The following is a 283,306-nucleotide window of genomic DNA, read 5'->3' on the forward strand; positions in this document are numbered from 1 at the left end:
CTTAAAGGGGATGGCCACTCCACAAAATGCATAGCTTCTATTTGTACAATTCCTGTGAAGGCTGCAAAGTCTCTACCACACAAAGGTAACTTCAAACCTTCTTCATGTCCCAAAATAAAGAGGACCTCAGAAGGGCTTTGTTCAAGTGGTTATATGTTTTTACAATGGACACTACATCAGTGAAACTAATATCACCAAAAGGCAACATTACATAGAGAAGGAAGCACGAGTTCTAATCAGAGGACCTGAGTTCAAATCCCACCTCTGACCTTTTAAATTCCCCTTGACCTTAGTTTCCTCAACTGTGAAATGAGACGGTCTCTTGGGTCTTTTCTAGCTCTAGATTTATGATCCTATACAAGTCCAATTTTTTTAATGAAAAAAGAAATATTGCCAAATACAAATTATAATATCAGAATGATGTTATTAACATAATTATAACTTTATCATTTATTAATAATATTAATTGATAGATTAACATAATGACAAATCTACATAGAGAATTATGAAATATTAATGATTTTAAGATTCAGAGGAAAAAAATTAAACAACTAAACACTTAGAATATATTTGACTTTTGTGTGTATATGTGGCATCTACTTCTCTATATCTTCACTAAACTATAAAATATTTGTTCAAAAGAAATTCTGGTGCTAGTTCAACTTCCATCTTCCATCAACTTTCAACTTCCATCATTATTCATCATGATATTTCTAGGCAGATTGGCCAAAATTAAATCAGGAGCAATAGGACCTATTGGGATAGTAAACCTGGTTGATCTGAATTAATTAAGAGATCTCCTGCGAAGAGAGGAAATGTGACATTTTTGTTAAAAAGTGAATGTATTCAATACTTATTTTTGACTGATTAGGTACTTATTAATCCCATTTGATTAATCCATTAAGCGGATGGATCTGCTTAATCCATCATCAAATTATTGTACTGATGAGTCTGATTTTCTTCAGTGTTACAGTTCGCATATTTATAGACAGATACAAATATAGAATTAGATATCTGTAAATGAATACTCATACATATACATTTGTGTTTATTCACTCTTCCATAACAATGTTTCTTCCCTTTTTTTTAACCTCTCCTTTTTTTTTTCCAACTATGTATTCTATTTAAATTTACTTTTTACTCTCATCATTTCTACATTCTTTCCATTTGGAAGTTTTGAAAAATTTCACACTATTAACTCAAATTTTTAAGAGTTCATATCTATTGTTGGGAATCAATGACCTCTGAAAAGCAGTCTTATGACCACTGGCGTACCTTAGAATGAGAGTGGCTTAGTGAAAGTATTCTCAGGGATAAAAGATTTGCTTGCTGTATACGTCTTTTCATCACAATCCATCCTTTTTGGATGCAGATGTGCATAATATGAGCAACAGAAACACACATGCTCCCTCAGAGGACACAAACATTATAACTTTCCTGATGCTTTTCTGTATAGGCGGGCGATCAGGAAAGTGCACACGTGTACAGAAAGGCCTGGCTGTCTTTGCTTACAAACACATACATACTGGCCCTTCACTCCATAGAAAACACATACAAATTGGCCTACAAACGCACATATGTACCCATTGGCAGGTGTGCTAAAAAATATTTCCACTGTCTTCAGTCTTCCCTAAAGTTATGTGTGCCTTCACATGTTCTCTTCCATTTCCCTGCCTAGCTGTATTAACTCATACTGCTAACTATCCTAAACCACTTAAGGAAAGATAATTCATTAGAATGTCCTCAGTTCCACATTATCTTTTCCATCATAAAGTTTTTTCATTAAGTGTATCTGTATCCTTATATGTGTATAGCATTTAGAAACTGAAGTCATAATGGACAATAAAAATGTCTATTTTTATTTTGTCCTGTGCTTACTACTACCCTAGAAAAAATACATTTCAAACACTCTTAATATACATGTGCATGAAACAGGAATAAGAACTGAACCTGAAATTTCATTGGTAAAGAGAAACCCCAGATGAGTAAATTTCCTCTAGCAAATGAGTTAGCATATTCTCTGCAACTTCTAGTCTTGGAGAAAGTTGCCCAGAGCACTGAGAGGTTGTGACTTGCCCAGGATCACATAATTAGAAGCTGGAATCAAACCAAGGTCTTCCTGATTCTGATGCCAGCTCTCTATCCACTATATATACATACACACATGCACACACACACACGCACACATACACTTTTATTTGAAGATTGAATAAAACATTCTCTTTATTAACAAAACAACCTCTGTACAAAAATTATAAATGTTTACAATATTAAAATTTTGCTTTCAAAGTCAGATAGCCACTTAGTAATACCTTTAGAATGAATGACACTTTCTTCAAGGCAAGTTTCTTTCAATTTGTTATCCCAGTTGAAAAAGCAAAAACCTCAACATCTCATATCTCAAAGGACATTTTGTTTACTGCTTGGTTTCTAAATTCAGCTGTGTGTATACACACACACATACACACACTACCTTAGGTAATATAATGTAATTCTCAAATGAACTCATTTCTTCATTAAAGGGTGTATCTTAATTAGGGTTATAACAGTGAAATTTTAAAAGCACATACTTACTTCAGTTTTCTTCAATAAATCAAGTGGTTTGTGTTTTTTTTTTTAGAGTTCTTCACCATCCTTAAAACTATATAAATCCCTTTTCTGTAACAAGGTTTCTCCTTCACCACAGACATTGATTTCCAATAAACCAGGAAACCATTCTTCTACGAGAGAATCTACGTGACCTACAACTTGTCCCAAAATAATACAGCTTATATAATCCAAGAAATAGTTCATTAAAATCATGTTCAAATGCTTTATAGTTATACACAGCTTTTATATAATATATAATATAGTGCAACACAATATAATGTTTGTGATGTTTCATATATATACATATATATATTGCAAATAGGTTTTAACTGTAAAGGGAAAAGTAAACACACGAACCTTTCTCAAACAATGTGAGACAATATTTAGAATCAATTGATTTACCTTTTCTTCATGAAGAAAATTTTCAAGAAACTCTCTGAGCTGTTGTCCAAAATTGAAGATTCTATCCAACAATAGGCTTTGGGATACCAATTCAGGTAGATTCCTTGGCTCCAATACATTCTGTTGAGGCAAAGGGCTCATTCTGAAGGAAATTGTCAAAAAATCTCATAACCTTCAATAATAAACTCTACCAAAACTGACCCAAAATTCTCCAAACAAATTACATAAAACAAAAATTCAGTAATTTTTGTTCAAAATGAAAAATGTTGGCCACCGAAAAAGATCAATTAATTCCAAGAGGATACTCAAAAAAAAATATTCCTTGAAAGATTAAGAACTATCTTTATTCATCATTAAATCCCTCACCTTCAAAAATCAGAACTGAGTTCATATGTTCATTGATCAACTTTGGAAATATGTCAGTTTCCATTAAATATAACAACAACCTTATACCCCTATACAAATTGTTGTGGTTGTGTAATTTTAGTGTAATTAATCGAATCAATGAAATGTATTCATAATTGTTCTTCCTATCAAAGATAGTGCTGAACTACTAATGTTTTAACCTTTCTTTTGTAATTCTAATTATGCATCAACAATAAAATGTAACGAAAGTTTCTTGTTGAAATGCATTTCACAATATAGGAACAACTCATCTCTCTTAATGCTGCCACACATAAGTCTGAGTTTCCATTTAAGAAGCAAAGTAAATTATGTTTACTTTAGCAATATTTGATTAGATTTTTTTCTGAAATACACTGCTTGCTTTCGCAACTTCTTAATGTATACTAGTTTTTTTTGGTACTTCATGATCGTTAAGAATATTAACTATCATGCTATGCTATAATTATAATACAGTATTACCATCAAGTTGAGTGACATTATTAACTTCAGACTGCTATGCTTTTTGAGTCAGTTATTATGTTTATTCTGACAGCGTCCCTCACTATCATTCTGTCAACTATCATTCTAACTGCTGTCAGAATGCCTGCCTCTAGCTACCCCTATCCTTTCAAGCTACCCCTACTTCTTCCAAGAGCTGTGAAACTAGATAACCAAGTTTGTGAGAAGAGTGATTAGACCCTGTTTGAAGACCTGGGATGGCATTCCTGTGAGTTAAATAAATGCATGAGCTTTAATTTAGTACATGGACTTGATATTATGTAGTAGCTAGGTGGCCTAGGGAATAAAGTATTAGGCTCTGTCTGAGTCAGAATGACCTAAACTCAAAACAATCCTCAGACCCTGGGCAAGTCATTTAATCTCCGTTTGCCTCCCAATGGAGACAGAACACACCTCACATTGTTGTCGTGAAGATCAAATGAGATAATTTTTGTAATTTGTATCATAAATTGTAAAGTGCCTGGCACAATGATTCCTTTCTCTTCACCCTATGATATCTGTGAAATACTGCTGCTTTCATATATGGACATTTTGGTTGATGAAAAGGAAACAAAATGAACATCTGTGTAGGGAAAATTGATTTTAAAAAATCAACTTCAAACATAAGTAACATATTGATGAGAGATTCAGACTGTTCTGAGAAGCCGATAGAGAAGTGCTCATCAGATACATATACTGAAAGGAGCTGTTTAAAGTCAAAGCAAAGGTAGCTGCAGGTATGAATAACAAGAGATACAAGATATGACTGTTCACTGGTTTTTAAACACATGTACACACACACGTACATATATATATGGATGGATGCATTTTAATATTTTCAGAATTTTAAAGATTATATCAGAGAAACAATAAGGCAAATATTTACCTGGAGAATATGGGAAAATGATATAAAGACTGATAGAATAGTACCTGATAGAAAGATGAAATAATTGAGTTTCACCTCATAAGTTAGAGATGAGTCACTGCTTACAAGGAGGCACTGACTTGAGGCATTAATGTAGAAGTAGTAGCTAGTGTTTGTGTAGTTCTTTAAGGTTTGCAAAGTGCTTCACAAGTATGATTTCATTTTACCCTAACAGTAACCCTGGGAGGTGGCTTCTATTATTATTCTCATTTTTCAAATGAGTAATCTGAGACAGATAGTAGTTAAGTAACTTTTCCAGGGTCACACAACTTGTAAGTGTCTGAGGTTGGATTTGAATTCAGGTCTTTCTGGCTCCAGGTCCAGTACATTATTCATTGTGCCAACTAGCTGGCCTAAGAAAATGAAAGCAGAAGAAGAGTGGAATAGGAGAAAAGGATGAGAAAGTTGGATACAAGAGGAGGAACAGAAAGAATATAGGGCAATAGGAAAAGCTGCTTACAAAAGACAGAAAGTAGCAAGCTAACAGCACTAAGTCAGATAAGAAATCTAACCACCAAAGCTCTGAAGCTTTAGTAAGCTCATTGGAGGAGAGCTGAATTGTGCTGCTGTGAAACTGTCTGAATTTATTGCTCTCTAGGGTCAACTATACCCTAAGAGAAGGGAAACCTCTCAGGGGTGTCTGTGTTGCTCCCTATTGACTTCTTCGCTTTTGAAAGGGAAAAATTCTCAGATCTGAGGAGCTTGGCAGCTCTCTAAATTAAAGGAACTATTTATCATTGCAGTATCCTGCCAAAGGAGTTCTAAAAGAGTGTGTTACTGCATTGGCAGCCCCAAAGTAGCAGAGAAGCAGTTTTACCCAGCAGGAGAGCTGTGAGGACCAGAAGGGAAATAGCAGAAAAGCGGATATTTTTTTCCTCATCAGTGATTATGATAGAGACTGTTCTTCAAAGAGAGCAAGGACAACAAGACCTGCCATTCAGAGTAGTGAATACATGGGATACATGGATACATGGGCACTTACTCTTTATTTGCCTTCTGTTTCTTTAAGTGTGTGCCCACTTTTCTTCAAAGACACTATACATTTATGGTGATGTGACTAAGATTTATGGATGGATAGTTAAATTTTGATTATTCCTGCTTTTCTTCCTGTTATTCTTACTCTTGTCTGCTTGTATAAGAGTAAATGCTGTTGTGGCAACTAATTTCGTGCTAATGGGAAACACACTGGTGGGGGCTCAAGAGCTATAGTAATGAATAATGGGACTGTATCTCTTCTCATACTAGATTTATCACTAGAGCTTTCATAAAAGAATCTGAGTAGTAGTAGCATTGTGTACCTCCTTTTGAGAATCCCAGATCTACAATGAGAACAAGTTGAAAAAGTCAATCCAGAAAGGCTACCCTGTTCATCTGAGGAGCTGGTTGTTTAGAGACTAATGGTTCTTAGCTGTATTACAAATTATTAACATTCATGCATATGAAGTCTGAATAAGTGAGGTATTCGCTCATCATTATAGATAGTACTCATATGCCTTGCTACTTTTATCTCAAGATGTATTTTTTAAAAAATGTTGAGGTTTTATTTCTCTAGCTGAAAAGTAGCAGCAATTTACTGGTGTTAAGTTATACATAGCTCTGCCTGAGAGCATGTAAGCAGAAATTTCAAGTAATCAGCTGATCAGTCTGGACCAACATCCCATGGGAAAAGAAGGCATTTCATACAACCTAACAATAACTTCAGAGTTTTCACAGTGGGGAAGTGCTATCATGGGTCTTTGATCAGACAAGCTAAAGGTGAAAAAAAGAAAATCATTATTTTGCATTTTCATCAAAACTTTAATCACACTAATTTATTCCTATTGAGGATAACCAGTAAATTAAATATACATTTTTTAATAATCAGGAGTATTTCCCACTACTTCCATAAATTTATTTGTACACATATTATAGGAACCTGTATTTAGTCAGCCTGAAAGTTTGTAAAACTGTATTAGATGAAATATAGATGAAGTTAAATAGACTTAGTCTTTGCACAAAAAATTTACTGAGACACTTAGAAGACACTGAGACAAGATGACAACCAACTAATTTTTTTTAAAATTAAAGAAATGTAAAATGTTAATATTACAAAGAAGAGGTTAGTGTTTAATAAGGATCAAAGGCAGTCTAGAAAGTTGTACTTACTGACCATACTCACCTTACCTGCTATACACCTCCTTATGGATCTCCTTTTTTGGTCTTCATAGTTACTTGCTTTCTTTTAACCTTTTCCTCTTTTCCCAGTTTGTTACCCCTTCAACTTCCCTTATTTTCCTGTCCTATCTGGGAATAACCATTAGCCTCTTTAAGTCTGTCTTCCTTAAAACCCTAAAAATCCCTTCACTGTCTTTTATTTTTTACGTAGTAGTTTTCAACATGGATAATCCTATTCTCCAAATTGCATCAAATCTTTTCCACTTTTCTCATCTCCATTCCCCACTCTCAGCACAGGATCTCATTTTTTATATTACTGACTCATATAGAGGAATGGTCTGGCCTCAGAACCAGGAAAACATGAACTCAAGTTCAGCCACTGACACAGACTATCTGGGTGACTCTGGCCAAGTCACTCTCTCAGTACTCTAAGCCAGTGGTATAAAACTCAAATGAAAATGAAGCCACTAAATTATATATAAGATTCCCTGCAGGCTGTATATTGCCTTAGAAAACTACATATTAATACCATCTGTGTTCCATTGCATTTTTATTTATTTTGCTAAATATTACCTAGTCACATTTTTATCTCTTTCCAGTCACAATGAACTCAGGAGTGTTGTGGGGGTATTTGACAGCTCTGCTCTAGTAAACTTTTCTATGGCAATTAGTTGTAGAGAATGTGTTGATTGCATTACTAGAAGATATCTTCTCATTTAGGAATTCACTTTACCAATGAAATTATAGAACTAGTAATTTACAAATTTTGGCCTATTCCTACTGAGAAGATAAATGTCAAACAAATGAATTCCCTCAAACTGCATCTAAAAACATCTCAGAAAACAACTTTTTTGCTGCCCTCTCTCTTGAAATTCTACCACATTCCTTTTATGACACAAATATGGTGCTGATACCCAAAACAGGAAGAGTCAAAACAGAAAAAGAAAATTATAGACCAATTTCCCTATTGAACATTGATGCAAAAATTTTAAATAAAATACTAGTAAACAGTTAACAGTAATATATCACAAGGACCATATATTATGACCAGGTGGGGTTTATACCAGGAATGCAGGGCTGGTTCAATATTGAAAAACTGTCAGCATAATTGACCATATCAATAACTAAACCAACAGAAATCATATGATTATCTCAATAGATGCACAAAAAGACTTTGACAAAATACAGCACCCATTCCTATTAAGAACACTAGAGAGCATAGGAATAAATGAAGCTTATCTTAAAATGATAAGTAATATTTTTCTAAAACCATCAGCAAGCTTTATCTGTAATGGGGATAAACTAGAAACCTTTGCAATACAATCAAAGGTGAATGAAGGATGCTCATTTTCACCTCCATTATATAATATTGTACTAGAAATGTTAACTATAGCAATAAGAGAAGATAAAGAAATTAAAGAAACTAGAATCAGCAAGGGGGAAACAAAACTATCATTCTTTGCAGGTGATATGATGTTATACTTGAAAAATCCTAGAGAAGCAACTAAAAAACTACTCTAAAGTGTTAACAACTTTAGCCAAGTCTCAAGATACAAAATAAATCCACATAAATCACCATCATTTCTATGCATTACCAATAAAGTCCAGCAGCAAGAGATAAAAAGAGAAATTCTATTTAAAATAAATACTGACAATATAAAATACTTGGGAGTTTACCTGCTTACCCAAACCCAGGATCCACATGAACACAACTAATAGACAGCAGTGGAGAAGCTAGCAGCTAGTGCAGTAGGACACTTCTGCTACCAGGGGCCACACCCACACAACATGCTCCTCAGCTGGACTGCTCCTTGCTCACCAGTCATGCTCCAGAGCAAGACTCCAGAGCAAGGGCAGTCATCAGTCTGTTCTCTTTCTGTCTAACTTTCAGAACTCTTCCTCCCCCCAGTCTGACCATGATGTCTGGTTAAGTGAACCCTTCCAGTTGAGTGAGCCCAATCCTTTTCTTCTGCAACCTGCAGATCCAGAAGTTAATCAAGGTACTATTGAATTCACTGGACTAATACAAGAAATTGGAGACAAGCTGTATTTTGAATACCTTGTTCACAATTTATTATCCATGTTTTCCAACACAATCTGAAGTTGATTTACAGAAGGCTTTAAAGGTGAAGATCCTCGGTATGTTCACATTGTCAAAGGGAGAGGGGGGAGAAATGTGAAGAAACTTCTTAGAAGGAGCTTTTCAGTGAACGCTCATAAGGATATTCACAGCGGAAAAGGGGAAACTGCATTGGAGATTTGTCAGAAGCCATTCTTTTGAACCACAGAAAATCATCAAGAGCAAGATACATTAAAAATCAAAAGGATGCTTGGAACCTGGAGGACATTTTTTTTTCTCTATTTCAGCATATTTTCACCAAGGTTCAGTGTGGAAAATTAATGTGAATATGAATGAATGCTACATGTCACCGCATGTCCAAATAAAATCTCTGCTTTGTGAACAATGTCACAGCAGGATTTCTAGTTAAATCTGCTTTATATCAACACTGAATGTGTTGCAATATGCATACATTGAGAGACCATGTAATTTCCAACTATATGTGTACATAAAGAACTTACTAACAAGCAACATTTTGGACCTTATTTGGATTTTCCTTGATACTTGTTTACTTATACAAAGGACTGGTTTGGTTTCTTTTAGAAGTAATCAGTACATGATTTGAAAGAATGTCTTTTTTGGCAGGAAAGGTAATTATGGGTTTAAGAAACAGAAAATAAGTAAATTTCGCAACTTTCAATTGCAGGATTTCTGTATTGGGGCTTTTTTTTTTTTAAACAACTACAATTGTAATGTGCCTTTCACTCAGTTTTGGGACTGAATTTTCAGAGGCCACTTATTTATTTAATTTATGGTTAAAAATTCTGTAATAGCCCATTTTTGTATTTATAAGGTGATGTGCTATGTGAATCTGTTGACTATGTATGACATTTGTTCAGTATTTGACATGTTATTGCACTAAAGTTATCAAAACCTGTAGTAAAATAAAAAACAACTATGAAACACTTTTCACACAAATAAAGTCACATCTAAACAACTGGACTGAATCAATATAGCAAAAGTGACAATGCTACCTAAATTAATTTATTTATTCAGTGTCATACCAATCAAACTATCAAAAAAGTATTTTATAGAGCTAGAAAAAAATAATAACAAAATTCATCTGGAAGAACAAAATCTCAAGGATATCAAGGGAATCAATGGAAAAAAATGTGAAAGAAAAAAATACCGTATCTCAAACTGTCTTATAAAGTGGTTATTATCAAAACAATCTAGCAGAGTGGTGGATCAATTGAATAGATTTGGTATAAACTATATTATAATAAATGACCATAGTAACCTAGTGTATGATAAACCCAAAGATCCAAGCTTTTAGAACAAAAACTCATTATTTGACAAAAACTGCTGGGAAAACTGGAAAACAGTATGGCAGAAATGAAGTATAGACCAACATCTCACACTTTATAACAAGATAAGGTCAAAATGGGTACATGATTTACACATAAAGGGTGACACCATAAGTGAATTTAAAGAACATGGGATAGATTATTGGCCAGATTTATGGATAAGGGAAGAATTTAGGACCAAAGAAAATATAAAGAGCTTTACAAAATATAAAATGGATCATTTTGATTACATAAACTTTAAAAGTTTATGCACAAACAAAACTAATGAAACCAAAATTATAAGGTAAGCAGAAAACTGGGAGAATTTTTTTTGCAACAAGTATCTCTGATAAAACCCTTGTTTCTCAAATATATAGAGAATTGAGTCAAATTTATAAGAATACAAGTCATTCCCCAATTGATAAATGGTCAAAGGATATGAACAGACAGTTCTTAGTCAAAGAAATCAAAGCTATCTATAGACATATGAAAAAATGTTCTAAATCACTATTGATCAGAGAGATGCAGATTAAAACAACTCTGAGGTACCACCTCATACCTATCAGAATGGTTAATATCACAAAAAAAGGGAAAATATTGGATGTTAATGGGGATATGGGAAAACTGAGACACTAATGCACTGTTGGTTGGAGTGCTAATCCAACCACTCTGGAAAGCAAATTTGGAACTGTGTCCAAATGGCTATAAAACTGCATACCTTTTGATCCAGCAATACCACTGCTAGATCCATATTCCAAAGACATCCAAAAAAGGGGGGGGGGGGAAGAATCTATATTACAAAAATATTTGTAGCACCTTTTTTTGTGGTGACTAAGACTTAGAAATCAAAGTGATGCTCATCAATTGGGGAATGGCTAAATAAGCTGTGTTTGTGATTGTAATGGAATATTATTGTGCTATGAGAAATGACAAGTAGGATGGTTTCAGAAAAACCTAGAGAAACTTACATGAACTGGTGCAGAGCGTTGTGCACAGTAACAATATTGTTTGATGAAGAATTGTGAATGATTTAGCTATTCTCATCAGTACAATGATCCAAGACAATCTCAAAGGATGAAGCAAAATATCCACATCCAGAGAAAGAACTGATATTGAATGAATACAGACTAAAGAATGCTATTTTTCACTCTTTCATTTTTTCTTCTATTCAAGTCTGCTTATACAAAATTTCTATTTACAATTTATTTTGCAATTTACATACTTGCACATGTACAACCTATGTCTGATTGTTTGCCATCTCAGGAAGTGGGGGAGAGGAGGGAGGGATAGAATTTGGAACTCCAAACTTTAAATAAAAATATTTTAAAAAAAAAAAAAGAAAAGACAGATTGTGCAATTAAGAGAACAACATGAACAGTGTTCATAAGCAAAAAAGTAGGTTATCTGAAATAGTAAAAATGTATTCCATGCAGGTCATAACATCTAATATTTAAACTGATAATTTTTGCAACAAGAAGTTATTCATTCAATGACTTTCAAGCACCTACCATGAACTGACAGAAAGGAAAATAATAACTTGCCTTTGTAAAGATTACAATCTAAGAGGGAGTATGAAAAACTTATGCAAGTATACAATAGGTATAACACAGAAGAGAATACCAGAACTGAAGAGAAATACAAAGGTTTATGCATGATCCAAAGAAGGAAAAACAATTTCTCCCTGGAGGAATATGAGAAGACAGTCTTCAAAAGGGTAGTTCCAGGAGGCTGTTATTATTATATTCCAACTAAACAGTATAAAAGGTTAGCTTTTCAGAAAAGAAATCGTAATCTCCATTCCAAATACTGATGAATTAAGATGCTCTGTAGCACAAACATCAGGAAGACTCCAATATTGCTAGCTTCAAAAACATTGTGCAAGTGCTCAGTTGTGCATTGTGCAATTCCAACTGCATTGTGCAAGACCCTCAAAGGAGTCTAAACTATAGTCTGTCTTGTTTCCTATGCTTACCAGAATATTATTTGTCATATACTGACAGTCGAACTACTTTCTTCCAATTAACCATCTTAAATACTGGCCAAAATGATCAGATACAAAGGAAATGCTACAAATCTTTTTGACTTCTGAAGAAAATGTACATAATCACTAGAAATGAGCTAGAAGATGTGTATGTGAATAACAGCACTGTCACTTACAATTTTTGTGACGCTTACACCCATTTAGCCTTTCTGGATCTCTGTTCCCTACTGTATAAAATGAAGAGGGGTTTGAAGATGTGACCTCAAAGGTTCCTTCCGACTTTAAATAATATGATTCTGAGATAACAGTATTTTTTAAAAAGTGTTTTAAACTTAAATACAAAATTAAAAAAAATTGCCATGTACACAGTAGAACATTAAGAGAATATTCAATATAAAGCAATAAATTTCCATTTCAAAAAAACCTATATGACGAATACATTATTTTCAAAGCTATCTTTTCTTTGCTTCCTTGTCTGTTTTCTTTTGTCCTCTGTTGTGCACTTTTTACTTTATTTTTCCCCTTCCCTTCTCCCCCAGAAGGCCATGATTAAGCACACACACATACACACGCATATTTACAGATACACACACACATACATACATATATATACATACATATCCATAAACAGATAATCATATATTATGAGATAATATTCCAATGATGTATTCACCTGGTGTAACTCTGCTTTTTTGCAAATTTCTTAAAGCTATCTCCCTGCCTCAATTCTCTCCATTCAGCCACCAACCCACCAATCCAACCTCCACATAGGTGCTATAATGATATTCCTAAATCACACATTACTGTGCTCAATAAATGCCAGTAAGTCCCTATTACTCCTAGGATCAAATACAAACTCCTGTAATGGGTATTTAAAGACCTTTTCCCTTTATCCTCCAGTCTAGTGTTTCAGACTTATTGCACGTTATTTCCATTTACAAATGCAATATTCCCATCAAGCTTTCATTCTTACTGTTCCCCACATATGGCATTCCAATGTTTCCATGCCTTTGTACAGGCTGTCCTTCTTGGCTGGCCTGGAAAGCAGACCCTTCTTATTATGCCTCTTAGCATTCCATTTTATTCAAAGTTCATCTCAAACAGCACTCCTACACAAAGCCTTTCCTGTTCTTTCTTGCTATTAGTGGCTCCCCAATGTTATTGCTCCCACTTGACTATAAGCTCCTCGTGGCCAAGAACTATTTCATTTTTGTTTTTATATTTCCAGTACCTAATATAGCATCAGACTTAGCAGGACTTAGTAAATGTTTGCAGATGAATTAACTTTAAATTCTTCAATTTCCACCCATGACTTCAAAATTATTACTCCCACACTCCATATTTGTAGTACAAGATACTAATCTGTGCCATCATTTTGCATAACCATTTAGGTTTCACAAAATACAAGTCACTTCACTGTAGTGTTGGATCTTGGAAATGTAGCAGGACACTGTGATATGATTCCGACCATCAAAATATTCTTATTCCTAATTTGTTTGTTTGTTGGCAGCTAAGCACAGTAAAGAAACTCCCTTTACCAATGCACCTCAGCAACTCTTCTGCAACTCAGTTTTAAAGAATTGTCTGTGTCACTAAAAGGATAAGTGAATTGTTTATTCAGAGATAGTTTAGTGTCAGAGGGAGGATATGAGCCTAGTTGTACCAATTTTAAGGGTAGTTCCATATCCACTATAGCATACTGCTTCTCTACTGTCATAAAAAACAAAAAGGTCTATGAAATACTTTGCAAACCATATAACATCATATAAATCTTTACTTGACAAAGATTTTACATCTAAAGATAAAGAGAAATTGAATTTTTTCTTTTCATCCAGTCACCAGATGTACGTTATAAACAAACACATCCTGTGCGAAAAGCATTAAAACTTCAACATTTGAATAATTTGGGGGAAGGAAGAGTAAGACATTGTTTCAAATCTTTATGAAAATATTTTTGTCAAAGAAATCAAGGAAATAGAGACAGCATCCAACTTGACAGCTTCTATTCTAATTCCTAATCTTATGTTTCTATTCAAATATAATTTCTAGTACATTGAGGTTGGATTAAAGAATTTTTCTGTTCTGAATCATGACACTGTGAATGTATGGGATTTAGATTCTGCTCTTATTACAGCAAGTACATTTGACAGGAAGTTATTTTGATATCTGGGAGCTTCAGTTTCCTCATTCAAAAAATAAAACAGTTGCCCTAAAATTGAATGACGTCAACAGAAAAAAATACCCTTAACTTTTCATTTCCTAGATATGCTACTATGATTCTACAGCAGCACATGCATCTATTTTAAGATGATCTTGAAAATCTTTTCAAAGATGGTTTGTTTTAAAATTTAGAATTTAAATTTCATTATTCAATGTTTTGATTAAACTTTCCTTTTTAAACTCTGAAAAAAAAAGTAAAAACGAGAATTCTTTAAAATATTTGATTCATTTAGGAAGTGAACTGCATGAGGAAGTTCATTCTCATCCAACTGCAGTTGACTTTCTTCTACTAGCTGTACCAATTGCTTCTGACTGATTTCTGGAAATTCAGTGGGAACATTCTTTCATTCCAATAAAATTTTCTTCTTGAGTTCCAAATAGTAGTCTGGAATTAGGCGTCCTATAATAGGCTGGTCTCTGATCTGTAGAAATAGCAGGAACAATACCAAAGTGAATGTATAATGAATAAGCATTTTTCATTCGCACACCAAGTCCTCTGCTATGCTCTAGGGATACAAATAGAAAGAAAGCAGTCATCAGATTCATTCTTCAAGAAAAAAAATCAAACAAGGCTGCTTGGTTATGTGAGCAAAAGATGGTGGTCTAGTCATCTTCTCTGATTACCACAACCTCTCAACCTCTCCGAAACAGAAAATATGAGCCAAAGTTAAAGCAATTTCATCTGTTTCCATGGTCCAGGACACCTGTAATTCAAAAGAAGGTAAATATATGTATGTATGTATTTTTGTATGTATGTATATATCCCAAACCCAAGAACTGATGCTCACTGACCAGGAATTCACTTGCCACCTCTCCCTTACTTTCCACACTACCAACAGCAAAGCTGCACTAGCAGATCAAAAGACAAAAGGCTTACATCAAAACCCACTGCGCATTCTGCTTTCCCCCTTCCTCCTTGTAGTACCATAAAGATCCCAGCTCTAGACTGTGGAAGCTTTCTCAAGCCTCAACTGCCAGTTTTGTCACAGTCCTCCAGGAGCAAAAGTCTGCTGGGACTACAACCTGGAAGCACCAACACTGCCAAGCTCTGAACTGCTAATTTCAGAGAAAGGAGGTTCTGATCTGTTGGTGCTGGGTCAGAGAACTAAGGAATAGAGGGAGTGGAGACAAGACACAGTGTATGAAATCTGTATAGTATTCCACTGAGCCTGAGGGAAGAGGATAGCATAGAGCCAGGCCAGTTCTAACCACTCAAAGTCTGTTGGAGCAGAGACCAGGCTGGTGAACTATGAATTATCCAGTGTAGAAGGAGGTTGAGATGATTTGCACTCTAGACTCCAAAGGAAGCCACAACCAAAGGAGAGTGTCAGAAGTCAGTGATAAGGAAAATAAGGGGTAGAAAAGTCTGAAAGTACCAAAGATTCCAAAAAGAAGAAATTTCAAAGACCTTCAAAATTGTATAAATCAATAGAAGAAAAAAACCCAGTAACAACAGAAGGAAATAAGCTCTCCAGATCTAATAAATGAGTTCAGCCATTTGTGTATGAATATTGCAAAATGAAGAAAAAGATTTTAACACTTACTGAGACAGAGGACTCTGTGGAATGTAAGAAGAACATGGAACCACAATATGCAGTTTCTGAGTGGTTCAAAAGAGAAATGAGAATCATGAGAGCAGAATTTATGTCCTGCATAGCCAATATAATAGAAAGTTATAGTATATAATAAAAAAAGCCTGGAATCTGCAATGGCAAGTCTCACCAAAGAAACAAAAGACAGAACAGTAGATTAGAAATGCAAATATACAGAAGTGAAAGACAACCTGGAGTAAGGAAAGCAAAAAACCAAAACATTAAAATAAAACATTCTCACTATGCAAGCAAAACATATGGATCTTGATCACAGGATTCATACAGACAATCTAAGGTTGTCCCCCAGAAGAATATGGCATGACAAGAAACCCTAACAGCAAAATGATGAAAAAATTGAAAGGAACTATGCAAATCTTCTGAATACAGAAAACTGAAATTTCAATCTCAATAATTAAAAATTGAAAGAATATACTGCTTACCTCCAGAAAACAAAACAAAACAAAACAAAAAACCTGAAAGCTGCAAACACCAAGACACATTTAACAATTCCATGCAGAAACAAGTTCTGCAAGCCATCAGGAAAAAGACCTTCAAATACAAAGGATGTGAATAACATAAAAACATGTGAATAATGCAAGACTCACACAGTCACTAGAAAATGGAGAAGGGAATTGAATAATGCATTCCAAAGAGCCCAGAAAATCAGGACACAACCCAGGTTAACTTCTCCTAGAAATCAAAGCTTAATCATACAGGACAAAAGATGAACATTAAATAATTAAGAAGAGTTTGAAACGTTTTTAGAAAGAAAACCAAAACTGAAGAAATTATTTGCTCCTCAAAAGACCCAAACAACAGAAATGAAGGAATGAATGCACGTAGCCAACAATAACAACAGAGTGACAATAGAAATTCCAGTTAAGACATTTCTTTCTAACTGTTCTCAAGGAGACAGGGGTAAAGGTAAAAATCTGGTAAAGATAACACTGGAGAGGCAGACAAGGGACATTATTGCTACATAGAACCTCGCAATACTTTGCCTACAGGTGAATGTTTCTTTTGTGGATCTATATTACCACATAGGAAGGAACATAAAAGGGAGGGGAGAGGAACAGGGGAATAGAGAGGAATGAGGTGCTGGGATCAAATTAAGGGCTAGCAGTCAAGGGAACATGACCTCTGTGCTCTCAGAAAGGGAACTTAGAGGGGAGTGGGTAAAGAGAAAAGAAGGAAAAGGTTGAAAAGGGAAAGAAAAAGAAGGAGGCCTTACTTTGAAGGTGGGAGGAGGTTCCATTGATGATTCTCCTATGGGTGAGAAAGTAAATGAGGACCTTAAACTGGATGAGACCTAGGGGATTTGGTGCCTGAAAAGTCACTTGTCCTGGGAAGAGGAAAGTTGGAACCTATGGGGGAATCTGGCAGCTGGAGGAATCAGAGAACATGGACAAAGGGAGAAGATTTCCAGGCAAATATAAGGGGGCAAAAGTGCTTAGAGGAAGAATGAATAGGTTAGAAATTTTGATTAAATGAAGAATACAGAGAAAAGAAAGAGACCAGAAGATTATAGGGTCATTAATCAGATAATGACTAACTCTCTTCAGCAATGCAATGATCTAAGACAGTTCCAAAAGACTAACAATTGAGTCCAGAGAAAATACATACAGAGAAAGAACTGTGGAGTCTGAATCAAGATTGAAGCATACTATTCTCTCTCTCTCTCTCTCTTTTCTTTCTCATGATTTTTCCATTTTGTTCCGATTCTTCTTTCATAACATGACTAATGTGGAAATATGTTCAAAATGATTGTACATGTATAACTTATATGAGATTGCATGCTTTCTTGAAGAGAGGGGATGAGAGGGAGAAGGAAACATTTAGAACTCAAAATCTTATAAAAGTGAATGTTGAAAACTAAAAATAAATAAATTTTTTAAAAAGTATGAAGGTAATAACTTGTAGTTACACAGAAAATGAAAGGGAGAAAACCAGACTGATCCACAGAGGACGTTTTCTGTATAAAATACTTTCAAAGTCTTTTTTTATTATATAGATTTTTATTATTAACAGATTATTCATCTCATTACAACTAAAATGAATGATTCTTGAAACCACTAGAGGGCAAACTCTACCTATTCCTAATGAAATTTATTTTAAACAAATTTTATACAAGTTTAACCTAGCAATGGCTCTTCTTCTAAATTTGTGCTTAAATACTTATAGAGATTACAAATATGATTCAGAATTTTATGTGGGGCAAGTGCAACAAGGGCCATCTCATGCAGTATACTCAGATTTGTCTTTCCTAGTCCCATGTAGGAACTTCGGGGACTCCTAGCCACATGGTCAACCAGCCCTGAATAGGGACTTTCAAACTTTCCTGATGAAAAGGACAGAAATAAACAGAATTCAGTCTTCAAATACAAGACTCAAGAAAAGCATAAAAAGATAAACAAGAAAGAAGAAAAAACATGTTATTCAATAAGATTAAACTGTTTACATCCCTATATGGGAAGATGATACTTGTAATTCTTAAGAAATGTATCTCTTTTAGGGCAATTAGAAGGGGCATACATAGAAAGAGGGTATAGGGATAAGTTGACATTGATGTGATGATATAAAAAAATTCAGAGGTAAAAAAAGGATTGTACCGGGGGAAGAGGGAAGGGAAAGGCAGAATGGGGTAAATTATATCACATGAAGAGTTAAGAAAAATCTATTACAACAGAGGGAAAAAAGGGATGAGCATGAGCATCATTAGAACCTTACTCTCCTCAGATTTGACTCAAAGCAGGAATAGCATACACACTGATTTGGGTATAGAAATCTATGTTACCCTATAGGGAAGTAGAAGGGGAAGGGGAAAAGAAAAATGGGGGGGGTTGGTAGAAGGGAGGGCAGATTGAGGGACACAATGGTTAGAAGCAAAACATTGGTGAATAGGGAAAGGGTGAAAGGAGAAAGAGAAGGGTAAACAGGAGGAAAAACGGGATGGAGGGAAATACAGTTAACAATCATAACTGTGAATGTGAATGGGATGAACTCTCCTATAAAATGGAAGGGGATAGTAGAGTAGATTAAATACCAAAAATCTTACAATATGTTGTTTACAAGAAACACATTTGATGCAGAGAGACACACATAGAGTAAAGATAAAAGGTGGGAGAAGAATATATTATGCTTCAGCTGAAGAAAGAAAAGCAGGGGTAGCAATCATGAGCTCAAACAAAGCAAGAGCAACAACAGACCTAATCAAGAAAGATAAGAAAAGAAACTACATCTTGCTAAAAGGTACCATAGACAATGAAGTAATATCAGTACTAAACATATATGCATCAAATAGTATAGCATCCAAATTTCTAAAGGAGAAGTTAAATGAGTTGCAGAAGGAAGTGGGCAGTAAAACTATGCCAGTGGGGGACCTCAACTTTCACCTCTCAGAACTAGACAAATCTAACCACAAAATTAATTAGAGAGAAGTGAAGGAGGTGAATAGAAGTTTAGAAAGGCTAGATCTAATAGACCTTATAGAAATTATGAAGGAAAGCTTCCCTGATAGCCTAGAACCAGAGGGTAAAATAGTAATTAAAAGAATATGCCAATCACCTCCTGAAGGAGATCCCAAAATGGAAACTCCAAGGAATATTATAGCCAAATATTAGAACTCTCAGATCAAGGGGAAAATACTATAAGCAGCCAGAAAGAAACAATTCAAATATAAAAGTCAGGCTGATATATGACTTGGTAGCTTCTATATTAAATGATCAGAGACTTGGAATATGATATTTTGGAAGGCAAAGAAACTTGGATTACAACCAAGATTCAACTACCTAGCAAAACTGAGGATAATCTTTTGGGCTGGGTGGAGAAATGGACATTCAATGAAATAGGGGACTTTCAAAGGGAGAAAATTGAATGCGGATAGAAAGAAATATACCTTTTTCTCAGCAGTATATGGTACCTACACAAAAATTGATCATGTATTATGGCATAAAAACCTCTGAATCAAATGCTGAAAGGCAGATATATTAAATGCATCCTTTTGCAATAAAAATTACATTTTATAAAGGGCCATGAAAAGATAGATCAAAAATTAATTGGAAACGAAATAATCAATCCTAAAGAACAAGTGGGTCAAACAATACATCATAGAAACAATAATTTCATTAAAGAGAATGACAATAATGAGACAACATATCAAAATTTACGGCATGCAGCCAAAGCAATACTTAGGGGAAATTTTATATCTCTAAACGCTTATATCAATAAACAGAAAAAGAGCAGATCAATGATGAGCATGCAACTAGAAAAGGCTAGAAAAAGAACAAATTTAAAATCCTCAGTTAAACATCAAATAAAAAATGCTGAAAATCAAAGGACAGATTAATAAAATTAAAAATAAGAAAACTGTTAACCTAAAAAAATAAAACTAAGAGCTTTTTTTATGAGGAAAAACAATGAAATAGATAAACCTTTTAAAAAAAGAAGAAAGACCAAAATACCAGTATCAAAAATGAAAAGAATGAATTCACCACCATTGAAGAGGAAATTAAAGCAATAATTAACTATTTTGCCCAACTGTATACCAATAAATCTGAAAATCTAAGTGACATGGAAGAATATTTACAAAAAAATATACAAATTATCCAGGTTAACAGAAGGGGAAATAGAATACTTAATCTCATTTTCCAATATTTATTAATAAATGCCTGAACTCATTTACTAGATCTGCAGGCCATATTTCCTACCATTTTTCCTATTGATTTATCTATTTATGTTCAAGGTCTTTGAGATCTCTTTTTGAAATCTTTGGTACTTTCAGCCTTTTTTTCTCCCCTTATTTTCCTTATCACTCACTTCCTGACTCTCTTCTGATTGTGATTTCTCTGGGATTGGATCTCAAAGAATCTTAGTCACACTGAGCAATTCACAGTTCAGTAGCCTAAATCTCTGCCCCAATCGACATTTAGGTCAGATAACTTTTGAGTGGCCAAAACTGGTCCCAACAGGATGCTGTAGCTTTGCTCAGGCTTAGTGGAGTGCTGCACAACACCTCTACACAAATAACGACCTGTCCCTCACCCTCAGTTCCTTGGTTCTTTGTCCACCACCAGCAATCCAAAGCCTAACTTTCCACACACCAACAATTCAGAGATTTGCATCACTGATGTTTCTCTGTTGTCATCCCCAACAGGCTTTTGTTCCTGAAAGGCTGTGGCTTGGGCTGGCTATTAGTGCCTGAACAAACTTTGATAGCCTAGAACTGAAGTCTCTAAAGCACTGGAAAGAGGGAGGGGGGTATGAGGTACAGGAGTGGATTTTGATGTAAGCCTGTGTTGTGTCCTTAGGTCTGCTAATGTAGCCTTATTGCCAGTAAAATGGGAGATGGGGGAAAGGGGTGCTGAATGAGCTCAGTCAGTGAATTCTTGAGTTTGTGGGGGTTGGGTTTTTTAGTCTTCCTTTGGTTTCTGAGTGTCTTAGACCACGGAAACAGTTATTGCTTTATCTCTAGCACATAATTTCTCTTTTGGAGAGGTTTAAAAGGTCATGGGGATCAGAGAAACTGTCTAGTCTGCCATCTTGTTGCTCACAAGATCTGTAACTTCTTGTTTCTTTTTCTCTGATCGTATCTTTTACTTCTTGCATGTTTATCATATGGTGCAACCCTACTTACATCTAGCATATAATGGAAATTCTTGGAGGAGTGAGTTGCAGAAGATTAGTAACCCACAGACTGACACTGAAGGCTTGAATTCATTATTCCCAGCATGCCAGGCATGTACCACTAATTTACAATTCCTACATATCCCTCAGAGATAAGATTAGTCACTTGCCTCATATCAAAACTTTTTCCAAGCCACTAGTCTCTCCTGAGGATCTTTGCCCAAGACTTCCCCAGGAAAAGTCAGAACTACCTGTATTTTGCTACCCATCCTTCCTTTGGAATTAAAAACTGGGGACTGGCTCATTATTGGGATAATGCCTGACCTAAAGCCATGCACCTTTGATATTATGAAATAATTTTTATTGATGTATTTTTCTTTACATTATTATGGTTTCCTGCAGTATCCCTCCTCCTTCCTCTCACACAGAACTATCCCTTATAATAAATAGTATGTGGTTAAAAACAAAAAAAGAAAGAGGAAAAAATGGCATAATGGATTAGTACATTGAAAGAGTCTGAAAATATATGCAATATGCAACACATATACTTCTCACCTCTGCAAAGAAGTTAGATAGAAGGGTCTTCTCATATTTTTTCTTTCAAGTTATGCTGGCCCTTTATAATTTTGAAACATTCACTTCTGATTTTTTTTGTGTGTGTATGGTTGTTCTTTCCATTTTCATTATTGTCATCATGTATCTGGTTTTCTTGTCTCTGGTTACTTCATTGTACATCAGTTCTTAAATATTTTTCCATCAGTTTCTGTTTTCATCATATTCATCATTTCTTATAGTATAAGAATATTCTATTATATTTATGCACCACCATTTATTTAGTCATCCCCCAATCCATAAGTATTTGCTTTATTTCCAATTCTTTTTTATAACAAAAAGAATTGCTATAAATTTGGGGGGATATATAGGATATATAGGGACTTTCTTCTTATCAATAGCCTCATTGAGGTATAAGCCTGGACTCTCTGGATCAGAGTATGAACACTTTAATTACTTTATTTGCATAATTCCATATTACTTTCCAAAATAGTTGTGTTGATTCACAGCTCCACCAACAATTTTTCAAATGCTTTTAGAGCTGGAAATGAGGTACATTCAAAAGGCACTGGATATGCAGACCCTGGATCTTGGTTACTCATTTTTCTAACAATATGGCTGATTCTGGTGATAAAGGAAACACTGTAAGGGGAAAGTCTTTGAACCCTCCTTCACAATATGAGACCAACATGTGGTATATAAATAGGAACCTCTATCTTTTGTCCATTTACATTTGTTCTTTTATTTTAAGGGAAGGATACTTGGCCTTGTGATCTTGAAAGGTCAGGAAAGTAGGTCACCAAGAGTTCTGCAAGTAGAGTCCATGACAACTTTTGTGGTCAGCTATGATGTATAAAAAGTTTGAGAGATGTGGTTTCTGGGTAATTAATCATTTTATTAATAATGCTAGCATATTGTCAATAAAAGGAGGGTCATTTGGCCATCTTTCTTAGACCAAACACAAATCATGGAATCCACTCAACATTTATATGGAAGAGTGGGTGTTCCTGTTGGTGGAAATCAATTATGATTGGCTAACAATTATTGAGAGAATGAATATAATTATGAGAGATGGACCTATTCTAATGAAGGTCTGGAGTATGTGACTCTGATCACTCAGTTTTCATCAAAGAGATTTATCTATATTCATATTGTCCTGCCTGACAAAAGGGAGAATCCACAATTTCCCAGATTCATCTAAGTAAAGCATAATGCTGTAAAAGAGTGAGCTAGATATTTTTATATAGAAATTTTAAATAATCCAATATGAAAGGAAAGAAGGAAGGAAGGAAGGAAAGAAGGAAGGAAGGAAGGAAGGAAGGAAGGAAGGAAGGAAGGAAGGAAGGAAGGAAGGAAGGAAGGAAGGAAAGAAGGAAGGAAGAAGGTAAAAAAGAGAACTAGTTTTAAAGGAACTAACAAAGAAAAACCAATTCCTAATCCTAATGGGTCTATAGAAATCTATCAGGCCTATACTAGATAAATTACTTTCAAGAGAAAACATTATACTAAATTTTATTTGAAAATATGTAGTAATAATACCTAAACCTGAGAAGGATAAAACAAAGAAAACTATAGACCAATACCATCAATGAATATAGATACAAACATTTAAATAAACTCCTAACAAAAAGATGAGCAAAAATTATCCTCAAAAAAAAAGCATTTATTATGACAAAGTTGGAGTCATACTAGCCATACAAGAATGGTTTGGCATTAGAAAAACAATTGACATAATTGATCATACTAAAAACAAAACAATTCAAAACTACATGGTTATTCTTGTAGATGCAGAAAAAGTCTTTCACGACTTACCTGAACTGATACTGGGTGAAGTGACCAGAACCAAGAGAACATTGTACATCGTAATAGCAACGCTGCATGATGATCAACTCTGATAGACTTAGTTCTTCTCAGCAATGATCTAAGATAATTCCAAAAGTCTCAAGATGGAATATGCTATCCACATTCAGAGAAAGAACTATGGAGTCTGAATGCAGATCAAAGCACACTATTTTCTCTCTTTTTTTCTTCTTCTTTTTTCTTTTTCAGAATTTTATTTTCTCTTTTTTCTCTTTCTTGTGGTTTTTCCCTTTTGTTCTGATTCTTTTTTCACAACATGACTAATGTGGAAATATATGATTATTTAATATGATTGTACATGGATAGCCTATATCAGATTACATGCTGTCTTGGGGAGAGGGAGGGGAGAAGAGAGAAAAAAATTTGGAATTCAGTACTTTATAAAAGTGAATCCCTATATCACTATAAAAGTGAATGTTAAAACCAAAAAAAAATTTAATTTAAAAAAGAAATATATTTATTTATGTTTTAAAACCCTCTACAAAGCATAACCATAAAATGATATTTTTGTATATGATTAAAAAGAATTGATCTAAAGTCAAACACAAGGAGTATATGCATCTGGGATGAAGGAGGGGGGAAGGGAATACACTAGAAACTTTCCCAGTAAATATAGGAGCAAGGCAAAGATGCCCCCTTCTCCACTATTATTTCATCTACTTCTAGAAATGTTAGCAATATCAACAAGACAGTAGAAAAATTAAAGGCAAAATAAATAGAGGCAAAGAAGGGACAGTTCTATCTCTATTTTACTGATAACATAATGGTTTTAGAAAATTCTAATGAATGTGCAAAAAAACCTGATTGAGGCAAAGTTTCTTCAGCAAAGTTTCTGACTACAAAATGAACCCACAAAAAACAACAGTAGTTCTATATAATAACAACAAAATCCAGGAGTCAAGATGAAAGAAATCTCACTCAAAATAAAATTCATAAATATTTAGGAGTCAATCTACCAAAGCACACCCAATACTTATATAGATTCATTAGTAAAATAGTCCCTTTATTTTGTTTAAAAATATTTTTCTTTACAAAGTTGTAGTCATTACATAAATTGTTCTGGTTCTGTTCACTTCACTCTGCATCAATTCATCTAATTCTTCTCAGGTTTCTCTGCATTTGTGTCTTTCATAATTTCTTACAGTATAATAATATTTCATTATATTAAATTTCATAATTTGTTCAGCTATTCCCCAATCAATGAGAACTCCATTGATTTATAACAACAAAAGTTATGATAAAAAAGAAAAATTTTAAAATATGGGAACTTTCCAACTTTCTTTGATTTCTTTGTTGTATATGGTATTGATGTATTGGTATGGATGTATCAAAGGGCATACGTAGTTTAGTGAATTTTAAGTTGTAATTCACTATTCCTTTCTAAGAATTTCTGGACTAATCATAGCTTTACGAAAAATGCAAGCGTGCGTTCTTCCCATATCCCTTCCAAAAATTTCTCATTTTGTCATCTTTATCAATCTGATGGGTGTGAGTAGAACCTCTGAAATGTTTCAGTTTATACTTATGTTATATGATTGTGATGGAATACTATTATAAGAAATAATGAGCAGGGGTATTTCCAGAAGCCAAAATGGCAGAGTAAGTAGGAAATCACCTGAACTCTTCTATATTCATCTCCAAACAACAATGGAAGAGTGCCCCAAAATGAATTCTGGAATGGCAGAATCAACAACAAGACAAGGCAAAGCAATTTTCTAGCCCAAGACACTCAGAAGTTCAAGAGAAAAGGTCTGTCTCACTTGGGTAAATGGGGAGCATAGTTCAGGGCAGGTAGTATCTCAGCAAACTAGAAGCAGGAGACTTTGAGCCCCAGTGCAGCATGAAGTGGACAGGCAGACACCAGCACCAGACATGCCTCCTCCATGCAGCACCAGGTGAGCCACCAGTATCACCAGTCACACCATCTCCACTCCCATTTCAACATAGGACCAGGCAAGCTGCCAGACCCCTGAAGGCCTGGCACAGCATGAGGGTCCTGCATGGGCCTCAGGGCAGCACCAGTACGCCACCAGGCAAACAGTCAGAGTCTCCAGCCACTGGCACAAGAAGCTTGCAACAGTGCCCCTTCCCTGCCGGGAGCAGAGCTCAACTTTGAAAGTAACAAAATAGACTGGAAAAGATGAGCAAAATGACCCACCTAATTATAGAAAGTTATTATGCTGACAGGGAATATCAAAGATATAAACTCAGAAGAAGAAAACAATGTTAAAATACCTACATGCAAAGTCTCAAAGAAAAACATGAATTGGTCTCAAACTTAAAAGGAACTAGAAGAGCCCCAAAAGAAGTTTAAAAATCAAATAAGAGAGGTAAAAATTGGGAAAAGAAATGAGAGTGATGCAAGAGGATAAAAAAAAGTCAACAGTTTGATAAAGGAAGCAAAATGGAAAAGAGATATACAAAAATTTACTGAAGAAAACAACGCCAAATGGAAAAAAAAGCCCAATGAATAAAATAACTCCTTAAAAATTAGAATTGAACAGGTGAAAGCTAATGACTCTATGAGACATTAAATATTGCTCAAACAAAAGCAAAAGAAGGAAAAAAATAGAAGAAAATTTTGTAAAATATCTCATTTGAAAAGCAACTGACCTGGAAAATAGATCCAGGAGAGATAATTTATGAATTATTGGACTACATGAAAGCCATGATCAAAAAAAGACCTAAGAAATTATCAAAGAAAACTGCCCTGACATCCTAGAACCAGAGGGTAAAATAGACATTAAAAGAATCCACCAATCACATCCTCAAAGAGATCACAAAATGAAAACCCATTATAGGAAAATTATAGCCAAATCCTAGAACTCCCAGATGAAGGAGAAAATATTGCAAGCAGCCAGAAAGAATTCAAATATCAGGGAACCGCAGTCAGGATTACACAGGATTTAACAGTTTCAACATTAAAGGAACAGAAAGCATGAATATGATATTCTGGAAGGCAAAGGAGCTGGGACTACAATCAAGAATCACCTGCTCAGCAAAACTGAGCATAATCCTTGAAGGGTGGGGAATAGATGGTCAATAGAAGGCTTTCAAGCTTTCCTCACCAAAAGACCAAAACTGAACAAAAAATTTGATTTTCAATTTCAAGACTCAAAAGAAGCATAAAAAGTAAGAAGGAAAGAAAAAACATAGGGGATTCAATAAGGCTAAACTGTTTATATTCCTATACGTGAAGAAGCTATTTGTAATTCTTAAGAATTATACCACTATTCATGTAGTTAAAAGGAGTACACATAGACAGAGGATACAGGTATAAGGTGACTTAGAGGAGAGGAAAAATTTAAGAGATGAGAAAGAGGATTACATTGGGAACAAAAAAGGAGAGGTGGAATGGGGTGAATTATCCCACATAAAGAGGTTCAAAAGACCTATTACAACAGAGGGGAAGATGGGAGGGTGGGCAGTATGCATTATTTGAACCTTATTCTTATCAGAATTGGTTCAAAGAGAGAATAACATACACAGTCAGTAAAATATGGAAATCTATCTTACCCTACAAGGAAGCAGAAGGGAATGGGACTAAATAAAGTGAGGGAAGACTTACAGAAGGGAAGCAGATTGGATGAGGCAGTGGATGGAAGCAAAATGCTAGTGAGGAGAGAAAGGGTAAAAGAAGAAAGAGAAGGAAAAATAGGATGGAGGGAAATACACACTATTCATAACTGTGAATGTGAATGGGATGAACTCTCCCATAACAAAGAAGCAGATAACAGAGTGAATCAAAAACCAGAATCTTGCAATATGTTGTTTACAAGAAACACACTTGAAGCAGAGAGACACACAGAGAATACAGATAAGGGTCTGGAACAGAATCTATTTTGCTTCATTTGAAGTAAAAGAAAAAGCGGGGATAGCAATCAGACTTGCAGATTGTTTTGATGAGCACTGCTCTATGTTATAGTTTGAAATCTGATATTGCTAGGTCATTTTCCTTTACATTTTTCTCATTGTTTCCCTTGATATTTTTGACCTTGTGTTTTTCCAGATGAATTTTGGCTTTTTTTCTAGCTCTATGAAATAATTCTTTGGTAATTTGATTGATATGGCATGAAATAAATTAATTTAGGTACCATTGTTATTTTTATTATACTGACTTGGTCTAGTATTTCTCTAATTTTTTAGATCTGTATTTGTGTGAAAAGTGTTTTGTAATTGTGTTCACATAGTTCTTGGATTTATCTTGGCAAGTCAACTCACAAAGATTTTGTGCTGTCTCTAAGTTATTTTAATTGGAACTTCTCCTTTTATCTCTTTATGCAGCATTTTGTTGGTAACATATAGAAATGATGAGGATTTATAAGGATTTTCCAGAAATAGTCACTGCATGACATCCAAAGATTGTCATCTCACCCTCATTTTGAGAAATCTTTGCCTTTCCCATCTTCTCTCTCATGTGAAACTTGATTTCCATTGCATCTTCCCAAAGGCCATCTGTACTTTTGACTTCATGGCTATTTGCTACCCAAACACGGACTTCCTTTGTTTTAAATGTAATGACACAGAACTGAACTGCTACTGGACACTGGGGCATGGGCCTTCTTGGGTTCAGTCCTGGGAGCCACTCTTCTGAAGAAATAATTAGGCTCTTTTTTCTCTAACGCTCTTGCTGGAGCCCAGGAGGAATCACTTAAAATTTAGATTTGATTCCTATCTACCATCTCTGAAAAAAAGAGAAGTAGAAAGTCACCATAAATCAAAATTAGGGAAGCCATGTATTTCCTCCACATTAAAGAAATGCTTAAAACACAAAAGAGGTGCGTTGACAAAGATTTACATGTAAAATAGTTACTTTTAATTTCTTTTACACTTTCCCAGGAGATTGACACTTAAAATATTAACACAAGAAGCACTGATTGGGTTGGTCAAATAGGCATTTTGCCTTCACTTTAGCTTGTGTTCATCCTTCATTGCTGAAGAAGACCATGACATCAGAGAAATGATGACATGACTTGCACTTGACTTTGTTTCGAGTGAGGGAGGGCTGTGCAGATCACCAGCCTCACTTCTCCTCCAGAGCCCTCTGAATCCAGAGACCTGATATTCCTCAGGATGACTGGAGATGACCCAGGATAAACTGGGAGACCTGCTAGACACTGTCCAAAAAACTTCCTCCAGTTTCATGTCTTCTCTAACATGACTTTAGGTTCAGGCTCCTTTTAGAAGAATATAGTTGCAAAAGATTCCTCTGCTGTGTCTTACAGCTCCCTGGTCTCTTCCTAGGGAGCTTACTGTTCAAATGCTAAATGTATGTTTGCCTAAGACTATTTTACAGGAGAACTCACACAGAACCAGTACTCACATGGAAGTCAGAAGAAGTAATACAAGAACACTCTCAAGGTCTCTCTGAAGAATTCCGGGATCAATCATAAGACATGGGAGACACTGGCACAGTGTTCTATAAGCAAAGCAGAATTGTAGTAGCTCAAAAGAAAAGCGAGATGTGCAGATTCAGAGACATCTTCACTCCAAATGTTCATGTGGACTATTTGTTCCCAACCTGTGATAGAGCCTTCCAAATTCATATTGGTCTGATCAGTCATGGTTAAACACACTGTACTCTGACCCCAACCCCTAATTTCTCTCCAAATTTGTCTCTGCCAGCCCCCAAATCCTAACCTGCTGAGTCAGCAGAGATGACCTATCCTCACTTCCCACCTGTGTCCCTGAGCTTTCTTCTCCTCTCTTTTCAGTTGCTCCTCTGTGGTACAGTGCTTACTAGTATAATCCCAGAATAGAAGATGTAACTGGTAAAGACTGGTAGAGAGTGGAATTAGTAAGGAAGGTGTATATATTTTGGAGAAGAAAGTAGCGAAAAAAAATCAGTAAGTACTCTCTCAGTCCCATCTCTATCACTGACCTAGGTAGCATGTTGTACATACAGTGAATGCCTCTGGCCTCACTCTCCCAGAGGGAGACCTGCTGCATCTATACTTTGAGGTTCTAGGGGTACCTTGAGAAGTTTGTGGGGTAGCTCTCAGTCCCCTAATTGTTTTCCCTTTGCTGTTAGCTACCAGTAACTGACTAGTGCCACAGTTCCCCTTCACCACTTAACATCAATTGGTTATTAAGTGTAACTCTTTGTGACTCTGTGGTTTCTTGGTAAAGATACTGGAATGGTTTACCATTTCCTTCTCCAGTGAATTAAGGCAAACAGAGGTTAAATGACTTGCCCAGGGCCACACAGATAGTATCTGAAATTGGATTTTAACTCAGTCTTCTTGACTCCAAGCCTGGAGCTCTATCTACTAAGTCACTTAGCTGCCTCTTCATTACCTTTTACAAAAGGATATACAAGGTCCTCCTGACTCCATGGCCATCCACTGAGCCACCTAGCTGCCTCAAGTGGCCTCACTGTTAGCTCAGTTTCTACATAATAACATTGGTTCCCACCAAGGTCATGTCCGAATATAGTGTGGGTGTCAGATGAGTCCTTATCTCAGCTGGGTCTTAGAAGTCACTCCTAAGGATGACTTCTTGCTCCTCAGTGCATAGACATTGGGTTGGCTGCAAAGCCCAGAGTGGGCTGACTCCCAGAGGCTCTATCTCTTGAGCTTTTAAAACTCACAAGATTAGGGGCAGCTAAGTGGTGGATAGATAGAGCAGTGGCCCTGGGGTCAGGAGGCCCTGAGTTCAAAATCAGCCCTCAGACACTTACTAGCTGTGTGACCCTGGACAAGTTACTGAACCCTGATTCTATCCTCTCCCCTAAAAAATAAAAACACATAAGATTAAAGCTTCCTTTACCTAAAATAGGAAAAAAAAAACACCCAAATAGCAAAGCAAAAGGTCTGTTTTCATGGGGTCACACATTGTTTCTTACTGCACACAGTCAGCAAAGGAATCAAACCAATAACAAACTATGAAAGAAAATGGATGAGTCTCTGGTTAATACTTTTTTGATGGCACCCCTAGCTCCAGCTATCCAGTCTACTGAAGTTTTCTCCTAATTATATGGTCAGTAGATTAGAATCAGTTATAAAATTCTTACAGTACACTCATCACTCCAAGGTAGTTCCATCATGACACTCCCAGAAGGAGAGTTCACCTCTTCCATGTGGCAAATAGCATCAGCAGAGCTCTGTGCATCTTGCCAGAGAAATCATTATATATAGTTTGTCAAGGGAAGGGAAAAGACAGAGATAAGTGATCAGGAACTCTGTTTACATGACTTGTAATTCTAGGCAACTTGAGGACACCTGGGTTTCTGATTAGAGATGGGAGAACTAGAGGTTGGATGGCTACTGGGTCTCTGGTTTGTATGGATGGAGAGAATAATAATAGCTTCTCCCTTCTCTGTTACTTCATGTGAGTGGGTGCCAATGACTGTAGGGTAAAAGTGCTTGTGTGTGTGTGCGTGTATGTGTGTGCAGTATGTGTATGAGTATGTGCACATGTGCCTTTACACCTGTGTGTCTTTGAATATGATTCTTTACACATATGTATATCTATTTGCTACACAGATATGTGCACACATATATGTATTTGTACATGTGTGGTGTATTTGTGTACATTTCTTTCCTGAAGTGCTCCTGTTCTTCATCTACGTCAATCTTTGCCTATTATCCAGACACTTTGCCCTGATCATACTGCCCTCTGCCAAGACTTTGAGCCTTCTAATCATGTAAAATCTTCAGCTGAGCTGCTCACACTCACTGTTACCTGCTTCGGCTAAAAAACTTTCACTATCTGTTACTCTCTTAATACTTGTGATATTAAGCCATGGCTGCTTAAAATGAAACCATTCCCCCTCCTCAACCTTTACTTCCTATTCTCTCATCCTCTGTCCTTCTGAACCCTGCCCTTTCATTCCAACTCCGCCATCCCCTTCCATTGTGTCTCTCATGAAATTCAACCCATAACTAGCCAACAGTTCCATTTTGGATCTTTTCTTGTGCTCCTTGTCTTGTATCATTCACTGGGCACTCATATTCCCCCAGATGACACTGCACTCTTCATTATCTTCTCCAAGCATTTGCTGTGCAAATCTCATGTTCCCTTGTCACTCTAGTCCTGGAAGAGGACTTGGAATACTCCTTGTGTGTTCCCCAATGCCATTTCCAGACTCTTCCTTTCCTGACATCATTCAGTTACTTCTCTTCCTTTGAAGTTCAATCACCCCATCAAAGTCAGCATAGAGGTGTACCAGCTCCGAGATCATTCTTTCTCATTTTTCAAGGACTGCAGTACACCATCTTCCTCTCCACCCCAACTTTTGCCCTTACACTAAAGGTCTAGTACCCTCTCAGATCCTCTATCTTCCCAAATCTGTTGACCAACTCCTGCACTCTGCCTTAGAGATATATAGGAATAGTTACAGTTAGATCTCATTATGACCCACAAATGTTTCACTTCGATGATTGAAAGTTCTGATTTTTTTTATCTGATTGTAGGCACCATTCCATCCCTTCCTATGCCCTGACCCTTCTAAACCTATTTACTCTTCATCCTCACTATGACCTTGGATCTCTTGGACCTCAGTATTTTCTCAGGCTATTACCTGCTCTGCTCTGCTCATTTTCTTTCCATCCCAATCTTGACTCTAATAATTAACCACAATTCCACAGTGCTGTTGCTCTCAAATCCTTTGCTTTTCTGTCCCCCTTACTAAGCTCCAAATTTGGATTACTCCTACCATTCACTTCTTCTCTGCCTACTCAATTGCTGTTAAAGGAGAATGCAGGAAATAATGGGATTGAACTGATTGTGTCTATAAATTGGGATTATAAATTTATGCTTTCTAATCTCAGTTGGGTCTTCTATTCCTTCCTGAATTGCTATCCCATTTTTACAGTAGTGTTTTCTCATTTCTCCTCAAATATCCCATAGTATTCTCTCCCCTTTTCCTCTTATCTGATATCCTTGACTCGTCCTTCACTGAAAAATATTGAGGCCATTCCATCCTTCTCCCTTTCTCCTCATTTCACATCATGCAGACTCCTCTAACTCAGAGACGGTAGTTGAGGAAATGAGAAGAGTCCCTGTACAAGCACATGGTAGTAGCAGCTGTGTTCATGAAGTTCATGAACAATATGCATGTCCCTCAAGCCCATGATAAAGGAAGGGGGATCTTAAAATCCATAATTGGCACTTGATTCAAGAATCTAGGCTTGTAGCTAGGGAAGGAGAATTCCTGGATTTTGCCTTGGGATCAGACCTATAGAGAGAAGAGGATTTCCTGTGGCTGTATGCTTTTAGGGAAAAAAAAAGAGAACATTATACAAAATTACTGTGCATCATCCTACTTGAAGAACAATGCAGGGAGTTTTAGGACTATGAAGGTCTGATGAAAAGGAAACTGATTGTTCAGCAGACCCCAAAGTATGTTTTTTAGGGCAGCTAGTTAGTGCAGCGGATAGAGTGCCTAGAATCAGAACAACTCATCTTCCTGAGTTCATCTGCCCTGAGCTCAGGCACTTACTAGCAGTGTAACCTTGGGCAAGTCTTTTAACTTTGTTTGCCTCAGTTTTCTCATCTGTAAAATGAGCTAGAGAATGTAATAGCAAATCACTCCAGTATCTTTGCCAAGAATCATGAAGAGTCATCCATGACCGTAAAACAACTGAATAACAACAAAAAGTATGTTTACCTTCTAGAGGAAGGTTAAATTACCAGGTGGCACTATGAGCTTTGGGGAAGATAGCTCTCTGTGGTACACAAAGATTTCTCTGCAATGTCAGGGTATATCCTGTTGGAAAGTTAAATAAAGTTCTCTTCTAGGATCTGATGAATTATCTGAGAGATTTACATGTCTCTGCAGCTTTCCTCTAAGTTCTTTGCATCTTGTATATTTTTCTGGTGGGATGAAATAAAGGCTGTCCTGTATTCACTATGCATTTAGTATCTTCAAACCTTTAAGTAGCCAGAGAGACCATTTACTCACATTTGAGAAAACCTGGATATGAACTTTATACCCTGAATATATTGGAATATACTCCTAGAATAACTCCAGGGGAGGGCAACAGCAAAAAAGAGAAAATTATCCTCTTGGGGTCATTAGGGAGGGTCTGAACCTCAGGTTACACTAGACGGGAGCAGACATGATGATCAGAGATTAGAGGTGGTCACAGTTTTTTGGAGGACAAAGCTATACATGATATGGGGACATTATCTGTTATACATTATTTATTCTGATACAACTGAAATCTAGATAAAGTCCTTACTAAAATACAAGAGAATCCAGTATTTGTCTGTATCTTCCAGTAATACTCAGTAGAAGAGGCAGTGTGATGTCAGTAGTGAAATGAATTATGGAACTGGGAATGAAGTGAGAGCTGGGTGAGAGCTGAGTGTGAATATCCCCTCTAAAACTAGCTAGCAGTGTGACTTTGAACCTCTTTCCTCATCCTTAATTGAAGTTAATTGGAGTTATGCCTGTGATTTCTACCTTACAGGATTGTTGTGAAGATTAAATGAGATAAAAGAGAAAGGGTTTTAAATGTCAGGGATCCTTGCAATTATTCCAGGCTCCTGTATTTAATAAATGCTTTGGGGTGTGGCAGCTCTAAAATATGGTCATAAAGCAAATGGACTTTGGTTCCTGGGACAGAGGGAGGTCATCCTGAGTGGACCAACTAAGAACCAAAAGATGAGAGTGGCCGAGCGTCAAAGCGTTTGCCTATGTGGAACGTGTCTATGTGGTCACTCTAGATTCGGAAGCTGTTCTAGGCTTGGGAGTCTGTAGGGGTGGCAACCTTTTCCACTATCTTTCACTCAGAATGGTATTGTGCATCCCAGCCTTTTCCACTCTTTCACTCAGAATTGTATTGTGCATCCCAGTCTTTTCCACTATCTTTCACTCAGAATGGTATTGTGCATCCCAGCCTTTTCCACTCTTTCACTCAGAATGGTATTGTGCATCCCAGCCTTTTCCACTCTTTCACTCAGAATGGTACTGTGCATCCCAGCCTTTTCCACTCTTTCACTCAGAATGGTACTGTGCACCCCAACCTTTTCCACCATCTTTCACTCAGAATGGTACTGTGCTCCCCAACCTTTTCCACCATCTTTCACTCAGAATGGTACTGTGCACCCCAACCTTTTCCACTATCTTTCACTCAGAATGGTATTGTGCATCCCAGCCTTTTCCACTCTTTCACTCAGAATGGTACTGTGCACCCCAACCTTTTCCACCATCTTTCACTCAGAATGGTACTGTGCATCCCAGCCTTTTCCACTCTTTCACTCAGAATGGTACTGTGCACCCCAACCTTTTCCACCATCTTTCACTCAGAATGGTACTGTGCACCCCAACCTTTTCCACCATCTTTCACTCAGAATGGTACTGTGCACCCCAACCTTTTCCACCATCTTTCACTCAGAATGGTACTGTGCACCCCAACCTTTTCCACCATCTTTCACTCAGAATGGTACTGTGCACCCCAACCTTTTCCACCATCTTTCACTCAGAATGGTACTGTGCACCCCAACCTTTTCCACCATCTTTCACTCAGAATGGTATTGTGCATCCCAGCCTTTTCCACTCTTTCACTCAGAATGGTACTGTCCACCCCCGGGGCAGTGGGGAGCAAACACACCCTTCACGTCTACCCACAGAGGCGAAAGCAGAGCACAAAGGTGCTCAAGACCCGCGCCCCGTCCCCGTGCACGTTGGACGTTCGCACGACGTCACAGAAGACAAGCGGGGTTGGCAGCCAATAGCTCCCTTCCCTTCGTTTCGCCCCTCCTCCTCCCGCCCCTCGGGCTTTGCGTCGAGTCTAGGAACTACAGACTCGTCAGTCCCAGCCTCTCCTGATTGGTCGTGAAGCTCTTCACGTAGCCCAAGAGAGGGCGTCCATGTCGCTTCAGGGCGGAAACGCGGTAGGAAAACCCAAAGGAGAAGTGACGCAAGAAGGGGGAGGGGCTGTGCGCGCAGGTTTCTCTTGGGAGCGCTAACGGGTTTTGGGCTGCGCCGCGTACCCCGGACCGCAGCGCTTCTGACCCCCGGGCCTGCGCCCCCTCTTCCCCACTGCCAGTTACCTGATGATGCTGAGTCGGGCCAAGGGGAGGTTTGGGGGACCCTCGAGGGAGGGGGTGACCGTGGGGGCTGCAGAACTAGAACCCGAGCCCTTTGCCTCCAAGCCCGAGCCCGAGCCCGGCCTGGACCTGAGTCTGAGCCCTGGCCCGAGTAGCCCCGAGCCTCCCTGCTCCATCCTGCGGACAGGGGGAACCAGGTCTGGGGGGCGGAGAGGACGGCAAAGAGCGCGGCAGGTGAGGAGGCTTCGCCTCTCTCATTCCCTCATTCCTGCCTCACCCGGTCTCCCCACTTACGTGTCCTCTTGGCCCCCTTCCTGCCTTTCTTCGTCTGCATCGCTAGACGTACACTTGTTCAACAGAAATCTTAGTCTCTAGTTAGTGCACCGCCCTCCTCCCTCCCCTGTGCCCCTACCCACTTGGTTCTCTCACCCACCACATGACCAGTTCATCTCTCTCCAGGTTCGCTTCCACCTGGCTTCCCCCTGTCAGTCTCCTTCTTCCAGCGTGTCCCCACCCCGGGGGAAGCTACCCACAGATGACCTTTTGGAGAAGTGTGAAGCCTTACCACACCTCATGGCCCCTGGGCTTCAAAGTACCCTGGCCCTGGGGCAACAACTAGAGTCCCTTAGGGAGGTCACAGCCCTGGGGCAGTTTGATGCCCTGAAGGCTGCGGAGGAGCAGTTGAAAAGTTCCTTCCTAAGTCGCTGTGAGATGGAGGAAAACATATCGGAGGGTAAGGAAGTGTGACTGCTGGTAACCGGGAGGATTCCCCCCCACCAAGGGATAGGGATTGCAGGTCCAGGGGCAGTTTCAGCTCCCACCCCAGGGAGCCCCACTACCTCTTCCCATCAGGGTTGAACATGCCTAGATCCCAACGGCTCTACCGGGACCTGGTGAGTCTGCAGGTGCCAAAGGAGCAGGTGTTGAATGCTGCGTTGATGGAAAGACTGGCGTTGCTTCCACCACAACCTCAGGTCCCAGTCCAAAAGATAAAGGTTTGTTTGGGGTGGAGGGGGCAAGGGAAAGGGGACCCACTTCATTTTCGGGTCTCGGACCCAACCCCCATCGACCTCTGGCATTCTTTTGCTTGTTGTAAAACTTACATGCTGCTGTTGTTCCTGACTTGTACTCCAACACCCAAACAGGAGGTTCCTGCAGCAGGTCCAGAACTAAGCATCTTATGTGATCCCCACTTACTGGCCCATGAGTCTCCACACTTAATACTTGAAGGGTTTCCTCCCTTGAAGCTAAAGCCACAGACTCGTCCTGCAGAGGACATCTTCCTCATGCATCAGACTCTCAGACGGTGGGATACATAGTATTACAGAATTGTCTTCACTTTTATTTTTGTTGTGGTGGGAGGGAGGGTGCGCACATTGGGATTGTCCTTTACGTTGGGTTTTATAGAAATAAAGTTTTTTGATCAATCAACTTTTTTCTGACGGTTTGAGAAAGGATGGTAATCAGTAAGGCTTAGCCTAATAAGAGCCTAAGAACAGCTTTTGGAAAGTTTCTCTTGAGTACTACTGCACTACTCCCATACTCTCCAGATGGAACCTTCCAGGGAAAGGGGTGAGAAAAGCAACATAAAGTTGGGAAATAGTGTGGAGAGCTTCCCCCTTACCCAAAACAGGATCCCAGTAATCTCCCTTTTACATGAAACAGCAGTGGGGGGAGATAAAGGTTGATTTCCTCTCCAGTTTTTGGATTTAAAGTGACTTTACATGTTCTGTTCTTTTCTTGTGCATGGCCACATTTGAGGCTTTGGGATCTCCTTCAACAGAGGACAACCTAACTGCAATGTGACTATCTGCAGAAAAAGTAGAGTGCCCCACACCTCCCTAGTCAATAAAAGCCCTACTCTTTTACAGGAATTTCAGCCTCTTCAATGGCCCATTACTTTAATACACCAGCCTGGGACATTATTTGCAGAGAGGACTGGGTTCTGCTTTCTACATTGACTTCTAAGCCCACTATCTAAGCAAAACACTTAATTTGAGGGGTTACTGCCTTCAATATCAGGTTTATTGTGTTGCTTTCACCCCAAACCCTCTTTTCCCCCCACCACACAAGGACCATCTAGAGGGGACTTCTGCAGCATCTGGTGATACCCAATCTTAAGTTGGTCCACTGAAACGTGGCCAGGGTGCCCACCAGGGGCTAGGAATCCAAGGGGTGGGTGGGGAAGAGACAAAAAGGGAAGGAAGGCCCAGAGCAATTGAGATTTGGACACCTAGCTCCCCTTACTAAAAGCAAGGGTTCACAATCCATATCATCCAGCCTACTAGGCTGTGGGGAGAAAGCGGTGACAACCTTTAGTCCAATTGTGCCCGCTGCTTAGGTGCTGGAGGTTGGTAGGCTCCTTCTTAAAGATACTGGCAGGAAAACAAATTAGGTATTGGGAAGAGGAGCAAGCCATGGGTAGAACTTCTCTCCACCCTCCCCCCACAGGTCCTCAGGAACAGAGAGCAGCTTCTGATCATTGTCCTTGAAGGGCTCCTCAATGGCTAGGGGAATTAGCCTTGTGGAACAGGTACACAGGACGCTGGAAGCCTGTAGAGAAAAGGTATAGATGAGAAGGAGTGATATACTAAAGAGAAAAAACAGGAACTAAGGTAGCACATACAGAACTCTGGTCAATTGTCCATAGCCAATAACTAGGAATGGCAAATGATGCAGAGATGAGTGTTGCAATTTAAGACCTCCCCCAGGATTTCTAATCTTCTCAGCCAAGCTGGGAGGTGTTACCATCTACTTGAAGTCTTCTACCCACCCTCCATTCCCCACCCCCAAAATACAGACAAAGATAGGCTAGCCTGGATCTCACCTTTGGAAGAGTTGTGGGGTGTGGCCACAAGCTCATAGCTGGAGAAGCCAACCTCAGGGGATGTCAGGTAGGAACTGAACTGCTCAGGTTTCAGCTGAATTCGATAATAATTCTTGTAGATAGTTTCCTAGGAATAAGCACAGGTACTAATCTTTCCTTGTATTCCCAGCACTTTGCACTGTCCTAGCATATTAAGTACTTGATAGATGCTTGTTGACTTATTCAATCCCATTCTTCCTCCCTCAGCCAAGAATTTTGGCCAGAGCCCCATTTAACCAATACATCTCTCCTTCCCCCACTTCATGGGAATGATCCCTTTTACCTTCCCCTAGGGTCCAACTTACTGTGAGTGTCTTCCTCTTGCCATAGGATGACCAAGGCTGGGGCTCTAAAACCAAAATGCCCCCAGGTCGTAGATGGCGGTAGATTCTTCGAAACATTCGCTTCAATCCCTCATCACCCCAGTTCAGATGCACCCATTTAGTGAGGCTGAGACAGAGCACCACATCATACTCAGGAGCTTGGGCTTCTACCAGTTCATCTCGATCTAACACATAATTACCCTGAGAAGACAAGGTTTTTTTGGATAAAGATAAGTACAAGGAAACCAGTATTCTCCACTCCTTTATTCCACTATGGAGTCCTAAATAAATGAAGGCAGGTTTTAATCTGTAGTTCTGCCTTTCAGACATTTCCCAAACAAGCTTATTGAGGGTACCGAACTTCCCTAATTGAATATCACTCTGCCTCACTCTGGCAGAGCAGAGAAAGCACAAGGTAAGAATTAGTAGGGAGAAGGCTGTACCATGGACAAACCACCAGAACTGATTAGTTTTATCAAGAGGGATGTGCAAGGTCACCACAGGGAGAAAGCCCTAGTGTTCAGCCTTGACCCAGTTCCAGTACTTGTCTCCCTCCCACACCAATTTTCCCTGGGGCAAAAAAGCATTGCCCCATGAGGTCTTGGGCAGCCCCTCCAGTCTTTCCCCATTCTCTGTCATCCTTCCCACTTTTTCCCCTCCCCCCCTGCTCCCTGCCCCCCAGTCTTGAGTTTCAAGTGAGTTTTCTTCAGTGTTAAATTTTAACACAACTCAGCAGAATATAAGCTTTGTGAGTTCAAGGACTGTTCAATTTGTTTTTATGTCCCTGGTGCCAGGCAGAAACTACGCACTTAAATGTTGAGACCAAATGAAAATTTAAAAAAATCCCAGTCCCCAAAGCCTAAGCAAGACAGCAAAACTCCCCCACAAACTTGTCAGTTCCCTTTACCCTACTCTACAGAAGGTCTTGACCTGGAAGGTTCAGTTACTATACTTACTACCTGTGACCATGTGCAAGGCACTTAACTACTCTGGGCACTTGATTTCATCTGTAAAATGGAAGGGTTGGACTAATCTAAGGGGACCTTTGGACCTCACAAGTTCTTTCCAGGGCTAAATCTGTAAGTCCCTAAAATATTTCCCTACACCTTTTTGTTTTACTCCTGGGTAATCCACTCGAGTTTTCTAACCAATAACACTCAAACTAATACATTAAAGGAGAAAATTTGACTGCAGGCAGGATTCTAGCTTTCTCATGAAGATAAGGGTTGTTGAGACAGAGGTCTACAGTGGAAAAGCACAATGAATTCTCTGGTCTATCTAACCTGGATAACACAGAAGAAGCATTAGTTCAGATACCTATCACCTAAGAATGGTTCTTGGGACAGCTCTAAGGTCAAGTTTTTGCAGGTTTAAAATGCTCAATGGAATAATCCTAGTCTGTTGAGCAGACTCAGTTAAAGGGTGTAACAGGGAAAAGGAATCCCATTCTCACTGCCCTATAAGCAAGAACCCTGAATTCATGGGGAAGACAGGGTATAGTCATTAAGGTGAGAAGTCAAGGCCCTATCAGCACAGGCCCTAGACCATTTTCAAATGTGAGTTCCCAAGTTGCAAGAATAGTTTTGCTCTTAGCCATAACTACCTCTCCTCCCTCCCCTGTCATGGCACAGTAAACAAGTCTGCAAAAATATCCCTTACTCCAACAGCTACTAGGTCTCCTTACCGTGATGAAGACAACATTGTTGGGAAATATGGAGGCATCAGCCCCATCCAGAGGCACTTGGGGTGCAGCAATGGGGCCCCGACTGGCAGTCAGGGAGGCTGGGAAGCAGCTCTTCTTTCGGGTGGCAGCAGTCCCCTTTCCACCCTCTGGTCCTTGGGCTCCTTCAGGTGGTTGAGGTGCAAGACGAAGTTCCTCAGATAGATAATGTCGGATGTTCTGTCGAGCAGAGTGTATGAGCCGGGCATCGATGTCTACACCCACTACTCGAGCCGGGCCCCACTTGCAAGCAATGCTTAGCGTCAGGTGGCCCACATTGCAGCCTAGGTCCAGCACATCACGGCCCTGGAACCATTCAGGCCTCATCACCCGAAGCCTCCCATCCTCACAATTTGGGTTTCGATAGCCGTAGTACTTGCAATAATTTCCGTACTGGAACTTACTTTGCTGCTTCTTGAAGCCAGCCGCAGGCAGAGGGTGGTCATGATGGCGACTCCCGCCTCTCGCCCGGACTTTCTCCTTAGGGCCCTGGCCACTAGCCCTGGCACCTGACTCAGACTTGCTGGAAGTCCTACGGCGTTTCCGGTGATGTCGGGAGGAAGACAAGGGAGCAGGTGTGGTTGAGGCAGCTGAAGGAGCTGCACGAGTGCCTGGGGGGTCCTGTGGGGCAGGCAGAAGGGGGGACACTACTTCATCCCTACAGTTGATGGCAGTGTTCAGTTCATAAGGCTGGGGGCCATCCCGGCCTTGGGACCTCTGTCGTTGTTGCAGCTGCTGGGGGGTGGTTTCTCCATGCAGCGAGGGAGTTGTGGAAGTTGGGGGAAGCGCAGAGGAGGTGGGATCACTCCCCCCCGGTCCCCCAGTCTGTTGCTGGTGGTGCTGTCCACGATGTCGATGTCTCTTTCTACCAGTCTTGAGTGGTGAGGCTCGAACCACTTGGGCCTCATCAGTGCAGGTATTGAGGCTGAGTGGGTCGGTGATGTCCTTGGGAATGAGGATTTCCACAGGGTCCCTCCCCTTCGCTGGCAGTGGGGAAGACTTGGGAGTCTCAGCATTGAGTGCTCGACTCACCTCCTCATCCAAGAGGCTATTCAGATTCAAAGGATCGAAGATATTGCCCCCCAAGAGAAAATTGGAAGGCAAGACCGGGTCGCAGTCCGAGTTAACTCGCCTACGCCTCTTGAAGGCTGGATGCTTGAAGCCACCCACATTACAGCTATTCCTCCTCTTGTTCCCACCGGTCCCGGGAGGCCTATGGGGCTGGAAGCCATTGCGCTGTCTGGGGGGTGCTGGGGTCCCTACTTCGGCCCCGCCCCAACCCCTTCGCTCCTCCTCCATGTCAGGGGGAGGGGCCTCCCCCTGCGCCATCGGATCTCCACTTCGCCGCGGATTCTGGCCAGCCCTAGCGGGGGACGGGGCCAGAAAGCCCTCCCTGCCTGATATGGTGGGCGTATGTGGGCTTGGTCCCTGTGCTGTCCCGCCACAAAGCTCCCCGGAGGAGGCCTCTCGGTGTGGCTGCACCAGAGTGCCACCGCCACCGCTGGAATCAGCTTTGAGGGGTGGCGGCGGCGGGGCCGGCACGAGGAACGGCTCCTTCTCAGCTGCCATCTCGATCATCTCTTCCCCCCTCCCCCGATTAGGCTAACGAGGGAGATCAGGGGGCCTACACCCCCTCCCTTTTCCCCTCTTCCTCCCCGCCCCTTCTCCCAGTGCGCGCGTAACCCCGCTCTTCCCTTATTCTCTCGCGTCTCCACTAACCCGCGCGAGACCAAAACAAGCTGCCCGCGAGACCCGAACTGAGTAAGAAAACAACGGAGCCTGCGCTTTTTCCTCCACCCCTCCTAACGCGCGCTACCAGACACACTGCGCGTGCGCACTCCACCCCACGCCCCCTGTTGTGCCCGCACCAGGGACAGAACAAACTTAACGGCTAAAGGCTTTTAAAAAAGGGAACCACCGCTTCCAAGTGACACCCCGTTTCCTTCGCAACGATCTCCCTCCCACCCGTATCCTTCGCGCACGCCCACCAACCGTCGGCGTAGGGCCGATGGGAAGAGCTTCCTTCCACCCCGTCCCGGCTCCTGGGACTGAACGTCTGCGGCCTCCGCCTGGCTGCTAGCCCTGCTGCCTTTCTACCCCGCCTCTTTCCTCCTCGAAAGGGCCACGCCTGCGCACTCGCCCTATCAGTCTCGCGCTTCTTGGCGCTGCACGTGCTGGGAGCTACCACTCACCCACCGCTCGGGACTGCAAAGTCGGTTTCTTATCCCTTTAAACAGACTTCCCTCCTCAGCCAAGAGAGGAACATAGCTGCATCCTAGAAGTGGGTAGGGGCGCAGTAAATTAATAATAATGAATTACTTCACACGCACACACACTAGGAGTGCGGGAAAGGGAAAGTGGAAATATGAGATGGATGGTGGAGGGGTTTGGAGTGCAAAGGCCTATATCCCTACGAAAGACCTGTTGTCACTAGAATAAAATTGGTGCCAAGATGTCACCTTAACTCTCACACGTTCTCCTGGCAGAGAAAAGCGGCTAAGAAAAGAAAGGAAACTGAGCTCTGCTGAAATAGCCAAAAGATTGCCTTAGACTTTCCCTAAAATGGAACGACTCGGTTTCTTCACTCTATTCCGTTTCCCTGCCTCCTAGCCAAATTAAAAAGGCCGGAAGGGGTGGGAGGTATCGCGATACTCTCTATTCTTTCCCGCCCACCGTCGCCACCCCGACTGCACCTGCGCGCACAGTCTCCCTTCTCCCTACTCCCCCCACTCTAATTTGCCTCAATCCAATCAAAAGTAACCATCACCACTTAGCAGATTCTTTGCCGTGAAGGAACGTGGCCTCGGCGCCTCTTCACATTGGAAAATGAGCTGTTTGGACCGCCCCCGATTAACGTAACCTCCCATCGACTGGCCAATAGGAGCTCGCGGGGGGGCGGGTTTAGGGAAGGGTCCTTGGGCTGCGAAGAGGGAGGGGTACCGGAGAGGGGCTAATGGCCAGTAATTCGTTGGAAAATAAAGATAAAGTGCAACAGAATTAGAATCAGGATTCGGAAAAGGAAAAAAAACATTATCCATTCCGGGGCAGAGAACAAGCCATAATGTCAAAAGAACCCTCCCAATTATAATCAGGCGCTGCTCCTAATAACTAAAAGTTGTGACTACGGCAGAATGGGGTATGCCGGGAATTGTAGTTTTTGTAATCGCCCGGGGTGGAAGACTTGGCATGCGCCTCCCGAAGGCTCTTCCGCCTCTCCGCTTTAAACGCTTCGCCTTTGCCGTCTAGTCTCCGCGCGTGCTCAGTGAGGTAGAAGTTCGAACGCCGGAGAACTGGGCTGGCGCCCGAGCGGCCGGGCTCTTCTTTGGTGGGACAGGCGGACGGAGGTGGGGGACCGCGAGCTCGCCGGCTGTTGCCACCTGTTGTTTGTTCCTTCCCCAGTCCCAACCTTAGCTCCCCCGGTTCCTGACGCCTGGCGCGAGCCCTGGCTTCCCTCCCTCTCTCCCCGCCCCGGGCGCCAGCAGCTGAAGCCCCGGCTGTTACGGAGGCCTTAGCGCGCCTCCGGTGACCGCCCGAGCATTTGGAGGTGGACCGAAGGCACCCCTTAGCCCTGCCCCTGCCCCCCCAAAGCACTTCGCGGGAAGGGATGATTGATCCTAAGAAAGGCCTGTCAGGATCTGAAGGCTGGTGGGGAAGGAGTCCGGCCAACCCCAGGCGGGAGGGGGGAGGGGAGAGCTCGTCTGCACTTGGATCTCGAGCGAGGAAAGGGGCGTTTGTATTCGATTTTTCCGTCCTCGAACCCTGGGAGCGCTTCGTGGGCGGCGCTGCAGGGCGTGGGGTGACGGAAAATGCATCTGGGATCTGCGAAGGAAGTCAGCCTCCCGATGGCCAGCCTGGCATTTGCGGGCGGCAGAGCGCTTGACGTAGGCTGCCTGCTTTGCCGCTCGCCACGTCCGTGGGAGGACGAGAGCTTTATTACCCTAGTTTGACGGAGGAGGGACGAAGACCAAGCTGGTAAACGGCTCAGGGGGGTTTGAACTCCATTTTTCTGACTCCAAGTCGAACACCTTTGTCCACCCTAGCTATATATACGCTGTTGACTAGCATTCGGACAGTAATAGTGTATTTATAGAGCCCTTTGCAAATGTCTCAGCCTTACAGCCCTGGGAGGTAGGTGAGGTATGTATATGTGAGATATTATCACCCACATATATCTATATACACATATGCATATGTATACACACATATATATAGGGATGTGTATTATACTAGTCCTTAAAGCTTAAAATTATACTAAGATTTTGGGGATTGTATATATGTACGTATAATATAGGCAAACACGTGTAAAAACACCTATGTATGTATTTACATATATACATATAGAGGTGAGGATAGTATCAGTTGCTGATTTGAAAGCTGCAGTGACACTAAGGAAAGGAGAGTGGAAGGAAAACCTTTGAAGCAATATTTGGAGAGATGTCAATGGATTTTAAGGCATAATTAACTGAGAAAAGGCTTGGTTAGCATTTTGCGTCATAGTCAATTGGCAACAAACATTTATTGAGTACTAGACATTGTGTTAAGCTCTGGGAATGAAAAAAAAAGCAAAAACAGCCCCTGATGTCAAGGAGCATACATTCTACTTGGAGAGTCAGCGTGCAAATAACTATGTTTATACAAGACATACATGTATATGATATATACAGAACTGAACCATGGTATATACATACCATGTATATGGTGTAAATGAACAGAATTAGACATTTAAGATAGGGTCAATGTAGGAATTTGTTTTGCAAATTGGTATGTATGTGTTATAAGGGTTTTACTGTTTTTCTGTCGGTGTGTGGAAATAGTGTTAGTTTGTCAAAAAGAAAAATGTCATTGAAATAGAAAAGAATAGAAAGAAAGCTAGAAGGAGAAAACACTGACAAGTAGGACAGTTTTGAAGATTACATGTTGAATTTATTATATATTTTTAAAAAAACGTTTGTAATAGAGATTTATAATTTCATGTACCATCCTCCTTGTTGTGTTCATGGTCATAGGATCGTAAGATTTAGAGCTGGAAGTCATGGAATATAAGTCCCTAATTTTATGGCTGAGAAAACTGAAACCCAGAGAGATTAGGTGGCTCACACAGCTAGGGTCTGAGGCAGGATTCCAAATAAAGAAGGTTTTTCCAATCTGAGGGAAGTTCTCTGTAAGCTCAAAATGTTCATTTTATTTGGTGTTTGTTAAGTTCAGTATTTTAAAAATTAAATTAAATTGAAAAGATTTTTAAAAATAAATTTTAAAAGATTTAAATAAAAAATAAATAAAATTAATTAAATAGAAAATTTAAAAATTGAAGACTGGTCATATTTTGGAGCTTCCTTGGGCAGTCAAGACCAAGTCCTAATACATTCCCAGTAGATAGATTTACTAGAGTCTGTTATCAGTTTTCTGCCCTATAACCTTTATTTCCTTGCTGTCTTGAATGTGTTTCCTCTCCAGGTTTTAACTGAGTAGGTGGTAGTTTCTCTGAAAGTGTAGGTAGCCACTTATGAAATGTGTCCAAAGGTAAATGGAGGAGAGAGAGAAAATGAAATCTGACATTCCATTTTGTAGTATAGAATATCCATGACCTCAAAATTTTAGAACCCCACCATGTTTAACTTATACAACAAATTCAGTCCGCTGAAGGGACCACAACTCAAAACTTTTCCTGCTCAATAAAATCTGCCAAAGCTAATACTCTACTGACATAACCTTCATCAGCTTAGGTCAACTCCACATTTTGATGAAGTATCAGAATAGAGCTTGTACCTCATCCTGTGCAGCCGTATCTTTCTCTTCCCAGAACTTTGATCCACTTTTCCTATAGAAAACAGAAAAAAGTCATATAAAAATTCAAGGCCTAACTGAATCTCAGCTCTACCTTTACTAAACATTTGGGCAATAGTGGAATCTGGCAACTTTGTTTAACGTTGTTAAAAAGGAACCCTGGATTCTTTTTTTCTATTATTTTTTTATTTCTGCTAGTTAACAAACGTTTATTAAGTATATACTCTATGCCAGGTATTGTGCAAATTGATGGGGACACAAAGGAAGGCAAAAGACAATCCTTGCTCTCAAGAAATTCACAGTTTAATGGGGGAAACAACATACAAATGATATATTCAGGATAAATTGGAAATAGTCAACTGAGAGAAGGGACATTAAAGATGACTGGGAAAGTCTTCTTGTAGGAGGAAGAATTTTAGCTGAGACTTGAAGGGAAGCGAAGAAACTAAGAGACAGAGGCGGGAGAGTATTCTAGGAATGGAGGATAAAAAGTGAAAATGCATGTGTTGGGAGCAGATTCTATGTGAATGCTATCTCTTGCCTGAAGAAAAGTGAAGGAGTCCAGTGTCACTGGATCATGGGGTTACATGGAGGTGAGTAAGTTATAAAAAGACTAGGAAGGTAGGGAGGGGGCAGGTTATAAAGGACTTTGAAAGCCAAACAGGATTTTATATTTGATCTTGGAGGCAATAGGGAGCCACTGGAATTTATTGAGTAGAAATGGTTAGACCTATTTTGGGAATATCAGTTTGAGTCAGATTGACTAGAATAGGGAGAGTCTTGAATCAATCATTAACCAAAAGGCAGTTTAAATAACTACGCCATAAGATAATGAGGCCTACACCAGGGTAGTGGCAATGTTAGAGGAGAAAAGGGGACATTTGAGAGATGTATGAAGGTAAAATCAATAGCATTTGGTGGTGAGAGAGTGAGGATTTGAGGATGATACCTAGTTTTAAGCCTGAGTGAGTGATTGAAAGAATGGTGGTACCCTCCGCTGTAATAGGTGAATTAGGAAAAGGGAAAAAAATGAGTTCATTTATGGGTGATGTATCGAGTTTAAGATGTCTATTGGATATCCATTTTGAAGTGACCAATTAGTTGGAGATTCAAGTCAAGAGAGGTTAGGGCTAGAGTAGACTTGAGACTCTCAGCATAGAAATGATAATTGTATCTATGGGAGCTAATGAGAATCAAACAAACGAGTATAAAGAAAGAGGGCCCTGGACAGAACCCTGGGAGACACCCACAATAAACTGGTACAATCTGATCAAAGGTATAGCAAAAGTGACTGAGAAGGTTTGATCACATAGGTAGGCAGTGATCGTAGAGAAAGCAGTATCACAAAAACCTGGAGAGAAGAGTGTATCAAAAAGAGGGTATTTGACAATGTCAGAACCTACAGAGAGGTCAAGAAGGATGAGGATTGAGAAGAGGCTATTAGATTTGACAAGAGATCATTGGTAACTTTGGAGTCAGCAGTTTCTGTTGAATGATGAAGTTGGAAGCTAGACTACAAAATAGAGTTGAGTGGAAAGAAGTGGAGACCCCCTTCTCTCCTCTGACACTACAATCTCTCTGGTGCAGGCCCTCATTACCTCATCACCTGATCACTGCAATAGCCTCTTGATTGATTGCTCTACCTCACTTCTGTCCACCCTCCACTTCATCCTACACTCAGCTGTCAAAGTGATTTTCCTAAAAATGAAGGTCTAACCACATCAACTTCATATTCAGTAAATTCCAGTGGCTTCCTATCACCTTCAGAATCAAACACAAAATACTCTGGCTTTGAAAGCCAAACTAGCTTCTTCCTACCTTTCCATTTGTCTCTACCTTACTCCTCTCTGCTTTATGATCCTTTGACGTGGGCCTCTTTGCTCTACTTCATATATGATAAGCCAGTATTTTCACTGGCTGTGCCCCAAGGTTGGAATGCTCTCCTGCCTCACCAATGTCCCTAGTTCCCCTGGTTTCCTTCAAGTCTCAGCTAAATTCTCACCTTTGACAAGAAACCTTTTCCAGTCCTGCTTAATCTAAATGCCTTCTCTTTGAAATTATCTCCAATTTAACCTGTAAAAAGTTTTATAGTTTTAGATTCATTGGATGATTTTTAGAAGGTTACCCCCCAAATATATATGTGTGCATGTGTGTGTGTATATATATAAGAAACATATATATAATAATCTACATGTATATATGTACATAACATATATATATGTAAAAAGAGATACTTTTTTGCCTATTTTTTTTTCCATTTCTTTTTCTTGTTTTACTGCTATAGCTAGCACTAGGACTATACTAAATAGTAGTGGTCATAATAGGCATCTTAACTTTAGATCTGATGTATTGAAATGGAGTTCCATTATATATATATCTACTCTAAGTTTTTTTGTTGTTGTTCAGCAATGTCCCACTCTTCATGACCTTGCGGACCACACTCACCAATACTGTCCATAAGGTTTTCTTGGCAAAGATACTGGAGTGGTTTGTCATTTCTTTTTCCAGTAGATAAAGGCAAGCAGAGGTTAAATAACTTGCCCAGGGTTATACAGCTAATGAGTGTCTGAGGTCAGATTTTAATTCAGGCCCAGTACTTTATCCTATGAGCCATCTATCTGTTTCTTTTCAATACCATTTCAAATTACAAAAGGATTTTTTAAAAATTATTTTGTTTTCAGTTTTCTACAATCACTTCCATACATCTTAGATTTTTTTCCCTTCCCTCCCCACTCCCTCCCCAAGACAGCGTGCAGTCTTACATAGGTTCTACACACACATTCTCATTAAATACATTTTTACCTTAGTCATGTTGCATAGAAGAATTATAATGAATGGAAGAAATCATAAAACAAACCATAACACAAGAGGAAATGGTCTGCTTCATTCTGCGATCCGATTCCATAGTTCTTTCTCTAGAAGTGGAAGGCATTTTGCCTCAAAGGATTTTTTTTTAAGCTACAAAAATATAATGGATTTCATATGGTGGAACAAGAGGTCAAGAATTTTAAGAGTTATAATGGAAAAAAATGGGAAGGGGAGACTATCAGTATCAGATCCCAAACTGCAATCCATCTGTTTTGTCTAAGTTATTGGTTTTGATAGCATAATTGGGTAAAAAAATTTCTGATTATTTCTTTTATTTCCTCTTCAGTTAATGTAAATTCTCCTTTTCCATTTTTGATGTCAACAATTTGGTTTTCCTATCTTAAAAAAAATGCGGTTAGCTGTTTACCTATTATATATATTTTTAAAGCTTCCCTTTTCCTTATCAATTCAGTGGGTTTTTTGCTTTCATTTAAGTTTTGTAATTTAATTTTTGTAATATCTACTTTATTACTTATTTTGAGGTTATTTGATTTCTCATTTTTCAAATGTTAAAAATTCAATGCCCAATTTATTGATTTGTAGATATTATTGCATTTTAAATAATGCATTTAATTGTTCTATTTTTTCAACATTTTTAGTGAGATCTTTATTCCTCAGTACATGATCAATTTTTGTGTTGTCCCACATGACTAAGAAATATGTCGATTAGTAACCATCTGAGATCTTTCATTTCCAGTTTTGTAAACTTCCATTCAAGTTCTTAACTTTTTTCTTATTTATCTTCTGATTAGATTTGTCTAGGTATGAAAGGCTATAGTAAGATTAAGGTGCCCCACTATTAGAGCTTTATTATCTTTTTCTACCTCCAATTAACTTTTCAAGGGTGTAGAAGCCCAGTTTAGATAGATAATTATATATACATGTATACACACATATGTATATGTGGAGCAAAAGAGGAAGTCATAGAGAAAAAGGTTAAAGTTGCAGAAGTTCTGTGGATGATTTTTTTCTGTTTTAATGTGCTTAGAAAAAGACAAAAACAGAGAGGAGGGATGGGAAGAAAAGGAGGAATAAAGTGAGAAAAATCACTAAACATACTAGAGATATATAAGATGAGACAGTGTGTGTGTGTGTGTGTGTGTGTGTGTGTGTGTGTGTGTGTGTGTGTAGAGAGAGAGAATTAATAAAGATTTGTTATGAGGCTTTTGAGCATATTTCACTTATCTTTTTTAATCTTTTCTATGTTTACCTTGTCCTTATCTAAAATCATAATTGCCACCCTGCTTTTTAGTTTAATGTATTCCTATTCCGAGATCTGTGTGTGTGTCTCTGTGTGCAATTGTGTTCATTCTTCCTTTATCTGATTCAGGTGAAAGTGAAGTTCATGAGATACTCGCCCCTCCCCATACCTTTTCCTCCAAGATTATGTGCTCTCCATGCTATGCTTCTCTATTATGCTTAATGAATTCTTTCACCTTATTCCTCCTTTGCTTCAAGTCTCTCCTTCCCGTTTTTTGTCTTCTTCTAAAACCATTAGAACAAATCAAAACCATCCACAGAACTTTTGCTATATTGACCTTTCTCTATGACTATTTAACATTTTAGGGTTCTGGGGAGACATTTATTTTTTATCCCCCATTGACATGTAAATAATTCATCCCCACATATTGCCTTTTAATTAATCAAACATGTCTACCTTTCTGTTTTTCTTTTGTCACTGCTTTTCCGTTTCTAAATGTCTACTCAGTTCTGGCCATTTCATCAGGAATACTTAGAAACCCTCAATTAAATTAAAGGTCCATTTTTTTTTCCTGTAGGATTACTTAGTTTTTCCATATGTTATTCTTGGTTGTGTACTTTTCTCTCTTGCCTTTTGAAATATCATATTCTAAGTTCATTTCTCCTTTTTAGTAACAAATGCTCAGTAGTGTGCAATACTTGTTGAATGAGATAATATTAAAGTATTTAGCATAATTGCCAGCACACTGTAGGTGTTTAATAAATGCTAGCTAGCTAGGTAGTACACTGGGTAGCACATTGGGCTTGGTGTCAGGAAGACCAGAATTCAAATCTGGCCTCAGACACTAGCTGTAGGCCTGGAAAAGTCACTTAACTGCTGGCTGCCTGAGTTTTTTCAGCTGTAAAATAAGGATCATAATCACAGCACCTACCTCTCAGAGTTGTTGTGAGGATCAAATAGGACTGGGTCAGTCTCAGGCTCTGTTTAGTTGGACCTGGGCTCAGATAGCCAGCCAAAGGCTAGGGGATGGGTCAGAGTGGACCACAATATTCTTTGGGTTCATGAAACTTGCATGAAAAGTAGGTTTATTACGAGAGGAATGAACATGCATGTGGAACCCCCAAAATTCATAATCCATACAGAAGTTTGCATATTTATAACAGTACAACAAAGGAAGGAGGAGGAAACACAAATCACTACCTTAAGGGGCATGTCATGAAAAGGGGGAAAGGTGCAGTAAAGATGGGAAAAGGATAAAAGCCCTCCTGCAGGGGAGGAACAAGGGAGCGACAAAAATTGTATTCTTTTCCCTTGGGAACTGCGAGACCGTGAAGATAGGATGGTCTACTTATCTACAAGGGTCCCAGCTGCATAAGCAGTTTCTCAGTCTAGTGCAGACTGACTGGCGCCGGGTCTTGACTCCCAGGGACACACAGGGGGTCCAGTTTGGAATGCAAACAACAAATTAATGGGGGGACTTTGTCCTTGTCACATTCAAGGCCTACTGCATATTCTGGGTCCAGTGTTTCTGGGAAATATGGCAACTCAAAAAGTAGTTCAGGGAACTCTGTAATATTCCTTAGCAGAGTCAGGCACAGAGTACAGGGTTGGACTCACATAAAATATGCCCAAGTTGCCCTCCATCAGCCAAGTGTCTCAGGGAAGGCTTGAGCTTTGCTTGACTTGGTTTGGCTGGGCTGAGCTGGGCTGGGCAGAGCTAGGCTGGGCTAGGCCCAGCTGGGTGTGAGTCTTCTGATCTCAAGAGGGAGTGCTAGGAATGCTGGAAGGCTTCAGGGTAGCTCGCTGACCTCCATGCTTCATTCCTGACCGCTTTATTTTTGAGGCAGCTAGTAGCACAATGGATAGTGCTGGGGCCTGGAGTCAAGAAGAGAATTTCAAATATGTTTCAGATACTAACTGTGTGACCCTGGGCAAGTTACTTAACTCTGTTTGCCTCAGTTTCCTCAACTGTAAAATAAGGATAGTAATATCACCATTGAAGGGTTGTTGTGAGGTAATTTTTTTTTAAGTACCTACTACAGTACCTGGCACTTAGTAGGTGCTTATTCCTTTCCTTCTCTTAATGACTGTCCTAGGATCTCTTCTGGACTGGGAATCTCTCTGTGGATTTTGGGGTAGAAGAATCACCTTTAGGTGATTCTATCTCTGGAGTATACCATACCGCTATACCCCAGACGGAGCCAGCTTTCCACAGTTCCCCCATATTTTCAGTACCAACATTTTACTGGTGCTTCTTTGACATGCAGATGTAGAATACCACTACTTCTAATCAAATTGCAGATTCCATTGAGTATTTGAATATTATTAGTAAAATTAGCCATGAAAATAACACTTTCTCACATGAAGTTAGACTCACATACTGAAAGGACATCTGAGACTGTATTTAAAAGAAAGCTAGTTAGATTTGCTTCTTAGCTTTTTGGAATACTCCTAAGGATTTATTTGTGTTTTCTCAGAAGAGGAAGCTTAAAAACAGAGGTGAATACACTCCCTGTAAAGATTGAGGGGGAAAGATGTGTCAGGCAGATACAATGCATATCCTAAACAGGGCTTAGTAGGAAGAATTGATTTGTTCAGACTTTTTGTTTGCCTGAGTTAAGGAATTTAGCAAAATATTTTATAACTCCTGGCTTAAAGCAAAGATTGATACCTTTTTTGTATCCTGGACCCCTCTGGCAGTCTGGTGAAGGCTAGATCCTCATCAGAATAATGTTTCTAAATGAATAAAATAAGATACATAGGAAACCGCCAGCAAAATATTAAACAAATTTTGGGACCCAGGTTAAGAGTGTCTATCTCAGTTCTTTGGAGCACTTATCACAATCCCCTCTTCTTTCCCTTTTCCTTCTCCCCCTCTCCTTCTCCCTCTTTTTTTTCCTCTCCTTTATATCCTCCTCAATTTTAATAATCCCAGAGAGAAGTGATAGATGTATCCTAGACTTTTTATATTACCACCTCAAACCGTAACATTTCAGATTCTTCATTTTCAGTTAAGACACAAAAGAAAGCATCAAAATTTTAAGCATCACGTTAGGGTTTATGTTGAAATGAGTTAGCTGGCCAACCAACAGTGTTCAGGCCCCAGAGAGAAGAAATGTTTGGGGTATTTTTATTTATTTATTCATTTATTTTCTATATTCTCTACCTTTTTGAACCAGCCAAAGCAAAGGATCAGTTACCTGAGCAATCAGTAACAAATCCTTTCTTAGGTGGTGCTTGGATAAATATTTTTATTTCAAAGTTATACTTCTTACACTACACCTTCAGACAAAGTTGAGTTATTACAAAAGCTTTTGTACCTAGATCTTTGGGGTCTAAGATCCCCAGAGTTATTCTGTTTTGTTATCTCAGAAAGACTCTTCAGCTCTCTCCTATTTATCCAAAAAATTGAGCTCCAAAAATACATTTTGCATATAGTTCAAATATGAATGAAGATTTGATTTGAGTTCTCTAAAAACATGCGTGTGAATGTTCAAAATATAGCCATAACATCCCTTTGTCCCCTGATTTATGTTCATATTCTTCTAGCCCTGATTTTACTGGTAATTTGGTAAGGGGTAGACTATTTTCCATTTATATTCCAGTGACTCCCTGTAGCGCAATTCTTCTGCAGAATTGCGGTAACGGTAGCTTAAGACAATTCTTTGAGATGTTACCTATTATCCTCATTTTATTGATGAGGAAACTAAGGCAAAGTGAGGTAAATGACTTGCCCAGAGTCACACAAAGCCAGTCTCTGATTTGAACTCAGGTTTTCTTGAGTACAGACTCTCTGGTTACATTTTGTAACCAGTTATGGCTGGCTAACCACATGGTGAGGGAGAGGCTCTCTGATTGGCTCCAGAGAATTAAAAACCTCCTGGCACCACCAGCTACTTCCTCTTTGCCACTCCTCTTGGTGATGCGTTGTCTCTCTGCCTCTGGTGAGTGACCTTATGGTAAAAGGGAGGGCCTTATGTCCATTTTCCCCCTAGAAAGTCTTATAGCCCTGAAAAATTATCTTTGGTCGTTGGCCTTGACCTTGACCTTGTTAGATGTGTATGATTCTTTTTCCCCCCTCATTCTAAATGAAGGAAACAGATTTTAGAGATTCTTAGGGTGGGAGAGTGAGTTACAGGAACCTGGGAGTTAGAATCCAGACCAGATTTTGTGGCCAGAGCGATATTGATACCCTGAGGAAAAAGAGAAATTTTGAGGAGTCACCTTTGGGACCTCAAGTGGGAAGGACTCACTAGGCCAGGGGTGGGAAGCCTGCAGCCTCGAGGCCACATGTGGCCCTCTAGGTCCTCAGGTGCAGCCCTTTGACTGAATCCATATCTCACAGAATAAATCCCCATTAAAAAAAGGATTTCTTCTGTAAAACTTGGACTCAGTCAAAAGGCCAAACCCAAGGACCTAGAAGGCCACTTGTGGCCTCGAGTCCAAAGGTTGCCCCAGCCCTGATCTAGGCAGTTGTACTACCTTTATATGTGAACTTTGTGGGACCAGCACTATATGGGAATAGGATTAAGTTTTGAGCCTATTTCCCCAAGGTCGAAAGTATATATAGGAGAGTATGTTCAGAGGAAATGTTTATTTGTTTTTGCTGTAATCTTTAAAGTAAATATCCTTATACATATTAACTTATGGTTTTCCTATAGCAGTCTTCAGGAGTTATGATTAGTTATTCTGTTGGTCAGGGTTTTTAAATCTTTCTCAATTATTTTCCTTTACAATTGCTATAGATTTTGTATAAATTTATATTTTTGTAAATGTGTTTTTGATAACATTCTGTTGGTCAGGGTTCTTAAATCTTTTCAATTATTTTCCTTTACAGTTGGTATAGATTTTGTATAAATTTGTATTTTTATAAATGTGTTTTTAATAACATTCTGTTAGGTAGGGTTCTTAAATCTTTCCCAATTATTTTCCTTTTACAATTGGTATAGATTTTGTATAAATTTGTATTTTTATAAATTTGTAACATTCTGTTGGTCAGGGTTCTTAAATCCTTCTCAGTCATTTTCCCTTACAATTGGTATAGATTTTGTATAAATTTGTATTTTTATAAATGTGTTTTTGATGAATTCTGTTGGCCAAGGTTCTTAAATCTTCCCAATTATTTTCCTTTACAATTGGTATAGATTTTGTATAAATTTGTATTTTTATAAATGTGTTTTTGATGAATTCTGTTGGTCAAGGTTCTTAAATCTTTCCCAGTTATTTTCTTTTACAATTGGTATAGATTTTGTTTAAATTTGAATTTTTATAAATGTGTTTTCCTGGTTCTGCTCTCTTTAGCCCACAACAGGAGTACAATCCCAAGTTTCTCTGAATCCTTCTCTTTTGTCATATCTTACAACATAATGCTATTCCATTACATTCATATAACATAATTTGTTCAGTCATTCCCAAATAATGAATCTCTAACCTGTTTCCAGTTCTTTGCTGCAACAAAAAGTGCTGCTATAAATTTTTTTTTTTTACATATGGATTCTCTTCCTCTGTTTCTTTGATCTCTTTGTGGAATAGTCTTAGTAGAGGTGTTATGGGGCAAAAGATTTGCATGGTTTAATTACAGTGGGGGCAGAGTTCTTTGGAACTTTGCAGAACAATTGTACCACTTAATAGCTCTAACAGTGTGTTAGTATGACAGTCGTCAGTTTCCTTTTTTGCTGTCTTTGCTGGTCTGATGGGTAGATAAGTGTGAGGTCAATGGTATGCTACACCCAACTCATATTGACTCTCACAAAGTAATTATTTAATTTTCAGAGTGAGCATTTACATCTTGGAAATAGAAATAGGCAAATATAACAAATCAGGGCTTGATTTGTTATTCTGCTGATTGTCTAGACCAGAGGTTCTCAAACTTGTTTGGTCTACCACTCCCTTTAAAAAAAATACTCACTTTTGGGAAGGGACAAGGTCAAATGAGAGAATAGAAAAAAAGGAGGGAGGGATAGAGTGGGATGGAGGGCAATATAGTTAGCCTTCCACAACATGACTATTATGGAAGTTCTTTTGCAAAACGACACATATATGGCCTGTAATGAATTGCTTGCCTTCTCAGTGGGAATGGGTAGGGAGGGAGGATGGGAGAGAAGTTGGAATTCAAAGTATTAGAAACTAATGTTGAGAACTGTTATTGCATATAACTGGGAGATAAGAAATACAGGTAACGGGGTATAGAAATCTATCTGGCCCTACAAGAAAAGAGAGAAGATGGGGATAAGGGAAGGGAGGGGTGTGATAGAAGGGAGGGCACATTGAGGGAAGGGGTAATCAGAATGCAAGGTGTTATGGGGTGGGGAGGGGAGAGATGAGGAGACAAACTGGAACGCAAAATTGTGTGGAAATGAATGTTGAAATCTAAAAATAAATAAATAAAACTATTTAAAAAATTAAAATTAAAAAAAATACTCAATGCCTCCCCCTCCCCCCAGAAATCTACTTTCTTTAACCCTTTAAGTTTTTTTCATTTACATCATTTCAAAAATATATAAATTTTTTAAATGATGCATCTTAAATTTAATAATTTGTTGTAAATTTGTAGGAGTTTTCTTGCATTGAAATTTTGATGATGCAGTATTGCAAACAAGTCATTACATGTATACGTTCCTGCTATTGCATGCTGAACTTCCTGACGATCCAAGACACACTTGCCTGCTAACAGGTGTTTGTTAAGACCTGCAGGCAGACTGGACCACTGATCAGTTATAATTTGTATTTTGTGTATTTATTTGGAAAATAATGTTATCACGATGACTTTAACTCTGTTACACAACAGGTGAAATATGTACAAACAGTTTTTCAAAACCTTCTTCCCTTCTTTCTTTATGCTTACACTGCCCCCTTATTTTTATTCAAGGCCCCCCAACTGTACCCAGGCTACTATACCGCACCCCTGGATTGTTCCAGCACCCCCCAGGGGGCAGCATCCCCCACTTTGGGAACCTGTGACTAGACTTGAGAAAATCATAGGGAAAATGTTGATAACTCAAATTATAATTAAATGTGGGGGGGGGCAGAGGGAAGGGAGAATCTGTTGTTAAAAATTTACTAGGTAGAACCTCAGAGTTATTTTAATTTGCATTTTTCGTATTAGTGATTTGGAATGTTTTTATATGGTTGTTGATGGTTTACTTATCTTCTTTTGCATACTTACTACCTGTTCATATCCTTTGAATATTTACCTATTGGGAATGACTTTTATTCACATAGTTTTGTATCAGTTCCCTATGTAACTTAAATATTAGACCTTTATCAAAGAAACCTTTCGGAAAAAGTTTTCCTCCAGTTTTCTTTCTACTTATAATTACATTGATTTTGTTTGTGTAGATAGAACCGTGTAAGTTTTATGTTTTAACTTGGGTTTTCCTTCTCTAAGTTCTCAGTTAGGAATTGATGAAGAAGACTTTGTCCTAATGACAGTCAGAAAGGACTTTCTAATTGCAAAGGAACAGGGGAAACAGGGATAATGGGGGAAACTGACACCCCGGAAATGTTTCAGGAAATATCTCTATTTTTATGTTCTGCAGGAGCAGTCAAGAAGAAAGTTGGCTTGACCTTAGAGCTATAGATCCTAGGCTTGGGCAGAATGGGACTCATTGAAGTCTAAGCATATGGAATTCTAGAAATAATTCTAGTTCCTTTTTCTATAAGAAATTTCTTGCTGATAATGATTTGAAGGGAAAGTAAAATTCATGTTTATTTTTGAGTAATTAACATTTCTTTTTCATTTTCTCTGCAGGAAGAGAAGGTAGTCATAGCATCTAAGCTAAATGATGACAACCTTAAAGAGCAAAGGTGAGTCATAAATGGGAGATACTTCTTTTCCTTTATTCCTTTTTTTCCTTTTTCTAGTTCCTGACCATCCAGAATCTCTTTCCTCTTAAGGACATCCTTTTCAGCAACTAAAAAAAAAAAAACAACAGTGGGTAGATCAGGAAAACAACCTGAGCTGGAATCTTGCTTTGGATTTTTCCTAGCTGTGTACCCTGGGCAAGTCACTTAACCTCTATTTGCCTCAGTTTCCTCACCTGTAAAATAAGGGTGTAAGGTCTCCTCCAGCTATTAAATCTGTGCTTTTGTGATCTAACTTTGTCCAGGCCTATTTTCCTCCTCCTGTAGGTAGTATCAATGATTGAATTCTCATCATGTCCTAGATCAGGGATGGGGAACCTGCGGCCTCAAAGTCACATGTGGCCTTCTAGGTCCTTGAGTGCAGCTTTTTGACTGAGTCCAGGTTTTATAGAATAAATTCTTTTATTAAGGGGATTTGTTCTGTGAAGTTTGAATTTAGTCAAAGGACTGTACTTGAGGACCTCGAGGGCCACATGTGGCACTGAGGCTGCAGGTTCCCCACCCCTGGCATAGATTCTACTCTGAGTATAGGAGAGACTCTAGTTTTGATTTTTAAGACACAGCTACTTGGAGATGAAAAGAAAAGAAGCTGAAAGGAGTCAGGGTGGGATAGTTGGACTTGGCCGATATCCAGATTCAATATCACATAGTAATTTCATTAGATGATTATCAAACCAATGCCATGTGAGGTCTGAGAAGAAAGGAAATCTTACTTTAGTCTGTAGAGTGCTGGGCCTGAAATCAGAACATTCTTGGTTCATATCCTCCCTCTGGTACTTACTGGCCATGTCAGTCACTCATTTCACTTATCTTAGCTTCAGTTTTTTCTTCTGTGAAGTGTGGACAATCATATTTGTTGTCCTTTGTAGGACTGAGGCTCAGATGAGATAATGTATGGAAAGAACTTTTGCAAACTTTAAAATGCCATATATAATTGTCAGCTATTTTTGTTAGGGAGGATTGTATTCAGGTGAGGATCAGGGAAGGCTTCGTGGAGGAGGTGGCATTTGGGTTCGACTTTAATAAGATACAGAGAGGACTGGATTTAGTATAGGAAACTCCCAGGAGAAGAAATTCCTTCAAACAATGCAGGTCAATACTTTCCCTGCAAGTTTTAGTCTTGGAGAGCTGTTAAAAGCCCTAACTGCTTAAACGAATTGCCCAGGGTCACATGATGGGTAGGGGTCAGAGGTGGGACTCCAAAGTAAGTCCTCCAGGCTGGCTGTCTAGCCACTGTTGTGGTGCTGCCTCTTTGGAACTTTAAGGGACAGGTAAGAATTCAGTAGTCAAAGAAAGAAAAGAAGGACATTTTAGGCATAATGAGCAGTGTAAGTCATGGCTTGGAGTCATGAGAGCACAGACACATATTCAGGAGCAGAGTGGGCTTCTGTTTTACTAGAAACTGGAAACCTGGATGGCATTTTTCTGCTCTCACATAGCTTGAGGTTGAGTAGGGGAGATAATGGCACCTACCTGCAGTGCAAGGTAGAGTATAATAAATGTTATTCAGAGAGATACAAACAAATTGCCCTAGAAGTTTGTTAGAGATTATTTCCATTTAGAGGATCATTAAATCTTCAGGAAGGAAGTGATATTTTACCTGAGCATTGATAAGTTTTTAATTGGCGAAGAAAAGTTAGAAGTGCATGGGTAAAGTAGGTAGCAAGCTATTACATATATAAGGTCCATGGAAAGAAATACAAGGAAATATATCCATAGAGGCTGCTTGGAACCAGAATATCACGCTAAGGTGTTTGGACTTTATATTTTAAGGACATACTGAAGGGAAAGGAAGACAAGACTTTAAAGAAGACTTCTAATTTAATCTTGAGTAGGAAAGAGAACACCAATAGCCTAATTAAATAAAATACCACCCATAGACTTTCCCTCTAGTAATGACATAAGAGAACTAAATAAAATAGGACCCAAAGATAAAATCAGTAATCTTTTCAAAAATATAATTTCCTCTCACATTTGCATAAATTAGCTAATTGAATGTCTTTGTTTTTCACTTTTACATAAGCTCCTGGGTACATGCTAAATATTACTAAATGACCAAATTTCAATTTCAGAAGGTGGGAAGGAGTCAAAGAAGGCCTTTATACCACCTGGACAAAAAGTTTACACCTCAATCCCTTGCTCTCTGGATGCCCCTGACAATGAAGATACTCAAGGGATTGGGCCCACTGGGGTGAATGCCAACCAAGGCCAGTCAAAAGACAAGATGCAGAAGAAGAGAAAGGAGAAAGACACAAGAAAGAGTTCAGAAAGTGATGAGGGGAAGGGGCCTGTAGCTCCCAAGCCCAGCAAAGGACAGGATGCTAAAGGAGATGAGAGGAAAACAAAAAAGGTACCTTCCAGACAGGCTGGTGGAGATCATGCCATTTCTCTCCCTGGCCTCTAGCAGGACAGCTTCTCCCATAATCCTCCCATGTGAGGAGTTCTCCAGAGTAGGAGACAACCTAGTGTTCTTCGCTTTCCTATTTCCTGGTCTTTTCCCCTACCCCTTAACTTTTGGGACATTCATTCTCATGTATAATTGCTACCCCTCCTACCACAATATTAATCTCTTATTTCTCTTACTATATAAATGAGTTTTGGTCCTAGTACTTATGAATAAGGAGCTAGGGGGAATACTTTTAAAGTCCTTTTTCCACTTTGGCTTTCTAGTAGCCCTGGAACTGGTCCAGGAAAACTTTAGATGAATTAGCCCTATGCCCTCAGCCATGTGAGTTCCTTATCTCAAACTTTCAAAAAACAAATATCTACCTGGCCATGGTGGAAAACAGGAGGAATCTCAGAGCGTTCTCTCTCTCTCTCTCTCTCTCTCTGTCTCTCTGTCTCTCTCTGTCTTTCTCTCTGTCTCTGTGTCTCTCTCTCTCTGTGTCTCTGTCTCTGTCTCTCTCTCTTTCTCTCTCTCTCTCCAGGAGAAGATGCCAAGTCTCACCAATGAACAGTTTGAGGAAATTGTCCAGTGTGTGCTTAAGAAGTCCCTGCAGGAGTGCCTGGACATGACCTGTGGTAGGAGAGGTTGGAGGCGGGGAGGGCAAAGTGCCAGGTGTCATAATAAGAGTAGGCTTCCTCCATCATGCTACTCTGGTAGGTACAGAATAGAGAAATTCTAGAAAGGAGCTTGAGATATAATTTACTTTATACCTGAACCACTAGACAGTATTATAGCCAAACTCTCCTAGAATTAGTTCATTTTTAAAAGCCCTTTACATGAGATTGGCAGACTGATAATCTAACCTAAATTATTTACCCATGGTTTAAATCTGTAAACTCTATTTACAGTACTTAAGAGGAGATGGATAATGACCTTTCAGATATTTGAAGATTAGCTTAAGGTTCCCAATCCTCCTAGTGCCTTAGTTTTCTCTTTCCTAGGCTTCCTTAGTATATCCTTATTGACTTGATTCTATAGGGATGGAAGGGAAGCTAATCCAAAAAAAAAAAAAAAGTAACTAGGCCACCTTTTTGGTCTAGTCTATGTTGTCTTTTCAATTAGGTTATGAGCCTAAGGAAGTGTGTGTGTGTGTGTGTGTGTGTGTGTGTGTGTGTGTGTGTGTGTGTGTGTGTGTGTGTGTGTGTGTGTATTCAATATCTTTCAAATCAATATCCTCTTGTAAAAGACACTTGAGGGACAGGAGGATGGATATAAAATGGAATATCAGTGACTACTACTATACCAAAACATTAACGTAAAATGCCATTCTGGGATATGGAAACAGATGGTTTCAGATCCATCTGAAAAACATCCTAGAACAAATTGGTTTTATAGTTATTGAAAACTAAAGGGGCATGATTATGGTTTAGAATAAGGAATAATTTGTACACATACACATATACATACATACAGTCATGTGCAAGTGTTTTGTGCAGGTTTGTGATTTCATTAGTATGGGGAATTCCTAGTTTGGAAACTGCACTACTGCAGATAAGCAACTGTTCTGTAATTTACAGTCTTAGAGAGCTGCCTGGGGTCTTAAAAGATAAAGTGACTTGCCTTTAGTCATACGGTTTGTATGTGACAGAGTCAGGGCTTGCACCCACATCTTTCTGACTTTCAGGCTTGTCCTCCACATGCCATACCTCTTCTCTCTAAAGAATTAGAGCTATGCAAAAGTAGATTGGAGTTAATGAATTTCTTATCACTAGAGGAATTAGATTCTTGGTCAGGTACATACATATTAGACTAGATGACTTTCAAGATTCTTTTCAACTACAAAATTTGATAATTCTTTGATTTGTCTATTCCAGAAGTAGGAGATAGTTTAATCTAAAGTATCCAGGAGAGAAAGGGATACTTATCTTCCTCCAGAAACTTATTAATCACAATGTTATGATTTTGTGGGGATGGATTTGGGACCTTGGTTTTTCAGAGACTTCATGTGTTCAACGTATTGAATATTCCTCTGGGGCAAAGGAGAAAAGTACTGCTACTACTGATGTGAATAGGTAAGTTTATCCTGGTGAGGTAGAGTACATCCCAAAAGTGGGCTTACCTTTAATGAGTGGGACCCTCCTTCCCAGAGATTGTTTAGTCTATGAGATACCCCTGTTTGTTTGGGTTGCAGAAGAAGACGGTAAGCACTGAGTCAGATGAAATTATCTCTGGGGTCTTAGGGAATTTCTAATTCCTTGGTTTTCCTTAACTCCTATGCCTTTGAGCTCTTTAAATGTGAGGATACTTACAGTTTACTGCTTTCTGCCATTTTCCTAAAAAATTATTATTTCCAGGAAGCTGCTGGGGATACCTTATTCTCCTGCAGTCCCTGACTCTAAAGAAGATGGGATCATTCCTGGGATCCAGTCACCCAAATCAGACCCTTTACCCTCAGAGAAAAAACAGAACAAACTTTCCTTAAGCAAGAAAAGAAAACAAGCCAGTAAGTATGAACTGACAACACCCTTAATATTAAGCTTGGGAGCCATTTCTGACGTATTAGGGAGTTGTGGAAACAGCAGATAAAGGATATACAGGTTTGGACGAGAAACAATTAGACCGTTGTTATGACCTTCTCTCCTTCTATCTGCTCTTATTTTTTTGAAAAGTAAATTTTTATTGATATCTTTTTGTTTTTATATAGCCTAAGCTATAGTATTCTTCCTGGGTATAGCATATCTGCTGAACTGATCCTTCAGCTGCATCTGGTTTTTTCTATAGCTCAGTACTCAACAACCAGACCTGACCCTCTTCTTGACTCTCAGAGAACACCCTCCAGTCTTGGCGGCTAGTGGATAGAGGGCTGGGCCTGAAATCAGAAAGACTCATCTTCCTGTAGCAGTGTGACCCTGGACCAGTCCCTTAACCCTGTTTGCCTCAGTTTCCTCATTTGTAAAATGAACTAGAGAAGGAAATGGCAAATCACTCCAGTATCTTTGTCAAGAAAATACCAAATGGGGTCATGAAAAGTTGAATGCAAACTGAAACAACTGCAGAACAGAGATCACACTCATCAGAGCTGAGAACAGTGTTTCCTGCTGCTTGAACAGTTCTGTTGAAGGCTGTCACTTTCTTAGTATGGAGAAATTCCCTTCCCTACAAGAGTCAAGTGCCAGGTTCTCCCTTCATAGTTAGCGTTCTTCTCTGCTGCCAGTGGGTCACATTCTTCTAAGCTCTATTCCCTCCTTAGTTAGTGTATCTTATCTTTTGAAGAACCACCAGGAGTGTGGCCCGATGGATCCTGGACAACCAGTGGCTAGCTGTTTTCTGATCTCATCAGTTTTGATCTGAGAAATCCTTTGCACCTTATAGAGGGGGCAACACACTGTAAGCTTTCATACTGCATTCAAGACCTTAACAGATACTTCATTATCTCTTTTACCTTCCTTTCTCTGATTTCATTAACTGGGTTGGGGGGGAATCATTGGATCAGGTAGGTACTGGTCAACTCCCTTTCCTCTCACCCCGCCCCCTACTTCCTTTCTTCCTTTTTAAAAAAATTTTTAGTCTTTGAATATACAGTTCTGGCTCTGCTGAATTTGTTTTGTTTCACTTAGTCCTATTTTAAGTCACTTAACCTCTTAGTGCTGTAGACAGCCCTCCAAGACTAAATTGTAGAAAAGGTGGGAGCTCCTTACACCAGTGATGAAATCACAGCCCTGTCCTCTATCACTCAGTAAAGATCTTTCCATATGTCCTTGTATGCTTCATATTGATCATATTTGATGGTACCATAGCATTATATTATATTCATATACACAGTTTATTCAGCCGTTCTCTAATTGCTAAAGATAGAGGGTTTTTTCCCAATATGTAGTTATTACAAGAAGAATGTGAATGTTTTTGCACAGATCGTTTTTGCTTTTTATATTTTTGAAATGATGTCTTTGAAGTAGAATTGATTTTGTGACTTTTGTTGCAGTTTCCTGTATTATCCTTCAAAATGTCAGCACAGTCTATCCTTCCAACAAAAAATATGTTAGAATGACTATTTTCCTATAATTATAACAGTATTGCATTTTGTCACTTAAGTGATTTTTTTTTTTACTTACACGTATATCAACATTGCATTTGCCATCTTTGCCAGTCTGATAGGTGGAACCTCATATTTGCTTTAATTTGCATTTCTCTATTAGTGATTTAGAGCAAATTGTTATTTTACTATTCATAGCTTGCTGTTCTTTCTTTGAAAGCTGCCTCATATCCTTTGACCATTCATTTTTGGGGGAACGACTCGTAGTCTTATAATTTGAATCAATTCCTTATATATCTTGGAGCGAGACTTTTATTGGAGACACTAGTAAAGATTTTCTCTAGTTATCTGTTCCCCTTCTAATTTTTATTACATTAGAGTTGTTTGTACAAAACTTTTAAAATTTTATATAATCAGAATTGACTTTGTAACTTGAACTTGTGTCATTTGTTTAGTCATGAGTCATGAAGCGTTCCCCTATCCATAGATCTGAAGGCAGTTTCTTCCTTGTTCTTCTAATTTGTTTATGATGTAACTTTTAAGAAAACTTATTTATTTTAAATTTAAATATTAAAACTTAAATATACAATAAGAAACAGACATATATTAAAAGTCAAATACAAAGTAAGAAAAGAAAAATTACCATGTGCACAGCAGAACGTAGGAGAAGATTCAAAACGTACAGCAATCAATACCGTTTCAAGAAAGCCTATATCATGGTACCTTTTGTACTCAGAGCTATTCCTCTTTCCTTTACTTCCTTGTAAATCTTCTTTTGTTCTCTGCTGTGCACTGTTTACTTTGTTCTTTCCCCTCTCCCCTCCCCTAAGAGGGCTACAATTAAGCGTGGATATATTTATAGATAGGTGTAAATACACACACACACATATATGTATACATACGCGTATATATGTATACGTATGCACACATTTATACACACAGACACACATTTTCGTGTGCATACGTATGCGTAGATGTCTATAACCACACTCATTCACATGCGTCTACATAAGGCTGTACTGTACCTACTTGTTATTTGTCTCTCTGAGGGTGCATAACCTCCTCCTTCGTAGGTCCAAGTCTTTCCATATTTTTCTAAGTCCACCAGTTCATAATTTCCTACACTAGCAATATTACAACCTTATACTATCTAGTTATTTTAAATAGTTTAAAACAACATTGATTAATATGGCTGACATACAGTGTAATTTCCTTATTTTCCTCTTTTGAGTAAATCTATTTTAGCTTTAACTTTACCTGAGATCATGAGCACTACCCCTGCTTTTTTTCTTTAATAAATTCTACTTCTGATAATTATTTTGCTTGTATCTTTTATTTTCCTGTGCCTTTTGCCTCCCCTATTTTACTCCTACCCACTACTTTGCCCTAATTTTACTTACCCTCCCCCTCCCCCCAGGATAACTCCCTTAAACTTCCATTGCCATTAATCTAAACGCCCTTCTGTACCTTATCCTATTCCCTCACCCTCCCCTCTAAAAATTCCCTCTTATTCCCTTTTCCTCCCTTTCCCCTTAGCCTTTTATTTCTTTCTGAATTTAGAGGACTTTTATACCCTTCTAGATATATCCATTCCCAAGGCAGTAGGGTACCAGAACTACCAGTCCTCTGCCCCGATCTAATTCCTCGATGTCAGTTCTTCCTCTAACACCTCATTTATATAAGGCAATTACTCTTTTTACCTGTTCCCGAGTGGTTTTACTTTTTAGCATGACATCATAGTCAGGTCTACCCCAACCTTTCTTTTGAACTATCCAATTACTAATAACAATCTTAGATATATATTTTACATTTCCTCATATAAAAAGTAAATAATAGAGTCCCTTGTAGTTAGTCTTTGATATGTACTTTATATTTCTCTTGGATGTTTTATATCAAATATTCTATTAAGTCCAGGTTTATAGGTTGTTGGTTTTTTTTTAAACAAAATCCTGAGAGTCTGACAATTCATTAAAATGCCCATTTTTTTCCCATTCAGTATTATGCTTAAATTTCCTGGGTATGATATTTTTGGCCACTACCCCAGTTCTTTTGTTTTTTGATGAGACTTATGGACTTTTATTGTCGCTGCTGGTAGGTCTTGTGTGATTCTAATTGTGGTACTGCCATATTTAAATTGTTTTCCCTTGCTGCTCCATAATATTTTCTCCTTGAGCTGGGGGTTTCAGAATTTGACTATGCTATTCCTGTAGGTTTTCCTTATAGGGTCTCTTTCAGGTGGTGATTGGTGGATTTTTTTCTATTTCTATTTTCCAGTGCCTCAGGATAATTTCCTTTAACTATTTCTTGTGTTATTGTATCAAGATTCTTTTTTTGATCATAGCTTTCAGGGAGCCCAATTATTTTTTTTGTTAATTTATTTTGTTATATATTAATTTTATTTATTTTTAGTGTTCTACAATCACTACCATAAAACTTAGATTTTTTTCCCTCTACCTACCCCCCACTTCCTCCCTCCCTCCTTGAGACAGCATACAATTCTATATAGGATCTACACATACATTCCTATTGAAAACATTTTCACTATAGTCAGGCTGTGTAGAAGAACTAAAATGAATGGGAGAAATCATATAACAAACCAAAACATAATACACACACAAAAAAACGATCTGCTACCTTCTGCGATTGAATTCCATAGTTCTTTCTCTGGATGTGGACGTCATTTTGCCTTAGAAGACCATTGAGAATTTTTTTTTTTTAAGTCCTTGCTTTGCTATGAAGTTCCAAGTCTACCAGAAAAAACTCACACACACTGTGGTTGTTGCTATGTACAAAGTGCTCCTGGTTCTGCTCCTTTCGCTCAGCATCAGATCATATAAGTCCTTCCAGGCCTCTCTGAAGTCTTCTTGTTCATCATTTCTTATAGCACGATAGTATTCCATTACATTCATATACCGTATATTCAGCCATTCCCCAATTTTGATTTCCAGGTTTTGGCCACCACAAGGAGAGCTGCTATAAATATTTTTGTACATATGGGACCCTTTCCCATTTTTATGATCTCTTGGGGGTACAATCCTAGAAGCAATATTGCTGGGTCAAAGGGTATGCACATAGCCCAATTATTCTTATGTTTTTTCTTCTTGATCTGTTCTCCATATCAGTTGTTTTTCTTATGAGATGTTTCATATTCTCTTCTATTTTTTTTATTTTTTTATATTTTGTTCTATTATTTCTTAATCTCATAACTTCACTGGCTCCCCCTGCCCAATTCTAATTTTAAAGGAGTCATTTTCTTCCTTAAAATCCTTTTCTAATTGGTTGACTTTTTTCATAATACTCTTGTTTTTCTTGGATTGTTCTTATTTTTTTTAATTTTTCCTCAATCTCTCTCATTTGATTTTTAAAGTCTTTTTTAAATTCTATGAATTTTTTTTGGTCAGGTGACCATTTGACATTACTCTTTGGGGTAAGAGAGGCTTTTTTTACTTCAGTATCATCCTCTGAAGATGAACCCCAGCTTTTATCTATTCCAACAGTAATGTTCTACAGGTTGGATTCTTTCTCCTTTGCCTATTCATTTTGGTTTTTTTTCTTATTTGTAGCAGATTATTTTTTGTAATCACCTCCAGTTCTTGGGTACGGGGGAATAGTGCCTCTGGCCTCAGATCCTTGTTGAGTTCTTTCCTCTGGCAAGGAACAGAAGCCAAGAACTCTGCCGTCCTGTAAGTGCCGAAAGCCAGCGGCATCCCTGCCCCACTGTTTCTGCACTCACCAGATGTGTGTTGGTTCCTTTTCACCCAGGGCCTTGGCGGCACAGTTGGCCTGGTGTTCCTTATCAGCAGAGGTTCCCTCAATCTTCCCTGGCTAAGGTGCCTGAGTCCCCACACCGTCCAGGTGGTAAAAGTTCCTGTACCTGGTGCTGAAGCTACCTTCCAACCCATCCAGCCCCCAGACTCCCTGCTGGTTGTTACAGAGGAACTAGCCTGGAGAGGTTTACTCTTCACAGGCACCAAACCTCCATCCCAGGATTTTTCTTCGAATCTTCTCCAATTGTCCCTTGAGGACTACTGTTCTACCCCAGCTATTGTTTATTTTTTACCTGCTCTTTGTTCACCTTGAAGCACAATTTTATCTTGTTTGTGGGGCAATCTGGAGAGCTTGGAATTTTCTGACTTACTCCACCATCTTCCCAGAATCCTTCGTAGCTTTTTATATCTAGGTCCTGTATCTGTTTGGGGCTTATCTTGGTATATGTTGTGAAGAAGTTTTAGTCTAAACCAGATTTGTGTCCAGCTTTCCAAACAGGTTTGTTTTTGTTATTTATCAAATTGTCTTTCCCCCATTATTGGAATCTTTGGGTTTATCAGATACTACGCTAGTGTGTGTATTTGCTTCTGTATATTTGTAGCTAATTTGCTCCACCGACTGACTTTCCTCATTTTTCTAACTGGGACCAAATCTTTCAATGCTTCCGGCTTTGCATCAGCTTGAGATGATACTGAGTTACTTTTCCTTCCCACTTATATTTCATTATTCCCCTTAAGATTCTTGGTCTTTTTGTTAGTTGGTATGAATCTTGTTATTTTATAAAACATTCTTTGAAGAATTTGATTGGCATTGAATAAACTAATTAATATAGGTAGTATTGTCATTTTTATCATATTGGTTTGACCTCGCCATGAACAATGAATATATCTGCAATTATTTAGAGCCGTATTTCTACAAAAGAGTTTTTTGGTAGTCCTTAGATAAATCTTGGAAGGTACACTCCCAAATATTTTATAGTTTTCGTAGTTATTTTGAATGGAATTTCTTTTTCAAGTTCTTTACTCTGTTTTGTTGCTTATAAATTGGAATGCTGATGGTTTATATGGATTTATTTTATAGTCTGTAATTTTGCTGAAGTTATTCTTTGTGTTATTTTAAAATGATTTTCTAGGGTTATCTAAATATGCCATCATATCATCTGTAAAAAGAGATGATTTTGTTTCCTCTTTATCTATGTTTTTCTCTCTTCATTTTCCTTTTCTTATTGCTATAAGTAGCTTTCTAGCACTAAGTTAAATAATGGTAATGGTAATGGGCATTCTTTCTTGACCTCTGATTTTATTGGAAAGACCTTTAACTTTTTTCCATTATATATAATGTTTGTTCTTAGATAGGGATAAATCCTATTTACTATATTAAGGAAAGTTTCACTTATTTCTAAGATTTCTAGAATTATAATAGAAACCAGAGCTAGATTTTGTCAAAAGGCTTTTCAGGATCTATTAATATAATCTTGGTTTTTATTATGTATATTATTAACATGAATTTTTATGTCTAAAATCTTTCACATTTTGAACCAATTCTGTGTTCCTGGTATAAATTCAGGAACCTGGCTATAGTGTAAAAATCTTTCTTTCTTGTTTTAGCCCACTTGCTAATGCTATATTTGCAATTTTTACATCTGCATAAACAAAATTCACATAGGATAAAATATGAAGCAGTCAAAATCATTGTATCAAGTTTCTCTGATAAAAGTTTGGTTTAAAAAGCAACAGCTGTAGATATATATATAACCAAAAGTCATTTTCCAGTAGATAAGTGGTCAAACTGTATGAACACTTCTTCCTTTCCTTTTAATCCGCCTTCATACTCCTCCTTCCAACATTCAGGATCATTTGCTTGTAGGGCCCTTCCTTACCCCTTTGTCTGTTTTTCCTCCAGTTTCCCTCTTGAGTTTAATATATTTCTATACTGAGATGTGTGTATGGCCAATTATATTCAATCTTTTCTCTATCTGATTCAAATGAAAGTGAGGTTCATTAAGAGGTCCATTGTCCCCCACCCTTTCCTCCTTGGCCGTATATTTTTCATTTTGTGGCTTAACTATGCAATAGTAATTTCCTTCCTCTTCTTCCTTTCCTCCCTTTTATAGTCCTTTTTATCTCTCCCTCCCATTTTTGTCTTCTCTTAAGACCATTAAAACAAAGTAAAACCACCCTCTACCACTGTAACCTTTGTCTTTGACCCTTTAGGGGCAGCTAAGTAGTGCAGTAGTAGAGCACTTGACTCAGAGTCAAGAAGATCTGAATTCAAATCCTCCCCAGACATTTACTAGCTATGTGACCCTGGGCAAGTCACTTACCCCTATTTGTCTCAGTTCCTCATCTATAAAATGGGGACATACTGGAGAAGAAAACAACAAATCACTCTTTGTCAAGAAGACCCCATGGACAAGTCCATGGGTCACATAGAGTTGGACATGACTGAGACTGGAATGACCTTTAAAGATAATAGGGTTCTAAGAAGACATTGTTTCCTGTTCTTTTATTAACATGTAAACAATTCATTCTCATATTCCTTCTCAATTAAACAAATATGTTTGCCTTTCTTTGTTTCTCTTAGTGCCTGCATTTCTGTTTCTTAATGTGTGTGTATTCAGTACTGGCTTTTTCTTCAGGATTGCTTAGAAATCCTTTATTCCATTAAAGGACCAGTTCCCCTCCATGTAGAATTATACTTCTTTTTTTAAGAAATTTTATTTATTTATTTTTAGTTTTCAACATTCACTTCCATAAAATTTTGAGTTCCACATTTTCTCCCCCTCCCCTCCCTCCAAGATGACGTGAAATCTGATATAAGCGCTCTACATTAATATTTCTATTTCTTAGATTTTTCTTCTTTTATTTTGTTTTTTTTACGATTTTGGGGTTTTATTTAGCTGTTTCTTGTATTATTTGTCATTGTTTTCCATTTGGCCCACTCAGATTTTCAGAGCATATTGAAGTGAGATTTTCTGTTATTTATGTTCTAAGATGCTTTTTTTTTGGCTATTGTTTCTTCCTCTCTGTACCCAGAGTTTTTTGTTTGTTTGTTTTTCTCCATGAGGCTTTACCTATACTTGTGTTATTGCTGTCATCTTCAGGTTTTACCCTTGTGTATCTCTCATACCAAGGTATTTCCTTATGGTGGTTGGAGAGTTTTTCTTGGTTTGCACGTGGGCCGCCTGTTCCTGCTTGTCAAACTCAGCAAATAAACAGTGTGGTCAGGATCTAAAGGTCCTGAATCTAGTGGGCCAGACTAGCTCCACCCCCCTCCTTCAAGGGATTCTGGAGCCCTGCTTGGAGAGCCCTCTTATCAGAGATCTCCTTGGTCCTGCTGTTAGGCTCAGGTTGAAATCTGTTACACTTGGTGCTGAGTTCAGGGGTTATTCCTATGCTGGGTTTCATCTGTAAAATGGGGATAATATGAGCACAAAAATTCATTTAGTGTAATCAATATAGGACTACCTTGGAGTCAGGAAGGCCTGGATTCAAGTCCTGTAGCTGTGTAATTATGAAAAAGTCAGTTAGGTTCTCAGTATCCCCAGTTAACTCTCTAAGATTATGAGTAATAAAGGAGCTGCAGTTCCTTTATTAGAAGGAGACAGTTTTCACACTAGGAGTTCCTCACATTGATGAAATTACAGATCTAAAAAAATGATATTACATCTTTTATACTGCCTACCTCATGGCTAGAGAAATGCAGCCCCCTCCTCTTTTTTTTTTCAACTTATGATTTATTTTCTTATATTTAATTCTATAGTTTTTGAGTTTTGTGGTATATAGTGTGAAGTGATTATCTAAATGCATTTTTCACTATATTGTTATCCAGCTTTCCAAATATTATAAAAAATAAGTATTCTCCTAGTTTTTAATGTGTGCTAGTTTGCTATACACAAATCTTTTATATGCATTTGATTCTGTTTCCAGATTTGCACTGTGGTCTAATTGCCATTTTTCTACCCCCCTTTTTAATTTTTTTAAAGGAACTTCCAACTTTATTTTCTATATTTTGTTTTGTTATCTTCCTAGAAGAGGAGGAACCTGAGTTAACTAAAATTGGTCATAAGCACAGACGGAAGGGCCAACCAAGGAAAATAGTGCAAGGCTACACCCAGATCAGTGATCAGGAAGAAGCTGGGGGAGAACGGACAAGCAATTTCAGTGAGTTTGGACACGAAAAATTTAAATTAATTTGAGTATGAAAAGAAAGAGACAAGAAGTTGGAAGAAAGGAGGTAGAATCCATGAGAAACCCAATGAGGATTGAATTGCATAGTTCTCGCTCTGTTCCTCCTAGTATCTTTTCAGTTCAGTTCAACAAAGGAAAGAGAAAGGATGGCTTCAGTGAGCTGCAACCTGGTGAAGGAGATAAAGGTCAGACCTTAAAAAGAATTTACTAGTGCTAAGATGTCAAGCAAGGCCAACGCTCTGGACAGGGAGCTAAGAAGTCTTCTTTAGGGAGCTCTTAACATAAGGAAGACTGGTTTTTATTGGAGAAAGGGATTGAACGTTATTTGAAGCAGGAGAGAACCAGAGCACCTTGAGAGCAGGGACTGTTTGATTTCTATCTTTTTATCCCTACTACCTAGCACTGTGCCTAGCTAGCACACAGTGGATACTTAATAAATGCTTGATGGTTGATTGATTTTGGTGATGCCATAGAAGCTGATTTGGGCTGGGAATCAAGAAATCTGTGTTCTTGTGCCATCTTTAGTGCTAACCCTGTAACCTTGGAAATTCACTAGACTTATTTTTCTTATGTGAAAAATGAATAGGTAAGTTCCCTAGCTCTGATCATGGGATGATTCTATGACTTCCAGAGAAACCAAGTAGGAAAGGGGATATGAGAGTCTCATTTTACTTCTGTCTGGTTTTAGGTCAGTGTATAACCTGGGTGCAATGCTCCTTCCCCAACTGTGAAAAGTGGAGACGACTACATCGGGACATTGACCCCTCAGTACTGCCAGATGATTGGTCATGTAGTGAAAATACAGGTAAAACAAAAAACAAGATTTGTTTTCCTCCTTATATGTAGCTTGTCGATGCGTTCAACTGTTCAGACAGAATAAATGTAACCCTAAAGGCTATTTTTCAACAAAACATTCCCCATTCATATATTAAAGATTATCTAAGGTTTATTCATTGATGATACATAGAAATAACTTTGTTCTATTTAATTTTCAATATCAAATGAACTCTTAAACAAAGGAGTTTGCCATTGTCAGCTGAACTCAGCTCAACAAATATTTAGTGCTTATCATGTTCAAGGCACTATGGTAGGTGTTGGGACAAAAATGAAATGATCCTAGCCCTCAAAGCCTTACATTCTACATATATAAAAATAAGATTGGGGGAAGAATGGAAGATGATTTTCCTATAGGATAGTGAGGTTAAACTAAGTATAGACATAATCCCTTTATCCCTTTAAGAAGATGAAAGATTCCTTGGTAGAATTGAAAGGGACAACTGCCCTTGATTTATTGAAGGTTGACCACACCTTTAGTGACCCTTAAAAACTGTGCCCTGCTAAATGCAGTCAGTCCAAACAAAAGCCAGCAGCCAAGGAAGATTCTGGATCCTGAAAGGGAATTATTCTTCCCTTTGGGGGGGTGGGGGTGGTAAGGATTTTTCTACCTTGCACCTTCTTTTATTCCCTGTTGGCCATGGTGCCATATAGGTGAGCTACTCTGTCCACAGAAGACAGTGCTTCCAGAAGGGAACAGAAAGAGGTCTCTTCTCTGGGAGCAGAGAAGAGCTGAGAAGTCCAGGGAAAGAGCAGGGTAATGAGACCACTGGAAGTCAAGGATTTTGCGGCCCTTGTGAATCTTACTTAAGCCTTGGCTGCCTGTGTTCCCTCCATCTGAGTGTTACTTCTCAGGTACTCTAAATTTGGGCTTATTCTTTCACAGACACTGGGTGTGTTTGAGGGAGAGTATGTCCCAAGTTTATGGAGAGACTGTCTACTGTTCTTACTATGTCATCTTAGTAAATATCTCCTCTGCATTGAGCTAATGATGTCAACTGGCAAATTACACAACTAGCAGCTCAAGGGGCTATAATTTTAGGAGTGCAGATACACACACTGTACCCTTAAACCTCCTCTTAGAAGGGAGCCCAGAGCGAGTGCTACATAAGTAAATACCAAGTAACTTGAGAATGACATTACTAACAAAAGGAGGAGAGGGAATTAGAGAAGGTTTTATTACGATGATAGGATCATAGATCTAGAACTGGGCAAGACCAGTTGAGGACCACCTCTGAGAAGGGAAGGGGCCAGCCCAAGATCACGCAGGGAATAAGCATCAGAGGCAGAATTTAAATCCCGGACCTCTGGGAGCTGAGGGAAGTAGAAGCAGAGATAAGAAAAGATTGGGTTCTGCCTATGGGAGACAACCTGGGTGAATATAGAGGATGAGATGGAATGTCTATTTTAAGGAACAAGTCCTTTTTGCCTGGAATGTAGAGTATGTGTGAAATGTGTGAAGGGGAGCAGTATGTGTCTTGGAATCATATTGTTCAGGACTTTAAATGTGAGGCGGAGTAGTTTGTATTTTATACTAGAGGCAACCAGTAGATTTTGAGTAAAGCAGGGAGTGTTTAGTGCCTTTGGAAAAGTATTTTGGCAACTGTGTAGATGAAAAAAATGGAAGTAGGGGGACAAATCAGCAGGTTACTAAAGTAATCAAAATGAGAGCTGTTCAGGACCTGAACTGTGGTGATACTTGAGTGGAGAGAAGAAGACAGGCTGCAAAAGATATCCTGGAAGGAGAACTGACATGTCTTGGCAACTAAAAGGATTTGTGCAGGGGCTGGGGAGAGGAAAGAGCCCATGGTTTCAGGGTTAGAAGTCTGGGTGTCTTGGAGGATGGTGATGCCCTCAACAGAAAAAGGGAGTTTTGAAACAAGGCAAGTTTAGAGGAAAAGATAATTATGTTTTTGACATGTTGAATTTAAAATATTAATAAGTGGAGATATTATACTTGCATCTATTGCTTAAGAGAGAGATTAGGGGGAGAGAGAAACAGAGAGAGAGAGAAAGAGAGAGAAGCAGGGAAAAAAGGAAGAAAAACAAATTTTTAATCTAGAGCAACAGTTCTCAAAGGGGCAGCTAGGTAATGGTGGTGGATAGAATGCCAGGCCTCAGGAAGACTTCTCTTCTTGAGTTCAAACCCAGTCCTAGACACTTACTTGCTGGGTGATTCTAGGCATGTCAGTTAACCCTGTTTACTTTAGTTTCCTCATCTTTAAAATGAGCTGGAGAAGGAAATGGCAAACCATTCCAGTATCTTTGCCAAGAAAATCCCAAATAGCGTCGCAATGAGTCAGACACAACTGAGAAATGCCTGAACAGCAAAGCAGTTCTCAGACTTCTTGGTTCCAGGATTCCTTTACACTTAAAATGATTGAGGCTTCCCCCCTCCCCCCAAGAACTTCTGTGAGTTATATCAGTCTTTACTATATTAGAAATTAAAATGTCTTAGTATAAAATTGTTTTGGCCTAATGACTCTTGGGTGTCTCCAGACACACTTAAATAACCTTAAGATAAGTGAACCCATGAAGGCAGATGAGGATACCAGGGGAGAGGTTGTAATGAAAAAGAAAGAAGGCTCCCAGAATAGCCTTGGGGGGAAGGAGATAGAACAGGGTCTGGTAAAAAAGACTGAGAACTCTTCATCAGACAAGTCAGAGAAGAATTGAAACTGAGCGACGTTATGGTAGCTATCCCATGCAATGGGAAGAGAGAGTGGTCAACCATGTCAGAAGCTGCAGATGAGGGAAGGAGAACAGAGGCTATCTATTTTAGCAATTAAGGAATCTTGGTAACTTAAGAAAAAGCAGTTTCAGAAAAGTGGTCAGATTGCAAGATACTCCATCCGGTTCTCCCTTCTCATCTTTGCCTCCTGACTTCCTCCAAGTCTCAGCTAAAATTCTACCCTCTCCAAGAAGCCTTTCCTTAACCCCCTTCATTCTAAGTCCTTCCCTCCACTGATTACAGCTTTTCTTGTATACAACTTTTGTACATAGTTGTTTGCATATTGTCTCTTCTGTTAGATTATGAGCTCCTTGAGGGTAAAAACTGTCTTTTATATATACCTTTATATACCCAGCATTTAGCACAGGGCCTGGCACTTAGAAAGGGCTTAATAAATGGTTGTGTTTGTCCATAAATGGTTATTGACTGAATGACTAGATAAGTATTTCTACAGTTTGGTAGGGAAAAAGAAAAACTGGAGATGACAAGGCTATATGAGGTGGTTGGATTTTTTTTTTTAATGGGGGAAGCCTGGACATGTGTGTAGTAGGCCATCAGGAAAGAACCAGAATGTAAGAGAAATTTAAGCTGAGAAAGTACTAAAGGAAGGAGAAACACCACAGGCAAAGGCATAACCCCTTCTCTACCCCTTTTTGAAATCACACCTTATCACCCGGAGGGCTGCATTTAACAGGGCTGCCAGCTGGAAACCACCTCTTTTTCTGCCATTTGTGATACCTTGAATCTTCAGTTCTGGCTCAGCAGCAAATTAGGTGACTTAGTAGATGAGTCATATGTGACTGGAAGCAAGCCCTGCACAGAAGTAAACAGAGAATATCTGCACATGTCTGGGGAAGGTCCCATTAAGTACAGAATAGCTGGGACACCAGCTGTCATCTCAACTGAGGGAAAGGAAAGGAGAAATGGGCTAAAGCTGGAGTTTAGATTAGACATTAGGAGGATTCCTTCATTGTGAAGTTTGATACTAGAGAAAGCGATAAAGGGATGTTTATACTCTAAGACCCTTTAAAAGAGGGAATGACTTATTCATCTGGTATTGGTTCTGCAGGCTTATCTAGGTACAGTGTGAAGGCTGGAGTGACTTACCACTCGGAGAATTTTTTTCTGGCAAGTTCTCCCCAAGGAACGGGATATATAAATGCTTGTAGAGTCTCTTTAAATTGTACGGAAAGGAGTACTCTCTGGCTAGTATTCTTTCTCCATGCCTTTATCCCAGATGCCTTCTTTGTCCCACTTCTTATATGAGGTACCAGCCCCTTCTTTCCTTTGACAAAAATCAGATGTGAATCTTCTTCTTTTTCTACTTCATCCCTCCTGCTCCTCTCCACAGATGTGCAGTTTAACCATTGTGATATCCCTGAGGAAGCCTGGTCAGAGAGTGAGAATGATGTGATTTACGCTGCCTACATCCCAGGATCCATAATCTGGGCCAAGCAACACGGTTACCCCTGGTAAGAAATAGTGGGAATATTCTGAGCTTATAGGAGTGGGGAAAGGAAGGGTAGGGCTGGGGAAGGAGGAGTAAATGGGGGTTCTTTACAATGGAGATAGAATGTGTGAAAGGAGACTAGAGTGGAATTTTAAGGCGATAAAAAGGATGGAGTTCTGAGATGGGAGACTGTTTTTGTATTCCCCATCTTCCTGACAGGGAGGAAACAGAAGAGACCTTGAAAAGGAATGTAAGGAGTGGTCCTCAAGGCATAATTTCTGATTTTGAAGTGTAGGAGACCTGCAAACTAAAAATAAGGACAAAAAGGGCACATCCTTTTCTAGAAATGCACTCACACAGGTGCGCTCAAACCCTTTGTTCTGTTAGAGCGCCTGGGCAGGGCAAAGGATAACATTGAAAGGAGTCTACAATTCTCCATACACTGTCCCCATCTGCTACCAGCCATTCCCATTCATTGGCTGTGCTACAGAAAGGAGCTAAGACTGAGGAAGAGTGTGTCATGAAGGCTTCTTGGTGAAAAAAATCTGTTTTAGGAATATGTTGCTCTGAGTTGGGTTCAGTTCATGTAGTGCCCTAATTCTCCTCTCCCTCCCAATCTCTGTTGTGCAGGTGGCCTGGGATGATAGAATCAGATCCTGATCTGGAGCAGTATTTCCTCTTTGGTTCTCCGCAAGAACCCCTGCCTGTGAGTTTGATCTTGCCTGACAACTTCTTTTCTTTCTGGAATGTGAGAATCAGATCCCCATAGAGCATTTGACTAGAAAAGAAGGTGCTTTCCTTAGGACTTAAAGACCCTCTTGCAAAGACAGGCGTATATAAATACGTATAGGGTCATACATAGTTAAGGGACACAAGCAGAAACACATACATAGGGTCGTCTGTTGATAGAGACAAATACCCAGAGGTTTATCTAGAAATAGATACAATGTTCCTTATTATGACATGATCTTAATAATAAATTTAATAAATAAATGTATGCAGAATAGAAACTCTAAGAGCAAAATAAGAGAAAAGTATAAGAAAATAGAAAGGAAAGACATTAGATTTCATAACAAATTCCCTTAAGAGATAGGGTAGGGCTCAAGTAGCATATGAAACCAGGTGTCCACTCCCCAGTGGCTTCCCAAACTCTCCTCCCTGCCCCAGTTTTTGTAGGCTAGGGGAACAGAATTAGGGGAAGGACATAGGGCTTTATCAGGAACATCTCTCTGATTCCAGTCCAAATACCATGTGACGTTTTTTGGGGATGTTGTTTCTCGAGCCTGGATTCCTTCCAACATGTTGAAGAGCTTCCAGGATCTGTCCCTGGCAGAGATTGAACCGGTGAGGAGCTCTCAGGAGTCAAGGTAGAGGGAACCTCCTACTCCATCATATATCTGTCAGTATCCTTGGGCTTCTTTGGAATCTCCTGGGAGAAGTTTGGAGAGGGACAAGCCCAAGTTTGAATTTGCCTCTCAGATATAAGCCTACATCAGGCCAGCAAGCCTCCATTCCCTTTAAGGTCCCTGACTATAGCCTGTTGTTCCCAGTACATATGATTGTTTAAAGCTGAAAAGAAATTTAGAAGTCATCCAGAAGGACTAAGTGACCTGCCCTACCTCACACAGGTAGTAAATTACAAAGCTTGGAAGTGAACTCAAGTCCTCTGACTTAAAATCCAGACCTCTTATTGAAATTACTTTGAAATAACTTTGGCAGGAGTGTGGGTGAAGGTCAGTACTGCCCAGTGCCAGCTGGGGTTACACCAGTTCTGAAGGTGAGAGTGGCCTCTGGGAAATCAGGTATCTGGGCCTAAAGAAAACCAGAGCACAGACCTAAAATTTGTGGAATCAGCTCAGCCTTGCCCAGCACAACACACTTGTCTAGATCAAGTTTCCCTCATATCTATCTTAGAATGTCTAAGGGAAACTCCCCGTTTGTTGGCTGAAAATATTGCTGGGTGTGGGGGACTTTCAGCCTGGGAAAATGGGAAGCAAGAATAGCTTAGCATAACTAGGAGGCCCTTTGTAGATTTTTAGAGGCTTGGCATATTGGAAATATCCTAGAATTTACTCCTCTTGTCATCACCATGAAATGTAGTCAACCCTTAATATTTAACTTTTTGCCATTCCAGAAAAAGATCAAGAACAAAGACTACAGCCAGAAGCTGATGGCAGCCCTAGCAATGGCTCGAGAGGCCCAGCAGATCAATATTCAGGTGGAAGAATGTTCAGACCCCTTTGATCACTCCTCAGCTACTCCTCTCCCACAGCACAGTCATGATCTGAAGACATGTTTACCCTCTTCCTCACTGATACCCCCTACCCTGTTTAATCTGATTCCTTCCCCTGCCTCTGAGAAAGGTAGTCTCTCTCAGTCCTTCCTGTGCTAAGAAAACGCCAGCTCCTTTTTAGCCTCAGGTTTCACCCTCTCAAGATCTAACCTTGCTCCCTCTTGCTGTCATGTCAGCTGTTCACTTTAGTTTGCTCTGCCATTAGGAAAGATGAGCCACAGTTATTTCATCTCCCTCAGAAGTCACAGATAAAAAAAGTATTAAAGTAAACCTATAATTAAGGCAAATCCATTGCAAATTGAACAAAAATAGATGAAAAACCTAAGCAGAATCTCCAAAATCCAAATCCAGAAGAATCAAAGCTGGCTGCAGAGGGGAGAGGGCAGCTAATGGGCTTGTTTTTCCTATCCCTGTTCCCATCTCTTCTCCCTCCCCTCCTCCCTTTTTCTAGGATCGAGTTAGCTTGTTTGGTTTCCACATCCGCTATAAGGCGGATGCAGAGAAGTCTAGCAGCAGTGAGGAGGAAGAAGGTAGGGAGGGAAGTTTGGGCTGGGGGTGAAATATGGGATATCTCTTGTTGAGGTGAAGCTGTCTTCTGCTTTTTTGTTTCCCTTCAGCCACTTTAGTTCAGGGCTCTTTGCATAGAAAAAGAGTCAGCTTAATGAATGAGACTGATAGGAAAGAACAGAGAATTAGAGAAAAGAAGGGGAGGAAATAGGGGAATCAAGTTGGTGATTAGATCTGTGAAGAGGGAAAAGCACATATCTAGAATTTTCTATATTTCAGAATACAGTGCAAAGGTAAAGGGAGGTGGAAGAAGCTATACACACTGGGCTGAGCTTTTAAAAAATGATCATTTGAAGTGTCCTTCTCTTATCTATCCTAGACTTCCAAGAAGCTGGAAAGCCTCAAAAGGCTAAAAGCTCAAAATCTTGTATTTCAAAGGAAAGAGACAAGGTAAGATCTGCCTCACAAGTTAGTCTAAATATAAATCTCAGGGTTTCCTCTTAGTACACTCTCAAGGGTAAGCCTGTTAAATTAAACAAATTATAGTGCTATCTGCTTAGTGTAGGCCATTTACTCATCCTGTTCTCACCACAGAGCATTCCAAACAGGTTCATCTTCTAACCTTAAACATCTTTGGATAAGCTGTGTCCACTTTTTTTACTCATTTAGTTATCCATGTCTAGGTGGTTCCTAAGAAGGGTGACTATTTCCAGGTTCCAGATACTCTCTAGTTCTAAATTCCTAAAATTGTAGTTCATGAGCCCCCACCATTTATCTTAAATAATTGACCAAGTTGCCATATTTGTCTCAAAGGAAAGTATTTGCTAAGATGACATAACAGAAACATCCGCATCAGAACATTCCCTCATATACCACAGATACTTACCAGCATCGTGGGAAGATCAAATATATACAGAGTGTACAGGTAGAGATGCGTGCATGTAGAAGGCCTTCACAGCTCTGGTACTGTGAGCCTAGATGTCCTCTCCTTTTTTGTCATTGTCCTCCTGCCGTTCCACCAGGCTGTAGTTTCTTTACTGCACAGGTCAATCCTCTGAGTTCCTTGGGCCTGTTCTTTTCTGTAGCTCAATCCCTAGTTGGCAGCCCCAGGTCTTCTGCTTAGGCTGACTCAACATACTCCCTATTGGGTTGGTATTTCTTATGGACACGTAGCTCCACTCAAGTTGTCATGACTTGTGGGAGCCTAATCTCCTCCCTGCAAAAGACATTCACCCCTAAAGGGCTGGCTCCTTCTTCTGTAACTAGCTGGCTCTTTCTTGGGTTCACAGAGCTTATGTTCAGAGTTGTCTCCTAACTCAGCTAACTTCTTACAGTGTGTGTGACTGTGTATGTGTACGTGTGAGTGTGTTTGTCTTGCTTTTTAAAGGGCCACTGGTGAGTAGCCAGCCCTTCAGACAGTCAGTAACTGCTCTAGTCCATCGAGCATAACTGGAGAACCATACACCTCCTAAAAGGGGAACAAAATGCAAACTGTTTTGTATTTTAAGGTATTAACAGTTCTTTTCTGTTATGTGCCCTATCCCTTCTATAAATTCATCAGTTAGGCTAGAAGAAAATTAATTGCTCAGGGATTCCTTGAACAATATCCCTTGATATAGTAAAATTTGAAAATTCTTTCTTGAGTCTAACTTTAGTCCCGTATATTATTTCCTTTGGTCATATCCCCAGTGTGAATACAGAGAGTATCAGTCACTCTTGTCTCCACCCACATATGAAATTTTAAGACTTTTATAGTGATAACAGTTGATATTTACTCACTGGTTTCCTTTGGATTCTTTCTCTTTTCCAGGCAAACTAATTGAATAAATTCAATTCAATTAAACAAACATTTACTAAGTGACATATTAATATGGAAGGTGTTATGATACATGCTGAGGATACAAAGATAAATACCACAAAGGCCCTGATCTTAATGACATTAAATTTTAATGTAGGGAAAGTGGGAAAGACATGTACACAAATAATTTTGTTTTGGAGAGAGTGAGAAAAGTGTAAAGGAAGAATCCAACATCCTATGAATAATATGAAGTTTTCTATTTGAGGTGTTCTGAATAGATCAAAGAGGACTGTACAGAAGAAGAAGAGATCGTGTTCATTGGCAGGGTTGGGTTAGGATTAGGGAAGGCATTTTGAAGGAGATGGAACCTGACTTGGATATTGAAGAAAGAAAGGGACTTTAATAGAAAGAGGAGATGGGGGGGAGAAAGGGTATAGGAGAAGAGCATGAATAAAAGTCCGGAGAGGAATGGGAATAGGGGATAGAGAGGAGTTCTGTTTAACTGGAAGACAAATTATGTTAAGGTGGTATGAGATAAAGATGGAAAGGTAAGTCAGAGCAAGGCCAGAGGATCTGTAAAAGTAGGATCAGTCACTTAAGGGTTTTGAGTAGAGAAGTCATACCATAATGGTGCCTTGGTAACATCTTGGGGGCAGAGACATGGAGAATGGATTGGAGACGGGAGAAACTTGAGGCAGGAAGATGTATGAGGAAGTTATTCTGAAAGTTTAGATGACTTGAGATCCTCCATTAGGGTGGTTACTGTGGGGGTAGAAAAGAAGGGGTGACTGTGAGAGATTTTTGGGGAGGTAGAATAAACAGTCCTTGGCAATTATTTGAACATATAAATTGAGGGAAAGGGAAGGATCAGAGATGATTCCAAGATGATGAGCTTGGGTGACTTTGAAGATGGTGATTCTAATGATAGAAATAGAGAATTTAGGGAAGATAGCTTTGAGGGACAAGATGAATTCAGTATTGGACATCTTGACTTAGAGGTGCTGACGTCCATATGGACATACCCAGGAGCAGGAGTGTGCTGCAGCCAAGAAACAATTGTTTAGTTTTCAGTGTGAGAATTTACATTTCTTATATTGGCAAATGATACAAAACAGGACTTGGTTGATGGTTGTGTTGATTGTCTAGACTTAAGAAAGTGACGGATAAAATGTTAATAATACAGATTAAACTTAAAAGTGTATCATGTACACTTTTTTTTTTTTAAGGAGAAGTGGTTGTTAAATGTTTACCAGCTTATCCTTGATTAGCAGTCATTTGGAAATACTAGAGCACAGTAGAAAGATGAAGGTGGAGATCTAGATTTCAGAGTTATCTATCTACATATGGTTAAAGTTTTGGGAATGAATGAGATCATCAGTGGGGAAAGTGCAAGGAAAAAAACCAAAAAGACTAAGGATAACTTTGGGGGCATCCGTGATTAAGGTTTGGAATAAAGATGAGCCATCAAAAGAAGTAAGAGAACTATGAAAGTTCAGCATCAGAGGCTATGGGAAGAGGGCCTCTCAAGGAGAGCGTGGTTTGTAATGGCAGACGCTTCAGGAAATTCAGAAAGGATAATTAGAAAAAAAGACAGTTGCATTTATTGATAGAAGGAGAATTCTGATGTGAAGGCTGTTGATGACGTTGGAGAGAACAGTTTAGTAGAGAGGTAAGAGGAGAAGCAAAAATACAAGGAATTATGAGGATTTAAAGGAATGATATATCAAGTGCAGAATTTGGCTACTGAAAGGGACTAATTCCAAGGTCCCACATTTCCTTTAAAAGTTTAATTTCCCAATGCTTAATGATTAAGTCATTAATTCTAATTCAGTAGACTTTCTAATTATGTACTTTCTCTCAGTCTTCCCCCATATCCATCACTTAATGGGTCTCAGTTTCCTCATCTGTAAAATAAGAAGGTTGGCCCAGATAGTCTCTAAATTCCTTTCCAGCTCTAGGTGTATGATTCTGTGATTTTAACATAAAGCCCTTAATTATCCAGGCCTGAGTATATTGGGAAGATTACCACACAACTCCTTTCTTTCTCCATACTATACAATGAATCAAATTTGACTCTCCTTTTCCACCAACCACTTTGGAGTGTCTCATTCATTAAAAATAAAACGTTGAGGCTTAGTTTCATTCTCACCTTTTATCTCCCTCCCCTAGGAACCCTGTTCAACTAATTACAATCCAATACACACCTCCAAGAAGAAACTCAGACTAGAAGGTGAGAGGCCAGCTGGAAATAAGACATGTCTTTGGGTTAGTAAGGGGGCCCCCAGCTGGGATGGATGCAGGAATAGTAAAGGGTCGCCCAGGTAGGAAGGAGCCCTAGTGTCCCCTCACCAGGCTGTGACTCTCCCTTCTCCAGGTTTCTGCATCCCAATCTTGATTGCTGCCTTAGCTCTAGAGCCAAGAATTGAGATAGACAGCAGGACTGGAAGAAAAAAGAGCTAGAAAACCTCAGAGGGAGGGAGTTGGGTGTCACTCAGGAATACGGAGAGCCCCTCTTATCTTTGCATCCTTATTACAAAAACTTAGGCTGAAAGATCTTTCCTTTTCCTCAGCTAAATAAGACTTCCTGAAGGAGGCAGGCTTTGAGGAGATATGTGAAGAGAAGTGAGGAGGGTGCAGGTGGAAAAGACATAAGTGGGTTCAGATGAGGGTAGGGTAGCTGGATCAAAAGCAGGGAGTGTGCGTGGCACAGCCAACCTACCTCAAAGACAAATGCAATCAATTCCTTTGTTGTCTTGGGGGGGGGGACGTGACAGATGAGCAAGATGAGACCCCCAGAAAGAAGAGAAATAAGAAGTCACCTTTACAAGGCAGCACCTCTGTGTTCTCAGTGGAGAACAGAGGAAGCAGTGGGGATTCACAGCCTGATCAGCCAGATATGAACCGAGACCTGGCCAAAGGTATATGAAGGTGTACAGCTGAGGAGGGGGTATCTTCACTATTGTTACTACCAGGGTTCATACTCCCCAGATTCCTTCCGTTAATTTAGCATTAATTTAACTTTTAATTCCTCTAAAGAGATGACTGCTCCAAAGGGGAGGGGCTAAAACTTTAATAGAGGAGGAAACATCTCTTAAGTGACAGTGCCTAGTATGTCCTTGCATATAGTAAGCACTGAATAACTATTTGATTGATCAAGTTACCAGAGAATGAAGGAAGCTAGATCATTTCCCCTGGAAATTAGTGTGATAGGAACCCAGTATATAAGGAGTTTGACTCAGAGAAGGGTGATTACAGACACAACATTCTCTAACTGTTACTTCCTTTTCCATTTAGGCCTTAAGAAAAAATTTACAGCTCCCCAAAGAAAGACCACAGTGACCAAACTGCCTGAGAGAGGAGGAGATAAAGCTCCCCAAAACCAGTTCCCAGCAACCCAAAGTCCAGGAAAAAAGAGTGATCCCCAGGGGTCAGTGTCCAAGAATCCTCTTCTTGAGAATAAGGCCTCCAGTGACCTGAACATAGAACAACTCGTGGAAGAAGTTAGAGAAGGGTTTAATCAAAAGGAGGAGGCTCCCACAGAAGAGGAGGATGAGCTCTCTTTGGTTTTATCTGAGGAATAGTTGTGTATAATTTCATCTCTTGTTCTTCCCTCCCTGCTCAGCCACTCCCTAACTCTTTTTCAGTGGGTTGGAGGTGAAGTGAAATCCTCTAGGAGATGTTATTGAAAAGTTTTTATTTGTTTAATGCTGTTTGTTTGAACTCAAATCTGAGCAATAATAAAGCAAGTTACTGATTTAACTAACTGGCCTTGTTTTATCTGTGGCAATAAGCTTCTCATTTCCTTTCATTAGTCCCATCCCTATCCTGATTTTTGGTGAAAGGCCTGCAAGAGCACTGGTGGTGATGGATGGATGGCAAGACATCCAAATCTTGTGACAAATAGAAAAGTCTAAAAGATCCTCGGTCAGATCAGGCTCACTAGGATGCGGGGGTACCCTAGTGGGAGAGGATGATTCCCAGCTAGATACACTTAATTTTCCTTTTTCCTTTTGCAGTCACCATAACTGGATGCTTGATTGTGGAATCAGTTCCGTCTTTCTTCCCTCCATTGCTACACATTCTATAGGGTAGAATAACGTAAGATAATATGCAATGGCAAGGTATTACAAGGATACATAAAGAAAACTACCCTGTTAGGGTTAGGGTCAGATTAGAGGGGTCTTTTTAAGCCCTCCAAGTTCTCATTCCTTAGCCTTAGCTTAATCCATGGTCCTTTAGGCCACAGCCCCATGGCAGTTACCTGCTACTTTTAACTCCTGACAAAAGGGAATCATCTCTGGAATTGTTTGGACATGTCTTGCTCTTTGTAACCATGGGGTTTTCTTGGTAGAGACACTGCAGTGGTTTGCCATTTCCTTCTCCAGTACATCCCCATGTTACAGTTGAAGAACTGAGGCAAATAGGGTTTAAGTGACTTAGGTAGTAACTGCCAGAGGTTGGATTTGAACTCCCATCTTCCCAAGTCCAAGCCAGGACTGTATTCACTGCGCCACCTGGCTCCCCTGCTCTGACATAGTGGTCTCCAAAAGTTTTTGATTATGCATCACGTCAGTTAGAAAAATGACCCCTTTACAAATTAGATACAGGTGCTGTTACAATAGTAGATATTGACCCTGGAGGGTAGCATTACAGATGTTACTCAATCCTCTGTGCTCTTTTCTCCCTTTCCAGGGGGGGGTGGAGCTTAATCTCTCACCCCCCCTTCTCTTCTAGTAGGTTGGAGAGTTAATTAGCCACACCCATTAACAACACTTCTAGCTTAAAGACAATATAATGGCCCTCAAGTGCGCTTGGTCCCTTTTTTTGGATGTTTTATGGAATTTATATATCAGATGGAAAATGAGTAATAGAATGTTGTGTGAATTCTCTCATCCACTGGCCAGTAAATTAGCACAGGAAACAGACTTAGGAAAAACTGCAGTTTCTTCCTTCAGAGTGAGACATACCGCTGATGAATGTGAGATATGGGATAACTCAGTAGATGTCATTTCTGCATTCCCCTCTCCAAAGCTACTGGAGCCAGACAGGAACAAAAGGGAAGATTATTTCTTACTGAGCAGCTTGATCAGAGCAGGTTGATCTCCAGGTAGGTAAATATACTTAACAAAAAAAGAGGATTTTTATCCCTTGTTACAAAGGACAGAATGTGTCCTTGTTATCAGAGCCATTTATATTCTCTACCCAAAGGAAACAATACCTTCTTAATCATTTAAGCATTTGTTAAACCCTACTATGTACTTTTAAAGTTGTTGCTCAGTCCAGGTCTTGACCCCATTTGGGGTTTTCTTGGCAAAGATACTGGAGTGGTTTACCATTTCCTTCTCCAGCTCATTTTACAGATGAGGAAACCGAGGCAAACAAGGTTAAGTGACTTGCTCATGGTCACACAACTAGTAAGTATCTGAGGCCAGATTTGACCAAGTCTTCCTAACTCCAGGCCCAACACTCTATCCACTGTGCCACCTATATTCTTTATCAGATTGTGTTTGTCTTTCATTGCCAAAGAAGACCATGCCATCAGAGAAATAATTACATGACTTGCACTTGACTTTGTTTTGAATGAGGGAGGGCTGTGCAGGTCACTGGCCTCACTTCTCCTCCAGAGCCATCTGAATCCAGTGACTTGATATTCCTCAGGATGACTGGGGATGACCCAGGATGCACTGGGAGACCTTGAGCCCTTTAGGCCAAGGTCTTTGCAGGTACTTACTTAGGGTGAGGCAATACCCATTCATCGAATAGGCCTGTTTAAGAAGTAGCCAAGGCAGCTAGGTGGTGCAGTGAATAGAGCACCAGTGCAGGAGTCAGGAGGACCTGAGTTCAAATCTCACCTTGGACACTTGACATTCACTAGCTATGTGACCTTGGGCAAGTCACTTAACCCCAATTGCCTCATCCTGAGTCATCTCCAGTCATCCTGATGAATATCTGGTCACTGGATTCAGATGGCTCTGGAGGAGAAGTGAGGCTGGTGACCTGCACAGCCCTCCCTCACTCAAAACAAAGTCAAGTGCAAGTCATGTCTTTATCAGATAATATAAAGTAGAAAGGGATAATTTCCTTGAACTATCAAAGTCCTCCCAGTCCTCTTTTGTAGTCATAAAGCCATTAAGAGGGAGATTATGAAGAAGACACTTTGCTTTAAGGTCATCATGTAGAGGTAGCCAGGTGGCACAGCAGATAGAGCACTGGGCTGAGAATCTGGAAGATTCATCTTGAGTTGAAACCTAGACTCAGATAATTACTAGCTGTGTCATCATGAGCAAGTCATTTAACCTAATTTGCCTCGGTTTCCTCATCTGTAAAATGAGCTGGAGAAGGAAATGGCAAACCACTCCAGTATCTTTACCCAGAAAACCCAAAAAGGGGTCCCAAAGAGTCAGATATGACTAAACTCAACAACATCAGGTAATAAAAAAGGGGCACATACAGGGCAAAATGGAGTCAGCTATGTTGTCTCTGAAATCCACTTTCGGTAATCCTACTGGCTCAGAAGTCAAGAAAATTCCTAACATCCAGATAGGTTTGGCTCTGACTCTAATTAAAATTTTGTGTATTTCCAGCTCTGGCTTCTTTATGTTGGAGAAAAAATCAGGATACGGGCAATCCTTCAGTAAAAGAAGCAAGGAGAGTATGCCATAATTCTGGTTACTGAACAGGCATGGGGTGGGGAAATAGACACAGAGTGGATAAACCTTTTGGAACTTTCGCCATCTTTGAAAAGGTGATTCCAAATGGCAGTTTCAACCTGAAACTTGTTCCAGGATACTTGCAAGAGGCCAGATGGGCCACGCTGCACCTCAGCTCTTCCTTCGTTTCTTTCCAGCTTGGCTCATTAAGTCTTGGGTCAGCCTGGAGATTCCATCTCCCCCAAGGCTTCTGCTATGTTATTCATTGGGTCCCCCATCCTCTGTTTACTAACTTACAGACTGTATGTGTCTCTTTAAAAACTCCCTGGGAAAAGGATAAAATATGCTAAATTCCTCCTAATCGTGAGGTGAAGAATGAGACATATTTTTGGACAGAGCTAATGTGAGAATTTGTTTTGCTTCATTATGTTTATTTGATCAAGGATTCTATTTACTTTCAACATGTTGGGTTTTTGGTTTTTTGAGAAGATTGGGAAGTAAGGGGGCAAAATAGGGGGAAAAGAAGAAACGTAAGAAAGAAGGCCACTGAAGCATTTTAAAATGTGCAGAAGAGAACAGAAGGAAAGTCAGGAGGAAATACAGACAAGCTTGAAAAAGAACATAGAGAATCTGTTGTATACCTGGAGGGATATTCAAATGCTTCTGGTGCGAATTTGTGAATGCAAGTGCAATCCCATTACTCTATTTTGCTTTGTATGTGGAAAAATGCTTGTCTTATTTGGTGTTTCTTAAGGTTAGAATAAAAGAAATTTAATTTAGAAAGACAAACCAAAAATTCCTGACCATTGCTCAAATCCACCTTCCAACTCTAAAAGCATTGTTGTTGAGTCATTTCAGTTGTATCTGGCCCTCCGTGTTTGTCATTTCCTTCTCCAAATCATTTTACAGATGAGGAACTGGGGCAAACAGGGTTAAGTGACTTGTCTAGGGTCACACAGCTAGTAATTATCCAAGGCTGCATTTGAACTCAGGTCCTCCTGACTCCAGGGCCAGAGCTCTATCCACTGCGCCACCTAGCTGCCACATAAGATCATTATAGTAATCCAAAGTAACTGTCAGAATTGAGAAGGAATGCTTGTCGCTGTGAACTACAAATCCTCGAATCACATCAGTTCTCAAATTCCTATCACATGGTGTTTGGAATTTTGCAGTCTCTTACAAAATTGGCTGCAGTGCACTTAACATCTGGACTTTGTATAATTTTAAATTATATCAGCACTTAACAGAATAAAGATGATTAGCCCAGCATACCAGGGTGTTAGCGTTTGCAAATATTCATCAATGATGTATACAGTAGACTAGCAGTTATTGATCCCGGATCTGTGAACTTTAAAAAAAATATAAATTGCTATTTCAATAATATTTCTTTTGTAATCCTTTATATTTTATTTTATGCATTTGAAAACATTACTCTAAGAACCATGGACTTCACCAAACTGTAGAGGGAGCCATGACACCAAAAAAAACCAAACCAAAAAAACCCCCAAACTCTGCAATAGACTCAGTACATGCAGAACATTATCTGACCAGCTGCTTCAGTAACTATAGATCTAAAGTAAATGCAGGATTTGTTAGGAGTGTTTCAGCAACAGAGTTGCTGTGTTTCAGCAGTACATATATTTGTGCTATACACTGCATAACAGCAAACAAAATCCAAGTGATAGCATATGTATACCCTCAAAATTAAAAAAAAAATGAAGTTATTTGCATATGACTAACAGAAAAAACTAAACTGGCCAACAAATTAATATAGTTACAAGGCATGCCATACACAGAAAATAAGTGTAAACCAGAGCAAAGAAATAATAAAATGTGTAAATGTACAGCAATTATTAATATGTGAATCAATAAACATGTCAGGTAGGGCTCATAGTACAGAAGGAAATATTAGTATCTTCATCTGGCTATACATGTAACCATTCCACCAAGTTCAATCTGGGACATTAGTCTGTCTCTGGTTGGATAGACCTGTGATCTGCTGACCTCTCTGTCTATCCCAGTTCTGTTATGTAAGGGTTGATCCCAATTCTCATCAGAATTATGGTCCTGCTTTCCTAAATCTGAACTTGCAGAGGACTCAGACCAACTAGTAGCGTTATTATGCTCCGTGAAGTATCACTATATCCTACGAATCTTTATGACTGAAGCAATAATAGGCAGAAAAGGGGAGGAAGGAAATATGCATTTATAGGGAGGGAATATACATTAATATAGCAGCTGCTATGTGCCAGACAGCATTGTGAGTGCTTTACAAAACAAGCCTGGGAAGTAGGTATCCCATTTTACGGTAGAGGAAATAGAGGTTAAGTGACTTACCCAAGGTCACACAGTAAGTGTCTGAGGTTAAATTTGAACTTAGGTCTTTCTGACTCCAGATCTAGTGTTTACCTCTGCATTCAGTCCTCTCTCGTTATCTGAACCAGTTGTTCTTCACTTGGGAATGTCTGTTTCGGAGCCACTGTCTTAGGTAGTCTTTGCATGACTGGAAGACAGTGCTTTTCACTTAAGAGTCTGCTGAGTGGCCGTTTGTCTCCACTCATTCAAATCTAATTGTCTAATTCACCTATTGGTAATAAATGATTGTTGTGCATTGTCCATGCAGGCTCTTCTTCTCCTCCTTCCAGCCTTGGGGACATTTTGTAATTTGCCCAGCCTCTCCACACCTAAGTATGGAGTAGCTTAGTGTCCTAAAAACACCAACACTTATCAGCAAAACATTCACTAAGCTGAAGATCTCAACCACAAACTTGGGCATCATACATTGTCGTTAATTTCTTTGAGTATTTTTTCTGGACTGAAGTTATAAACCAGTCTTCTTCCCTTTACCTTCTTTTTGAGTTGAGAGATATACATACTGGTTGTGAGTTTTTGCAGTCATTCCATCTTCACAGATTCTAAAACCCAAGTCAAGGTAGGCATGGATCTCACCCAGACACTACTGAATAAGATATAGCATCAGCAGGCATCATTCTTGGTAGAGTTGCATGCATGTGTACTAGGAAACGTCTAATGTCCTTTCCTTTTTTTTTCCTCACCAATATCTCCACTGCCTACCCCTCAGTTCTTTCCCAGGCATTCGTTGTGGTCTGCTATATTCCCTGTCTCGACTGCATGGAGAACCAATTCAACTCTACTCTATCCTCTTCCCTTGAATACCGTGCCCCCTTGTCCTAACACCAATCATGTGCCAAATCTTAACCCTGAATTACTATCCCCTCCTCATCTCTCATCACTCAAGCACATTTCCCTCTTTTACTATCTCTTTCTTTACCCCAGTCTTAGATGAAGGACTTGGTCCTTCTCCTTATCAAGGTCGTCTCCTTCACAGACACCTTTGATCTTATCTGTCCCACCTTCTCCACAAGATTGTCCCCACTGTCATCACCACTCATTTCTTCAGTCTTCCCAGATGTACTAGTTCCTTTCCTGCTGCCTACATATTATTTGTGTCTTCCCATCCTTAAAAACTCCTAAGTCTAGTGGCACTTAGCTACTATAATCTAATTATTTCTCCTCCATTTTACATCTAAACTCTTTCAGAAAACTCTACAGTGGATGCCTCTCACTTTCTTCTGAACCCTGTGCACTCTGGTTTCAGCCTCATTATTTGGCTGAAACTGCTTTCTGCACCCTGACCAATGGTCTTTTAATGACAAATTTAATTGCCTCTTTTTTTTTCTCAATCTGCATCATTCTTGATTTTTTTTTTTTTTGCTGTTCTTGACATTGATAACCTTTTTCTCTAGACAATCTCTTTGGCTTTGCCAAAAACGTTCTTTTGAGGCAGGGGTGAGCCTGATACCAGGATCCTGTTAATTAATATTCAAAAGATGATAGCTTTGTCATATTTCAGGAAAACTAAGCCCGATTTGCATAAGGAAAGGAGTTAGGATATTGCTCCCCACTATAGCAAGGTAGTCAGATAACTAGTGATGTGGAGGTCCATAGATGACTGCAACAAGGATGCAGATAGAATGCAGTAATTTTAAAGGAGAGTTGGTGGCTGAGTTATGGTAGCAAAGAGAAGACATGGGAGTAGCAGTGAGAGCAAGGAGTCCTAGGCCTGTGTGTCAGGGGTTTAGGGATGCATTTAACACTGCTTTATTTTAGGATTAAATGAGACACTCGTCAGTCTGTTAACCAAAGATTTGTTTACCTTGTCCTAACATAGCAAAGATGTGCAATAAGACTACAGTGATGTTTAGCTACTATAGATGCAGCCCACTTCCTCTCCATGTGGAAAAGCATCTGGTCAGCAGGCAGGGTGTGGTGGCTGGCGTGGTCTTCAGACATCCACCAAGTTGGAGAGTTATTAATTCCACATGGTTGGGATTTTTTATGTCCTTTTTGTGTAGAGTCAGTCATGCCTAACTCTTCATGACCCCAGTGGGGTTTTCTTGGCTGGGATACTGGAATGGTTTACTATTTCCTTCTCTAGCTCACTTTACAGATGAGGAAACTGAGTCAAATAGGGTTAAGTGACTTGTCCAGGGTCACACAGCTAGTAAGTGTTTAAGGTCACGTTTACACTCAAGTCCTCCTGATTCCAGGGCTGGGGTTCTATTTGAGCCACCTAGTGGCCCCCTTAAGTGAACAGTGAATTGTGTCAAGGGAGCTTTGTCACCATTTAGGCAAAACTAATCCCTCTTGCATCCCATTGTAGAAGGAAGGGGTAATCCTGGTAGACATTGGTCCTGTCACATACCTCTTCCTCTCTTTCTTATGTTTCCACTTCTTTTCTTTTCACTCTTTTCTTAACTCTCTACAGTATGGCTTCCAAACTTATCATTCAATTGAAACTGCTCTCTCCAAAGGTACCAAAAAATCTCTTTAACTACCAAATCTTCTGGACTTCAATCAATTCTCATCCTTCTTGAACTATCTATACCTTCTTCTCCTTGATACTTCTTTCTCTCTAGGTTTTTTATGCCACTCCTCTCCCTTGGTTTTCCACCTATCCATCTGGCCACTCCTTCTCAGTCTCCTTTGCTAGAATGTCACCCAGGTGATGCTGAACTGTTGTCCTCCCTCTATAGTATTTTTCTTGGTGATCTCAGTAGCTTCCATAGTTTCAATGATCACCTTTTAGAGGATGATTCTCAGATCTATTTATCCAGCCCTAACTTCTTTCCTGATCTCCAGTCTCTCATTTCCAGCTGCTTATTAGACATCTCAACCTGGATGTCCCATAGATATCTTAAACTCAAGATGCCCCAAACTGAACTCTTTTATTTTCCATCCCAAACTCTCGCTGCATTCAAGATTCCCTATTACTGTTAAGTTACTTTTTTTCAACTTTAAAAACATTTTTACTTAAAGTTTCGAGTTCCAAATTCTATCTCACCTTCCCTCCTTCCCCAAGATGGCAAACAATCAGATATAGGCTATACATGTGCTATTATGTAAAACATTTCCATATTAGTCATCTTGTACAAGAAGACTCTAATAAGAGAAAGATGAAAGAAAGTGAAAAATAGCATGCTTCAAACCACATAAAATCAATATCCGTTCTTTGGAGGTGGATAATATGCTTCATCATGACTTTTGGGATTTTCTTGGATCACTGTATTGCTGAGAAGAGCTAAGTCTATCAAAGCTGGTCGTTGCACAATGTTGCTGTTACTGTTTACAATGTTCTCCTGGTTCTGCTCACTTCACTATGCATCAGTACATGTTGTCTTCCCAGGTTTTTCTGAAATCATCCCACTTGTAACTTCTTATAGCACAATAATATTATTACAATCCTATATCACAGCTTGTTCAGTCATCCTCAAACTGACGGCATCCCTTTGAGTTCTAATTTTTAGCTTAACACCACAAAAAGAACAGCTATAAATATTTTTGTACAAATAAGTCCTTCCCCCCCTTTTTTTATGTCTTTGGGATATAGATCTAGCAGTGGTATTGCTGGATCAAAGGGTGTGCAGTTTTATAGCCTTTTGGGCATAGTTTCAAATTGTTCTCCAGAATGGTCAAATAGGTTCATAACTGCATTAGTGTCCCAGTTTTTCCACATCTGTTATAACTTGCAACATTTTCCGTTTTTGCACTATTACCACTCTAATAGGTGTGAGGTGGTACCTCGGAGTTGCTTTAATTTGCATTGATCAATAGTGATTTAGGGAATTTTTCCATATGACTACAGATAGCTTTGATTTGTCTGAAAACTGCCTGTTCCTTTGACCACTTATCAATTGGGGAATGACTTGCAGTTTTATAAATTTTTGATTAAGTTCTCTATACATTTGAGAAATGAGGCCTTTATCAGAGATACTTCTTGCAAAAGTTTTTCCCTTTCCTGTAAGGAAATACCTATAAAACGTACAAAGAAAAACCTCTAGTTTTGGTTTTGTTTGTGCAAAAACTGTTTAATTTTATATAATCAAATTTTTTACATTTGGTAATGCTCTCTATATCTCCTTTGGTCCTTCATTATTGCCTTATCCACAAATCCGACAGATTAACTATTCCATGCTCTCTTAATGTGCTTAAGGTATCACACTTTATGTATAAATCATGTACCCATTTTGACTTTATCTGGGTTTATGGTGTGAGACGTTGGTCTATACCTAGTTTCTGCCATACTGTTCTCCAGTTTTCCCAGCAGTTTTTGTCAAATATTTTTTGTTTCAAAAGCTTGGATCTTTGGGCTTATCATATACTAGATTACTATGGTCATTTACCATAATGTAATTTGTACCTAATCTATTCCACTGATCCACCATTCTACTTCTTAGCCAGTATCAAATTGTATTATTACTGCTTTATAATACAGCTCTAGTATGGTTAGACCATCTTTCACATTTTTTAAAAATAAATTGTTTGGGGTGTAAGCTCAGTTCCATGTGGACAGTCTCAGGCAGGTAAAAGTGAGGACTTCTAAACCTTAGAGTTCTCATGAGGCCCCCCAGGGAACAGCTGAGAATTGAGGTGTGAGACCCGGGCTATCTCGTGCATTTCCACCTCTTCCCCGTGGGAAACTTGCTGGGGAGAGCATCCTGCCCTTGAGATTAATCCATGGTCTGAGCACACCTATTGTTGTCTAAGGGCTGAGAACAGGCACGGTATTCAGGTGCAAGCTATGTGGCGGGAGAGCTTAAGTAGGGTCAGGAAAGCCTGAAGGCGCTCTTAGCGCTGAGGGGCCCTTGGAGGACAGAAGGCCCCTCTCCCCCTCCCACTTCCATTCTCTTACTGTAAGATCTTTGCCTCCTTGGGAAGAGGATTCCTCTCTCCTGAGGAAGAATTCCCCCTGCACATGTAACCAAGACCCTGAATAAAGCCTAACCCTTGTTCGACTCTGGAAAGTCTCTTCTCTCATACGTTTATCTGGTTTGGCCAGCCGAAGACCTGCGACAGGTAAGGAAAGACTCGGGTAGCACTTAGGCCTCTAGGCCTGACAATAAATTCCTTGATATCCTTGACCTTTTGTTCTTCCAGATGAATTTTATTATTTTTTTCTATCTCTAGAAATACTTTTTTGAGAGTTTGACTGATATGGCACTGAACAAGTAGATTAATTTAGGTAGAATTGTCATTTTTATTGTATTGGCTTAGCCTACCCATGAGTAAAAATTTTTCCAGTTGTTTAAATATGGCTTCATGTGAAAAGTGTTTTATACTTGTGTTCTTATAGTTCCTGGGTTTGTCTCAGCAGGTAGATTCCAAAGTATTTTATATTGTCTACAAATATTTTAAATGGAATTTCTCTATCTCTTCCTAGTAGATTTGTTGGTAATATATGGAAATGCTAATGCTTTATGTGGGTTTATTTTGTATCCTGCAACATTGCTAAAGTTGTTAATAATTTCAAGTAGCTTTTTAGTTGATCCTCTAGGATTTTCTAAGTATAACATCATATCATCTGCAAAGAGTGATAGTTTTGTTTTTTCATTGCCTATTTTAATTCCTTTAATTTCTTTTTCTTCTCTTATTGCTTTGGCTAACATTTTTAGTGCAATATTAAATAATAGAGGTGATAATGGGCATGCCTTGCTTCACCCCTGATCACATTAGGAAGGCTTCTAGTTTATCCCCATTACAGATAACGAATGGTAAGGTAAGCTCTTATTTATTCCTGTGCTCAAGTGTTTTTTAATAGGAATAGGTGCTATATTTTGTCAAAGGCTTTTTCTGTGTCTACTGAGATAATTATATCATTTTTGTTATTGTTCTGGTCAATGATTCTAAGTTTTCCTAACATTAAACTAATATATACCATTATTTGTATAAATCCTACCTGGTCATAATACATGATCCTTACAATAGATTGCTGCAATGTTCTTCAGGAGTCATATCTTTAAGGGCAATGACAAACCAGATAAGAGTGACTAGAATGGCTACAGGAACTAATGTGTTTTGCCCAGAGAAGAAAAGATGAAGTGGATTCTGAGTAGGTTCAAAGGGCAGAACTAAGACCAATAGGAAGTTACAAGGAAGCAGATTTTGGGTCAAAAGATTTAATTAGAACTGCCTCCCAATGGAACAGGTTATGCCTAAATAATACAGCACATTCTCCCATTCACTCTTAGTATTAAAAAAGGAACTGAAATAGGGTAAAAGATTTCTGAACTAAGTGGAAGATTGGAAAGACAATCTCTGAGATTCCTCCAAATGAAAAGATTCAATTATTTTATATCTTCAATGAGAATTACAAATATGACTAATGGTAAGAAACAAAAAGATTGAAAAATGAGAGAGATTATCCTTGGAGAAGAGGGATACCTCATTATAGACAGGAGGGCTGCCTTTGAGCACCACCCATCTAGATGATTTGTAAAGGAAAATTCCACAAGATTCCACTTGCCTCCAAATATCACCTCTGCAACCTAATCAATATAGTCTATCATAGTGCCTCTCCTTGTCTTCCTACTCAGCTTAAAACTACTCAAATTTAATAACTTTCTAAGCATTCGGTGATGAAGAACTCCTTAACGTCATTTAATCAACAGTTAGTAATCAGTGCATAAGACACTACCCCAGAATTCTCTACAGAACCCTAAGGAAAAAGGTTCCTTCTACCCAGCAGCATAAATGTTACAAGTCATAAATACTCCCAGAGACCAATTTTGATTTCCAACAACCTTTATTAATCTAACAAGCGCCAAAAGATGCACAAAAAGGCTGGGAGATAAAGTATCTCCACAAACATGGGGAAATAAAGGTTCTTTTTGAATAGAAACATAATATATCTCTTCAAAAGTATAGACTCTCCTCTTCCAAATTATCATGTGAGGGAACTTAAATCTCAAAATAGGTGAGACAAAACTCAGTTGAAATATGCATTAGGAAGAGTAGGAAAGTCATGGTTTCTCCAACCCAAAAATCAGAGAGAGGAAAGAAAACGTTAAGATAAAATTGGGAGAGGAGGAAGACAGGTAAAAGTTCCTCCTTTATTTTTCCTTAGTGACTGGGATCGCTTTGGACACCATTTTTTATATTTCAATTGGCCATATTGATGATTGGACAATCATCTTGAAGAAGGCACAGTGTGGTCTCAGAAATCCTAGGAAGACAACAAGGAAAGGAAACCATAAAAGAAAAAGACAAGCAGATAACTCCATCTTCTTCTATATCACAGTTCTATGGCAGCCCTTCTCCTCAACGCACAACCCTGACTCCAAAGATCCAAATATAATGTGAGGGATTTTGATTTTTACCCTACTGTCTCTAAAATATGTTATACGACCTAAAGACCTCCCATCTGTTGTCACCCAAGAAAAAGCAATCCCCCATTGTCTGTTTCCCTTGCTCTCATAGCTACTCTTAGGTATACTCACATCACCATCTGCTTCTGCAGAGTCAAGGAGGTCTCGCTGCTGTTTGAAGGAAGAATGAGAAGAGAGAGAGCTTGGATGCTGTAAAGAGTAGGGTTAAAAGTTGGAAGGGTATCCTTCCCACTCCTACAACTTCACTTTATATAGACAACTCATTCTTTGCCTGTTCTAGCTATAAAGGGAACCAATAGCTCCTGCCAGTTAATTGGAAGGGGGAAGACCTTTGTCTTCTCTGAGCGAGCCTCCTAAAGTTTATCCTGAGCCACAGCGGTACTCCCTTATGCAGAGAGAAGGACTTCTCACAAAAGGTTTTCAGGGATGGAGACATTTCAGACTTTCTTATTCTTCATTTTTATGTTTTCAGACTTCCAACCCTTCACTTTCTACCCCTTCCAGCTCTCTTTAGGGAAGAAGACTTCTGACTGGTCATAGGACAGGGAATGAAAGCCCACCTCTGATACTTACTACCTGAGTGAAATGGGGCAATCCACCTAACCACCCTGGCCTTCAATTTTCTCATCTATAAAAATTATTGGTTGGATTATATTGCTTCTGAGGTTGCTTCAAATAAGCTATCTATGATTATTCCTCCTGAAATCCACCCAACTCCTTTCTCCTTCTTAAAGTAATTGGGGAAGGAAAAAGGAATGGGAGGAAGTGAGAAGCCTAGGGTATAAGTGAGCTGAGTAATCTGGGACTGGGAGAGGTGAGGAGGGGAAGAAGAATGTTGGAATGTGTTAGGCAAAGAGACTGTTGCCACAGGCAGAGGAATGAGTGCTCCACTTCCCTCCCCCCACCCAAGTACCCTTACCGAACAGGTGAAAACCACTCCAGAACATTTAATTAGCCTCCTCATTCTCTTTCCTGTCCCTCTCCCAACTTTCTCAAATTCCCAAAGCAGCACTCAGGTACTGGGGTGGGGGACTGGGGGGGAATGTAGTCATAGACTGTGAGGAAGATCTAGAACAAGTTTATTTTCTTTCTTCCCCGCGCCTACCTTATCCATGTCTTTCCATTCCCCTGCTTCCTCTTCATTTGACTCTTCTATTACTATTTCATCCTCCTCCTCCTCCATAAGACTGAGTCTGATGGAGGTTACACAAAAGGGTAAGACATGAAGACAGTTCTTTCACAATGAGATGATAAAAGGTTTGAAGAAGGTAGTAAGGGAGATACTAACCGGGTCAGCTGATTGCCCAGACCAGGTCCATAGTGGCTATGTTCAGAGTGGTGGAAATCCTCTGGGCACGAGCGTTTGGGCTTCTGGGAGCCAAAGGGTATCTGGCTATATGGACAGAGATATGCAAGGAATTAATTTTACTAAAAAACATTATTAAGCACCTGCGTGCAATGAACTATTTTAGACAATGAGGGTAAAACAGAAGAAAATGTCTTAATCCCGACCTTCAAGGAGGAACAAGATATCTATATAAATAACCATTACACATATTAAAATGTGATGTGTGACTATAAGATGTTAAACAAGAGTAATGAAGGACAACAGAATCACTTTTAGCATGCCCTGGATGCTTCTTGGAGAAGGCGATGATATCTGTTCTGAGTCTTAAAGGAAGAAAAATATTTCAAAGATTTCTATTTAGTAAAAAGCCAGTCAACAAGTTATTTATTTAAACATGTGATTTGCATCAACACGTAAACAGTCATGTACAAACAAAACAGGATAAATTGGAAAAAATTAACAGAGTTTCTGGAAAGTACTAGCTTTCTCAACCTCTTTTTTTTTTTTAGCAGTAACTAATTTATTTACGCCTTCAAGAAAAGGTAGATGTCACAGCAACACACCCCTCAGGAGTGGAATGCCCGCCATTTGTCCAAGAGACCCCAGCTGGGGACATACTTAACCCCATAGCCATCAGGAATGAGTTGCTTCTCAGCTATCATATCCTCAAACTCATCAGCACTGAACTTGGTGAAACCCCATTTCTTGGAGATGTGGATCTTCTGGTGGCCAAGGAACTTGAACTTGGCTCTACACAAAGCTTCAATTCACATGTTCTTTATTCTGGACCTTGGTTCGAATCGATATGATAACTTGACCAATGTGTACACGGGCTACAGTGCCCTGGGGTTTCCCAAAGTCTCCCCGCATGCCAGTCTGGAGCCTATCAGCCCCAACACAGGACAACATCTTATTGATGCGGATGACATGAAAAGGATGTAGCCCCACACGAATATGAAAGCCATCCTTGCCACAACTCTTCACCATGTACTTGTTGGCACAGATCCTAGCAGCCTCTAAGGCTTCTGATGACAGCTGCTCATATTCATCTGACACCATGTGGCCACACAATGGCAATTCATACACCTTTGCTTTCTTTCTACCAAGGTCAAAGATTCGTATCTTGACATCAGGAACTCCCCTGCAGAAACGTGACTCTGGGTACGACTTATTTTTACAATACTTATAACAACGAGTGGGACACTGGCCCATGGCACCGGCACCAGAAGGGGCTGAGGCGGAAGGTGAAAAGGGAAACAAGAGCGTCTGTCAGGGCCGAGGCGGTACCACCAGCCATGCTCACCTCGCTACACGGAATGGGCCTCAACCTCTATTAATAGGAATTGAGAAATGCTTCCTGTGGAAAGAAGCATTTTAGGTAAGAACTGAAGGAAACCAGGGAAATGTGGAGAGAGAAGAGTTCCAGGCACAGGGGACAGCAAATAACAATGCCTTAATTCAAGGAAAAGCAAGGAAGCCAGTGTCTCTGGATCACAGAATATGTGAAGGGGTAAGAAGTTAGAAGGCTGAAAAGGTAGGAAAGGATTAGGCTATAGAAGGGTTTTAATAAACAAATTTAGGATTTTATATCTGATACTAGAGGAATTAGGGAACCAGTAAAGCTGAGTGAATAGGGGTGACGTGGTCAAACTTGGGTTTTAGGAAGATCACATCACTTTTGACAACTGTTTGGAAGATGGCCTGGAGTGGAAAGAGATATGAGGAAGTCCAACTAGCAGGCTACTATAACAGTCCAGGAGGTGAGGAGAAGGCATGCACAAGAGTGGCAAATGACTGGAAAGAGAAGGACATATAGGAGAAACGTGAAGAAGAAAGCAAAGTACTTGGCAACAGATTAAATACTGGGATTAGTGTGAATGATGAGTTGAGGATGACACTTAGGTTATAAGCCTGGGTGACTAGGTAGAATGGCAGAGCCCTTGACAAAAAAAGGAAAGTTGGGAAGAGAGGGTTTTAGAAGGGAAAAGATAATGAGTTCTGTTTTGGAAATAATGAGTTCAATATGCCTGTGGGACATCCAGTTTGAGATGAAAGACCAATGGTGAAGAGGCTAGGACTGGATAAATAAATCTAAGAACTTTCTGCAGAGTAAAATAATACAGAAAGAGAAGAGGAGAGGGCCCAGCACAGAGCTGTGGTGAGGATCCCTACAGCTAAAAATATGTCCTGGATAAAAAGCCTACAAAAAGACAGACCCATATGTACAAAAATATTTAATGCAGCTCTTTTTGTGGTAGCAAAGAACTGGAAACAGAGGGGTTGCCTATCAATTGGGAATGGCTGAATAAGTTGTGGTTAATGATTGTGATGTAATACTGTAAGAGATGACAAAGCTGATGGCTTTTTTCAGAAAGACCTGGAAAGACTTCTATAAACTAATACCAAGTAAAGTTACTAGAACCAGGAGAACAATGCACACAGTAATAGCAATACTAAAAGGATAAAATAATTGTGAAAGACTTAGCAACATAATGATCTGATTAATACAATGATCTATGAAAACTTCAAAGGACACATGATGAAAAATGCTATCTACCTCTAGATAGAGAACTGAAGAACTCAAAGTGCAAGAGTGAAGCATATTTTTTCCTCTTTATTTTTCTTGCTTTTTGTTTTCACAAACCAACACAGATGCATGGACACAAGAGAGGGCAAGAGACTGAGGAGTAGTGTTAGTTTGTCTAGAAGACAGAGCACATTAAAAAACACATAATATTGAAATAAAGCCAGAGAGGTAGACTGAAGTTAAATTGTGAATGACCACGAATTTTAGGCAAAAGAGACTGTACTCTGTAGCTTCAAAAGTAAAGTTACTTTGAAAGGATCAGTGTAGGGAGGGGATTCTGGGAAGATGGCAAAGTCGGTCAGAATTCCAAGCTCTTCAGATTTCCTCCACAAACATGACAAAATAGCATCTCAGGGTAAACACAGAGAAGCAAAACTAAACAAAAGCTGGGGAACAGCAATGGTTCTCCTGGGACAACTGGAGAAGACCCAAGGAAAGATGCCAGGACAGAGGTTGGGCCTGACTGAAATGCAAACACCACCAGGCTATCTCTTCCAAAACAACTAACAACAAGCCCTGATTGGGGGAGGGAGGGGGGTGCAGCTGGCTTGGGATGTAGCCTCAGCTTAGCCACAGGAATTTTCACCCCACAGACAGTGTGTGGGGTCAGATATCTGAGCAGGGGAAGATTAAAGGACCCTTTGCTTCAGTGGGATGCCAGGTGTAGCTGTGCTGCCAAAATGAGGTCCCAGGCTACAGCTGAGTATGGAAGCAGTGGGGTAGACACTGCTAGCTGTGGGCACTTACAGAAAAGCTGAGTTTTTGGTTTCAGTTCCAGGCTGAAGGGGAAAACTGAAGGTTACAGCCGCTGGAGGGTCCTCAGGGAGCAAGAGCATTTACAGCACAGTGTGCTTGAGGGCCCCAGCGCTGGCTTGGAGGAGGAAAGGACTATAGAGATTGGCCCTGGACAAAGCTCAAAAAATAAGAAAGACCTGAGGCCAGAGGCACCATCCCCCACACAACAGAAAAAGAGGTGATTATAATAGCAAACTGCTAAAAATAAAAATAAATAAAACGAGGAAGCAAAGGAGAAAGAATCCAACCACAGACAGCTACTATGGGAATAGAGAAGACCAGAGTTCATTTCCAGAGAAGGATAGATACAGAAACAAAAAAAGCCTCTCCTACCTCAAAGAGTAATGTCAAATAGTCATCTGCCCAAAAAGAGTTCTTGGAAGAACTTAAAAAGAACTTTAAAAATCAAATGAGAAATTGAGGAAATTTTTTTTTAAAAAATAAGAACAATCCAAGAAAACCAAGAAAATTATGAAAAGAAAAGGAGATCCAAAGAACAACTCTTTGAAAACTAGAATTGGGCAAAGGGAAGCGAATGACATTATAAGATATCAGGAAATAATAAAACAAAATAAAAAAATAGAAGAGAATGTGAAACATCTCAAGAAAAACCACAAATCTAGAGAAATCAAGAGGAGAGCACATAAGAATAAACAATTAAAAAAAATCAAAAAAAGAATCTTCATGAATCTTGAGGTAGTAATTAAAGGAAATTGCCCTGATGTTTTAGAACAACAGGGGAAAGTAGAAATAGGAAAAATCTACCTATCACTACTTGAAAAAGATCCCAGGATGAAAACCTACAGGAATATCATGAGCCAAATTCCAAAACCCCCAGATGAAGGAGAATATATGAAAAAAAAAAGCCCCACAATTCAAATACTTCACAATCACAATTACAACTACACAAGCCCTAGCTGCTGCTACACTAAAAGACCACAGGTCTTAGAACACAAGAGCAGAAGAAATGGAGTTGTGGCCAAAAATAACTTATAATAAATAGCAAATAATAATAATAGCAAAGTTAAGTAGAATCCTTGGCCATTTAATGAACTGACAGACTTTCAGGATTTTGTTGCAGAAAGATCAGAACTTAATAGAATACAAGATCAAAGAGAAATAAGGTAAACATCAAAGACCAACCACAAGATGATTTAATAAGGACAAACTGTTTACTTTTTATACCTCAAAATGGAAACTGTATGCTTAAGATTGCCATTAGCAATTGATTAGTTTGAAAGAAAGACTGGGAAAGAGCTGAGCATGGTATGGTGATTCTAAAAAGCAAAATTGTATAGGAAAAGATAAAAAGAACAATAATCTCATACAAATGAAGCACTAGACGAAGAACTGATACAGAGGAATCACATGATTATATTAAAATAAATGCAGAAAAACATTTCATAAAGTATAACAGTCATTTCTATTAAAAACACTTGAAAATATAGGCATAAATGGACTTTTCTTTAAGTTGATAAGAAGCATTCACCTAGAACCAATAGCACACATTATTTGTAACGGGGATACTAGAAACCTTCCCAGTAAGATCAGATATGAAACAAGGATGCCCACTGTCACCAATATTACTCAGTATTGTATTGGAAATGCTAGCAATAGCAATAAGAAAATGAAATAGAAGACATTAGAATAGAGAATGAAGTAATAAAACTATCTCTTTTTGAATATGATATGATGATATGCTTGGAAAATCCTAAAGACTCAACTAAACTCAACTAAAAAGTTAATTGAAATAATTGGTAATTTCTGCAAAGTAGCAGGATATAAAGTAAACCCATGTAAATCATCAGCATTCCTCTATATTACCAACAGGATTCTTCAGGAAGAGATAGTTAACATAACTTAAGACAATATAAAATACCTGGGAATATACCTATCAATACAAACCCAGGATCTATATGAACTAAACCATAAAAAAACATTGTATACAAATAAAATCAGATTTAAATAAATGGAGAAATATTCATTTTTCATGGGAAGGTAGGGTCAATATAATAAAAATGACAATTTTATCAAACCGAATTTATATATTCAATGCCATCCCACCCAATTAATTCAAAAAATTATTTTACTGAGCTAGAAAAAATAATAAAATTCATTTGGAAGAACAAAAGATCAAGAATATCAAAGGAAGTAGTGGGGAAAAATGTAAAGGAAGGAAGCTTAGCAGTATCAGATTTTAAACTATATTATAAAGCAGTAATTATCAAAACTACCTGGTGCTGGCTAAGAAATAGAAAGGCAGATCAGTGGAACTGAGTAGACATAAAATCTACGGCAGCAAACACACAGTTACTCAGTGTTTGACAAATGCAAACATTTAAGTTTGGGGGATAAGAATTCATTATCTGGTAAAAATTGTTGGCAAAGCTCTAAAGTAGTCGAGCAGAAATTGGGCATAGACTGATATCTTACACTATTTACCAAGATAAGGTCAACTGACACATGACCTAGATATAGAGAGAGATTACAAAAAAATTTAAAGAACATGGAACATCAGATTTATGGAGAGATGAACAACGTGTGAACAAACAAAATATTAAAAAATGTTATGAGATGTAAAATGGATAATTTTGATTAAATTTAGAAGTTTTTGTACAGATAAAATAAATGTAGCTACAATCAGATGGAAAGCAGAAAACTGGGGAAAAAAATTTTATAAGCAGTTCCTCAGCTATCAGTTTCTCATATCTCAAACATATAAAGAATTTTGTCAAATCTGTAAGAATGATTCCTTCCTTCCCCAACTGAAAAATGGTCAAAGGCAGTTTTCCAATGAAGAAATCAAAACAATTTATATTCATGAAAAAATGCTCTAAATCACTATTGATTAGAGAAATGCAAATTAAAACAACCTTGAGATATCATTTTATACCTATTGGCTAAAATGACAGAAGGGGAAAATGACAAATGTGGGCGAGGATGTGGAAACACTGGGACCTTAATTCACTGTTTGTGGATCTGAGAGCTGATCCGTCTCTTTTGGAGAGACAGTTGAAATTATGACCAAAGAGTTATTAAACTGCCTCTACCTTTGACCCAACAATACTCTATTAGGTCTGTTTCCCAAGATGATTAGGGAAAGTGGAAAAGAACCTATGTTTTCTAAAATATATATAGCAGCTTTCCTTGTGGTGGCAAAGAATTGCAAATTACAGGGATGCCTGTCAACTGGGGAATGGCTAAACAAATTGTGGTATATGTTCACGATAGAATACTACTCTGCTATACAAAATGATGAGCTCAATGATTTTAGAAAAGCATGGAAAGACTTCCCCAAAGCAATGAAGAGCAAAACAAGCAGAGCCAAGAGAACACTGTATGTAGTAAAAGCAGTGTTGTTTTAAAAACAACTGTGAGTAACCTCGTCATTCTGTTATAAATAACCAAATGAACCGCAAAAATCCTATATGAAGGAAAATGCTGTTTGAATCCAGAAAGGAATGTTCCTGTGGTGTAGGAAATGATGACCTGGTGGATTAAAAAAATACAGAAAGCCTTGGATTTATAGAGAAACATGCTATCTACCTTCAGAGAAACAGATGACAGGAAATAATAAGCATAGTATGCTCTTATATGTATGTGTATAAGTGTAGATATGCATGTATTTGTATGTTTATAGATATCTATGTACATGTATATATATCCACATGTATATATATAACTGTAACCTTCTTTAGGGTGGGGAGAGAAGGCAGGGGAGGAAGGAAATGAAAGTTAAAAGTGCACTGCAGAAAACAAGAGAAAATCAACAAGGAAGCAAAGAAAAGCTCAGTAGCTTTGAAAACAATGTGAAGCATTTATTATATGTTTTCTTGAAATAGAAATTTATTGTTTTACACTGAATCCTTTCTTATGGTCTGTTGTGTATATGGAAGTGTTTTTTTTTTCTTTTCTCATTCTGTATTTAAGTGTAAAATTTAAAAAGTTACAAAAAAAGAAAGGATCAGTATAAATCTGGGGAGAAGATAAGTGGATTTGTGAGATGGTAAAGAAGGTCTGAAAGACAAAAATTGAACAGGCAAATAAGTAGAATATTAAAATGAGAGCTATAGCATAGGGTAATTGTGGGAGCAAGAGAGAAAAACTCATAAAAAAAAAGTTAGACAAATGGCAAGCCACAGAAACCCTCTCTCTAGTCCTCACCTTTCGGTAAACTCTGATGCAGAGTCCTCCTCTTCATCCTTCTGTCGCCAAAGGGAACACTTCCCTTTCACAGTTGTAGAGGCCAATGTAGGAGTCTGTGGGACACTGCTTAGAAGTAGGCTCTGTTCCTCAGGCGGGCAGAAATGCTCTTGATCTTGCTTGGAAGTGGCTGTGGAGACAAATGCACCAATTTCTGGATCAGACCAATCTCTTAAACTTTCTCAAGGCTTACACAAGTTTATTTCTGCCCAGGACAGGATTTGACATGGAGACTAAGGGAAAGACAACTTCTGTGACTTAGGAATGATTCCATCCATATCACCAGGGATAGGATGAAGTGCTAATACACAATCTGAAGAAGTGCATTTAGCATTAAAGATTTTTTCAGTTCTTGACTTCAAGGAGCTCACATTCCAAATGGGAAGAAAAACTGCCAGGATTCAGAGGATGATGGTAAAACATACCCTACCCCCAAGCCTCCTGTCAGAGACATGGATGAATGAATTGTTAAGCATTTATTGACTATTTCAAATTTATTCTTGTACATATGTAGTTTGTATATAGTTGTTTTCATCCCTACGAGACTGTGAAATCCTTAATAACAGGGACTGGGTTTCACCTTTTTGTTTTCCTTTTCCTTGTATCCCTAGTGTTTATAATGGTGCCTGGTACGTAGGTGATTTTAACAAGAGTTTGCTGACTGACTGACACTTATTACATGATGGCCTAAGAAAAAATAGAGTCAGGGGAGGGATTGGAGATAAGGATGAAGAACAGGTAAGGATAAAGAGGAAATAAAGCAGAAGGAAAATTAGAATGATAGATTATGATTAGGTAAAGGAATTCAGAATTCAAGAACTCTTAAATCTTTATTTACTTCTATTACCCATCTAGCATCTGTAGCCTAGAACAATTAACTATCTCTTCATATGTTGTTTTGTATCTTTCAAAGGACCCAGCACAACAGTTTACAAACAGAAGGCCAATAAATAATCAGCATCACAGAATTTAAAGCTGGAAGTTTTTGATCTTAGAAACCCAATCAAACCTTCTCATTTTATAAAAAAAATTAAGACCCAGAGGGGAGAAATAACTAAGTAAAGATTAAAAGGCAAACTGAACCCTAGATCTCCTGACTCCCAAGCCATTTCCTTCTCCAGGAGAATGTATCACCTTCATTTCTGACTAAAAGATGACTGAGGATAATTCTTCAGTTAAGATTTGGAACATAATTATTACAGCAAATATTCACCATTCACACGTTTAACTTTCACCACTTCAACTATCTGCGTGATTTTATAAGTAATTTCATTTTCACTTTCATGTTGGCAACCATGCACATTTGGGGTTGGGTGCGCTAGAAAAAAACGAGAAGCAGGATGGACACAAGTTTGTAGAGCAACTGCTGTTTCACTGGTCTTTTACCCTTCTGTTGTAAAGAGCTCCCTGTGCATTTGTTATACATTTTCACTGTTTGCCTTGAAAACTCAAGTTCTGTGTTGCAGTTATGCCCCCAAAGCACAGTGTAAGTCCTTTGGGTTCTAAAATGATGTCGAGACTTTGCCAATCTCAGTGTTTTCCAACAGCAACAACTAAGGTGTCAACAACCTATTCCTTGGTTTTTCAGAGAGTGACCAAAGTAGAGAGGTTTACACCAGCATAGTATATAGTACAACACCCTCACACCTCTGACACAGTGGAAGGTAAGATTAAGGTTAAAAAATGTTTTAGTTTTAAGAATTTTATTTGAAGTACAGTATTTATGGCACTGTAGATTTCATGTATTAAAAAAAGTGAATTATTATCTGAAATCAAATTCTTTTTAAAATTGAGATGTTAGCACAAAAGGTCACAGAATTCTAGGGAATAACTAGCAAGAAAAAATGCTTTGCATGTTACCAATCTTATTTTGTGCACTGTATTTCATAGATTATTTCATAGTTACTGTGTTAGGAAAAGTACTTACTATCATAATTGTTATGTTATAAAGGACAGTTTATTTTCAGCAATCTCCAGTGAAAGATTATAGTTTTGGGTGATTATGGGAACCTACCCCTATTTCCCATAGTTTCAATGTATCAACATTTGTTTTTTATTTTCATCCCATTTTCTAGGAACCCTCCCCCAGCAAAAGCTGAGGATTGACTGTATATGTGAGAACTACAGAAATGTCAATTATTCTCATTCTCTCTAGTTTTCCGTGACACTCCTCTCTCCTGGTTCTCCTCTTACTTCACTGCTTCTCCTCAGTCTCTTTCACTTGATCTTTATCCAGATCACAACTGCTAACAGTGGCTGTCTCACAGGACTCTGTCCTGGGCCCTTTTTCTCTTCTCCTCTATACTATTTTATTTGGTGATTTTTATCAACTCCCATGGATTCAATTATCATCTCTATGCTAATGAATTTCAAATTTACTCACCCCATCTTAACCTCTCCATTGACCTCTGACCTCTTATCTCCAACTGCCTATTAAGACACCCAACATCTTCAACTCAACATGTTTAAAACTGAACTCATTATTTTTCCCTTCCAAATTTTGCTATTACTATCGAGATTACTCTTATAACCATCCTCCCGGTCCCCTAGTCTGGTAACCTCAACTCCTCACTGTCTCTCATCTACCATATGCAATCTGTTGCTAAGGACTGGTGATTTTACCTACCATCTCTTTCATACACTTCCTCTTAACACTGTCACTACCCTGATGCAGTTCCTGATCTCCCTATACTAGGATTTGCCTCCCATAAGTCTCTCCCCACCCTAGTTCATCCTCCATTCTGATGGCAAAGTGATCTTCCTAAATCAAAAGTCTGACCATGTCACTCCCCTACTAAATAAATTTCAGTGACTCCCTATAACCTTTAGCATCTTCTGGTGTTCAAAGCCCTTCATAATCCACTCTTCTTATACCTTATAACCTGCTTCCCTTTCCTTGGTCCAATGACAATGGTTTCCTTCTTGTTCCTTGAACAAGACACTCCATCTCTAAATTCTAGGCATTTTCACTGTCATCATGCTAGGAATGTTCTTCTTCATATCTACCTTTAGGCTTCCCTAACGTCCTTCAAGTGCCAGCTAAAATTCTATCCTCTACAAGATGCTTTTCCTAATTCCTCTTAAATTCTAGTGCCTTTCTTCTGTTTGATTATTCCCTATTTATCTTGTACGTAGCTTGTTTGTACATAATTATTTGCATGTTGTCTCCCTCACTGTAAGACTGCAAGCTCATTTTACATTTCTGTCTATCTCCAGGGCTCAGTATAATGCTTAAATATACATTTAATAAATAACTGCTTTTATTGACTAAGTTTGCTTTTATAATCTTCTGGGGTTTTTTGTTCCTCTCAGTTTGGAATCCTTTTATATAATTCAATGAACTGATAAAGAGAACACCTGCTAAGAGTTAAAGAAATAGGAAATATTTGTTGGGGATTATGAGGTATGGAAAAGGTCCTTACCTTCTACACGTCTCCTCTTGGGCTGGAGGTGTTGCTGAGGGCTGGTCTCCGCACCGTTTTCTTGTGATCTGAGGGAACGGCAATAGGAAACAACTGGGCCCCAAGAATTACTAGATGACTGTGGGACAAGATGCAGGCACTTTTGCAAATAGGACAGCCTGAGACAGGAGAGAAAGGAAAAGGGGTTTGAGTTACCAGAGTCCCCTCCCCACTGCATTCTTCTCCCATAACCACTCCCACTTCATATTCCTGGCAGTAACTTACAGGAGCTGCTTATCCTGGTGGAAAAGACGAGGTGAAAATTCTTCAAGCAGCTCCAAAAATGCCAAATTGGGAGGCTGATTTGAGGAGCTAGCTGGAGGCAACTCTGCCAGAGAAAACTTGATGCCTTCTCTTGATAGGGAGAAAATTATGTTAGGAGGCTGGTCATCTCTCACATCCCTCCAAGGACCAATGTATCTTGTACCTAAAACCCTGCTTGTTCCCCAAAGTCCAACAATCCCCGCAACTTATTTTCAAGATTAATTGTATTTCCCTACTTCTCCTAGCCTTCCACAATCTCTGTTCAAGTCTTGGACACCCAAATCCCACCCTCTCCCCAGTCAATATATGGGGCATCCTCACTTGTGCAGCATGACGATAAGGTCACGGTTCTGCAGTTGCTGTGGTCCAAAGCTCAAGGAAAACCTCCGGGCCAGATCCCTCATCTCCATGAAGGCTGGGAGACTATCCAGGTCCTTTGGCCCATGCTCCTGTAGTAGCTCCGTGTACAACTGTTTCCCAAGAATGGTGGTGCATTTGGAAAGGGGAAGAACAGGATAAAACAGAAAAAAATAACAAGAATTCACATTATATACACAGTACTTTCAAAGATATCTCATTACACTCTTTACCATTTTACTGAGGAAACAGTTGAGGAGCAGAGTTAAGTGAGTTCCTCAAAGTCATAATAAAATAGTTGAAACTAGATCTTCTAAATTCAAATCCAGGACTCCTTCCATGATACCACAGCAGCTCCCCTACACCTCTGCTCAGCTCCTCAGGAAGGCAGGTCCTTTATCCTAACCCAATGGTTAGGATAACCATAACAGAAAACACTGTTCACTGTGACAGAGGTTGGGGAAATGAAAACAGGGAAGAAAAGAAGGAAATCACCCCTACCTTATCTCGAAAGTCACATGGGCATAGGGATGGCATGAGTGTACATGCATTTACTGAGCACCTCCATACTAAATGATATGGATCATTCGAAAGAAATGAGGCAAAACTCCTGTCCTCAAATCATTTAATATGTAATTGTTAAAGGTTGGGCAGAAATATGTATAGGCTCTGAATAAAGGATGTAATCAGATTGGGGGCCCTGAGAAGAAAGTGGATACCTGTTTAAGGCTAAGCAACAGTGTTTGAGAGCACTGTTTTCGGTTGATCTGTCTTGACCGTGTCAGTATTTCCTTGATGATATCACCATAGTCATTGTAGAACTGAGGGAAGAAATACAGTTTTTTCCTTGGTACAGATAATTTCTTCTTCTCTTTTGTCAGGGTGGAAAAAACACCAAAAATAAAGAGATAATTCCAACAGAAGTTTCAAAAAAAATCATGCTTAAGGAAAATATTCCATAAGAATGGAAAATGCATCTCTCCCCAGATCTCTACATTTTCCAGACATTACAGAGGCTTCACAGTGAGTATTAGTAGCCTCACAAAATGGAGACAGACTTTTGGAGGCAGGTGGAACTAAATTCTATACCTCATTAAATCCTCGCCCCTCTTAAAATTCACTCAGTCTCCTTCCCTTCTTACACAGGGCAGGAGAAAGAAAGTTCGGGACAGAAGGAACAGACTCTTTTCTGGCCCCTACTCATCTCTTTTCTAATCTTCCCAATCTCCCCTCTTTGTTTTTTCTACTCTCATTTTTTAGCTCTTACTCCCATTTGTCCTATCCCTTCTTCTCAGCACCCTGAAGTACTTGAAGATGTTTCTATCCCCCTCCATAATCAGCCCTATTCCATACCTTGCTGTAGTGCTTGAAGATATCTGAGGCTGCTTCCATTTCCAGAACCCCATAGAGCAACAGCTTACAGAATCCAGCCAAGAGACGACGACGTTGGTGCAGCTGTTCAATCTGTGCCTGTTCCTCTTCTGCATCTTTAGTATCTAAGCCAGAATACCAAGAAGAAACAGGTAAAATAAAGGCCATATTCCTCTAGCTCTGTGATCCAATCCCAGACCTTACGAGTTCTCTCCACCAACAGTCCCAACTCCGTTCTGGTACCACTGTCCGGCTCTCCTGGCTGGATGAAGACATGATCCATGAGGAAGCTGGCTAACTCTGATTGCAGGGTGGCATCAGGCAGGAAGATGAGAGGCTTCAAATGATCCTGCCCCCCCAAAATCATCTGAGGGCTGACGATAAGGAGCAGGTCACTTAATAAGACAAAAGCCTGATGAGAGAGGTGAAGCCAGAGATAAAGAACAAAGGATCAGGCTACATTGAAAAGGTAATTTCTATCTGGTAGATTATCCCCTCTCACCCTAATGGAAATGTCCCACCACCAAGCTTCAGTAAAGGTCTCACTTGTTCTTGGATCTCTGAATCCACATCTGAAAGGCAGCTTTGGCAAAGATCACAGAAAGTCAACAGTTTGCCCTTCAAGCCCAGCACCTGTTCCTATGGAAGTGAATTGAGGAAGGGAACGATTACAATTAAGACAAACACAGACTTCCTTGACTACCTTTCCCCTATATCCAATTTCCTCACATTGGATTCATAGTTACCTGCTGTGAAGAATTTGATCCAGAGACATGAGCCAATGCCCAAAGGATAGAGAAATAGATGAGAGTCAGTGCTGGGAGGATTATCTGCATGATTCAACGAAGGAAAATAAAGATTGGGAAAACAGAAGATGTAGGAAAAGAGAAATTGAAAGATGTGAGAAGGGGGAAAGACAACTAGGACAGGACTATCTCCTACCACATTCTCTCCCTTCTCTTTAAAGGGAATATGTGTAGATCTAAGCTTTTGGGCATTGGAAACACTTGTCAATACTCTCATATTTGTCAGTCTCCTGGAATACACTGAGATGGCACCAAAAGTTTTTTTCACTGGGTAGAAGTGGAGCAAAATGGGGCACCTCCCAATAACGTAAGAAGAGAAACATCCCTCCAAGTCCCTGGGAATATTTCTGGAACTGGAAAAGGGTGTAAATATTTGGCAAGCCTAGAATTCCTTTGTAAAGTTCCTGGCCTCTCCTCTTTGTCCCTCTGGCTCACTTGTCGTGGAACATCTCCAGTATCCACAGCTTTTTTCAGGAGTCGGAAACATGGCTCATACAGCTCCCAGCGTGTTAGATCATGGGCACTGGAAATTAGGGTGGAGGGAGGAGAAAAGGGTTAAAATGAACTGTGCCAGGACAGAAGTTAGGGTAGGGAGAGGAAGAAGAGAAAGTGCTCACTTGTGGAACGCAGAAAGACGCTTTAGAGTGGCTGCCATGTTGTACACCTCATCTTCATCCAAGAAGGAGCCCTAAGGACAAAATGCTCCTTACATTAAAATTTTCCCCCCAAAATCTACTTGTCCTTCCCTCCTGAGCATTCATTCCCCTTCTGGGATATCTCTATATTTTGACTCTGGTTCTTCAAAAATGAAGAATCCTGACACCTGGGCTCTGGACCCAATCCTGACCTGTAGTAGCTCTTCTAGGTCCTGTTGGAATCTGTCAGTCAGCAAGTCTACCAGCTGGCTTCGGGCAAAGTCCACCCGGCTGAAGAAGGTGAACTCTGGATCACAGAGCAAGTAGAGGGCCCGGGCTGCAGCTTCTAACACCATAGGTTCTGTATGCTTCACCACTACTTCCTGAAGCTGCTGAAGGAGCAACTCTAAGTGCTAGCGAGAATACAGTCAATAAGGAGTAACACTTAGGGAGCAAAAGAATAATAGAAGGCACCACATGAGAGTCTAGGGTTTGGGAGTGGAGGCGGGGGTTCAATGGCAGAATGTCAGGGTAAGGAAATTTTGGGTTAAGCAATAAAATACCTGAGTTTTGAAAAGGGAGAACCAGGGGCTGAAAGTATGGCACCTGGGTCTGGGGATGGGAAGAGTGGTCAGTGGACAGAACCTATGGGAGAAGGGAAATAATGAGGAACATTCTTCCCACTCTCCATTTACTTTCTGTAGACGTCCAGTGCAGTAAATGTTGAGGTCAAAGAAGTTGAGAAGTTGAAGCAAGGGGGAAACCTTTTCTGCGTCAGCTGAAAACTGTGGTAAAGAATGAAACACATATTAAGCTGCTTCATTTCCTACTCCAGTTCCCATTGCCTTAGGGGAATTTCCTCATTTTTTTTTTTCTCATTCTCTGATACTGAAAGATACTGTACCTTGGTTAAAAGTTGAGGCAGCAGAGGAATGAGGTGCTCTGTCAGTTTTAACTTGTCATCTGCCTGGGTCTTACGCTCTTTGGCAGTGAAACCCTAAGAATCAGAAGGGTACAAAAAGAACTGAAGGAGACTGGGTGAATTCAACTTAGATAATAACCAAAGACTACCCCACTCCTGAACAAATATTATAATTTTTCATTTGTTTGCAAACACCTCTAATTCACTTGCCAGGAATGAAGAAATAACAATTCTCTCAGAGACTCTATGCTCCTAGAAACAGATTTATAACATGGTTTTGGTATGAGGTAGGGAATAACCTACCCAGAGCCCAGACAGAATCACCTATTGTCTTGATTCAATACCACCATCCATACTACTCATAAATTCATACCTTCCTTCCAGTGACTCTCCCCACAGGAGGATAACCCTCTGTAGCCTGCCGGGCACTAGACACAAGGATCTCTATCAGAGTGTTCTCCTGCACATCTCCCAAGCCTGGGTGAGCAATGACATAAAAACAAAGTCACAAACTAGCCCACAATTCATTACCGTCCTCCTTGGCTTTCTCCTACCTAAGCTCTCTCAAATTAAAGAGAGGTATAGTTTTCTCTGTTCTGGAACATGTTCTCACAGCATGTTTTGGGGACCTTTCATATCTGTTTATCAGCTTTCCTCACGTATTACAGATTTTTGTGTCCATATTCCCCAGCCTCCAAGAATTCAATTACAAACTCTTTGATAGAGCCAGGTGTTATACCCATTTTTGTATCCCCAGCAAATATCTGACAACAGTGTCTTGCACATAGTAGGTGCTTAATAATCATTTGCTGAATTGACTCTCCCAGAATACACATAACCCAACTTTCCTCGCCCATCACATAGCTCTCACTTTGATCCTTCTCCAGCAGCAGCCCTGTCAAACTCTCCCAGTCCTTCAGTTGAGTCCCTGCACAGTCCCACAGGCTGTCCACCAGGTAAGCTGCATGGTCATGGAGCTATGGAAGGGAGAAAATCATAGGCTACAGATTTCTCTGCCAGGGAATGTACTGTCCAGAGTACACTGTCTCTGCCCTTCCATAAGTTATCCCTGCCCTCATCCTAAGCAACCCCACTGCCATCATGAGTGCCTAATTCATAACAGCCACATGCTTTCAGCACACTATCAGGTCCACAAAACCGACAGATACACAGCCCAGTCCTGACAGGGCTTCTTTCCTTCCTATGGCCCACTCCTTACCACCACCACCATCCAATCAAACATACATGATCACAATATCCCCACCATTCTCTCTGTAGTCACCTCACTCTCCATGGAGAAAGCTAACAGGAGAAAGAAGAAATTTCTTCGAGGACTGTGATGCTGCTCTTTTCCACTTGCCTCTCCTACCTCACATTCAGGGAAGAAAAGCCTGGTGGAAATGGTGAGCAAAATAAATGCTAGGAGGATAAGGGAGTAAAGGGGGAAAAAAAGGGAAAAGGGAGACCTAGAAGACATAGGGAAAATTGGGAAATAAACAGCAGAGGGCAGTTAGGGGTGGGGGGGGGGTGGCAGATGATACAAGAGTTAAGGAGAGTGAGGATGAATCAGTAACTCACTTCCAATACAGAAATTCCCCTGCAGCAGAGGCCAAAGCTCGGTTGGAAGCATATACCACAGGGTAGATGCTCTCACAGTCAGTGTCTGTCAGTACTCCCTCCATGTTCCTGCCAAGAAAGGAGGGAAAGAGTGTTAAAGAATCCCAAGTATGTTTTAGAAACAGGATGGCTATCACCTAGAAGAAGACCTAAAACTGAACGACGAGGAATGAAAGATAAAACTCACAACAAATTTCAAAATGAAGAATATGCAGGAAGAAGGAGAAGAAGAGGAAGAGGAAGAGGATGAAGATAGGTGATCTCATTCTGTGAAGATCTATCAGCACATAAGGAAGGCCCAGCCTACCTAGAGGTACGGAACAGGTGTGGAGACTTTGGAAAGGCAGCCAGCACTAGAAAGGTGCAAGGTAATCATCACAGCCACATGCTCCCCCTCCCACATTTCAGAACTCACTTCAGAATTAAGGTCAGTAACTTGATAGACTCCACAGCTACATCATACTCTCGGTCCATAACCATGGAAACCATTCGATCCTATCAGAGGGAGAAGAACATAACCCACAAATTGTCTTCATTCTCCTCATCCCAAGGTACCAAACATCCCCACCAATTCTTTCCATCATTCCCTCATAATCTTAAAGGAATCTAAGGGGAGGGAATGGAAAATTATGCTGAATGGGCTAAGAAGACACAGGAGCAATGGGAGTAGTAAGATTAGGACTGCAGGAGGATAACAGGTGAGAAAGAAGGGGAAGAGAAGAAAGGAACATCCCCACCACCATGCCAGTCTAACCTTAAAGCGGCTGGTAAAAAGCTCCAGACAAGAAACGAAGTCCGGGTTGCCATATAAGCCTTGAAGAGCCTTCAGACACTTTAGACGAACTTCCCGTTGCTATGAGAGGAAGCCAAAAGGAAGAGAAAATGACTGAACTTGTCCTCATTAATCACTTAAGAGATATCTTTTACTTTCCCATCTTGGGAAAATTACTCATTTTGACCAGGGGATTCTCTTAAAGAAGACTTGGGAGAATCCATAAAACACTGTACAGTTATCCTTCTTATCACCCTAGAAAGGAGCTGTGACATATTCCTAGTGCAGATCATCCTGGATGGGATTCCTGGTTTCATAGCCCAGCTCCTTTCTCCTGAGATATTACTAATATCTGTTATCTATATACCACACACAAACACTCATGAAGATATATGCAAACATATCTACATACCCATGAAAGGTATATACATACATACATATATAAAGATACATTTATGTGGCTACACGTAACCTCCTTTACATTGCTCCTCAGGCTAAAGGTCAATTTCTTCTCTGAAACACTTCCTACACATACACATGCACACCCACCCACACATCCCTTTCTCAGTTTTCTATCCCTTTTTGTTGATTGCTGGGCACAAAGTTTTAGGAGTCAGTAGCTTGACAGAGAAAATACCACCAAGGACAGCTACTGTCTTAGAATAGTAGAAAGACCTTGAAGAGTTGGAGGCCTTCAGGTTAAAGAAGAAAAGGGAAAAGGGAAGAAACTCTGAATCAACCTTATCATGCAAGGTCCAGCCAATGTACTTGAGGTAGCTGTCAGTGAGGAAAGACGTGCTGTAATTTTGCATCCATATCCCAATCTCTTCCATGCAAATGGCACGGATCTCAGGGAGGACATCCCTGGCAAGAGAAATAAAAGGTCACAGATACCTTCTATCTATCTTGCAAGATATATCCCAGCCCACCAAAAATAGCCCTCACTTAATTTTCCCACGAAACAGGGGCATCATATGAGGGGAGCCCCTTGCCTCACCTGTATCGGTGTACAAAAACACCCCTGAAGATAGCGTTCATCATTCCCTCAATCTCTTCTTGGTGTTCCTGGAGCTGAGACATGGCACATGGAAAGAGGGGAGGGGAAGGGGAGGCGGAGAAAGGGAGAAAGAGACAGACAGATAGACACAAGAGACAGAGAAAGTGAGTTGGAGAGGGAAGCAACAGTAGTTGCAGCTGATAACACAGGCCATTTACTTGGGTCCTTCAGCAGCACAGAAGCCACAGAGGTCCAAAGGAGCCCCATTCCCCCAACTACCCTGACATCCCCGCACTGCACCATTATTATTTCATGTTAAGTACAGTATATAATCTGAACTGGGAGGTCCTATGCTCCCTTTTTATGATTCTCATCAAATGTGTAATGATACCCCTTAGGGTTTAGGAACCATCCCAAACAGCAACCAGTATATCAAGTCTCTGATCTGCATTTCAGACTTTTTCTATGGACTGTTATTTTTTAAAGATTTTTAAGACATCGTCTTAACTCTCACTGGGCTAACAATCCAGTTGAGGATTTTGAATATATACATATAAGATAGCATATGTCATAAACCAAAAAAAGATATAAATATTAAGTGCTATAGGGATAGAAAGGAAAGAGAACTACTGTAGACTAAAGTAGTCAGGAAGGTTTTACAGAAGGATTTGAGTTGGGTTTTGAAAGGACTTTAAGTGACTGGATCTGAAGGAGGAGAGGGAGGGCATTCCCCAATAGTGGCACAGAGTAAGAAAGTTACCAAGACATGAATGCACAAGGCATACTAGAAAATTAGTAGAAGAGGGCTTTATTTTTCTGAAGTAAAAGGTACATTCAGGGGATTTATGTGATATAAAGTTAGGAAAGATAGAAAAAAAGATTACGGAGGGTCCTGAATGTCAGGCTAAGGATTTTGAACTTTATTCTGTAGACAAATGGGGAGGCACTGAAAGATTCTAGATGGAAGTATAACAAAAATAGAGCAGTATTTTATGAAAATCAATCCGTCAGCGACACATTTAGACTTGATGAAAGAGGCAACAAAGTAGACGGGAGAGGCCAACTAGTAATCTTATAACAGTCCAGGCATAAGATGATGAAGCCCTGGATTCATTGTTCAGTTGCTTCAATTGTGACTGAATCTTTGTGACCCCATTTGGGATTTTCTTGGCAAAGATACTGGAATGGTTTGCATTTTCTTCTCCAGTGATCCATTCTGTCAAGTAATCAGAGGTTAAGAGATTTGCCCAGGGTCACACAGCTAGGAAGCATCTAAGGCTCAATTTGAACTCAAGTCTTCCTGACTTCAGGCCCAGTGCTCTATCCACTAAGCCATTGGCTCCCTCTAAAATGTTGTAAGAAAGAATAAAAAGGAAGGAACAAATGTGAAAGATATAAAAAATCAATAAGACTTTAGGTATTAACAGAAGCAGAGGAAGGAGTCCACAAAATACTAGATCTGGAGTGGGGAAGACCTGTGTTCAAATACTGCCTTAGACATGTTAGTTATATGACCCCAGAAAAGTTACTTCTCGTCTTTGTTTCTCAGTTTCCTCATCTATAAAAATGATCTGTAAAGTCCTTTCTAGCTCTAAATCTTTGATCCTATGATCCTCTAGGCATAGTCCAAAGGTTTCAAATCTATGAGTGACTTGCAGAATGATATCTCCTCACAATAATCCTGGGAATTAGATAGTATAAGTGTTACTGTCTCTATTGATAAGGAAACTGAGGCTTGATAAGGTTAAGTAATTTTTCCACGGTCACACAGCACCAGGGATAAACAGGGTAGATCTGTTTTAGGGTCTGGTTTAAGAGGGAAAGAGTTAAATTTCATTTGCTGTTCTCTGGAATGGAATAAGGAATCCAGAAGTGGGACCAAGTGATATTAGTTAGGGATTGATGAACCTTTAAATTATAACACTTTGTGTAATGATTTTTTTGAAAATTGGATAGCAACATGGTAGGTATACCTCTCATATACTATAATGCAGGCCTGTACAATCTGCAGCCTAGGGTACAGTAAGTGACCCACAGGCACACCAAAGAATTTCAGGCAGCCCCTGAAAAATGTAGATATTTCCTCCAGCTGCAGTACCAGCAGTTTGCAGATCCCTCAACCCACAGGTGCCAAAGGTCAGTGACAGGGTTTTTTTCAGCTGGCTGGGAAGGGAGAAGGGCCTTCCCATAGCTCCAGCCTCAGGCAGCAGCCCGCAGAGACCACATCAGGCAGGTGGCAGCAGTCCCACCTCAGCCCCTACAGTAACCCGAATCCACTGTTGGATCATAAAACCCCTGTGGGCACTGAGGAGCTAATTATTACCTCGGCCCTGTGTAGAGGCCCTGAGGGAGCTGGTCTTTGTCTCACACTGAATGGCGGCCCTGCCCCACAGCTTGACTGAATCCCAGCCCCCCCAGTGCTGGCTTTGCAGAACTAGAGGCCAGGTGGCTGTGGAGAGGAAACTCTGCTAAGACTCTGGACACAAAAATCTCTCTCTACTCCCAGACCAGTACACATGCTTGATTGTGCCACCTTGGAGGAACTGAGATCTTACAGACCCCCAGAGTATACCCTACTCTTGACAAAGGACCCAAAAGTCAAGTAACTGGTTGGGAAAATGCCCAAAAAAGGGGAAAAAAAATAAGACCATAGAAGGTTACTTTCTTGGTGAACAGATATCTCCTCCCAACCTTTCGGAATGAGGAAGAACAATGCTTACCATCAGGGAAAGACATAAAAGTCAAGGTTTCTGTATCCCAAACATCCAAAATTCAATGGGCTCAGGCCATGCAAGAGCTCAAAAAGGATTTTGAAAATCAAGTAAGAGAGGTGAAGGAAAAACTGGGAAGAGAAATGAGAGAGATGCAAGAAAAGCATGAAAAGCGGGTCAACACCTTGCTAAAAGAAACCCAAAAAAATGCTGAAGAAAATAATACCTTGAAAAATAGACTAACTCAATTGGCAAAAGAGGTTCAAAAAGCTAATGAAGAAAAGAATGCTTTCAAAAGCAGAATTAGCCAAATGGAAAAGGAGGTTCAAAAGCTCACTGAGGAAAATAGTTCTTTCAAAATTAGAATGGAACAGATGGAGGCCAATGACTTTATGAGAAACCAAGAAATCACAAAACAAAACCAAAAGAATGAAAAAATGGAAGAGAATGTGAAATATCTCATTGGAAAAACAACTGACCTGGAAAATAGATCCAGGACAGACAATTGAAAAATTATGGGGCTACCTGAAAGCCATGATCAAAAAATGAGCCTAGACATCATCTTTCATGAAAGTATCAAGGAAAACTGCCCTGATATTCTAGAACCAGGGGGCAAAATAAATATTGAAAGAATCCACCAATCACTTTCTGAAAGAGATCCAAAAAAAGAAAATCCTAGGAACATTGTGGCCAAATTCCAGAGTTCCCAGGTCAAGGAGAAAATATTGCAAGTAGCTAGAAAGAAACAATTCAAGTATTGTGGAAATACAGTCAGGATAATACAAGATCAAGCAGCTTCTACATTAAGGGATCGAAGGGCGTGGAATATGATATTCCAGAAGTCAAAGGAACTAGGACTAAAACCAAGAATCACCTACCCAGAAAAACTGAGTAAGATACTTCAGGGGAAAAAATGGTCTTTCAATGAAATAGAGGACTTTCAAGCATTCTTGATGAAAAGCCCAGAGCTGAAAAGAAAATTTGACCTTCAAACACAAGAATCAAGAGAAGCATGAAAAGGTAAACAGCAAAGAGAAATCATAAGGGACTTACTGAAATTGAACTATTTACATTCCTACATGGAAAGACAATAATTTGTAACTTTTGAAAGTTTTTTCAGTATCTGGGTAGTTGGCGGGATTACACACACACGCGCACACACACACACAGATGGCGAATTGAATAGGATGGGATCATATCTTTAAAAAAAATGAAATTAGTGGTGAGAGAGAAATATATTGGGAGGAGAAAGGGAGAAATGGAATGGGGCAAATTATCTCTCATAAAAGAGGCAGGCAGAAGACTTTTCAGTGGAGAGAAAAAGAGGGGAGGTGAGAGAAAAAACATGAAGCTTACTCTCATCACATTTGACTAAAGGAAGGAATAAAATGCACTCATTTTGGTATGAAAACCTATCTTACAATACAGGAAAGTGGGAGAGAAGGGGATAAGCAGGGTGGGGGGATGATGGAAGGGAGGGCAGTGGGAGGAGGTAGCAATTAGAAGTCAACACTCTTGGGAAGGGATAGGATCAAGAGAGAATAGAAGAAATGGGGGGCAGGATAGGATGGAGGGAAATATAGTTAGTCTTACCCAACACGACTATTATGGAAGTCATTTGCAAAACTACACAGATATGGCCTATGTTGAATTGCTTGCCTTCCCAAAAGGAATGGGTGCAGAGGGAGGGATGGGGAGAAGTTGGAACTCAAAGTTTTAGGAACAACTGTTGAGTATTGTTCTTGCAACTAGGAAATAAGAAATACAGGTAATAGGGTATAGAAAGTTATCTTGCCCTACAGGACAAAAGAGAAGATGGGGATAAGGGAAGGGAGGGATGTTAGAAGGGAGGACAGACTGGTGATGGGGCAATTAGAATGCTTGGCATTTTGGGGTTTGAAAATGAATATTGAAAACTTAAATAAATTTAAATAAAATTTAAAAAAAAATCACAGTATGGGAATTCCTGCTACCTACACTGATCACAAACTTCTGATGACAGGAGATAAGTCCTGGGGAGCTGCGTAAAGGCTAGAGCAGTTAAAAAATCTGCCCAAGAGCATACTAGATGTGTCAGAGGCAGGATTTTGAACCAAGGCATTCCTAGTATCAAACTCATCAATCTTCACACTATGCTCTAAGGCCTCTGGATTTTATTATGCGAGAATAAAAGATTTTCTGATAGAAAAAAGTAATATATTCAAAATAAAAAGAAATAGATTAAGAGAACAATTCTTGTAGTAGTTACTATAAGAAAAATCTTGCTTCTAGAATCTATCTAGAAGAGACACAAATCTATAAGAGCAATAATAATTTCTCAACATACAAATTATCAAATTGCAATTTTTGAGAAATCATTTAAAATCTATAACAAGCAAAGAAATATACAAAGTAAAACAACTCTGAGTTGCCACCATACATACATCAAATTCACAAAAACAGTTTAAAACAATAAAAATCAGCACTCGTGGGGATAAAGGAAAACAGACACTCCATGAACATTTTTGGTATTTGACTATGTCTATGATTCTTACTGATTTGGGTGTTCATTTTATCGATGCAGCCTGTACTGTTTCTTCTCATGGGTAGCTAGTAAGATTCTCATCCATGGATTGCCATTAAACCTAAATAAAAGATCTACCTAACTTACCAGGTGCTTTTCTTTCAGGTCTTTCATTATTTTTCATTCTCTCCATACATAACTGAGCCATTTCCTTTTCTGCTCATACATGTCAAACATAATGTATTTTATACTATTTCTTCTGCAAAGGACATCAATAGTAATAATATATTGCTTTTTCCATTATTCTTTTGGTCATTTGAAATTTTAATTCTTCAGGGATTATAATTACAGAAATTATATTGTCTTACAATCACATAATACACCAGGCAAATGCATTTACAATATGGTTTTAATAACAAGGAAAAGTCTAAGACTGTTAAAAGTACCATACAAATTCCCAAAGATGATCCAGTATACACTCATTCAAGGTTTCATCCAGAATCTATATCCTTATGGACCAATTCAATAGGCTATTAATTCATACATCATAATCTGATATTCTTCATCATTTGGTCTAGTGATTATGGAAAGGAGAAGCAAAATCTCAACGGCTATGGGTCAACTAATCAATAAGAATTCATTAAGCACTTTCTACATACCAAAGAGTTGTGCTAGATTCTAGGGATTAAAAAGACAAAAGTGAAGCAGTGCTAGAACTCAAGGAACTTATTCTCTTAGTAGAGGAAACATTTACATGTATAGGTATATATCAAATATATGTGAGGTGATAGGGGGAAGGAGAGTTGGGATGAGGACTACATCTAGAGGAATTTTATTTACTATTTTTGAGTTGTCTTGAAAGAAACTAAAGATTCTAAGAGTTAGAGTTAAGGAAAAGCATATTCCAGGGAGAGAGAATACTAATGTCTTCTGGGCCACCTTTTTTTGGTGTATTAACATTATCCAATTTTCCCCAAGTAGATGTCTACTGTCCAAACTATGATATACAGTTTGATTACTAATATATAGCTAATAACAATATAGCCATTAATGAATGAATAACTTAGATAAATGAGCTTCGTAAATAAGCTGGGTCTTTAGTTGAATTGACTCTTTTATGAAACTAAATTTGTAAGCTTCCCATCATTCTTTTCAATCATGTTTGTGGGGGAGAAAGGTTAAATTTCTCTAAGGAAACGTGATCATCAATGTCCTTATTTTCCCAGAGTAGATAATTTAAATAGGCCAGATTGAAGTTGTCATAATTACACAAGACACTATTTTCTCATTTTTATTCTTTCTTCTAATTTTTTATTTTGACCACTGTTTAATCAAATCAATGAGATTTTAAAATCTCTTCTGCATTAGTATTAAGTCATTTCCTCTCCTTTATGAGATGATCAATTTTGTTTTTTATGATACTGTTTGGTGATTTCACTCTCTGATTCTTCTTTAAGAAAGTCTCGAATGTAATACATGTTTTTTGAAATAAACACCTAAGTCTCTGTTATCTTTCATCTCTTAATCCCAAATTATATTTTCACAACAAACTGTTTATTATCTATCTTCCTCCTCTGAGTTCACCTTTGCAACGAAGGAACCAAGTATTAATTCTGGTGCAAGCTTTTTTAACAAGTAGGGAACATACAATAAAAATTACAAAACAAAAATTATACCCTTTGACCCTTTAACCACTATCTGCTTGGACTCTAAGAACATTACTAAAACTTTTAAAAGAGAAAAAATATTCACACCCTCTCCTGAAATGACCTTATAAATCATCCAGTCCCACCCTTTTTTTACTCATTTTTTTTTTTTTACATTTTTACATCATTTTACTGATGAGGAAACAGAGACCTGATGTCTGAGGAATGGCTGGATAAAGTGTGTTCTATCAGAAAGTAGAAAGAACAGTTTCAGTAAAGTAAAAACAGAAATTAGAAGCAGGTGCAGGACCACATCGTGGGAGGGAAAGAAGAACAGGGGACTGGAGGAGTGGAGGTCCTGAGAGCCTGGAGACGGAGATGCCACCAGCACCGCTACAGAGCAGTGGGGGGAGCCCTGCAGGTCCCCTCTCAGACCCTGTTCCAGTCATCCTCTGTCCCCTTTCTTCCCCCCTCGGTCCTGGGAGCCACAGGTAGCTTGAGGCAGCTCTTCCAGAGGTTCCTGGAGCAGAAAAATATTGTCACCAATGTCCTGGGCAAGCTGGAGAAGGTCTCCGATGTCAAAAAGCATTACCTGACTACAGGTTCCATTGTTATCTTGGTCCTCTATCTCATATTTCACTATGGGGCTTTCCTGCTCTGCAATCTCATCAGATTCATCTACCCAGCATATGCCTCTATCAAGGCCACTTCAAAGTCCCCAAAAATATGATGATATCATCCGGCTAACCTGCAGTATACAGCATATTTGGCCTGGCTGAATTTTTCTCTGACATCTTGCTTTTCTGGTTCCCCTTCTACTATGCAGAGAGTGTGCCTTCTTGCTATGATGCATGCTTCTAGCGGCCTGCAATGTCTCCCAGATCCTGTACCATCGTCTGATCGGCCCACCTTCCTGAGGCACCAGGCTTTCATGGACAGTCTGGTGACTAATCTGAGTGGACAAGCCCTGGACACAGCAGCCAATCTGATGCAGGAAGCAACTAAGGCAGGCATGATTCACCTCCAGAAGAATAAGTGAAGAGATCACCCAGGAGCCAGAGGCTTTGAATGACTGGACCCCCTCCCAGCCCCATCAGCATCAAAGGACCATAGTCCCCAGTCCTGGCCCACGTCTAAGCAGCTGACCCCTTCCAGTTGTAAGGCTCCAACCAACTCACCCTCCTGGGCTTTAGGGTATTAGAAATGTCTCCCTAGGCTGGTAGCTGGGATGGGCATGGGGGGACCTCTTCCCATTTAGGATCCACCAGCACCTGCTGAGGCCCTGCTGGTGCTCAGACTGTTCTAAGTATACCATTAACTATCTTATCTGCCTCTGGCCTCCTCCATCCACCACGGGCCTCCCACAGGACTCCTGATGTGTCCTGGCCATTCTAGTTACAAAGTCCTACACAAGCCAAACAACAAAACAAAACAAAACAAAAAACCCAAAAATTAGACTGCAGCAATTTTAAAAAGTGAGTCATAAGAGGATGGGGGCAAGTACAGTACTTTTCAAAAGAAAATTAGCAGCATAATATGAGAAACTGTCATGTATAACCCTTATTCCAAGGCCCTTGATATGGGACTCTTCTTATTGGTGAAGAATGCCCTGCCCTGGATGATGGGTGGGGAAGAGTTGGACAAGAGGTAAGAAAGCTCCAAACTTCACCAGTCCCTTTTTGGAACTCTTCAAGCACCAGTTCCCTTTGAGACTCCTCAAGCTTCAAGGCAAGTCACTTTCAGGTGCTTCTTGTTTTCAGTTTTGAGAAAGAAGATGGAAGAAGCCAACCCCACTTCAGGTTACTGAAGGAAAAGACTGAGAAGACACGAAAGGAGCTGACCGACTTTATCATATCCCTATCTCTAGCTTGCTACACTAAAGTTTGCAGAGAATTTACCCTTGGATGAGATCCAGGACTCACTCCCTCTCTTGGTTGAGACAAGTAACTTTGATCCTAATGGGAGAGTTCCTTTTAGTGTCTGTCTGATATATAATCTCCTACGTTCTCTGGTATTGTTTTGCCACTTATTTGCCACTTATTTGGATAAATGAGTTTCTTTACAATTCACTATGAGTATTCACTGTAGAACTGGTAATTAAGTGGATCAAGTCTTGGTTATAAAGGGTCTCTCTTCTCCAAAAATAACAAATTAAACAGGACTAGAACACAATCATATCCCCTAGATGAACAATATTTAAGGGAGCAAATAAATAAACTGGGAAACCCTCTCTCTGAGGAAAGCAGAACAGCCTCTGACTCCAACTTCCTGCTTCCCCTCTTGGGAGGAATTAAAGACTCCCACGGAAAAAGGTGGGGGGAAAAGAAGGCCAGAGTTGTCTATCCTGCCTCCCTTCTAGCCAAACAAGCACAGCCTTCAACACTGGTGGGCCTCTCATACACTTGGGGTCTTCCTTACATAGTTCTAGGCATATTTGTTACATGGTATTTTTTAGGTAATATGACAGTATGAAAAGCAGAAGTGATATATAAAGACTCATAAAATGGCAGAGTAGAAAGAGAAGAAAAACACTACTATTATATTTTAGAAAGCAACATAAATGGAAAATACAAAGTATTCTACATTAAATGATTTTCCCTTTTCTAAAACTAAAAAGTAAAATGGTTCAAAATTTATGGTTTTACAGGGATTTGGAGGAGGCAATGAGGCTGTCTCTTGTAGAAAGCTGACCTAAAAGCTAGGAGGACAAGGGGTCAAAGTTCCAAGGAGGGACATATATTGGCTATGTGAACCTGGGTAAATTGCTTAACCTCAGAACTCTTGGGAACTCTGAAACTTTAAGTTGCAGAAGAGATGCTGACCTCTACTGGTAGAAGGAGTTTTCCAGATCAATCACCTCATTTTCCTCTTCTTTTTCATGGCTAAACTCCTAGAAAAGGAAGTCTGTAATCAATGCCTCCACTTCCTTCCCTCTATCTTCTTAACTCTCTGCAGTTTAACTTCTGACCTCATTATTCATTTGAAACTGCTCTCTCCAACATTACCAATGATTCCTAACGACAGATCTAATGGCCTCTTTTCAACCCTCATCCTTTTTGACCTCTCTGCAGCTACCGATAATGTCCATCACGCTCTTCTACATACTTTCTTCTCTAGGTTTTCAAGCCACTACTCTCACCTAATTCTCTTTCTGGATCTTCATCCAGATCATGCCTAATAACCATGACTGTTCCTCAAGGTCTTCTCTTCTTCCTCTATCCTGCTTCACTTGATGATCTCAGTAGCTCTCATGTATTCAATTATCATCTCATGCAATGAAGCTGACTCTCAGATCCATTTGCCTAGCCCTAACTTCTCTCCTAACCGTCAGTCTTATATCTCCAATAGACTATTAGACATCTTAAACTGGATGTCTCATAGATATCTTAAACACATTACTAAAATCAAACTCATCTCCCCCAAGCATTCCCCTCTTCCAAACTTTCCCATTACTGTGGAGGATATTACCATCCTCCCAGTCATACGGACTTGAAATCCAGGTGTCATCCTGGATTCCTCATTATCTCTCTCACCCTCCATATCCAATCATTTACCAAGTCTCGTCAATTTTATCTTCGCAACACACCTCTTGAATATGCCTTGTCGCCACCACCCTGCCTCAGACCCTCACCTCATGCCTAAACTATTACAATAGCCTGATGACTGTCCTCTCTGCCTCAGTCTCTCCCCCACTCTCTATTCATCTGACAATTTGATCTCCCTAAAGTGTAGTTCTGACCATTTCACACACCACCATTCAGTTCACTCCAGCTCCCTACTGCCTACAAGATCAAACATAAAATCCTATGTTTGGCTTTTAAAGCCTTTCCCCATCTTGTGCCTTTTCTTACTTTTTCATTTTTCTTACACCTTACTCCCCTCTGTGTACTCTAAGATCAAATAAACACTGGCTTCCTTGCTGTTCCTCAAACAAGACCCTCTATCTCCAACTTCTGCGCTGGCTGTCCCCAAGCCTGGAATTCTCTCCCTTCTCATCTCCACTTCCTGGCTTCCCTGGACTCCTTCAAGTGTCAGCTAAAGCCCCACTTTCTGCAAGTGACCTTTCTCAGTCTTCCTTAATCTTAGTGCTCTCTCACATAATCTTCAATTTATCTTATATATATCTTGTTTGTTCTTCCAATGAAGGGCAAATTATTATTCAACACAAGGACAAATACTGAAGCTGAAATACTTAGGCTACGTAATAAGAAGACAGAATTAACTGGAAAAGACCCTGATATTGGGAAAGAATGGAAGCAAAAGAAGACAGCTACAAAGGAGGATGAGATTGATAGTAGCATGGAAGCAATGAACCTGAGTTTAGACAGATTTCAGGAGATAGTGGAGGACAGAAGGGCCTGATGTGCTATGGTCCATGGGGCCACAAAGAGTCAGGCACAACTGAACAACAACACAAATATATCATTTGTACCTAGTAGTTTACATGTTGTCTCCCCCATTAGACTATAAGCTTCTTGAGAGCAGGGCCTTTTGGGGGATAATTTTTTGAATCCCCTGGGCTTAGCATAATACCTGGTACAGAATGGGTGCTTAATAAATGCTTGTTGATTTGAATTAAATCAATGGTCTAGTCCTTATCTTCTATCTGGGATTTTATTCCATATTCTATTTGTTTATATTTGTTGAAAGTGTTACAGTTATAATTTTTAAAACTTCACGTTTGCGCAGTGCTTTAACATTTGCAAAATACTGTTTCCACAACTACCTCTGGACTTTTTTTTTTTTTTTTTAGCAAGTAAACTGATTTATCCAAGCAAATAGCAAACACAAACCAGAAAAGTTATGCAGAATGCAATATAGTAGAACATGCATAGAGTGAATGAGCTCTCCTGCTAGGAGTGAAATATCTCAGCTATAACCAACAGCAGAGGTCCCAATCTCACTGACGGGGAAATACCCTGGAGTCTTTTGGGAGACAAGCAGGAAATTTTGAGCTACTAATTTTCTCCCCATCCCTCTCCTCCCCCTACCCCAAGATGGCATGCAATCTGATGTAAAGCCTATGACTTTTTATCAGATTGTTCTGTTGCCTACATTCTTGATGGAAGGAATTGCTATATTTTAGTTAGAAGTGAAAACAAAGATACATTTTTTCCCCATCCAAGTTCAAGAACCTTGTGAAATCTATCCAGATTCTTTGACAACTGCTGATATATGGCTATTTAAAGGGAGAATGTATTTAACAGTGATAAATGCAAAGAGAGTTGAAACAAACGAAGACTGACAAAATAACACAAGATCTGAGAATGAGGTTATTAATGAATGGCAGACTGAGAGAGAATGAACATTATACTGGTTGGAATTATTAGGAATAATTAGAATAGGAATTATTTCATTCAATGTATTTCTATTCTCTGCCTAACATCCTAGGGGCCTAATAAGTACTGATGATTCAGAGAACTTGGGCTTCTTGATCCATTAAAATGATGAGATTATACTCTATGATCTCTAAGATCCCTTCTTGTTGTTTAATTTTTGATCCTATTGATTTGAGGAGACTAGTTTCATTAGAGTGGTAGGAAGAAAAAACAGATTTCAAGAATTTAAAAAGTCATGAGGAGACAGAGGCAAGTACAAAATACTCTTAAGAAAGTTGGCAGTGACTCAAGAGAAGCATTAAAAAGGAAAACAGGAAAGGAAAATCATAAGGGACTTGATAAGTTTAAATCGTTTACATTCACATGGGAAGATGACATTTGTAACTCATAAGACTTTTCTCATTATTAGGGTAGTTAAAAGGAGCATATATAGACAGAGGACAAATGTGAATTGAATATGAAAGGATGACATCTAAAAAATAAAATTAAGGGGTGAGAGGAAGGAATGTACTGGGAGAAAGAGAGGTAGAATGGGGCATATTATCTCACATAAAAGAAACAAGAAAAAGCTTTTTGTAGTGGAGGGGAAAAGGGAGGAGGTGAGGGAGAGAGAGTGAACCTTACTCTCATTAGAATTGGCTCAAAGAGGGAATAACATACACACTCAATTGGATATAGAAATCTATCTTACCACAGGAAAGTAGGAAGGGAAAAGGGATAAGAGAAGGGTGGGGGAGTGGGATGGTAGAAAGGAGGGCAGATTGGGGGAGGCAGTAGTCAGAAGCAAAAGACTTTTGAGAAAGGACAGTGTGAATGAGAGAGAAAATAGGATAGATAGGGGTGGGAGAAATAGGATGAAGGCAAAGAGATCTAACAGGAGTATATTCTGAAGCAAATTTCTTTGATAAAGACCTCACTTCTCAAATATATAGAGAACTGAGTTAAATTATATAAATAAGAGCCATTCCCCAATTGATAAATGATCAAAAGATATGATCAGTTTTCAGAAGAAGTAATCAAAACTATCTATATCCCTATGACAAAATACTCTAACTCACTACTGATTGGAGAAATGCAAATTAAAACAATTCTAAGGTACTACTTCATACCTATTAGACTGGCTAACAGGACAGAAAAGGTAAATGACAAATATTGGAGGGAACATGGGGAAAATGAGACATTAATGCACTGTTGGTGGAGTTGTGAACTGATTCAGCCATCCTGTAGAGCAATTTGGAACTATGCCCAAAGGGCTATCAAGACCACTACTAGGTCTATATCCCAAAAGAGATAAAAACAAAAAGGAAAAGGACCTATATGTACAAAAATATTTATAGCGATAAATAATTAGAAGTTAGGGGAAACCCATCAATTGTGGAATGGTTGAACTTGTGATTATGAAATAATACTATTGTATTATAAGAAATGATGAGCTGGATGCTCTCAGAAAAGCCTGGAAAGACTTGCATGGGCTGATGCAAAGTGAGATGTAGTGCGTACAAAGTAACAGCAATATTGTTAAGGTAATCAGCTGTGAGTGACTTGGCTATTCTTGGTAATGCAATGGTCCAAGGCAACTCTGAGGAACTTATGATGAAGGATGCTCTCTATCCCCAGAGAAGAAACTGATGGTGTCTGAATATAGATTGAAGCATACTTTTTCTAAAACTTTATTTTTCTTAAGTTTTTTTCTTGTCTGTTTTTTTTCACATGACTAATATGAATATATTTTTCATGACCACACATGTATAGCCTGTAATAGTCTGCCTTCTCAATGAAGGTGGGGGCAGTGTGGAGAGAAGAGGGGAGAAAGTTGGAAACTCAAAGTTTTAAAAATTAATGTTAAAAATTGTTTTTACATGTAACTGCGGGGAAAAATACTAAATAAAAGCTTAAAAAGACAGTTGTCTGTGAAAGAAAGGGAAAAAATACAAAAGTAGGGAACCATTTTTTTCCTCTGAAGATCAGAAGTAGTCTGGGGGGGCAAAGCCAAGATGGCAGAGCAGAAAGAGGCACCTACTCTAGCTCATCCCCATAAAATACCTGTAAAAAATGACTCTAAACAAATTCTAGAGCAGCATAAGCCACAAAACAACAGAATGAAAGAAATTTCCAGCCCAAGGGAGCCTGGAAGGCCGACAAGAAAGATCTATCACACAGGGCGTGGAGCAGAACGCAGCCCACAGAGCCCAGCTTTGGCCCTGGCACTGGCAGAAACAGGAAAAAGTGAAGCTTGCTCTCATCACATTTGGCTTAAGGAGGGAATAACATGTTCACTCAATTTAGTATGAAAATCTATCTTACACAGGGGAGAAGGGAACAAGCGAGGTGGAGGGGATGATGGAAGGGAGGGCAAATGGGAAGAGGGAGCAATTAGAAGAAAAAGCTCTTGGGGAGGGACAACGTCAAGAGAAAGAATAGAAGAAATGGGGGGCAGGATAGGATGAAGGGAAATATAGTTAGTCCTACACAACATGACTATCATAGAAGTCTTTTGCAAAACTCACATATATAGCCTATATTGAGTTGCTTCCCTTTCCAGTGGGGATGGGTGGGGAGGGAGGAAGGGAGAGAAGTTGGAACTCAAAGTTTTAGGAACAAAGGTTGAAAATTGTTTTTGCACACAACCGGGAAAAAAGAAGTACAGGTAATGGGGGATAGAAATCTATCTTGCCCTACAAAAAAAGAGAGAAGATGGGGATAAGAGAAGGGAGGGGTGTGACAGAAGAGAGGGCAGATTGGGGGAAGGGGTAATCAGAATGCATGGCATTTTGGGATGGGGAGAAAATTTGGAACTCAAAATTTTGTGGAAATGAATGCTAAAAGCTAAAAATAAATAAACATTTTTTATAAAGTAGTCTGAATATTATATGTGGGTACTGGAAAAAAATGGAAGAGAATGAAGAAGTAGTACTCTATGAAGCAAGGTCCTAGAGGAGGGTGTGGAATATCATTGCTATAAAAAGATTTCTAAGATCTGATGTATCAGTGCAAAGAAAATACACTACAGCTATTACTGATATTGACAATTTGGAGGGGACCAGAGAAAACAGAACAAGTAAGAAGGCTCCTTCTTTGGAGATCGCATCATGGAAGATCTCTTATCATGGAGGAAACCCTACCAGACAAATCCTGTTTTAACAAGTACACAGAGAAAAGTCCTGTCAATCACATAATGTGAAACTAGACACTGAAATAAAGGGAGAATGTAACACCTCAAAAGAAAGGGAAAATCTAAGTGTGATTGAAAGTATAGATACACTTTCAGACATCATAAGGTCTTATACACAGCATTCATTAGAACCGCAAAGTGGTATTATTGTCTTCTTGTTAATTCTAAATTTTCCATTCTTTCAGTGATTTGGGTCCTAATCCACTTGGTGTGAGGTTTGGGGACTGGGGCAGAGACCTTCCTGTTGTTCAGTCGTGCCTGACTCTTCATGACCTCATTTGGTGTTTTCTTGGCAAAGATACTCATATGGTGTGCCATTTACTTCTCCAGTTCATTTACAGAAGAGGAAACTGAGGCAAATAGGGGATTTCCTGAGGGTCACACAGCAAAGTAAGTGTCTAAGGCCAGATTAGAATACAGGAAGATGAGTCTTCCAGGCCTGGTCCAGTGTACCACCTAGCTGCCCTACATGTCACATAAACATCAAGCTTTAGATGCTTTGCCCATGATTGTATGCTAATACACATATACTTTTGATGACAGACATGAAAGTTAAAATGGATTCTGTCAAAGCACAGAATCACCTTAAATTTCCATTGGAAGGCTTGGAAGGCTTATTAATCTATAGAAGGTCTAAGTCTATTTAGTTATTGTCTGACAACTACTTACAGGTTTATATGAGGGCCTGATACCACTGAGGAGTGGGAAAGCGAGTACAAGTCCAGTAATTTGCCATAGAAATAGACTAGAGAGGAATAAAAGATGCACGTGAAGTGCTCACCTCCTTGTATTTCTCCAACAGGTTCTCTAGACGTTCTGGGGACCTGTGGCCCAGGCCCTTGCTGCGCTCTGCCTCAAACTGGCGTTGATTGTTGTCCTTTTGAAGATTCAGGTGAAGGGCAACTCTTACTAGGCCAGTCATTAACTTCATGGCTATAAAAGAGGTAGGGCAGAGAAGGGAAGTTAGAGCAGGAGTAAATATTCGTAAGAGGGAGAAAAGATGTCACAAAAGAAGAAGAAAGAGAGGATTATAAAGAAAAAACCCAGTTACAAAGTTGGGGGAGGGGAAAGAGCTCTCATAGGAGCACCTCGGGCCTAGTCCTATCTCTATTTCTAACATAGACCTATACCCAAGTGTTGTTGTCATGGAAGTCCCTCTCTTTGTACTACTGTCACTAAATCATCTTAACCTGACTGAGCTATCTCTCAGTTCTCCCGGTCGAGGCACTGTTAAGCTTTTTTCTTTCCTTACTGTATCCAAGGAAAAGACGAGGTTTATCAAAAAGAACTTGACAAGCACCTAAGTGGAAAAGGTAAAATAAAACAATGTATGAAACAGAACTAATGGATCACAAAGACTGGAAATCCTATCACAGGCTATGCCTAATGTAGTTAAAGAGGACAGATTTGGCTCCAGTTCAAGTCTGACAGGTATTAACAGCTATGGCTCATACTCACATCTTCTAAAAGCCCAGGATTCTTTCTACTACATTTCTACTACTCTGCTCATCTGAAACCTGAAAATGAACTAACAGTCCCTAGATCAGAAGGTTTTGACCATATTCCATATGTTACTCCCTGTTCCTTTCCACCTTCACATTTCATTAAACAAAAAATGGGAAGCCACAAAGTCTCATATTTTTCCTATCAAGGATGAGTACCTACCACTAATCCAGTTAATTGCAGACCACCTAAAATAGAAGTCCTAGACTAAAGATATGTTAAGTACCCCAACGTTGGTACCAAAGACTCAAAACTTTGGATGGAAGAACTAGGATTGCACTAGAAAAACCCAGAACTAAAGAGCAGTTGGCTGGATACAAAGTAAGAAATTTGTTCCCCACTCCCAATCTTTAGTGTAAGGCCAACACACCCTAAAACCCAATGTCCTCAGTCCACCTCACCAAGTACATACTTACCAGCCAGTGTGCTGGTGTGACGGAAAGCACGGATCTGAGAATCAGACAGACCAGTGAGTAGGGAGATGAGGGTATCCATGAGGAAATCATCATAGAGGTAGCTATACTGACACTGACACACCAGTGCACCCACAAATTCACAGAAGCTGCTTCGGAATTTCTTCCAGGTTGGACCTGGTGCTGCCAGTGGGTATTTTACAGAATCCTACAGGAAAAAAATAACATCTCAGTGAGGAAATTCATAAAGTAGAAGGGGCCCTAATGGCTCAAGCCCAATTCTGGGAGTGCCTTTCTGTTATTCCACAAGAATCTATTTACTCTTGTTTTCCCCTCTCCAACCCCCACCTTCTTCTTCTCCACCCCCTCCCATTCCTATCCAAGAAGAAAGGTTAAGACTGCATTCAGTCACTCTCAGGCAATAAAAAAAAGGTATAAGGAACTCGTGATTTCCTTATCATCATGTTGTTCTCACCTCATCAAACTTCTCTGTCAGATGCTGGATGATCTCTGAATTCTGCAGGGTCTTGAACATCTGATGGGTTACTATACCTGAAGAACATGGGAATTTAGGTTTTAATGGACAGAAAGAAATAGCTTAAATAAATAAATAGCTTAGCTTTGCAGACATATCAAGGAACGAGGTAACAAGAACTTCACATTTATATGACATTCTAAGTAAGGTTTACAAACATTTTACACACATTTTGCTGTTTAAACTCCAAAACAATTCTGTGATAGCAGGAGCACAAGTCATCCTCGGTTCACAGATAAGGAACTAGAGACTAAGAGAAGTTCGGTGACTTGCTCTCATACATAGTATTATGACAGCAGGGTACCACTATGCCTTGCTGCAGGGATAAAGTACAGAATATATCTATGTAACAACATATAAAAAGTATTGTTGCTACTGTGATTTTAAGTGAACTGAGAAGATGTCTAGTTCAACACCTTCACTGGACAAATAAAGAACCTAACAGGGGGAGGGAAGAAGAGCTGTAAATAAAGAATAAATGCAGTACTGGCTGTACTGCCAATGTGATACCCATAGTAGCTGCTATGGATATACATGTGTATTTCCAGGGTAAATTCACAAAATATAAACTCTCTTCCACAAAGACAAAACCAAAATATTTATTCAGATACAAGAAAGCCAAATCCATCATAGTAACAAAGAAATCTATACACATTATAAATGCAGGGAGCACAGTCATCCCCAAGCCTTCACTCCATCAGGCCTCCCCACAAACAAGTTCCCTTAGGCAAAATCACTTCCTTTCTCACTCACCTTAGCTACTCTGCCAGCTCTATCAGCTGTGCCTCACTCTCTCCCACCTCTGCCCTCCCTGCTCCGCTCATTCACCCTCCACCCACCATGGGCGTCTTCATGTGACTCAAGCTGTGGGCTGGGCCAAAGTTCACAGCAGGTCACACGGGCCTATTAAGGGGCAGGGAAGATCTTCAAATTCCCTTACCATTACACTGGCTTTTTCTTCCTTTGGTGCTGACCTTGCACTTACTTTTTAAAAGAAAAGTTTTATTGATACTTTTAAAAAGTTCAGCGTCCCTTCCCAATAACCACTCCCTGAAACAGCACACTCCTCTCTCCCTGGTAATAATGAAATAGTTATGCAGAACAAACCAGCACATCAACTACTGGTGATAATCCGCCTCATTTCTGCACCATCCCTCCATCACCTCTCATCAAAGAGGATGAAAGAGGCTTCACCATCAGTCCTCTGAGGTCAAGATTGGTTGATTAGGGTTGTTTTTCTTTAAATTCTTGTGGTTATTGTAGTTTACCATGTTATTTCATGCTAAATCAGCTCATACAAATCTCAAATTTTCTTGGAATTTTTCATAGTTTCTTACAATGCAAAAACAAATTACCTTAAACATATCTGACAATTTGTTCAGTCTTTTCCCAATCAATGAATTCCCACTTTGTTTCCAGTTCTTTCCTATCCCCCAAAAAAGACGGCTCTAAGTGGTATAGTGGACAGAGCACTGGACTTGGAGTGAGGAAGACTTGGAGTGCAAATTCTGCCTTAAACACTTACTGTGTAAGGCCAATCAAATCACTTAACCTGTTGGCTTAATTTTCTTTAGCTGTAAATTGAAATCAAGAATTGAAATCTCTCACAAGGTTGAGAATCAAATAAGATAGCATACATAAAGTACTCTCCAAAACTTAGTTATCTAAATGTTAGCTCTTCTGGGTGACATTTTCCTCTCTTTACCTTGCTTAGAGTAAATGTCTGGTCAATTTCGTGATTACTCTAATATATTTTCATGCTGTTTTACAAAACAGGTCAATTTATAGGGCATTAGTGGCCACAGTCCTTCCCACATTCACTATTTTCATCTTTACTATTATCTTGCCCTGTCAAGGAAAAGGCAGTAACTTTGTAGTTCTTTGTCTAGAACCCTCTCTACATCTGAGACCTGGGCCACTGCATAGTGTCTCATGTAGAAGCTACCCAGTTTGCACTGCCCTTCAGTAAAGGCCAAGGGGACACATACTAAAGATGTGCCCTTTTGCACCTCTCCTCTTCTTTGTGATCAACAACAACGTTCTGAGGACAGCCATTAACTGCTGCTTGTCATCTGAATTCTCCTGTAGTATATAAAATAATGTTTCTTCAGTTACAAAACTATCATAAACACAGAGCAGGATGGTATACTGGCTAGAGGGCTCGCCTCAAAGCCAGTAACAGCTGAATTTAAATCCCAATGTTTTAGGTATCTTTGAGCACATCACAAACTCTGGAGAGGTTAGGCTGCCTGGAGGCAATACTATAAGACTATTAAGTTGTAAAGGAGCTGATCTGCATTCAAGGTACAGTGGCTAGAGCACTGGACCTGGAATCAAGAAGATTGGAGTTCAAATCTGACCTCAGATACTTACTAGTTGTGTGACCCTGGGCAAGTCACTTAACTTCTGTTTGCCTGAGTTTCCTCAATTATAAAAGGGAGACATTTTAGCATCTATCTCTCACAGTTGTTGTGACAATCAAACAATAATATTTGTAAAGCACTTAGCACTGGGCTAAATCTAACAAGATCAAATTCAATATGAATAAAACACAAATTCTTAGCCTTGGGTAAAAGAAATCAATTTCATGAATAAAAAACGGGGGAAGAATGATTAGACAATAGTCTTAAAAAATTATCTGGGAAATTATGGTATATGATTGTAAGTTGTGGTATATAATTGTAATGGAATACTATTGTGCTAAAAGAAATGATGAACAGGTTGATTTCAGAAAAACCTGGAAAGTCTTACAAGAACTGATCCAAAGTAACGTAAGCAGAACCAGGAGAACATGGTAAACAGCAACAGCAATACTGCATAATGACCAGCTGTGAATGACTTATTCTCAGCAATACAATCATCCAAGATAATTCCAAAGGACTCATGATGAAAAATGCTACCCACCTCCAAAGAAAGAACTGATGGAGTCTGAATGCAGATTGAAGCATGCTATTTTTCACTTTATTTTTCTCTTGTTTTTCTTTTGCTGTTATTCCGTTTTCTTTCACATGACTAATATGGATATATGTTTTGCATGATTACACATATATCACCTATGTCAAATTGTTTCCTATCTTGGGGAGGAGAGACGGAGAATTTGGAACTTAAAATTTTTAAAAATGAATGTTAAAAGTTGCTTTTACATGCAACTAGGAAAAATATAATAAAAAAAATTATCTATGGCAGCTAAAAAATTCTATTTTCAAACTTTGGTTACATTAAGGAAGTATAGCCTTAAATACTCTGTTTACAGAAACAGAGAGGGGATAGTTCCTTTCCACCTCCATCTCCATTCCATTATCTGGAATATTGTGTTCAGCTCTGGGTATCCTGATTTAATAAGGACACTAATAATCTAGAGAATTGGGAGGAGGCAATTAAATGGTGAAGGGCCTTGAATCCATATCATAGGAAGATAAGTTGAAGGAACTAGAGTTGTTTAAACTAGAGAAGATTATGGGGCCACGACAGCCATCTTCTAGTATTTTAAGGGTGTCAAATGGAAGAGGCATTAACCATGTGCTGTTTGGCCCCAGAATTCAGGAACAAAAGTGAAATGGACTGCCTTAAGAGGTGGTAGGTTCTCTTCCTGGAAGGTTTTCAAGTAGAGAGTAGGTGACTGGTTAGGTCATAGTGAAGATTCCTTTCATGTATGGATTGAACTACTTGGTTGCTTGAAGTTCTTTCTAACTCAGTTCTGATGCTGTGGAAAGGACTTAGCACAGAGGGAAGTAGAATAGGAAATTTATTTTGAGAAAGTAATCAGGAGAGCTGGAGAACAGGCCAAAGGATTAAGGAGAGGGGAAATCTCCTTACCTTTGCACCCACAAGCCCCAATGAAAAAGTTAATGAGCTCCAGAAATCCTGCATCTTGATCCTGTTTGTAGCCCTCCAGCCAGTCATCCACCACAACCTACAGCAGGTATGTCAAGAAGAAAAAAAATTGAACTGAGACAGTGACAAGAAAAAAAATCCAGACGTACCTCACACCCCAGGTCTTTCCCCGGTTTATACTATAGTTCATTCTTTCCTCAGCCCACAATCACAGAGCCTCTCCTATCCTGAAAAGTCTCCAAAGGAGACACTCCCATCTTTCACTTCCCAAACCTCCATATCCCTCAAACATTGAGAATTTTCCCTGAGGTACAATACCTATTTTTCCTATCTCAGATTAAGTTCATTAAAATATCTACACCAAACCAAGGCTGCAGACAATTCATGCAAAGAGTAAGTCAGTAACAAATCAAAGTGATCAGGAACTGTGCTTTGACCTGCATGGCACTCTTGGCAGTCTTCACAGCCTCTAAGAGATCACTAGTAGGGGGTTTCTGATTTCTAAGTCCATCAGAGTCTTTTCGGGATCCCTTCCTTGGATGTTTGGCCACCTGGGGAAGTGTAGAGAAAGGGTATGAGAATGGAAGATTATGATCACTATGTACAAAAATGCTACAAATAATGTTACGATGAGCAACAAAAGAGCAGCAGTTACATGTGTCCAATGACAGAACTGGCTAAACAAACCACACGTTACCCTGCTATAAAGAATAATAAACATGAAAAATTCAGAAAACCATGAGAACATTTGCATGGAGGGATAGAGAGTAAAGAACAGAGTCAAAAGAACAATAACTATGATTTTGAAAATAAAAATGACTAACCAGGTCAAATGTACATTTGTACTAAATTATTCAAGCTGCAGTACACATACTTTCTGTTAATAAGAGTGAAATGTACTGCAAGTTCAAATCACTCTTCTAGAAAATTTTGATTAAAAGTTTTCAAGGATGTACTTTATAGGAGTTGGTTGAGAAGTCTTTGATATCGAAACAAAATTTTATCAACAAAGAAAAAGCATAGTTATGAGTTAGAAAGAAAAAAAGAATGAAATTTAATTCCAACCCTCTTTCCTGTCTTCCACTGCATCTACTAACAATATAAAATTGCAAACCAAAAGGGAAATATTTCAGTCGTTAGCTTAAATTGAAGCTTTTAAAGCTACTAAAGACACAATTCATTTTAAATTGATTTCACAGAATTTTAACATGAGAGGCCCCTTAAGAGATAATCTAGTCCAAATTTCTCATTGTACAGATGACAGAACTGAGGTCTGAAGAGGTGAAATTACATGCCTAAAGTCCCACAGCTATGCAGTGGCACAGTTTAATCTCCTGACTGCCTGACTAGTGCTCCTTTATCATGCTGATTTGCATGTTATTCGTTTAATAGCTAAATGGGTGTGGATCATGATCACTGTGGCTTTTACCCCAGTGCCCCCAAACCATATCCCTATTCCTTCATATCCCTTTACTGCCCAAACCCTTACTCCATTTCTTTAGCTTTATTTTTCCTCTCCACTATCCCTAACCTGTGTTGTTTCTCACTCAATAGCTTTTCAGGTGTACTTTCCGTCAATCCCATCCCCAGTATCTGTCTCTGAATTCATTCACCCACCCCCATTTTCCAAATCAAAGCATTAAGACTAGGACTCACTGGGACGGTCTTGGGTTGTTTTCTGGCCACTCTCTTCTTCATCTGTGGCTTCCACACATCTTCAAAGTCACCGTCACTATCCCTATGGGAGAGGATGGTTTTTCCCCTTAGTTAGAATGTCTCAAACCCATTCTAACACTCATTCTATTATACAGAAGTAAAGAAGCTGAGTCATGTTTCTTTCTTTATCCCTACCAGTGATGGGGAACCTTTGGCCACATATGACCCTCTTAGGTCCATGGGTTCGACGTTTTGACTGAATTCAAACTTACAGAACAAATCCTAAGAAGGCCACATGTGGCCTGGAGGCTGCAGGTTCTCCATCCCTGCAACCGCTCCCTCTCCAATAAAAAAAGCTAACTAACCTTCATCTTAGAAAAGGAGAGATCTGCTACTGTAGCCAGAGATGTATAAATTAGAACTACCCTTCATCTTTCCTAAGGAAAGGAGAGATCTGCTTACTGTAGTCAGAGATGTATAAATTAGAACGATCCCTTGATTGACAGCATGAGACCCAAGAATGAATAGGTAAAAAGAGTTGTTGATATAATCCTTTCCAAGATCTCTTGGAATACATGCAACTTTCCAAACTGGCATAGAATTTATCCTGCCTACAGGAATGGCTGATCCTGGAAAATGAGAATGGTGGTAAGGAGTCAAAGATGGCTATATTGGTCACATGAGCTGAGCAGTTAGGAATTCTATAAATTGAACTGTACCCCTTAAAGTATTATGACACATATTAAAGTCCTAATTGAATATGGTTAGTTTAAACCATCACCACTAGTTATATTCCCCTAAAAGCAATGTTAAGTGAACTAGTAAAAAATGATTCAAAGAAGAATAATCAAAATAATCAAGCCAATGAAATAAATTTCATGAGGATTGGGGAGAGGAAGATCTCTAATTTCCTCATTGTGAAACTGAAGTAAAAACTCCCAGTATGGAAACTCCATGCACCAGAGCAGATCAGCAAAACATCTGTAACATAATCTTAGAACAGGGATTCATAGACTTGTGGCCTGGGAACTTGTTTTTTAAAAAAACATTCTGACAATTTTATTTCAAATAAATTGTTTTCTTTATAATCCTATGTATTTTATTTTATGCATTTATAAACTTCTGAGAAGGGGATCATAGGTTTCATCAAACTTCTAAGGCATCCCAGACACAAAAAAGGTCAAGAAACCTTGTTTTTGAGAGTTTTCAGGGTGAAATGAGGATACGTTATTTTTTAAAGTTGGATTACGTGTATGTGTATTTGGAAAGATAAAGGCTCAGAGAAAGGGATACAGATGAATTCTGTGGAGAAGACAAACATGTAGTTCATTGTCCCAAACCTAACACATCAGAAGTGGGGGCATCAAAGAAGCATTAGTAGATTCAAGAATACTTTCAATAAATTTATGAGTAACAAATTTATAACAGGTAATTTAGATTAAGTTAGGAATGTACCTTCCCAAAACTGATGTTTAAATCATAGAAGGCTCATTTGTGTTCCCTTGGCTGGAATTTACCACCCTGCCACCTGTAAAAAATCCTATCTTTTCTGGTGCTACCAATTTTAAGTGATGCTTCTCTCTCCTTGGCAACCCTAGCACTTACTGGATGCTGAACACTGCTAGGCACTAGGACAAATACAAAGATGGTTATGACATAGTCCCTGCCCTCAGAGATTACAGTCTAGCTAAGGAGATAAGACACATACTCTAGTTCTTTCCTACCCTTCCAGTCTTCTCACACTCCCCCCTCCATGGATTCTACAATTCAGTGACAATGGCCTCTTTACTGCTTCTCATACAAGATACTCTATTTCCCAACTCTGCATTTCACTGGCTGTCCCCTACCCCTGGAATGCTTTTTCTCTTCATTTCTGCCTTCTTGCTCTCTTCAAGTCTCATCTAAAAATCCTATCTTCTGATAAAAGCCTTTCCCATCCCTCTTAATGCCAATGCCTTCCCTTTGAGATTTTCTCCAATTTATCCTGTTTCTCTCTTGTATGTATAGTTACTTCACAACCATTTGAATATGAGCTCTTTTCCCAGCACTTAGCACAGTGCCTGATACCCAGAAAGCTCTTAATAAATGTATATTGACTGGTAATGTCCAAAAATATGTAAAACTACATAAGCATTAATTATGTAATAACTATAGTGCAGGAAAAAAAACAGAATGTTAGAAGAAAAAATCATCACATTCTTCCCTGTCTTGCAGCTATTTGTGCATATCTTATCTTATGCTAGTAGACTCCATATGGACTCTTATGAAAAAGGAGTAGCTCAATCATCTTAAAATCACTTTGCTCAGCATAATTTTCTACAAGTAGCAGGTACTCAAGACATGCCTGTTGAGTGAATAACAGACAATCAAAGCATTTCCTTTATCAGCATCAGTCTAAATTCTGGGCTATGTTGTTCTGAACTTGGACAGGTTTTATTCCATTCTTATACGAGAATATAATTATATTATTATTAACGCAATAAAAGACGATTAGTTTGAAGAAATAGAAGGGATTCAATTTATTTAATAACTTATCAAACACCTACAACGTGCAAAGCACTTTGCTAAGTACTGGGGGAGATATAAAAATAAATAAGATCTAGCTTCCTACCCTTATGGAGATCAGACAATGGCAGAAGAAAGGCACAGAGCTACAAATTACTCCTCAGCCCTACTCACCCAACATCTGAAACCAAAACAGAATTCCTCTCTTCAGCCCAGGCAACACTGGCAGAAGAGGTGGATGAAGCAGATGAAAACCTCTGACTAGCTGGCCTCCCATTCTGCCATGGGGATGATCCAGAACTGGAAGAGAAGCCATGGCACAGAGAGGAGGAGGGCATCATAGTCATAGTGATGATTCTGATGAAGGCAAAGGGGACACCATTTCAAAGCTCAAGGTCTTGCCAGTTAAAAAGCATTTGTTAAGTGTTTACTCTGCGTGCCAGGAACTGTGTAAGCTCTGGGAATACCAAATGAGAAAAAAAAAATCGCTGCTCTTTAGGAGTTCAAATTCTAAATAAGAAGCTATCATGTAAATATCTAGATACATTAAAAAGGCATATAGCCTCAGATGGAAGGTGAAGATACAAACAACTGCAGGGATATTTAAGAAAGGCCTCCTGAAGAAGGCATAGGGCAATATGATTTGCACTGTCTTGAAAAGCCAAGGAAACTAAGAAGCTGAGGTAAGGAAAGGCACGTTTGAGGCATGTGGGACAAATGGTGCCAAGACAAACAAGGAAGATGGAGTGCCCTGTAGAAGAAAAAGCAATCAGACCAATCTGAATGGATCATTAGAAGGGAGTAACGCTTAGCAAGACTGTAAGGGATCAGGTTGTGAAGAACTTTGAATGCCTTTATATGTAATCTTGGAGACTGTTGACAAAAAACTCACCGGAATTAATTAATTAGGAAGTATGATATGGGCAGATCAATACTTTTGTACAAAAGTCATTCTGGCAGGTGAGGGAAGGATTGACTGGCTACGAGAAACTTGAGCCCGAAGGCCCAAATGGGAGGTGACTGCAGTAGTCCTGATTAGGTCCTCTTCTCCTTCCAAAGAAATCCACCGAGAGGAGTCCCCTGCCTGTCCTAGAACTGACACAGACAATGATGGTAGGTATGCTCATTGTGGCCAATATTCTACCCCCAGACTGAGGAGGGGCCAAAGGCTTCGGGTGTCAGGGGCTACGCTCCCCAAAAAACGCTAAAGGGGAAGGGTCTGGGAAGAAGAGGGATCCATCGCCAACAGTGCCTGAAATGAGTTAAGGGGCAGTCAAGGCTAGGGGCAAAAACGGCACATGCACATTTTATACGTCACACCTCGTTAAAGCCTTTACCGACATTATTTCCCACCCCACCCACCTGCCGCCCCCCAGCCCTCGTGGAGGAGGTACCGGACGCTCAGAGGTGAAGGGTCACAATTCTTAAAGTGTTGGGGTGAGAGCTGAACCCCGAGTTCATGACCTTCCCTCACTCTCGGGTTCCCCCACCCACTGACTCCAGAGTAGCTGCCGCGGGGCCCTGGGGCCCCTGCCGGAGCTCGGCTCCATAGGGCGACCTAGCCCCCATTCCCTCCCGCGTTACCTGCCGAAGCCCCCCACCCCGCCTCTGCCGGCCGCCCGTCTCCAGGGTCTCCTGCCGGTCTCCCCCGCAGCTTCGTCCCCCTCTCCTTCCTCCTCCCTACCTCACACACTTCCTCACGGCAGGAATGCGGCTTTTCCCTAAGCGTGTTCGCAGGGGAAATGGGAATAGGCGCCTTCAGAAATCACACACTCCAGGAAACGCCGCCAGTTCAAGTGAGGGGCACCTCCCCGCCCCTCCGGCATGAGGGAGGGGTGAGTCCGACCCAGAAGGGGCGGCTCCTCCTTCCCTCCCCCCACGCCAGTACCTGAAAAGCCTCCAGTTCTCGGGTATCTCAGTCCTCGAGGAAAACGCGGGAAGTTGCTAGGGGAGCTCTGCGCACGCGCCGACTTAGTGGCCAGGGCCCTGGGGTGGGGACTAAAGGCCCAGGACACGTGCCCGCCACGCTCTAACCGCCAGTCTTTTTCAGTCCACGTGAAAGCCTCTCCCTCGAGAAGCTGTCACGTGGGCTGAACTTTTCCCTCCCTCTCCATGCCGAATCCCACTATTTCGCGCAAATCTATCCGAAGGCACCGCCTTCTATCCCCGGCTCTGGGTTCCCATTGGCTTGGTCCCTGCCCAGCGTCTGGTTAGCGCCTTCAAACCTGGTTGTCCTTTGCCATTGGTTGAGCCGCACTGCGGGCCACACCTCCTCAACTTCACCTACCCACTTGCTTTTGCTATGACCCGCCCCGTAGGTAAGCTTGCTCACTCATATTGGCTGAGTCCCGCCCCTGACCCCGCCCCGGAGACCCAGTCTTATGCTCTCATTGGTTAGATCTGCCTCTGACCCTGCCTCCTGGCCGGCTCCCGGCTCCCATTGTCTCCGCCGCTGCCGCCTGGTCCCGCAACACTACCGGGCAATTGTGTTTTCCAGGCTCGTTCTTTCTCTGACCAGGGAAGTGGTCCCACAGCCCGAGCTGGCTCTGCACGCTCAGGTGGTTCTTCCCTCATCCTTCGGACCCACTCCCGTTCCCTGAGGCAGTCGCAGTCATGTCCTCGCTGCGGCCCCTTCTGTTTTTGCTGCTGCCCCTGTGCCCCGGGCCGGGGGGCGAGGCCAAGGCCACACGGAGCTGCGCTGAGACCCGGCAGGTGCTGGGGGCCCGGGGTTACAGCCTGAGCTTACTGCCTCCCACACTGATCTCTGGTAAGGGGAGAACAAGAAGCCTGGGGAACAGAATCTTGGTCCCGTCATAGCCCATTCTTAAGACCACTCCCTATCCCGTAATAATCCCCTCTTTATTTGCTCCATGGTAACCCCACTGCCTTGAAGATCCCCTTGTGCTGCCAGGCCCATGATAAGTGAACCCCCTGTCTGAAAGCCCCTCTCCCTCTATTCCTACAGAACCCTCCTTTTCTCTATGACCACCCTTTCTCCAAGACATGATAACAGAAGCCTCCCTCCACGCCCTTTCTGTCTCAATCATATAATAGATTTTCCACTCCTCCCATAGAAACTTCTCCCATAAATCCATGTCTGTGACATGGACTCATAATAAAACTCTTCTGTTTCCACATAATCTCATTCTCCTATAACCCTCCATCTTATGAGACCTTTGGGGCCCTGGGAATGGGTTAAGCTAACGATTGGGGGATATCATTGTCCATCTGAGCTTCCTTTTGAGCAGAAACCATAGATGGTCATTGACCAGTGAACCTGGGGGATGCTGGGGACTACTAAGAAGAGAGAACACAGTCAAGAGGAAACAATGGCAGGCAGCCCACTTAGGGAAAGAAAAAGATGAGAGGGAAGAAATTTTCTTAATAACATTCCCTGACATATCATTCTTCCTCAGGAGAGCATCTCCGGATCTGCCCTCAGGAATACACATGCTGCTCCAGTGATACAGAACAGAAGCTGACTAGAGAGACAGAAGATACCTTTCGGGGTCTGGTGGAGGAGAGTGGATCCTTCCTTGTACATACTTTAGCTGCTCGGCATCGGAAATTCAATGGTGAGGACCCTAGTGTCCAAAATCCTAGCTTTTTTATATCCCCTGTATGCTCAAGACCCACAATCTTTTCCTAGCACCCAGTCCCCTCTCAAAATAACTAGTTCTTCTTCCCCTACCCTTGACACTGAACCTACAAATTAATTTGTCTTTTTCCTTCTTCTTCGCTACATCTCTTTCTCTGCTGTCCTTTCCTCTTGTCTGCCTGTCTCTTGTTTTTTGGTCACACTCCCCACTCCCCACCATCCTTATGTCTAATACAGAGTTTTTCCAGGAGTTGCTTTCTGCATCTGAACGCTCCCTCTCCCAGTTGTTCTCTCGCTCCTATGGCCGCCTGTTTGTCCAGCACGCACCTGTGTTCAGTGAGCTCTTCTCACAGCTACGTGGCCACTACCGGGGTACCAGTGCAGGATTAGATGATGCCTTGTCTGAATTCTGGGCTCAGCTGTTAGAAAGGGCATTTCCCCTGCTGCATCCACAGTATAGTTTTCCCCCTGACTACCTGCTTTGCCTTGTACGCCTGTCTGCATCCCCAAATGGCCAGCTACAACCATTTGGGGATTCACCTCGACGCCTACGCTTGCAGGTAAGGGGCAGCTGCACTTTAATCCTACAAATCTTCACACCTCTGTATTTATTCAGACCCCTGATTTTGCTACTATGTGAGGCTTAGTTTCCCTTGATTTCTTCCAAGATCCTGATCCCTTCATACCAGCTGGATAACAATTCCCCCAACAGCTCTAATTCCCTCAGACAATAAATAGCCTCTTGATTTTTCTCTACTCCAACTGCTGTAAACCTTACCAGCCTTGGCTCTCCAAAGATCCCCATAGAAACCAAGGCTTAAGATCCTTTAGATCTTAAGATCCCTTTTCCCACATTCTAACTAACTGTTTTTTCTTCCCCCATATCCCTTTCTTGACTAGGTAACTCGAGCTCTGGTGGCTGCTCGTGCCTTTGTCCAGGGACTGGCAACTGGAAGAGATGTGGTCAGCTCAGCACTTAAGGTTGGTAAGAATATTAGGGAAGGGAGAGGCCTCAGGGCAAGAAGTGGGGGGCCAGAGAGAGACCTCAACAGAGAGATTTTAATTTAAGGAGACCTATGTTACTTACTGTGTTATAGTAACAGGACTAAGTCCCTTGTCTGTCCTGGGATAAATTTCTCCCCTAAGAGGAAGAGAGGAAAAAAGACAAATTCCAATTACCACACTCCCTGACCATGTTGTGCCTATGATCTCCTTTGCCTCTCCGCTCTCTTGGCACTTCTGGAGGTTATATAGACATTGTCCCTCATCACATAGCCTTTGACTAACAACATTTCACAGTAATGTCAAATTACTAATGTATTATAACAGAATCCTATCATGGATTGGTGAAGCTCACTGTGACATAAGTTAGTTTTTTGTCCAATTTTATACTATTGTTTTTATGGAAATTTCTGCTATTTAACACTGTTTCATCTAAAATGGTGTTTTTATAGAATTGATTAATAAAATCAGTCAGACTATGGCTATTTTGGAGTTTTGAGAGATTGATTCCTGTGATTTCTAACCTGAGGTATGCTAGTAAATGTTTAACAACTGGCTGTCTGCTTAAAAAAAAGTTCCTCCTGACATTTTTAAGCTTAATATACATTATTTGCATTTTCTCCATAACTTTCCTAAGTCTAGACAATCAACAAAACAATAAGTCAAACCCTGATTTTATAGTATTTGCCAGTTATCAAAATGTAAATGTTCGTACTGGAAAGTTAACAGTCAACTTCTGCAAGTCCGTTTGTGTTTCTAACCCTTGTTACTTGTTTTCAAGCTTTGTACAAGATAATTTTCCATAGCCTGGCATTTAAACCCAAGACTTCAACCATGTCTCATACTTCACTGAATCCTTTCCTCCAGCTAGACCAAAGGAGATATTATCCGCTGAGTTCATACACCAAATGTCATTCCTACCTATATCCTTGCTCTTACCATTCTGCCTAAAATATCTGTCCTCTCCCTTCTTTCCACTTATCTGAACATCACCCTTAAGATCATCTCCTCCATGAAGTCTTCTCTGACTTGTCATATCCTCAATGATCTCTCATTCTTCAGAAACTCCCACCCCTCCCATTGATAGTCATCATACATTAGATCATTGTTCATGAATGCCGCATGGCATAATGGGCTTAGAATGAGGAAGACCTAGGTTAAAATCTTCCCTCTGATATTCTGATTCTGCCAAAGTCACAATGGGAAAGTGTGTCTTAAGCAACTGCCTAAGATAATCTACTAAGTCATAGGTTACAATTCTAGGAATTTCCCAAGCTGACAAAAGAAATCACAGAGCCTTCAGACATCATCATTCATCTTTTAATATTTTTCTTCAACTAAATTGTACAATCTTTGAGATCATGAAGTATGGCTTACCCTTCCATTATTTCTTTTAGTGCCTAGCACAGTGCCTTCAAATGTAATTATTTAATAAATGTTTGTTGTTGATGATGATTGATGATATAGTGATGGTGTTCTTTGTCCCCAGGTGTCAATGTCTGAGGGCTGCATCCAGGCTGTAATGCGTCTGACTGGCTGTCCCCTGTGCCAAGGGGCTCCTTCCCTGCGGCCCTGTCGGGGTTTCTGCCTCAATGTGGCTCGAGGCTGTCTCAGTGGAGGGGGGCTGGAGCCAGACTGGGGAAGCTACTTGGGTGAGAGGGGCCAAGGGAGGACTGGGAGGTGAGACTACCTGGGTAAAAGGGACATAGGTGAGGGGTGAGATGCTGAGAAAGGCTAACCAGGAAATCTAAAAGGCAAATATCCTCACAGTAAGGCCTGGGAAGAGAATTTCTGTGGAAAGAATCTTGGATAAAAGAGCTGTCATAATGTCCTGTCTCTTCTTCTCCCTACCAGACACTCTCTTGCTTCTGGCAGAGAGGCTCCAAGGCCCTTTCTCCTTCGAATTAGCATCTGAGTCCATTGGAGTTAAAATCTCAGAGGGTTTGATGTTTCTGCAGGAAAACAGCGTGGGGATTTCAGCCCAGGTATCAGAGGATCAGAGTCCAGGGACTTTATCAAAGGAAAGAGAGCATTGCCATTATTACTGGAAAGCAACAAAGGGATAGGAACCCATTATCTTCTAAACTCCTTTCTTCACGGTATCACTCAGGTCTTTCAGGGATGTGGGGGTCCTCATCCAGCCCCTGTCCGTTCTCGGAGAGCTCCTTCACCCCAGGATGAAGTCAATCAACTGTGGACATTTCCTCCTGAGGAGGAGTGGCCCACCACAGCTGCAGGAACCAATTTGCCTCGACTGGTGAGAGAATCTCTAACAGAAGATAGATGGATGAGGGTGGATGAGGATGACATGAACATCTGTGAAAAGTAGAAGTTTATGTGACCTGCATTCCCCATAGCTCCATCTCTCCTGCCCATCAGGTATGGGAGCTTCGGGAGCGGCTGCAGCGGGTCCGGGGTTTCTGGACAGGGCTGCCCCTGACACTGTGTGGAGATCCACGGATGTCAATGGATGTTACAGAGGAGGCAATGCCCTGCTGGACAGGAGCGGGATGGGGACGGTAAGAACCTCTCAATATATGAGGAGAAATGCATAAGCAAAGACCCTGAAAGATCCAAGTGAGGAGAATTATGGGGTGATTGGTAGGGATAGGGTAGGGATGTTTAGTGGTTAGAAAGTGAAGAGAAGGTAGGACAGAGAAAGGGGGAAAAGCAAACCATGCTTTCTTACTGTTCATGGCCCCAGGTACCTTCCGCCTGTAGTAGGAAGTTCCTTGGCTGAGCAGATAAAAAACCCTGAGTTGGAAGTGGACATCTCAGGGCCCAGCCTCTCCACAAGGCGGCAGAGGCTGCAGCTACGGGCAGCCACAGCTCGAATGAGGGCAGCAGCTCTTGGGCATGACCTGGACCTTCAAGATGCAGGTGAGGATCGTCCCCTAATCTGACCTTGACTTTTGACCTCTGACTTGACACTGACCCTAACCTTTCAGGGACTTTGGCCTCTCCCCTCATTCCTGAGCCCTTCATGGCCCATACCTCCCTCTGCTGATCTTAACCAAAGATCCCAACCTTTAATTCTTAACTGATTCATCTTCCTGATGGCCAAAGTGAACCAACACCCCAAAGAGCCATGACTGCTTCCTGTCCTTTTCTTGATCACTTCCTCCAGTGACATCTCCCTATCTGTACATTCCTGTGACATTGTTTCCCTGTCTCCATTTCTGTGTTCCTGTTCCTATTCCACCCCCACCCCCCACAGTTATATGGAGGACAGTGTAGTCAAAAACTAGACTTGGAGGCAGGCAGAAGCCCTTATTTACAACCTCTGTGACATTGGGCAAAATTCACTTCCTTTCTCTGAGCTCCCTCTATAAAATGAGTGGGGATTGAGTCCTTTTATAACAGGGGGGACTGGACACATTAAAATTAAATAAATATTTATGAAGAGTTTACTATATGCAGGGCATTATGCTAGGCACTGGAGATACAAAGACAAAAATGAAGCAGTCTCTACCCTCAAGGAACTTACAGTCAACTAGGGGATACAAAATGTATACAGATAAGTAAATACAAGGTAGGGAGTGGTGGCCGGGGTGGGATGGTAAAGGAGAGTTCATGAAGTGATCTAGAAAAATTTTAGTAGAGAAAACACTAAAAACTGGGAAGGTCAAGGAAGGTTTCATGGAGGACATACATAGCACCTGGGCCATGCCTTGCAGATAGATAAGGATTTTAAAAGACAGGTATGAGAAAAGGAAGTATATACTAGGTACGGAGGCCGGCTTGTGTGAATACACATAGACTAGAGATGGCATGTTGGATTTGGGGGACAGCTTAGAGTCCAGTTTGATCTACAAGGACTTTTCCATTTTTGACATTCTGATTCTCTCCCTCAGATGAGGATGCTAGTGGTTCTGGGGAAGGGCAGCACTATGCAGATGACTGGACAGCAAGAGCAGCAGCTGTGGCCCCACCAGCCCGGCCCCCAAGAAGGGATACTCCTGTGGGTAAAGGAAGTGGTCGCTACAATCATGGTAGTGCCAGGAGCAGGGTGGGCTCCAGGAATCTTCCTACCCACCCCCTTCTCCTACTTCTCCTACCCCTAGCCCTGGTCCTGCTTGGGCCTTGATAGTAGGGGCAGAGAGAAAGGATGTGCCCCAGCAATTAAAAGGTTATAACCCTTTTGCCCTTTCCTCCCCAAAAACCCTTTAGGAAGAACTAAAGGGAACAACTGATTATGGGCAGAGTAAGGACAGCTAAGAGCATGGGGTGAGTGGCTGGAGTCCCAAATCCAATTGGACAGGAGGGTGGGAGTTATAATATTTATTTTTCCATTTGATAAGGGGATGGGGGGTATTTATTGGGGCGTGGGTTGTTCTCTAGGCCTCTCCAGCCTGGGTCTAGGAGGATTAATTCTTTGGGTGGATAGGGTTGTCAATGTCAAGGTAGATCCAAGGAACTGGGGAGAAGGGAGGGAAAGGGAAAAAATGGGGTGTAAGGACACTTTGATTGCAAGAAGGAGGTTAGAGGGTAAAATGTCTGAGTTTCTATGTCTGTTGACTTTTTTCAGTTCTCAGTTTCTTATTAAAGAAAAACACAAATTAGACAAAAAAAAAAACGCCCACAACCTATCTCTGTTAATTATCTCTTATCCATATCCTCATCTCCTGTAATGTTTGAATTTTTTTTAATTCTGAAAATAAATGGTTAATTTATTGGCTATTGTGTGTGTATCACTTGATTACTCAGTGTATCCAGGTCCCAAAGTCGTCCCCAATCTTGCCCCCATTGCCCATAGCAGGGACTTTGGAGCCTAAGGTCTCTGGCTTCCCTCTGCCTAGTGTCTACCTCTCCCTACTTGTTTTTCTGTCTCTTAATGTGCTTATAAATGTCTCAACTAGATCTACTCTTCCGACCTTTGTTTCTGCTGCTCTCTACTACTAAGTTTTATTTGTGTTGGGATCTGTTTTACTTATTCCCTTCACGTTTCTAAAACTGAAGAGGGAGGAGCAAAAGCAGAGGCTCGGAGGAGAAAGGAGGATGCAAAGAAGAGGCAAGCGGCTGGCAGAAATGTGAAAAGAGATGCAGCTTCTGAGACGGAGTCGGGACAAAGGGAGAGGGAGGGGGAAGAGGATCTGGGGCGGAGCTGGAAAGGGAGAAAGTTCTGTGGAAAAAAGCGAGTTCCCAGGAAGCAAGCTGTGGCTGGGGTGAGGGGTGAAGAGGGGCTTAGCTCCCTACTCTGCTCCCCTAGAACAATTTTGAAAGTGAAGCTGGTGAGCCAAGAGGCAAGACAAGAATGATGGGGGGTGGAGTGGGATGCACGGTGGGTAATGGGGGAGGTTTCAGGGAAGGGGCAAACTGGAGAGATACTACACTGATAGGTGGATGTGGGGTTCAGCTTAGACAGCTGTGGTTGAGATGGCTGGAAAGAGGGATGGGGAGTACGGGAAGACAGGAGTGGCTCGGATATTAGGGTGAGTCTTACAAAGTATGAATGGGGAGAAAAGAAAGGCAGGTATGTTAAGTGGTAGTACATATGGCATCTGTCCCAGAGATGATGTAGGCAGAAGGCTGTCAGAGCATGTCAGCATGTTGGAGGATATGATTATAGTATGTACATGTGGGAGCCTGGGGCTGAGCCTCTCTGCCCATCAACTTGGTAATTTGGAGATAATGTGAACATCTGGCTTTCTTCCCTCCCCACCCCACTCTTCTCTTGGGATATGTACCTATTTTTCTGGCTATCTCAGAGGTTCTGTATCAATGCTGCCCCAAAAGTCGGTGACAGACCCCCTAGTGAATTCCATCCTTTTCATCTCTTCATTCCACATTCCAGAGGAGAGACTGTGGTCAGGGATTTGGAAGCTCAAGAAGCAGCTATTTCTCCTCCAGTCTTTCACTCCCAAGGGTGGGGTGATACAGCAGCGAGGATTATATAGAACTGGGATAGCTGTCTGTTCTCTGCTGATGGAGTGTGGGGAGAGATACCTGAATTTCAGTCCCCATCAGGAAGTCCTCTTTCTACATTCTTACCAACCAATCCCTCTCTTTCCTCCCATTCTGTCAGAGCTCTCTAACCACAAAGCCTTTTCCCTATCCTCACTCTCCCTCTCTCATCTCTCCCTACCAAGTACTCCCCTTTCTCTTTAAAGAAGCCAAGCAAACTTAGCCAGCTTGCTTTTCAGGATTTGGGATAGAGCCAGGGTGAGAGATTCAGTTTGTTCTCAAAGACCCTTAAAGAGCCGATGATAAGGTAAAAGCTATAAAGAAACAGACCTTGCCTTACTATAAAGAATTTCCTAACTATATTAAAGCTATCCAGAAATGGAGTGGGCTGCCTTATGAGATAGTGGAATTCCTTATCACTGGATATCTTCAAGTACAGACTGCACTAACACTTGTCCAAGTTGTTGCGAAGTATTTCTGCTTCAAGTAGGAATTGGACTGGATGACATCAGAAGTCCCTTACAACTTGAAGATTCTAGGGGTTTGTGACTGGGATAATCTCTCATTGTCTGTTAACAGAGGTGACTTAGCTCTGCCTCACTCTCCATCAGTTTTCGTCTGTCACCCTCCCCTTACCCTTCTCTAAAATTCCTATAGGCACTGTTGTGAGAAGATAGTGAGAAGTAGGAAGATTAGGGATGAAGGCAGAGACAGAGAGACAGACAAGATTGGGAGGCAATCTATTTCCCCTCATGTGGGGGCCCTGGGTGGGGGAGCTGATAAGGGGCCCTATGGCCCCACTCTCACCTCTCAAAGGATATCAGTAACAGAAAGGTGACCCAGTTAGATGGGTACAGTGAGGGGAAAGCTGAATACAGAGTCTATAAGGACAAGGAGGCCTGAAAGCAACGGAGAGCAAGAGATGAAGAAAGTGAAGTTACTCAGGTTTTGGCTATAGTCTCAGCCCCTTCTCCCAACCCCCACACCCACTCCCTTCCAGACGCTGAGGGTGTAAAAAATCTGCCAACTCAGGAAATATCCACAGCCAGAGGTAAGAAGGAATGAGGAGGGGGAATGATTACCCATCCGGAAACGGCTCGGATTCTGTATGCCTTTTTCTAAATCTACCAATTTCTCTGCCTGTGTTCTTCTCTTACTTGACCCTTCTGCCCTCCCATCAGGATGATGCGTCTCTGGCTCTGGGGGTCCAGGGGCCTCTGGGTTGCTTTGGTAGTCTTCGTGACGATTGGATTAGTACTCCAGATTTGGCAATGGCCCTTCCAGAGAAGGTGAGCTCCCCCTACTCCTAACGCCCCTTTATTACTGGCTCCAGACCCCAACATTACCCTTCCAGTTTCTGAGACCTCTGGATGCAAAGGAAAAGATTCTAGAATAATGGGAAGTAGCCTAAAGAAGGATCTCATGCTCTCTCTAACCTTTCTCCAAATAAAATAAAATCAGCAAATATTGTGTGCCGAATATATGCAAGGCATCTCTTACTTTCTCCCCTCTTTCACCAGACCTCCAGGGCTATATATTCCCCAACTGTGGGCCTCTACCTCTGGCTCCCCTGGCTCTTCTTTGGCCCCCTCCTGTCATCCTCAGCAGCAGCTTGTATTCTTGAAGACACATAAGTCTGGGAGCAGTTCTGTACTAAGCCTTCTCCATCAGTATGGGGACCGGCACAGCCTACGCTTCGCCCTCCCTGTCCGTTACCAGTTTGGGTACCCGAAGTCCTTCCAGGCTACTTCAGTCAAAGGTTATCATCCACATGGTGGGGGACCCCAGCCTGCCTTCCACATCCTCTGTCATCACATGAGGTTTAACCTACCAGAGGTAAGACTGATAAGGGTGAAGGGAATGGGAATGGAAATACCTGGTGCTTCTTTCCTTCCACGTTACTTGCACCAAGTCAAATTTTGACATCCACCTTCACTTGGTTCTCCCTGTAGGAATTTCATGTGTATTTTGACCCTCTTAAGGTTTCCTCATCCCTTGTCTCCTCCCTCCATATCCTTTAAGGTCTCTTTCCCTTCCCCATACTCCCACTGGTTACCTCATGCCCCCTCATCCCTTTATATTACATCTCTTTTCCCCTTTTCCCTCTGGCCTAGCCCCCAAATTATCCATTGCCTCCTGACCTATTTTCTTCTCAACTATTTCTGTCATGTCCTTAGTGGTGCCCTGTATACTGACTCCTGTTTAGGAGGGAGGCTAGAAGATAAGGAAGCAGTCCTCACCCTCAGGAAACCTCCATTATGAAGAAAACAGGACACACAGGAAAAGGTCTTAGAATAAAGAATTATAGTGAAAAGAGAATGTAGATCTTGAGGAAATGCTGGCAAAGGAGAGAAAGTTTCCTGGAGGAGAAGTGTTTTACAAGATGTACTCACTAGAGACAAACTGATGGCAAGGAGAAAGACAGGCATTAGAATCAAAACATGTCAGAGCTAGGAGGGACCTTAGAGTATATTTAGTCCAACTCCTTCTTTTTATAGAAAAAAGAATCTGAGGCCCAGAAAAGGGAAATAACTTGCCTAAGGTAATAAGAGCTAACAATAAATAGCATTTGGATTAAAGTCCAACTCTTCTGCCTCTCCAAGACTTGTAGAGGGGGTGGCATGGGCAAAGTCAAGGATATTGGGAATGAGTATATATGGAACAGTAATAAGCGTATCTGTTCTGGGGAACATTAAGTACTGAGATATATGACTGGGTGAGAAAGAGAGAATGAAAAGAGGGATCTTGAACATCTGAATATGAATTTGATCCACTGAGCAAGTGAGCCATGGTCAGAGAAAGATGTGATAATGATGAGAAGGGTAACAATTGACATTTATAAAGAGCTTTAAGATTTGTGAAATGCTTTATATTCATTCTCTGATATGATGGAAATTATATTTGAGGAAGACCAATTGGGTACTGCCATCATCATCAATACAATTCACCAAACATTCATGGAACAACATGCAAGACTTAGAGGTTACAAAATGAAGTAAGACACAATCAATTTTTTCTGTCCTCAAGCAGCTATCTAATAGGGTCAGGGATAGGGAATGAGAGACATGTAAATATAGAATGTAATATATGCAAGTACAAAGGAAGAGATGTGGACACAGTATGGTGAGACTATGAAGATCTCTTTCAGTTATGGGGGCATCAAAGAATGCTTCATGAAGGAGGAAGAATTTGAGTTGGGCCTTTCCAAGAGAAATATGGAAGAAATCCTTTGTGGGATGGCATGAGCTGTTTGTAAAACACTTTATATGGAGAGCTGCAGAGAACTAGATGTGAAAGGAAGTATAATATGAAGGGGTAGACTGGAGCCAAATTATGGAGAGCCTTGGATGCCAGTTAGTACTTTTTTCACTAGGCATGAAAAGTGTCGGGAGATAGGTGAAGCAAGAGAAGAGAGGAAGAAGTTGAAGGAGTTCATTTGGTAGCCTTCATCATCTCAGTAAAATAGGAAGTGAGGACCTTTGCTGCAGGTGAGAGGAGAAAAGGAGTTGGAGGATTAAAAAGAGAAGGTGTAGAACAGCTATTAGAACAGTGAATGAGAGAATGAATAAAGGGAATGCTGTCTAGCCATGGAGGTCCCCTGAAGTTAATATAAATTTGCAGTGGGCCCCACCAACATGTTTTTTGAATTCTCCTAGTGGCATTCAGTTGCTTGGGAGCAGGAGAAAAGAAGGTTACCCAGAACTAGCAGATTAGGAATGAGGGCTCAAGTAAAGTAGATGTTATTGAAATGATTGGATATTATGCAAAATTGAGTAGGGAGGAAACGTATTTAAGAACGGGGGTGATGGATCGAATGAAGCATTTATTAATACTTACTATGTGCAGAACATTTGCCTGGGGATACAAATAGAAAAGTTAGACAGTCCCTGCTGTCAAGGAGCTCATGCAAATCAAATGGAAAAGTCCCGCAGTCCTCAGGGCACAGTGGTAAAGCAAATGTTAATGCTTCCTCTTTAATGTCATTTCCACTGATAAAATAAGTTTCTGATGCTGAACCATTTGTGCCAAAGATTTCAGTGGCAAGAACGTTTTCCTTGGTCTTCAGTAGCTATGACTGAAACTTCTGTAGTGTAGGAGTAATCACAAGGCAAATCACCACAGGATTTGCTTCCCAGGATGATGTCCGAGGGCACTGGACATTGCTATTTCCAAGACTGCTGGGTTCATCAAGATCTGAATGGAGATCTGAATGTCAAAACCGTGGTACTGGTGATGGTCTGATTTGCCCAGTCTCTTCTGCCTCCTGTCTCTCTCTCTCTCTGGGTACCCACTGTTTCAGCAAGGCTGGCTTGCCTGCTCTGTGTTTGGTAGTTAGTGCTGGTGCCTGTCCCCATCTACACAAGAGCTGCTTCCCTGGATGATTGCTGAAAGAGCTGGGCTAGAAGCAGGACTTGTAGTCTGGGAAGAGCTGCCACTACCTGGTCTCCTAGGTCAATTGGACTGTTGGTGGCAGTTGGTCATCTGTTGTCACTGGCAATTAAGACAATGGGTCCCCTCCACCAGGACTTTTCCCTTAATTAATTACTATGGGGATTTGAGTTTGAAACAGGTCTGGTGCTTTACTGTTATTCCAAAGTCTCTTGGACACAGAGTTCTAGGCTGACTCCATCAGGATCTGAGGGAAGAAAGTAGTCAAGGTGGACATAGTTTGACTAGTGCCTGGTACATGCTGCCTCCAGGTTCTTTCTCTTTCTGTGAATGTGTGTGTGTGGCAGTTGGTTGGCAGTTGCTGAGGATGACTGGGGCTCCCTTTCCACAGGAATTGCTTCCCCAGATGAATTGGAAGATGGGAAAGAACTGAGAGATCTTAGATATTCATGTCAAGTTTGAGATGAATGAGAAAAGGAAAAGAAAGACTAAGCAATTATAGTCAGAGGGAAATTCTGAGAGTTTAAGAAATCTTGGAGGTGAAGTGAAAAGTGATAGTGGGGTTTAAGGTATGATCACCCTAGTGTATGGTTAAAATATATTCTGATAGTCTACTATGTAGAAAGAGCACCATGGAAGATTCTTGTATTACCTCCAGGAGCTTAACGTATATTTCTTCACTCATTCAGTAAACCTTTATTAAGGCCTTTTACACCATGCTAAGCACTGTACCATAGCTTGTACCATTCATTAAGCATATATAGATAAGATGCGGTCCCTTCTCCTCCAGGAGCTTCTAATCTAAAGAGAAATAACTATTATAGGCATGCCTGTGTTCTGAAGAGATTAAGCTTCACTGACATATTTCCTTTCAGAAAGCTTGTTACCAGAAACAGAAATAATATATGAGGTAGGCTGTAGACACCCTTTCTCCTCATCTTTCTTTGCCCCCAAACAAGATGTGGCTCCCGGAGCCACTGTTATCTATGGGAATCATCAATCAATCAATCAATCTACAAGGATGTATTAAACACCTAATATGTGCCAGGAACTACGCTGGGCTCTTGGGATGCAAGTTAAAAAAAACAAAACAATCTCTACTTTTTAAAAAAAAATAGTGTGTGGTTTCTTTTTTATTTTCTTTTTAAAAATGTATTTTTAGTTTTCAACATTCACTTTTATAAGATTTTGAGTTTTAAATTTTTCTCCTTCCCTTCCCTCCCCCCGTCCCCAAGACGGTTTACAACCTGATATAGGCTATATATGTGCAGTCATATTAAATATATTTCTATATTAGTCATGCTGTGAAAGAAGAATCATAACAAAAGGGAAAAACCATGAGAAAGAAAAAAAAGAGAAAATCGTATGCTTCAATCTACATTCAGACTCCATAGTTCTTTCTGTAGATATAGATAGCATTTTCCATCATGAGTCTTTTGGAAAACAATGCCTATTTTCAATGAGGTTATATCTAATGAGATGGACAAGTACATATAAAAATATAGATGGCATAAATATAAAATTAATAAATATATATATTACATATGGCAACTAGCCTGGGGCCAGAAACACCCAAGTTCAAGTCTGGCCTTAGATATTTACAATCTGTTTGACCCCGGGATGTCCCTTAACCTCTGTTTGTCTGTTTCCTCAACTGTAAAAAGGGGATAATAATAGTACTTGTCTCTCAGGGTGGTTGTGAGGATCAAATGATATAACTGTAAAGCATTCAGCACAGTGCATGGCACAAAGGAATAATATATGTTAGCTCGACACATTTTTTTTCAGTAGCATCCAACTCTTCGTGACTCCATTTGGAGTTTTCTTGGCAAAGATACTGGAGTAGTTCGCCATGTCCTTCTCTAGCTCATTTTACAGATGAGGAAATTGAGGCAAAGAGGGTTAAGTGGTTTGTCCAGGATCACATAGTTATGTGTCTGAGGCCAGATTTGAACCCAGGAAGATGATTATTCCAGAGTCCAGGCCTGGCACTCTATTCAGTGCATCACCTAGCTGCTCAAATGTCAGATATTATTATCATGATTACACACAAAGTAAGTACAAGGTAGTTTGGAGGCAGAGGGCAATAGCAGATAGGTGGTCAGGAAAGGCTTCATGCAGAAAATGGTTGCATCTTAAAGGAAGAAAGGAATTATATGAGGCAGAGTAAAGGAGGGAGTGGCATAGGGACCATTACAAGCACAGAAACACACTCAGGAGGTCAGTTTAGCTAGATTTGGCCATGGGGGGTGGGAAGATAATGGCCAATGAGTCACTTTTTTAGTGACCCTTAGACTGCCTCCTGGCCAATGTAACTTCTCCAAGGTAATCCAGTGTATTATTATTCTAAGACAACTTAACCATTTGAGACCCTGGAGAGAGGCCCACCCCTCAGCAGAGATCAGGCCTTGGCTCATCTACTCTTGCCTGTAACTGAAAGACACACCTTCTTTCTTAGCTTTTTCATCCACCAACCTAGTGCTGAAACCAGAACTTTCCATCACTCTCTATATACCTAGATTGACTTTGTTTAAAAAGTCTTTGTTCCTAAAGGTGTTTGTTTATTGAGATGTCAATGCACAAGATAGTATGTTATATGTGCCTTACACAGTGCTATTAAGTCAAAGGAGGAAATTATTTTTGACTTGGGGTGGCCACAACCTGTGCTTTGAATGACAAAATAGGATTTTAATAGGTAGAGCTTAGAGGAAGAATATTGTAGGTAAAGGGAATAAATGACAGGAGCAAAGACACTGGGCCAAGAAAAAACAGAAGGCAAATTTAGAACATACTGAGTAATCCCGTTTGTTATTTAGGACAGGTAGTAGGCTGGACAAACAGATAGTGGTCAAATAGTGGAATCTTTGATACCATGCTGAAGAGTTTAGAGTCTTTATTAGGTCATTGAGAAGTCAATAAGGGTTTTTGAACAGCAGAGTGCTCCAACATGGTGATTTAGGAAGATTAATCTGGCTGAGGTATGTAAGACGATGAGAAAGACTGGGATAAGGAGATCAGTTAGGGGGGCTGATGGTGTTACTACAATTGCTGAACAATGAAGCAATGGTGAGATTGAGGTGCTAGAATAACATCCCACCTATTTCTTTCCTGACTCCCCTTTTTTCTCTCTCTACATCCCTTTTTATGCCCCACAGGTACTCCGGGTCATGCCCCCTGACAGTTTCTTCTTCTCCATTGTCCGAGATCCAGCAGCACTGGCAATTTCTGCCTTCTCCTACTACAAATCTGTATCATCTGCTTTCCGTGCAGCACCATCTCTGGCTGCCTTCCTGGCTTCACCACGAGCCTTCTACCGGCCAGGGGGCCGTGGGGACCACTATGCTCGGAACTTGCTCTGGTTTGATTTTGGCCTCCCTTTCCCCCGAGAAGTAAGGGCATTGAAGAGGCATCCCAAACCCCTCAAAAGAACCCAGTCCTCAGATAGACATATTTGGCCATCTAACTCTGTATCCCAACTCTCAAAACTTGATCCCAACTCCCTCCTCAAACCTTCCCATCCTACAGCTCGTGCCCATTCAGCTGACCACTCCATGTCCCTCAGTCCTACTTCTATAACAGATTCAGTATCTTCATCCCTAATCCAAAGGGCTCTGGCCTGGCTAGACTCAACCTTTGACCTGATCTTGGTGGCAGAATACTTTGATGAATCACTGGTGCTTCTGGCAGATGCCCTGTGCTGGGGGTTGGATGATGTGGTTGGCTTTGTACATAATGCCCAGGCACCCAGTATGAAGAATGTCAAAGGTCATAAGGAGGTCAATGATCATGGTGGAATCAAGGATAAGCAACTGGCAGCTCGGGCTAGAGCTTGGAACAACCTAGACTGGGCTCTCTATGTCCACTTCAATCACAGCCTCTGGGACCGTGCAGATCGTTATGGGAGGGTGAAGCTTGCTTCAGCAGTAGCTAAACTTCGGGCCCGTCGGTCAGCACTGGCATCCCACTGTCTTTTGGGGGGAGGAGCCGTGGACCCTGGTCAAATAGCTAACCTCCAGCTTCGTCCTTTCCAGTTTGGGGCCCGGGGGGTTCTGGGCTATGTACTGAAAAAAGGACTGAGCCCCCAAGACCATGAAGAGTGTGAACGCCTTGCTACTCCAGAGCTGCAGTATAAAGACAAGTTGGATGCCAAGCAATTCCCCAAAACTGTTCAGTCTCCTTCCCATCCTCCTAATGCCACAAGCCCAGGCCCCAAGGGCAGCTGAGACTGGAAAGGAGACACATAGAATCTAAGGATAAAAGGGCTGGGGTAGCCAAAGAGGGCAAGGAACAGGACAGTCTGCCGCTGTCCATCCTGCCGCTATTTGGCAGCAAGTGTCAAACAGGGCCACACTGCCTCCAAGGCCCCAAGTTTTCCCCATTCCCCTCAGGGTTCCAAATACCTATCCCTTACCACCTCCTAGCCTCCCTGCTTCCTTTTCAAGCCCCATGGCAGGCTCCATGTGGCAACTCTCAACTCCCTGGAGGGGTCACAAGGTTAAAAGTGGTAGAATCACGTGAAATAAAGACGCTCAGAAATTCATGTCACGCGTAAGTGTTGGTTCGTGCTGAGATCTGAAGGGTGAGAACTGACACACATCCAGCATCTCATACACGTTATTTTCTTGGTTTCACAAGCCCTTTAGGCAGGTGTTCCTGAGTACATGAAGAGAACGGATACTAAGCACAGGGCAGTAGAACTCGGGGACATCCCAGCTCCGTGACAGCGGACGAGTCTCTACACCTCTCAGGACACTGGCCAGAGCTCACCGCAGGAGGGAGTTCCCCAAAGCCTAGGTCCAGTGCTTTCCCCGGCCCCCTTCCTGTCTCAAAGCCGGCATTCCTGGGCTGGCTTTACGGGTGTCCCGAGGATGGGGGGAGGGGGAGCTAACCCGGCTCACGAGAAAGAGGTCTGGCCAGACAAATTCGGGAGAACCCCGGAAGCCCCGCCCCTGCATCATTTCCGGTTTCTTCCTCTACTCCCTTCGGCTGCTCCCCCCGCCGGGTTCCGGCCCCGCCCCTTCTTGGTTCCGGATTTACTCCCGGGCGGGACCCTCGCCCTGGACCGGCTCCCGGGGCCGAAGCCCCCGCCCCTCAGCCTGCAGCCTCGTCTCGCCCGGTCCGGCCTCCGCCCCGCCCCCTCGGCCCCGGCTCTGGATCTGTCCCCCGCAGCGTTGCGGTCCCGGGTCCCGGGGCGCCCTCCCCCCCGCCCCGGCCCCAGGCTGGGCCCGGCCGCAGCCCATGGAATCCCAGTGCGACTACTCGATGTACTTCCCCGCGGTGCCGCTGCCCCCCCGGGCGGAGCTGGCTGGGGATCCCGGCCGCTACCGGGCGCTGCCGCGGAGGAACCACCTTTACCTGGGGGAGACGGTGCGCTTCCTGCTGGTGCTGCGCTGCCGGGGGAACGCCGAGGCTGGAGCCGGGGGCGGGCCCGGGGCAGTCCCCGGAGGCACCTGGGCCGAACTAGCCGCGGCCCTGGCGGCCCTGGCCTCGGTCAGCGCCGGAAGCGGGGCACCGGGCTGCGGAGACCTGGACGGGCAATCCCCCGGGGCTGCGGGGCTGTTCGCGGACTGCAGCCCCCTTCTCACCCATGGCCCGGGCCCTGCCACAGGCGGGGGAACAACCATGGTGAGGAGCCAGGGGTGCGGGTGCCCCCGAGGTAAACGTTCGGGGTGGCGGCTGGATGTTGTGGGGAAGGTCTGGGCGTGGGCGCTGCCCACCGGGCTGGGGATGGGACTGAAGGCTCCAGACAGAAAGCTCCTTAACGCCTTGCTGACCTCTGTGAACTCGCCCCCCTCAGTTGCCTGTGGAAGAGCCAATTGTGTCCACAGATGAAGTCATCTTTCCGCTAACCATTTCACTGGACAAACTACCCCCAGGCACACTTAAGGCCAAGGTGAGATGGGGAGGGTGCTGTTGCCCACCAGAAAAACTCTCCCCTCCCCAGGAGTCCATCTGTCTGTCTCTCCCTCATCCAGATTGTAGTTACTGTGTGGAAAAGGGAGGTTGAGACAGCAGAGGTCAGAGATCATGGCTACCTGAGATTGCTGCAGACCCGGGCCCCTGGGGAGACATTCCGAGGGGAGCAAAATGCATTCAAGGCCCAAGGTGTGGAGTTCAGAGCTAAGCTAGGAAGAAGGGACACACGCGTTTCAATAGCTAGAGGGTTTGCCAATGGGTTTGGGATGGATGGGATACATTTTTAATTGCTGGGTTGGGGGAAAACAATGTTAACTATTGGGATGGGACTGGGTGATGGGGAGGAGGGTAGCAGCATGGATTAACAGCTATTAGACTAATTCGTCCTTCCTTCCATCCACTTTATAGTGAGTACCTTGCTGACCCTACTGCCCCCTCCTGTACTGAAATGTCGACAAATCACTGTGGCTGGAAAACACCTGACAGTGCTCAAGGGTGAGCAGGCTGGCTGCCTGTGTGTTCCATGGGGACAGATGCTTTTGGGGGCCTGAATGACTGGATCACTAAGATAGGATATTTGGGGAGTTAGGGGGGATTAAGGTGGAGTCCTTGGGGTATAAGGTTGGGATTGTAATGCCCTGAACCTCAACAATCCAGTTAACTCTTTCAGTGCTGAATAGTTCCTCACAAGAGGAAATTTCTATCTGGGACATCAGAATCCTCCCAAACTTCAATGCCAGTTATCTGCCTGTCATGCCTGATGGTTCTGTGCTGCTGGTGGACAATGTCTGGTGAGGCTGAGAGGAGGGGAACAAGTGGGAGGGACATCCGGGTAGGGATTTGGAAGGGTCTTTTATTGAGAGTTCATATCTTATCCCTTTTCCCTCCTGAATTAGTCACCAGTCTGGGGAGGTCTCCATGGGCTCCTTTTGTCGTCTCCCTGGTTCCTCTGGCTGCTTCCCATGCCCGCTTAGTGCTTTGGAGGAACATAACTTCCTGTTCCAATTGAGGGCAGGTGAACAACCCCCTCCAAAAGGCCAGGAGGTAAGCATAGGGGGTGGTGCATAAAAGATTGTGATATGCAAGATGATGGAATGCAGTGTTCTGTAGAACGAATGGTGAAGGGAAGGTTCTCTAAAGAGTGCCTGTTCCATCTATTTCTTCCTTTTCATAGGGCCTAGAGGTATCTCTGGTTGCTATAGTTCAGTGGTCTACACCCAAGTTACCATTTACCCAGAGCATCTATACCCACTATCGGTGAGTATATCCCACTTCTCAGATCCCCCATGGGTAGTAGGCTCAATCTTCTGTCTCTGCAGACCTCACTTCCTGCTCTTCCTGCTTTCTCTACCTCAGGCTGCCTAGCATCCGCTTGGACCGTCCATGTTTTGTAATGACTGCCTCATGTAAATCCCCTGTGCGAGTACACGAGCGTTTTACTGTTACCTATACACTGCTCAACAATTTACAGGACTTCCTTGCTGTTAGGCTTGTCTGGACCCCAGAGAATGCACAAACTGGTAGGTATTCATGCCAGTGTCAGCAACTGGAGTCTTTAAGAGAGGAAGACAGCTTAGGTCCTGGGGCCCACAAACCAAGATAAGAATGAAAGGTCTTAGAAATTCTGCTAACCTATTTTTTACTCCTCTTTTTTGTCAGGAAAGCAGCTATGTGAAGAAGAGCGCCGGGCTATGCAGGCTGCCTTGGACTCTATTGTTTGTCACACACCTCTCAACAATCTCGGCTTCTCCAGAAAGGGTACTGCGCTCACTTTCAGTGTGGCCTTCCAAGCCCTAAGGGCTGGACTCTTTGAGGTAACTAGGGGTAATGAAGGTGGGGGGAGAAATAGGATGCCCTGAAGACTGGAATAGAGGGGCTTTCAGATTGGATTAAAAAAATGAGAGCTGCAGAATGGAAGAAGTAGAAACTAGAACTTAAGACTTCCCAGTAGGAAGGAAGATCAAGGCTTCTCCAGCACTGGAAAGGGGATGGAGTACAGAGGCTTAACCCTTCTGGTCTCCCTACTATAGTTGAGCCAGCACATGAAGCTGAAGTTGCAGTTTACTGCCAGTGTATCCCACCCCCCACCTGAAGCCCGGCCTTTGTCACGAAAGAGCAGTCCTAGCAGCCCTGCTGTTCGAGACTTCATGGAGAGACATCAGGGTAGCCTGGGCCGGTCCCAGTCCTTCTCCCACCAGCAGCCCTCCCGAAGCCACCTCATGAGGTATGAAGCCAGGAAAAGGAACTCTTACTGATGTTCAGGATATCTGGGGTCCTGGGAAGTTGCAGAACCAAGGCCATATTCATCCACTAACCACTTGCTGTGTGCCCTAGGTCAGGCAGTGTGATGGAACGCCGTGCCATCACGCCCCCTGTGGCCTCTCCTGTAGGCCGTCCCCTCTACCTGCCTCCGGATAAGGCCATGCTCTCTCTGGACAAGATTGCCAAGCGTGAGTGCAAGGTCCTGGTGGTTGAACCTGTCAAGTAGGGAAACCTGGATCCCTATTCAAACACTCCTAGAAATTGGAAACCCCCTGGAAGGGGTCCTCATTTTGTTGCTGCTGTCTCTCCTGGGATGCTCCCTATGGAACATGTGGGAGATAATGTAGCTGTCTGTCTGTGTCTGCTGTTTAAAGGAAAGGGTTGAAGTTGAATTGGGAACTAGGGCTGGGGAAAAAGAGCCAACAGTATTTCCTCATGTTCCTGTCTGGGAGGGCTGGTCCCATCCCCAGTTCTGTTCCCCACTCTCCCTCACCCCCCTTTCTGGTTCTAAGTTTACAAAATATTTTTCTTATGCCTATGACATTCCCCTCCCCCAACTAGCAGGGGCTGAATTTGGAAGAAGGCAATGATTCAGTGGATATCAATGGTTGCCCCCCCCAGTCTCAGGTGGAGGGGGGGTAGCAATGTTATGTTTCCCTCCGCTCCCCCAATCCATGTTTATATCCTCAAGCACTTTAATTTAAAGGTTTTTGTCTGTCCATGTAATTTCTTCATGTCTCCTCCTACTGCTTCCAACTAAATTGAGACCATTAAATGTCTGCCTAGGAGGAAGAAGAAATTAATTGCTGTCTGTCTATTAAAGAAGTGGGCAAAAGTGTCAGGGCTGGGGTGATCATGAGCCAGTCACTTCACTTCCTGGGCCTATTTCCTCATCTGTGAGGATCACCATTAGAGACTAAATGGTCTCTTAAGATCTCTTCTAGCTGTAAACCCAAGATATACTACTTAAGAGAAGGAAGAAAGAAATAGGACATATCCACACACACCCCAAAGGTACTAGTGTCAGACACCATGTTTATTGAAAAGGAGATTGTCCCTGCCCTGATCCCCTTTAACACTGAAAAAGAAACCCAACCCCCTGCCTCACTGAGCAGGCATGGGGGAGAAGAGATGAAGACAAGGTAGAATGCCTAGATTCTATTAGGGGTAAAATGGGGTATGTGGAAAAGCATTAAGCTTACAGAGATACTCTCAACCTTCCCCTCCAATCCCCTGTAGTCTCAGACATTGATGGGTTCACGGCTGTGATTCTGTCTTTTCACCACAAACACCTTCTGTCCAGACACAGTCACCAACAACGTGTGTTCCCCGAAGACCACTAGGAACAAAGGCCCCCCCAAAAGACAAAAAGTTGGCTAGAATCAAAGCCAAGGGCACCCCACCCTAAAGGTCGAGGAATTGAGGATGAATGGTTCTAATTGGGTAAAAAGGCAGAATAAGAATGGCCAGCAACTTGGGGAAGAGGCAATGAGGGAATTTATATTTTCTTGAAGAAAGGAGACCTGTGAGAGCTCCTTTCACATTCCAGGGGTCAGAGGCTTACCAGACAAGCGCTTGAAGGGCATGTCAAGGCCACGGTACAACCGGAAACCACAGGCTGTGCTCACTAGCTCAGAGATTGCACCAGCTGCTTGTTCATCATTCTCCAAATCACCAGATGACTAGATGATAAAAGAGTTGAGACCAAAAATTAAGAGAAGGATCACATGAACAAAACGGTATTTTAAATATCTTCCCCAAACGTATTTACACTGACTCTTTTCCCATTTGGCCAGCTTAGGGGGAAGGAGGGGGGAGACACTCCCCCAAAAGATATTTGTTTACAACTACCACAACCACATCATAACCTTCTTTTGTCATCATCTGGATGGACCAGTGGTTTACTTTTGTCCTCTTTCATTCCCAACACCCCTTGCAATTTGGCTTCTATAGCCTTCAGTCTACTGAAATTATATGCAAAGGTTATCAGTGACCTGTCTAACCCAACAGGCTTCTCATTTTCCCCATTTTTGTGCTTCCCCACCCCCCACCAGTAGAACATGAGGGACTGTTTCATTTTTGTTTTTGTATTTCTTACTCAGAGAAAGTATTTAATGAATACTTGTTGAATAACTTTATATTCAACACCTTGAGTACCTTGTTCTTTCCAGAATGCTATCCTCCCTCAATTTGGGTGACACTTCATAGACCTAATTTAGCACTTAGCTTACTCTTTTTTGTATCCTAAATGGAAGTATAATTTAAAGGATCACTTTACTGGAAAGCCCAACTCTTTAAAAAACAAAAAAACAAAAAAAAACCTAATGCAACTTAGCCATCTCTTATAAAGAGATAAAAGAATTCTGCAAAATTCATCAAATCCAACAATATATGCTAGGTTCTACAAACATAGACCCCCATATCAAAAAAATAGGAAAAGGTGCATTTTCACATCTACATCAAGGCCAAATTTAGCCATTCCATTTACACAATATTCAGTTTTTATTTTTTTGGTCGTTCTTTGGATGTACATTGCAGTTGTCATTGTGGATATTATTTTCCTGCTTCTCCCTACTTCATTTTGCATCAGCTTGATAATCTGTATTCTTCATATACTTTGTTTCTTATGACACAAAGAATATTACCCTATATTCATGTTTCATAATTTATTTGGCCATTTCCCCAATAAATGGATACTAACTTTAGTTCCGGGTTTTTGCTACTACAAAAAGTTCTATAAATAAATGCCATATGTTGGAACATTCACTTTTATAAAGAATGATCATTTACTTCAACTATGTTGAAGATTCTTAACTCTATCATCTCCAGCTCTGTTTAATGTCCCAAATTCTAGACTCATCTCCCATTGTCTGCTGGACATTTTTATTTGGATATTCTACATCACTTCAAACTTCAAGTCTAAAATAATAATGCCTTATATTTTCATTAAATTTTAGTTTAACCACATTGTTGTTGGATGACTTGCAATGTAAATCTAAAGAGCATTAAACTAAAAAAAGATGGAGAGAGAAAACTGCCACAAAGCTAGATACTATAAATTTATGGCCTCAAACATTTATGTGCAAATGCCCAAGTTTAGACAAGAAGCAAAGGGAACACAAGGAAGCAAAATGATGCCTACACATGGAATATGGCTCTGGATAGATGTACCTTATCATTAGGAAATGTCCAATCTGTTCAGTCTTGTCCGGCTCTTTGTAACCCCATTTGGGGTTTTCTGGGTAATGATACTGGAGTAGTTTGCCATTTCCTTGTCCAGCTCATTTTACATTTGAACTCAGGTCTTCCTGACTATGCAGTACTCTATCCACTGTGCCATTATTAGGAAATAGGCTTAAGTTAATAATTTGCTTTGTTCCTCTAGGCAGTCTTTAGTCTAAGTTCTGATTTTGAGTAGATATATCCTTTTACCAAGGGTGTGAAGGGTTATGTGGAATTCCCATTCTTCACAATAGTTTTTAATGTCATATTTCTTTAATCAGGAGCAATACAGAGTAAGCTCCATGGAGGCAAGAACCATGTTGTATTATTTAATCTTTGTTTCTCCTACGTACTAAACACAATGTTTTAAACAAGTCAGATACCTCATAAATGTGTATCGATTTTTTTTTAAATACCAAAAAATATTATTAAGGACAGATAACAAGAAGTAGGTACTGTCTAGACAGTACTACTAGACAGAAAAAGGAAGTAGATGAATTCAGCAAAGAGATTACAAGCCTGGCACAATTACCAGGTATCTGTTGGAAATCTTTCTTCTCTGCCAAAAAAGGAGCAGCTAATAAACTTGATTTGCTTTAATTTCATCCTTCAGAAGGTTTAAAAAAAACCCAAACAACAAATTCTGCATGGAATATGATTCTCACTGAGGGAAGAACTGGTTACTAGGAAGTGGAAATAACAGGAATTTGGTGGTGGGGGAGAAGGCCAGAGCCACTTGCAGAGTTAATACTTTCTTTTAGGGTTTGTGATAGAAAAGGAAAGAAACTGGCCATAATTTTCATAATTTTGCCCGTTAACAATCTTGTGCAGACAGAAGCAATGCCATCCCAGACAAATCCTCTGCTTTCCATTAGTCATCACCTAAAGTAATTCATCATCTGTACTACTGCAATAGCCTGTAATTGGAAGTCTTTCCCTATGGTAATCCACCCTTCACACCTCCACCAAAGTGAGTAACCTAAAAAGCACAGGTCTGACCTTACACCCCTACTCAATAGACTTCAGTGCCACCCAGACTCCTTTGTTTGGCATCCAGAGCTCTGTGTAACACAGCTTCTGTCTCTACAGCCTTCTTCCAGTATTACTCCCCACCCTTGTGCTCTGGTCCAGCCCAGCTGCTGCTCCTCACATGTAACACACCCAATGCCATGCTTTGGCACTGGCTCTCATACTTGGAATGCTTGCTCACATTCACATCTTAGACTCCCTGGCTTCCTTAAGATTCAGCTCAAGCACTGTTTTCAGCAGGAGGTGAGGACTCTCATGGCTAGTGCCTTCCCAAGTTATCTTATATCTACCTATTTATGTACATATTGTGTCTCCTAGACATGTAGTAGAATACAAGTTCCTTGACAACAGAGATTGGTTTTAGTTTTTTGTATATCCAGCACCTAATAGTGTCTGGCTCATAATTAAGTGCTTAATAAATGAATACTGATAAACTGGCTGAAATAGAACAGATTCCCACTAATTGCAGAATGACTAAACAGAATTTGCTACATGAAATAATGGACTTTTAAAATAATATAAAAAATTTTGGGACACAATGGAAAACTTAATATGAACTGAAACAGAATGAAGTAAGCAGAACCAGGAAAATAATATACACAATGACAACACAAAGGGAACAAAACTCAATAACCAAGCTCAAGAAGAAAATTCACCTCCCTTCCCTCTTTGAGGAAATAGGTAGGAATAGGGTTATGGAATATCATATGTATCCTCAAACTCAGTTAATACTGTTTGGTTTTGCTGGGCTTTCTCACCCCTTCCCCCTTTAAAAAATCTAACAAGACTGAGGAGAACGGTGGCATTTTTCAACAGTGTGATATAAAAAAAAAGGTATCAATTTTTTTAAATAAGAAAAAAAAAAAAGACACTGCTTCCAATAACTGGACAATAGCCCCTCTGTACTTTACCCTAGTCATATTTGGAGTACTCTCTTTGGTTCTGGACACCAAGCCAAAGACAATGACAAGCAGGAAAAGTGTCCAGAAGACAACTAGGATAGTGAAGAGCCTTGCATGTATATTATATGAGGATTGACTGAAGGCATGTTTAGCCTGGAGTACAGATGATTCCGGGGAGACATGATATCTGTGTTCAAATATTTAAAGAATTGTTATGTGTAAGAGAGATATTACTTGTTCTGTTTGGTCCTAGAAGGCAGAAGTAGAGGGAACAATGGATGAAAGCTGCAAAGAAGCAAATTTAATATGATGTCAGGCAAAATAAACAATCAGTGCTGTCCAAAAATGAGGAATTGGGCTGCCATAGGAGTTGTTGAACTTTCCCTCGTTAGAAGTCTTACAGTGGAAGCTGAATGACTACCTGCCATTTATTTCTTACCAGAGAAAGACCTTTGGCCATAGGTTAAACTAGATGGCAGCTGAGTTTCCTTCTAATTCTTCATTCTATGATTCAGTTTATAAATTTACATGTAAAACTTATATGATGCTTTAAGATTTGCAAAAAAGCTTTCCTCACAACAACCCTATGAGTACAGATGACAAATAACCTCATTTTACAGGTAACAGGTTCACAAAGTGATGTTGAGTTACAAAACTCCTAAGTCTCAGACCCAGAATTCAGACCATGTTCTCCTGACTGCTCTTGCTGAGGTGAAATGATGGGTATCGGAATTTATTATTTTATCTTAAAATTTATGAAACAGAAGATGAAACCTGGGTACATTCTGATATTCCCCCTTTAATTTAAGGAGAATGGGAAAAAGAATTAGGAGAGATCTTATGGACTGAATTCTACAGAGAAAGTGAGTCTAGGAAGGATGGGAAAGTCTCAAATGAAATTCTGAAGATCCAATAAGAAGGAAAAGTGGTGCAGATGATATACTTAAAGAATCCCAGAGAATCACATAAAAAACTACTTGAAATAATAAACAACTTTGGCAAAGTTGCAGGTTACAAAATAAACCTACATAAATTATCTGTATTTCTATATATTACTAACAAAGCCCAACAGCAAGAGATAGAAAGAGAAATCCCATTTAAAGTAACAGTAGATACTATAAAATATCTGGGAGTCTACGTGCCAAAACAAACCCAGGGACTACATGAACACAATTACGAAACACTTCGCACAAATAAAGTCAGATCTAAGTAAGTGGAAAAACATCAGTTTCTCATGGGTAGGCCGAGCCAATATAATAAAAATAACAATTCTACCTAAATTAATTTACTTATTCAGTGCCATACCAATCAAACTACCAGATAATTATTTTCTAGGGCTAGAAAAAATATCAAAATTCATCTGGAAGAACAAAAGGTCCAAAATATCAAGGGAACTAATGAAAAGAAATACTAGGGAAGGTGGCCTAGCTCTACCAGATCTCAAATTTTATTATAAAGCAGCAATCATCAAAACCACTTGGTACTGGCTAAGAAACAGAAGGGTAGACCAGTGGAATAGGCTAGGTACTCAAGACACAGTAGTCAATGAATACAGCAATCTACCATTTGATAAATCCAAGCACCCCAGGTTCTGGGATAAGAACTCACTGTCTGACAAAAATTGCTGGTAAAACTGGATAACAGCGTGGCAGAAACTGGGCATGGATCAATGCCAGACACTGTACACAAGAATAAAGTCCAAATGGATACATGATTTAGGTATAAAGAGTGATACTATAAACAAATTAGGGGTTCAAGGAATAGTGTATTTGTCAGATTTATGGAGAATGGAGAAATTTTTGACCAAACAAGATATAGAACATTATGAAGTGCAAAATGGCTAATTTTGATTACATTAAATTGAAAAAGTTTTGCACAAACCAACCCAATGCAACCAAGATTAGGAGGGAAACGGAAAACTGGGAAAGAATTTTTGCAACTGGTGTCTGTGATAAAGGCCTCATTTCTAAAATATAGAGAACTGAGTCAAATTTACAAGAATACAAGTCATTTCCCAACTGATAAATGGTCAAAGGATATGAACAGGCAGTTTTCAGAGAAAGAAATCAAAGCTATCTATAGTCATATGAAAAAATGCTCTAAATGACTATTGATTTAGAGAGATGAAAATCAAAACAACTCTGAGGTACCACATCACACCTATCAGATTGGCTAACATGAAAAACAGGAAGATGATAAATGTTGAAGAAGATGTGGGAGAGTTGGAACACTAATTCACTGTTGGTGGAGCTGTGAGCTGATCCAGCCATTCTGGAGAACAATTTGGAACTATGCCTAAAGGGCTACAAAAATGTGCATACCCTTTGACCCAACAATATCACTTCTAGGACTGTATCCCAAAGAGATCATAAAAATGAGAAAGAGCCCCACATGTGCAAAAATATTTATATCAGCTCTCTTTGTGGTGGCCAAGAACTGGAAATCAAGGGGATGCCCCTCAACTGGGGAATGGCTGAATAAGCTGTGGTATATGAACGTAATGGAATACTATTGCCTTGCTACAAGAAATGATGAACAGGAAGACTTCAGAGAGGCCTGGAAAGACTTATATGAACTGATGCAGAGTGAAAGGAGCAGAACCAGGAGCACTTTGTACATAGCAACAACCACAGTGTGTGAGGAATTTTTCTGGTAGACTTAGTCCTTCACAGCAATGCAAGGACCTAAAAAATTCCCAATGGACCTTTGAGGGAAAACTCCTTCCACATCCAGAGAAAGAACTATGGAATGGAATCGCAGACAGAAACAGACCACTTTATTTTGTATTATGTTATGTTTTGTTTTATGGTTTCTCCCATTCATTTTAATTCTTCTATGCAACATGCATTTAATAGGAATGTACATGTCGAACCTATATAAGACTGTATGCTGTCTCTGGGAGGGAGTGGAAGAAAATCCAAGATATATGGAAGTGATTGTCAAACATTGAAAACAAATAAAATAATTCAATTAAAAAAGAACTATGGAATTGCAGCACAGAATGAAGCAGACCATTTTCTTTTGTATTACGTTTTGTTTTGTTCTATGGTTTCTCCCATTCATTTTAATTCTTCTATTCAACATGACTAAAATGAAAATATATTTAATAGGAATGTATGTGTAGAACCTATATAAGACTGCATGCTTTCTCGGGGAGGGAGTGAAGAGGGGAAAAAAATCTAAGATATATGGAAGTGATTGTAGAACACTGAAAACAAAATTAAAAAAAAGAAAAAGAAAAGTGGGAGTTGTCTAAAAAGACTAAAGTATATGCACAGGGAAGTGAACAGCCAGGTTAGGTTTTTTAAACATACGGACAGCAGACAGAAAGTGATAACAGGATGAATATGAGAACATGGCATGATCCTTTAAAAAAGTATCAGGAGGTGCTGAAACTGGTCTGTTTTCAGTCTTTATTTTTAAATTATATTGGAGAAGAGAGGATGAAAAGTGCTGGTACTTATGTAGTTCTCTTTTGCAAAGCACTCATTTGACCTTTATATTAACTCTATGAACCTGATAATGTAGGTATTATTATTCCCATTTTATAGATGAAGAAACTGAGACTCAACAGATAAATATATGTGACTAGCTCTTGCTCACAGTCTCTTAAGTATCTGGGGCTGGAGATGAACCTTATTCCAAACCCACACTCCTTCCACTATATTCCCTAAGGATCAGAGATAACCCACTGCTCAGAGTAGATGACAAATGGCAGAATTGGTCACCTCGATTGTGTTAGAATGTAAACTCATGAGAAGGGGCTGTTTCATTCATTCTATTTGTATCCTTGGCCTGACACACATGTGCTTAATAAATACTTACTGACCATTTCTGTTTGGAACAATATGGTTGAGTCCCTGGGAGAAGTCGGTGCTACCAGGCTGCTTAAGGAGGTGCAAACTGGCCCAGATTGAAATAAGAGGTCAAAGTCTCTGAGTCAGTCAGCAGAGGGGTTATGCTCATTAATGGCCACTGTACTTCCCCTCTGGGCAAGCTGGGGAGATGAAATCTCAAAAAGAAAGCAGCAACCATAACAAGTCAGCATGACTTGAACAAAAACACATCATGCCAGACCAACTTCATTTCCCTTTTTTGAAACAGGATTACTAGGCTACAGCTTACCTAGATTTTATTTCTTTGTTCTACACACCAAGGCAGTTTTATTAAACATGTGCAAATCAAAATTTTAACATTTCCATATAAACATTTCAACAAATGGCAGGCTTCTCAAAGACAAATAATAGTCGATTATTACTGGCAGGCACCCAGTGCTCAGGAAAGAAACAGAAAGTAGGAATCTCAGGGCCTGACTCTTTTTGTCCTTTTAATGAAAAGACATTTCTTCCAGGTGTTACTGGGAAGAAGCTTCCATATGGTGTCCAAACTGTCCACCTACCTGCTGCCCCACAAAATTCACAAAATGGACTGAGTGATTAAATGATTAGTCGTTTCCTCTCCACTCTCACCCTGATCCCCAAAGCCACTGTTCTCTTTCCATGCTTCTCCCACCTCTTCAACCCTCTGGGCCACAGTCAAGGTACCTGGCTAGTAGCAGAGATGCCTGGGTTCCTTTCCCCATCCCATTTCTGAAAAGTACATGTACAGGACCAGCACAGGAAAAATGTATAGGACTTGGAATCTGTTCCCCAGGTTCTCTGCATTGACTACAGTGGTCAGGGGAACTTTGTGTTTGAGTAACTTCTTTCAGGCCCTAAAAGACCTGGTCCTAGATGTAATTATAGATTGCTACCCATCCTTTCCCCAGAGAAGCAGAAGTTACAAGGATCTAACGGTGCTAGCTGCCTGAGTGAACAGAAGGGAATGGATATGAAATGTTGTACAAGATAGAAATGATAGGAATTTGCAAATGACTGGAATTGTGAATTTGAGGAGGGAGGGAATGAGTGAGTCAGGATTTCAATTAAGGTGACTAGAATGGTAATATACTAAACAGAAACAGAAGAGGAGGAGTTTTAGGCAGAGAGAAAGATAAAGAAAATGAGTTTCATTTTAGACGTGCAGTTTGAGGCACCTATGAGTCATTCAGGTAACTATATCTAGAAGGCAATTGGTAATTCAGGACTGAAGCTTGAGAGGGATTTGGAATACACACACACACACACATTTGGGAGTTATCTACATATGGAAACTGGAAAAGCAGAACTAGACAAGGGATATAGAAAAAGATAGAGCCCAGCACAGAGCCTTAGGGGACACCCAGAATTTGGGGGCAAGACATGGATATAATCCAGCAAAGGAGAAGAATCAAGAGAACTACAACTATGAAAGTTAGAATTAACCTATCAATGCACATTTATTGAGAACCTATTATGTATATGCCAGGCACCGAGATGGGGATACAAAAACAAAACTTGAGACAGCCCATTTCCTCAAGGCCTTCACATTCTACTAGAGGGTTACATGTTCACAGATAAATACATTTGGGAGAGATTCAAAATAAATACAAGGACATGAAAGGGGAACTAACAAGTAAGGGAATCAGAAAAGGCCTCCTGAAGGAGATAATACTTGAGATGTGCCTTAAACAGGAAGAGTTTCCAAGGAGGGGGAAAACTCTAGGGATAGAGTTCAGCCTGTGTAAAGGTAAGAAGGCAGGAAATGGGAACTTTTTGTACTGAGAACACACTAAGCAGGCCAGTTTGGCTGGAATGTGTTATATGAGGGAGAATAACTTAGACTGAAGTCAAAGCTTTAAATATAAAACAGTGGTTAATATTGAAGTTTTTTTAAGCAGGGTAATGACATAGATCTGCATTTGAGAAATATCAATTTGATAGCTATGTAGGGAATGGACTAGAGAAGGGAGAAAATTGATTTAAGGATACCCATCAGAAGGCTATTGCAAGAGCCTAGGAAACAGGTGATGTAAGTTGGGCTGCAGTGGTTGTGGCGCAAGTAGAGACAAGGGGATAGATATTTAGGACAAAGAATTGACAAGGCTTGGCAACTGACTGGATATGATGGGTGAGAGTGAGTAAAGATCCACTGATGTCTCCTAAGTCCTGAACCTGGGATAAATGGAAGAATAATAGTTCCCTTGGCAGAGACAGAGAAGTAGGAAGAGTTGTAGATTTTAGGGCAAAAGATAATGAGTTTTTTTTGGACTTGCTGAGCTTGAGATTCCTACAGACTATGCAGGGGGGAATTTCTAACAGGAAGTTAGTGATGGGAGACGCATACAAGACAGATGAATAGATTTGGGAGTCATCTGCACAGAAACAATAGTTAAATCCATGGGAGCTTAAGGATACGGATTTATGCTTTATGGATAAAACTACAGCACATATTTCAAATTAGGAGAAGCTGTAGGAAAGAAGAGATAAATGGAAAGGTCATAAATCACGAAGGAGCTATCAAGGATCAGGTCATCTTCTTTCTACTTTTCACCCCAAGACTTACCGCCAGCACGGCTCCTTCACTCAGTACCAAGTAGCCCAGCTGGTCAGGGATACGCTCCAGCCCCTGAGTCAATGCAGATGTCTAGAAGAAGCACAGTAAATTATGAGATGGGAAAAATCAGAGGAAAGAGAGCTAGACTGAGATCTTTCCTGTTTACTTGCAAACCTCTATTCCTCCTGCTGCTGATGCTACACCTCTTATTTTCCTTACACATCTCCCCATCTTGCCAAGACTTTAGACTAGGACAAACAATAATTGCTGACATTTATGTAGGGTTCTGCAAGCACCTTTGATCCTCACAACAACCCTGTAGAGAGTAATTACCACAGGTTAATTACTATGTCCATTTTAAACATAAGAAAACAGAATCAAGAAAAGTTAAGGGTCCGCTCACAGTGACAGAGATGGAATTTGAAGTCTCTCCTGATTTTCAGTTCAGCTGGCTTTTCACCATGCTGTGATACCCAACACTTTCTTTCTACTCAGTGCCCAAGTGCCTTATTTCCTTCCTTCATGTTCTAAATGCTCAGATTCCTGTTCCTTCTTTTCAACTCACAACCTCAAATCTTTCGCTCTCCTTGATGTGCTAATTCAACCACAACAAAAGTTTATTTAATTCACTTATATGAGTTAAGTTTTCTAATCTCCTTGCTTCAAGGCTCTCCTCTCCAATGTATCTTCTATAAAGTTGCCAAATTGATGGTCCTATGGCACAGATCTGACCTCATCCCTCTTCTGCTCAGAAGCTCCAACAGCTTCCTTTTCCCTCTGAAGTAAAATGCAAACTCCTCCCTTAGTTCTTTAAAGTTGTACAATCTGGCTCCAGCCTACTTTTCTGAGATTACTGCACATCATTTACCTTTTCAACTAAGTCTGAGGGCTTTTATTTAGAATGCAGTCATGGGGTCATAGGGTCATCTATTTAGAGCTGGACACTTTATTTTGCAACCCCCTCATTTTACAAATTATGAAAATGAAGCCCAGAAAGACTGAGCCAAGGTATGGAAAGAAACCTGGGAGATGTGGGTAACTGAATGGAGGTCTTGACTCCAGGTCCAGCATTCATCACACTGCACAACACTGCCTCCTCTGACAACTCTCTCCTAATAGAACACCAGCTTTGTTCACAACTCGATTCCAGCGCTACCTCCTACAAGAAACCTATGCTGTTTGCCCCAGTGGCTAGGGCCTTCCCTTTTAGAAATTCCTTATATTCTACATTTAATTTACTATGTATGTGTCACTTTATCCTCCCCAAAAGAAAGTCTGTCCCTTGAGCGCAGGGTCTGTTTCCTTTTTCTATCCCCAGCAGCTGGGGAAAAGCAGGCCCTTAATTACTTAATGTTTGTTGATAAATTGACTGCTAGACACATTACTAGCAAAGACAAAACGGAAACATATTGCATCCTCAAGAAGCTTTCTTGGAGGGGAGGGAGAGGCAGTCAGGAGAGGGTGAGAAGGAGGAGGGACAGAACTATCCACATGAAATATAAAGGGATTTCTTTCCCCCTCTCCCTTCCCCAGTCTCCAAACCAACGAGTATTTATTCATTAGGCGGTGATTATGTGCCAGGAACTGAAAAGACAAAGTCTCAAGTCCTGTCCTCAAAGAGCTTCTGTTCTAGGAAACCCTGGACAGCCTGGAATCCCTACGGGCCCTTGGCCGCCTCGGCCTCCTCCTCCCTTTAAAATCACAGCCCACTTCCCATCGCTCCCAGGGGAGACACCACCTCCCCACGCCGTCCTCCCCCATTCCTGGGGACCCCTCCCCGGCCCCTTTTCTTCCCCTCCGAAGCTGTACCAGACCCGACCACCCTCCACTCCCAGGCCCCTGCATCCTCCGCCGCCTCCGCTTCCCCCAAGCCCGACACCCCGGGGCCACCTCTTTGAAGGGCGGTTGGGGGGGCATGGGGCGCTGCACTGGGGGGAGGGGGAGAAGGGGAGAAAGAGAGAAGAAAAGGAAGGGGAAACCAATGCGCATGCGCCATCGCTTTCTCACCATCTCAAGCCGTAGGTGCGGAGAAAGCTGGCAAAAAGTGGGGTCGCTTCCGGGTTGTCACCTATATCACGTGCCGGGACGTGGCCTCCCTACTCCCCACCATTCCTTTCCGTAGGGACTTGGGCCCCCATTCACACCACTCGTTGATTGGGCAATCGACACGCCACTCAAAACTCAACCTATCCGCGTTACTTCCACGCCCCCTCTCCCCAGGCCGGCGATTGGCCGCGCAAGCTCGTTCTTTTCGTTCCTCCTTCTCCCCCTCACCTCCTCCCCCGCAATATTGTGCAGGATTGGCTGGGCTTGGGGAAGGGGAGGAAAGCGGGCGGGGTTCTCTGAGGAGCCAGAGATCGGGGTTCGAGGCTGCTTAGGGCTTTAGGGTGATTACTCTTTACTGTACAAAGCCCTAGCCCCCTTATAGGAACGGATTAAGGCTTGCAGAGGACTTTTATATATTAACTTAATTTGCCCTGGAAAGTAGGTGGTTTTATGCAGAGGTTAAGTGACTTTTCCAGGGCAGGACAGCGCTGCCCCGGGCGCCACCCAGCCACCTCTATTTACCACCGACCATAGACAGCCTGTAGTGACTGAGTGCTCCGTCCCTCACAACTCTTATTAATGTGCGATTTCTTTGGTCTGGAGCACTAGCAGCACAGACACCGCTACAGTCTCTTTTATCTGCTACATAGTTGCCAGGCGAAAAACCCAAGAGGCAGTCTAGTCTCTTCGGGACCCCTAGTCACAGTCTTCATGCCGGCGAGTCTCTCGTGTTCTACATTCCTTAAGTCAAAGACTTAAGATTGAAGTGTGACTATTCTGTATGATAGCTGAAGCTTCTAGGGAAGAGACCTGGAGAGGCTGGGAGGTGCAGTGGCACCATACAAAATTTAGCACAAGACAGGAGAGGATAGAAAGAAAGTGAAAAAAAAAAAGAGTAAATTTTAGTAAATGAGGGGAAATACAAAACAAAGGGATCATGAGAGAAGATGAACACAGGACAGGCCCTTGGGTCCTGGGGGAGTCAAGTGGCCCATACAGGTGAAGCAGGCTGGGTTTTTATAGGTTTGTCATCACTGTCAAATAGGAACAGACATTGGGGGCAAGAAGCAGGGAGCTTGTGGAATACTACTGTGCTGTAAGAAGTGATGGCAGGTTCATTTTAGAAAAACATGGAAAGACTTGCATGAAATAATGAAAAGTGAAATGAGCAGAACCAGGAGAGCTCTGTATACAATAGCAGCAATATTGTTTGAAGAATAACTGTGAATGAGTAGACTAATCCATTCTGAGTATTACAAATCTTCAAATCAACTACAAAGGACCCATGGAGGTAGAGGCTATCCACCTCCATAGAAAGAACTGATAAATAGAAGTATACACAGTACAATTTTACATATGTGTGTGTATATGTAAAGACATAGAGATAGAGATTTTTTCTTTGTCAAATGGTGGCCTTCTAGTGCAAGGTGGGGGGGGGGGGGAGGGAGACAATTTGAAACTTAAAATGTAACGAAAAATAAATTTAAAAAATAAAATCTTTTACAAGTTGAGGGAGAAAAACAAGGAAGCAGGGAGCTCAGACTTGGGGTGTAAGTACTGATCCTTCTAGGGAAGGGAGGGGGAATGCCTAGGGAACTAGTATTTAGTTGATATTTTGACTCCGTATCAGTAGCAAAAGGGGGGTTCAGTCACAGTTGCAAGTCTTCCCTAGGGCTTCTTCATTTAGCAGGTTGGGGAAGCTACTATATTTCTACAAGACCTGCACAGTCCACATAACTCACATTACCAGTGAAGAAGGTGATCTAGGTGTCTCCTTCACTGTGTCTCCATCCCTTGCTGATCCGGGGATGAGGTTCCTGCTTGTTCAAAGAACTTCTCTGTGATCCTGGAATTCTACTTGATCCAGAAAATTGGCATGGTCCAGGAATTCTCCTATTCAGGAATGCCTCTGCTTGATCTGGACCAGCAATTCTTAACCTTTTTTGCACAGATTTTTTACGTGTGTGTCATTTTGTGTCTGACAATCTGGTGAAGCCTGTGGACTCTTCAGAATAATATTTTTTAATGCACAAAATGAAATACATAGGATTACAAAGACAATAAATTATAATGAAGTATAGTTACCAAAAAAAAAATTTAAACAAATTTATGGATCCCAAATTAAGAACCCCTGGTCTAGGTGTGATCCAAGAATTCTACTGCTTTGTCCTCTTTATCAGGCGTGAACATAATGTTTCCTGGAGGCCTCACATGGTTTCTTGGAGAGGCTACATGGATTTTGCAGATCTTCCTCCCAGGAAAGGAATCTGTATACAGTAGAATCTCAGTTTACTAGTAACCTAGTTTACTTATGCTTCAGTGGACGAGGAAAAATTTTTTGCAAAATTTGTCTTGCAGGATGAACAGAAATTCATAGTATGAATGAACATCATACTTGGACTTGAACGACTCCAGAAGGGATGACACTCAACTAGGGTTTTTTCCTATATAAGATTGCATGCCCTCTTGGGAAGGGAGGAGAGAGGGAGGGGAAGAAAACTTAAAACTTATGGAAGTGACTGTTGAAAACTGAAAATAAATAAATTACTTAAAAGATGTCAAAAACAATTGTCTAGATATATTCCTAGTCAGAAGTGAATGTAAAAAAAAATCAGTGAGTCAAAACATGAAAGTGATTCTAAAAAATGAAAAATAAGTGAAGGCAGTAGTGTTAGTCTTACTTTTTAGTGAAAGTAGCATAAGAGAGAACTCTTTGGACGTTGAAATCCTCAGTGTCTCTCCTTCCAAGCAATAATCCTTCCTCCCTCTCGTGGCCCTCTCGACAGCCACAACTCTTCTCCAAGATAAAGTGCAGGCTAATTTGTTTTCTTTTCAGTTTATATTGTGTACTAATCATTGCTGTTGTAGTTCAGGAGCATTAGGGACAAAAAAAAATTACTTAAAATTAAAAATAGTTATTTTTATATGACTATTTTTGGGGCTGTGGTACTGATCATCTGACTGTGTTGGGGTGTAAGCTCAGTTCTCACGTGAATGGTTTTGGGCAGGTAAAAATGAGGCCTTCTTGATTGCGAGCTCTCATGAGGCTCCCCAGGGAACAGCTGGGAATTGAGGAGTGAGACTCGAGCTTTCTTGTTTCTCCACCTCTTCTCAGTGGAAACTTGCTGGGGAGAGCATCGCACCCTTGAAATTGGTCCATGGTCTGAGCACACCTTTTTGTTGATTAGCTAGGGGCTGAGAGCATGCACGGTATCCATGTGTGGAGTATGCAGCTGGGAGAGCTTAAGTGGGGACGGGGAAAGCCTGAGGGGGGGTCCCTCCCAGGGGTCCCTCCCTTCTTCCACCCCCGTCCTCTCGCTGTGTGATCCTTGCTCCTTGAGGAAGAGGGGGGTTCCTTTCTCCTGGGGAAGAACTCGCCTGCATATGGACATGTAACCAAGATCCTGAATAAAGCCTAATCCTTGTTTGACTCTGGAAAGTCTCTTCTCTCGATACGTTTATCCAGCTAGCCACCAAATACCTGGACTAAGGTAAGAAGACTCGGGCAGCCCACAGCAATTAGGCCGGGACATGACTGTACATTATTTCCTATGGGAAAATTCACTTTGCAATACAAACAAATCACATGATGAACAGAATCTGGAAATGAATTAAATTTGTAAACCAAGATTCTACTGTACTTCTTTGCCTCACTGGTCTGTGTGACCTCAGTTTCTAGTCTCTGGAGTCTCTGTGTAGCACCCTTTTATTCTTTTTTTTTTAAAGGGGGAGGTATTCTTTTTTTAAAAAAAGTTTCATGGATACCTTTTGTTTTTAAATCAAAGTCATTGCAAGATATATATCCCCCACCCTAGAATTGAACAGTTAAGCAAAAACATCTCAACACAGTAAAATATATGCTGCATTCTGCCATAGTTGTCCCCATCTTTTCCAAGTGTCTTTTAAGAGACAAACCCAAGGGGTATGTTGGGCATAAAAACTAGCTGTGAATCATCAATCAATAATCATTAATACAGTGTAAATAGGGTCAACATGGACAAAAAGAGTTCATACCTTGTCAAAGATACAGCATCAATGCCAGAGCATTGGAGCACTGGAGAAGAAAATGGCTAATCACTCCAGTAGTTTATTTGTTTTAACACTTGATGATCTTTATTTACAACTTTGTTAGCAAACAAAATAAAAAAGGCAGACGGAAAATTTAAAACAGGAAAGAAGGCATTCCAGATGATGCTGTTAGTTTAAAGAAACTGCATCTTTAATGTCCATCTAATTAAGTATTCAAAGAAACACAATACTTAATCTGCATAAGTAGTCTATTTATGAAGTACAGTGCTTTTATTTTAAGAAGTCTTTTTAAAGATAAATACAAAGTAAATCAAATCACTCATTAAAAGATGAAGCTTAAATGAGTGATATTTTCAAAATGTTTGTTGTACTGGGTAATAACACGTCCAATGAAACTCAAAAATTGGGAAAAAGCAGTTATACTTCCTGTTTCAATTATTTACAAAATCTTTTCTGTAATGACCTTCATATTTCATTGTATTATATGACCTGCTCTAAACTTACTATGTGGTGTAGTCAGGGTCAGAATAGAGGTGATAGAAATGAATACTCCTTTTTTTTTCTTTTTTTGAGGAAAGGGTACCCTCCCAAAATCAGTGTGAGAAACCAAAAAGGTCCTATTTAAGAATTCTAGAAAGGAGAAAACAAATAATGTAGTCAATTTCAATTTATGTTGAGCCGACAGTTTTTTTATCTGACTTGCTTGTTGTCATTCCTTTAAATCAAGTGTGTTTAATTCCTCTTCCTGTTCATCCAAATCCTCTCCATTAAAAAGGTTTTCATCAATAGAAATAGCACCAATAACTCCATTGTCCTGTTCTTCATTATTTTCTTCCAAATCACTTTGTTTTCCATTTTGCCCCATTTCCTAAAATTTCACTCAATTTATTATCATCCTTCTCTGCTGAAGTATATGTACTGGAAGACTGGCCACAGTAATACCAGTCTCATCCATATCCTTTGGGATATATTGGCTCAAATCTATATCATTTACTCTTCTTACATCTTCAACCTCATCACCACCTGTTACTTTAGTATACCAAGTATCATCTGCTCCTCAGATGATACCTCATCAATAAGGATCTCGAGACAAAGGCAGTGGGAACTTGGGATGAAGGGAATTTGTATTTTCTGAGGAATTGACTTTCAGGGAACTTTACACCTTATTCCAGAGATCCTCCTAATGGGACATACCTGGACACTAAGTTGAAAGCAATAAAATTGAATAATAAATCAACATAACATGGACACAAGCACTTGCTGTTGCAGTAAAATTGTCAGCAGTGGCTGACAGTTCTGCCCTGCCCTGTTCTGTATTTCTAGTGCTGTCTATCCTTTGGTTTCTCGGAGGCTCAGGTATTTTTCATAGTATGGGCTTAATCATTGTAGGGAGATGAGAGTTTGGAAGGCAAATGTAAAGAGATACTAGTGTTTTCCCCAGCCTCAAGAACTCTGCCAGAGGGGCTTATGATGTATAAGGTACACACTCTTTGCATACTGAGAAAGGGAAAGTCTGAATGCAATTCGAGGCCTCTAACTTGGCTAGAAATGAATACTAAGGACCTTTGTCTGGAAAGGATGAGCATAATATGGCAGAAAGAGCCTTGGGTCCAGATCCAGATCCACAGGACCTGAATTCAAAGCCTACTTCTGATGCTTACTGCCACTGTCACTTTGAGCACCTCACTTATGCTCCCTGGGCTTCCATTTTCTTATCAATCAAATGAATGGTATAGACTAAATGGGCTCCCTTCTAGCTTTAAATCTATGATCCTATGATGCTAATAATCATTTGTTATATTAAATGCCTACTCTAGTCAAGACACTGCATCAGGTGTTGAAAGTATTCAATACCTCCTAAGAGGGATACCATGTATATTCAAGAAAGTAAGGTATAAAAAAATTGTGGAAGAAGAGAACTTTAACAATTTAGGGGAGCAAAAAGTCTTTAAGGAATAGAGAGAAGCCAAGCTGAGACTCAAAGGAAGACAAAAATTCTAAGAGACTGAGGGGAGGGCAAATTTATGAAGGCAGGAACTGAAGAAACATCTAAAATTCCAGTTTGACTAGAGTGTAAAGAGTATGAAGGGCTTGCATGAAATAAGGAGAGCTGTTTTATAAATAGGGAGACAAGTCCATGAGACAAAAGTCAATGTAAAAAAGGTTAAAATCCCTGGCCTAAACCAAGCAGAGGAGTTCCAAACTAACTAGGGGAGTTCCTGGACCATGGGAGGCAGATTATGGAGGGCTTTTAAATCTCTGGCTAAAGAGCTTTTATTTTATCCTATGCCTAGAGCTCAGAGATATATCTATAGATTTGGGGTGGCATTTGTGGCAAGTATAGGTCATACTTGAACCTATGGACACAGATTAGGTCACTAAGGAAGAAAGTATATTGAGAGAAGAGGGCTCAGGATAGAGCCCACCTGAGGAATATGCATTGTAAGGGGCAAGAAATGGATGATGATCCAGCAAAGGAGGTTGAGAACAAAATAGATAAGTAACAAGACAATCAGGAAGGAGTAGTCACAGAATTCAAGAGAGAATGGGGTGTTTGTCAGTATAAATAAAATTTAAAAAGGTCAAGGAGGTTGAAGTTGGAGATTTTTCAATTAAGAGATCAGTGGTAGCCTTGGAGAAGTTTCAGCTGAGCAAAAGAATCAGAGGTTGTTAGAGGTTGAGAAGTGAGTGCTTTCTAAGTTAGGCAGTAAAATGGAGGGAAGGTATAAGAAACTGTCTTGTAGGAATTGTAAAGTCAAGTGAAGAATATTTTTTTAAAGTTTTAAGGTACTTCCCATTTGATATGTAAATAGTTTGGTTGCTGAAAGGAGCAGAAAAATGTATTTCTACATGGAAAAATGATGCAATCAACTTCTAAAGAAACACAGTCTCACATAAAACATTGAGGAGAGAGATTGTTCTAATAACCAAATAAAGAATTGCCCTCAGATGAATGTACAGAGAGTACCTGTTTGAAAATAGATCAATTATTCATATAATAATAGCTACATTGTGGTCCACAAACTCATTTGCAAATCACAATTTTCAGAGTTTTGAAGTTTATAACTAGGATATTGTAAATCAAGTAACTGAGAATAATGAGAATTATATAAGAATTTAGGGGTTCATACTTAGCAGAAAGATGAATTTCTTGAGTTTGACCTCATAAAGTAAAAATGAATCATTGCCTACCAGGAGCTATAGAAGAAGTCAGCAGAAGAAATGTGTGATGATTAAAAGGTTGGAGAAACATAGTTTCTGGGTAATGTAATCATTTTATTAATAAGGCCAGCACATTATTAATATGAGGATGGTCATTTGGCTGTCTCTCTTAGACCAAAGACAATCATGGCAACAGACTCACAGTTTATACAACGTTGGAAGATTAGGTTTTCAATGAGAGGCTGAAAGTGACATCATGTCATCCTTAGAGAAACTATCTCTATACTCAGACTATCCCCAGTCTTGGGGCTATCTAGAACAAAAAGGATCTGCCTCCATCCAAGCTAGAGTAAAACACAATGGGCTCTCCCCACCTTAAATTCCTTGTAAGGTTGAGTGGGGTCTGACAAAGATGAGGAGAGTTAATTCAATCTCATTATCAGTAACGTCCTTCGAGAGACTGACATTAAAACCAGAACTTTGGAAGAATGGGAGAGCTCTGAATTGTTATTAATAATCATTTCTCTCAAATTACAGAAAAAAATAGAAGAAGAACCTGGAGACTGGGCTAAGCTAAGGAGTCACAAAAAACTGGTGACAACTATGAAAAGTACTGTTTATGGAAGACAGAATACAGAACCTAAGGTGAACTGCAGTGGTTTTGCTGGTAGTCTGCTGATTGGGAGAGAGACATTGGTTTGTTGTTTGGCTAGAGTAAGGCTGAGAAAGCTTTTCAGTTTCTCCAGTGATAGTAGGAGAGCCAAATTCTGTTGTGTACAGCTTATTGCTTTCTAGTGCCACCTACAGACCAAGATAGAGGAAAAGCACTCAGAGGTGTCTGTCTAGTCTTCCTCTGTGGTTTAAGAAAGAGAAAAAGAGGGAAGGAAAATTGGTTTTGTATATATTTTTTTCCTGTGTCCTGCGCTTCACAGTAAGAAGTGGTTTGGAGCTGATTGGACAAAGCAGAATTCCCTGGGTTTTTTGCAGATGGAGGAGTTTGGCAGTTCTCTGGCTCAAGGGAACTGCTTGTCATTGAAAGAACATAGCATTCTCAAGGTACGGTTAAAAATGGCTATGAGTAAAAAGAGCTTGTTACTTCTTCAGCATCTTGAAAGCAATGGTAGAGTGGCTTACTTAGCTAGAAAGCAATGAAGACCAGAAGAGGATTAAACTGCAGTGTAGTATAAATTGTTCCTAAGGGACCAAGGATATCAAAGCCTATAATCTAGAGTTGTGAGTTGCCTCATTCACATGGGTTTCCTCACTCAAACACCTCCTTGTTGGGTTTCTGTAAGGGTGTGCCCAACTGTCCTTAAGGATCTTGTATATGTACATTAGTGGGAAGGTTACACCCAGGTTTGTGGATGGGTTATAATGTCTTGAGTATTACTTGGTTTGCAAACCATTTCGTTTTGGAACAGCTCTAATAGTTAAGAAGGCTGATGTTACGTCTAAATTTACCTTTTTGGAATAGTCATTCATTGGTTCTAGTTCTGCCTTCTATGACCAAACAAAATAAATCTAATTGCTTTTCTACATGATAGCCCTTTAGGTCTTCTGTTATGCCAGCTAATCATGTCCAGTTCTTTCAATTAATCCACCTATGACATAGATTCCTTTTTACCTTCCTCTGGATATTCGTCAGTTAAACTGTGATATCCAGAATTGAACATAATAAATACTCTAGATGTAGTCTGATGAAAACAGAGCACAATAGGATTATCACCTCCCTCTTCCTGTAAGCTATGCTTCTCTTAACTCACCTGAGGGTCACATTATCTTTTTTGTCTACCAAGTCACATTAGAAGGTTGCCCCCTTTCTCAGCATGTAGGTAGGACTAGGGAACAATGATCTTGACAAATTTTCTCTAATCAGGGGAGAAGCTGAAAAGCTATCTCAGCTCTTCAACTGATCAGTAAAGGAATGACTCTCTTCCAATCAAGAGGCTTCCAGCAAAGCCACCGGAAAACCTTCCTTTCAATTTAGATCAGCACATATTGAGCTTTCATTGCACTAAAATCTCTAGAACATTCCCACAAAACTCCCTGGAAGCTATCCTTGTATTGCTCTGCAGTCTTTCAAAGTTATTTTTTTCTGTAATTTTATCATCCAACAAATTGTTCTAGCTTTGCTAGGTCTTCTCAGTGGTGGAATCATCCATTTCATCATTTTTCATGGAACAATAATATTCCATTATGTTCACATACCACAATTTGCTTAGTCATTCCCAAAAAGAATATTGCCTTATTTCCAGTTTTTGACTACCACAGAAAGTATTGCAATAAATATTTCTGTACTCTTAAAAAGGTCTATTCACTGAATGGGAGTTACCTCACTCAAAGTGAGAACCTGAAAAGACTTTAGTGTAAAAGGGCCTGGGTCTCCCATTGCATCCTGGCCCATCTCCAGTCCAGATGAATATCTGGCCACTGGACCCAGATGGCTCTGGAGGACAAAGTGAGGCTGCTGACTTTGCACAGCCTTCCCTCCCTCAAAACAAAGTCAACTGCAAGTCATGTCATCATCTCCCTGATGCCTTCTTTGAGAATGAAGGACAAATACAACATATAGATCCTTTCCCTCTTTGATTTCTATGAGATAGAGCCCTAGTAGTGTAACTAGCTTAAAGATATTTGATACACTTTGTAGTTAATTTGAATATACTTTTTATCTGTCTTTTGATGTTTTTGTTAGTAGTGTACAAAAAGGCTGTGATTTTCATAGGTTTATTCTATAAATTTTTTATTGAAATTATAAATTCTTTTGATTGATATTTTTGTTGAATTTTTGTTAAAGAAAATATTTTTATTGAATTAATATTTTGTTGAATTTTTGTTATTCTAAAGAAACCATATAATTTTTAAATAAAGGTGATTTTGTTTCCTCTTTGCCTATGCTTGTCATATGGCTATGCATTTCTAAATGGCTAGTATTTCTAAATGGCTAGCATTTCTAAAACCATATTAAATGATGACATTGGCAATAGATATCTTTGTTTTATTTATTATCTTATTAGAAAGTTCTTCTAAACAAACAACTCTAATTCTTGGGTTTGAATAGCCACTCTTTATTATATTAAGAGGTCTTATTATTTTTATGCTTTTTAGTATTTTAAACATAAGTGAATTTTATTATGTCAAAGGCTGCATCTATTCATATAACCTGGTGATTTTTATTTTTGTTATTGATATGATCTATTTTGCTTGTAGTTTTTGTTATGTTATGTTTTTTTATGTTGACTCTTTCCAGCATATGTAATATAAATCTAATCTGATCATAGTGAATGTTTTACAAAAGATATTGCTATAGCCTTTCACTGATATTTTATCAAAATTTCTGCATTATTATGATGTTGGTATAAATTTGCCTAAAGTCCATCTGGGTTTTTTCCTTTGGGATGCAACAATATTCTATTAAATTCATATACAGTTTACTCAGCCATTCCCAGGTTGATGAGTACCTATATTATTTCCAGGGATTTTACTCAGATATTCAAAATGATCTTTGCTCTTGATTAATTGGCAAGTTGATTAAATGAGACACAGCCTCAGCCCAAACAAAGAGAACAAAGGCACATTTCAAGTGCAAAGCCACAGCCTGCAGAGAACAGCAGAATCTAGGCTACTGCTTAAAAAATTGTGAGCTGAGTGGTTTATATGGTTTTGCAATAAAGGGAGGCAAGAGAAAATGAGGAAGATAGAGTACCCAGAATCAGGATGTTTGTGGAAGCTCTGTCCATTCGGGGCCAGTATGGACCAGTTTGAGCCAGCCCTATGGTTGCTAGCACAACAGAGGTGTCTGTATCAGGCAATAAGCCTATCTCTATACAAAAGTGTTTCTTATTGGCAGGGCAGAGTCTTTGATGTAGGAAGCCTTACAATAACCACCAAGTCTGAAGGGACTCAATTTTATGCTATTAAATGACCAGAAAGGCATGTAATGTAGCCTGAGATTACTAGGAAGCTGCATCAACAGTGATTTAGTTCCTTGAACCAATCAAGTCTTGGAGAAGAGGGAATTAACATAATCTATGGCATGGAAAGGAAAGTGGTAGAACCTGGTAGATATTAATCTTATCATAGATTCTTATTAATGTCTTCCTATAAGTTGTCACAGGTAGTTCACCCATATTATATCTTCCTTACTTTTATTCCGATATTAAAATATTACTAGTGGACCACTCAGGCTGACCAGCTTTCAACCTGACCACCTTCACCCTTATATTTCCTGTGTGACCATTCCCTCTTCTATTCCTGTCAAACAATTCCTTGATAATACCTTTGATTCCTGTTCTTTTAATTTCCTCATGTGTAGCTGTCTACTCACGCACAATATATATCTTTCCACTGCCCTCAGTGATGTTCATTTTTAATCCTTGGAAGAGTATTGACTAAGGAATATTCATTACATGTTATGTTGTCATACAGCAAAATTGCTGAAATGCTGCTGTCCCTTTAAGGCACTACCTTTTTCATATGGAGTAGTTTAATGCTGAAAGGGGGAGAAAAGTGCTTTTGTGTTAAGAAAAATATTTAAATCAATTGGTAAAGGAGGTAATGAGAGAGGTGATTCATTGAGGACCCCTACTTAAACTCTAATCAGTATTAGTCAGTTCACTGTGCTTTTATAAGGGGTAATGATTGTTAGTAATTATTTTTAATATATTTATCTAGTAATATATATCTATCTAGTCAATCATCTAATAATAGGCATAAGAATAAGTAATGTATTAATCCATATTTTGTATGTTACCTAGGAATATAGATTCTAATAGAAGAGCTCTATAACAGACCTCAAACTTTAATGTAATATCCATTACTTGTTGACCAGTTGTGGGGTTTACTTGCACAACCACAAGAATTCTGACAAAGATATCTCCATCCTGTTTTGCTAGAATTCCATGACCAAAACAAGCATGGGTGGTGGCATGATACAGAAAGTTCCCCCTCCAACCCCCGCCCCCCAGTAGGTTCTTGGAGCATATGTATAGCTTGTACCATCTCCTCCTGCCTAACCTAAGGAAAAGCCCATACATCTAATGACCACCTAGTCAGTGGAAATATTCCTTGTTTCACCCAACTCATGACCTTCCTGACAGATCATTTTTGCTTATTTTAGCTTATGTGTCACATGTCAACCCATGGGATTCTGTATTTTACCATACCTCTTCTGCATATTTGGGTATCAAACTATACAAATACAAGGTCCCAGAAGAAGGGTACATCTCAGATTGTGAGGAAGGTCTGAGGTCCACTTCATTAGAGTGGATCATGGACCCTTTGATATAGTGCCATTGGCTCAGAGCTCTGCCTCAGTCTCTTTTATTGCAGGTTGAATAATGAAAGAAGAATCAGAACAAAAGGGGAAAAGCATTAGAAAGAAAAAGAGAGAGAAAATAGTATGCTTCAGTCAGCATTCAGATTCCATAATTCTTTCTCTGGATATGAATGGCATTTTCCATCATGAGTCTTTTAGAATTGTCTTAGATCATTATATTACTGAGAAGAACTAAGTCTGTGCAAGTTGGTCATTGTACAATGTGGCTGCTACTGTGTACAATGTTCTCCTGGTTCTATTAACTGCAGTCAGCATCAATTCATGTAAGTCTTTCCAGATTTTTCTGAAATTTGCCTGCTCATTATTTCTCATAGCACAGTAGTTTTCCATTGCCTTCACATACCACAGCCTGTTCAGTCATTCCCTAATTGATGGGCATCTGGTCAATTTCCAATTCTTTGCCACCACAAAAAGAGATGCTATAAGTATTTTTGTATATGTGGGTCTTTTCCATTTTGTATGATCTATTTGGAATACCTAATAGTGGTATTGCTGGATCAAAGGATATGTACAGTTTTATGACTCTTTGGATATAGTTTCAAATTGCTGTCTCAAATGGTTGAATCAGTTCACAACTCCACCAACACTGCATTAGTAGTACCAATTTTCCCACATCTTCTCCAACATTTATCATTTTCCTTTTTTGTCATATTAGTCAATCTGATAGGTATGAGGTGGTACCTCAGAGTTGTTTTAATTTGAATTTCTCTAATCAAGAGTGATTTAGAGCATTTTTTCATGACTACAGAGAGTTTTAATTTCTTCATCTGAAAACTGCCTGTTTGTTCATATCCTTTGACCATTTATCAATTGGGGAACAACTTGTATTCTTATAAATTTGACTGAGTACTCTCTATATATTTTAGAAATAAGGTCTTTATCAGAAACATTGGCAGTAAAAACTCTTTCCTAGTTTTCTGCTTCCCTTCAATCTTGGTTACATTGGCTTTGTTTGTGCAAAACCTTTTTAATTTAATGTAATCAAAATTGTCCATTTGTATTTCATTTGTATCTCTTTTTTGGTCATAAATTCTTCCCTTTCCCATAGATCTGACAAGTAAACTATTTCTTGTGCTACTAATTTGCTTATAGTTTCACCCTTTATGTCTAAATCATTGTACCCTTTTTGACTGTATCTTGACATATGGTGTAAGACGTTAGACTACCTTTAGTTTCTACCATGCTGTTTTCCAGTTTTTCCCGCATTTTTTTGTCCAATACTGAGTTTTTATCCTAGAAGCTGGAGTCTTTGGTTTATCAAATAGTTGATTATTACAGTCATTAACTTGCGTCTTGTGTACCTAACCTATTCCATTGATCTACCACTTATTTCCTAGTTAATACTAAATAGTTTTGATGATTCCTGCTTTATAATATAGTTTTAGATCTGGTACAGTTAGACCACCTTTCTTGCATTTTTTCATTAATTCCCTTAATATCCTTGACCTTTTGTTCTTCCAGAGGAATTTTGTTATTATTTTTTTCTAGTTCAATAAAACAAAATTTTGGTAGTTTGATTGGTATGGCACTGAATAAGTAAATTAATTTAGGTAGAGTTATCATTTTTATTATATTAGCTTGGCCTAGCAATGAGCAAGTGATATTTTTCCAATTATTTAGATCTGATTTTATTTGTGTCAAAAGTATTTTGTAATTGTGTTCATAAAATTCCTGAGTTTGTCTTGACAGGTAGACTTCCAAATATTTTATATTGTCTATAGTTATTTTAAATTAAATTCCTCTTTCTATCTTCTGCTACTGGGCTTTGTTAGTATATGAGTAGAATGTTGATTATTTATGTGGGTTTATTTTATATCCTGCAACTTTGCTAAAGTTGTTAATCATTTCAAGTAGTTTTTTACTTGATTCTCTAGGATTCTCTAAGTATATCATCTTATCATCTGCAAAGAGTGATAGCTTTGTTTCCTCATTGCCTATTCTAATTCCTTCCATTTCTTTTTCTTCTCTTATTGCTAAAGCTAACATTTCTAGTACAACATTGAATAACAGTGGTGCTAATGGACATCCTCGTTTCACTCCCGATCTTATTGGAAATGCTTCTAAGCTTATCCTCATTATATATAATGCTTGCTGATGATTTTAGATAGATACTGCTCATCATTTTAAGAAAAACTCTATTGATTCCTATGAACTCTAGTGTTTATAATAGCAATGGGCATTGTGCTGTATTTGGTCAAAAATTTTTCTGTGTCTATTGAGATAGTCATATGATTTCTGTTAATTTTATAATTGATATGGTCAATTATGCTGATAGTTTCCCTAATATTTGAACCAGCCCTGAATTTCTAGTATAAATCCCGCCTTGTTGTAGTATGTTATCCTTGTGATAAATAGCTGTAATTTCTTTGCTAATATTTTATTTAAAATTTTTGCATCAATATTCATTAGGAAAATTGGTCTATAATTTTCTTTCTCTGTTTTGGCTCTTCCTGGTTTAGCTATCAGAACCATATTTGTATCATAAGAATTTTGTAAGACTCTTCACCTATTTTTCCAAATAGTTTATATAGTATCAAAAATAATTGTTCTTTAAATTTTTGGTAGAATTCACGTATAAATTCATCTGGCCTTAGAGATTTTTTTCTTAGGGAGTTTATTGATGCTTTGTTCAATTTCTTTTTCTGAAATGTGATTATTTAAGTATTTTATTTCCTCTTCTGTTAATCTGGGCAATTTACATTTTTATAAGTAATTATCCATTTCACTTAGATTGTCAGATTTATTGGCATACTTTTAGTTAAAATAGCTCCTAATTATTGTTTTAATTTCCTCTTCATTGATGGCAAATTCACCATTTTCATTTTTGATACTAATAATTTGATTTTCTTCTTTCTTTTTTTAAAATCAAATTGTCATAGGTTTGTTTTTTTATTGGTTTTTTTTCTAAACCCAAAGCCTTAGTTTTATATATTGCTTCAATAGTTTTCTTAATTTCAATTTTATTCATCTCTCCTTTGGTTTTCAGAATTTCTAAGTTGGTATTTAATTGGGAATTTTTAATTTGTTCTTTTTCTAGCTTTTTTAGTTGCATGCCCAATTCATTGATCTCTTTCTCTATTTTATTCATGCAAGCATTTAGAGATTTAAAATTTCCTCTAAGAACTGCTTTGGCTATATTTCATAATGTTTGATATGTTGTTTTTGCATTACCTTCACTCTCTTAGATGAAATTATTGATTGCTTCTGTGGTTTGTTGCTTGACCCACTCATTTTTTAGGATTAGATTATTTAGTTTCTAGTTAATTTAGTCTATCTTTCCATGACCCTTTATTACACATAATTTTTATAGAATCATGATCTGAAAAAGATGTATTTAATATTTCTGCCTTTCTACACTGGATTATGAGGTTTTTATGCCCTAATATATGGTCAGTTTTTGTGTAGGTGCCATGTACCACTGAGAAAAGTTATGTGTCTTCCTATCGCATTCAGTTTTCTCCAGAGGTCTTTCATATCTAACTTTTCTAAAATTCTATTCACCTCCTTAACTTCTTTCTTGTTTATCTTGTGGTTAGATTTACCTAGTTCTGAGAGGGGGAGGTTGAAGTCCCTCAATAGTATAGTTTTGCTATCTGTTTCTTCTTATAATTCACTTAACTTCTTCTCTAAGAATTTGAATGCTATACCACTTGATGCACATATGTTTAGTATTGATATTACTTCATTATCTATGGAAGGGCTTCTTAAACTTTTTCCATTTGTAACCCCTTTTCTCCTGAGAAATTTTTATGTGACCCCAGGCATATAGGCATATAAAATGAGTACACAAATCAAACATTTACTGATAATAAATCATAAAGAAATTTATTTTAAAATAATTCTTTGGTACACATATATTTTACCATTTATTAAAGATGAAAGCAAATCTGCATACTAATGACATAGATGTACTTGCTATTTTTACATAAAGAATTAAATCTTGGTGAAATATTTGATATTGCAGAATGTAGACCATCTTCAACATTTTTCAGATTTGATCAATATTTTGTTTTTATAATTGTCAGTGTTGAGAATGCTGTTTCACATAAATATGTAGTACAAAATGGCAGAAGTATGTTTAGGGCCATTTCAGAAATTATTGGAAATTCTGTCCTAATCTTAAGCCAAAATTCATTTGACAATTTTTAGGAAACAAGTTTTAAACCTGTCACTTGGTAACTCAGCAAATTCTTCTTGAACTTTTTAAAAATTTTTATTTATTTATTTTTAGTTTTCAAAATTCACTTCCATAAGATTTTGAGTTTTAAATTTTCTCTCCCTTCCTTCACTCCCTCCCCAAGACAGCATATAGGCTCTACATATACATTCATATTAAACACATTTTCACATTAATCATGTTGTAAAGAAGAATTAGAACCAATGGGAGGAACCGTGAAAAAGAAAAACCAAAACAACAAAAAAGGAACCAAAGAGTCTGCTTCCATCTGCATGCAGATTCCAAAGTTCTTTTCCTGGATGAGGATCTTTTGAAGTTGTCTTAGATCTTTGCATTGCTGAGAAGAGCTAAGTCTATCAAAGTTAGCCATCACACAATGTGGCTATTACTGTGTACAGTGTTGTCCTGGTTCTGCTCACTTTACTCAGCATCAGTTCATATAACTCTTTCCAGGATTTTCTGAAGTCCACCTAATCATCATTTCTTATAGCACAAAAGTATTCCATACATTCATATATCACAACGTGTTCAGCCATTCTCCAATTGATTGGCATCCCCTCAATTTCCAATTCTTGGCCACCACAAAAAGAGCTGCTATAAATATTTTTGTACATGTGGGTTCTTTTCCAATTTTTATGATCTCTTTGGGATACAGACCTAGAAGTAGTATTGTGGGTCAAAAGATATGCACAGTTTTATGGCTCTTTGGGCATAGTTCCAAATTGCTCTCCAGAATGGTTGGAAAGTTCACAACTTCACCATATGAGGGAATGTGAAAAAAAAAAACAAAGATCATAACCAAAAACATGAACAGGGTGAACTTATTGGAAAAAAAAGAAAAACTACAAAAAACAAAACAGAAGTTGGCAGAAAGGAAAGCCAGTAGTATATTGTTCTAAGAGACAGGAAATATCTTACAGTCATAGTTCTAAAAAAAAAAATCTGAGGTCTGAAAAAGACCTCAGAGGTCATCTACTTCAATTTTTCATCTTGCTGATGAGAAAATTAAGGCTTACAGAGATTAAGTGATTTGCCCAAGGTCAGTCAGTCAATAAGCCTAGTTAACAAAACAGTAGATATGAGAAGTGGAATACATTTTCTCCTAAAATGTAAAGATTCACTAAGTTAATGAGTGACTAGAAAAGAAGCAATCACATCTCAGATGGATCCAGAAAAGAAGTGACAATTAAGACTTGCTGACTGATGAAAACAATTTTTTTTTAAAAAATCACATGATTATATAAGTAGATGAAATAAAGGCTTTGACAAAATATAGTAGTCATTTATTTTAAAAGTGTCAAAAGCATCAGAGTATGACCCTTTAGCCCAGAGGATCCAGCTGTTAAGGAATGTTAAGGGATCCTAAACTTTTTTTTTTTTTTGAGTTGCCATATTTTCCATATGGACCCAGAGTATACAGGAGGCCCCTGATGTGTCAAGGAAGAAGGGCCCCTGCCCCACAGTTGACACAATTTGTTGTTTGTATCCCAGCCTAAACTCCATGTATGTCTTTGGGAATCAAAATGAGCTCCAGAGAGTTTTCACAAGACTGAGAAACTGCTTGTGCCACTGGGACCCTTGTAGATAAGCAGATCATCCTATCTTCATGATCTAGCAGTTCCCAAGACAAAAGAATGCAGATTTTGCCATCACCTTGTTCGTCTCTTTGCAGAAGGGATTCTGTCATTTTCCCACCTTTACTGCACCTTTTTCCCTCAGGAGGAGATTTCTGGTACCTCCTCCTTCCTTTGTCTTTCTGTCATAAATATGCCAGCATAAATAAGGATTGTGAACTCTTTGCTCTGGCTTTGGGTTCCACATGCATGTTCATTTCTCTTGTCATGAACCTAGTTTTCAGGTAAGTTTCATGAAGTTGCGATTCTATATTGACATAGCCTTGGTCTAACACATAGGTATTGTTTCTCTGTGTAATATAGCCAATGCCTAACACAGGGGAAATATCTTTTTCTACTGTAGAAAACTAAGCTTTAGTCTTTCCTTCAGGTATGCTGTTTCTTTATGATTTAGTATACCTAGATTTGATCTTTCTTTTTGCAGACCTGTTCCTTTCTGCTCCAAATGTTCCCTTCAACTTTGTTGTCCAGCCCTCTCTGCTTATTAAGGTCTTTATTTTCATGACCAAGTCCTTCTCCCTAGGAAGGAACATATAGCTCAGTTCCTAGGTATTATTGCTACCTCTTCTGAGTACATCTAGTATTTCTGAAAGAGCTAATAGGTCAAGTGATCCACAAAGTGGAAATTGAGAGCTTTCCCTATTCTTGACCTTGCTATGAATTTTTTTTGTCTCCTAATTTTTTGACCAGTGTTTTCAATGATCTTATAATTTCCTTGCATGTGTGTACATAATATATCTATCTTAACTGTATAATCAATTATACAATTTTATGTATGTTTACTATATGATTATACTGAAGGTAAATAATTATTTCAGCAGTTCTGAAAAACACTTCATGTTTCAATGTTTTAAATCTTGTTAATATATGTTTATGAATCTTTTAACTTAACATTTATTTTGTATAAAGAAATTAAATAGCTATTCTGTAATACACATTGTACACTGAATGCCTTCCTGCTCCTCCTTTTGGTGAGACATTAGATGTGAACCAAACCCAAGCTTTAAGTGATTTTTCCTTGGCACTACCAGGAGAGGAGCATAAAGAGCCAGAGAGTTTGAAATAAAGCCTAATCACTCTTTTTAGAGACTAGGTTCTTGAGGGACTGAATTCAGTCTGCATGAGTAGGTCCAGAGTTGAGAGAGGTCCTTTTGTGCAAAGGGAAAGAATGAGTTCTGCTCAGATGAGTGGAAACCCAACTCAAGACACACGTCTTGTGTCTTGAGTCCTGTCTCCTGTCCTGTCTCCAGGCTTCCCAAGACACTGATGTCTACAAAGACAATCCTTCAATAAACAATATTAGGGATATATAAGTTTTCCATGTGGTCTTTTTCTCTTTTCCCTGGGTATGGTGACTAATTTATCACAAATCATTCATTTTCAATGCAATTTGCTTCTAAAGAAGTAAGAAATAACATTAATAGGAAAAGCAAATTAGTTCCCCCTTTTTAATTATTATTTTTAAAAGTAACCATAACTCATTTGTTAAAAAGCATAGGACATTAATCTACACACCTAACCTCATTTGACCTCTATTCCTGAGACTTTCATGCTAATAACTATCCTCTAATAAAACGAGCACTCTAAGTTGCCCCTTCCACCTTGTCTTCTTCAATGCCTGCAGAAGTGGGAGGAAAAAGAATTTCCTGATACTGCCACCTCCACCCCCACCTCCACAAAAATATATATATACCTTGGTTTCTAAACCAGTCTGGTGCATTTTGCATGAAATTTGCCTTATGGTAATGCAACACTGTGTGCTTCTGTCATAGGCAGAGTTAGTGTTGGAGCTTTGGGAGAAGAGACAATCTTCATTGAAAAAAACTACTCCAGACATTCTTTTTGAACTGACCCCAAACAGAAGGAGACAGAGAGAAAGACTTTTAAAACTGCAGTCATCTTCAATATAACTTTGATTTCCAGCTTGTCTCCCTAGACTAGACTTAAAGAAATTTCCCCTAGGATGAGATCAGAGTCTATCTCCATCTGAAAAGCTCATTCACTTATGTGTTTTATGATCTATTCTAATCCGTATATTATTTTTGTTTGCTATTTTCCTTGGATAAATGGTTTTACTTGCTATTGACTACTTGTGATAGTTTTTTGTGTAATCAGCATTTGGTGGGAAGGGATTAAGCCTGAATGTGTAAATTTGGGGTAATTTATCCCTCTCTAATGGGTAGGAAAGCAGCTTTTGTTCTGAACCTGTTGTATCCCTAGGCTAGCAATATTTAGGTAGACAGATAAGACTAATTCTAGTCTGGTACTTGTCTTAGATGGGCCACTAGATGATGCAGTGGATAGAGTGCTGGGTCTAGAGTTAGGAAGACCTAAGTTCAAATGTGACCTCAGATACTTACTAGCTGTGTGACCTTGGGCAAGTCACTTAACCATGTTTGCCTCAGTTTCCTCATCTGTAAAATGAGGTGGAGACAGAAATGGTAAACTACTCCAGTACCTTTGCCAAGAAAACCTCAAATAGGGTCACAAAGAGTTAGACACAACTGAAAATGACTGAACAACATCCATCTTAGACGTTGGAGGAAACAGAGTTAAGCTTGGGAGGGTTTGATTATTTCCTGTTTCCCCAACCATCAACTGGCTATACTCCTCTCTGTTTGCTTCTCCATTTTGGGCAGAATTATGTGGAATAGAAATGTCTTACCCTATGAAGTTCTGGTGTTGCCACATTTATACTCTGGAATTCCACAAAAGAGTCACCTTTTAAATAGATGACCTTTCCTCTCTGGAATGCCTTTCCATCTATGTTGACAAACTAAATGACTTTTTCCCTTTTCTATAATAAGATGAAACAACATTGGACAAACACAGATAATAAGGATAGAATCTGCAGGTTTCAGAAATGAATTTATAATATTTCTGAGGGTTGTTGTTGTGTTTGGCCTTCATTGCCGAAGAAGACCATGTCATCAGAGAAATGATAACATGACTTGCACTTGACTTTGTTTTGAGTGAGGGAGGGCTGTGCAGGCCACCGGCCTCACTTCTCCTGCAGAGCCATCTGAATCCAGTGACTAGATATTCATCAGGATGACTGGGGATGACCCAGGATGCACTGGGAGACCTTGGGCCCTTTAGGCCAAGGTCTATGCAGGTACTCACTTAGGGTGAGGTAATGCCCATAGGCCCGTTTAAGAAGTAGCCAGGGCATGGCCCCTTTAATGAGGCAAAGAAAAGAAAGATATCAGGCTGGGAGGGAAACAGCAACAGTTACTATTGATAATCACTCTTAAGCCAGGAGGGTCCAGAAGAGAACCTTTAGGCAGGGATCAGGGGCCCAAAGGTGTCTTAGATTCCAACTTATCATAGAAGTTAAGAACTCTTCCTCAAACCATTGTCTTATAAAATTTAGGAGGCCCTAGTGTCTTTAGACTTCCAAAGTCTCTTTCATTATACTGTGGATTCTCTTTTCATAATAGTAAAATCTAGAGTCAGTAGGATCCTGTCCCTCACTAGGTTTTTGTCAGAAGATATCTTGATTTCCCCTCAGAGTAGCCACTTGCCATTTTCCCTGGGAAGTTTTGCTTAGTCACCTGCCATGTCATCTCTACTTTCTCCTCTGGTTAGACTCTGGCAGTCCAATTAATATCTTCAGCATCCTAGCAGCTGTGGAAGTACCCTTAAGATTAATTTATCAGTTTTCTATGAATTACCTTACCAGGTGGGTACACTAGACACAGAGTAAGCCCATTTGCCCAAAAGGAGCCAATCAAGAGCTTGTAGTGAACCAAAGTCTTATCCACTACCAGATGCCTTTGCTGGTGTTTGCTGGCTGACCTTGCTAAGCTGTGACCCCTTCCCCCCCCCAAAAAAACCCCCAAACTGGTCCAAAACAGCCTTGCTGTCAACTGTCCCTGCAAAATATTCTGCTTCTGTGTCCCACTTCTTCGTGGTGTGTGGGATGGCTCAGATCCCTATTTAAATTAATTACTCAGAGGCCTCTCAAAGTGATGATAGAAAGTTTATTTATTCGATTCTCGAGAAGCAGGACAATCCTATACCAGTTCACCTGGAGTAGGAAAGCTGAAGACAAAGGAGAAGCAGTGATATTTATAGACCCTAACACAAGACCCACCTCCCTCCACTGACCATTATCCTCATTGGCTGAGAATATGATCTTACATTCTAGACGCGAAATCTAACCAATCCCTTTTGAAATGAAGACATCGAAGAATTATGTAAGTTTCATCCAATCACTGAGACCCTAATGTACTACACAGTTTTATATCCTTATATGGAATTATTCCACTCTAAAAATATTGTAACCTTGAGCCTCTCAGTCTTACCTCACCCCTGGGAGAAGAATTACAATCTGAGAAGTCTTCACTAAACCTATTCCACTCTGTGGGAAAGATTATCCATTCTTTTTCTGAATCTTTCCCTCTACCTTCCCTTTGTGGTTTTCAAGCATAAATCTCACCTACCTCTCTTGGGCTCTGGGATCCCTTGGACTTTGTACTAGGGTGCCTCAACACTAATGTATGATTTTCCTCCTAATAAAACTCTTCTGTTTTCAACTCAGCTTGGACTCTTCTGCATTTTGAGGAGTGGGCTTCACCTGGTTGACACAGGGACCTTGGAGGCCAGACAGAGCTAAAGGAAATCCCCTGACTAGTGGTCAGTCTCTCTCATTGCTCAGGGATAAAATGAGTTGTTTATGTTTTTTTAAGAATCTCACTCAATGTAACAAGAACATTCCCATCACGTTATAGTTAAAGTTACTTCCTACCTCATTTCTGCTCTTTGGTGTGTATGGGACAAGTTGAAAACCAAAGGAAAGCAAAAGAAATATTCATCTGCCCAAATATGGGGGTTTCACATTCATGGAATACCATCTGTTAGTTGGTTCTTGCAGAAATGCAAAAACATGGCATGCCATCTGAAGATCACTGGAAAATTCTTCTTGCCCTCCATACTTACTGAAAGTGAGAGTTCTGATTTTTCCTTTCTTTTTAATCACTCTCTCAGTTAATCATTGCGGCTTACCCATTGTGGCAACTGTACTGAAGACTCAGTGGCAGAGGAAATAAAGTTTAATTTATTCATAGAAGACTTTGACTTATCCCTAAATAGGATAAAGTTTTCTGCTCTGTTTCCTTTAATTATGAATTAACATATTTCTGCCATGTCCTAACACAAACAGAAGCCAATGGAAAAGTTGAAATGCAATTACCTAATTATATATAATTATCCTTTTTCTCTTTGATTTCCAGATATCTCCTTGTGTACTTCATTAAGCATAGCTCTCTGTCTGGCCTGTGGGATACTTTTGGATCCTAATTCTGTCATCCAACATGGTATCTCTTGCTTGGCAATTTGTGTTATCTATAAATGTGATATGTATGCCATTTACATTTTATCCAAGTCACTAGTGTAAATGTTAAATAGGACAGGGGCAAGAAAAGAGCCCTGAGATGCTTTGCTAGCATTCTCAAGTTAGCTGTAATAGTTATTACCCTTTGGATCTGCTTTTTCACCTATGTGTAAAATCCACCTAATTAATCTGTATCTCTTTATTTTGAGAGTAAGAGAGACTTTGCCAAATGCCTAGCCGAAACTCAAGTACAATATGTTAATGTCATTCTATATTAACAATCTGGTAACTTTTCATCAAAAGAAATGTTGTTCTGGAATGACCAGCTCTTAGAAAACCATGCTAGTGATCAGCTCTTCTCTAAAGGTTGTCATAATTAATTTCTTAATATATTCTAGTGTTCTGTGAGGAATTGAAGGCAGGATTGCTAGAATAGGTTTAAGAATCCATCTTCTACTCTCTTTCAAAATTGGATTAACATTTGCCCACCTTGAGTTCATTAATTCATTCAACAACTATTTACCTACATTGTACTAGAGTTAGGTCTACAAAAACAAACAAACCAACAAAATAGTTCTTGCCACTAAGAAACTTACATTCTAGTCTCCTCTTCACCATTTTTCAAAGATCACTGATAACAACTCAGAAATCATATGTGTAAGCTCTTTTACTACCATGAGATGTATGTAATTCATTTGGTCCTAGTGACTCAAACTTATTAAATAAATCTCAGTATTCCTTTATCATCATTTATTTGGGACTTATTTTGGGCTTAACCATTTTTTGTTTGTTTGTTTTCTAAAGTTCCTCTACATCTCCCTCCTCAAATCTTAATGAAACACCCATCCCCTGACCAAGACCCTACCATCATTACTCCTCCTTCTCTTATTCCAGTGGATACTTCAGGAACTGATTCAGTAAAGTTAAGTTAAATTAAATTAAATTCAGTTAAATTCAACGAGCATTTATTAGGCACTAACTATTTGTGAGGCACTATGCTAGGGAACACAAAATCTAACCAAATCACTATTAACAAACATTTTTCAAGCATCTACTATATGCCAGGTACTGTGCTAATGAAAGCCAAAAACAGCCCATGCTCTGATAGAACTTACAATGTGGGGGGAAACAACATGCTAACAACTATGTACAATCAAGATATATGCAGGATAAATTGGAGACAATTTTAGAGGGAAGGCACTAACATTAAGGAGAACAGGAAAAATTTCCTGCAGAAGTTGGGATTTTAGCTGGCACTTGAAGGAAGTCAGGGAAGTCAGGGGGTAGACAAAATGAAAAATAGTCTTTTGAGGAGCTTAGATTTCACTGGGAGGGGGAGAAGATGTGGCTACAATGCGTCTATAGACAGGTAAGGAAAAGATAACATGAGGAGGACAAAAGTACTAACCATTAGAAGGATCACAAAGTCTATGCAAGGGTTTTCTAAGCTAGGGATTCTGAGAGAAGCAGTATTTTAGACATGGGGGACAGGTAGCCTTTTCAAAGTTAGACCAGAAGCATTTTAAAGTATATTTTTGCTTTGAACATTTTTATTATTTTATGGACTAGTTTGAGTGTCAGTAAAAATCTTTTGTGGGAACGATACTGCATTGTTGGTGCAGTTGTAAATCAGAACAACTGTTTTGGAAAGCAATTTGGAATTATGTAAATAAACCGATTGAAATATCCATGGCCAGAGATTCCAGAGCCAGGTATATACCCTAAAGAGGTCACTAACCAAAAAAGCTCCATATACATGAAAATATTAATAACAGAACTTCTTGTGATAGCAAAGAATTGTAAACAGAGTAGATGCCCATCAAATGGGGAATGGCTAAACAAATTATGGTACATGAATATAACTGCTATAAGAAAAAATGAATATGATGGCCACAGATAAACATAGAAATACTTACATGAATTGATGCAAAATGAAGTAAGTAAAGCCAGGAAAACAACACGGAGTTTTCTCATCTTGAAAGATGGGATGAGGTCTCTCACATCCTGCATTGATGAACTACTGGTGGAGCCAAATTGTAAAGCAAAGGATTATTATAGGAAATAGGGTGAAGAAATGAAGAGATTAGTGTTATCTGCTGCCTTTCAGTGAAATGTGGAAATAAACTTATCATTTCTAAATGTGAATTTCTTCTTCTGATAAGAGTAGTAGTGGGAGAAGGCAAGTCTGTCTTCTGTCTCAGTCATAAGCAGAAAATAAAGGATAAAGAATAGTAAACCTTTAGCGTTAAGATAGGTTTGGAGAAAGGAGCAAAAGATTGATGTTGGAGAAGAAATATAAAGAAACCACATCTGATAGTTTCCTCTTTCGTCTCTTATTTTAGCTCATGTACCATCTCAACTTCATCTTACAGCATCCTGAAATAATTTCTTCTTCTACCTCTAGGTCCATTTTTCCTGACTCAGCCTGGCTTTTCCTCTGGTACCTACCTCCTGAGAAGCTCACCAATTCATCTCCTGTCCTGGCCAAGAACTCTAAGAGAAGGGACATTTTCACTTCTACTTGCCCTTCTGCCTCTCCCCATCACTTCTGGGGATCTTCCCAGGCCAACTACACTTTGGGAGGTCGTTCTGGCCAGGAACCACAGAGGCCAGGCCAAGTCCCATGGTGGGGACTGGTTCCAGGCTCATCTTCTGGTCTAGAGGCTGGGGATAGTAACATTGGGAATGGTGAAGGATTATGAGAATGCACATATCTTGTATCCTTCCCCATCATTGGACTGTGGAAGTTAGAATAGAAGTGTTGTTGATTCACTCCAGTGAGGTGGACCCACTCCAGTGGGTCCAGAGAGCACTGGGTCACATTTGACTTCAAGAAATGTTTACAGGTTATGTGGAACCCTTACCAAAGATGTCTCCTGTAATTATATGAACTCAGAGTCAGATAAAGTTTGGTTCTGTGTTCAACTAGCTAGCCTGTCCTGCCACAAATTAGCTGGACATTAAAGTGGTTGTTACACAAAGATGACCAAGCACATGATGAGACACTTGAGCAGTATCCAGGAACTCCTCTTCCCCACTCCAAGCCTGGATCCCCTCTCCAAATACTAATATCTGTGATGTCATTGCCAAGAACACCATTCTCCTGGGTCTTTCTCTGCAAAACCTGTCTCCTCTTGGGAGTGAAATTTATAACTTTGCCATTGTCCCCATCCCTCTTCAACTGATCAGCCCTGTCATACTCTCTTCTTTCACATGTCAGTCCTCAACTCCTTTTCCCCACCTGCTGTGGGCTTACCCAGAAGTTCAAGCCCTCAATTTTTTACTTTGTTGGCATCTCTGTAGGAACCTGACTAAGTGATTCCTATGTGACGGGTGGCCTGCATCCCCATGTGACTTGGTGACAGTGGTGAAGAAGAAAGACACGGGCAGGCAGGAGTAGACAGGGCAACTCTGTTTATTGATCCGAGGGTCAGGGTACATATAGACAGAAACTGCAAGTCCACAGTGACATTCTGCTAGTCTCCTGTAGTATTGATTTGGCCAGTCTTATTGTCTTTAAAGACTGTTAGCCTAGAGGGCATCTATTTTACATATCCCTTGTATTATGTAGTTCTCTTGTTTGTCTCACAGAGACAGCAACATCCAGGGGGCATGGAGAGCCATTCTGGATGATAATGAGCACAGTCTCAAAGAACAGTTTCCCTGAAGGTCTATCCTGAACTTGTCAACTGCACTCCATCCTGGCCCTCAACATTCCTAGAAGCATTTCTCCTATTCAGGTAGTAGCCACTAAGAGAAACAACCATATGGGTGAAAGAAAGAAAGAAGCTCTTGTACCTTGATGGGTGGATATAGCCTCCTCTTCCTCTTGGACTTTGCTGGTTCTTTTTCTCTCTCTCTGCAGCCTTGTCTTCCCAACCCCCATGTAATCTCAGACTCCCAGACTCAGCACTTTCTGACTTATATTGCCAAGACCTGTGGTCCTCTCTATCTTGTTCTGGTCCTTGCTTTCCTTCTGCTGACCTTATCCTGGGCTGCCTTGCTGGCCACATCATCCCTACGACTGGGAACTCTACTCTTTGACAATGGTGGGAATATCTGTAGGATGTTGTTCCTTGTAGGTGACCATGAAAAGAAGGAAGCAAGAGAATCACAGGATGGAGAAGTGTGGACAGGAAGCCAAAATTCTGCCAAGGAAGTGGGCACTGGGAGACAGAATGCCTGGGTTGGTCAGTTGCAAGCATTTACTGAATGCCTTCTGAACTGAAAATAACTGTAAACGTCACTGTGGTGATTGATGTGTGTAAGGCATGGTTCCTGCCTTTTCAAGGAGGTTATTTCATAGAGAGAACATGTTCATAGGAAAAAATAGAAAAGGCATTGTTTTGGTAAGAGTTAAAAGAATAGTAGTGCACTATAAAAAACTGCTGTACTATAAGAAATGATGAGCTCAATGATTTTAGAAAAGCAAGGAAACACTTGCATGAAATAACAAAGACTAAAACGAGCAGAACTGAGAAAGCATTGCCTATTGAAAAAGCAATATTGCTCTAAGAATGACTGAGCGATTAAGGCATTTTGACTATTATAAATACTCAAATTAACTATAAAGAACATATGAAGATGCTATCTGCATCCAGAAAAAGAACTCATAAACAGATGTATAAAATAATTTTACATGTATATATAAATATGCATATATTTATATATATATGTATATATGTATGTATGTATGCCTATTTGTGTCTAATGGTAACCACCTCTAGGGTGTGGGAGAGAAGGAAGAAAAAAGGGGAAGAAGAAATTTACATGATAACTGTTGTATATTTAAAAGGAAAAGCAAGTTGTGCATAGATCTGTAGTTTCGTGAGCAATCATCTTTTTAAAAAAATTATACTAGGTTATGGAAATGCTTGTTTGATTCCATAAATTGAAAATAAAATAAATTTTTAAAAAACAATACAGTGGAAAAAGTACTGGCTCAGAGGCAGAGGAAATGGGTTCAAGACCCACTTCTCATGCTTTTTATGCAAACTTAAGCAAGTCACAACTTTCCTGGACCTCGGTTTTCTCATCTGTAAAATGAAGGAATTGGATAGAGTGACCTGATTTCCAGCTCCTGTGTGTAACAGGATGTCTACTATACAAACTGTCCATTTTATGCAAAGTCAGCTATCCTAATAGGCAAGGAAATTTTTGTTGAGCGAGGACCTGAGATGAAGTATAGTGTGTTTAAAGAACACTGTCCTTGAAGTCAGAAGCCCTAGGTTGGAGACCTCTCCACTCAACTGCTATTTGATCTTAACCAAGTCATGACCTCTCTAAAACTACTTCCTTATCTTCAAATAGGGATAAATATTCCATGATCTACCTCATAGAGCTGTGAATGTAATCACTTTGTGAAAAGTGCCACAAAAACATGAAATATTTTTATGATCTGAATCTGAAGGATTCAGATGAGTAGAAAGCAAGCAGCATTCTACACTGGAATGCTGGAAGTCTGCAACTACAATACAGAGATTTAGCAAGATAAATAAAGGCAAACTCGGGCTATCTTAGTCTGACTCCTTCCCTCTTTCTCTTCCTCCACAGCCTTAAATCCCATTGACCTTCATGTACCCTACCCAATAGGCCCACTGATGGCTGAAGTTTCACAAAGTATAGACCTGTCCGCTCCCCGCCAGGGTGGCCTACACATAAAACCCGCAGTCCTACAGCTTCCTTGCCCTCTATAGTCAGGGCGATAATAGGATTGGCAGGGGGCACAGGCATTATAGTGGAGCTTGGCCTGGATGCCCATTTCATCATCTTCCCTCCATACATCTTTGCTACTGCTTAGGAGGGGTCTTTGCACTGTTAGCCTATGTCTCTGGAACACTTGTAATTATCAAGTTGGCCATTTCTGGCTACTGATCTAGTGTGTGGGAACAACTGACTCATCTTTCAGCTTAATTGCCTTCTCTGGCCTCCCCATGGCCTTTGTGGGTGTTTGGGACATGATCACCAGTCTACCTGACAACCTAGAGGATCTCATTTTGAACAATGAAATGAATAACCACTTTCTTTCCTTTGTCTGCCCCCAAGGAGTACATCTGCCAATGTCTTGGGTCCAAAGGCAAATGGAATTAACCTTGGAGCCTCCTAGTTGTTTTTTTTTAGGAATCCTTTGGGAAAACTTTGGGAATCCCCAAGAGTACCAAACTCCAGGATCTCATCAGACTTAAATACTAACACCTAGACACAACATAAATTCTTCAGTGATGAACTGGGGCTGAGAATGGAATGAAGAAGATTTGGGGAAGAGGGAAAGGTAGCATTGCATACTTATGTGCTTTAATATATTGTTACTATCTTACTTATGCACAGGGCACCAAACTCTTCTAACACTTTTACCTTACTTGAATCTCATGGTGGGGTGGGGGCAAGGCATGTGTTATTGGTGAGGAAAAGGAGATTGAGAGATGTGAAAGTGACACACTAAACCACTGCCTCAGAGACTAGCCAAAGGGAATTAGGGAAGGTAGTCATCGGTGTAGATTGCTACCTTAGCTCTTCCTCAGCACAAAGGTCCCGGCCAGGGGACCACAGGGGTCTGATGGCATTATCCCAGTTCCTTTAGGATCTTGATTCTGTCCCCTGGTCAATGTGCTGGGGAGGTTTTAAGGTTCGCATATGAACTCAGTAGAAAGTTCAGCTCCAGTTCCTTTCTACTTTTATTTCCTCCCTTCTATTCATACAACTTCCCACTGAATTATCCCTCCAATAAAAAGATTATCAATTGGTCATTCTAGGGATTTAGTCTCTTCCTCAGTTCCTTCACCTGAACCTTTAAAGGATCCATTACTCTTTAGCCCCTTAGGTTATTGTTATCTCTTGAGGATCCTTCTTTGTTTTTTTACCTCTCAGATCAATTTCTTGTTTTATATATGCAATAGCTTATAAACATAAGAGAACTGATTTTTTCTTAATGATAAGGACTTTCTTTGGAATGTTTACAGTGCTTACTAGTCAAATATTCTGCTTCCATTTTTTTTGGCAGAAATACCTCATTTATCTTTTTGAACATTCATTTTAAAATTTGATTAGAATGTTATTTGAGATTCTACTTTCAATGCCTGATTTTTAGAATCTACTATTCCACGCTTTTCTCTCTAAAGACTATTTAGTATTCTTTCACATTTGAAGGCCTCTCCCCTGGTAGCCTGAAAACTTTGTTACTGAAATTGTCTTAAGAGTTTCAAAGGTGGTTTGTTTTTTTTTACTTTATTTATTTAAATTTTAACATTCATTTTCACAAAATGTTGGGTTCCAAATTTTCTCCCCATTTGTCCTCTCCCCCACCCCAAAACACCGAGCATTCTAATTGCCCCTATCACCAATCTGCCCTCCCTTCTATCATCCCTCCCTTCCCTTGTCCCTATCTTCTCTTTTGTCCTGTAGGGCCAGATAACTTTCTATACCCCATTGCCTGTATTTCTTATTTCCTAGTAGCAAGAACAGTACTCAACAGTTGTTCCTAAAACTTTGAGTTCCAACTTCTCTTCATCCCTCCCTCCCCACCCCTTCCCTTTGGGAAGGCAAGCAATTCAATATAGGCCATATCTGTGTAGTTTTGCAAATGACTTCCATAATAGTCATGTTGTGTAAGACTAATTATATTTCCCTCCATCCTATCCTACCCCCCATTGCTTCTATTCTCTCTTTTGATCCTGTCCCTTCCCAAGTGTTGACTTCAAATTGCTCCCTCCTCCCATTGCCTTCCCTTCTATCATCCCCCCCACCCTGCTTATTCCCTTCTCCCCCAATTTTCCTGTGTTGTAAGATAGGTTTTCATACCAGAATGAGTGTGCATTTTATTCCTTCCTTTAGTGGAATGTGATGAGAGTAAACTTCATGTTTTTCTCTCACCTCCCCTCTTTTTCCCTCCACTTAAAAAGTCTTTTGCTTGTCTCTTTTATGAGAGATAATTTGCCCCATTCCATTTCTCCCTTTCTCCTCCCAATATATTTCTCTCTCACCGCTTAATTTCATTTTTTTTAAGATATAATCCCATCCTATTCAATTCACTCTGTGCTCTTTGTCTCTGTGTGTATGTGTGTAATCCCACCAACTACACAGATACTGAAAAGTTTCAAGAGTTACAAATATTGTCTTTCCATGTAGGAATGTAAACACTTCAACTTTAGTAAGTCCCTTATGACTTCTCTTTGCTGTTTACCTTTTCATGCTTCTCTTTATTCTTGTGTTTGAAAGTCAAATTTTCTTTTCAGCTCTGGTCTTTTCATCAAGAATGCTTGAAAGTCCTCTGTTTCACTGAAAGGCCATTTTTTCCCCTGAAGTATTATACTTAGTTTTGCTAGGTAAGTGATTCTTGGTTTTAGTCCTAGTTCCTTTGACTTCTGGAATATCATATTCCATGCCCTTTGATCCCTTCATGTAGAAGCTGCTAGATCTTGTGTTATCCTGATTGTGTTTCCACAATACTTGAATTGTTTCTTTCTAGCTGCTTGCAATATTTTCTCCTTGACCTGGAAACTCTGGAATTTGGCCATAATGTTTCTAGGAGTTTCTCTTTTTGGATCTCTTTCAGAAGGTGATTGGTGGATTCTTTCAATATTTATTTTGCCCCCTGGTTCTAGAATATCAGGGCAGTTTTCCTTGATAATTTCATGAAAGATGATGTCTAGGCTCATTTTTTGATCATGGCTTTCAGGTAGTCCCATAATTTTTCAATTGTCTGTCCTGGATCTATTTTCCAGGTCAGTTGTTTTTCCAATGAAATATTTCACATTCTCTTCCATTTTTTCATTCTTTTGGGTTTTTTTGTGATTTCTTGGTTTCTCATAAAGTCATTGGCCTCCATCTGTTCCATTCTAATTTTGAAAGAACTATTTTCTTCCGTGAGCTTTTGAATCTCCTTTTCCATTTGGCTAATTCTGCTTTTGAAAGCATTCTTCTCCTCATTGGCTTTTTGAACCTCTTTTGCCAGTTGAATTAGCCTATTTTTCAAGGTGTTATTTTCTTTAGCATTTTTTTGGGTCTCCTTTAGCAGGGTGTGGACCTGCTTTTCATGCTTTTCTTTCATCTCTCTCGTTTCTCTTCCCAGTTTTTCCTCCACCTCTCTAACTTGATTTTCAAAATCCTTTTTGAGCTCTTCCATGGCCTGAGCCCATTGGGTGGGCTGGGATACAGAAGCCTTGACTGCTGTGTCTTTCCCTGATGGTAAGCATTGTTCTTCCTCATCAGAAAGGAAGGGAGGAAATACCTGTTCACCAAGAAAGTAACCTTCTATAATCTTATTTTTTCCCCTTTTCTGGGCATATTCCCAGCCCGTGACTTGACTTCTGAGTATTCTCTTCACACCCACTTTGCCTCCAGATCCTCCCAGCCAGCGCTTAGGGTCTGAGATTCAAATGCTGCTTCCAAGCCTCAGGGCTTTTGGCGGGGGCAGGGCTGCTATTCAGTGTGAGATTAAGTTCAGGTGCTTGGGTGGGGGTAGGGCCGCCACAAAGCGCTCAGTTCCCTCAGGGGGTTTATGTGGAGACTTTCAACAGTGGATCCTGGCTCCTGCCTGCTTTGGGAGCCCGTCTGCTGCCGCCTCTGCTGCTGCCTCCTGAGGGGGACTGAGTTATGGGGGCACCCCACTCCCCTCTCGGCAAGCTGAGAAGACCCTATCACCAACCTTTGGGGCCCGTGGGTGGAGGGACCTGCGCAGCCACTGGAGATTCTGTCCCTGAAGCCTGCTCGGATCTGCTCCCCTCGGTGCCACATGGCCAAGACAGGGCTGGGCTCTGCTCTGGGTCCAGTGCTCGACAGACCTTTGGTGTCTGTTTTTCAGGGCTCTCTGGAACAGAAATCTCCTCCACTCTGTTGTTCTGTGGCTTCTTCTGCTCCAGAATTTGTTGGGAGTTCTTTACAGATATTTTATGGGCTGTGGGTTCAGAGCTAGCATATGTGTATCTTTCTACTCTGCCATCTTGGCTCCTCCTCAAAGGTGGTTTAATATGAATGTATAGATAGAGCCCATATCAGATTGCATGCCTTCTTGGGGAGGAAGGAGAAGAAGGAAGGGGAGAAAACTGAAAGCTCAAAAGCTTATGGAAGTGAATGTTGAAAACCAAAAACAATTGTTTTAAAAAAGAATTTCAAGAGTGGTGCTTGCTTTTCCTATTTCAATCTTTGAATTGAATTAATCTGTGTTCAGTTTATTTTTATTCAGAATTTGTGGATACTTTTCCTTATAATGTGGGATTCCGATTTTTTTTTTTTGATTTGACACATTCTTCTGGTTGTCTCTGTGGATTCTGTCTTTGAGGTCTGCCTGATGAAGAATGTGTTTTTTTGAATTAGAACAGAATTGATTTTTTTTTTTTTTTGAGGCAGCTTGTGGTGCAGCAGAGTGAGCAATGGGCCTGGAATCAGGAAAACCCAGATTCAAATCTGATACTTAAGACATTCAAGTTCAACTCGGACATTTACTGTGTGACCCTGAGCAAGTCTGTCTCAACTTTCTCAACTGTAAAATGGGGTGATAATAGCATTTACCTCAGGGTCATCATGAAGATCAAACAAATGTACAAAGAATGGATTATGTAGCACCTAATAGTCACTATATAAATGCTTATTTCTTTCAAAATATTTTTACTTCTAATTTTGTTACAGCTAGGTGATAGAATGCTGTGAACTCAGTGACTTACTAGCTGTGTCACGTTTGCCTCGGTTTCCTCAGCTATTAAGTGGGGATGATAATGGCACCTATCTTCTAGGGTTGTTCGGATCAAATGAGATAATTGTAAAGCACTTAGCACAGTGCCTGTCACATAATAAGTGCTATATAAATATTAGTTATGATTACACTGCCGTGTATCTTCCACTTTCAAAGTCCAAACCCATCACATTCTCTTTCAGAACATTTTCTCCTTTGGAGAGAATGTTCACTGTCTTCTAATTTCATTACTCTGTGGTTGGTTTGTTCTTCAATTCCACACTGAGATTTTCCGACCTAAATTCATTCTAAATGTTTTCTTCTGTTTTTGTCACTTTAGTTTCCGGCTATTGCTCCATGGGAATCTCTACAATCCTTTTTCTGGGGGTGGTGGGGAGTGTGTGGGATTTTTGGTCCCTTTCATGGTATCTTTGTGCGTAATATTTTGGCCTCTTTTGAATTATTTCCCCCCTCATTTTTCCTTCTGTCTTTATGGACAGCTCCATTATTTTATCTTCTTGTGAGCTAGGTTTTCATTTAGGACTTTTTCTTTGGATTTATGTTCTTTCATCCTTTCTCTTGTATTTCCCATTTATTGTCTGATTTTCCTCTACCCTCTGTTCCTTTTTCCTTCCAGTGCTGCATAGATCCTGAAGGCTGGTCCTTCAGTTAGTTGTTCTAAACCTCTGGTCTCAGTCCTTGACCAGAAAAATCTCTGGGAAAAGGCTGGCTTTGTCTTTTGTTTTCTTTTGGACAAAAACTCTTTCCCCTCTGGTCCAAGACTCTGTACCACCTGTACCCTTTTGTGTGACCCTGGGCAAGTCACTTAAATTCTCTCTACCTCAATATTTGTCAGCTATAAAATGTGGATCATAATAGCATCTATCTCCCAGGTTTGTGGTGAAGATCAGTCAAAAACTCTTTCCCCTCTGGTCCAAGACTCTGTACCTTCAGTCCCTTTTCTTTGAGTGGTTGAGCAAAATAAATGCTTTTTGCTTTCTATGAGGTAAGGTTTGAATAACTTCTGTGGAAGGACCAGGCAGCAATTCATATAACCAACATGATCACAAACCTATGAGATTGTGCTAATTGTGTTCAGCATTGTGGTATTGTTTGGGGGATGAGGATCTTTAGTGGGATCTCTGACTACTTAAGTTGTCTGATGTAATTCCATTAGATCTTTGCCCTTTGTGGATTCAGCTGCTGATTCTATATCCAGTGCATAATTTGAGATTTTGGAGTTGGAGAACTTTGGAGAAAATTACTACTCTGCCTTCTTGCCAGTCACACAATCCCTGGTTTCATTTATCACAAGCATACCAACACCAATGTGATTAATTTCTTTCAGTAGTATGTCAACAGATGTGACATAAAAGGTTTCACATTTAAAGTACCTATAATGAAGCTAATGTCTATAGACGAAAAACTGGTTTTGAATGCCCTTGGCTCCTTTTTCCACCACCATCACAGTGGACTCAGAAGGAAGTCACATGACTGAGGGTCATTTTGCATTTTTCTTTGTTTCAGGGGCTTCAATGGCAAAATAATTCAATAGCTAGAGGTTAATCTACTAGTAACGAGTCTTTTTATACTTAACTAGATAGGTTCTCAGACAGCAAACTCAGTCTATCACCACTACCATACTCAAGGCCTTTTCAGTGTAGTAAAACATGCTAGAGCTAACGTGGCCTAATTCTGTTGACATGGCCTTTGAGACTCCTCTAGACTATGAGAAGGCATTGGATTAGAACTTTGTTGAGAATCAATGAATGCAAAAAAATACAAAATAAGCACATTTATAAAAAAAAATAAACCAAGTGAAAGACTCAGTTTACAAGTGAATTTGTTGTCAAAAATTTAAAGTACATATATATCATATATTAATAACTAATTGTACTTAACATATGAAACTAAGTGGGGCGTGTGCCTGTGTGTGTGTGTGTGTGTGTGCCTGTGTGTGCGTGTGCCTGTGTGTGTGTGTGTGTGCCTGTGTGTGCGTGTGCCTATGTGTGTGTGTGCCTGTGTGTGTGTGTGCCTGTGTGTGTGTGTATGTGTGTGCCTGTGTGTGTGTGTATGTGTGTGTGCCTGTGTGTGTGTGCCTGTGTGTGTGTGTGCCTGTGTGTGTGCCTGTGTGTGTGTGTATGTGTGTGCCTGTGTGTGTGTGCCTATGTGTGTGTGTGCCTGTGTGTGTGCCTGTGTGTGTGTGTATGTGTGTGCCTGTGTGTGTGTATGTGTGTGTGTGCCTGTGTGTGTGTGCCTATGTGTGTGTATGTGTGTGTGTGTGCACCTGTGTGTGCCTGTGTGTGCGTGTGTGTGCGCGCGTGTGTGTGTGTCTGTGTGTGTGCCTGTGTGTGTGTGTGCGTGTGTGTGTGTGTATGTGTGTGTGTGTGCCTGTGTGTGTGTGTATGTGTGTGCCTGTATGTGTGTGTGTGTGCCTGTGTGTGTGTATGTGTGTGTGTGCACCTGTGTGTGCCTGTGTGTGCGTGTATGTGTGTGTGTGTGCCTGTGTGTGCGTGTGTGTGTATGTGTGTGTGTGTGCCTGTGTGTGTGTGTGTGCCTGTGTGTGTGTGTGCCTCTGTGTGTGTCTGTGTGTGTCTGTGTGTGTGCATGTGTGTGTGTTTGTGTGTGCCTGTGTGTGTGCCTGTGTGTGTGTGCCTGTGTGTGCGTGTGTGTGTGTGCGTGTGTGTGTCTGTGTGTGTGTGCCTGTGTGTGTGTGCCTGTGTGTTTGTGTGTGCCTGTGTGTATGTGTGTGTGCCTGTGTATGTGTGTGTGTTTGCGCGTGTGTGTGTGTGTATGTGTGTGCCTGTGTGTGTGTGTGTGTGTGTGTGTGAGCAGGGGAAGCTAGACAGAGCTCTGGGCCTCAAGTTAGGAAGATACAAGTTTACATGTGCCTCACATACTTACTAGCTACGTGACCTTGAGCAAGTCACTTAACCTTGGTTTGTCTTAATCCACTGAAGAAGGAAATCACAAACCACTACAGTATTTTTGCTAAGAAAACCCCATGCACAGTTTGATCCATGGGGTCACAAAGAGTCACTCACAACTGAACAACATTTATGTATGTATGCACACACACACGTTGCTACATACACACATATATATGTTGTTTTCAAGACTAGAGAAACATAGTGCTCTAACTCTTTATGAAGCAAAGAAGATCTTGACTGATTGGAGGTAGAAAGGATAAAGACAATATTAAAAGTATTAATGCAAAAACGTTAAATAGAATTCTACAAAACAAATACAACAACGTATCAGAATATGTTATGTCATAAGCGTAAGAATTTATACAAGGAATGACAGGATGGCTCAAGATTTGGAAAGCAACGAGAATTGCAAAGTATATTAATAACTAAATCAATCAATAATCAATCATTAATAATAATTAACAAATATATTCAGGAGACATGACAAGCATTATGTCTACACAAGTTGAAGATATTAAAATGTATCAATACCAGGATTTTCCTAAAATGACAGAAAAAATGTATTTATTTGAAATGAAGAGATAGTATTATATGAAATGCAGAAACAGAGGGTGTCATGCTAAAAATAGAAATAAAGCAAGGATATCTACTCTGATACTGTTTGGTGCTTGGCAGATAATAGACTCTTAATTAAAACTGTCCAGCTCTCTTAAAACTGGATGGAGAAGTGAAGATAGAAAAGAAGGCACTGATCTCTTTCTGAAACTCCAAAAGGAAAAGTCCAAGGAATGTAAGCATCCAGAAAGCAGTTCAAGTACCAAGAAGCCATAGTCCAGATCACAAAAGACTTGGTAGTTTCTACTAGGAATGAGAGAATATTTTGGAACATAATATCTGACATTTGTGTAAGACACTGTGGTTTCTGGTACTTATAGATCTTTCCTCTCACTTGATCCTCTCTGCAAGGAAACCAGGAATTACTGTCCCCATTTTATATGAGGAGAGTAATATGAGTCTTAGGGAAGTGAAACACATTTTTAAGAACCTTTGTTCTCACCACTACATTAATTGCTCAGACTAGCCAAAGGGAACTAGAGAAAAAGAGTTAACAAAATCAATATATAAGTTTCCCCTCAGCTCTAGGATTCTGGTCAAGTGACAATGGGGGTGGCAGAAATCTTCCCACTTCCTTCAGGGTTCTGGGTGCTCAGGGCACCTGCCCATTGAACAGATGGTAGTCCCTGGGGCTGGGAGGCCTTTCTTTTGCTTTTCTGTAGAAGGTCTGTCTCTTGGATTCTGATTCCTATCCTGGTCCACTACTCCTTACAATAGCATCCATTTCTGGCCTCCTAGCCACCCTTAAAACTTTCAAAGATCATCCTTTATGTCCAGGTACTGCCCCATCAGCAGCATATGATATCCTCTCACAGCTTTGCCTTTGGGGCACAAGGTTATTGCTGACTTTCTACTACTGCTCTCCATCCCCCTCCCTCTCAGATATATCACTGACCCTCACCACAGTGCAAAAGGTTGTTCCTACCACCACCATGATCACACCCCTGCCACCTTCATGGTAAGGAGTCACCCATACCTCTAGCCCAAATGCTAGGGCTGTGCTTCACTCAGCCAGTGATAGTAGGTAGAGGCCTCTGGGTAGGGCAGGAGGAAAAGAGAAGGATTTATTAAATGCCTACTATGTTTCTAGGTGCTATGCTAAGTGCTTTACAAATATCATCTCCTCTGATCTTCACCACAAACCTGGGAGATAGATGCTATTATGATCCACATTCTATAGCTGACAAATATTGAGGTAGAGAGAATTTAAGTGACTTGCCCAGGGTCACACAGATAGTAAATGTCTGAACTGGATTCAGGTCTTCCTGACTCTAGACCCAGCAGTCTATCCACTAAGCCATTCCACTGCCTCTGCAGGGAAAATAGCTACAGAAACTAGGATGGCTAATTCATGGAATATATAGGCCCAGGTTTCCTATGTTGTTTGAGTCCCTGTGGGTTCCCACAGTCACCATTAAGGCCTCCAAAGGACTTCCTGAGCCCATGAGTCCCCAGTGTTTACCAGGATAGGGCCTGAGGCCTCTTCCTCCTGGGTACTAAGGTCTCCCTACTTATGGGCTGAGTCCAGATTCTCAAGGACCAGGCCCCAGACCTTGAACAGGATAAAGGTGACAGTGCAATCAGCTCTCTGGGCACCCCCAGCCTATTGGGGCTCTGAGTAGCCTAGAAGCAGGGGTCCCTGGAAATCCCCAGGGGGAAGTCCCCATCCAAAGTCTGTCCATTCATGCAAGTTCATAGCCAGAAGCACTCAAGGCTAAGGGAGAAGAGAGAAGAAGGCATGTAGGTTATCAGTTACTCTGCCACTCACCCTGATCAACCCTAAACCAGACCTTTGGGGGGGCCCTCTCCTATTCTCATTTAATTTATCCTCTCTGCAACAAGATAGGATCTTTAACACTCCTACTTCTCCTCCTCAGCCTTCCACCCGCTTTTCCCTTCCACTTGCTAGGACAAAGGTTGTTAACTATTTTTGTGTCAATGACCCCTTTGGTGGACTGTAAAACTCATGGATCCCATCTCAGAATGTTTTTAAAATTCATTAAAAAATACATAAGATTACAAAGGTAACCAATTATATTGAAATACAATTGTCAAAATTTTACAATTATCAAAATATTAAGAAAAATTCATAGACCCCAAGTTAAGGACTCAGAACTCCTGAACTAGGATGAAGCTCTTGTATGCTCACTGGCTTCAGCACAGTATCTGCAACTGTACATGCAAAGAGGCTTTCCTGGGTCTTCTGGTCAGCCCTTCTTAAACTGTGGGTTGAGATCCCATATGGGCCACCCTCATAAACCCACAGTTTAAGAAGAACTGAAAAGGTTGTGAGTGAAAAAGTTTAAGAAGCCCTGTTGGGTATTTTGGTCACTTTCCCCTTCCATGGGCCACTCCTCCCCACCTCCTCACCTGGTTAGAAGGAAAGCATACCAATAAGGCACTAATAGCTCTTGACCTGAATAAGCTCCTTTACGTATTTATCGGCCAAGATGGTACCGACCTTGTAAACCTCCCCACCAGAAGCATGCACAAGTGCAAGGCTAAAAACATCTTGGAGCCCCCATAGCTTTCTCCAAAGTACCATGGCCTTGCCTTGCCACTTATTTCTGTCATCTCCAACCTTAGGGACCACCATGGTCAGCAGCCACCTGAATGGATAAAATTTCCAAATGTGGCTTGGCTAAAGGTACAGTCGTAAAGGTGACATCACCTTCTTACCTAGATGATATATATATATAAAAACGAACTTCAGTAGTGACCTAGAAAAATAGGAGGTGATATGAAGCCTGACTCTGGTCAGAGGTCTGCAGCATCATGGGGGTGGTGCCCTAGGCTCTCTTCCAGGCCCTTCTCATTCTCTTCTCTTGATGCCTCAGTCCAGGTTTCCCGAAGACAATCTGGATTGATGAAAAGACAGACAATGAGTATACAGGTAGGTACCAGTATTTCTGCCCCCAACACTTAGCTTGCCCCTGGGCCACTCACCCATTTCCTGCTTTCCAAGTACATGCCCTTCACAGAGGAACTTCTGCAGGGGCAACTCCTGGTGGTGGAAGTACCAGTCTTCAATGACATCTTCAAAGCTCTCCAACATCAGCTCACACTGAGAGGGAGGGAAGAATAGGAAAGGAGAAGGAAGGAAGATGGCAGACACAATTTCTTCTCCTAGGTGAAGAATTCTCAGAAATTCAAATTCATTCCCTCTAATTTCCTCTGCCTACCCTCTTCCTTCCCCCAACACCCTCTTCTAGGATACGGGTCCAGCCTGTCTATGCCCCAGTCCCTGGCTGTCCCCATGATCTGCATTTACTGTCTTATTGTGTTCCTTGAGTCCATACCTTACTCTCTGTCCCAGCTCATCTCATCTTTCTGGCATATGACATCTTCTTACCTGCTTCTTGAGGAATGCAACTTCCACACTGGGTTCATCCCACAGCTCCAAAGGGATTCCCAGATCCACCTTCACACCCTTCTGTACCAGGCCTTTCAGGGTTGCCATGGTCTCACTCTGACCCTGGGGTGAGGGGAGATGTAAGAGGGAGGAAAGAGAACTCTGGCAGGGTCAGCCCCCTTTGTCTCTATTTCTCTGACCTCTTCCCTCCTCATCCCCACTACACTAAGATCTTTTCATTGAACCTGAGGGTGGAAATGGAGTACCCACAGCAGAACAAGGGCTGAGACAGAATGGAGAGGGCATGGGACATCCCAGGGGCAGAGGTCTTGACAAAGGATTCTAGGAGGAGTAAGAACAAAGAAATACCTCTGAGCAGAGGGACCACCATGGTGGTTTGTTCCATTAAAAGGCAAACAGGGGGGAGAAGATTTATTTTACCTTGGCATATCTTAGGGAGCCCTTGCGCTCAGCATGGACACTGTAATCCAGAATCTGTTCACATAAGTTCTCAAGGGCCTCTTCCAGCCGAATCTCTCTGTGGGAGAAAGAGATGGGAGACAATGAGAAAGAACAGATAACTCATTGAGAACTGTGGGGCTGAAGGAAGTTAGGGAATGATTTATAGGGTTATGGAAGGGATGAAGCATTAGAGGTACCATGACAGAAAGAAAGTCAAGGGAGACTCACGAAGTGCTGTAGGGAACTTGTCTCTTCCTCTTGCCAGTGTCTAGCACCTGCCCTAGTTCTAGCAACTCCCGAGACCGACTGCTCCGATTCAGCTCCTCCTGAAGCTCCAAGCTCAGTATCTTACAGACTATCGAGGAGAAAACAATTGCCAGAAGTATGTTAAAACAAGATACATAGCCCAGTGCACTTGGGGGCAAGACACTCAGGTTTTAGTTCTGGGCAGCCTGGTGTGATAGACAACGTGCTGGTAGTAAGGAAAATATAGGTTCAAATTCCATCTCACATACTAATTATGTGGCTGGGCATCCACTCAGTCTCAGTTTCCTCCTCTGTAAACTAGGGCTAATACTATCTGCAGTATCCACTTCAAAATTTAAAGTGTTCTACAAAATATCAGTTATGATTATTAATATTAGTAATTAGTCATGTGACCTTGAGCCAATCATTTTACTTGCCTGGGCCTACGCTTCCTAGTGAAACAGAGAGTTGGAAAGAAGTTCACTAAGGTCCATTCCAATTCAAAAAATGTATCAGTCCCTGAAGATGGTTTGTATAAACTAAAAGGTGGGAAGGATAAGGAAGAGCAGGGGAGTCAGTTATTAGACATCGATTGGCATTCACCCTATCCTAGGGTACCTAGAAGTATTACCATATACTGATACCTGAGACCTTTCTTCTTATCCTCTTCTTAGCCCATCCCCAAATTATAGGTAAATCCTTACCTATAACTCCACATAAGATATGCTTCACAAAGACTGATTATCTTTCTCCTCAACTCTGCTCTTTCTTCTGACATCACCATTTCCATCCACGGCACCACCATTCACCTGGCCATCTATGTTCATAACTTCCTCTTTTCCCATCCAATCAGTCACCAGGTCCTTTAACTCCTACCTCTGGGATATCTCTCGAATCCAGTCCATCTATTTTATTCTTACTGATGCCACAAAGTCTCATTCTCACCCACTTGGACTATTGCAATACCTTCGTTATTGGCTTTAATGTCTCTTCTCTCTTCTCTCTTCAATCCATCCTGGGTACAACTACAGGACTCTGACCATCACTATTTAGCATTATTAAAAGCCTACCAGGTACTGTGCTAGGTGCTGGAAATACAAAGATAAAAAGCAAAATAGTTTCTGTCCCCAAGGAGCCTACAAAGGTATGCAGAAGAATAAATACATACAGTAAAATAAACAACTAGATGGGGGTGGGCGCTAGCACCTGGGGGATAAGGGAATGTTGTAAAGAGAGTGGCTCTGAGCCAGAATGCCTCAAGAGGCAACGGTGAGGAGGGAATATATTCCAGGTCTGGGGAGAGGGTAATAAAATGGAAGATAGACAACATGTACTTTCAAGCTTTTACTGATTCAGTTATTCCCTATCCCTGGAATGCATGTTATAAAGGGAAGGGAATAAACATTTACATACTGCCTATTAGGTGCCAGACACTGTGCTAAGTGCTTCACAAATATGATCTCGTTTGATCCTGTGATATAGGCAAAAGAAATATTGGTTTTACTATACTGTTTTCACTCCACTTATACTATTTGAGTGACTGGCTAGTATAGTGAGGAGAACATAGGACATGGAATCAAGACAGATTCAAGTTCAAATTCAGTGTCAGATACTTACTGGCTGTGTGACCTCATCCAAGTCACTTAGCCTCTGTCTGTCTCAGTTTCCTAATTTGTAAAATATCACCTCCCAAATCTGTTGTAAGGATAAAATGAGATATTTGTAAAGCACTTTGTAAATAGTAACACCATATAAATGCTACTTATTATTATTAATATCAGTAATACCTTTAGCATCCTACTCTGAAGCTTCATGGTGGTTCTGGGCTCTTGAAGACCATGCTGGTAAAGTACAGCCTTGGTAACAGATGATATAAGTTTGTTATCCAAGAACTAGCCTAAGTGAGAAGAGGCCATAATGTTGACTATCAGGAGAAGTATTCCCCCTCCCCCCCATAACTTCTTATGAAGACCACTGATTAAAGGGGTGTGTTGGGGGGAGTGGGTTGCCTTTTGCATAAAGTGAAGGGCCACACTTATGAAATGAGATCTTCTGAAACAATGTATTACATCAGTAACACTGAGTTCATCAGGGAAAAAGATGCTAGCTGTGTAGCCACAGGCAAATCAGTACGGGATGAAGTCCTTAGTGCTCACAACTTCTGCACAGTCCAAAACTGTTTGGGAGTATCCTTCCCAAACATTCCCCAGTTAGGCAACATGACAACTACCTTTGTTCTTCCTTGCTAGTTTATGGGCATCAAGGAGTGGCTGAATCACCTTCTCCTTCCAAGGCTCCTTTAATTTGGAAGCTTCCAAGCTGGGGTGGGACAGGGCAGGGTGTTCACAACTGCTGCCATGCGAATTAAAAGATTTCTAAGGTCCTTTCCAGCTCTAATATGATTCTTTAAACCCCACTTTCAGCTTGGTAGGCCTGAATTACAGTTTATATCAGTTTTAAGGCATGGGCTCAGAGGCACCAGAGTTTTACATTTGAAAAAACTGTGATTTTGTCCAGGTGGGAAATACTCCCTTTATCAAAGCAGAACACAACCCCTTTGTACCTCAGTAGTTGATCTTTATGAGTTGCTGGGTTGTAAAAAATCATTACTGGGCCAACCTGGTAATAAACTTCTCCCAATTTATCTGGGCTGGTCCTTTGATGAAAGGCTAAGAGTTCTTTCCTGGATGTGATTGAAGCCTTTGGACAACAAGTCCCCCTCCTCCTAGCTCAAAGTGAATGTAAATAGTAAATAGAAACTGTTTCTCTTTTGGCCAGGAATCCCAAGGGTCTTCCCCTCCCAGTTTGGTTTTCTTTTGTTTTTTGAGAATCTGAAAAGACTTTAGCCTAAAAAGGCCAGTGTCTCTCATTGCATCCTGGGCCACCTCCAGTCCTCTGGATGGACAGATGGCTCTGGAGGACAAAGTGAGGCTGCTGACCTTGCACAGCCCTCCCTCACTCAAATCAAAGTCAACTGCAAGTCATGTCATCATCTCCCTCTGAGAAGAAAAGGCAAATACAACAACTTGAAGCCTTTCTGGTTTGGTAGAGCTTCCTACATTTTAAATTCCACCTGCATAGCCTTCAAAAATCCATCACTGCTCCAATAAGACACTAGAACTGGGTTTCGGTGGAAGCTGGAGGCTGGAGTGGCGAATTTCCCTGTTCATGAACCTAAGGACCACAGGGACCACTTGCGCCAGGCTGTGCGACCCTGGGGAAGTCATTCAACCCTGTTTGCCTCAGTTTTCTCATCTGTAAAATGAGGTGGAGAAGAAAATGGCAAACCACTCCAGTATCTTTGTCAAGAAAACCCTAAATAGGGTCACGACTGAACAACAAAGCAGTGTCAGTATTTATTTAGAGCTTTAGTTGACCAAGTCCTTTATGTCTACTTAGCCTCACAACAGCCCGGACAAGGTAATACGACCTTTACCATCACCATTTTACAGGTAAGGAGAGGAGGGCGCAAGGGAACCCTAAGGGGCTCTGGTCAGCAAGTGACGGAGCCTACATTCCCCCCCAGGTCCAATCCCCCTAATTCCCAGAGTCCGGCAGTGACGGGAAGGGGAATACCAGCCACGCGGCTCCATAGGCGGCATGCGGACCGTGCCCATTTTGCGGATGGGTAAACAAGCTCAGAGAGGAGAAGCGCTTTGCCAGGGGCCACACAGCGAGGATCAGTCTCCATCCCGCCCCCGCTTTTCCCTCTACAAACGTCGTGCCCCTCCCTGTCTCAGAGCCCATCCGAGCTGGCCCGGGAGCACAGGGCGCATCCTCGGTGGATGCCCAGGGTACCTTCGCATTTGCTGGGTAGGTGCTCCTCCTCCTCCTCCTCTTCTTTTTCCTTTGGCTTCCCACAACAGCTCTTCAATACAAGCAGGAGGAAGCAAAACAGCAGCAGCTGTCGTCGCTGCCACCCCTGTTCCATGTTCAGCTACCGAGCACCAACCTCGGACAGCGACGACAAAGGAACGATTTTTTAAAAAGCCAGGTTGCAAGTAAACTGGCCCTTTAAATCCAGCCTGGCATGTCGCGAGTACGCGCTTTACCAAGCTGAGGGTGAAGGACCGCGCAGACTCAGAGCGAACGCGCTTGGACTCCTCCCCCCTCCGCTTCCCCCCCCCCCCCCTTAGGTTCACCTACTGCGCAGGCGCCGCGCAAGCGCCAGCACTGTTTGTCACCGTCCAGGTCCTAGATGTGGCGAAGCAGGACGAAAAGAAGTGGGGAAGCGGCTAAGGCAGAGAGCGGAGTATATTCCTTTTGTCCATGGGAATGTGGAAGAGACCCTTTTGTGGAAGCTGTTGGCAGAGGAAGATTTTTCCGGGTTGAGGCGGCGGGCTGAAGGGTCTTTGACCTGGCTCTGCCAGGACCTGTGAGGAAGTCTAAGGTACTGCTAGGACCCGCCGAAGAGGCAGAGGTTTGAGATGGTGGCTCGCGCCACACGAGCTGCTGTTGGGAGCCGGTGAGGAACCGGAGACAGCACGGGTGGGGGAGCCGGACGTCGGGAGGCATGTCTTCAGGGGCTCGATAGGTGAGCGGCAAGTGGGTATAAGGGGAGGAAAGCGTCCCCAGAGCTTACTGGAGGCTCCCCGTAGGATAGTCTGCTGACTACCGGGACTTTCTGCGCCTGCGCGGGAAGGGGGAGCCGGGGTATTTTTAAATTTTCTATAGGAGTTGTGGAGAGGGAGAGCGATCCTTTTGGAGAATTGGCGAGTTGGAGCGGGCATCCCTTGTGGCAGGTACGAGGAAAATAAAATTTTGGCAAAATTGTATCCTGGCGCCGTGGATAGAGAACTGGCGGGAAGCAGGAAGACCTGTATTCAAGTCCTGCCCACGAAGAATGCTGGCTGTGATCCTGGGCCAGTGCCCTAGGTAACTTTATAAGAGTATCGATGGCAGAGAGAGTTCCACACGCAGTAAATTCACAGGGGAAGTCTTGGTAATAGCCAGAGATCCGATGGAAGAGTGTGTCTCATTCAGGTAGAATTTCTAAATTTCTTCTTTTCCACTCATGACCTTTGTGAGAAAGTGAGGGAGGTGAATTTTCTCATTTCTAATTTGGGATTAGATGTGGTCATTATAACCATATAGCGCTCCAAAAAAGAAAGTGGATTTGGACGGACCGTTTTGTGTTGCGGACAGAGCATGCAAGTGAGTGTGCTCATTTGCCCTCCCTAAAGGTGTGAAACTAGTAGCCGGGGCATAGCTTGCGTTTGTACCTTTTCCTGTCTTATTTGCTATAGACCACCAAGAGATTTAAAGTATGTACTTTAAAAACTAGGGAATCCTGAGCTGTAGGGGTGTTGGTTAATTATGGGGCAAAAATGGTTATTGTTTGAACATTTGGGAAATATATGGGATATTCACCTAAAGTGGGTGTTAAGTCTGGCTAAGGGGACTCAGCCCTTTTATAGGAAGAGTTGTTGAAAGAAAAGGCTAAACCTTAGGCTTTGGGTTTGTTGAAATGATCCTGCTCCCCGTTCTCCAGTCTGGGAGGCAGTAGGTCTCACAGCAGAGGCCCCAAAAGAGCACCCCTGGGAAAGCTGAGAGTCCTAGGGTAGGGACTCTCTGAAAGAGTGCAGACCTTAGCCTTGTTTAGCTGTGTTCAGCTAAATTCAGTGCTAGAAACAATAGCTGCTCATTGAGGAGCTTCCTGTTCCCAGTCAGGAGCAAACTCAAGGTAGGAGTGGAGCTGCCTTTCCCGGGCAGCTGCCAAGCCCATCGGTGGGTAGAGTGGTGGAAGGACCTAAGTGCTCAGCTGTGCTGAAGGATGAGTTGTGTGGACTCTCAGTTTCTGCTCACTTTTCCCACGAGGTATCGTGGTTCAAATACAGGCTCAGACACTACCTGTGTCACCTCTTTTTGTCTGTTTCTTGTGCTGTGAAGTAGGGATAGGAGAATCAAATAAGATACCGTTTGTAAATCACAATGCCTGACGCGTAGTAGGAGCTTAATAAATTCTTCCTTCCACCTTTTCACCTGCGTTTTCCTGTGTGTGTAGGAAGTGTTTTGTAGCTACTTGGTTTTACAATGTCAGCTTAGTAAATGTCTTTGCTTTCACCTAATTGTAAGCCCACTGGTGAGAGTTTCTGGGCTAGGGTTTAGGGTTGTGAGCTTGGGGTGCCAGGCCACAGAGTAGTGTACTCTTTGGACTCAACATAGCCAGTCATCCCTCCAAGGAACCAACCTTAAAGTGCAAGTTGGGGATAAGGTAGCTCCTGAAGGAGGGGCTATTCATTGAGGCTTTGTCCAGGTTATATTTGGATCCCTTGTACATTCTGAGACTATCTTTCTTGGATGCCCTAATATTGCAAGAGAAAAAAGATCATATTCTTTTGTTTTAGGTTGTAATTGTACAATCATTTTTCTGTTATGTTTCCTTTCAAAGAAACTGACCCAATTTGTAGATGAGAATTTAGCCACACAGAAGTTTAGTGCTAATGATATCTGTTGTCTTACTCTATCCATTAAGAATGTGAAAGCAGAAACATAATAGTATGCAGGTTGCTTGGAATATTGATTTGCCTAGAGCAGTAGTGTCAAACTCAAATAGAAACAGTTGATTAAATTGTATATAAGTATCCCTGTGGGCCAAATATTGATTTAATTTTAAAGTGGTATGTTTGACACCTCTGGCCTACGTAGAGCACATTGTAGAAGTACATTCATGTTAATTTTTAAAATGATACTTTTGAACAGAGCAGATCTGGATGTTTGCCTTATTGAGGCATGAGTCTGGACAACTTGTCTACAGATCCTTTATTGGACTACAGGTAAATAGGAATAAGATTTTCCTGACAGCCTAGGAACCCTGAGTAATCCACCTTAAAAAGTTAACACCTTCTTAAAAGCCTGGGTGGGGTTCTTTTGGAATGATTTGATTTCCTTTTTAAGAAACTCATTTGCCTGTCCAAGTGAAGGAGGGTCAGTTCAGACTACTGCATTTGGAATGCTGTATGTGTTGCAGGGACCTGTTGGAAATATTAAAATTTTTATGAGTTGGGGACTCCTAAAAGTTGCTGACTCGTAGGGGACTCTTGGGAGTGGGGGTTCAGAAGACAGAGTGTCATAAATAATTGGAGATGTATTGGGGAAAAACAGTTTCTCTGGGAAGACAAAATAACTTATTTGTAAATTCATTTAAATTCTATAAGCATTTATTAAGCACCTACTCTGCCAGTTAAGGGCAAATAGGTTAGCACAGTGTATTGAGTGCCAGCCCTGGAGTCAGGAGGATCTGAGTTCAAATGTTGCCTCTGGGCAAGTCACTTTAACTCTGTTTGCCTCTTCTGCCTCATCCTCATCTGTAAAATGAGGTGGAAAGAAAAATGGCAAACCACTCCAGTAACTTTGTCAAGAAGACCCCAAACGAAGGGCAGCTAGGTGGTGCAGTAGATAGAGAACCAGCCCTGGTGTCAGAAGGACCCAAGTTCACATCTGGCCTCAGAAACTTCACACTTAGTAACTGTGAGCCCGGCCTAATCACCTCATCCTGATTGCCTCCCACCACCCTCCATAAATATAAGAAAACCCCAAATGGGGTCATGAAGACTTGGATGTGGGCAAATTGACTAAACAGCAGCAAGAAACTATGCCAGGTACTGTGCTCGGTGCCAGGGAAAGAAATATCAAAATATGAAAAGGAGTGTTTGGGATGATATCAAGGTTATTAGGTAGAAGCTCAGGATGAAGAGCCTCCTTTTAAAAATTTTTTAATTTAAATTTTTATTTAATTTTTTAAGTGAAATACTGGGACTACTGAAAAGATTGGGGTGTGTGTGTGTGTGTGTGTGTGTGTGTGTGTGTGTGTGTGTGTGTGTAATGATGACATGACTTTCCAATGATTTGGACCAGGTCCTCCATGTACTTAGGTTGAATAATTTTAACTGGGTCATTATTGTACCACAAGGGGCAGCTAGGTGGTTCACTGGATAGAGCACCAGTACAGGAGTCAGGAGGACCTGAATGACATGACTTTGTTTTGAGTCCGGGAGGGCTGTGCAGGTCACCAGCCTCACTTCCTCCTCCAGAGCCATCTGAATCCAGTGACCAGTTATTCATCAGGATGACTGGAGATGACCCAGGATGAGGCAGTTGGGGTTGAGTGACTTGCCCAAGGTCACACAGCTAGTGAGTGTCAAATGTCTGAGGTGAGATTTGAACTCAGGTCCTCCTGACTCCTGTACTGGTGCTCTAGCCACTGCATCACCTAGCTGCCCCCTGTGGTACAATAATGTCTCAGTTAAAATTATTCAGCCTAAGTATATGGAGGACCTAATCCAAACATGGACTTGGAGGTAGGATAGATTCATTGGAATGTAAGTTCCTTGAGAGATTATGTTGGAAATAGTTGAGCAGCAATAGAACAGTGGGGGGCACTGATTCAAAGGTTGATAGGAGTACTTTTAACACTGTAGTCTAGTTTTAAAAGGAGGAGAATGAGGATGACCAGGCAAGGATGGACGACTGAAGGTGGAGGTGAGACTAGGAGGTTAGGGTGAGAGAGATTTGTTATGGATTATGGAGTCAGTAAATATTTATTGGTGTGTAGGTGGTCACATCTGACTTAGGCTGGTACCAGGTTATTATCTCTCAGGTTATTTATCTTGTATAAGAACAAGTCCTATTGCCTTAAGAAGGGGAAACCACTTCAGAGGTTCAACCTCTCTCCATACTGATGAGAAACTTAATGGATTAGCTAGTAAGTTTATATAGTTGTAATCAGGGATGGAAAACCTGCAACCTTGAGGCCATATCACCAGTCTCTCTCCTCTTTATTCTTTGGGTCTCTTCCCACCATTCTAAGGTTATCTCTTTGTCTCTGCACCTCCTCCCCTCCCCCAATCTCAATTTAAATTTCTCCATCTCTTTTGTAGAACACTGCCTCTAGAGAGGAGATTGGGAGTGGTGCCATATTTCACTATGGCAGAAGAAAAGAAACTCAAGTTAAGCAACACTGTGTTGCCCTCGGAGTCAATGAAAGTTGTGGCAGAGTCCATGGGCATTGCTCAAATGCCTGAAGAGACCTGCCAGCTATTAACAGATGAAGTTAGCTACCGTATTAAGGAGATTGCACAGGTGAGCCTTGGTTTCTCAGAAGCCAAGTGTGTTTTTGTTTGTTTTTTCCTTCCTAACACACTGAACTTGAGTCTCAAATCTTGATGATTTGGAACCCTTAAATTTTCCACTCCCAAATATTGCATTGAATTGGCTGTCTTCTCTTCTCTGACCCTGGTTTTCTCCTTTCTATAGGATGCCCTGAAATTTATGCATATGGGGAAGCGACAGAAGCTCACAACAAGTGATATAGACTATGCCCTGAAGTTGAAGAATGTTGAGGTACACAGGTCGAGGAGTTGGGTGTGGGAGGTGGAGGTGGTGGTAGAGAAACCAGGTTACATGGGAAAATAAGTTACTTGGGGCAAAAAAGCTCCACTACTTTAATTTTACAGTTTTCCCTCCTTCCCTGTCTCATCCTAAGTCTCTCTTTTTGATCTGCTTCTCTACCTCAGCCTCTGTATGGGTTCCATGCCCAGGAATTCATCCCATTCCGGTTTGCCTCAGGTGGGGGCCGGGAACTTTATTTCTATGAAGAGAAAGAGGTTGATCTGAGTGACATCATTAACACTCCCCTGCCCCGTGTCCCACTTGATGTCTGCCTCAAAGGTAGGAAAGGGGTAGAAGATGTTTAGAAGCATTATAAGGAGACTTATAAAAGAGAAGGAGGGGTGGGGAGACTTGATGAAGTTGAAGGACACCCTGGGGAGAACTGGAGGTTGTGGCAGGAGTGGACACTATTATCAAGTCATACTCCAATGTTTTCTTGTGCTATGGTAATGACCCTGGGTTCTCTAAGGCCCAGGAGATTGGAGATTGAGCTCAGCCAAATCCTGACAAACAGTATAGGCACGAATGGCTTCCAAAGACCAATCTAGCCAAGGTTGGAAAGGCTTCTCAGTAGGTTGGATTCAAGGTATTTAAAATTTTGGTCACAGCAAAGACCATATTACTAAGTTGCTGTGGGGTTGTATTAATGAAACAAGTGCCTACACTTAAAAATTATTGCACATCCTTTAAGTCTTGCTTAAGTGATTGCTGATTAAATGATAAAGACTATTTGACTTTCCCTTCTCTTCCAGCTCACTGGCTGAGTATTGAGGGTTTTCAGCCAGCTATCCCAGAGAATCCACCCCCAGGTAAGCCTTCTTCTATTTATTCCCTGCCCCTTCCCCCCCCCCCCCCCCATTAATTCTCTAATCCTTAGAGCCTGCCTTTTTTCCCCATCTTTCTCCATTTACTTCTCGAATTCTCTGACTTAATTTCATTTCTCTTTGTTGCTCATTCCTATTGTGTCCCTAGCCCCCAAAGAGCAGCAAAAGGCTGAAGCAACAGAGCCCTTGAAATCTACAAAACCAGGACAGGAAGAGGATGGACCACTGAAAGGCAAAGGTCAAGGAGCTGTATCAGCAGATGGTAAAGGTCAGGAAGACAGGATGAGGGGCTAGAACTTGTTGGTTGGAAGCACAGGCAGAGTTGGTAAAGGGTTATGGGAGTATGGAAACTGGGCAGTGGTGGAGAAAAGGATCAAGGTTCATAGACCCTTCATTAGACTTGAGGGAAAAAGAAAGATGGGGCAGGAATTAGGAATTAGGTCTTCCTTGGTGCAGACTGGGCTTCACACAGGAATGAGACCCATTCTGTTGACACCTAGGGAAAGAAAAGAAAGCTCCACCTCTACTGGAGGGTGCCCCATTGAGACTGAAGCCCCGGAGTATCCATGAATTGTCTGTGGAGCAACAGCTATACTACAAGGAGATAACTGAGGCCTGTGTAGGGTCATGTGAAGCCAAGAGAGCGGTAAGACTTTGCTTAAGAGCTGTATTTCCAGAGGTCTTATTCTTCTCAAGGGTTATTTTCGCTGGAAAATCCATCTTACCCTACCTCACCTGCTCTGCTTTTTCTAACTCTTCCATTTCTTCTTTCTCCAAACTTTTATCTTTTCCCTTACAGGAAGCTCTCCAGAGCATTGCTACAGACCCTGGACTTTATCAGATGCTGCCAAGGTTCAGCACTTTCATCTCTGAGGGGGTAAGAGGGATGCCATGAGAAGAAGGTTGAGGGCAAAGGATAGAAGCTAAGATAAAGAGGCCTTAGTCTCCTTTAATGTCCTATAAACTTCTGCCTCTTTTCCTCTCCTGTCTCTTCCTCTAGGTACGTGTGAATGTTGTTCAGAATAATTTGGCCCTACTTATCTATCTGATGAGAATGGTGAAGGCTCTGATGGATAATCCAACACTGTACCTAGAAAAATATGTGAGTAGGTTCTTAATCTCAACATTGCTTTTTTTCCCCCACTCTTGCTTTTCAATAATTCTTGCCCTTGCCACTTAGTGATCCCAATACACAGATGTTGGCTCTTCCATCCAGGTACATGAGTTGATTCCTGCTGTGATGACTTGTATTGTGAGCCGACAGTTGTGTCTTCGACCAGATGTAGATAATCACTGGGCGCTCAGGGATTTTGCAGCTCGCCTAGTAGCTCAGATCTGCAAACATTTCAGTACAACTACCAACAACATCCAGTCCCGGATCACAAAGACCTTCACCAAGGTGTGTGTATGTGTGGGAAAGCATTTTAGTTCATCTCTACAGCCAAAACGTCTCCTTAGCACTTAAGCTCTTAGAATTAGGAGCAAGGGATTGTAGGCATGGCTGGTAGGGACCAGATTTGGGGTGAGGACAAGTTTTATTTAATAGTCTTAACCAGGATTCTGTTTTTTGTCTTCCATTACTTACCTTCCTTGTTATTTTAATATTCTTCCCTTTGCAGAGCTGGGTAGATGAGAAGACCCCCTGGACTACTCGCTATGGCTCTATTGCTGGCCTAGCAGAACTTGGACATGATGTAAGCTACTCAGGGAGAAAAGAGGAAAGGAAAAGAGTGGTATTTGAGGAAGGGGAAAATTGGTAGTGTGTGGTTCTCAAGGGATGTGAGTAACTGGTGCTGTGCCTTATTTCTCTAGGTTATCAAAACATTGATTCTCCCAAGGCTTCAGCAGGAAGGTGAGCGGATTCGAAGTGTCCTAGATGGCCCTGTGCTGAGCAACATTGACCGGATTGGAGCTGACCATGTACAGAGCCTCCTTTTGGTTAGTGGATGAGCCTTCTTTCCTCACCAAGTTTTTGAAACACACACATATACACACACACTCACACACACACACATACACACACACACTCACTCTCTCTCTCTCTCCCTCCTTTCTTATGGTTCATTTTGTAAAGCACTTTTGATCTTATCTGTAACATAATTTAATTAAAGCTGAACCTAAGGCACCCTGATTCAGCTATTTCTCTTAGAACTCACTGCCTATTATCCCCAAAACTGTGTTATTTGGTGTGCTGTTTTGAAAAGGCAAAATTTCCTCTCCAGGCAAAACATAGGTACTGTACATGGCCTGGCCTGTACTAAAAAAGCCTTTCCAAGTGATATAAAATCTTCCAGAACTTAAGATTTCATTGGTATTAACATTAGCCAAACTTGCATGCTAAGATGACTTTTACATGACTTTAGTAGCACCAAGGAACGTCTTTAACAAATTATTCACTCTTGCACTAACGTATATGTTAAACGCTCAAATATAGGTTGTTGGAAAACAGAAGTTTAAATACTAGTGTAAAGACCAGCTCAAGTAGGTCCACAAATGGTAAACCAGGACTCGCCTCTCCAAACAGCTGACTTTTGGAACATGATCCATTTGTAAATTGGGGATTGCCTATAGGTATTTTCACAGGCAAGAAGTTTGCTAAAATGAACAACTAGAATAGAGATTCTTCACTTTTTGTGTCATGGACTTTTAGTAGTCTGGTGAAGCCTGTGGACTCCTCAAAATAGTATTTTAAAATGTATAAAAATGCCTGAGATTATAAAGGATGTCAATTATATTGAGACATAATTATCAACATATTTTTAAAAACAAATTCACAGACCCCAGTAAGAATCACTGAGCTAGAGGAGCCTATGAATCACAGCTTGAGAAGTCCCATTCTCCTGCAGGATGATGAAGCCTTTCATACTTTATACATTTATAAGTTTCCTACCTGTTCTTGGTTTTCAGTTATATATGATCACATAGCCTACTTACCCTTATATCTCCACAGAAACATTGTGCCCCAGTGCTGGCAAAGCTACGGCCACCACCAGATAATCAGGATGCTTTTCGGACAGACTTTGGTTCCCTGGGACCTCTGCTGTGCTCTCATGTGGTCAAGGCCCGGGCCCAGGCTGCCTTGCAAGCCCAGCAGGTTAACAGGACCACACTGACCATCACACAGGTCAGTAACTACAGAACACAGTTGGAAGAAAAAAGCTCTTAAGAAGGGCCTGTCCCTCTCACCACCTTTCTTCTCTTGGCACTTTAGGTAACAGGTGATGCTTTTTCCTTCCCTGCAGCCCCGGCCTACACTGACACTCTCCCAGGCCCCCCAGTCAGGCCCTCGAACAACTGGACTGCTGAAAGTCCCTGGCTCCATTGCATTACCTGTTCAGACACTGGTGTCTGCAAGGGCTGCAGCACCTCCCCAGCCTTCCCCACCTCCAACAAAGTTCATAGTCATGTCATCTTCCTCTGGTGCCTCATCTTCACAGCAGGTATTTGGGGAGAGGGCTAGTGGGACTGGCCCTGAGCAAGATCATTGGCAGAAATAGAAAAGTAGCTGAAAAACTGTTTCCTATACTGTTTTTCAAGGTTCCTGCCTTGTGCAGGAACAAGATTGGTCTGTTCCAGTGTGAGATTATTCCAGGCTTTTGAAATAGCTTTAAACTGGGGTTATTATGGCACAATATTAGATGCTGTGTAAATGGATACATGTGGTTTTCCTATTCTCTCATTGGGTTTTCTAAGTTTTGTGGGTGTTTAAGAAAAAACACTTCATAGGAAGGAGGTGAAAAGTGAAGGCTCTAATGGATTGGTCAGGTTGGTTTAGTAGCACAGATTTTCTCAAGTTATCATCTTCTACAAAAACAAAAGGACTAAGTGGAGAGGGTAGAATGAAAAGATGGGAGTCATCAGGCCTTAGAAGTGTAATGTTAATTTAGTTCCATGTCTTCTTCTCTAGGTCCTGTCTCTTAGCACAGCAGCCCCTGGCTCTGGCTCTACCACTACCTCTCCAGTCACCACCACAGTCCCCAGTGTCCAGCCTATTGTGAAGTTAGTCTCCACTGCAACAGCAGCCCCTCCTAGCCAAGCTCCCTCAGGGGCAAGCAGTGTCCAGAAATATATTGTTGTATCTCTTCCACCATCTGGGGAAGGCAAGGGAGGGCCAACTTCCCATGCTTCTCCAGCTCCTCCTCCATCATCTTCTTCCCCTTCTCCCCTTGGCGGTGGCCCCCTTTCTGGAGGAAAACAGGACATTGGGGATAGCCCCCCTCCAGCTCCTGGTACCCCTAAGGCCAATGGTTCACATCTTTCTAGTTCCAGCTCTCCTCAGCCTACCCCTTGAAGGCTTCATACAAAGGCTCCTACCAAATGGTATTCTCACATTCAAATACAAATTCTCATTAATGTTACTACATTTTGGTTTGGGGTAAGGAGTAGTCGCCTCTTCCCATCAGCCGTCTTCAGATATGTCCCATTGTACAGACCCCTCCCCAAAATAAAACAGTCAGTTTGTAACCACAGATCTACCTGAGTTCTTTTTAAGTCAAGAAGGAGGACTAGAGCCAGCTTCTCATTACCCTGCCAGGACCTATGTGTCCAGCTCTGTCTCTGCTGGAAGTTTCCTTCAATGGTAGGAATACTCCATCATTCTTCCTTTTCAGAGGCAGAGTGACATAGCGCCCCCACTTTGGATCTCAGATCCGGATGACATAAGTATCACTGTGGCTTAGGTGTCTCACCCACGTATGTGGGGAAATGTTGCCAGGAGTTCCAGGGGCTGTGAGCCGAAGAAACCGAACCTGCAGCCCTGAGCAAGTGTACCGAGGCAGCTCGAAAGAGAGGCTTGCAGGACCTAAGCCCAGAGGAGGGGCTGGGCTTGGGGGGTCAGGAAGTCCAGGGACATCCATCTGGGAAGAAGAAAGCATGGGGAGAGGTGAGGTTTATGGGAGGGGACAGAGGTTACACACTGAAGGGATCAAAGGAACTGGGAATTGGCTTATGGAGGTCAGGAGAACAGTGTTTGGTGCTCAATACCTGGAAGAGGCCACAGAGTTGGGAACCACCCTGTACCCGAGGAAGGTCCCACTGAAGCACTCCCTCACCCAACTCTGCTTTCTGTTCTGGGCTGCTCAAGTCCTGAGATAAACTAGGAGTTAAAGAGATATGAAAGGGTAGATAAGACCTTGCTGCCACTAAGGGCAGGCTCCATTACCGAATAACCCACGCCCCACTATCCAATTTCATCCTTTATCCCATAGTCTTAAGTTCCCAGAGGAGTTTGATAGGATGTCAGTCTTTCCTATTCCCCACAACTGACCTGGCAACTCCTCGGGGAAGAGGGAGGTGAAGCTTGACATGGAGAGCTTGGCTGGAATAGTCACAAATGAACAAAGTGTTGTTAGTCCCATTACTCACTCCCCCATCCCTCCTTGCTTATGCCCCACTGGATTGGACTGGCCCAGGTTGCCCCACCCCCAACATGGACTGAAACTGAATTTAACTGAAAGAAGGCAACTGGAAGGATATGAGGGAAAGGACAATTTTGAGGTTGCAGCCTGTCCACTACCTCAAAGCCAGCACTATTCTGCTATCTATAGCTCTCACCTTTTTGGGGGTAGGTCACACCGGAGCTTCAGATAAACCTGTAGCCTTGGGTAAGGAATAAAGACACAAGTGTCATCCTTTCCCCTTATCTCTTTGTATTCAGGGTGAGCTTTGGATCTTGAATGGGGAGAAAGCTATGTAGTTGTGAAACAGCATCAGTGTCTTACCTGCCTGAACCATGGTCCCACTGCACAGAGGGAAAGAGCCGGAAGGGGAGTGGGGAAGGAAGATCGTCGGAGAGTTGATACCGCATTATGGTCAACTGTAAACATGGACACAATGTCAGCCTGGGCCCTTCTCATCTCCCCTCAAACCTCCCCACACTTCCTTTCTGTGGAACACTGATCCACCTCAATCTGACCTCGCCTTGAGATGGCTGCAGCCTAAGGATGCGATGGGATTCAAATTCATCCAGTCGAACAGAACCATGAAATGAAACTTCGTCCACCCGTACCCCTGGCCCGTACCCTGAAAGAAGAGAGAACATCCCACCCCGCCTTTGATAATAAACACCATACCTAACCAATACTTTACACTGAAAGAAAAGAGTCCTCTACTATTCCTGTGCCTTGCATAATCGGGGGGTGGAAGGGTAGGGTGGGTGGTCTGTCTTGAGCTGAGTCAAAATTGCTGCTCTGGCCAAATGCTAATGAAGAAAGTCCAACATTTCTCTATTGGTATTACTAGTCCAAGTGTATATGGGGTAGGAAAGATCCTTAGTGCCTCACCTCTCAATTCTGATTTGCCCACACAGAATTCTTCGGTCAAGCCAATTCTCATTTCTGTCAAAGAAAAGCGTATTGGTAATAACTACATCATAAGACCCAGGCTTACTGCCCCCAAGTCTCAAGTATCTGGTCCTCCAACATGCTTTACTCTGTTATCCACATCCCCCCCAGGAAACCCAGCTGCCATACTTCTCACCAGAGCAGCTGGGAAGAAAGCTCTTGAGTCGGATTTCGCCTTGGACATCCACCTTCAGCAGGGAGCCCTAAGAGTTTAAGGGGAAGGGAGATGAAAAATTAAATATCCATCATTGTCCTCTTGTCCTTCACTACAGAGGTGTTTTCCCCCCAGAGTCCTAAGCAGGAATTTTATACGACTAATGAAACAATGGAATTGCAGAACACATAAAAATGTAGGGGATTATTCCTCTCTCCATAAATATCACTGGGTAGCTTAACTGCCAGCCAGTCAAATAGCAGGGCATAGATTTCTTTTCCATCTGTTGTTTCAACACCACAAGAAAGTCTCAGATGTAATCCTGAGGAGATAAAAGTACATTGGTGCTCTGCAAACTTTGGAGCAATACTGGATATTACCAAATAGGACACTCACAAGTACAACTGAGCTCCTAGCTGGGCAAACATGCATGGGTGGCCATAGGAATTAGCCATAAAAACGACAGAGAACAAAGATTAAGGTTCTTGCTTCCAGAATTTAGGGAGGCAAACAAAATTTTGCAGTGACCTATACATAATGTACTCTATATTTGCCTTTTTGCTATAACAGGTATGTGCAAATGCAGATTTGTCCTCCAAGAAAAGAGGGTAAAAGAGTTGAAGGAAAGCTTTTCTAATTTTTAGATTATTAAGGAAAATGAGACGTTTCTTGAAAACAAAGGAAGGGTTTTAGGGTTTAGGAGGGAATCCTGTATCCCATGGTTGAAATGTAGAAGGTGGTGACAGTGGAGTAACTGCAGGGCTAGTGAACATGGAGTTAACAGGTATAATGCTTTCCCCAGGGATAGTAAGTCCCTGCCTACACAGCATCTCTTGGATGCTTTCTCTACTCATACCACAACTATCCTAATTTGGATCATCACCTCTCAACCTCACCTATAGCAACAGTCTTAACATTCCCCTTGTCTTAAATTTCCCCCCTCCAACACAGTCTTCCCATACACAGCTCACAAAGTGAAATTCCTAAAATGCAGTTCTGACCAAGTCACTCCTACTCCAGTCTCCAGTGATTCTCTATTGCCTCTGGAATTACAAGCTTTCTGTTTGGCCTTTAGGGCCTGTTAACTGGTTCCATCCTAACTTTTGAGTTTTATTAGATATTTTTTCGTTCAGGCACTTTGTGGTACAACTAACCTGGATTATTTGCTACCCTGGATACACAGCATCAATCTCCCACCTCCATGCTAGATAGATGCACTCTTCACACTTCTATTTCCTTAGAAGTGCTAGCTTTCTTCAAATCTCAGTTCAAGAACTACTTCCAACATGACGCCTTTCTAGATCTCTTGAGTTGCTAGTGACCCTCTTGGAAATTGTCTTGTATTTGCTTTGTGGGTAACATCCATACGTATGTACATATACACACATATAAACACACATACACATATACATACATACACGTATAAACACATGTTTATAGTTTCCTGCAATAAAATGTAAATTCTGTAGGTGTCATATTCATCTTTGTCTTTGTATCCCTGAAGCCTAACACAGAGGAGGCATTTAATAAATGCTTGTTGCGTTTGAAGTAGTGCGAGCACGGATTCACAGTCTGTATCATCCAGTGAGCATCCAAGGAAAACAAATAGAAGATTCTTGAGGGGTTTATAGCTAATGACAGAAGGCTGCTACAGCTTAAAGCTGCACTGAAACTTTTTGGACATAAGAGCTATATCTACCTGACGTTAAAAACAGAGGTTCACCCTTTTCTTAGGGCACTTAATTGGAAAATGAGTAAGCCTCTCAAGACTTACAAACCTTAAGACTACTCACTCTTGGTAATTCAAATGAGGAATGATATCACCAGAAGGAACCTAGAAAGCACACCTAGAATTAATGAAGTTCTGGGTAATAAAGTGAAGATTTTAGGGGGTACAAGTATTTTTTTTTATCATTACTGAAGACTGAAGGCAAGAACTTCAGAAGAGAGGGAAATTTGGGAACTAACTAAATAGTTGGATTAAGAAGATGGCTTTGGTTTCTGAACTATGGCTTGAAATAAAAATAAGGATATCCTAGTGAAGGATAATGATTACATCTAAGGAAGGCTATTAAATAAGTATTTATACAGTCTTGCACTTCTGAAAGGGTTTTAAGCCAGAAAACACAGTAATAGCTATGACACTGGAAACATAATAGTAGATATATCCAGTCAATCATGAGAAATAAAATCCAAGGATACTAGACATGCTGGTAAGTTTCTCCACTTTGATTCACTGAAGACACCCAAAGTTGCTCCTGCATATAGGGGATATGTGGTCCATAAAGGGAGAGAAAGACTGGGCTGTTCCAAGACCCATGTGCATTGAGAAGCTAGCACTATATGGTTTGTCAGAAGGACGAAAAGGACAGAAATGGAATCTTGATGAGAGCAATGCAGAAAGGACACGGGAAAGAGATGGAGCAGCTGGGAACCATTTGTACCAAGGAGTAATACAGGACTAAGCCTTTGCTGGCACTGAGTAAAGTAGACGGTATAGGTTCAAGGGGGCAATAGACTCTCTCTCATGATCCCAAGTTTTTTCTCTGTGGGGGAAATAAGTTGCTGTAGAGGGGAAAGTGTCCTCAGCTCCCTCCACAGTTAAATAAAATAACCCTTTGCTATGAGGTTGGTACTATCAGTGTTTCCCCATTTTAAAGAGGAAACAGGTTCTAAGATTTTAAACAATTTGCTCCAGGTCACACAGCTAACGTCAGGTCTTTCTTTCTCATGGATCTAAGCCTAGTACTTTATACTAGACCATGGGAGAATGGAGAATACTGCAGAACTGGAAAAAGACAAACGTCCCTGAAAATGAGGAGGGCTCTGCAAACTATTAAAGCCAAGTGAGTTTTGTTTGATTTTGGCAAATCTTAGAACATTAAGATGTGCTCTTAGAACACAACATTAAAGGGATAGTTTATGGATGTACAGAAGAAAGATGGTGGTCAAAAGAAGCAATACAAGGATACTCTCAAGGTCTCTCTTAAGAACTTTGGAATTGACTCTGTGACACGGGAGACACTGGCACAGGGCCACTCAGCATGATGTGCCCACATCAGAGATGGGGCTGTGCTCCATGACCAAAACAGAATTGAAACAGCTCAAAGGAAATGCAGGATGTGCAAATTTAAAGTAGCCACCCCGAATGTTTACACATGTGCCTGACCTGTGGTAGAGCATTCTGAGGTCGTACTGGTCTGATCAGCCACAGTTGGACACACTGAAACTTGACTCTAGCATAGCGATGTCTCTTTGGTTCTCCTTGAGAACAAAGGACAAGAATCACCACCAGAAGAAGGAAAGCTTTGATCACATATAGACAACATAGCTTAACACAGAACAGGTCATACAAGATAAACCTCTGTTTCCTTACTTCATTAGAATGCTGTCGATACAGTACATCTAGATTTCAGTAAAGCATTTGACAAGTCTCTCGTGCTATCTTTACGGATGAGATGTAAAGACACAGACCAGATAATAATGGGTAGATTTATAAATGGTTGAAAGACTTAATAGTCTTTCAAAGAATAATCATGATGCCATCTTGGAGAGAGGTATCCAACAAAAAGCTCCAGGGACTGGCTCTATGTTGTTTACAATTTTTACAACTTGGGTGAAGGAATAGATGCATATCAAATCCATGCAATTAATACAATGGATGACAAATTCAAGACCAAAGAAGATCTTGGCATGTGAGTCCCACTGAACTATGCCCTGATTAGATCATAGCTGAAGTACTTAGTGATACTGACAAGCTGGAGATTATCCAGAGGGCAACAGGAGGGCAAGGGAGCTGGAAACTATGCCATACAAGGATCAGCTAAGAGAAATGGGGATGCTTAACGAAAAGGTTTTAGGGAGAACATGTTCACTTTATTCAATATTTGAAGGGCTGTCATGTAGAAGGAGAATTAGACTTTTTTTGCTTGGTCCCAGAGAGCAAAAGATGCAATTTGTAGAAAGGCAGATATACTTCAATGTGAAGAAAAATTTTCTAACATTTTACACTTCTTCCTTTCATGTATTCTACAGTTATAGGCTCAGAAGATCTGGATAGATCCATAGATGCCAGCTAATGCAATCTCTTCATTTTACAGAGAAGGAAACTGAGCCTTAGGGAGGTGAAGTGACTGACTTCGGTGAAGTTCACAGTGTCAAGAAATAGAGTGTAAACTCAGGTCCTCTGCTTCCAGAGTTAGTGACCCTGTTCCATGCTGGCCTCCAATTAAATTAGCCCAATACCCCAGATTCATTGCATTCCACTTCCCACCTTTAAGCACTTGTGCAGACTGCCCTCTAGATTTGAAATATGCTCCTTCCTCACTACTCTCTTATCTTTCTTCAAGATGCAATTCAAGTACTACTTCCTATAGGAAGTCTTTCCTGATCCCCTTAGTGCTCCCAGCTCTCTGAGGGCAGAAATTGTTTTTAACTGACTTTGTATCTCCAGCATCTGGCAGTATCTCACACATAGTAAACACTTAATGCTTATTGAATAAATGAATGGAATAACAGAATGATCCCCAAAAGGGATGGGCTCCTTAGAAAGTAGGTGCTTCCTGACACTAGAGATAATCAAGTGTTATCGATAACATGGAAGAGATTCTTGTATAGGTAGGGAGGGATTGAACCTCATGGACTCTGAGGTTTCTTCCACCTCGAGGATTCTGAACTCTCATAATGTTGTTTGGTGTCTTCCTCACTCCCTCATAATCAATCTGAGGGGAAATATGCAGGATGAACCTTTTATCAAAGGCTCATTGTGTCACCACTGGGAATAATGTCCCAGGTAGCTACAGCCCTAGCTTCCCTATACCTTTTGGATGTGCTCCTGTTCCAGGGTTGAAATGGGACAGATTGTCTTCATTTCACATCTCCCTAGTGACTCATCCAGAGTTCTGTTTTTATTTTTTGGTCCAGTTCTGTGATTTATTTAGTGTAGGGAACTCCTGTTGAGGAAACTCCCTCCTCCAGTGGTTGGCACTGCAAGCGCTTAATGAAACCTTGTCAATTGATTCCAATGCTATTTAGCAACTATCCCTCAAATTATAGCTTTAGAGAGGTGTCTGAGGCACCAAGAGGTTAAAAGACCATACGGCCAGTTTGAATCAGAAGGCAGGTATTCCGGACTCTAAGATCAGTTATCTATTTACTATACCATACTATCTCTGAATCTGTACTTAACTGGTACTAAATTTTTTTTAGGTGAATTGAAGGACTCAAACTTACATTGGATCCAATAAGCACTGAGAGTCTTTCTATTACATCCAAGAAAACATCATTCTTGTGACTCTGGAAAAGAAAAGGGATCTGGAGTAAACAAATGCCTGGTTCTCAGGGATTAGAGGTAGAAGAGACTGGGAGAAGAGATATCTGGGTCCCAGAAAATAGAGGATTATCCTAAGAATTTGGGAGACTGAACGGCTGGAACAGAGAAACCACTGGGAAGTTGGATACATGGGTGCAGATGCATGGATGTTTGATAACACAGATATCCTTCCTCACCTGGTCAGTGCGGCTAGTTAGGACTGGACGGCTGGCTGCACTGCTTGGGGCCACTTTGCTCTGCTGTGTTTCAGCCCCAAACTGTAAAAAATCCACAAGTAGTCAGTCCTCTAGCTAATCCTACCTTAACTCATCTCCCCAAACCAACTTCTCCCTTTCCTTCACTAACCAGACCAACACTGCTGAGCTCAAAGAGGTTGAAGGGCTTGCTGACCACTGCCTCAGTTTGAATGAAGTTCCTCAGCATCTCTGAAGATGTGGTCTGGATGTAGCCATAGTCCTGTAATAGAAATGGTATGTTTTTGTATGCCCAAGTTATAGGTGTGCGTGGATGGAGGGAAAAGGGACCTAGATCTTCTAATAAAAAGGGCGCATCTCCTTGGAATTGGAGATGAGGGGAGAAGTCTCTGGGCCCTTAGCCTTTGCTCCTTACCAGCACTTCATCCAAGAGTTCATAAACAAGGGCTACATTAAGGGAGAGAGTCTTCTCGCTGATGGAGCCACAATAATCACTTAGTAGGGTGGCTAGCCTGGGGAAAAGAAGAAGCAATGGGTCTTCTGAACTCCAATTCCCCATCCCCTCTCTCTACCACCGTCCTCACCTTGACAACAGCTCGAGAAGAATGAACGGGGAAACACCCCCAGAGGTGGTGACCACAAGGTAGAGGCTGAAGTGCCGGATGTGGACAAAGTGGTAGCCTTTGTGATGCTTGGGGAATGGGTGACAGTTTGGGGAGTGGAGGAACGAACACGAATAAAGGGTTAAAAACAAGAACGGGAGTCTTGGAAGGACGTTCCAGGAAGCCAGATCCCCCGTCCTCTCTAGCCCAGTGTGGCTGACCGCTCCTTGCCCCAGATCCCACCCCGTGCCCCCCAGGGTCGTTACCATCACCACAGGAGGCTGGTCCCCTGGCAGCTCCGTAACCTTCCTGTAGAAGATCTCGGCCACATCGCTGCCTCCACAGTCTCCTCGGACTGAGCGGACCGGGTTAAGGGCGGCCCAGGTTGTCCAGCGTCTCGGCCCCCGGACCCAGCCGCCCCACGCCCTCCCTCCCGGCCCACGGGTGGGAGGATACAGTCCTTGTAGATGAGAGGGTCCCCCTTGTAGGACAGAATGAAGAGCTGGGAGATCATGGCCCTCCGCGGCACAACAAGCGCAGGCTGGGCCGGTCTGGACTCCGCCGGACGCTGGCTTCCTCACTAAGCCCCGCCTCCTCACTAAGCCCGGCCTCTCTAGGCGTAACCTCCCCATGTGGCCCCTGATTGGCTGAGGTTTGGCGGACCAGCGGGGGAAGAGGAGGGAGAGGGTGACGCTCACGGTTCCCCCTTGGGGCGGGGTCTCAGGCCGAGCCGCACCCGCGGGGGCGGGAACTTCGGCGGCGGCGGCAAACACTCCTTTCCCTATTGGCTCTAGGGGGAGCGTCGGTCACGTGGTCAGGGACGTTTCGCGCCAATTTCGGTTGCTCCCCCGAGTTTCTTGCGCGCTGGCTCTTCTCCCTCTCTCCCTTTTCAAGATCCCACCAACCGCCTTCCGCCGCCGGCCCGCTAGTTCTGCTCGGGACACCACTACCCCGTCCGCTCCGTCCGGCAGCTATGGCTCCTAAGGACTACGCGGCCGAAAAAGGTGAGGGGTCAAAGGGGGCGCGGCAGGAGCCCCTGGGGCGCTGGAGGCTGGGAAGAGTGGGCTGGCGGCTAGGCGAAGAGGCAGGCAAGGGGCTCAGGGGAGTGGGGTCAGCTGTGCGGGAGAAGAAGGGAGGCCTGGGGGACTTGGCGGGGGGGCGCAAGCTGGGGTACTGAAGAGCCGCAGGGGGAGATTCTGGGGGAGCTCGGGAGGGGCAGGGCACACTCAGGCAAGGGAGGTGGCCGGACTCTGGGGACGGGAGCGGGAGGACAGGGAGTGAGAGCGGGGACCGGGCCGCTGGAGAAAGTTTACGGAGGGCAGGGCAGGGCAGGAGCGGAAAGTAACCCTGTGCCCCGGCGGAGGGCTTGGTGAGAGGGGCTATTCCCGGAGCAGCCGCCTAGCCTGCATCCGACCCCGTTGTCCCCGAGTCCTTCCTTGAGATCGGAACCAGGGACACGCCGAGCCCCTGGTATTGGTTTAGGACCTGGCCGTCTAGACGGAAGTGACGTTTGCTGGCGGAAGTGCGGTGCTTCTGTTCGAAAGCAGTGCTATGTAAATAATCTCCTTCCGCGGGGCCAGCACTGATGAGGTCCGGATAAGTTGAGGGAGGGCATTAGGTCGGGGTAGCATCCTGGAGAGCTCAGGGAGAGGACGTTGTTGAGGACACCGGGTAGTAGTGCCCCGTCTGCCCGGGATCTCGGGCACTCCCCTGAGCAGTGCTCAGGCATCCCGTGGGGCAGTGGAGGGGGGTGTGGTTGTGGTTGGCGCCATGTGCTTCTTTGTTTACAAAGAATGGAAACTGTTGGAACCAGTAGGGACTTAGTGAAAAAGGTAAGGCTGGAGTCATGGGCTCACCTTTTAGCACCGAAAAGTGCCTTTTGAGGGTTGGAGAAAGAATAAAAGTTTTGTTAGGAGTGGGAAGCTGAAGGCTGGGAGACTTGGAAATTTAGAAACTTGTTTGTGGGGAAGAAATAGAGGAAGGAGAAAAGGACTGTGCCAAAAAGCAAAGCCCAGTCTGGATAGTTTTAGTGGTATCCTTGGAATACATTATAGCGACCCAACATGAAATTTTTTTGGACCACTCTACACCAACAGAAGAAAAGGAATACCACTTGGCAATCTTTCTTCCTCAATTCATTTCAAAATTAGGCTGTGATGACTTTTTCCAGTCAGTTTGTTTTGATACAAGTAGATCAAGACTAGTATCAAGAGTTTCCATAGGGAGGACTGAAAAAGAAAAAATAATTTTCTGTCTTTTTGCTAACAGAGAAAGCTAAGAGGTTTCTACAAGAGTTTTACCGAGATGATGAGTTTGGCAAGAAACAATTCAAGTATGGGGACCAACTGGTGAGTTCAGGGATGGGTGATTAAAAGAAAAACCAGGACAGGTACACAGATGAGGAATGAGACTTGAGAAGTGGTTCATTCTATATGCTTTCCTACAGAAGCTTGACTTACTGGGGGGGTCATGGGTCATGGTAGTTCTCCAGAGTTTGGGTCCTACTGGAGTAATGAAGAACTGATTATACAAGGTAGGGAACCACTAGGGTAGGAAATCACATGAGTGTGGAGTGGGAAGACAGATGAAAATGAAGATTACTTTCAGAAACTACACTTTTAAGGTTAGAAAATCATATTTCCTGTGGGACTTAGCTTATTACATATATATTTTTTGGTGATGTGATTTTTTTGAAAACCCAAATCATGTTATTGTAACAGTGAGAATTCAAAGGCAGTGCTTATTGCACAGTGAAGGTTCAAAGTCTCCATCGATTAGGCACATTGAGGAGTGAAATTTGAATTCCTTGCCAAGGTGGCTAAGATTTAAGGGATGTTTTGCAAACATTTGCAAAGGGAAGTGGTGCTCATGAAGGGTCTTTTATAAATGGGGTTACTAGGTTAGATTAGAGAGGTGCCTTAAGCATAGTTGAACTAAATTTCAGCAATGTTTCAACAGACTCTTTCATCCTATGAACAAAATGAAGACTTCAGCTACTGTATGTCGGTAGACTTAGAACTGTTGAGTTAACTAAACATATGATCTGTAGGTTCCTTTCATCTTGGGAGATCTCTAGTGAAATGCCCCAGAAGTCTGTTTTTGCTTCTGTGCTGTTCCCTATTTTTATTAGTAACTTGAACAAAGATATACAGAGCATGCTTACCAAATCTTTCAAGTGACACAAAGGTGAGAATGATAGCTAACATGTTTAATCACAGAATTAAGATTTTAAAAAATATTGGCTGGAAAGACTAGTGGGCCAAATCTAATAAAATGCTTTTGGATGTCAATCAGTTAGCAAACATTTATTAAGAGAGCAGTGTGGGTAGACATTCACATCAAAAAGATGGAGATATAGGTGTTAGTGACCTCAAAGCTCAACATGAATCATTAGTACATGGCATCACCCAGTCTATTGTCCCCAACTCTTCTCTATCTAGATAGGTGTAGGGTCCATGATCCTCAGGATTTGTGAGAAGAAAAATCTTGGCAGCTGTGTAAGTGAAAACTGAAATATGAGGTGTTGCTTAGAAAGCAAGCTTATAAAGTTAATTGCCAGTGCATTACAGATAATATCATTTTGTTGGGAAGAATAGCACTTTTTTTTTTCTTTCTTGGAGTGATAAATGAAAACTGGAAAGTTTAATGTACTCATTAAGAAAAGCATAATATCCAGAACAAATTGATAATTTTACTGTTCACTGTCCATATCTAAAGTATTTTATTCAGGTTAGGAAGGTCAAACTTAAGACTAGAGAAAGATGAGGATGGTGCAGAACATATTTATTAAAAGAATTTGGAACGGTAAGCTTTTGGAAAAATGCTTTAGAGAGAAATGAGAGGCATGGCCGCAGGGCATAGTGAATAGGGAACATGTGAAGTCAAAAAAATCTGAGTTCATATCCTGCCACTGATACTAGATGATGTGACCATGGGCAAGAAACATAACTGAACCTATTTTCCTCCTCTGTAAAATACAAGAATTGGATTAAGTGGTCATTAAGGTTCCTTTCACTTCTAAATCTGTGATCTTAAGATAACTGTCTTCAGGAGTCTGAACATCTATCATGCCAAAAAAGGACTATTCTTGTTTTGTTTGGACTTAGAGGGCAGAATTAGGAGCAATGTGTATGAGTTTCCACGAGTTAAAATTTAAGCTTGGTGTAAGGAAAGATTGCCTAAAAATTAGGCTAACCAAAAGTGGAGCAGGCTAAGCTTAGACCTCACTAGAGATCTTCTAAATGAAGGGTGGATGACCACTTCTTTGAGATGTTATTAAAGGGATTCCTGTATAAGTAGCTTGACTTTTTAGTTTGGCCTTTCATTCTGTAATTGCTTAGTTTTTCTTGACCAATTCTTATCTTTTGGGTTGTCTTAATTGAATAAGGGTTTATCAAAGGTGATTGACCAGTAACTGGTATCTATTTCCTTCACCTGTAGGTACGTTTGGCTCACAGGGAGCAAGTAGCTCTATATGTGGACCTGGATGATGTTGCGGAGGAGGACCCTGAGCTGGTGGATTCCATTTCTGAGAACACGAAGCGATATACCCAGCTCTTTACTGATGCTGTGCAGGAGCTGCTACCACAGTACAAAGAGAAGGAGGCAAGGGAGGCTATGGGCAGATGTTCCATTTACTGAGAGCTTCTACTTAGATACTGATGCTTTCTAAGAGGTCACATAAGAGTTTAGTATTTGGACTTTTTGTCTTTCTCCTTCAGGTAGTCAACAAGGATGTCTTGGATGTGTATATTGAACACCGGCTAATGATGGAGCAACGAAGCCAGGACCCAGGAGCCATCCGTAGCCCTCAGAATCAGTATCCCTCTGAGCTCATGTGCAGATTGTGAGTATTCCCTGTGGGAAAGGAATGGGAGAGTTCCTTCCTTCAAGGTCCTGATGCTGACCCTACTACCTCTTCCTCTCTTCCTCAGTGAACTATACTTTCGGAGCCCAAGCAGCAGCAAACCACGGGTGATTCGAGAAGTACGGGCTGATTCAATCGGAAAGTTGGTTACTGTGCGTGGGATTGTGACCCGTATCTCTGAGGTCAAACCTAGGATGGTAGTGGCAACATACACCTGTGACCAGTGTGGAGCTGAGACCTACCAGCCGGTATGTGTTAGGGGAAAGGAGCATAAAGAGATGATAAAATAAATAATACTTACCTTTTTTTTTGGCCAGTTCAGATTTGGTCATTAAGACTTGTAGAGCATGTCAGTCTGCTGGTCCATCTGTAATTCCGTCTGCCATGCCTTCTTTAGATTTCAAGTGGTTTTCAGCTCTGTCTTCTGTCAGGAAGCAAGTCTATCATTCCCTTAGGCATATTAGCTCTGTTCATCTTTTGTTTTTTATTCATCTATCATCTTTTTGGTGTCTGTTTCCCATTATCCCCTAAAGGGCCCAGGATAGTTAATTTACTCTCTTAGTAGATTTATGAAGTATGCTAAGGTGACTGAAAGGTATAATTTCTGTTTTCCCTTCTAACCTTGTCTCTATACTTCTCTTTCCCCTATTCCAGATTCGGTCTCCTGTTTTCATGCCACTAATTATGTGCCCAAGCCAAGAGTGTCAGACCAACCGCTCAGGAGGACGGCTCTACTTACAGACACGTGGCTCCAAATTCATTAAGTTTCAAGAGTTAAAAATGCAAGAACATGTGAGTTTTAGTGATATGTGAACAATAATAGGCCAAGGAAAGACAGGGCAGGGCAGGACTTCTTACCTGTTCTTGTACTCCTCAGAGAGGAAAAGGAATAAAAAGGATTTTTTTTTCTTGACCACCAGAAGGATAGGGTTGTGCTATGAGAGAAGCCAGAGCCTTCCTCCTTCTGAAGGGGGAGTCTGTCTCTGAATGGGTTTTTGCTTGAGTTAGGAGGTAAAGGGATGTGATAAATGGGAGAAGAGCCTCTTGGATTTTCCTTTAGCTTGTATGTCTTTTCCCTTCTCTTCAGAGTGACCAAGTGCCAGTGGGAAACATCCCACGAAGTATCACAGTGTTGGTAGAAGGAGAGAACACACGGTTGGCCCAGCCAGGTGACCACGTCAGTATCACTGGCATATTCCTGCCAATGCTGCGTACAGGATTCCGACAGGTGGTGCAGGTTAGATGATGAAAAGAGCAAAACCAGTCCATCTCCCCTCCTTCCCCCACAAATTACAAAGACAGTGTAGTTCTACCGCACTTAGTATGATGGTCTTATTTTCTTCCTGTCTCAGGGCCTGCTGTCAGAAACTTATTTGGAAGCCCATCGGATTGTGAAGATGAATAAGAGCGAAGATGATGAAGCTGGGATTGGGGAGCTGAGCAAAGAGGAGCTGAGACAGATTGCAGGTGAGAAAATGAGGTGGGAAGTGACAATGGCAGAGTCAGCCCATCTGCAGCTCTTCTCTGTTAGCTTAAGGCCTCATTTTCCTCTTTTAGAAGAAGATTTCTATGAAAAACTGGCAGCCTCAATTGCTCCTGAGATATATGGACATGAAGATGTAAAGAAGGCTCTGCTTCTCCTGTTGGTTGGTGGGGTGGATCAGTCCCCTCGGGGCATGAAGATCAGAGGTGAGTATGAAATGAGGAAAAGGGCAGAAGTCAAGGGTGGATGCTGTCAGACTTGATCGGTGTGTCTTTTTTGTTGTTTTGAGAGGGTGAAAGATATGATACTGGGAAATGGCCATGTTAAAAAAAAATTAAACAAAACTACTCGGTGGGGTTAGTGCAGTCAGAGGGCAAATTGAAAGATAGGGATTGACATCGTCTTGGGTTATGATGACATTAGAGGCACAGGGAGAATTCAGAAGGTGTAGGTCATTGGAAATGGAAGGATAGTAGACTTTCGGGGATCTTTTACCTATGACAAAGGTAGCTCATTGGAGAATTTCCAATCAGGAGCATAGCCATTTTGTTATCTTCTCTACCTCTCTTTTCTCCCAAAACAGGAAACATTAATATTTGCTTGATGGGGGATCCTGGTGTGGCCAAGTCTCAGCTTCTATCTTATATTGATCGTCTGGCCCCTCGAAGTGCGTATCTTTAAACTCAGATGCTAAAGAATGGTTAGACCTGAATGTTGCCTCTACTGCTTTCTGAGGAATCAGCAATGTGGATTGAAAAATCATAACTAGAGTAGGTTTTGAGTAGATGAGAGAGGAAATTGGGGAAAATGACAGTGGCGGATTCAATATGCATGAATCTTTAGTTTCTTCAAATTTATGGTGAAAGATGGGGGATAGAATTGTTCCAGGTATAAAGGGAGAAATAGAGATTTGACTGGAAGACCTGAGTTAAGCAACAGGCATTTATCAGAGGTCTACTGTGTTTCAGCCATTTTGCTAGATGCTGGGGATAAAAGAGAAAAATTAAGCAGTCTTTGCTCAAAAGGCAGTTCTTTGGAAAGAATGTGTGTGCCTACTAAATAAATGGAAGGTAATTGGGGTGGGGGAGGTACTAGCTGCTGGAGATAATCAGGAAAGGCCTCATGTAGGAAGGGCAAGAGCTAAAACTAGGGATCTTGGGGGGGGGGGGGGGGGCGGTGTGTGTGCCGGGAGCAATTAAGTGATTTGCCCAGGGTCCTCTGGTCCACCTGACTCCAGGGGTGGTACTCTATCCACTATACTCACTAGCTAGCTGAGGGTGGAGGTGAACATGGAGTACATTCCAGACATGGATAGTCACCTGTAAAAAGACATGGAAACCGGGCATGGAATATCATATATGGAAGCCACTTTACTAGCCTGAAGAGTGTTACTCATGAAATATTTCTCTCTTTTCAGCCTCTCTCTCACCAACGTCTCTCCTTCCCTCTTTTTGCCTTGTTTTACACCATCCATATTTTTACCTTTCCTTATTTCTCAGTTTTGTTTTTTTTCCTTTCTTTTGTAATCTCTTTGTTTGTCTCTCTGTCCCTGACATCCAGGCCAGTATACAACAGGCCGAGGGTCATCAGGTGTGGGACTAACTGCAGCAGTGCTTCGGGATGCAGTGAGCGGGGAGCTGACCTTGGAGGGAGGTGCGCTGGTACTAGCTGACCAGGGTGTATGCTGTATTGATGAGTTTGACAAGATGGCAGAGGCTGATCGCACAGCAATCCATGAAGTGATGGAGCAGCAAACTATTTCTATAGCAAAAGCAGGCATCCTTACCACACTTAATGCTCGATGCTCCATCTTGGCTGCCGCTAACCCTGCTTATGGACGATATAACCCTCGTCGCAGCCTGGAACAGAATGTACAGCTTCCTGCTGCTCTCTTGTCCCGATTTGACCTGCTCTGGCTCATCCAAGATCGCCCTGACCGTGACAGTGACCTGCGGTGAGACTACCAGAGACTTCATTCCTCCTCACCTCTCCTTTGGAGACCCCTGACTCATCAACCTCTTTAATAAATACTTTAGCCTTCAAGAAGCTCCTAGCTATATTATGCCCCTGCTTCCAGCAGCGAACCCTTATTCTCAAAGAAACATACTGAGGTTACCCTTACAGCCCTGCCCAGAAAGAGAGGATTGAAATATTCCAGAGATATTTTTCCTTTGAGAAAATCATTCCTGATTTTATTTTTGTAGAAAATTGTTTTGAGGATGAGTATGAATACGGGGATGTTACTGATACCTTCTCTTCTCTTTAAGGTTGGCCCAGCACATCACCTATGTGCACCAACATAGTCGACAACCTCCCACACAGTTTGAGCCACTGGACATGAAACTTATGAGGTAGGAAGGCTTTTCCACTAATGTGTGTCAGGACATTCTAGTACAGCTTAAATTATGCAGTTTCTATGTGTGTGTGTATAGAAGCGAGGTGGCTCAGTGAATAGAGTAATGGGTCTGGAGTTAGGAAGACTCATGTTCCCAAGTTCAAATCTGGCCTCAGACACTTACTACACATCTGTGTAACCCTGGGCAAGTGATATAACTTGTTTGCCTCACTTTCCTCATCTGTAAAATGTGCTGGAGAAGGAAATGGCAAATCATTCCAGCGTGTTTGCCAAGAAAACTCCAAATGGGGTCATTAAGTCAGGCATGACTGAAATAACGTATAACCACAACAAAAGTGTGTGTATATCCTTAGGAAGGCTTAGAAGATAGAATGCTAGAATCAGAAAGGCATGGGTTCAGTTTATCTCTGAAGTAACTATGATCGTGAGCTAGTCTATTAATCTAAGCCTTAGTTCCTCAACTAGCAAATGAGGATAACAAGTGAATACATACTTTATGCATATGTAAAGTTGTAAACTTTAAAATTCTATGGAAATGTCTACTGGCCTCTTTGCTCTAGTTATTTTAGACTTACAAGTTTGGGAAACAGTGGGTTTGCCTTGTTCCTACATCTAAATGGCTCTTTCCTTGCTTCAGGTCCCTTGATCCCTTTTGTGTAATGTGCTCTTAGAGTGAGCAGACATTGGGGAAAATAAGAAAAATAGCACTCCCACCTCTTTTGTAGTTAAAATTCTGAATGTAGTTCCTTCTTTCTGGTTGTTATATTCACTAACTTTCCTCTACTGTAGGTGGATGGGGGGGGTGTAGGTGTATAAATTATATTGTATCATTACATTGTATATTTCACACTTGGGACTTTACTTAACCTGGGTCAGTCATATACAGCAAGCAGGCTTCTTACATAAAGTTGATTCAACAAGATTTTACAAATTGAATTACTTGTCAAAAATAAGTATTTCTAGGCCTACTTTGTGTGAGCTTTAGGGTTTTCAGACAATTGAGGTACACCTAGCATGCTAAACACGTACTAGGTACTCAGTAAACATGGTAAATAGATGCCAGATTAATAAGTCATCCTTTTCCCATCTTTCTGCTAATCTTTCACAGGCGTTACATTACCATGTGCAGAGAGAAACAGCCTTCAGTACCTGAGTCTTTGGCTGACTATATCACAGCTGCCTATGTGGAAATGAGGCGTGAAGCCTGGGCCAGTAAGGATGCCACCTACACTTCTGCTCGGACTTTGCTAGCCATTCTTCGGCTTTCTACTGCTTTGGTATATAGCCTATATCTCTTATTTGCATCCTTAATTCCTTTGGGCTGTACCTTTTGTACCGAAGGGCTACTGTCCTTTGGGTACTTACTGTCCTGGCAGGATCCTAATATTCTTCCTGGCCAGTCTCAGTTATCCTCACAATGTGTATAAATACCAGCTGTTCTTTTTTCTCCCCATTGTTCCCTACTAGGGCAGCGGTTCTTAAAGAACATAGGATTACAAAAAGGCAATTATGTTGAAATAGCTTGAAAAAAATAGAAGTTCATGGACTTCAAACTAAGAACCCCTGCCCTAGGGCCACTGCATCCCAGATCCTAGGCCTCATCAGTCTTGGGGGGCTCCAAAGTGCTGTTCGTGCAGGTAGTGTGATAACCTGACCTACTGCTGAGCTAGCACTTCCCGAGCCCCTGGGACACTATACCCCTCGAATTCCTAGGATCCAAACCTCAAATCCATTTTTTCTTTCCTCTCCCTTAATGCTCTAGGCTACTGCTGGCTCTTTTGTAACTCAGGCCTTTGTTGTTGATGACTGATATACTTTATGACTCTTGATTAAAGCTCCCCATCTATTGGGGGTGGAGGGGATTTGGGGTAGGTCTCTTCTACTTTACAGGACATCTGGACTGGCCAGTGTTGAGAGGCGGAGACTTGGGCAATTGCTGAACACTGCCCTGGGCATTGCACTTGTCTCGGTCTGACAGTGCTGGCAAAACACTGCAAATCCTTGGGGGAGGGGGAAAGGGGTTGAATGGGGTGGGGGGTAAGCTCTTTCTCACATACACACACAACCATGTTAACAGCTCCTCTCTCCTATGAAGTAGTGAGTTGCTCAAACAAAGTTTCTCTTCCCTCCCCCCTTTCCTAGGCCAGACTTCGAATGGTAGACACTGTAGAAAAGGAAGATGTGAATGAGGCCATAAGACTAATGGAGATGTCTAAAGACTCACTGCTAGGGGACAAGGGGCAAACAACAAGGTGAATAACTAGGGGGAGGGGAGCTTGTTATTTATGTGTCTTTGGGTGGGTATTCAAACCACACAGTCCTTTGACACTTCTTTCTCCGTTTCCTTAGAACCCAGCGACCAGCAGATGTGATCTTTGCCACGGTTCGGGAGCTGGTCCCTGTGGGCTCAGGTAGCCAAAGCATCCGTTTTTCAGAGGCTGAACAGCGATGTGTGTCTAGAGGCTTCACACCTGCCCAGTTCCAGGCTGCACTGGATGAATATGAGGAACTCAACGTATGGCAAGTTAATGCAGCCCGAACACGGATCACATTTGTTTGACCTTGGGGAATATTTGAGCAGAGCTCCTATCTTTCTCATTTTCTAATGCTTAATGCTTGAGTGCAGAGAAGTCCTCTGCCTGGGCCAGAGAGAAGTTTAAAATTGCTACAATGTATGTTTGTTACATATTCTCACTGCTAATAAAATGTTTATAGAAGTCTTTGCAAAAAAAAAATCTACAATTTTGTTTGGGAGTAGAGTGGGGAACAACCCAACCAGTTACAGTTAGGTCCCCAGGCTTTTCTCTCAAATCTACCTAAGAAAACCACCTCTCTTTACATCTTCTAAGTGGTATCCCTAGCCTCAGAGCTTACATACAAGGTCTCTAAACCCTAACTCCTTTTAACAGAGAGGACAGAATCATGGGAGGGGGAACTATTCCCCATTTATTAACAATTTGGGTGGAGGGAAGCTATGCAGGCTTGAGGGCTTCTCTAAAGGGGAAATAAGCCACTTTCCTGCCTCTGGGGCAATTGTTTTCCTCAGTGAAGCAGATCTCTACCCTTTGCCCTCACTTAATGTGAGGGAAGGGTTGCCCCCTTCTAGAAGAAAAGTCCTCGCATTCGTCTGCCGATGCCCTGGCGATCATACAGGACGTTGAACTTATTTACAAACTGGTTCATTGTGTTGCATGTTTTGGTGATGGTGCCAAGGTAGGCCATGAGCCCAACATCATTACATTGCTGGAAGGGAGGGGAGAGACAAAGTCTAGGTTACCTTCCAACCACCACTGTTCCCAAAGCTTGCAAAAACCTGTAGCTCAAGGGTCAAGGACAAGCCTACAGTACCCTCCCAGGTAAAAGCTGAATGATGTTCCCCTGCATATATCACTAGTGAATTCATTTCCCAACCCCACAGGTTAGACTCACATCATAAAAGTCTGTCTTGAACTTATCTGTGCTGAGCACAGGGAGGCAATGACACAGAGCATAGGCTTCACGTAGGATTTCATGATTAAAAGGAACCTCCCCTGAGAAGATACACAAAGAAAAGTATAAGACATTTATCTACTATTTCCAGCCCTTTCCCTGGTAGGAAAAGTGCTATGTTTCCCAAGGTTCCATTCTGGTTTAGTGAAGTGCCTTAAGAAACAGTTGCGGGACAAATTTGTCCTACCTGCTTCCGAAGCCTTGACGTATTCTAAGATAAGCTTGACCCGACTGTGCAGCATCTTAATGGCACTGTGCTGGGCTATTAGGTGCTCTGCCACTGTATCATAAGGAGAGGATCAGAAGTCATAAGTTCCCACCTCCGGCTCTGGACAGTGGAAAGAACTCTCACTAGGTCTCTCCACTTACCAGTAGAGTTCTCTCCACTACCTGTAGCTGTCATTCGAGCCACGTGATCCACACCAATCCGCTCAGCCTCTTCTGTGGCTAATGTGTAGGTCAGTTCAGCAAATAGCATTGTTGCCTGGAGAACAGGTTATCAAAGAGGTGGGGATGCTGAAGGAGAATATCACAAGCAGATACGAGAGGCAAAGCAGAGGTAGAGGAAAGGGGATGAGCCACAGCAAAAAGACAGGCCTTGGGCAAGTAATTACCTCTCCATTGATGATGTCGATGACAGACTCAAAAACGCTGACTGGCAGCTGTTGTGAGAAACAATGTGTCAGATAAAGGAGTAAACAGGACTGAGAGTGAGGAACAGATATGCTCAACTGACAGGCCCAACCTGGGGTCCGGAACACTCACATCAGTGTGCTTGGTCATGGGATTTAGCTTCAGGAACAAAGGGCTCTCGATGATCTCACACACCTGCGGAGGAAAGGGAAGTAACTCTCATAAAGTCATAGAATATTAGAGTTAGAAGGGATCTAAGATCACCTAATGCCCTCAATTTTACAGATGAGAAAACAGGCCCAGGTTTGGGACCCAAAAGTCAAGATCCAGTAAATAATAAGAACTTTGAAAAATGTTTTCCATACATTTGCCAGACAGTGAGTATATATATATATACCAGGCCTCTAGATTTCTATTCCAGTGCTATTTCTACTGCACTACCCTGTTTCCTAGAAATCCTTCCTATATCCTCCCCTTCTCTCACCCCCATCCACAGAATCATATAATATTAAACCTGGAAGCCATTTTAGGGATGATTTAGTCTAATCCTCTCATTTTACAAATGAGTCTAAGGTCTTACAAATGAATGTTACACTTGAATCAGATCTCTGGTGTTTCAACTCACTATCCAGGTCTCTATCTATGATACCATGATGCCTCTGCCCCACATCTTTCCCTGCCCGACTCCTATGGAGTTGTCTTAGGGCTCTTACCTGCTTGTGGACGTGGATGTCTGAAGGATCCGGTGGACCCCCTGTGGTATACCAACCTAGAAACTCCAATTCCTTGAATACCTGCTTAACTGGGAAAGGCAAAGGGAAAGGGGGTGGAATAAAAAATCTTTTTCTCACTCTACCCTTCTTTATCTGGACCTTCCTGGCATATTCTCTTCCCCATCCCCACCACACTCCTGGATTCCTACATAAAACTGATCATTTGTATACCCACCTCCCCCTCAATACTCCATCTAACTTTTCCCAACCCTGGCAGCCCCTCCCCTCTCACACTGCTCCTCTTTGGTGTAGTAATATTCTTTGTCAATGATGATCTTCTCCTCCACCGTGTGGGACAGCAACTCAAATGAATTCATCACCTCAATATTTCGTCCCTCCTGTTTCCCAATCAGTGCCCCAATCACTAGGAAAGGAAGGAAAACCAGGTAAGAGGAAGAATCTAGAGCCATCATCGATTACTTAGGGTTCATAGAGCTCTCAGATTCATGGCTGGAAGGGACCTTTAGACGCCGACTAGACCCAAACCCTAATTTTACAAGATAAGAGTTGAAATGAAGCTTACGACAGCCCAGGAAGCAGAAACCCAGACTTCCAGCCTGCCCTCTGGGGGATGCCCGAGGCACGGACTGTGCACTGAAAGGGAGGGAAGCCGACACGCCGGGGCAATTAGGGGACGGGGGCGGGAGGAGGGGCCCGGAGCGGCTCCTGGGGGGGGCGGAGGAGCACGCACCCTGCACGGGCCGCCCCTCCTGCGAGCGCATGCGGATCCAGTGGTCGGAGATGTTGAGGATGACGAGGGGATGCAGGGCCACGGACACGCTGCCGGTCACGCCGGAGGCCATCACACTGGGGAGCACTGGGGGCCGACACCACACACACGGACACAGACACACAGACACACACACACGTGTGAGGGACGGGCCCGACGCTGCCCCACTCTTTACCCCAGCTCTCCCCCCTCACCCCCGGCCTCCCGCCACTTAAGGGGGCGCAGTGGTTTTATTCTGTCGATAGGTCGAGGGGCAGCGGCTCCCTAAGGAGCGGAGCCTCTCCTCTGGGCAGTCGTAGGGTAAGGGATGTACAGAGGCGGACCCCGTTACCTGCGGCGTCTACCTCCATCCCGCTGCTCCCACTAGCCCCGTTCGCAGCCGTCGACGCCATCTTGCCCGCATCCGCCGGCCTCCGCGGCGTCGCGTCTTTCCCGGCTTCCGTAGGGGACCGGCTACGCACGACGCATGCGCAGTGGCTCCGGGGCTGAGGCGCGTGGTCAGCGGTTTGTCTCCCTAGCCTCTCTTTCGCGTCCTTGTTCGAGTTCTAGACCCGGCCGGGCAGAGGCAGCGGCCGAAGGAAGCGGCCGAAGGAAGCCGGAGGCCCGGCTCCCGACCTGCTTTTCTAGGATATGTCAGTTTGCCTCGTCTTCGGGGCTTTGGGGTAACGATAACCGCACCCACCTCCTGGGTGAAGGAGGGGCATTGCCCACGGGGGGCAGCTGCTGACCCGCAGAAGAGACAGCATCCCTCCGGCCTGCAGCCGGGAGCCCTTACGGTCCAGGGGCTAGGCCCAGAACTCTTAGCGCTGCGACCTCCGCCCGCACCCCGGGACTGCCTGTCACCCTGGAGTCTGGAGGTGGGCAGGGGTGTTACCGCCGCTGTACTGGAGGAGTCACTGAGGAAGAGAAAAAATCACTTCTCGCCGATACAGCGATTTACTTGGAAAACCCTAAAAAACGAATCGACGTTAACCAGCCGTGCGGCGGGATGTGAAATAAAAACACATAAAATCACTCTCCGTCAGCTGCTGAGTGGCGAAGTGGAGGCAGCGTCGGACCTGGAGTCAGGAGACTTCGCTCTGTGACCCTGGGCAAGTCACCTGAACCTTTGTCTGCCTCGGTTTCCTCATAGCTCCTCATAGCGCCTGCCTCCCGGGAGCATCGTGAGGATAACACGAGATATTTGTAAAATGTTGTGCAGACCTTTAAGCTGTATATAAATGGGCGTGGAACTTCCACGTGGTCGAATAAACCAGTGAGAGGAGCAAGACAGAAATTGCCTTTTAGATCTTTGGGGGAAAGAGTTCATAAACGAGAGGCAAAGGGTCACAAAAACATAAAATGGACATTTATGTTTATATAAAACTAAAGGGTTTTTGCAGAAACAAAACGAATGCAGTTAAAATTAGAAGGGAAACAAGTAAGAGGGGGAAAAATCTTTGCAACTGAGGTTCTCCAATAAAAGTCTTATATCCAGGGTATATGGGGAACTGATTGGAATTTAAAAGACCATTCCCCAATAAATAAGTGGTGGAGGAATATGGATAGGCCCTTTTCATCAAAGGATGAAATTCAATCATTGCAACCATATGAAAAAAAATATGCTTCAAACCACTAATAATTAGAGAAATCACATTAAAGCCACTCTGAGTTTTCATCTTACACTCTAAAGATTAGCAAAGATGGGAAAACAGTTAAACAACAAACAGGGAAGAAACTGGGAAAATGGGCACACTACAGAACTGTTGCTGGAACTGTGAATTCAGGCAACCGGTTTGAAAAGCAGTTTGAAGCTGTGCCCCCAAAATTACTGACCCAGTGATAAAACTACTAGATATATACCCCCAAAGAAATCAAAGAGGAAAATAAATCATGTACAAAAATATTTACAGCAGTTATGTTCATATCAGTCAAAAAATTGGAAATTAAAGGGAAATTAAGCCTCTCTATTAGAGAATGCTAAATAAATTATAGTGTATGAATGTGATAGAGTATTGTTGTTTAATTGAATCCAACTCTTTGTGATCCCATGTAGGTTTTTCTTAGCAAAGATACTAGAGTGGTTTTCCATTTTCTTTTCCAGCTCTCTTTACAGATGAGGAAACTGAGGCAAACAGGGTTAAATGATTTGCCCAAAGTCACACAGTTATTAAATATCTGAGGCTGGATTTGAACTCAGGTCTTTCTGACTCCAGGTTGAGTGCTTTATCTGCTTTGCCACCTAGCTGTCCTTAACGAAATATCATAACACGTTGTTTGTCCTTTGTTTTCAAAGAGGACCATGACATCAGGAATGTGATATACCATAAAAGGTGATGAAATGGATAGTTTCAGAGGAAACTGGAAAGATCTCTGTGAACTGAATCAGAGTGAAATCAGCAGAATTAGGAGAACAATTTATATGATGACATCATTTTTCTTTCAAAAACAGCTTTGAATGACTTTAGAAATCTGATCCATGTGATGATAAACCAATATTTCAGAGGACTGAAGATGAAACATCATACCTACCTACTGCCAGAGAGGTGATGAACTTAAAGTGCAGGAGATATTTTTGGCCAGTGTGGTAGTTTGTTTTGCTAATAATAACTAATACGTAGTGCTTTAAGGTTTGCAAAATGCTTCACAAATTTCTCATTTTATGCTCACAACAACCTTGGGAGGTAAGTGCTACTATCATTATTTTTCAGATGAGGAAAGTGAGGGAAATAGACATTACGTGTGTTCATCCTTCTTTGCTGAAGAAGACCATATCATCAGAGAAATAATGACATGACTTGCACTTGACTTTGTTTTGAGTGAGGGAGGGCTGTGCAGGTCACCAGTCTCACTTCTCCTCCACAGCCATCTGAATCCAATGAACAGATGTTCATCAGGATGGCTGGAGATGACCCAGGATGAGGCAATTGGGGTTAAGTGACTTGCCCAAGGTCACACAGCTAGTGAGTGTCAAGTGTCTGAGGTGAGATTTGAACTCAGGTCCTCCTGACTCCTGCGCTGGTGCTCTATCAGCTCTAGGCACCATCTAGCTGCCCTCAGTGATTTACTCAGGGTCACACAGCTGGTGAGTGCCTAAGGTTAGATTTAGACTTCCAGTCTTTCTGATTCAGAAGTCAGGAGATCTAACTCATTGTGCCACTTGATAGCCACTCATAGTGATTGACTATACACTTTTGTTATGAGAGTTTTCTTTTTTCTTTTATAAATTGTTCAGAAATCAAAAAATTGAGACAGCATTTCCCCTTCATCAATCATGTGGTACCTCTCCTGTTTTCAAATATCAGTGACAACCAGCAATCACATCTGTCTATCCTTTCAGACCCCAAGAATGAATTTTATATGTGACAAGTAACTTAAATTCATCCAGGACAGCTAAATACTCTTATTTGTTCCTTACTTATTTTGGATATCAATTCCCTGTTGATCATTTTTGTTCTGTCATTTCCAGCCTAAAGGTCATTGTCCTTTGCAAAGAAAGGATAAGAAGTGAGCCTGGATTTCATTTGGATAGAGAACTCCCCTGTGACATGACTCCTTCTGTTAATGCAGGTTGAACCTTTCTCTGAAACTTATATAGTCTTAAAGAGTTGCCCAGAGCACTAAAAGATGAAATGACTTGTCCAGGGTTATACAGTTAGAATGAGGGCTAAGTGACTTGCACAGTGTCACATAGTATGGGTTTGTGCAGAGACAACAGAAATTAAGAACTGAGCTACTCTGCTTTTTTATCAGTTATGATTGTCCCATCCACTCCCAAATAGAGGCCCTCTCCCTTCTTTGATCTTTCATCTTGTCTGTCAATATAGCTAAAAACACTTTTTTTGTTGTTTTACTTACCTTCCTCACCATACTAAGTTCATCCTGAGTTTTAGCATTCCTCATGCTATTTTAGAGGATCTCTTACAGTTCTTCTGTTACATGGGCTTGTTTCTATCTTTTGCATATTTCTTTCCAAAATCCAGGTTGGTGCATTCCATCAATGACTTAGAGAATGTGGGATGCACAAATACCATCTTTCTTCCTCGTTGAAATGAATTCTAAGACAGGATCTTACAGAAAACCTGTCACCAGATGGAATTTTGGACAGAACCATCCTACTTGGAAAGCAAAGGGCCAAGAGAACAGAAGTCCCAGTCAGTCTATAAACATTTATTAAGTGCCTACTATGTTCTAGGTACTGTGCTAAGCACTGGGGATGCAAAAAAAGACAAAAGAGAGCCCCTGCTCTTTAACTGGGATTTCAAGGAAGCCAGGAGGTGGAGATCAAGAGGGAGAGGAATCAAGACATGGGGGACAGCCAGTGAAATGCCCAGAGTTGGGAGATGGAGTTCATGGAATAGGCAAGGAGATGCCAGTCACTGGATTGCAGAGTATGGTAGGAGGGATGCAAGAAGTGAGTATAAGATATCAAAAGACTGGAAAAGTGTATGGGTGGAGGCAGGTTATAAAGGGCTTTAAATGATAAACAAGATTTTATATTTGATCCCAGAAATAATAGGGAACCACAGAAATTTATTGAATAGGAAGGAGTCGGGGTATCACGGTAGAACTTGTACTTTAAGATTACTGACAGTTAAGTGGAGGATAGACTAGAGTAGAGTGATACTTGTGGTAGGCATTCTTATCAGGTGGTTTTTGAAGTATTCCAAGTATGGGATAATGAGGACCTTCAGCAGTGTAGTGGCAGTGTCATAGGTAAGAATGGGTCATATTCAAAGGATATTATGTAGGTAGAATAGAGAAGCCTTAGTAACAGATTACATATATAGGATGAGAGAGAGAGTGAGGAGTTGAGGATAATACCTAGGATAGGAGTCAGGGTGCCTGGAAGGATGGTGGTACCTTCAACACTGATAGGAAAGTTTGGATAGGGGCAGGTTTTGGAGGAAATGATAATGAGTTTACTTTTAGACATGTTGAGTTTAAAAAGTCTACAGGACTTTCAATTCAAAATGTCCAGTAGGCAGATGTTAAGATCAGCAGAGAGGTTAGTGTTAGATAATTAGATTTGTGAATCATCAGCATAGAGAGCTAAGGAGAGCATCAGAGAAAATCATGTAGAAGGGAAGAGAAGGTCACATCATCATAATGAAAGAGCATCACTGGCAGAGACCCAGCAAAGAAGCAAAACTACGTTCTCCTACAACTGCTCTGTATGGACAAAGAAACGATACATGCTGTTGACCTGGAAGTTTGGTTAAAGAGGCAAACAGGCCAGTTGTTATGTAAATCTGTATTTTTTATTCCCTTAAAGCTAGCAGATACATGATCATGAAGCTAGAAGGAAACTTTTGACTGTCTGATAAAAGAACGACCAGGCTTAAATCTGTTTTAGGACATTTCCCAACTCAGCATGTCTGTGTCACTCAAATTTATGATCCCCATATGTGATTAATCATTTTATGAGAAAGGAATTTTCTTAACTGAATAGGTGGTAAATACAGTAAGATAAGAGAGTTGACAAAGTGTCCATTGAAATTATGACCCAGGATATCTGTGTTTTCTTTACCATAAACATTCCATAACATAATATATGTCCACAAAATATTAAGATACGGAAAAAGTTCCATTATTCAAGATAGTGTCTCAGGTTAAGAGTCTCATAAAGAACGCTGTCAGCCCCATCTGGCCTTGTTGACGTAGGAAGAGGTATTCTCTGAACTTACTCAGAGAACAAAGAAGCTATTAGTTCCAGGCTGTTCTATTGGTTGGTTAATTCAAGTTTTGGCCCTGGTCCAGAAATGATATTAAATGCTTACCAACGCACATAAGAATGGAATGTAGAGTTGGCATGTGAGATGCTAAATTCCAAAGACCAAGCATTGGGAAATAGAGGTGGGACCAGGGATTGATGTTGACCAAGAAGGAACATTTATTAAGCACTGTTATATACAATTTCTAAATATTAACTCATTTTAGGAGCAGCAAAGTGGCACACTGGATTAAGTACTGGGCTTGAAATCAGGAAGACTCACAAATCTGACCTCAGATACTTATTAGCTGTGTGACCCTGGGGAAGTCACTTATCCCTATTTGCCTCAGCTCCTTATCTATAAAATGACCTTGAGAAGGAAATGGCAAACCATTCCAGTATGTTTGCCAAGAAACCCCTAATAGGGTCATGAAGAGTCAGAAACAACAATGACAGGTAATACTTACCTGCATACAGTAAATATTGTTATTCTCATTTTGTAGCTGAAAAATAGAGGCAGTTAAGTGACTGGTCCAGGATCACACAGCTAATAACGTTCTGAGATTAGATTTTAATTCAGGTCTTCCTAACTCCAAGTCTAGCACTCTATCCATTATGCTACCTAGCTGCAGTAAATACAACTTCATTATCAATTCCTTACGGGTCCATTATATCCAGTTAGATTCATATAATACCCCATAAAAAGATGTTGGTGAAAATGTAGAATGTGGAATGCACTGCCTTGATGGACACTTGGATCTCAAGTAACCACTACATTCCAGTCATTCTGAGAGATATTTGAGGAAAATATCCTTATAACCCATGAAGTTGGTGAACTGGGTGAATAACTTGTATTTGAGATACATCAGAGAACTTAAATTTGGTGTCAAATGAAAGGTGGATGGCTCTTGTAGAGCTGTCAATTATTCTGGAATTTCATCATTGATTGGAATTAATTCCAGTCTATTCAAGGTTCTAGCAGGATACTGCAAGCAGTAAATTGGGGCCCAGTACCTGCACACTTTGACCATCTATACTACAGAAGGATAATAACAAATGATGGTAATCATCATCTTGAGGGCAATAGCTCTTCAAAACTTAGATATTGAACTGTGATGACTTTTAAGGCACAAAGTCAGCAGGTGGAAAGATATGTTCTTTTTGTAGGAATGTGTAACAGCCCTCTGGCAAGGCTTGCACTGGGTCTAAAGACCCTGGGAGTCATGTCTCCTTCCAGCCTTGGAAGAGAGGAACCTAACTTGAAATCACTGCTAAAGAATGGGCTTTCCTCCCTCCATTCCAGAAGGAGTTTTGGGGAGGATCTCAGGAAGAGTCAAGAAGAGGAAGGTGGTAGGGTCTATAAAACCAAAATAACTGGTGGAAGTGACATATGGAGTGTTTTTACTCACAACCAAAGCTTCCAAGAAATACCATGAGAAGTGAAAGTTAAAAAGAGAAGAGAAAAGCATGACTGTGGGGTTTTGTGGTTTTCTTTTTTAATTGCAGGCTTTCAGGTGGCTAGAATGCCAAGAAAAATAACCAATAGTTGGAACTAGTGGTCTTTACCTCAGCCCTCTTACTTCAGAGGGTTACGGAGGGTATCCATTTCTACTTTTGTCCTTTTATTCTGTTAAAGACTGTATTTGTGTTCTCATAAAAACCTGTGGTTGACCCTGACCTTGAATTTTCTTGTGTTCCATTTTTTTCATCATATGAAGGTACAGTATGGCTCCAGGGGCCATGGAAGAGAGAGTTATCTTTGCTAGCACAGAACTACTCTTTCAAGGGCAGAATTACTTGGGCCTCTTGCAATGAGTCTTATCAGAGTCTAACAGTGACTCAGGGCTTCAAGTGGAATGTAGAATGTGCCCAAAGAACAACTCACAGAATTCATCTCACTGAGTTTTGATAATTCAGAGAATTAACTAGGAAGATTCCTTTATCCACTTTTCACCTCAGAAGCCCCCTGAAAGAAAAATATCATCAGAGTCCAGCAGCCTGTATCAGTGGTGGTTATCTTACTCAAAGTGAGGTGTTAAGACCTTAGCCTGAAAGGATCTCCCATTGCATCCTGGGCCATCTCCAGCTATCCTGATGAATATCAAGCCACTGGACCCATATGGCTCAGGAGAAGAAAGTGAGGCTGGCGACCTTGCACAAGGTCACTCCTCAAATCAAAGTCAACTGCAAGTCATTTCATCATCTTGATGTCATGGTCCTCTTCCAGAATGAAGGACAAAAATGACAACAAAAGCAGAAGGTTAGACTCAGAATAGGTAGAAGCACTAATTATGTCATGTCCAAGAAACTCTGATATCTAAGGGCTTTTCTAGGATTCATTGACAACTGTCACACATTTGTTAAGAACTATGCAGCAATTGCTAAATCACTGAATGATCTTTCTTGTTTAGAGGATTAAAGAGAACCAAAAACTGAAGGCCAAAGAAAGTCAGTTGCTCTAACTAGCATGAAGTCATCAGAGATTTACAAACAAATGTACACTAGCTTTCAAAGACTGGGTCATCTGCCTCAAACATGCATTGGTGTTTGAATTGGCCTATGAAGATCCAAGCAAGCCTTTTGTCCATGTCCAGATGCTGGCTAGACTGGAGAGTCTGGGAGAAGACCTATAACCTGGTGGTGTAATGACCACCAGAAACTGAATGCATTTGCCAACATTTGGAGTAGTACTAAGTACACAAGCACTAGCTTGTGAGTCTTAATACTCCTTACTCTAAGAGCTAGAGTTCTTGGTTTTAAGGTGAGCTATCATTGAAAAGGACAAAGATTAAATTTAATGCTCTCAGAACCTTGTTTTTCTCTCTCTTTCCTTTGGAATCTCTAGCATTTGAATTGCTGGGGATAAAAGGCAGAATCTTCATTCTCTGCCTTGAGATCTTTTAGCCTTTTTATAATAATAGCTAACATTTATATAGTACTTACTACGTACCAGGCACTGTGCTAAGGGATTTACAAATAGTATCTTATTTGATCTTCACAATAACTCTGAGAGGTAGGTGCTATAATTATCCTCATTTCACAAATGAGGAAACTAAGGCAAACAGAAGTTAACTGACTTCCCCACCTAGTAATTGTGTGAGGCCATATTTGAACTCAGGTTTTCCTGATTTGAGGTTATGTGCTCTTTATCTATTGCACCAACTGGCCTTTCTAATAAAATGGTCAGATATGTTATATGGGATGGGCCTTTTTGGAAAAAGGAATGGATATTGTCACCAAATGAAAACTTTTCAGATGTGTTTCACCTAATCTACTTTTATTGAAGGGTAGAAGGTAGGAATCTTCTAAATGAAGGGTTTGTCTTCGTATCAAATATAGCAAAACTTTCTTAAATTTCAAGGTTCAACATTTAAATAGATCTATTGGATATTAATATCAATTGGGTATTATTTTTTCATTTAACAAATTATTTAATTATTTAATTTTAAACAATTTAAAAATTGTTTAACAAACAAATTTTACCTAATATGAGATCTGCTCCCTCCCCACCTGAACATCAACAAAAAAGAAAGATAAAACTCTCAGAACAAACATAAATAGTAAAATAAAACAAATTTATTCATTGGCCATGTCCAAAAATATATGTCTTGTTCTGAATTTGAGTCCATTATCTTTCTGTCATCAAATAGGCAGTACGCTTCATCTTTGATCCTCTGGAATAATGGTTTGCCATTGTTCAGAATTCTAAAGTTTCTCAGGGTTGTTTTTCTTTACAATGTCTTTATTACAATATGTATTGTTCTCCCACTTTGGCTTACTTCACTCTGCATCATTTCATAGAGGTCTTCCCAATTTTCTGTGAAAATGTTGCTTTTGTCATTTTTTATGGCATAGTAGTATTCCGTTACATTTATATATCACAGTTTGTTTAGCCATTCTCCAATAGGACACTCCCTTGGTTTCTAGTTCTTTACCACAACAAAGAGCCACAATATATATTTTTGTTCTTTTCCTCTTTATTTGTTCTCTTTGGGGTGTATATGGAGTAGTGATATAGTTGGGTCAGAAGATACACACACACACACACACACACACACACACACACAGAGGAAATATTTTAGATATAGTTCCAATTTGCTTTCTAAAATGGCTAGAAATTTATGACTCTACCAACAGTGCACTCATGTGCCTGTATTCCCACAGTACTTCTGACAATTGTCGTTTTATTGCTTTGTCTTTTCCAGTCTCATGAATATAAAGTGAAGCCTTTCTTCATGTGGTTGTAGACAGCTTAGGTTTCTTTCTTTGAAAACTACCTGTTCATATCCTTTGACTATCTATTGGGGAATGACTGTTATTATTATAAATTTGAATCAGTTCCTTATATAGTTTGGATGTGGGACCATTATAAAATAAACTTGCTGTAAAGATTTTTTTCCCTAATTACCTGATAATGTTCTAATTTTAGCTTTGTTGGTCTTGTTTGTTCAAAAATTCTTTGATTTTGTACAATTGAAGTTGTGCACTTTATCTTCTGTGATCTTTATCACTTATTTTATTAGGAACTCTTTACCTATCTACAAATAGGAAAGGAAATTTCTTCCTTGCTCCTTTACTTTGCATATGATGCACCAATTATATCTAAGTCATGTTTCCATTTGGAGCAAGCTTTTTTACTTTTTCTATTAGTTTTTGTTAAATAGTTAATACCTAAACCCAATCCCGGGGACTTTAGGTTTATCAAACACTGTTCTACTAGGTATGTTGGCATCTCTATGTTATGTATCTGATAAACTCTATTTTTCAATTAGTATCAAATCATTTTGGTGATTATCACTTTGTAATATAGTTTGGAAACTGATACTGATAGGTTCATCCTCTTTCCCACTTTTTTCCATTATTTCTCTTCAGATTTTTGTTCTGCTACATGAATTTCATTGCTTTAGAAAGTACTGCTTTAGTAATTTGATTGGTGTGGCATGGGGTAAGTGAATTAATTTGGTAGTATTGTCATTTTTATTATATTGGCATGATCTACCTAAGAGCAATTAATATTTCTCCAATTATTTAGGTCTGTCTTTACTTTTGTGAGAAATGATTATTTCTTTCTGATATTAATAGTTAATTATTAAAATTGGGGAGATTCAAGCCTTTTTTTTCCTTCATCCAATTTCCTTACCCAATCTCTTAAAGACAGGACTGATAGAAGATAGAATTAACATTCTCCTAATTCTGGGTATAGCTACTCCACTCAACTAGATTAAATTTCTAACATAAGGTGAAACTCCTCCAGTCATCCTGATGAATATCCGGTCACTGGATCCAGATGTCTCTGGAGGAAAACTGAGGCTGGTGACCTTGCACAGTCCTCTCTCACTCAAAACAAAGTCAAGTGCAAATCATGTCATCATTTCCCTCTTGGCACGGTCTTCTTTGGCAAGGAAGGATGAACACAACAACAACAACAAGAGTGGGGGATAAATTCTTTGAATAGATTGCCCAATGCAGGGAGTAACTTAGTAGTAAATGTCATAATCAAAGTTCATTAGAATAGTTTCAGCTCTCATTGTAATACTCATTCTCATTAATTGTTAGCCAACTGGAGTTGAATGCTCCCCTCAGGAATACCCTTCTTCCAAGGGTTGATAATGGATATCCTTGCTTTACCACTGATCTTATTAGAAAGACCCCTAACTATTCCCATTATGTATAATGTTTGCTCCTGGTTTTAGGGAAATAACGTGTACTATGTTGAGGAAAAGTCCATTTATTCCTATGCATTCTAGGGTTTGGGTTTTTGTAACAGATATGGTATTGTTGTTTGTCAAAAGATTTCAGTATCTAATTAATATAATCATGTGTTTTCAATTATTGTTATTAATATGGCTTATAATTGTGTAATCTTTCTTACATTGACTCAAACCTGCATTCTGGTATAAATCCAACATTTTCAGACTACATAATCTTTCTAATATGTTGTTGTAATTAAAAATTTTGTGTCAATATTCATTAAGAGTATCAGTCTATAATTTTCTTTCTCTGCCTCATCTCATCTCTCTTTGGTTTAAGTATCAAAGACCATATTTGTATCATTAGAGAGAAGATGGAAAGATCTTTTCCTATTTTTTTCAAATCAATTGAAATTGATTGTTCATTGAATGTTTGCTAGAATTCACTTGTAAATCTGTTTGACCTTGAAATGTTTTTCTTTGGAAGTCCAGTTGTAGCTTGTTCAATTTTTTTTTTATTTTGTTGATATTGGGTTATTTAAATAATCCTTTTTTATCTGAGTATTTTATTTTTTGTAAGTAGTAATCAGTGTTCTTCTAAGTTACTAGTTTTATTAATATATGATTGGGGAAATTGTTTCTTATAATTTCTTTTATCTCCTTTTTAATTGTTATAAATTACCTTTTTTAAAAAATGTTTAAATCAGTATGTGGGCTTTCTGCTGTTTTAAAAATTCAGATGAGCTATTTCTTTTATTACCTCCTTTAAAAAAAAAAAAACCTGTGCCAATTTTTATCATTTGAATATAATTTTTTTTGCTTTCAAATTTTGTTAATCTCTGATTTTTCAAAATTTCTGCTTTGTTGTTTAATTAGAGGTTTTTAAATTTGTTGTTGCTCTAGTTTTGTTTTGTTTTTAGCTATGTGCCCAATTCATAGAATTATTCTTTCCTTCTTCTGTTAATGAAGCATTTAGAAATAGCTGGTAGGAGGCACAGTAGAGAGAACTCTGGGTCTAGATTCAGGAAGACTTGAGTTCAAATCCATCTTCGGACATTTACTGTGTGACTCTTCTGTAAAATGGAAATGGTTATTGTGAGAATCAAATGACATAATAATTTTAAAACACTTAGCACAGTGCCTGCCACATAATATGTACTATATAAATGTTTATCATTATTATTATTACTATATAAAATTTCCCTTAAGAATTATTTTAGCTACATCTCATAAATTTTGGTATAATGTTTCATTGTAATTTTCTTTGAAGTTTTTTTTTTATCATTTCTATCATTTTTCATTTGATGCATCAGTTCCTTAGAATTAAGTTATTCTCCAGTGAATTATCAATTGTTTTTCCAAAAAACCAACAAAACAGAAGTTCTAAAAATCAAAGAAGAGATTAATAACATTTTTAAAAAATGAATTGGTGGATAAAACTAGGAACTGTTTAAAAAACAACTAATGGAATAGGTAAACCATTAGCTAAAAAGGAGAGAGAAAAACCAACTTGCTCACATCAAAAAATGAAAAAGAACTCACGTTAAAAAAAAGGAATAAAGGAAAGTATTAGAAATTATTTAGCCTAATTATAAGCTAGTAATTCTCTTCTATAGACCTCTTATGAAGAAAGCTTGGACTCAGAAAGAGGAAGTGCTTTATTCAAAGTCATAGTAGTGCTTCATTCAAGGTCACCCCATATTCAAATCCAGGTTTCTGGGCTCTTAGTGTAGTGCTTTCTATTCTGCCTTAATAGTCAGCAGGAGGCAAACTCATCCAATTTGGGCTACTCTGATCAATTATGAATCTAATGTCTATATCCCTTGAGAGAACTATTGAGTCCTATTTTTAGGCTACTGTGACTCAGGCACTATTTCCTCTGTTATTCAGATGACCCATTATATAAAGCCTGCCTTTCTGTCCCAATATGCACCTATGGCCCAACCCTTAGCACTCAAAGCTTCTCTATCCTGCTCTTCAATGACCCCATACGAGAATTTTACTCATCTTCAATTTAATTCCATTTCCGCATTTTTGTGCTTTTCAAGGAGATGACTTGAGAATCTGATTGTGCTTCTAAGTTAGCGATAGGCTACAGCAAAAAAGGAACTTTCAAAAGTAATTATATTCATAAACTACTATGGAAAAAAATTCTGGACTCTGCATTTTAGGCATGAGCCTGACAGATACAATTTTTAATTAACTTACATTATTCTAAATCTAAGTATGTTTGCTTAGTGAAAAAGTGAGGACCACAGATGGACAGAGTTACTCCTTGGTTCTGAAAATCTTTCTTTGATGAGCTATTTTTTTAAAATAATTTTTATTGATATCATTTGTTTTTGTATCACTAAAGTTTCCCAGTTCCTCTGCCCCTTCCCCATCCAGAGAGCTAGCTTATATAACAAATAATATTTTTATTTTTTTAAATTGTTATTCTTTTTTTACACGTATATTCCTAGTAAATACATGTTGCATAGAAGAATTAAAATGAGTGGAAGAAACCATAAAACAAAATAAAACATAATGCAAAAGAAAATGATCTGCTTCTATCTGTGATTCAATTCCATAGTTCTTCTCTGAATATGGAAGGCATTTTACCTTGAGTCCACTGGAAATTTTTCAAGTCCCTGCAATGAATTAGTCTACCAGAAAAATTCCTTGCACGCTGTGATTGTTGCTGTGTATAAAGTTCTCCTGGTTCTGCTCTTTTCATTCAACATCAGTTCATATACATTTTTTCAGGCCTCTCTGAAGTCTGCCTGTTCATCATTTCTTATAGCACAATAGTATTCCATTACATTCATATACCACAACTTGTTCAGCCATTCCCCAATTGATGGCCATCCCCTTGATTTCCAGTTCTTGGCCACCATAAAGAGAGCTGCTATAAATATTTTTGCACATGTGGGCCCTTCTCCCATTTTTATGATCTCTTTGGGATACAACCCTTGAAGCGATATTACTGGGTCAAAGGGTATGCACATCTTTATAGCCCTTGGGGCATAGTTCCAAATTGCTCTCCAGAATGGTTGGATCAGCTCACAACTCCACCAATAATCAATTAGTGTTCCAATTCCCCCACATCTTTTCCAACATTTATCATCCTCCTGTTATGTCATATTAGCCAATCTGATAGGTGTGATGTGGTACCTCAGAGTTGTTTTGATTTGCATCTCTCTAATCAATAGTGATTTAGAACACTTTTTCATATGATTATAGATAGTTTTAATAACTCCCTGTTCATATCCTTTGACCATTTATCAATTGGGGAACAAATAATATTTTTAAAGAAAAAGAAAGAAAAAAGGAGGAAAAAAATCAGGATAACTAATCCATACCTCAAAAAAATCTGAAAATATATGCAATGTTCCATAACCATGACCCTCCCATGCAAAGGAGTGGGATGGGGTTTTCTCGTGTATGCTGGTTCTTTCCATTTCCATTGTTAAGGTTATTGTATATTGTTTTATTGGCTCTGTTTCCTTTCATATAAATCTCTTATTTGCTTCTCTGTATTTATCATATTTATAATTTCTTACAGCACAGTTATATTCTGTTACATTCATGTGCAACAATTGATTTAGCCATTCCTCATTTGATAAATATTCACTTTGTTCCCAATTCTTTACTACCTCAAAAAGTAGTGCCATAAATATGGTATATTTGGGGACTTCTTATCAATGACCTCCTTGGGGTATATGGCTAGTAGTGGAATCTGTGGATTGAAGGGTATGGACATTTAGTAACTTTATTTGTATAATTCCAAATTGCTTTTTAAAATGGATATATTAATTCACAACTCCTTCAACAACATGCTACTGTACTTACCTTCCTGTTACCTGTCAACATGCAGTCAGCATGAACTTCTTAAGTGTTTGCTATGTACCACAAAACATGTTAAGCATTGGGGATACCCTGTTCTCAGGAAACTTACAGTTTAATGGGAGAGACAATTTGCAAAGCATCTACGTACAAACAAGACATATGCAGGACAAGTTGGAAATAATTAACAGAGAGAAGACACTAACATTAGGGGAATTGGGAAAGGCTTCTTGTTGAATAGGGATTATAGCTGGGCCTTGAAGGGAGTCCAGGAGATAGAGATGGAAAGGAAGATCCCAGAATCGGAAAATGAAATGTCTTGTACAAGGAAAATAAGGGGGCTCATGTCATTTGATCATAGAGTGCATGAGGGTAGGGAGAGTAAGGTGCAGATTAAAACACATATCTTTTTTGGACATGAGCAATGTGGAAATTTATTTTGCTTGATGCGTATTTGTTACAGGGGTTTTGTTTTTCTTTCTTTTTCAGTATGTGTGGGGAAGGAGAGGAGGTAGATTTTTGTCCATTGAGAAAGATAAAATTGTGGAGCCAAGATGGCAAAGTAAAGGCAAGAACTCACTTGAACTCTCCCAAATTCCCCTCCAAACAATTTAAAAATAATTCTTCAAATCAAATTCTGGAGCAACAGAGCCAACAAAAAGTCAGTGTGAAAAATTTTTTCAGTCCAAGATTGGAGGTCAACAGGAAAAATCTGTCTTACCAGGGTGGTATTCAGGCCTGAAAATCAGTGCAGTACATAATGCACCCTAGCAAGCCAGCAGCAGCCTTGGAGGCAACTGTATCAGTGGCAGCAGTAGCTCTGGGAGTTCTCAGCCCATAGATGGTAGGGGAGTTGGATAAGTGGTCAGAAGGAGATTACATAGGACCCTGTTGCATTACCCATTTACAGTTCCAGGTCATAGTCCCAGGGCAAAAAGAGTGCTTGTGGTTGCTCATAAGGGAGTAAGGACCCTGGTCTCTAGTCCATGGCAGAAAGGAGCACTACTGCTTGAGGTTACAGGGAAACAGAAGGCCTGGTCACAGTTCCGAAGAGTGCTTGTGGTCACTCACAGACTAGAGCACAGTCTAGCAGAACGGTAACCACACCTTTCCTTATAATCCACCTTAAAAGAACCAATAACTTACAAATCCCCAGAACCCACTCTGAAAATAATAGCATGAAAAACCTGAACTTTGACAGAATGCACCTTTCACCCCAGGAGCAGAGCTCAACTTTAACTTAAAGTTAAAAGTCAAGAAATTGGCTATGAAAATGAGCAAACAACAACAATAAAAAAGAACCTGACCATAGAGAGTTACTATGGTGACAGGGAAGATCAAGACACAAACTCAGAAGAAAACAACAAAGTCAAAAGAGCCATATGCAAAAACTCAAAGAAAAATGTACATTAGATACAAGCCCCGAAAAATTATTGGAAGAGCTCAAAAAGGTGTTTATAAATCAAAGAAGAGAGGTAGAGGGAAAATTGGGAAAAGAAATGAGAGTCATGTAAGAAAATTATGAAAAGAGAGTTAACAGTTTGGTAAAAGAGGCACAAAAAATACTGAAGAAAATAGCATCTTAAAAAACAGAATTAGCCAAATGGAAAAAAGAGCCACAAAAATCCACTGAAGAAAAGAACTTAAAAAGCAGAATTGGTCAAATGGAAAAAGAGGTACAAAAACTTACTGAAGACAATTCCTTAAAAATTAAAACAGGACAAATGGTGGCTCTATGAAGAAGAAAATGTGAAATATCTCATTGGAAAAACAACTGATCTGGAAAATAGATCAAGGAGAAATAATTTAAGAATTATTAGATTATCTGGAAACCATGATCAAAAAAAAAGAGTCTAGACATCAAATTTCAAGAAATTATCAAAGAAAACTACCCTGATATCCTAGAATCAGGGAGTAAAATAGAAATTGAAAGAATCCACCAATGGTTTCCTGAAAGAGATCCCAAAATGAAAATTCCAGGAATATTATAACCAAATTCCAAGCTTTCAAGGGAAGGAGAAAATACTGCAAGAAGCCAGAAAGAAACATTTCAAATATTGTGGAGCCACAGTTAGGATAGCACAAAATTTAGGAGCTTCTACATTAGAGGATCAGAGGGCTTAGAATATGATGTTCCAGAAAGCAAAGGAGCTAGGATTGCAACCAAGAATAACCTACCCATCAAAACAGTGTAATATTTCAGGGGGGAAAATGCATATTTAATGATAGAGGACTTTCAATCATTTCTGATGAAAAAACCAGAACTGAACAGAAAATTCGACTTTCAAATACAAGACTCAAGAGAAACACTAAAAGGTAAATATTAAAGAGAAATTCACAAGGAATTCTAAAAGTTTAAACTGTTTACATTCCTATATAGGAAGATGATACTAAGAATTTTATCATTATTAGGGCAATTTGAAGGAGTATACATAGACAGAGGGCATGAATGTGAGTAGACTATCATGAGATGATTTCAAAAAATAAAATAAAACAAAGAGGTGAGAAAGGGGGCTCCACTGGAAGAAGAGAGAAGGGAGAAGCAGAATGAAGAAAATTATGTCATAAAAGAAGTACAAAATAAAGAACTTTTACAGTGATGGGGAGTGGTAAACCTTACTTTTATCAGAATTGTCTCCAAGAGGTAATAACATTACTTTCTCAGTTGGGTATAGAAATTCATCTTACCCTATTGGGAAATAGACAGGAAGAGAATAAGAGAAGGAAGGGGTCTGATAAGAGAGGGTAGATTAAGGGAAGCGGTGGTTAGAAGCAAAACAGACTTTTGAGGAGGCACAGGTTTAAAAGAGAAACACTGAGGAGAGCATCTGCCCAGCAGCATAGAACATTGCAGCTTGTAGGGACTGAGAGAGAGCTGAGACTGGGCATCAAGGCAGGAAGTACCAGGGAAGAAAGATAGCCCAGGGGATTCCTGGACTGGCACAGAGTTCAGGAACACGTGCTACCTGGCATTTCTGTCTCTCACTACTGAGTTCCAGGTCATAAATCTAGGGTAGAAAGGAGTGGTCCCAGAGGAGTCAAGATGGGGGCAGTACAGCCTGGTTCTCTACTATACCTCCTCCATAAAGATTTATAAAATATACCAAACCAAATTCCAATTGTGAAAGCCAAGAAAAAGTCATGGTGAGTCATTTCTTTAGCTCAGAACAACTTAGGGAAAAAGATAGATTTAAGGACACTGGAGAAGGGGTATGGCCAGGAGTGCAGGTGGCATGGAACATTCCAGCACCTAGAACTGAAAGGGCCAACAGGGCAGAAAGAGATTCCAAGAGATCCCTGAACTAGTGCTGAGTACAGGAAAGGATGCCATTTAGCAACTCTGTTACTTACTACCCAGTTCTGGGTCACAGATACAGGATGGAAAAAAGCAGTTTGGGATCAGGGCCCTAGCAACACATTGAGCAAGGAACAAGTTCCTGAAGCAAACGATAACTTTGTTGCTCTGATCCCAGAAGCAGAGTGGAGACTCAATTTTAGTCTCCAGTCTAGTGTGGAGACTTACGGTGGAATAGCCAAGGCAGAAGTCCCAAAGGGGGAACATGCAATTCAGTTGCTCTGTACCTGGAAAGCCTCCCAACAGATTAATAGTGGCTGAGTCCAGGAGCAACCTATTGAAACTCCCAACCAATGACAAGCTAACAGATCCAGACCTGGGTTAGGAACTTCCATAGCCCAGACCAGGAAGGACACAGAGCAGGCTTTGCCCAGAATCATATCACTTTAGGGACCTCACTGGAGGTGTGAAAGCAGCAGAAGGATGCCAAAGGACAGAAGTTTAGACCAGATGTTTCCCTCAGGAGTACTAAGAGCCCAGAACTAACATAAGCCAAGAAGCAGGTAAGAAGAATGAGGAAACAAGTCAAGACACCCATCATAAAGAGCTATTAAGTGACAGGGACACAAACTCAGAAGAAGAGAATGACTCAAAAACATCTACAAGCAAGACCTCAAAGAAAAATGCAGCTGGAACAGAAATCCAGCCAGAATTCCTGGAAAAGTTAGACATTTTTTTAAGAAAAAGCTAAAAAATGATTTAAAAAAACAAATGAGAGCAATAGAACAAAGATATAAGAGATATAAAAGTCTGGAATGACAAGTACAACATTCTACCAAGAAAGTAACTCTGAAAATTAGTTGACCAAACAGCTCCATAAGACATCAAGAAATATTAAAACAAAATCAAAAGACTGAAAAAATGAAGAAAATGTGAATCATCTCTCACCAAAAACAACTGACCTGGAAGACAGATTAAGAAAAGCTCGCTAAAAAGATGGTGTGTGAGAACAGGTTTTGGATTTCTTAAAATATAAGAATGATAGGTTCTTGACCAGGAATGGAGTACATATAAGAAATATCAGGGGAAAAAATATTTGCCTGGAATTTTGTGAATCTAAGCCAGAGTCTTAGATTCTAAGATTTAGATAAGAAGTAGAAGGAGGAAAGGAAAAACTGTTCAAACAGATCTGTAAATCTGGTACCGTAAAGAAAGGTACATACAATATAGGAAGAGTAATGCTAGAAGTGAGGATGAGAAAAACTCAGGAGAGAGCCATCAATAAATGCAGTAACATAAGATATCTATATACAAATGCATAAAGTGTGGGTAATATTAAAAAAAATAATTCTCCTAGTAAAGGAAAATAACTCAAGAACAAGTAAGACTTTCATGAGAGGGAGCAGAGGCCGGATTTTTAGACTGAACTATCTCTCCTCAAGGACCAAGGTTCACAAAGAGGCTTTTATTCATTACAAAGTGCACAAAAACTACCCATTAACTATTTGTAGAGGGAAAAAACAGATGCAGAACACAATCAGTCCCTTGAATTATTTACAGCCTTACTAATCAGCAAGGTCTTACAAAAAACAAAGAAGTGTTTTAAGCTTAACATTACTTTTCAAATTCCTGAGGTCGCTTTTTGCCTCTTCAAAGTAAAGCTCACTGCTCAATTAAGAATTTGAGTTTTTAGCAATTTTATCATTTCCTCTCTTTTAGGACTTTTATTCTAAAATTATCCTAAATTAATCCTTAATTTAATGTAAGTAACCAGACTGAATTTTCTCTCCCATCATGGGTTTTCAACATTTGTTGCATCCTAATTTTAGCTTTAAGCTGTAAGAGAGGGAAGGACTTTGGGACAAAATGCAAGACTATAAAAGACATAATCTAATAAATGTCTGTAGAACTGCTAAATCAGTGAGTGAGGAGGTGGCAGTTCTAAGGATTTATCTGCCCTAATTGTTCAGATTGAGAAATTGAGAGAGATGATGGCCAAAAATTCAGAACAGTAGAAATATAAGTAATAGGATCCTTTATCCCTGTATTCTTTACTAAAGGGGTTGAGGGATATCTGATAATTGTACCAATAAGATATATTATTTGGTTGCTATCTTTCGTTCTTGGAGAGGGCCAAAATAACTTCACTATGAGTTCAAAAGGCTTTACCACAGGTCAGGCACAAATAGTCCACGTGAATGTTTGGAGTGAAGCTGTCTCTACATTTACACATCTCACCTTTCTTTTGAACTGCTGCAATTCTTCTTTGCTCATAGAGCACAGCACCTTCTTTGGGCACACCATGCTGGATGGTCCTTTGCTTAGTGTCTGCCACGTCACACAATTGATTCCAAAGTTCTTCAGCGATGTCTTTAAAAGTGTCTTTGCATCACTTCTTTTGACCTCCATGTAAATGCTTGTGAGTTTTCCATAAAATAGTCTTTTAGGCAAATGTACATTTTGCTTTCAAGCAAAACATGACTAATCCATCAGAGTTGTAATCTCCATGATAGAGTTTGAATGCTTGGCAGCGTCAACCATTACAGAGTTCGTTCTGAGAAAGACAAACAAAATTAGCCTGCATGTGCATGTTTATTTCTTTCAAAGTTGTTGGATCATGCATATAGAGATATGCATGGGAGTTCATTATGAAAATGAGCCCAAGGACAGATAGACAAAAGAGACCTTATATCCTCAGAGCAATTCCCTCTCATCCCTCCTTCCTCTCCTTGCTCAGGATGCTGTGTCAGCCAAAATTATAATCTCCATATGTGTTCACTATAACATGAGAAATGAATTTCTTAGTAGGATAGATTGTAAATACAATATGATAAGAGAAGTGTCAAAGTGTCAGCTGAAATTGTAGTTCGAGGATATCTGCATTTCTTCTATCGTTAACATGACATAATATAACTAATGCAACATAACATGTGTCCATAAAAATACCAAGATAAAAGAAATGCCATTATTCAAGATAGTCCTGTTCAATGCAGTCAAGTCCTATCCTTGGCATTCATAAATAGAAGAATGTTCCTGGTCAGCTGTGGCAAACAAAGGAAAGTTTCATTTCCCCAAGGTCAAAACTTCCAAAAGGGAAAGTTGACCTGTGACCTAGCAGAGTCAAGTGAAGAAGATCAGAAACTAATGCACAGGCCTGATGAGTTTGAGGGAAAGTCTATCAGAAAGGAGAAAATCCAAACACATTTGTTAATGATGTAAGTGAGCATGTCAAAACGTTGTGACCTGAAAAAGAACAGACCAATCTGTCCTCAATGGGAGGATGTATCCTGCATGAATTTTATAAAAATGCCTTCACTTTTGCATCTCTCTCTCATTCCCCCTTTCTGAAGAAGGGTGGAGTTCACCTTGGCCAAGGCATTCAATTTTTCTCAACTCCATTTTAATAAATTTTACTTGATACTTTTTTTGTGTGTCAAATTTGTCTCCAACAAACATGGTGCCTAATATGAGGCTCCTTGAACAGGGGCACCCCCAATTCGCTGCCTTGGAGGAAGTCAGATTAAATTTATGGGATAAGCATTCTTATAAAAAAGTTTTTTTTTTTATAGTCCCTGTAAGTTAGATCTACTCCAGTCCAAGTATGCATCATTGGACCAAGGGCAGGAGTTCAGAGGAATTAGGGAGCAAAATTTGCCAGTGGACCAAGTAACTTAGTATACTAAGCAAAGATCAAGTCACCCCTGGAAACTTTCACTCTGGATTGTGCCAGGCCTAGAGGCCTGAGGGCTACCCGAGTCTTACCTTACCTGTCCCAGGTCTTCGGTTGGCCAAACCGGATAAACGTATGAGAGAAGAGACTTTCCGGAGTCGAACAAGGGTTAGGCTTTATTCAGGGTCCTGGTTACATGTGCAGGGGAAGCTCTTCCTTAGGAGGGAGAGAGAAATCTCCCAAGGAGGCAAG

At 40.7% G+C, this 283,306-nt stretch overlaps 13 protein-coding genes, 4 long non-coding RNA genes and 2 pseudogenes across 47 annotated transcripts; 9 read left to right on the forward strand and 10 right to left on the reverse strand.

The window, feature by feature from the left end:
• Window positions 1-36,013: 36,013 nt before the first annotated feature.
• Window positions 36,014-37,612, forward strand: PPP1R35 (protein phosphatase 1 regulatory subunit 35). The gene is made up of 4 exons (XM_072641420.1): window positions 36,014-36,415; window positions 36,641-36,914; window positions 37,034-37,176; window positions 37,327-37,612. The coding sequence occupies exons 1-4, from the start codon at window positions 36,188-36,190 to the stop codon at window positions 37,498-37,500; spliced, it is 819 nt and encodes a 272-aa protein (XP_072497521.1). The 5' UTR covers window positions 36,014-36,187; the 3' UTR covers window positions 37,501-37,612.
• A 576-nt stretch (window positions 37,613-38,188) lies between these two features.
• On the reverse strand, window positions 38,189-43,175 carry MEPCE (methylphosphate capping enzyme). 2 transcript variants are annotated; one of them, XM_072641408.1, is made up of 5 exons: window positions 43,083-43,175; window positions 41,055-42,311; window positions 39,353-39,571; window positions 39,009-39,135; window positions 38,189-38,734 (listed from the first exon to the last, which is right to left on the reverse strand). In XM_072641408.1, exons 2-5 carry the CDS (start codon window positions 41,415-41,417, stop codon window positions 38,682-38,684), a joined length of 762 nt encoding a protein of 253 aa, XP_072497509.1. In that variant the 5' UTR covers window positions 41,418-42,311; window positions 43,083-43,175; the 3' UTR covers window positions 38,189-38,681. The 2 variants fall into 2 exon arrangements, with proteins under 2 accessions (XP_072497509.1, XP_072497508.1); XM_072641407.1 differs by lacking the exon at window positions 43,083-43,175 and having other exon boundaries at window positions 41,055-42,764.
• A 67-nt stretch (window positions 43,176-43,242) lies between these two features.
• Window positions 43,243-86,555, forward strand: ZCWPW1 (zinc finger CW-type and PWWP domain containing 1). Of its 11 annotated transcripts, none has more exons than XM_072641414.1 (17): window positions 43,243-43,371; window positions 58,694-58,749; window positions 60,879-61,156; window positions 61,734-61,827; window positions 63,189-63,264; window positions 63,547-63,695; window positions 73,025-73,156; window positions 73,872-73,988; window positions 78,100-78,220; window positions 78,829-78,904; window positions 79,438-79,542; window positions 80,333-80,416; window positions 80,943-81,021; window positions 81,378-81,448; window positions 84,966-85,026; window positions 85,571-85,714; window positions 86,091-86,555. In XM_072641414.1, the coding sequence occupies exons 2-17, from the start codon at window positions 58,725-58,727 to the stop codon at window positions 86,375-86,377; spliced, it is 1,899 nt and encodes a 632-aa protein (XP_072497515.1). In that variant the 5' UTR covers window positions 43,243-43,371; window positions 58,694-58,724; the 3' UTR covers window positions 86,378-86,555. The 11 variants fall into 11 exon arrangements, with proteins under 11 accessions (XP_072497515.1, XP_072497514.1, XP_072497510.1 ...); XM_072641413.1 differs by having other exon boundaries at window positions 43,251-43,375; XM_072641409.1 differs by lacking the exon at window positions 43,243-43,371 and adding an exon at window positions 44,234-44,434.
• An 11,975-nt stretch (window positions 86,556-98,530) lies between these two features.
• On the reverse strand, window positions 98,531-147,218 carry STAG3 (STAG3 cohesin complex component). Of its 7 annotated transcripts, none has more exons than XM_072641422.1 (35): window positions 146,973-147,218; window positions 145,977-146,179; window positions 145,259-145,441; window positions 142,580-142,661; window positions 141,361-141,474; window positions 140,906-141,002; window positions 137,030-137,106; window positions 136,558-136,762; window positions 135,420-135,571; window positions 119,268-119,341; window positions 119,011-119,134; window positions 118,253-118,351; window positions 117,914-117,993; window positions 117,460-117,567; window positions 117,164-117,272; window positions 116,753-116,858; window positions 116,255-116,358; window positions 115,864-115,956; window positions 115,655-115,744; window positions 115,172-115,372; window positions 114,942-115,012; window positions 114,760-114,847; window positions 114,265-114,348; window positions 114,065-114,157; window positions 113,762-113,930; window positions 113,501-113,643; window positions 112,867-112,968; window positions 112,112-112,260; window positions 111,752-111,880; window positions 111,488-111,645; window positions 108,027-108,195; window positions 100,421-100,525; window positions 100,238-100,325; window positions 99,244-99,321; window positions 98,531-98,969 (listed from the first exon to the last, which is right to left on the reverse strand). In XM_072641422.1, the coding sequence occupies exons 3-35, from the start codon at window positions 145,429-145,431 to the stop codon at window positions 98,961-98,963; spliced, it is 3,723 nt and encodes a 1,240-aa protein (XP_072497523.1). In that variant the 5' UTR covers window positions 145,432-145,441; window positions 145,977-146,179; window positions 146,973-147,218; the 3' UTR covers window positions 98,531-98,960. The 7 variants fall into 7 exon arrangements, with proteins under 7 accessions (XP_072497523.1, XP_072497525.1, XP_072497522.1 ...); XM_072641424.1 differs by having other exon boundaries at window positions 99,244-99,282; window positions 146,769-146,985; XM_072641421.1 differs by having other exon boundaries at window positions 146,769-146,985.
• LOC140525764 (large ribosomal subunit protein uL16-like) lies at window positions 101,032-101,707 on the reverse strand (annotated as a pseudogene).
• LOC140530387 (receptor expression-enhancing protein 6 pseudogene) lies at window positions 126,506-127,166 on the forward strand (annotated as a pseudogene).
• Window positions 147,219-147,505: 287 nt separating the features above from the next.
• Window positions 147,506-154,364, forward strand: GPC2 (glypican 2). Of its 2 annotated transcripts, XM_072641431.1 has the most exons (11): window positions 147,554-147,851; window positions 148,501-148,659; window positions 148,920-149,242; window positions 149,583-149,663; window positions 151,174-151,336; window positions 151,539-151,669; window positions 151,795-151,941; window positions 152,064-152,203; window positions 152,389-152,564; window positions 153,105-153,216; window positions 153,539-153,803. In XM_072641431.1, exons 1-10 carry the CDS (start codon window positions 147,698-147,700, stop codon window positions 153,179-153,181), a joined length of 1,551 nt encoding a protein of 516 aa, XP_072497532.1. In that variant the 5' UTR covers window positions 147,554-147,697; the 3' UTR covers window positions 153,182-153,216; window positions 153,539-153,803. The 2 variants fall into 2 exon arrangements, with proteins under 2 accessions (XP_072497531.1, XP_072497532.1); XM_072641430.1 differs by lacking the exon at window positions 153,105-153,216 and having other exon boundaries at window positions 147,506-147,851; window positions 153,539-154,364.
• LOC140525766 (uncharacterized) lies at window positions 149,029-150,708 on the reverse strand. Its single transcript, XR_011974109.1, has 3 exons — window positions 150,624-150,708; window positions 149,770-149,823; window positions 149,029-149,101 (listed from the first exon to the last, which is right to left on the reverse strand). It is a non-coding gene; the product is annotated as an uncharacterized lncRNA (long non-coding RNA).
• A 438-nt stretch (window positions 154,365-154,802) lies between the features above and the next one.
• GAL3ST4 (galactose-3-O-sulfotransferase 4) lies at window positions 154,803-164,517 on the forward strand. 4 transcript variants are annotated; one of them, XM_072641432.1, is made up of 4 exons: window positions 154,803-154,915; window positions 156,770-156,877; window positions 157,109-157,424; window positions 163,133-164,517. In XM_072641432.1, exons 2-4 carry the CDS (start codon window positions 156,771-156,773, stop codon window positions 164,198-164,200), a joined length of 1,491 nt encoding a protein of 496 aa, XP_072497533.1. In that variant the 5' UTR covers window positions 154,803-154,915; window position 156,770; the 3' UTR covers window positions 164,201-164,517. The 4 variants fall into 4 exon arrangements, with proteins under 4 accessions (XP_072497533.1, XP_072497535.1, XP_072497534.1 ...); XM_072641434.1 differs by having other exon boundaries at window positions 154,809-154,927; XM_072641433.1 differs by lacking the exon at window positions 154,803-154,915 and adding an exon at window positions 156,198-156,639.
• A 489-nt stretch (window positions 164,518-165,006) lies between these two features.
• Window positions 165,007-168,954, forward strand: TRAPPC14 (trafficking protein particle complex subunit 14). The gene is made up of 11 exons (XM_072641428.1): window positions 165,007-165,602; window positions 165,775-165,870; window positions 165,953-166,082; window positions 166,302-166,388; window positions 166,564-166,684; window positions 166,790-166,937; window positions 167,068-167,150; window positions 167,250-167,413; window positions 167,553-167,707; window positions 167,924-168,117; window positions 168,228-168,954. Exons 1-11 carry the CDS (start codon window positions 165,216-165,218, stop codon window positions 168,379-168,381), a joined length of 1,719 nt encoding a protein of 572 aa, XP_072497529.1. The 5' UTR covers window positions 165,007-165,215; the 3' UTR covers window positions 168,382-168,954.
• Window positions 168,955-169,170: 216 nt separating this feature from the next.
• LAMTOR4 (late endosomal/lysosomal adaptor, MAPK and MTOR activator 4) lies at window positions 169,171-182,300 on the reverse strand. Its single transcript, XM_072641436.1, has 4 exons — window positions 181,730-182,300; window positions 179,732-179,812; window positions 169,720-169,837; window positions 169,171-169,494 (listed from the first exon to the last, which is right to left on the reverse strand). Exons 1-4 carry the CDS (start codon window positions 181,730-181,732, stop codon window positions 169,397-169,399), a joined length of 300 nt encoding a protein of 99 aa, XP_072497537.1. The 5' UTR covers window positions 181,733-182,300; the 3' UTR covers window positions 169,171-169,396.
• Window positions 182,301-219,575: 37,275 nt separating this feature from the next.
• On the reverse strand, window positions 219,576-227,807 carry CNPY4 (canopy FGF signaling regulator 4). Its single transcript, XM_072641456.1, has 6 exons — window positions 227,513-227,807; window positions 223,697-223,823; window positions 223,448-223,544; window positions 223,007-223,129; window positions 222,601-222,718; window positions 219,576-222,512 (listed from the first exon to the last, which is right to left on the reverse strand). The coding sequence occupies exons 1-6, from the start codon at window positions 227,643-227,645 to the stop codon at window positions 222,412-222,414; spliced, it is 699 nt and encodes a 232-aa protein (XP_072497557.1). The 5' UTR covers window positions 227,646-227,807; the 3' UTR covers window positions 219,576-222,411.
• On the reverse strand, window positions 224,716-225,603 carry LOC140525778 (uncharacterized). Its single transcript, XR_011974112.1, has 3 exons — window positions 225,502-225,603; window positions 225,332-225,409; window positions 224,716-224,802 (listed from the first exon to the last, which is right to left on the reverse strand). It is a non-coding gene; the product is annotated as an uncharacterized lncRNA (long non-coding RNA).
• A 51-nt stretch (window positions 227,808-227,858) lies between the features above and the next one.
• Window positions 227,859-238,397, forward strand: TAF6 (TATA-box binding protein associated factor 6). 8 transcript variants are annotated; one of them, XM_072641440.1, is made up of 15 exons: window positions 227,859-228,104; window positions 232,594-232,795; window positions 232,970-233,056; window positions 233,230-233,383; window positions 233,857-233,913; window positions 234,077-234,196; window positions 234,429-234,574; window positions 234,728-234,805; window positions 234,929-235,030; window positions 235,145-235,327; window positions 235,548-235,622; window positions 235,741-235,866; window positions 236,879-237,052; window positions 237,171-237,368; window positions 237,836-238,397. In XM_072641440.1, the coding sequence occupies exons 2-15, from the start codon at window positions 232,640-232,642 to the stop codon at window positions 238,217-238,219; spliced, it is 2,040 nt and encodes a 679-aa protein (XP_072497541.1). In that variant the 5' UTR covers window positions 227,859-228,104; window positions 232,594-232,639; the 3' UTR covers window positions 238,220-238,397. The 8 variants fall into 8 exon arrangements, with proteins under 8 accessions (XP_072497541.1, XP_072497540.1, XP_072497545.1 ...); XM_072641439.1 differs by having other exon boundaries at window positions 227,900-228,248; XM_072641444.1 differs by having other exon boundaries at window positions 227,900-228,248; window positions 234,077-234,190; window positions 237,140-237,368.
• AP4M1 (adaptor related protein complex 4 subunit mu 1) lies at window positions 237,682-247,166 on the reverse strand. The gene is made up of 15 exons (XM_072641452.1): window positions 247,008-247,166; window positions 246,818-246,906; window positions 246,534-246,640; window positions 246,365-246,461; window positions 246,101-246,211; window positions 245,932-246,012; window positions 245,656-245,718; window positions 240,406-240,472; window positions 240,210-240,263; window positions 239,843-239,949; window positions 239,649-239,743; window positions 239,482-239,526; window positions 239,195-239,245; window positions 238,912-239,023; window positions 237,682-238,784 (listed from the first exon to the last, which is right to left on the reverse strand). Exons 1-15 carry the CDS (start codon window positions 247,063-247,065, stop codon window positions 238,572-238,574), a joined length of 1,350 nt encoding a protein of 449 aa, XP_072497553.1. The 5' UTR covers window positions 247,066-247,166; the 3' UTR covers window positions 237,682-238,571.
• On the forward strand, window positions 238,686-240,009 carry LOC140525777 (uncharacterized). The gene is made up of 2 exons (XR_011974111.1): window positions 238,686-238,810; window positions 239,585-240,009. It is a non-coding gene; the product is annotated as an uncharacterized lncRNA (long non-coding RNA).
• Window positions 247,167-247,332: 166 nt separating the features above from the next.
• Window positions 247,333-257,992, forward strand: MCM7 (minichromosome maintenance complex component 7). 2 transcript variants are annotated; one of them, XM_072641447.1, is made up of 15 exons: window positions 247,333-247,555; window positions 248,820-248,899; window positions 250,992-251,156; window positions 251,273-251,397; window positions 251,486-251,666; window positions 252,073-252,210; window positions 252,506-252,655; window positions 252,771-252,885; window positions 252,976-253,107; window positions 253,485-253,568; window positions 254,462-254,855; window positions 255,169-255,252; window positions 256,366-256,534; window positions 257,400-257,509; window positions 257,607-257,992. In XM_072641447.1, exons 1-15 carry the CDS (start codon window positions 247,525-247,527, stop codon window positions 257,815-257,817), a joined length of 2,169 nt encoding a protein of 722 aa, XP_072497548.1. In that variant the 5' UTR covers window positions 247,333-247,524; the 3' UTR covers window positions 257,818-257,992. The 2 variants fall into 2 exon arrangements, with proteins under 2 accessions (XP_072497548.1, XP_072497547.1); XM_072641446.1 differs by lacking the exon at window positions 253,485-253,568 and having other exon boundaries at window positions 247,351-247,555.
• On the reverse strand, window positions 251,168-252,110 carry LOC140525776 (uncharacterized). Its single transcript, XR_011974110.1, has 2 exons — window positions 251,720-252,110; window positions 251,168-251,408 (listed from the first exon to the last, which is right to left on the reverse strand). It is a non-coding gene; the product is annotated as an uncharacterized lncRNA (long non-coding RNA).
• A 185-nt stretch (window positions 257,993-258,177) lies between the features above and the next one.
• COPS6 (COP9 signalosome subunit 6) lies at window positions 258,178-261,358 on the reverse strand. Of its 2 annotated transcripts, none has more exons than XM_072641455.1 (10): window positions 261,214-261,358; window positions 260,844-260,969; window positions 260,385-260,516; window positions 260,093-260,181; window positions 259,512-259,574; window positions 259,361-259,408; window positions 259,116-259,230; window positions 258,934-259,026; window positions 258,687-258,787; window positions 258,178-258,500 (listed from the first exon to the last, which is right to left on the reverse strand). In XM_072641455.1, exons 1-10 carry the CDS (start codon window positions 261,272-261,274, stop codon window positions 258,360-258,362), a joined length of 969 nt encoding a protein of 322 aa, XP_072497556.1. In that variant the 5' UTR covers window positions 261,275-261,358; the 3' UTR covers window positions 258,178-258,359. The 2 variants fall into 2 exon arrangements, with proteins under 2 accessions (XP_072497556.1, XP_072497555.1); XM_072641454.1 differs by having other exon boundaries at window positions 261,227-261,316.
• Window positions 261,359-283,306: the final 21,948 nt, after the last annotated feature.

The sequence above is a fragment of the Notamacropus eugenii genome, chromosome 2, assembly GCF_028372415.1.
Source record: "Notamacropus eugenii isolate mMacEug1 chromosome 2, mMacEug1.pri_v2, whole genome shotgun sequence".
Lineage (NCBI taxonomy): Eukaryota > Metazoa > Chordata > Mammalia > Diprotodontia > Macropodidae > Notamacropus > Notamacropus eugenii.

Excerpts from the sequence above, each read along its gene's own strand:
- MEPCE (XM_072641407.1), bottom strand. The coding sequence starts at position 42,668 with ATGATCGAGATGGCAGCTGAGAAGGAGCCGTTCCTCGTGCCGGCCCCG. Across the intron at positions 39,572-41,054 it reads ACAATGTTGTCTTCATCACG|GGTAATTATGTGTTAGATCG; the intron begins GTAAGGAGACCT and ends TTGTCTTCTCAG. Across the intron at positions 38,735-39,008 it reads ACCCCACAACTCTTCCAAAG|GCTTCCAGCGTCCTGTGTAC; the intron begins GTGAGATCCAGG and ends TTTTCTCTACAG.
- AP4M1 (XM_072641452.1), bottom strand. The coding sequence starts at position 247,065 with ATGATCTCCCAGCTCTTCATTCTGTCCTACAAGGGGGACCCTCTCATC. Across the intron at positions 239,527-239,648 it reads TGGGACCATGGTTCAGGCAG|GCTACAGGTTTATCTGAAGC; the intron begins GTAAGACACTGA and ends TCCTTACCCAAG. Across the intron at positions 239,024-239,194 it reads CTTCCCCGAGGAGTTGCCAG|TTTATCTCAGGACTTGAGCA; the intron begins GTCAGTTGTGGG and ends TTTAACTCCTAG.
- LAMTOR4 (XM_072641436.1), bottom strand. Across the intron at positions 169,838-179,731 it reads GTGAAGGAGCCGTGCTGGCG|TCATCTGGTGATTTGGAGAA; the intron begins GTAAGTCTTGGG and ends TTTATCATCTAG. Across the intron at positions 169,495-169,719 it reads GCCCTTCAAGCGCTTGTCTG|TGGTCTTCGGGGAACACACG; the intron begins GTAAGCCTCTGA and ends CTTTGTTCCTAG.
- GPC2 (XM_072641430.1), top strand. The coding sequence starts at position 147,698 with ATGTCCTCGCTGCGGCCCCTTCTGTTTTTGCTGCTGCCCCTGTGCCCC. Across the intron at positions 147,852-148,500 it reads GCCTCCCACACTGATCTCTG|GAGAGCATCTCCGGATCTGC; the intron begins GTAAGGGGAGAA and ends ATTCTTCCTCAG. Across the intron at positions 148,660-148,919 it reads TCGGCATCGGAAATTCAATG|AGTTTTTCCAGGAGTTGCTT; the intron begins GTGAGGACCCTA and ends TGTCTAATACAG.
- MCM7 (XM_072641447.1), top strand. The coding sequence starts at position 247,525 with ATGGCTCCTAAGGACTACGCGGCCGAAAAAG. Across the intron at positions 252,211-252,505 it reads AGTTAAAAATGCAAGAACAT|AGTGACCAAGTGCCAGTGGG; the intron begins GTGAGTTTTAGT and ends CCTTCTCTTCAG. Across the intron at positions 252,656-252,770 it reads GATTCCGACAGGTGGTGCAG|GGCCTGCTGTCAGAAACTTA; the intron begins GTTAGATGATGA and ends TTCCTGTCTCAG.
- ZCWPW1 (XM_072641414.1), top strand. The coding sequence starts at position 58,725 with ATGATGACAACCTTAAAGAGCAAAG. Across the intron at positions 58,750-60,878 it reads GACAACCTTAAAGAGCAAAG|AAGGTGGGAAGGAGTCAAAG; the intron begins GTGAGTCATAAA and ends TTTCAATTTCAG. Across the intron at positions 85,715-86,090 it reads GAACCGAGACCTGGCCAAAG|GCCTTAAGAAAAAATTTACA; the intron begins GTATATGAAGGT and ends TTTTCCATTTAG.
- TAF6 (XM_072641443.1), top strand. The coding sequence starts at position 228,558 with ATGCTGGCTGTGATCCTGGGCCAGTGCCCTAG. Across the intron at positions 235,328-235,547 it reads TCACAAAGACCTTCACCAAG|AGCTGGGTAGATGAGAAGAC; the intron begins GTGTGTGTATGT and ends TTCCCTTTGCAG. Across the intron at positions 235,867-236,878 it reads ATGTACAGAGCCTCCTTTTG|AAACATTGTGCCCCAGTGCT; the intron begins GTTAGTGGATGA and ends ATATCTCCACAG.
- COPS6 (XM_072641455.1), bottom strand. The coding sequence starts at position 261,274 with ATGGCGTCGACGGCTGCGAACGGGGCTAGTGGGAGCAGCGGGATGGAG. Across the intron at positions 259,575-260,092 it reads ACATCCACGTCCACAAGCAG|GTGTGTGAGATCATCGAGAG; the intron begins GTAAGAGCCCTA and ends TTTCCTCCGCAG. Across the intron at positions 258,788-258,933 it reads CGTCAAGGCTTCGGAAGCAG|GGGAGGTTCCTTTTAATCAT; the intron begins GTAGGACAAATT and ends GTATCTTCTCAG.
- STAG3 (XM_072641422.1), bottom strand. The coding sequence starts at position 145,431 with ATGACTATGATGCCCTCCTCCTCTCTGTGCCATGGCTTCTCTTCCAGT. Across the intron at positions 118,352-119,010 it reads GCTGGACCTTGCATGATAAG|CAACGGGAAGTTCGTCTAAA; the intron begins GTTGATTCAGAG and ends TTCCTCTCATAG. Across the intron at positions 115,013-115,171 it reads ACCTAGAAGAGCTACTACAG|GGCTCCTTCTTGGATGAAGA; the intron begins GTCAGGATTGGG and ends TTTTGTCCTTAG.
- PPP1R35 (XM_072641420.1), top strand. The coding sequence starts at position 36,188 with ATGATGCTGAGTCGGGCCAAGGGGAGGTTTGGGGGACCCTCGAGGGAG. Across the intron at positions 36,915-37,033 it reads GGAGGAAAACATATCGGAGG|GGTTGAACATGCCTAGATCC; the intron begins GTAAGGAAGTGT and ends TCTTCCCATCAG. Across the intron at positions 37,177-37,326 it reads TCCCAGTCCAAAAGATAAAG|GAGGTTCCTGCAGCAGGTCC; the intron begins GTTTGTTTGGGG and ends ACACCCAAACAG.
- GAL3ST4 (XM_072641432.1), top strand. The coding sequence starts at position 156,771 with ATGATGCGTCTCTGGCTCTGGGGGTCCAGGGGCCTCTGGGTTGCTTTG. Across the intron at positions 156,878-157,108 it reads CAATGGCCCTTCCAGAGAAG|ACCTCCAGGGCTATATATTC; the intron begins GTGAGCTCCCCC and ends CTCTTTCACCAG. Across the intron at positions 157,425-163,132 it reads TGAGGTTTAACCTACCAGAG|GTACTCCGGGTCATGCCCCC; the intron begins GTAAGACTGATA and ends TATGCCCCACAG.
- TRAPPC14 (XM_072641428.1), top strand. The coding sequence starts at position 165,216 with ATGGAATCCCAGTGCGACTACTCGATGTACTTCCCCGCGGTGCCGCTG. Across the intron at positions 167,151-167,249 it reads AGCATCTATACCCACTATCG|GCTGCCTAGCATCCGCTTGG; the intron begins GTGAGTATATCC and ends TCTCTACCTCAG. Across the intron at positions 167,414-167,552 it reads CCCAGAGAATGCACAAACTG|GAAAGCAGCTATGTGAAGAA; the intron begins GTAGGTATTCAT and ends CTTTTTTGTCAG.
- CNPY4 (XM_072641456.1), bottom strand. The coding sequence starts at position 227,645 with ATGGAACAGGGGTGGCAGCGACGACAGCTGCTGCTGTTTTGCTTCCTC. Across the intron at positions 223,545-223,696 it reads CAAGTTCCCTACAGCACTTC|AGAGATTCGGCTGGAAGAGG; the intron begins GTGAGTCTCCCT and ends TTTCTCCCACAG. Across the intron at positions 222,513-222,600 it reads ACTTGGAAAGCAGGAAATGG|ATTGTCTTCGGGAAACCTGG; the intron begins GTGAGTGGCCCA and ends TCATCAATCCAG.